We start from the raw sequence: 288,358 nt of genomic DNA on the forward strand, positions 1-288,358 counted from the left end.
TTCTGGTGACTTTTGGCCTAACTGTGGCCTGAGTTATCTGCTTTGTATTCTATTTCTTCTGCTTTCCCCATGAGCAATGGCAAGCCAGAATGGAAGCCGCACTCTCAAGGGGCAGCAGAGGCTCTCTTTAAAACAAAAGGAGATATATGTTTTACATGTAGCTACAACATGACTATCAGAGTAAACACAAGTGAATTGTAAAGGTGAAACTTGAAGGTAAGGGAGATCTGATTTCAGTTCATTCCTGGCTCAGGTGCTCAGTGAGAATCAACTCTAAAATAAGGACAGCTGTTTTCTACCTGTCAAAAACAGGAGCTTATCCTCTGCATGGACATAGTCATACAAGAACCCCTCTTAATTAGTTTCAAAGTGTGAACTAAGGCTGCTCTTTGCAACTAGGAAAGAATGTTTGCCTTGGCCATGTTTAGGATGAGAACCTGATGATATATTAACTCCTCATCCCTGCTCCCAGAAAATAAAAAAGAGAGAGGAAGAAAATGGCTGCTTTTCTTTTGAGGCAAGCAAACAGAAAGCAGCAGGAAGTAAATTTAGTGTTGCAGAATAAAATCATGTAAGACTCTTGTTTGATGCTACTGAAAAGTAATTGGATTTGTGAATATCAGGCAAACAGCTCAATGAAAGGGAAATGATATGCTGACTGTTGACATCTGAGCTTGTCTTGTGAAGAGAAAAAATATATGTCTGAAATTTCAACTTCCAGAAACCCCTTCCCCTTTTATGACTTCTTGCAAGAAGCTCTCATTTCACAGAAATTATTCAGAAAAGGGTGGAAACATATTCTAACACACTCACTATTATATTAAATATTGAATATATTGGTTATAGAACTTCATACAGAGGCTATTCATTTCTAAGAATTACTAATACTCAATGGCCAGTTTCTAAGAAAAGTAATTATCTGAGTTGACAAGATACTGTTGTGAAAGATGCAACCTGAGTTGATTTAAGGCATTTGTAGAAATTGTATTTGTGTGTGTGTGTGTGTGTGTGTGTGTGTAACATAATAAAACCCTAGAGCAATTCAGCTGGGGCCCATCTGTGTTATCCCAGAACTATTCAGTAGTTACAAGTTATGTGTTTATGTATAATGCATGCCTTTGATTCACATATGCGTCATCAAGTGCTAGTTCATCTTCCATTCCATTGTACATCATCTTATAAAAAATGTTCAGTTCTCTGAGTACACACTGAGAGGTGGCAGATCTGGGTAAGTTTCTTTTTAAATCTCTATGTAATCTTAATCTTAATCTGTAATAATGCTGTTTATAACTGTTACACACTGTAGGCAGAATAGTAAGTAAATGCCTCAATGAAGGCATGCTCTCTGGAGGATATGGTGTACTCATCAGGTATTTACAGATAAAAGATTAAACTTCTGGCTACGGGAATGTTACTATGTCCTGTCCATGTACCGTCAAACTCATCCCACTGCACACACAGTCTATGGGGTCTTTAAATTAGATCCACTTTGAAGTGGTGTGTCGAGAGACTCAAAAGCTGAGCAGCAACTTCTTTTCCAAGCATTCTACACAGATCAGTTTATAGGATTCTCTGCAAAATGCAGGTAACTATATGAAAAGGGTAGCAAGGCAGGCTTAAAGAAGAGAAAGATTTCAACGGGAGAATCATCTGTAAACTGACAGGAATGGTGCAGTTCCTGATGCTTTTGCTTTGCTGATAAGGATAAGGTTTATGTCAGCATAAGAGACTCAGTCACACCTATTTTATTTTGTCTTCAGTATCTCAACTGCAATAGAACTAAGTGGGTAAGCCTGGAGTATAAACATTGACAGATGGATTCAAGACCCAATGCTCATGGGGTAGTCAGGGGTTGGCCAAAAACAAACAAACAAACAAACAAACAAACAAAAAACACAGGGCTTTATGTCCCATATCGGTAAATCATACTTTAGGTGATGAGTAATTTTTCCTGGTTCTGTTTGAGGAAGACCTCTCCATTGACAAGTGTATTATGAGGATGGGTGATACAGGGAGTCAGAGCAGAAAGAGCAAAAACATCTAGGTGATAAGTGTAAGAACCCCAGAGAGAGTCCATTCTATTTGCCTTGTTTCAGCTTATTGAAATCAGAAGTCGCAGTTCTTTGCTAGTGGTACTTTATTTTATTCTTGTGAGTTTCCAGACTCACAAGAATAAACTGCCAGCTCATTACTGGCATTAGTCTAGACAGAAAAAAAAATCAAACCATTTAAAATTCTTTAAGGCCATTTTAATGAACTTGGCCAAAAACTGTTTTCTGAATTCCTGCTATAACACAGACATAAACCCAGGTCCTGAGAATAGAAAAGCAACTGAGACTAGCTCGGTATCTGTAACTCACTACTCCATAAATGCATAATGGGGGAGGGGAGGGCTATGGGGAGAATGACTGAGCAGGAATGGACTTTGGGGGGAAAAAAAACATCTGAAATAAGGGAGTACAAGGCATCAGGAAAAGACAGAGGGGAAAAGCAACCTGATGGAATCCCTACTCGCCCCCCACCCCCTAATCAGAAGGAATTCATCCTGCCAGGACCAAAGCCTCCCTGGTTCAGCAGGGAGGACTCAGGGATGTGGTCCATTAAGTGTACCGAGGGAGGTAGTGTTGTCACAGGAAGAATACACGTTTGCCGAGGCTGTATATAATTGATTTTGGAATCTGTCCAGTGTTAGCCTCTTTGCAGGATGCAGCTTCAGTTAGGAGACACAGCCGAGCTGGGTTCTTCATGGACCAGCGTGACTCCTTTTGGTGTGTAGTTTGTGCTCCTGGCAAGACAGCTGGGATCCTCTGCAGTATTTCCTGGCAGGAAATTCAAGGGCTCACAGCGTTTGTGTATTTCTGTCTGTAAACTCTCTGGATCTGTACAGACACCCAGCTTCTCCCTCTGGAAACCTGGCCTCCTAGCTGCACAAGCAGCAGCTAGAACAATGAGGGCATTACCTTCCTTCAGGTAGGCTCTCTGGCACTGTGGAGTCAGTGTCTTGACTTCATGTAACTAATGTACTTTCTGCCTCAGAAAGGAAGTTTTCCCTTGAGATCCCACCCTTGTGACCCTGCCTGGGCTTTTCCATACCAGGGCTCTCCAGCCTGCTATTTATCAGGAGGTCTGAAAATGAGTTTTAATTTCCAAACTATTCAAGGAGGCTCTTGTGGGGTGTCATTCACTGCACTGCTGACTCCTGGACCAGCACAAATTGAATTCCATGCATGCGTGCTTATCTGCCTTTGACAGCCCCTTGGAGTATCCCGCAATGCAGTGTGGGTACACAGGCTGGCTTCATTCTTGGCCCCACCCTCAGCCCCTGCTATTTCCCTCTCAACACAGCTTCTTCTTGTGCTGTCTGTAGAGTCTATTCCCACCCCTGCCGACTGAAGCCTTCACTCTCAAACGCCAAAACCTCCCACAATGTTTATGGGACAGTCTCCAGATAACCACTACTGCTGTGCCTTGGATAATAACATATTTTAATTTGAAAGTAGCCAGCATCGACAGATCTGGGAACAATTGCTGCAGCTAATCAGAAAGCACAAAATGAAGTTAAAAAGGAAAAAAAAAAATAAAAAGACTCATGAACTAATTCCCCTTTTAGGTAAATAAAGCACATGTCTTATTAATCAACTACTCTATCTTTTTAAAAGATAGAGTTGAAAGGGTATTATTTATTTATACAAATTCCATGCTTTTAGAAAGAAAAAAAATTGGAGAAAAAATATATGTCACCAAACCCCAAACTGTAGTTACTTGATTTCTGTACATGAGAAGTGCATATAAGGAAGCCCAAAATGAAGGATCTTATTATCCAGTTGCATTCCTGTGGTCTGAAGGACAACACCATAGAAAACTGCCAATGCCTCTTCGGCAGCAATTACTGCTTACTGCCTTGTTGGTTGACCAGTTCCTTTTCTAATTACATTTTCCTGCTTCCCCATGAGACAGGCACCAAGACATAGAGAAGAGTGTGTATCTTGAAGGTATGTGCACAGCAAAGAATTACTTCCAACAGGAAGGTAGTCCTTTAATCAGAAGGCTGGCTGGAAGGTAAATGGCCAAGTTATAGACTTAGGTTTTGTAAATGAAAAAATGAGCAGAAACAAAATATAGGAATTGGGCAAAGTGTCAAACATCTCAGTGTGTATGTACAGGAAGTGGGCGCCCCACTAGAACATCCATCTTAAACCGAACCAGGTGACTGCTCACAGCTCTCACTCTTCAGCTAGACCTTTATAGAGAACAATACATTCTGTGTCTCAACCGAGTTTGCTATTTGGATCTTTCTCTACCCACATTCATTAAACTATGAGCCATGGTCCTTCTTATGGGAGACTTTTATATTAGGGGTCAAAGAATGAACACAGGAGAGCAGTTTGACTTCTACATGATGGTGCCTTTGACTCCTCAGATTTTCCTTTGGAGGTAAATTTTGCTCCTGCTGACAGCAAGAATAATTGCTGCGCAGGGAGCTTAACTCTAGTTTCTTGCTGCATTTTTACAGTGTAAGCAATCTTGGACAGCAAAGTTTTTTCAGACCACATCCTGTTTCTGAGCAAAGAAAATCAACTTGTATTCTGACATCCAACAGCAGTTCATTGCTTCACTATGGGGAGTCTGGTTATTTTTAAAATTGCTATTATTATTTCAGATGACAGCAAATAACCTAATAATTACTTTTTGGGTATGCAAAGCACCTGTTTTATTATAAAAGTATAACTTCATGAAATGAACTTTTCATATTTTAAAGGATTCTCAACTGTTTGTGTATTAGGATTGTGTTGTTTCCTACAATATAAAGACTATGATGCATAATTAACTGCCTTTTTCCATCCATTTGACTTTTCTGTTTAGGAATGATAGTATAGTAGACAAAGAAATTGCTTTAGCAAGATACCATTGCATTGTCCAACTTCACTGATATGTCTTAATTTACATGATTGAAATCTGTTAAAATAACAGTCCATGCTATATTTAGCTTTTTGCACCTATGCAATAAATATGAGTTGACAGTGAATCTGTTCTTCTAGGGTTCCCTTCAAAATAATCATCAGGCATACAGGAAACATAAGCATGTTGATGATCTGTTCCATGGTTGTTTTCAAGTGTTTTCTCCTAATTGAGTCTGGGAGTTCCCAAGGCTCTTCAGGTAGCAGATGACTTTGAGAGAGGCTACTGAACTCCAATCCTCCCAGAAAGACTCCTCACTATTCACTGAGTTTCATTTTTCTGTCTTCTTGTCCAGTCTTTAAGGAACAGCTTTCTTATTTTGCTTTGTCTGAGGACACTAAAGCAGAGGAACCTTCTGAAGATAACAAACTGCTGGGAACAGAGTTATTATCTGGGCCAGGGGTCTACCCTGCCTCTTCCTGTAATTATAAAAGAAATGCTGGAGCTGGAGGAAAGGGTCAGGTATTTAGATACTTGTGGTTCCTCCAGGGGACTAGAATTTATTTCCCAGCATCCAGGTCTAGCAGCTCACAATCTCCTGCATCTTTAGTTCCTAGGGAAGCAATGCCTTCTTCTGGCTGCCAATGGCATTCACACATGGGCATGCACAGACTGACAGATAGGCTGACACAGATATATACATAAAAATAATTAAATACTTATTAAGCAAAGAAATCTGTTTTACATTGCTATCTTTTGTTTTGGATAGAGATCCAGGAAAAAAGTTCTGGTGTCAGGATTGGGGGGGAATCTGAGGACTAATGAAAGTCATCACTGTTTGTAACATAGCACAGGACAAGTTGTGACCTGGAACTTTTTCTGGAATTCACAGCTTGACCTCTTCTTTTACTTCAATAAAAAAAAATCACAATAAGAGGGAACAGTTTCAAGAGCTGAGCTATTTATTAACCATGAATATTTTCTTCTCTCAAATGACCATGATGATGGGTTTTTAAGGCAAATACAGATACCTATGCATTTCATTACATTTATATTTTTAACAAATACAACTGAAACTTTCAACAACTTAAAGAGCATAAAAAATTACAAAATAAGGATCCAAGTTATTATATTAAACAATTGTACCTCACCTTCCCAATTTGTACTTTTATTTTTAACATTGTGACAAAAATTAGAATTGTAAAGCATATTAGAATTTGATTTCAGCATGTCAATGACACATTCAGTATAGTCTTTTAAATAGTTGAAGTAATAAATCAGTAAAACAGAAAACTGAATGAGAATGTAATTCAACATAGCACACTGGAAAGAGAGACAAAGAGAGCCAGCAAACCCCAGCAAGTTTATCTGTTCTCCATCTTTTCAACCCAACTTTGCTCCTCTTTCCATCAATAGTGCTTGGAGGGGATTTGTCTGTCCCTTGAATGTGCTTGGACATATAGACGTCTTTTTGCAGATAGGATGTAACAGAACAGAATTGATGGCATTTCTTTTCTGAGTCTAGACTTCATAGCTTCTTGTTTTGACATTTTGTCTTTAAATTCTGTAGCAATCATTTGGGTAATGCCTGAACGCCTAATTTTAAAAGGTATATTTACTTTTATATTATGTGTATATGTGTGTTTGTAAGTGTACCATGTACTTACCCGGTACCTATAGAATTCAGAAGAGGACATTGGATCTCGTGGAACTGATGCCACTGACAGTTGTGAGCTGTCATGTATCCATACTTTTGTCTTCTGCAACAATAACAGTGCTTTTAACTGCTGGGCAATCTGTCAGCTCTACAACATGACATTATTAATGTACCACCATCACCATCATTGACTCAGATGTCAGCTAGACACTCGTAATGTACATTTACTATGCCAACCAGTTGCTATCCATTTTTTCACGTGACCTTGGAAAGTGGTGGATTCTAACGGTGACCACCGCAGCCCGACGCAGATCAACAGACTATGCAGCCAATGTACAAACATATCAGCAACAATGCAATGATTTGGATTGGAAATCTGTTCCACAGCATTAGATATTTCATGTAAAACTTGACTCTGAGATGAAGAAAACTATAGCAAATATCTTGGACTATGGAGCTTGCAAGAGTTGAAAAAACATAGAAAAAATTTATCAATGTCTGGAAGATAATGAAGAAGTTTTTCCCAGAGGCTAAAAAACTACAATCCCTACATCACAAAATAATTGGCAAAACAATTGCATACAATAAGTGGTAGGAGCAAAAACAACATGCTATATATTCCAACTTAGCTAGAAATGTCTCCAGGAAGAAAACAAAGTTCTGGGTCTTTTATTCTATCTCTTTATGATAAGGCATGGAAAGAAATGGTGGACAATAAAAGGTACTGAGGTTCTAAAAAATTTAAAGAGGGTCAAGCAGAAAAAATGTGTAAGATTAGAAAATAAAATCATTTATCTCTGTGGTAGTTAAAAGATAGCAAAATCTCTGGACTAATACCAACTCAGTGAGGTAGTCATAAATACTTTGTGAAGATTTAAAGAATTAAGCTGGTACCAGTATGTTATCTGACCTGGGTAGACAAAGGACTTCAAGATTTTCAAAGACATCTCATCAGACTCGCCTGTTTGCAAGGTAGAGATGTGTATACAACCAAAGAAGGAGGAATATAGCTTGAAAAGCCTGGTTGAAATGTGTCTGGCATAATGTATTTCAAATCAGACATGTAATGAAATCAGACACATAAGAAGCTTGTAGAGATTTTAAAGAGACTGGATGTTCAAATACAGTAGCAGTTTGCACTAAAAGGGACAGATAATTTAAATTGGAAAATGGCTGGATTTTCAAGTTTCTACAAACAAAAAGAAGCTGCAAGGTCACCAGTTAAAATTCGAACTTGTGCTAGGCTATGGTTTAATCTTAAATGCTATGTTCGTTATATGGAGAGAAACCTAGGAGATTAGTAAACTCACATCTGGAGATGTCCATAGGGTATTTTCAGAGACAGTGAGATCAGGGTGCCCTGTTATAATCAACGGACATGGTGGAAAGTTGGAGGTCAGATCTAACTGGTTGAAGTAGTCACAAGGAACACTTCCATGGGTACTTCCATTTTTGGATGCTACCTTTGTGCTTCCTGTATTCCATAAGATATTGTCACTCCTTCACTATACATCATACCTTTATATTCTGCTACTGACATTTGTGTGAGTTATGATAATGTTGTACCTACTCATAGGGCAAGGGCAGAGCCAACCATCCACACTCTGAACCCTTGGAAACAATGAGCCAAAAGAAAATACCCTGGGTATTTTAATCAGTAATGCAAAAGTACTGAATACATGCTGTTCATCCAAGGAAAGTAATGGAATCAAAAGGGGACAGTGTACAATGACTATGTGGTACTGGAACTGAGGACTGAAGGCCATAAAGTGAGGGTCAAATAATCATGGAAGGGGAAGGATGGCAACTGTGAAGACATTTGTGCTGCCAGAGAATGGAAACCTGGCAGCATACTCCCAGTGAGATTGCAGAATTTCTCCCTCCCTCCCTCTCTCTTCCTCCCTCCCTCCCTCTTTCCCTTCCCCTCACCCCCTTTCTATATATACATATAAATGTGTGTATAATTTTCATTTATGCCTTTCAGACCTCAGTATTTACAGAGACTGTTCTGTCCTTCAATCATTAGTTCTATTAGTTACTTTTCTCATTGTTGTTACCAAATACCTGACAAAAGGCAAGTTAAAGGAGCCATGATTTACTTGGCCTCACTATCTGACAAGCTATTGTCCATCATGGTGAGATAGGTAGGCAGAGTTCATGTGCCCAGTACTCCCTAATTTTCCGCAGTGGCCCTTCACATCTTGTTGGTCCAAGCGGCAGAGAAAGAGGATACCACTAAGGTGGCTTTTCATTCAGCCCAGGACGGAAACTCATTGCATAGTGCATTCTACATTGAGGGCAAAAATTTTCCCTTCAGTTACTCCTCTATGGAAACAACCTACAGACACACTAGAAGATGAGCCCCACTAATGCCCTACGTGGCTCTTAGTTTGATTTACTTGGTAGTGAAGTCTGACAGGTAGTCTGATGTTGTTTGTTTCAGAAGGTTTGAAGGGTCCCATCAAGATATGATGTGGGCTATGAGCTTTTAGATTTAGAAACTACTGACAACTTATGAGTGGGTGAGCATATTTTAAAATATAACTATAGGCCAACACCAGTGGATACCTGAAGGAAGATTCTGATAAAAGTGTGCCAAATCTCCATGTTATTGCATTTAGCAATGTAGCCTTTCAACTACTGTGGCATAGAAGTTCAAATGCTGAGTTAGTTTGGACAAATGAGAAGATGGGAGAACAAAGAAATTCTGAGAATGGGTTTGGTGACAACATGAACCACCCTAGATTTGCCTGCCAGATATTGAGGAGTAATCTAATATTCTTCTCATCCATAATGATAAGGCTTGTCAGTCACTCCTTAATCTATCTGTAAGCTGACTGTGGACACATGCACAAAGCAAACGCTAATGTGGTCAATTTTGCTGTCCAAGTCATCCACATTTAAATTTATTATATATATATATATATATATATATATATATATATATATATATATATATAATTGACTTTTAGACACTGAACTTTGTGTTATTGTTGATAGGTAACAACAGAAACTATATATCTCAGCCTCCCAAAGGCTCTCTGCTACCCATTGCCATTCAGGTAGAAATCTATTTACTTCTGTTTTTACAGGGAGATATATGGTTGCGGTAAGAATTAATCTATCATTTTCTTCACTGATTTACAAAGAGGAACGATGGCAACTGAAGACTTGATAGTAGATTAAAGGTTTTATATATAAAAATAACTGTCTGAGCCCTCTATGCTGGAATTTAAATGAAAATAGAGACATGAACGGGTACTAGAAGTTGATGGATGTGTTCTCTGCATACGTAAAGCAGAGCTCTTAGTGGGAATAACTCATAACATACAGTTCAAGTGTAAGGAGATCAGTGGTGTCTGGTTAGCAGTACTAGCTATTGGCTAGAAAAGAACAGTTTTGGAAGTATGCATAGAATGTGTTGTAATGTATGTTTGTCCTCTGGTTTTGCTTTCTAAAGCTATTGGCTTTATGGTGAAGAAATTTTTCTCCTCACTCTTTCTGTGGATCTTATTGTGGTTGACCCCATTGTCTACCTCAGTAACTGGACTGCCAAATGATTGACACCAGCCCAGAGGTTCAGTCCTGGGACTTCTAAGACTATTGAGAAAGAGAATGGATCTTGCCGTGAGCACTTTTAAGATATTAGAATGTGAGTGTTTGCATATACCTACCCTGCCACCATCAAGGGATAGCTGATTTAAGTTGAAAATGCAACATAGGGGAAACGTAGTTAAAAGCTTGGAAGAAACTGATTCTTATGAACTTGGTAGAGTCACTGCTCAAACAAGAAATTCAATCTAGATCCTACTCTTAACTATTAAATTTGAGGGTGAATTATTTTCTTTTTAAAATTCTGTAGGAGTTAAGTGTTTCTCTCTTTTACATGAAAGTATTTGTATTAGGATGGTATATATTTGAATACCAACAGTAACCAGAAATGAAGGAACATTGTTTGAAATTATGAATTATTATTAAAAATATTTTTATTAGAATTTTGTATATAACAAAAAAGTCACATTCTAGGACTAATGACATCTCTGATAAACAAGAAACTGGAAACAATCTAGATGTCCCACAATGCAGGAATGGATACAGAAAGTATGCTACAATTACAAAATGAAATACTACTCAGCAATTTAAAACAAGGAAAGCATGAAATTGGCAGGCAAATGATGGGAACTAAAAAAAGATCATCTTGAGTGAGGTAACCCAGAAGAAGAAAGACACACATGGTATATACTCACTTATAAGTGGTTATTAGACATATAATATAGGATAAACATAGTAAAATCTATGCATCTAAAGAAGATAAGCAACAAGGAAGACCCCAGGGAAGATGCTCAATCCTCATTCAGAAGGACAAACAGGATAGACATCGGAAGCAGGAGAAGACAGTGAATAGGACAGGAGCTTTTTACAGAGGGCCTCTGAAAGACTCTACAGATAGAGGTATGGAAGCAGAGGCTGAGACCCATGGGCAAACTTTGGGCAGAGGGCATGGAATTCTATGAAAGAAGGGAGAGACACAAAGACTTGGATGGGACAGGAGCTCTAAAAGGAGACCAACAGAGCCAAAACAAAACAAAACAAACCAAACAAAAAAAACACACAGACACATAAAATACTGGGCTCTAGGGGCCCTGCACAGACTTATACTCCAACCTACAACCATGCATGGAGAAGACCAAAAAAACCCTGCTCAGATGTAGCCCATAGACTCAGTCTCTATGTAGGTTCTCTAGTAAGGTGAGCAGGGGCTGTCTCTGGCATGAACTCAGTGGCTGACTCTCTAATCACCTCCCCCTTGTGAGGCCACAGAGGAAGACAATGCAGCCAGTCCTGATGTGATCTGATAGGCTAGGATCAGAGGAGGACCTCCCCTATCAGTGGAATAGAGAAGGCTTATAGGGGGAGAAGAGGGAGGGAGGTTGGGATTAGGAGGAGACAGAAGACAAGGGAGGGGGCCACAGGCAGGATACAAAGTGAATACTTTGGAATAAATAGTAATAAAAATAAAAAGCAGTTTAAAAAGTTTAATTTGCACCCATGATTGGTTCAGTAAATTAAGATCTTTTGTTGTTATTTTTTATTTTATTTTATTTTTTTATTTTTATTTTTTACATAGTTAACATTTATTTATAGGTAATAGCAGAAGAAAACATAAGGAAAATGAGGGTATTACTGGAATTTAAAGATTACCTATTTTTTTTTTTCAATGCAGTTTATTCAGGAACATTGAACAATCCTCGGACCCCGGGGAAAGCCAGCCCACAGCTTAAATAGCCTCTGGGTAGCCAACCCAGGCGTGCCACGGGGGTAATGCAGATAGGTCCACATACATGGAAGCAAGCCAGATCCTCGGCCTTAGCCAAATTTGAACAACAGAGTGGGACAGTGGGATGGCTTGAAGAATAAAAGAGTAGAGAGAGTACCTGTTTTACTCCTTGATCAAATAGCCATTATGCCACAATAATCAGAAGTATATTGACATTAGGTCAATATCCTTAAAACAAAGCTACATGGTTTGAATTTTAAATGTCCTCCCAAGTTTTATACGTTTGAGCATCTGGTTCCACCATGGCAGTGCTCTTTGTGGAAGGTGTCAGCCTTGCTGGCAGAAGTAAGTGGTTACTTACAACTATACACTGAAAGTCTTGCTTTCACTCTGTGTCCTCATTGTGTTGATCTGCTAAAGCATAGACCACTCACACCTTATATTTCTGTCACTAGAGATGGACTGGTTCCCCCAGCCATGTCTTTTTCACCATGGTGAACTGACTTCCTGAAACCGTGAGCCAGAGAAGACTTCTTTCTTTCCTTCAGCTGCTTCTGTTGTTCTGTCATGGAGACAAAAACAGTAAGGAGTCCAGGAGCTATCATTTAAAAGTTATTGAGAACATGGGAAAATGGGGACATGTTGACTTACACATGTGTTGCAGATGCCTCAGTACAAAGGCATAAATGAGCTCTGAAGCAGTTAAAACAAGGAAAATACATTAGTATTTAGATATTAAATTTTTGGTTTTGAAACTCAAAAGTCATATTTATTTCTTTGTGAATTCTATTTCACTCTAGGAAATATTTTTATAAGCATATTAATTAAGGGGTGCAAGAGGGTGAAAGGAGAGAGTGTGTGAATGAGAGTTGGGGAGAGAGAGAGAGAGAGAGAGAGAGAGAATTAAATTTAATCAACAAATGAGCATTGACATTGGTTGGAAGAAGACAGGTTTATTCAGATTTTTTTCTTGAATAAAGAGAGACTGTATCTTAAATATTTCTCTCAGAGTATAAAGAGGCTTTTCAGATCAGCAGGAGGAGAGAGAATGAGCAAAATGTCCATGCCCTGCACATGCCTTGGTCATTCAGGACTATGATTTGTCCTCCTGTCTAATGGGAACTTCATGGAGAACTTATATTCTCATATCTGGTCTTCACAACTCTAAAAAGGCCTCCTGTAAGAAAAGAGGATTAGAGAGAGGTGGGGACCAAAAGGGGAAGTAATAGAGAAGGCGTGATTTAAAATGGATTCTGTCTCAAGATGGGAAAAGAAACTGGATGAAAATACAAGGAAGGCCCTTGCAGCATGTATGGATTGTTTATAGGTTAAGTTACTCAAATCGATCTCAGTGGATTACTATATGCTTATATGAGAACATTTCATCTACAAAAGACTCACCAACTATTACCTTACGCAGGACAGAAAAAGTTTAATCATTCTTTGCAGATGCCTCAGTACAAAGGCATAAATGAGTTCTGCAAGACAAGGTATATGGATCAACAATCTTGTTTTTCTGATACTTTATTTTGAGACTGCCTTGGAGAAAAATGTAAAGTATTTAGTGTGTAAGGGAAGACTCTTTTACATTAACTCAAATTTGCATCTCCTAAACATGAGAATACTTTTCCCATGTTTAGTACAAGATAGTTTGACTGTGAACTCTGTGTGACTGTGTGCATACCACTTCAAGGAAATCATCTGTATTGTTATCATGTGGTTGCTATTAGGATGAGCTCTGCAGCACCACTGTTGTATGAGCCGTTAATATTTACTATTGATCTATCTTTTAGTAAAGCTGTGGTTAATCCTAAACCAGCTAAAAATCACCACACAGAGACTGGAACTTATTTAATTAATGTAGATCACAATGCTGGGCAATAGTTATTCCATCCTAAACCTTCAAGCCCATGTAGTTTCCCACCATTCAGATTTTACCCATTATACTTGCTTTTAGTGATATCTTAGGTCTCCACCTTGTTCCAAGATCTCTCCTCCAGCCTCTCTCCCAGCTCTCTTCTCCTCTCTCTCCTCCTCTGCCTCTCACTCCTTCTTGTCCTCTGGCTCCTCCCCTCTCCCTCCTACGCCTTCCTCTCCATTGCTCAACATCGTGGTTGGTTGCTTTATTTTGGCATATTTCCCCAAGGTTGAGCCAGGTGATGCTTAGAATAAGTATCACAATGCAATGTCAGGATTGAAACCAAAGAGTGGGGGAGAGAAGTCATCATTTGAATTAACAAGAGTAAGGTGTATACATTCCAAAAGAACATTATCCCAACACACCACCATGACTATTGGTTTGGAAGGCGGGTGAAAGTCTGACCTAGAATGCATCTGAGTCCAGTCTCTTCAAAGGAACCATTGTCTCCCATTTGCCTTTGTAATCTTAACTAGGCTTGTTCCTGAAGAATTCTGTTAAATTTGATCAGTCTTAGGAAGGATCTGCCATGGCAACTAATTTGTAAGATAAACTAATCCAGAATAACAAGAATCTAAGTTGGCTCAGAATCTACATAGCAAATGTCAAGTTTGTCCCTAAAGAGAGTCCACCCATTCTGTTTTCTGGCTCCACTACCCCTGTGTTTGATATCACACTCAGCCAGAAGTGAGGATTTATGGAGGTATTCTCATTACTAGAAGTGTTTTCATATTAGACCTCTAGAATGCAATTTAGTCATGGGACAGATTGGATGTTTTGTTTAGAAAGACTACAGGCCTCTACCAATTTATGTAATTCATAATGACCTAACCTTCATGTAGGAACATAAAATTTATTATGTGCTCAGCTGATAAACTGAATCAAACATTTCTAGTTGAATATTCTGCTGACATGGGTATATATATATATATATATATATATATATATATATATATGGGAATGTGTTGACGTTTTAGGAGAACTGCACTGTGTAATGAGGCATTGTGTTAAGAAGTGTTTCCTACTGTAGAGAAGCAATAGGGTATATTTAATTCTGTTTAAGTTGGCTTAAATCAAACCATGTACTCACTGGTAGCAACCAAGTGCAGGTCACTGTGCATTGCCACACCTTCTGTTTTGGCTTCCTCATGCAAGTAAACAGACTTGTGGCTGAGACTTAAACACCAAGCTCCATTCGTCAGTGACTCTGCAGTACTTCTCATATCCTAGGCTTTTATGAATAATTATGGGGTAGGCTGAGTCAAACACACACACACACACACACACACACACACACACACACACACACACACGCCATCTCTTCCTCCTGACTCAGCATGATTTTTAATTTCTTTTTTTCCTGAAACAAATAAGGAAGAGGTGGTCCCATAAAAAACAGTGTGGCCCTCATTCTGTCTTCCAGAATGTTCTGCTTTTGTTTTGAGCATAGTTTCCAAGACTGAAGTTCTCATGTATTTTCATCTGTTTATGGAGTGTTTATTTTGTTATTTGTTTTCTAAATGCTTGGATAAGAGCAAGATGCTGAGCTAGAAACAACTGAGTTATTCCTTTTCCTTGCTATCTATATGGCCTGTGCTAAGTCGTTATCTGAAGTTATTCCACTTTATGAAAGGATAGCTATATGATTTTGTCTTTCAAATTTCCCTAATGACCATTTCCATCTGTAACTTAATACTGGAAAATGCAATGATTTAAGAAATGTTTAATGCAAAAATGACCTTAAGAAAACACTTGGGAAGTAGTGAAGAGTAAAGATAGCTAGTCTTCTGTCCATGAAATGAGAACATTTAAGCCAAATTAAAGTAAGTAAAGGGAAGTTTATTGAGGACAACTCAGGCTGGTTCACTGGTCCCAGAGGGCCAGGGCCAGGGAAGTCACCATGCTGAGGGAGACAGAAAAACTGAAAGGGGGCAGGATGGGTTTGTTGGGAAGAAGGCAGAGAGAGAAAGCAGAAAGCATGCATGCACAGAGAGGAAAGGGAGGAAATGCAGAGAGACAGGGAAGGAAACCAAAATATCTGACTATATAGTGAAGAGTCTCTGGGGAAAAGGAAGTGCAGGTCCTGGGCTGGAAATTCCAGGGTAGAGGGTGGGGTCTTCCAGCCATGGTCTGCAACAAGTAGGGTCTGAGGGATTCTGGGCCTGGTTGGCTTTGGCTTGTTAAATAGACACCTCAGTTGTTTGTCCTAAGTCTGAATCACAACATTGAACACACAAGAGAACATCAGAAGAAACACAGGCTAAGAAATATTAGTTTGCTTCCCTTGGGAACTGAAATAAGAAATGGAAATATAGCTTTAAGGTTTAGGACACTTGATAACGAGTGCACAGAGACCTTGAAATTTTAGAACAAGAATTTTTTTTTAATAATAAGTAAAAATGGCTGTTATTCTGGCACAAACAAGGTAAATGTGGTGCTTTGTACAATTTCGTTTTCAAGCTGGAAGTCCATGGTGAATTTCTTAGCGTACATCTAGGTATTTTATTATGTTATCTTTCTGAGATTAGTCTACTGTGATTTATCATGTCATATTCTTGTGAGCTATGCTTCCAAACACTGAGGCCAGAGATTAATAAACAGAAAGATCAAGTGGAAGAAATTGTACTCAGGTGAGTGATGATATCTCTGGTGGTATTTTCATGATAAATTGATTGTTCTCCATACTACTAAGAATTGGGTTGAATTGCTGAAATGGTCCACACTTGAATTTGATATAACAGCAAAGGAAATGGAACCAACATGTAGATATTACACTCAATAAGACATGAAAGTTATATCCAAAATGACTTCTTTGGCCTTCCTTGGTGATGGATCATTTATTACATTATTTCTTAAGTTTTTAAAATTATATTTAGATAGGTTTTCAGCTTTCTGAGTATAAATAAAACAGAGTAAAATTAGGAGTATTTCATTAGCTGGAACTGTTTTTTGGAACTGCAAGATTCTTAGTGTTGACTGGTGAGTTGTGCTAATGCAACAGTGCTGTGTAAATCATTGCAAGGGTGGTGTCCTGTGCAGTCTAAACCAACAGAAGTCACTTTTTTTCTTTAAGCCTACACATTTCTCCTGATAAAATTTACTTATACTTTCATAAAGTAATAACGTCATAGAATAGAAGAAATCTGAATTTCTGTGTCTACTGAAATTTTATTCATTTGTACTTGTGTGTGTGTGTAAGGGACCAAGGTAAGTGCTATTTACTGAATTTTTATTGTATTCTTAAAAATAATCTAGTTTTACCAATAAATATCTTTACTTAAGATGTCCGTTTAAATGGCTTTGATTATTCTCTTCTTAAGTACTTGTGGTTGAACAAACCGAATCTATAGTGCTAATGGAGTTACTCAGCTCTAAGAATGAGATACAGCCCATTCTGAAATCCTCTTATTTAACAGCCAATTTCCATTCTGAGTGAAAGGAAGCTTTTACTTTAAGTGTGTAGAGAGTAATTCTCAAGAGTTATAAGGACATTTCAGCAAAAAACTGAAATGTAAATTTACTGTCAAATTATCTCCTTTTCTTTCAAACTTCAAATTATTTCATTTTCTTTCATATGATCTGGGATATAGCCCTTAAGTGGTCATTTTGGACGGCGTCTTTGCCTATTGTAGCACAAGTGTGATCTGAGAGTGTTCACTCTGTAGAACTGAGCATTGCTTTGAAGGCGGCATGATTAAAGCTATTCTGGTACTACTGCCTGCCTTCTATTTCTTCTTGAGGTCAATGTCTCTTTGCCATTGAAAATGGTTTTTCGAAGCTTGCTTCTTGTTACAGAAATGAAGGTCAGGCAGCATAAGAGCAGATATGTGGAAAGGTGACTGGTAGCATGACTTACAGAGGTCACAAAGGAGATAAAAGATTCTTAATGCTTGAGGGAGTTCTAATTTGTCTCCAGGTCCTGGACTGCATTTAGGTTCAGCTCATTTGCTGCACTGTACATGCTGCTCTTTTGTTTTGTTTTCTCAGACAGAGGCTTGCTAGACAGAGTCTCAGCAGTCTAGGCTGTGTTCATTTCTGACTGCCAGTCTTTCTGCCTCCAGATTACATGTCCCAGATTTAAACCATGAACCATGTCAAGCAAAATCCCGCACTTCTCTGTCCTCATATCACCCAGCTTCCCAAAATGACAAAATTCCATGCAAGAAAAGAACAAAACGAAACAAAACAAACCTCGCTTTATGTGGACAGACTGATGGTAAGACCCTTGACCTTATTTCATAGTGATCTCTGGCAAGTGCCACATGAGCTTAATTTCAGGTGATTAACATATTATTTATTAGACAGAAGATACAATGTGACATTTTGGTGTCATTGAACTATCATTTACTTTCTTGACTTAGTAAACATTAAAGCAAAAATTTGAAGTCTTGTTGGTAAAGCGTGGCTGCATTACCAGTGACGAGAATTTGAGCTGTAACTGAATTTAGGACTGTTACCCTCGACTCGCTATTGCCCTGGGTCAGAGTCTCATGACTTTAACTATACATTTTTTTTTTCTGTCCCTAGGTTGCTACCTACAAGTTAAAGTGGCTCACAGTCCTCACGGATCTGAAATCACTAACCTGCCTGGGCAATTCTCCCAGCTAGGGCTGTTATCTCCACCACTTCTTGATTTACATTACTTGCTCTGTTCATCTCCTTTTATTACTTAGAAATGTCAAACCCCAAACAACATAAAATTGAAGGAGTCTGACTCATACTTGAGGGAATTTCCAATATAGTGTGGCACAGAAAACTAAAGTATGCAGAACGTCTTTCCCAAATCTAAAGGTTTGAGGCACTGCGACTCCACAAACTGCAGATGTGCCTGGGAAGATAGCTGTAAATGAGGATTGCACCCCCAAGTTCTGTTTTGACAGGTTAATGGAGGAGTTTCTTGGGAGCGAACAAAATGTAGGGTTTGATTTGATGGAAAAGAATGGCGAGGTCATCAGTACTACACAACTGTCACTGAGGGACATTTCACTGACATGACATTTACACATGACAAAGAGAAGCCCTTTCCCAGTGAATGAGAGTCACCACTGGCTATGGAGGGTCATTCAGACAGACTGAAATCTTCTGAAAATTTTTGTGCACTGCAACTTCCGCCACCATTAAAAATTTCAGGCAACCTTGCCTCACAGGAGTGTTGCAGGAAGTCAGTTCTTTCTCTGATATTTTAAAATGGGCTGCACTTCCAAAGGGGATGGTAGGAAAGATTGCTGCTTTCACTGGATAGCCAAGCGTGCCATGGGTTTCCAACTAACTATGTCAACCTCCTATGACATGAAAATAACCAAGAGGTCTCAGTTCTTTGCATTATTATTTTTCGGTGGTATATAATATTTCTGCAGATTTATTGGCTGAAGTATGAGATTCAGTACAGGTACATAATATATAAAAATCAAAGCGTGGTAATTACCCTTTATATCTCCTATTATCTTTATCATGTCTAAGTGTTTAGTGTTTTGAAATATAGTTACTGTACTGTGCTGCATCGCAACAGAACTAATTCCTCTCTCAACTTATGCTTTGGTGCATGGCTATATAGCCTTTCTCTATTCTCAGCTCCCTCCTCATCCACAGGTCCCCAGTGACCACCATCCCTTTCCTTAAACGAGAAGTTGGTGTGGGAGAATTTTTTTTCCGTGCTGGTGGTACACACACTGGAAACCTTACCTAGCTTTTCCATGGTTGCTGGGGGTCTGAACTCATGTCCTCATGCTTATAGAACCAGCACTTTACCTACTAAGTATTTTTTTTAGCCTGCCTAATATGTTGTAAATAGCACACATTGCACAAATGACTTTCTGTGGATGACTACATGGTAACCGTGTCTCTGGATAGTACTGGCTTTTTTTTTTTTTAACAGAGCTGTACTATGATAAGAACAAGGAGCAGGGCATTTAGCTTAGATTGCAGATGGACATTCCAACACATCTGAAAGAAACAGGAGATGAGCACAGCTGAATTATATTTCTGTTGGCACGAGACCTCCCTAATCAGCATCTAGATGCCCACTGGGGCCAAGATGTAACAATAAATAAGATCTTGTGGTCACTTTTCCTCTTCTTTCTGTATTGAATAGGCAACATGGCCAGTGCCGGGATGCTGCTGTGTTGTTATTTTCGGCCCATTGATGGTAATGTGAAAAGTTTGAATTGTTTTAGCCTCTGTTGTTGGCCTTCTGCACAGCCCTTTGTATTAGTTTAGGCTTGCGTGTAGATTATTTCTGTCTCTTCCATAAGATTTTTCTTTTAATGAGCTCATTGGCTGAAGGAGAGGTGCTCTCACATGAATTATTTTAACTTATTCAAAGGCATGAACAGCTTCTGGTTACATGCTCAAAGCATTATCACTTAACCTCTGCCTTTGGGAAGGACCATCTCTGCTTCTCCTTCTTGGTCTCTTCCTCCTTTCCCTGCTTCCCCTCTTCCAATTCTTCTCTGAGAGTTTCTATGCATGTACATGTATGTGCATGTGTGTTTTCAAGTAAGCATGCGTGTGCTGGTGAACCTGCCTGTGTTGGTGAGCATGCTTGTGCTGGCGATATGCCTTGACTGCAGCCACACCTGCACTATGGCGTCTCCTGTGCTGTGACCACATCTGTCCTGTGGCATGCATGTGCTGTGGGCTCGCTTGTGCTGGCGATATGCCTTTGCTGTGAACATGTTCAAAGGTAGAGTTGGTTTTCTTGCCAGTCACTCTCCCTCTTGTTCCTTTGAAAAATTCTCTTGCTAAACTGAGACCTTTCCCCCTGACTCCTTTAGCTTGGCAATTAGCAACCTCTCGACAAGGACTGTTATTCTTTCCAAAATTTTTTTTTTGTGTGTGCGTATCTTTTTGTCATCTTTTTATTTTCACACAAATGTGACACTTCCCTAGCAGGTACATGTCAGATCATAGTAGGACAACATTATAAGTAACATGCTAATATGCAAAAGGGTGATATAATAATAAAACAAATATTCAAAGTTAGATGACAAGAAAATGATTTGTCTCAAGCTTCTGTGGGGAAGTTGTGTGAGTGACTTGACAGATATTTCTTCACTATGAAATTTCTTAATATAACAGTTATAATGAAGACTATCAGAGGGATTTTAAAAGGGTTTTTGTTATTTTGTTTTTTGGTTTCTTTCCTTCTGTAGACACACTATTCAAACATAGTAACATTTAATTTTTATCTCACATATGGTTAAAAGTTGAAATTTAGAAGCAGTTTTAGGTTCAACATAAATTTAAGAGGATGATACAAGAATTTCCCACATATCTCTCACCCCACACATGTATACCCAATTGTCAATATTCTGCACCAAAGTGAAGCACTTGCTACAGCTCGTAAATGCATGTTGACACATGACCGTCACCAAAGTTAAAGTTTACATCATGGGCTTCATTCTTGATGTTACATATTTTATGAGAATCAATGGTGGCATACACACAGTCATAAATCATGTAGGCACATATAGAATTCTTTTACGGCTAAAATTTTCATATCCTCTTCCTCCTTGTTTATTGCTATTTGGCAACAGCTGATCCTTTCACTGCCTACAGAATAATGACTGTTTTTCTAGAATGTGATGTAATGTGACATTTTTGGTCAAAGATGGATGGGGCATGCTAAGATGCTTTCATAGAATGAAATCACTTAGTGATGCTGCACACTTCTCTGTGGAGGCACACTTTACTCCCAAGATGATGAAACTGCTCACCGACGCTCTCCTGGAGCACCTCCCTGGTGTTAATATGCACTATAGACACAGAACACCTTCATATTGCCTTCTTTTGCTTACAGGCATGCATTTAATTTTCTCCTGTTTTCATGATATTTTCAAGAGCTCAGCATTGTACCTCTACACGTGTGTTACAGCTTATACAGTGTCCGAAAGGTATCAGCTAACTTCTACATTTGCCCTGATGAGTCTATACTCAGATGCCTGTCTGTAAAGCAGTTTTCAAGTCCACTGGGTGGATGCCAGGGATTTCAGACTCTAGAGAGTATACTAATGGTTGTTATAGCTTTATATAAAGCAGCCAATTTGCCTTTCAACATGCTTATGCCATTCTTCATTCCCACGAGTAATACATGAGTAATCTTGTGGCTCCACATTCTTACTAACATTTGATATTGCCATTTTTATATTTTGGTCATTTTGATATTTATGAATTATATCATGGTATTAATTCCCCATATTATATATGAAGTAGAGCAATGTTTAATGTATTTCTTTCACATCTTTGTATGTACTTTGAATCAGGGTTTGTACTTGTTAGAGAAAATATTTAAGTCAGATTTTTTTAATTGCTGAAATGTAAGTGTTTTAATTATTTCTTTGAATAGCAATCTAGATATGTTTTAAAAATGTTTTCTCAGTCTGTGGTTGTTTGTCTCCCCTTGCTCATGAAAGTAACTTTGTAGAGCATAGATATATATTTAATCTTAAGTATAATTTATCAATTCATTCTTCTGCAAATAACGTACTTAAAACTTAGAATTAAATTAAAAGTTGTTTATATTTTTCTCTTATCTCCTAGGAGTTTTATGTCTTATACTTAGATATGTTACTCAATCTGAATTAATTTTTGTAAATGTTAGAAAATTTAACATCATGATATTTGTAGGTAAATGTATGGAACAGTAAAAATCATCTTGAGCAAAGTACCCAAGACTCAGAAAGACAAATATATTATGTATTCCCTTATATGCAGATATGAGTTATTAAATCAACGATAACCAAACTACAAAACACAGAGCTCCAGATGTTAGGTATAGAGTGAGGGACTAAAATGTACAGATAACTGTCATTAGGACAATGAAATAAAATGATAGTAATTGATGGAATGGGTGGATCAAGTGGGAAAGGGAAAAGGATAGGGGAACAAGGAGAAACTGCTAAAGTTAGGAGCTGTTTTGAGGGATAATAGGAAACCTAATACAGTAGTAGAAACTTCCTAAAATATATCACTTAGTGATGCTGCACACTTCTCTGTGGAGGCACACTTTACTCCCAAGATGATGAAACTGCTCACCTGAAAGACATGCTAGGGCAATATTAGCACAAAACTTTTGGGAATAACCAACCAATTTCTGATTTGATTTAAGATGGAATACATACCTGGCACTATTTGGGTAACTCAGAACCAGAGACTAGTTATCTCAGGGACTTAGGGTAAAACCAAATACTACTATTTGAAAAACAAAACAAACAATCAAATAAAAAAAATAAACCCCCAGCATTAAAATGACTCATAATGACATTCTGTGACATTAATAGATTCGTGCCCTATGCAGTCATTATTGGAAAAGCTTCCTTTTGCAGCAGATGGTAAAGAGAAACAAAGCCAAAGAATATGAAGAGTGGTAGACCTTGGAACTCTCAACCCTAAGTGGAATGTCTCTATTAATTCCTTCCCTCAGCTCAGGAAACCACAGTGAAGAGAGTTAAGAGTTAAGAGTCTTTACTATGTAGCCATGATCTCTCCAGGACTTTAAACATAAATGAGTGTTGGATTTTATCAAATGCTTTTTCAGCACCTAAGGAGATTATCATGTGTTTTTCTCTTTCTTTCAGTTTGTTTATATGGTGGATTACATTGACGGATTTTCATATATTGAACCACCATTACATACCTTGGATGAAGCCTACTTGGTCATAGTGGATGATATCTTTGATGTGCTCTTGTATTCAGTTTGCAAGTATTTTGCTGAGTATTTTTGCATAAATGTTAATAAGGATGATTAGCCTGAAATTCTCTTTCTTTTTTTGGTCTTGGTGAGGTTTAGGTATCAAGGTGACTATGGTCTCATAGAATGAAGGTGGTAATGTTCCTTCTGTTTCTATTTTGTGGAATAGTTTAAAGAATATTGATGTTAGCTCTTCTTTGAAGGGCTGGTAAAATTCTGCACTGAAACTGTCTGGCCCTGGGATTTTTTGGATGGGAGACTTTTGATGACCACTTCTATTTCCTTAGAGGTTAAAGGACTATTTAATTGATTTACCTGGTCTTGATTCAGCTTTGGTAAGTCAAATCAATCAAGAAAATTATCCATTTCATTTAGATTTTAAATTTTGTGACATATAAACCTTTGAAGTAAGACCTAAAGATTTTTTTTGGATTTCCTCAATGTCTGTTGTTATGTCCTTTTCATTTCTGATTTTGTTGACTTGGGTAGTGTCTGTCTGCCTTTTAGTTAGTTTGGCTAAGGGTGTGTCTATCTTGTTGATTTTTCTCAAAGAACCAGCTGTTTGTCTCATTGAGTCTTTGAATTGTTCTCTTCATTTCTAGCTTATTGATTTCAGCTCTGAGTTTGATTATTTTCAGCTGTCTACTCCTCTTGGGTGTGTCTGCTTCTTTTCTTCCCCCTCTAGGGCTTTCAAGTGAGGCAGTAAGTTGCTTGTATGAAATGTTTCAAATTTTTTTGAAAGGATTTAGTGCTATAAATTTTCCTCTTAGCACTTCTTTCATTGTGTTTCATACGTTTTGGTATGTTGTGCCCTCATTTTCATTGAATTTTAGGAAGTCTTTAATGTCTTTATTTCTTCCCTGACCCAGTTGTCATTTAGAAGCAAGTTGTTAAGTTTCCATGTGTGTGTAGGATTTTTGCTATTTCTGTTTTTGAGGTCCAGCTTTGATCTATGGCATCCTGCCAGGGTACAAGGGATTATTTTAATCTTCTTTTATCTGTTGAGGCTTGCTTTCTGACCAACTATATGGTCTATTTTAGAGAAGGTTCCATGAGGTGCTGAGAAGGTGATAAATTCTTTTGCGTTTGGGTGAAAGTTTCTGTAGATACCTGTTAGGTCCATTTGATTCATGACATCTGTTAGTGTCATTGTTTTTTTTTTGTTTGTTTGTTTGTTTGTTTGTTTAATTTCTGTTTTGTTGACCTGTCCTTTGTTAAGAGTGGGGTGCTGAAATCTCCCACTTTTAATGTGTGGGGATCAATGTGTGGGGATCTATATGTGGTTTAAGTTTTATTAATGTTTCTTTTACAAATGTGGGTGCCCTTGTATTTGGGGCATAGATGGTCAATTTGTGGTGTCTCCTTGGTGTAATTTTACTTTTATGAGTATGAAGTGACCCTCCCTATCTCTTTTGATCAATTTTGGTCAAAAGTCTCTTTTATTAGATATTAGAGTGGGTACTCCTGCTTGCTTCTTGGGTCCATTTGCTTAGAAAACCATCCTCAAGCCATCTATTCTCAGGTAATGTCTATCTTTGTGACTGAGGTGTGTTTCTTGTATGCAATGGAATGTTGTGTCTTATTTATGCATCCGTTCTGTTAGTCTGTGTCTTTTTATTGGAGAGTTGAGTCCATTGATGTTGAGACAGATTAAATGACCAGTGGCTTTTAGATCCATTTATTTTGATGTTGGTTGTGGCAGTGTGTTTGTGTGCTTGGCTACTTTTAGTTTTGCTGGAGTGATTGTATTGAGCTTTCTTCGGTGCATTATTCCTTCTAATACCTTCTTAAGGCTGGATACAGAAGGCATTTGTGGGTAGGCATTGCTTTAAATTTTTTTTTGTGTGTGGTTTAATATCTTTTTTTCTCTATCCAAAAGCTTTGGTAAAACAAGGGACACTGTCAACAAATTAAAACAACAGCCTACAGACTGGGAAAAGATCTTCACCAATACTATATCTGATAGAGGGCTAATATTCAGAATACATAAAGAACTCAAGAAGTTAGACACCAAAAAACCAAATAATCCAATTTAAAAATGAGGTACAGGGCTAAGCAGAGAATTCTCAACAGAGGACTATAGATTGTCAGAGAAGCACTTAAAGAAGCACTCAGCATCCTTAGTCATCACGGAAATGCAAAACAAAACAATTCTGAGTAAACATCTTACACCTATAGGAATGGCTAATATCAAAAACTCAAGTGACAGCACATGCTGGAGAGAATGTGGAGAAATTGATTCTCCATTGCTGATGGGAGTCCAAACTTGTACAACCACTTTGGAAATCAATGTGGTGGTTTCTTAGAAAATTGGCAATAGCACTACCTCAAGATCCAGCTATACCACTCCTGGGCATCTACCCAAAAGATGCCCCACTATTCAATAAGAACATTTACTGAACTGTGCTCTTAGCAGCTTTGTTTGTAATAACCAGAATATAGATACAATCTAGATGTCCCTCAATGGAGGAATGGATACAGAAGGTGTGGTACATCTACACAATGGAACACTTCTCAGCTATTAAAAACATGGAAAACATGAAACTTGCAGGCAAATAGATGGAGCTAGAAGATATCATCCTGATTGTGGTAACCCAGAAACAGAAATTCAGGCTTGGTATACACTCACTTATAAGTGGATATTAGCTATATAATATGGGTAGCCATCTACAGACCTAAAGAAACTAAACAGTAAGGAGGACTTTAGGGATGATGTTTAAATATCATTCAGAATGTCAAACAGGATAGGCATCAGAAGTGGTGAAAGAGAGGAAACAGGATGGGAGCCTACTATGGAGAGTCCTCTGAAAGAATTCACCCAAAAGGAGATTGAAGCAGATTCTAAGACTCAGTGTCAAACTTTAGGCAGAACACAGTGAATCTTAGAGCAACATGGAGGGGACAGGAGCTCCACAAGGAGACCAACAAAACTACAAGATCTTAGCCTAGGGTGTCCTGCAGAGACTGATACACCAACAGAGGACCATGAATGGAGAGAACCTAGACCCCCTGCTCAGATGTGGCCAATTGACAGCTTAGTCTCCATATGGATCTCTGAGTGAGGGGAGCAGGGTTTTATCTAGTATGAACTCAGTTGCCTGCTCTTTGATCACTCACGCCTGGTGATGTGGCCTTCCCAGGCTATGGAAGAAGAGGATCTAGGCAGTTCTGATGACACTTAACAAGCTATGGGTGGATGGTAACAGTGGAGTACTCCCCCTTTCAGTGGACTAAGGGGAAGGAATGGGGGAAGAGGAAGGGAGTGTGGTACTGGGGGGAGTTGAGGGAGGGGGCTTCTTTGGGAATATTTAATGAATAAACTGTCAGGACAAAAATAAAAATAAAAAATAAAAATTAAAAATGGGGTACAGAGCTAAACAGAGAATTCTTCACAAAGGAATATCGAATACCAGAGAAACCTTAAAGAAATACTCAAAGTCCTTATCCATTCGGGAAATGCAAATCAGAACAACCCTGAAATTTCACCTCACACCCATCAGAATGGCTAAGATCAAAACCTCAAGTGATAATGCATGCTGGAGAGGTTGTGGAGAAAGGGAAACCCTCCTCCAGTGCTGGTGGGAATGTAACCTTGTACAACCACTCTGGAAATCAACCTGGCAATTTCTCAGAAAATTAGGAACAGTACTACCTCAAGATCCAGGTATACTACTCTTAGGCATATATCTAAAAGATGCTATACCATACAGCAAGGAAATTTGCTCAACTATGTTCATACCAATTTAATACATTTAGTTGTTTTGCTGCTCCTCCTATCAGAGCTTAGCAAAACTACCAACACCAGATGCTTCCCAGGTTGAAATGTGAAGTGTTTTCCTTTATCTGCTATGTGTCATTCTATACTAACTCTCCAAAGGAAAAAAAAAAAAAGGAGACTTCAATTTTTGATGATTCTTGTAGTTGCTCACAGGAAGTTTTAAAGAGCTCCTCTGGTCACCCTAATTGCAATTTTGATATCATAACAGGTCCGCTGGACACTGCATCCATATTCACATTTTTACTTCGTCATTCGTGGAGAAAATTTGAAAAAAAATCATTATGTTTTAGTTCAAAAGCCTGTACTCCACAAAATTAGAAAATATAAAGAAAGTGGAAGATTGTCTGAATAGATTTCATTTACCAACATTAGATCAAGATCAGGTAAACAGTTTAAACAGCCCTATAACCACTAAGGAAATAGAAACAGTCATCAAAAGTCTTCCAACCAAAAAGGCAGCTCCAGAGATTTTAGTGAAGATTCCACCAGACATTCAAAGAAGATCTAAAACCAATACTTCTCAAACTACTCCACAAAATAGAAACTGAAGGAACATTTCCAAACTTACCCTAATACCTACAACACACAAAGACTCAACAAAGAAAAAGAATTTCAGATCAATTTCACTCATGAACATAGATGCAAAAATACTTAATAAAATACTTGCAAACTGAATCCAAGAACACAGCAAACACATCATACAGCATAATCAAGTAGGCTTCATCCCGGGAATGTAGGGATAGTTCAATATACAAAGATCCATCAACAGAATCTACCATATAAACAAACTCAAAGAAAAAAAAATTACATGATCATCTCATTAGATGCAGAAAAAGCCTTTGACAAAATCCAACATCCCTTCATGATGAAAGTCTTAGAGAAATTAGGGATACAGGGCTCATACCTAAACATATTAAAGGCTATATAAAGCAAGAAAATTGCCAACATCAAATCAAATGACAAAAACTCAAAGCATTTCCACTAAAATCAGGGACAAGAGAAGGTTACCTATTTTCTCCATACCTCCTCAATATAAAACTTGAAGTTCTAGCAAGAACAATAAGACAACTAAGGGAGATCAAGGGCATACAGATCAGGAAGGAAGAAGTCAAAGTATCACTTTTCACAGTTGATAAGATAGTATACATGAGTGACCCCAAAAATTCCAGCAGAGAACTCCTATAGCTGATAAACAACTTTAGCAAAGTGGCTGGATACAAGATTAATTAAAAAAAATTAGTAGCTCTCCTGAACATAAGTACAAACATGCTGAGAGAGAAATTAGGGAAACTACACCGTTCACAATAGCCACAAATAATATAAAGTTTCTTGGTATAACACTAACCAAACAAATGAAAGACCTGTATGACAAGAACTTCATGTCTCTGAAGAAAGAAACTGAAGAAGATATTAGAAGATGGAAAAATGTCATATGCTTGTGGGTCTGTAAGATTAACATAGGAAAATTGGCCATCTTACCAAAAGTAATCTACATATTCAAAGCAGGCTACATCAAAATACCAAAACAGTTCTTTACAGACCTTTAGAACAATTATCAACTTACTATGAACAAACAAAAAAATCCCAGAATAGTTAAAACAATAAAAGGACTTCTGGAGGTATTTCCATCCCTGCCTTCAAGCTGTATTTTAGAGCAATGGTAATAAAAACAGCATGGCACTGGCTTAGAAACAGACTGGTTGATCAATAGAATACAATGGCAAACCTGATAAATAACCCACATACTTAAGGTCACTTGATCTTTGATAAAGAAGTCAAAACCATAAAACAGAAAAAAAAGGCAGTATCTTCAACAAATGGTGCTGGTCTAAATGGATGTCTATACGCAGAAAAAAAAACCAAATACTTTAATATTTTTCTCCATGCACTAAACTCAAATCCAAGTAGATCAAAGATCTCAGTATAATACCCAATACCCTAAATCTATTAGAAGAGAACGTCTACCTCACTGGCATAGGAGACAACTTCCTGAACAGAATACCAACAGCTGAGGCTCTAAGATCAATAATTGATAAATGGGACCTCTTGAAACTGAAAAGATTCTGCAAGATACAGGATACTTTACCTTACAATTCAATAGAATGAAGCAACAGTCTACAGATTGTGAAAATATCTTACCAATTCTATATCTGACAAAGGGCTAATATACAAAATATATAAAAACTCAAGAAATCAAATGCCAATAGACAAAATAATCCAATAAAAAATGGGGCACAGAACTAAACAGAGAGTTCTCAACAGAGGAATCTCAAATGGCTGAGAAGTGCTGAAAAAAAAATGATCAAATTCCTTAGTTATCTGAGTGGAGGCTCTAGGTTATATCCATACATGGTCCTTGGTTGAATGTCAGTCTCAGAAAAGACCCTGTGCCCAGATATGTTTGGTCCTTGTGGAGCTCCTATCCTTTCCCCATCAGACTAACTCCCCTTCTTTCTTATGATTCCCTCCCTGTACTCTGCCAAAGGTTTGGTCATGAGTCTTTGCTTTGAAAACACTGCTAGTTACAGGGACTATTTCTAACAGGAACTCAATGATTGGCTCTTTGGTCTCCCCACCCCCGAAGGGAGGAGCAGTCCTGTTAGGCCACAGAGGAGGGCTTTGCAGCCAGTCCTGAAGATACCTGATAAAACAGGATCAGATGAATGGGGAGGAGGTCCCCCCTATCAGTGGACTTGGAAAGGGGCACGGTGGAGATGAGGGAGGGAGGGAGGGACTGGGAGGGAATGAGGGATCGGGACACGGCTGGGATACAGAGTTAATAAAATGTAACTGATAAAAAAAATAAAAAAAAGAATAAAAAAATATTTTTATAAAGAAATAGCAAGAAAATAATCCGAACATCTGATAAAAAAAAATTCCTTAGTTATCAGGGAAATGCAAATCAAAAGGACTGAGATGTCATCACAGACAAGTCCGAATGGCTAATATCAAAATCTCAAGGGGCCCTCTGTGGCAGGTTTCTAGGTTGTTTCCTGTTTTCTTCTTTTGATGTCCATTCTCTTTGCCTTTCAGGATGGGGATTGAGCATTTTAGTCAAGGACCTCTCTCTTGATTAGTTTCTTTAGATGTACAGATTTTACTAGGTTTATCTTATATTATATGTCGATATCAGTGAGTATATACCCTATGTGTCTTTTTGTTTTTGGGACAGCTCAGTCAGGTTGATCCTTTCCAGGTCCCACCATTTACCTGCAAATTTCATGATTTCTTTATTTGTTTTCCCTATGATTATTTTTAAAATTTTTATTTCATTTTATTAATTACACTTTATTCACTTTGTATCCCCCATAAGCCCCTCCCTCCTTCACTCCCAGTCCCACCCTCCTTCCCCTTTCTTAACACATGCCCCTCCAAAAGTCCACTGATAAGGGAGGTCCTCTTCTCCTTCCTTCTGATCTTGGTCTATCAAATCTCATCAGGAGTGGCTGCATTGTCATCTTCTGTGGCCTGTTAAGGCTGCTCCCCCCTCAGGGGGAGGTTATTAAAGAGCAGGCTAATCAGATTATGTCAGAGTCAGTCCCTCTTCCCATTACTATGTAACCCACTTGGACACTGAACTGCCATGGGCTATATTTGTGCAGGGGTTCTAGGTTATCTCTATGCATAGTACTTGGTTGGAATATGAATCTCTGGGAAGACCCCATGTTCAAATTTTCTGGTTCTGTTGCTCTCCTTGTGGGGTTCATGTCCTCTCCAGAACTTACTATTTTCCACTTCTTATATAAGATTCTGTGCACTCTGCCCAACAGTTGGCCATAAGTCTCAGCATCTGCTTTGATAGTCTGCAGGGCAGAGCCTTTCAGAGGCCCTCTGTGGCAGGTTTCTACATTGTTTCCTGTTTTCTTCTTCTTCTGATGACCATCCTTTTTGCATTTTGAGATGGGGATTGAGCATTTTAGTCCAGGTGTTCTCTCTTAATTAGTTTCTTTAGATGGACAGCTTTTAGTAGGTTTATTTTATGTAATGTGTCTATATGAGTGAGTATATACTATGTGTGTCTTTCTGCTTCTGAGACAGCTCACTCAGGATGATGCGTTCAAGGTCGCACCATTTACCTGCAAATTTCTTGATTTCCTTATCTCTCATTGCAGAATAATACTCCACTGTGTAGATGTACCAATTTTTTTTTTCAATGCAGTTTATTCAGGAACTTTGAACAATTCTCGGACCCTGGGGAAAGCCAGCCCACAGCTTAAATAGCCTCTGGGTAGCCAACCCAGGCGTGCCACGTGGGCAATGCAGATAGGTCCACATACATGGAAGCAAGCCAGATCCTCGGCCTTAGCCAAATGTGGAGTTGTTCGTGACAGAGAGCACTCACCATCGGGAAGGTGGAAGGCGGAAACCAGCTCCATCTTTAAGGCATAGCATTCCGCAGCTCTCTACAGTTCCCCCTTTTTGTTTTAGACGCATCAGGCAAGAGTAGAGGTCTGATCTCTGATATTAGAAATAAATTGGGACTTTGTACCGATGTTCATTTAGGTGTCATCCACCCGAAGAGCATCAGACCCGTCCAATACCTTTTTCTCAGAGGCGGGACCTGGGGCATCAACCCGCATGCAACCAGACCAAAATTTTATGCATCCATTCTTCAGTTGAGGGGCATCTGGGCTGTTTCCTCCTTCTGGCTATTACAAATAAACCTGCTACAAACATGGTTGAGCATATGTCTTTACTGTGTACTTGAGCCTCTTTTGGATATATGCCTAGGTGTGGTATGGCTGGATCTTGAGGAAGTGCTATTCCTAGTTGTTTGAGAAACGGTGAGATTGATTTCCAATGTGGTTGTAGAACTGTACATTCCCACCAGCAGTGGAGGAGGGTTCCCCTTTCTCCACAACCTCTCCAGCATGTGTTGTCACTTGAGTTTTTCATCTTGGCCATTCTGATGGGTGTAAGGTGAAATCTCAGGGTCATTTTGATTTGCATTTCCCTGATGGCTAATGAGGTTGAGCATTTCTATAAGTGTTTTCCTGCCATTCAATATTCCTCTACAGAGAGTTCTCTGTTTAGCTCTGTTCCCCATTTTTTAATTGGGTTACTTAGTTTTCTGCTTTTCAGCTTCTTTAGTTCTTCATATATACTGGATATTAGCCCTCTGTCTGAGAAAAGGTTGGTGAAGATTCTTTCCCAATCTGTAGGTAGTTGTTTTGTTTTGATGATGGTGTCCTTTGCTTTATAGAAGCTTTTCAGTTTCATGAGGTCCCATTTATTGATTATTGCTCTCAAAGCCTGGGCTTTATTTATGGATGGGAGACTTTGATGACTGCTTCTATTACTTGGGGGGGGGGGTATAGGACTATTTAATTGATTTACCTTGTCCTGATTCAGGTTTGGTAATTCGAATCAATCAGAAAATTGTCCATTTCACTTAGATTTTCAAATTTTGTGGCATATAGACTTTTGAAGTAAGTCCTAATGATTGTTTGGATTTCCTCAGTGTCTATCATTATGTCCCCCTTTTCATTTCTGATTTTGTTGATTTGGATGGTGTCTCGCTGCCTTTTAGTTAGCTTGGCTAAGGGTTTGTCTATCTTGTTGATTTTTCTCAAAGAATCAGATCTTGGTTTCATTGATTCTTTGAATTGTTTTTTTTTTTTTTTGTTTCTAATTGATTGATTTCAGCCCTGAGTTTGATTATTTCCAGCCATCTCTTCCTTTTTGGTGTGCCTGCTTCTTCTTTTTCTAGGGTTTTTAAGTGAGCCATTAAGTTGTTTGAATGAGCTGTCTTGAATTTTTTCTTGAAGGCACTTAGTGCTATGAACTTTCCTCTTAGCACTGCTTTCATTGTGTCCCACAAGTTTGGGTATGTTGTGTTTTCGTTCTCATTGAGTTCTAGGAAGATTTTAATTTCTTTCTTTATTTCTTCCCTGACCCAGCTGTCATTTAGTAGCATGTTGTTCAGTTTCCATGTATGTGTAGGATTTTGGCTATTTCTGTTATTACTGAGGTCCAGCTTTATTCCATGGTGATCAGACAGGATACAGGGGATTATTTCAATCTTCTTGTATCTGGTGAGGCTTGCTTTGTGACCAACTATGTGGTCTATTTTGGAGAAGGTTCCATGAGGTGCTGCTGAGAAGAAGGTAAATTCTTTTGTGTTTGGGTGTAAAGTTCTGTAAATGTCTGTTAGGTCCATTTGATTCATGATCTCTGTTAGAGACCTTCTCAGCTTTTTGGGTATAGTCACTGGATGGCAGGTGTTTTTCAGGAGTTCCTATTGCTCACCTCAGGCACAGAGACCTGAGTGGTAATTGTGGTTCTTGTTATTTGAGAGGGCTCTCTTCTCACCGGGAGAAGTCCTGGAGACAGCTGCCCTGTTTCTGGGTTTCTTGCTGTCAATTTAGTGATCTGCTGCTGTAACCTTTGTGTCCTGAGGTTTGGTCAGTTTTGTTAGGGATAACTGGTTGCCCCTTGGAGTAGTATCTGGGGGTTGATCTCAGGGATTCTGGGATTCTGTAGGTCTGAGGTTGGGGCTCTGTTCCCCAGTACCCAAGCGGTAATCTGTGGTGAGTGGGTACTGCTCTCCTGGTAACAGAAGGTTATTGGGTGCACAGGACCAGCAGGTCCCTGGGTTGGGCATGTCCGGGGGTCCTTTTCCAGGGATATACTGGGTGGCCTAAGTCAGTCCCCTTTGCTTTGTTCCCTTGAGGATTTCTCCCCACAGGGACTCCAGTCTCTGGTGGCCTGGGGCACACAGCTCTGACTCTGCAGGAAAGCTGGCATGCAATAACTGCCTGTGCCTTTCTCTGGAGCCCAGTTCAATGAGGGGGGCTTGTACCCACCGGTCTGCTAGACTTTTTCCAGGGAAAGACTGGGTGACTCAAGTCAGTACTGTTTTCTTCCTTCCCTGTGGGGTTTTCTTGCAACTGGGACTCCCAGTTTCTGGTGTTTTCTGTGTCCACCAATCAGCCTGGGAAGGTGATCAGTACACACAGGAATGTGGCTCTGGTTTGGTGACCTAGTGCCTGCGGGACCTGTGATCTCTTCTGGGTTCTTCTGAGTGTCCTGAGAGTGGATCAGACAAATTTCCACACCATAGAGGTTTCCTCTCACCTGGGAAACATGATCGCTGTTGTTTTAAGGCCCAGAGTTCAGTCTCTTGGTAGCTGTATGGAAAATGTTATCCTGCTCCTCAGATGCAGTGTTCTCCTGATGCTGATTTCCTTATGTTTCATTGCAGAGTAATACTCCATTGTGTAGATGTACCACAATTTCTGCATCTATTCTTCAGTTGAGGGGCATCTGGGATGTTTCCACCTTCTGGCTATTACAAATAAACCTGCTACAAACATGGTTGAGCAAGTGTTCTTATTGTGTACTTGAGCCTCTTTTGGATATATGCCTAGGTGTGGTATGGCTGGATCTTGAGGAAGTGCTATTCCTTGTTGTCTGGGGAAGGGTGAGATTTATTTCCAGAGTGGTTGTATAAGTTTACATTCCCACCAGCAGTGGAGGAGGGTTCCCCTTTCTCCACAACCTCTCCAGCATGTGTTGTCACTTGAGTTTTTCATCTTGGCCATTCTGATGGGTGTAAGGTGAAATCTCAGGGTCGTTTTCATTTGCATTTCCCTGATGGCTAATGAGGTTGAGCATTTCTTTCAGTGTTTCTCTGCCATTTGATATTTCTCTGTCAAGAATTCTCTGTTTAGCTCTGTTCCCTATTTTTTAAGTAGATTACTTATTTTGCTGCTTTTCAGCTTCTTTAGTTCTTTATATGTACTGGATATTAGCCCTCTGTCTGATAAAGGGTTGGTGAAGATTCTTTCCCAATCTGTAGGTAGTTGTTTTGTTTTGATGATGGTGTCCTTTGCTTTACAGAAGGTTTTCAGTTTCATGAGGTCCCATTTATTGATTGTTGCTCTTAGAGACTATGATGTTGGTGTTCTGTTCAGGAAGTTGTTTCATGTACCAATGAGTTCTAGGGTTTTCCCCACTTTTTTTTTTCTAACTGATTTAATGTGTCTGGTTTTATGTTGAGGTCTTTGATCCACTTGGACTTTAGTTTTGTGCAGGGTGATAAGTATGGAACTATTTGCATTTTTCTACGTGTAGACATCCAGTTAGACCAGCACTATTTGTTGAAGATGCTGTCTTTTTTCCATTGTATGATTTTGGCATCTTTGTCAAAGATCAGGTGTCCATACATGTGTGGGTGTCTTTCTGGGTCCTCTGTTCGGTTCCATTGATCCACCATTTTGTTTCTATGCAGTATCATGCAGTTTTTATAACTGTTGCTCTACAGTACAGCTTAAGATCAGGGATATAGTTATCTCTAGCTCTGCCCTGCAGACTATCAAACAGATGCTGAGACTTCTGGCCAACTGTTGGGTAGATGCATGGAATCTTTTGTAAGAAGTGGGAAATAGTAAGATCTGGAGAGGACAGGAACCCCACAAGGAGAGCAACAGAACCAGAAAATTTGAACATGGTGTCTTCCCAGAGATTCATACTCCAACCAAGTACCAGGCATGGAGATAACCTAGAACCCCTGCACAGATGTAGCACATGACAGTTTAGTGTCCAAGTGAGTACATAGTAATGGGAAGAGGGACTGCCTCTGACAGAATCTGATTTGCCTGCTCTTTGATCACCTCCCCCTGAGGGGGAGCAGCCTTACCAGTCCACAGAAGATGACAATGCAGCCATTCCTGATGAAATCTGATGGACTAAGATCAGAAGGAAGGAGAGCAGGACCTCCCCATCAGTGGACTTAGGGAACGGCATGCTTGAAGAAGGGAGAGGGAGGGTGGGACCAATTGGAGAGGAGGGAGAGCCTTATGGGTGTATACAAAGTGAATAAATTGTAATTAATAAGATAAAATAAAATAAAATAAAAATCTCAATGGACAGCACATGCTGGTATGGGTATAGAGAAAGGGGAATACTTATCTATTGCTGTTGGGAGTGCAAACGTGTACAACCACTTTGGAAGTCAAGCTGGTACTTTTTCAGAAAATTGGGAATAACTTTACCTCAAGACCCAGCTATACCACTGCTTGGTATATACCCAAAAGATGCCCCACCATACAAGGATGTGTGCTCAGCTATGTTCATAACAATTTAATTCACAATAGCCATAATCTCGAAACAACCTAGATGTCCTTCAGCCAAAGAATGGATAAACAATTTGTGGCAGAGCATGCCTACACAATGGGATACTACTCAACTGTAAAAGACAAAGAAATGATGCTTGCAGGCAAATGGGTCACACTAGGAAATATCATCCTGAGTGACATAACCCAGTCCCAGAACAATACATATGGTATGTACTCACTTATATGTTGTTTTTAGCCTTGTAGTCCTGAATAAGCATACTATGAGGCACAGACAGACTCAAGGAAGATATGTACCAAAGAGGATCCTTATTGGTCAGCTTTTCACCGTTCATTGATCATATCCACAGCGTTTTACCACTACTTAATAAAATAGAAAGTGTTTCTCTACTATTGATGGTTATCTTGAATGTTCTTTAGATGATATCAAATGCCTTTTCAGCATTTACTGATATGATCATGTGCTCATTCTTATTTGATAGGGTTGATAACATCATGGCAGCCATTTTAACATCATTCTACCTCTGCAAGTCTCTCAGAATCACAGGGAACCAGGGCTTCATCGATCAGAAGCCCAAGTCAAATGTTATATTGAAATCTTTTTTTAAGATAGTTTTTACATAGCTTAAATTGCCCCCTTTACATTCATTCAATACAGGTAATAATCAGTTTTATTACTATTTTAAGACAAAGAAGAGTCTGACATTCTTGCCAGCAATCACAGCTACAAACAGTTGCATGTGCTTGCTTACTAAGGATAAATTCCCGTTGATCATTGAGTTCTCTTCATTTCATACACTGATACATGTAGATTTAGTTTGATATAACTAGTGAGGAATTTTGAATTATGCTCATGAAAGATATTGTTATTTATCTTTATCATAATACCTTTTTTCTGAGTAGATATTAGGAAAAAGCTAACCTTACAAAACCAGTGAGGAAATCTCTGACCTTTTTCTTCTGAAAAAGAGATTAGAAATGAATTATAAAATTTATTCCTTAAAGGTTTGTTATAATTCATCGTTGAATCCTTGTAATTCTGGTGTACTCTTATCTAGAAAGTTATTAATTATTGATTCAATTTTCTTTTTGTTTAAATGCATATTCATTTCATTTATTTATAATTTATTCAATTTATAATTGAGTAGTTATTTCTTTCCCATACTTTACTTAATTTATTTACCACGTTTTTCATGTTAAAAAGTCTCAAATCTCAGTCTCTGAAACTTTGTCTTCATTACATATGATCTTTCACTCTTACTGCTTTAAATGCCAAGGATTTATGTTTGTGAATGTGTGTCTTTAGAGCAGGTCATGTCTTTCTAGCTCTGCCCTTTGGTGTTTTCAATTACCTATTAACATTTCAACTTGAATCCCTCAGTCATTGCTCCAGCATAGAGAGAATTTTTATATTTGACTTTGATTTGTATTTCCCTTAATCTCTCTTTTGTCATATAACAATATCATCATTATTAAAATTTATCAAACTATAACTTGTCAGCCATAAATGAGAAAAACTTCTCTTATTATTTTTGTCATCAAATTCACATTATTTTCAGATTATATTTTGTGTCATTTAGCTTTGTATTCTTCCCTTCTCCAAATCACCATTATCTTTTATTTGAGACTTGTAATAAGCTTTCTAACTATGCTCATCCTTCTTCCTCTTCCCCTTCTCTTCCTCTCTTCCTTCAGTTCTTCTTTCCTTACACTCTTCCTTCTTTCCTTCCTATCTCCCTGCCTCCCACCTTTCTTCCTTATTTCCTTCCTTTCTTCTCTCCCTTCCTTCCTTCTTTCCTTTCTTTTTTCCTTTTTCTTTTTCCTTTGAGGCATGGTCTTACATAGCCTCAGCTGGCTTTTAACTTACCATGTTGCCGGAGTTGGCTGGCAGAGTCAAAGAGTTCTTGAGTGGCGAGTGAGAATTGAAAGGGGAAAATATATATATATATATATATATATTTATATATAAACAGGGGTCTTTTCTGAGACTGATACTCCAAACAAGGACCATGCATGGAGTTAACTTAGAATCTGGGCACAGAAGTAGCATATGGCAGCTCAGTGTCCAAGAGGGTTCCCCAATAACAGGAATAGGGACCATCTCTGACATGAACTCATGGGCTGGCTCTTTGATCACCTCCACCTGAGATAGGCACAGCCTTACCAGTCTACAGAGGAAGACAAAGAAGCCAGTCCTGATGAGGCCTGATAGACTAGGGTCAGATGGAAGAGGAGGAGGATCTCTGCTATCATTGGACTGGGGGAGGGGCTAGGAGAAGAAGAGGGAGGAAGGGTGGTATTGGGAGGAGGTGGAGGAGGGACTATAGCTGGGATACAAAGTGAATAAACTGTAATTAATAAAAATAAAATAAAAATTTAAAACAAGAAAAAAAAAGAAAAAAGAGACTTCACATGGATCAGTTCGAGAGGGCTTCCAGTAGAAATGAGTCACCAGTTTATTCCACAGTTCCTTTTAATAGTCAGAGCAAAGCACCTTGATAAATGAAGTTCATAGAGAAATCAAACTTTTTTACATTGACCACTTGTCTGTGTATCCTCACACACAAAAAAAGGAAGTGAACTTGGCAAAACATCTTATCTATCCTTGATTCCAGGTGAAGGCCAGTGTGAAAACAAGTTTTTTTTTTTTTTTTTTTTTTCTGAGAGCTCAATAAGGAAGCATCCTGACAAAAAAGTGGCTCTCCACACTATGTATCTTGTACTTTTGATTTTGTTTCCACATCCTGTGTAATGGGAAGAGGAAAATATGGCTTCATATTCACTTTTTCCCATTATCAACCATTTTCTGGTCTAGAGCTAGAAATAAACTGGATTAAAGATAAAGATGTTTTCTTCACTTTGTTCAAATTACGTCCAATGAAAGTTCACCATGATAATTTTTCCAGATGTGCCACACTTTTTCATAGTGACATTCTACTTAGCCATAAAAAGTAAAATTATATTCTCAGGAAAAGGGGAGGTACTGTAAAAATATTACACTGAATGAGATAAGCCAGGCCCAGAGAGTCAGATACCATATATTCTGACACATTTTTAAAACCAAAAAGTCCTAAAAAGCACTTGGTCAAACTTCATGTCTTTATAATGTGATTTGATTTCAATGTCATTTTCTTCTTGGTAATTTACATATTGCCTGACTTTGATAGCTGATATGTGTTATTTTATGATTGGGGAAAACAAGTCTATAGAAACTACTGTTCTAAAAGTTCACAAAAATGAAAACTGAGCAGCACTGTCCCCATGGCTTTACTTCCAAAGCGTGTTTATTTTCCTCAGGCCACATAATTTAAAAAATGCAATTAAAATTTACTACTAATAAAAAATACATACTTAGGGGAAAGAGTAGTGATATAACTGAAGTATTAATGAGTTAGTTTTGTTGGTGTTAACAGTTCATGGCTGATGTATATCTTCAGTCCAATTTGTTTAATAAAGACAGCCTCATACAGAATGGCTCTGTGGATGCGTACCACTTTTCTTTTCTCCAGGTATGTCCTTTTAAATTTTTAATTCATTTGTTTGTTTGTGTGGAACTTGACATTGACCCCTGGGCCTCAAGAACACTAGTCAAGTATGCAGTCTTCATGTTTTAAATGTTACACATTTCCACAGAACACATTATTTCCTAGCCACTAGGAAAGCATTCTACTATCTCTCCCATGTCTATTTGATTATACTCAAATAAATCTGAAAGGGGATTATTGCTTCCTGGTTATGCTGAAATGGTGGTTTTATCATGTTGCCATGGACTAGTCATCTGTGTAAGTCTTCACTCTGCCTACTTCTCTGAAGTATATTCTTGCATTTGTGGTGTGTTTGTGTGTGACTCTGTGTGTTGTGATGTATGACTATATGTATGTGACATGTGCGTGTATGTGTGACGTATTGTGTATTATGATGTGTGTATTTGCATGACATGTGTGCCTGTGTGTGAGAGAAGTGTGTGTATGTGTGATGGGGAGAAATTACTGGTGTAATACAGGAAATGACCAAAGGAAACCCAGGAAAGTAAAGGTTATGCATTCTGTTCTTTTGAAATAGCCCAAATGGTAATATCAGTATTTGGTCTTAGCTAGAAAATCCAGCATGACTTTTACAAACCAATTTCCTGAGCTGCATTGGCAATCAGATACTTAGCTATCGCATGCCATGAATCCAAATGGGCACATCAAGATTAAAATGGCATGCATTTTAACATCATTCCACTTCTGCAAGTCTCTTCAGAATTACAGAGAACCAGGGCTTCACTGAACAGAAAGCCAGAGTCAAGTGTTATGTTGGAAACTTCTTTTAAAAAGATAGTTTTTACATTGCTTAAATTGCCCTCTGTTGTGTGATGGAAGTAATATAATGTCACACCCATTCAATGTAGGCAATATTCAGGTTTATTACTATTTTAAGACAAAAGAGAGTCTGACATTTTATGCTGGCATTCACATCTGCAAACAATCACAAGGCAAATCTATTTCACTGTACATCATTTTTGAATGTATGAGAATTGCTAGATTTTACTGATTTCTGGATAGTCTTGTTGTAGCTATAGCTTATCCCAACAGCCCTACCACTGACCACTGACAGATAGATTGGTGTCATGCAAACCAAAAAGGCACCATTAGGTATCATTGATTAGGGCTTCAGAACCATGTATGCATTGTGAGAATAACTGCTGCTATTTTGTCATGAATAGCAAATTCTATGCAGTACATAATGACAAACGGATACATTATGAGGCTATAAGAAAAACATCAAGCTAATCCCAGCTTAATCCATTTGTTCCACAGACATATATGTTCTTTGTTTAGTGATGCAATTAAGGATGTTCCAAAAACACCAATAGACTTTTAAATAGGGCTATTAAAGCAAATTAAAGTTCACATAAAGAAAGCTGATGGTATTAATATATACGTGATTATGCCCTTAAAAGTCTTCTGGAATCAGGAGAATCAGATAAGAAAGGGACACACATAACAGAGCAATAACATCTGTAAGTAGGTATTATTAGGTGCCTAAGCAGTTGTGTCTTATTATGTCCTCCACAAATGATGTTGTACATTTTCTTTTCTTCGTGAATGAAAACTCTCAGTGAATTCATATTTCTACTAACTGCTATGATTTTTTTCTTTCCTTGATTTAAAAAAAAACATTTATTTTGTGTGTCTGGGACTAATTTATCTCTGCCTTTGTATAGATATAGGCATTGTATGTCAAATTTTAAAATGCAAACCCAGCCTCTATGTGGCTTTTAGAATTGTTCAGGGAGTTCAAGGTCATTGTAAAAATTGTCATTGAAGTTAAACACAGCAGTGAAAGCCATATGCAATCTAGCACTGAACACTGAATTAATTCTCTTTAAAATCCTCTACCTACTTTAACACCCACAAATCTCACTCTCAAACACAAACACAAAACAAGAAAAAAGAAGCACAATAAACATGTAATCATTAAAATAATATGCAACACGCATTTTCCATTTGTTATTTGACCAGTGTATGTGTGTATACATGCTCACAGAAGCATAGTAGAATGCTGGGTGCCCTCCTTTGCCACTCCCCACCTTTTGCCTTGGCACATGCTAGATCTAGAGCTTGCAGTCAGGCTGAGAAGCCAGAAACTCCTTCAATCTGCCCATGTTTTCATGACAATGGTCTTCGGCAAATTGTGTTAAATCTGTATCAGTCAATTCAATATTTTCCCACATAACTTAGTTTTTTTTTTCTATTAATACACACCTACAAAGTCAAAGCAAATACCTAGAGCAAAAGTAAGTTCAAATGTTATATTTTAAATTCATAGTTGATTATGACTTATTGAGTTAGATAGTAACTCGTTGTTATGCAGTGAGAATTATACTTATGCTAAAAAAATGACACCCTTAACAGAGTAAGTATTTACCACAAACTTTCTAGTTCCAAGAAGGCAGTGCTCAGAAAAATGAGAAATGTAAAATGGTATATCTCATCATAACAGAACATTTTCACAAAAGTGAAAGAAAATAGAATGAGGCTAGAGCTGTAATAAATTTCCAATTGTCATTTGTTTGCCAGGCCAGGAAAGCTATTTACCAGTGGAGAATTATTTAAATCACATTAGACGGCAGCAGCAGCACCAGAGATGTGTGGAGAGAAAACAAACTTGTTTAATATGATTATCTTTTCAGCCAGAGCAGCCACACGAAGAATCGAGGGCATCAGAGGCAGCATCAATAATCAATTTGCCTCATTTTTTACAAGCAAATGACATCAAGTGGTTTTTTGTTTGTTCTTGATGAGTTCTCGGATGTTGCTGCTTCTCATCAGCTGTTCTTTATTTGGCGGGTCAGTGCTGTGTTTTAAACAGCAGAGAACTAATTTCTAAGCATGTTGTCCACAGAACGTGAGGAGGTAAGATTTTTTTTTTTTAAGTTGAACATGTAAGGCGATGAAAGAGAAACACAGGGAGAGGACTTGAGCTTTGGGCATCACCTGCCTGAGATGGACATTAAAGTGTCAAAAATATGTAAATAGAGCATGAAAGGCTTATTTGGACAATTTTATTCTCTTTAAATGTGAGGGAAAAATGAAACTGCGAGGGGCTGAAATCCGATTATTGCCTGCCTTACAATTTACCAGCAGGTATTAAAATATAATGGCATATTTTGTGTGTTTTTTTTTAAGCAATACTGTAAACTTGGTTCTTTTTCATCAACCCCATCATTCTGAGTTTCATGAACTTTTATCTTAAACTGAAGTTGAATGTACTAATTTAACCTGTCACATAGAGATGTACTGTCCTCACAGTGAGACAGGGGCATGGCAATACTGAAGTCAGGGTTGATGCTGAAATTTCTGTAGAATTTAACGGTCTTCAACCAACCTCAATGATCAGTTACTAGACAGCACTTTTGTGTTGGCTACATTTCTTTCAGTAAATTTCACCTAAAATTATAAGGAGTATGTACTTACTTGGGACATTTACAGTATGGTGAAGCCATTTTAGCAACTAACATTGAGTCTCAAGTAAGGTTGAGGTACTTTGTATACTGTCAAAATTAAAATAAAAAAGCAAGGTCCCCATTCCCACACAAATTTATATCAGATTTTTCAAACTCTAATATCCAGCAGGCTATTGCACAGTCCAATGATAATAAGAACATTTTCCTGCCTTCTCAAAGTCCATTTAATCATGTAATTGAGGAATGAATGTTCATATAGCTTTCAGGTCAAAGTGATAATCTGAAATATATCAATAAGCACAAAGTCTAGCGGAACAGTGTGAATCTGAATGCTTCCCAAGAGATATACACTCAATTAAAAGAGGTCCATGTGGATTGATCTCAGAATTTGTCTGGATCCTTATGGAGGAACTTTTCAAAGATGACCTATGTACAATATCATTACAGATAACTATTCATAATTATTTGAAATGGATTTGTTGGAAAAGAATTCTGATTTTGAACACCAAACAGATGACTTTCTAACCTTGACAAAATTCCATTTGTTTTAAGTAGCCCTGTGTAAAACACAACTGTACCTACTTACGGCTACATTTTTGACCATTGTCAAAAAAGTACCCATATGACCCATATAACATTTGATTATGGGTCTACAGAAACTAAATTACTTACTGTATAATCATTTACAGAGCAAGTTTGTTGACTCTTATCTTCCAAGAACAATTTCAGATGCAATAACAGATATAGGCTCTCTTGAAAGGTGTAACTTTTTTACATATATTAGTTGATTATCATTAATCTATAACACTCCCAATATTTAAAAAGCCACAAATAAATAAATAAATGTAATAAAAATTTTACAAGCTTGATCACTCAATATTCTTTAGGAGAGGCTCATTTTCTTACCTTTTTGTTCTTTTGGCTTATTAATGAAAAACGTTAAGAGCAATGGGATACATATGATCCAAATACATTAAATAAATATATGAAAATGTCTTATAAAAACCTATTTATACCACAAATATGCAACAAAATAATTTTTGTTTCCAATCATTATCTGCACACAGAGTTAACACTATATATGTTTATACAAAACACATTAAAAAGAAGAAAAAAGGGAAATCCTTAGCTTTCTTTATTATACATTCCATTATTTGAGGGGGATCTACACATATTCTATACATATTAAGATTATTATTGTTATAGTTTTGATATAAAATACTACTGAGAATCTATATCTGTAATATGTTGGTCCTCCATCCAAGTATCCAGCCTGTGGGTGAGGAGCAGGGGGTCCAGGCCCAGTAGGTGAGAGGTGCTGAGTCACCACACAGACACCAGGAGTCGGGTAAAGGCAATCTGAGGGCAAGTGGCTGCAGAGTCATTTGTTCCAGAAGAGAGAGCAGGTTATATAGCTTTGGTCAACCGATCAGGTTCCTCCATATCATCTCCAGGCCTGCCTTTGGTTGTTGGTCTCTGAGCAGACTCTCCAACGTCAGCTCAGGTACTTTCCACCTGACTACTTTGTTAGTCTCATAAACGGAAGCTGCCCCAGGCCTTGAACCCTAACGACCATTTGCTGGGAATGCCTCCAGTAATAGATAATATATACCAATTTATATATATATATATATATATATATATGTAATTATATATATATAATTATCCTTAGTGAAACCATCATAATTCCAAATTCATTTTTCTCATAACTTTCTTGAAACAAGGCAATACTAAGTCTAATTCCAGTATGTGTATTCACTTACTATTTACTAAGAAATATTCAGATTTTAAAAAAATTGTTTTATTGTTTTGTTAAATCAGTAGTCTTTAGAAACCTTTAGTCTTTAAGATCTTGGCAAGTATTTCAGAATAAATGGCTATTATATTATGTTCTAATTCTTATCTTAGCCTTTTCTATTACTCTTTGAATAGACTAGTCTATTGGAAGGAGAGACATGGTGGACTGAAATCTTGTAAGAGCCTTAGGAATCTATGTTTTTTCTGTCTCATCTTTACCAATATGCTCCATCCAGTATGACATCTAAGTCCCAGCCTTTGTGCTTTAATAATCGCTTTTCTTATCAGCTGTGACACTTGGGTTCATTTTCTCTTCGCTCACATATGGAATTCCTATAAGTACATATATCTTTAACTCATGGTCCTTTCTTTAAAACACCTTTAAAAGGTGACATATAATCCAGTGTTCAGACTTTAGACATTAGCAATAATTCGGTATAGTAGAAGAACTAAAAGTAAAATTCAAAGGCCCTTTTTTAAAAAATATATTTATTATTTATTAGAATTTATTCACTTTTTATGCCTGCTGTAGGCCCCCTCCCTCATCTCCATCAGTCCAACCCTCCCTCCCTCTTCTTCCCCTATGCTCCTCCCCTAGTCCACTGATTGGGAAGGTCCTCCTCCCCTTCCATTTGTCCCAAGCCTATCAGGTCTCATCAGGACTGGCTGCATCCTCTTCTTCCATGACTTGGCAAGACTGCCCCACCCCAGGGGGAGGTGATCAAAGAGCCAGCCACTAAGTCCATGTCAGAGACAGCCCCTGATCCCTTTACTAGGAAACCCACATGGAGACTGAGATGACTATGGTCTACATCTGAGCAGGGGGTCTAGGTCCTTTCCATGCATGGTCATTGGTTGGGGTATTGGTCTCTGTAGGCTGCCCTGGGCCCAGAATTTTTGGCTTTTTCAAGGGAAGGAAAGTAGTAGCCACCAACTACTTGGTTTGTATTATGTAGCACTATTGTTAAATTCTTAGAAGAAAAACTAACATCTTGCCTGTAGGGACTACAAATATTTTATGTTTGTAACATAAGTATTGGTCTACTAAGTTTATAGTGTACCTCCATATTGTAAACACTCCCAGCCTTTACTTGGAAAATGCATTAGTAAATACTGTAGTTCCCTGAAACATACCATCTCTATTGCCATTATGTACAAATAGAACAGAAAAACAACTATAGTGAGCAGAACAGATATGGACATGGCTTAATAGAATTATTTATAATAACACATGACAACCTGTATTGGTCCTGGGGGAATATTAGTGAGATATGATTGTCTAGAGAAAAGGCTAGATTTCTCATGGAGAGGATATGAAAACACAGAGCCCACATGACAGAAGAGGGCACCTGATACCAGGCGCTGGAAGTACAGCAAGTGAGCCTTCTCTAGTGGGTGCTGAAAATGCTCATGAGTCTCTGGAAGTGCTGTAAGCCTCTTTATCCCCAAGAAGTCTTCACTAAAGGAACTTTTAGAGACTATTTTCAAGGCCAAGGCTTGTGTGTGTGTGTGTGTGTGTGTGTGTGTGTGTGTGTGCATTTTGAGCCAGAGGTCATATTGTGATTTACCTTTGTTTTACATTACCTGCTCTCAGATATAAGAAGATGGTAGGGGGAAAACATGCTTTATGACTAATTGACCTAGAGACTAGGTAAACCTTTCTTCTTAACTATCTTGTGCATACAAATCTAATGGGGGTTTGAGAGAATGGAGTCGTAAACTTCAGAATTTCTATGTCGCTTATAGCTGTGAAAAAAAGAATTACTGATGTGTTAGTTGGTTACTACTAAATATGCTTTTTTTTTTTTTGACACAGTCTTGGCTGTCCTGGATTCACTTTGTGGACCAGGCTGGTCTTGAATTCATAGTGATCTGCCTGCCCCTACCTCCCTGAATGCTGGGATTAAAGGTGTGTGGTACCATAGCAGGCTGCCTAATTTTTTCTTTTTTAAGAAATTTACTTATTTTTTAAATTAATTACAGTTTATTCACATTGTATCCCAGCTATAACTCCCTTCCTCGCCCCTCCCAACCCCACCCTCCTTCTCTCCTCTCCTCCCATGCTTCTCTCTGGCTGCATTGTCTTCTTCTTTGGCCTGGTATGGCTGTTCCCCCTCAGGGGGAGGTGATCAAAGAGCCAGCCACTGAGTTCACACAAAAGGGACTGACATCAGAAGAGGGAGAAAACAGGAAACAGGACAGGAGCCTACCACAGAGGGCCTCTGAAAGACTACCCAGCAAGGTTTCAAAGCAGATGCTGAGACTCATAACCAAACTTCAGGCAGAGTACAGGGAATCTTATGAAAGAAAGGGGAGATAGAAAGACCTGGAGGGGACAGAAACTTCACAAGGAGAGCAACAGAACCAAAAAATCTGGGCACAGGGGTCTTTCCTGAAACTGACACTCCAACCAAGGACCATGCTTGGAGATAACCTAGAACCCCTGCTCAGATGTAGCCCAAGGCAGCTCAGTCTCACCATAGTAATGGGAACAGGACTGCCTGATTATTTTTAATACTTTCAAACTTTTATGATGTTTTATATCATTTAAACCTAATTTTTCATTATAAAAATATTCAAACAAATACATGTGTAGAATTAATAATATATGGCACCTACTACATTAGTGGTTCCTCTCTAAAAAGTGTGAGGACCCATAAATCTGAGAGTGACATCTCCAAAAAATGACAATGAATGACGTGTTCTGTTTCACCTAAATAAAGCAAGACATGCAGTTCTCACAGAAGAAACTTTTAAAGAGAAGTCTTCTTTATAAAATTTGAATGAATAAATATATGACAGTATATGCAATATTTCCAGCTTACTCGTAGTTAAGACAAATTGACTGATACCTACCAACTGCCTTGTCTTTCAACCTTCAGCTCTTTTGTGAGCTTTCCACTCTTTGCATCTCATGTGAATTTATAGGTGTATTCATATGTATTATGTGACTTTGATCAATATTAATCAAGTAATAAACTTTGTGAGAACATGTTTTTATTTCCACTTCCTTTCTTATTTTCCCCAGAACTTTTCAAAGACATGATAACAAATGCTTGCTTAATTAATGGTGAATTAAGTCACCACCGCCCTCTCCTGACCAACACAAGACATAGAATGTGATCAGGTATCTCTAGGGGTCCTAGTCGACCCGAACTGTGGACATTACTTTCCTCTATGACTCAGAATAAGATAAAATGGATCAGAATATTAAAGTGATTTTGTATTCATTTCATTGTTCCCAAAGCTAATTTTAAATTATTTAGTTAATTTAATTATTAAATTAATTTTAATTATGCTGCCATGAATTGATTTCTCTTTTAGGTTTTTTATAATGTAAAAGAATGAATTGAGAAAAATAAACATAATAGGTTGAAACCTTATCATTGATTATAATTATAGTCATTTGAAATGCAGCTTTATAGTGTGGAGACTTAAACACACAGTTTCTCAATAAATGTAGGGGCCTAGAGGCTTGTTTTTTTTTTTTTTCCTTTGTTTTTTTTTATTGTGTTTGTTTAAACAATTACTGTCTTTTTGAGATTGTTATATGAAGAAATAATTCTACAGCCATTTTTTAACTAATAGTCCCTTTCCTTCCTCCATTCTTTGCAACTTTGTTATATGGAAATAGTCTGAGACTAACACATCCAGAGGAGTGAAAACTGAAGTTTTACTCATCCTGTATAGAGAAACTATCATTCCTATAAACATGACAAGTGTAAATTTTTTTTTCTACAATATCTTCAAAACATTTGCATTGCAAGTTTATCCTGAATTTGAGGTTTCTGGAGGCAAGTTAGAGAAGTTTAATCTGCATTTAATGTGAACATCTTCCATGCTTTAATGAAATGCCTGAATTCTCTCTCTTCTATGATACAAACCATGTATATAATGAGAACAGCACAGTGCCACTGACATTCATGGGTAGTGATTATTTCAGACGATTTTATGTGCCAAATGCAGAGCAGAACATGAAGCAGAACAAGAAGACTTAAAGATCATTGCCTCCTCAAAGGTCATCCAGTAGGAGAGCAGTAGAGACCGAAAGCTGCCAAGTTAGGGAGGCCAGTGTCCATGCTGGAATGCTGTAGCCTTTAACTTTTGAATAATTCGCTGGTGATCTTCTATTTGCTTTTATTAAATAACTTCGTGCCTGCAATGTGAGTAGCTCAGGTTGAATAGCTTAAAAAAAACCTCAGATGTGCCAACTGAGCCATCTTGGTTAAAAATCAGAAAGAGCAATGATGTTAACGATGGTAACAGTGCCACATAAGTCCCAGCTAATATTGTTTGAATTGTTCTAACTGCCAACCAGCCTAACTATATATTATCTTTGAGTTACAGGTGTATGAAATTCAACCAGAAATATATCTCTAGTCTTCTTTCACTAATACTCTAAATATAACCAGAATAATTTGCCAGAGCCCACCGGCAGAGTCTAACAGTTCTAGAATGGGAGTGAGGATTGAAAGAAAACAAAAAAAAAAAAAACAAAAAAACCAAAACAAAACAAAAAAACAACTCAACACACTACACATGGGATTAATTTGAGAGGACTGCCAGTAGAAACTATCACAATGGTGTATTCCCCAATTCCTTTTCATAGTCAGAGGAAAGCACCTTGATAAAATGAAGGGGTTCATCAAGAGGTCAAACTTGTTTACCTCGACTTGTCTGTGTGATCCTCATACAAACAAAAGGAAATGAACTTGGCAAAACATCCTGCCTATACCTGTCTCCAGGTGAAGGCCAGAGTGAAAACAAGCAGCTCTCCACAGTACTGGTATCCAAAGTCCAAATGCCATCACTTACTAAATATCAATGACAAGTAAAACCCCTTTACCTTACAGGTTTTCATAAAAAAAAAACTCCTTTATGTTAAAATTACAGTCATACAGAATATAAGGGGAAAACATTTTTTTGTTCTGTTTTCTTTTTGATTATTTTTTCTTTTCATTAATTATAGTTTATTTACTTTGTATCCCCTCTGTAACTCCCTCCCATCTCCCCTCCCAATCCCACCTTCCTTCACCCTTCTCCACCTACGTCCCTCCCTAAGTCCACTAAGAGGGGAGGTCCTCCTTTCCTTCCTTCTAATCCTCCTCTATCAGGTCTCATCAGGATTGGCTGCATTGTCTTTCTCTGTGGCCTGGTAAGGCTGCTCCCCCTCAGGGAGAGCTTATCAAAGAGCAGGCCAATCAGTTCATGTCAGAGGCAGTCCCTCTTCCCATTACTATGGAACCCACTTTGACACTGAAATGCCATGGGCTACACCTGTGCAGGGGTTCTAGGTTATCTCCATGCATGGTACTTGGTTGGAGTATCAGTCTCAGAAATTTTAACAGTTGGTTAGAGTATTAAATATTGGAGTACTTTAATGTGTTTCACTTTTGCATGTACAGTTCTAGTCTATTATGTGATCATATGCTTAGCCTGAACATTAAGTATGTTTCTTAACAGATCTTGGGATCTGAAGATATTTGATGTCAGGGGTAAAATAGGATGATCAAAAAAATATAAACTTGTGTGAAGAAATAATATAAAGATGAAATAAGAAACACACTTAAGAAGCAAAATTAAGTGGTAGTGTGTCACGATCTTTTAAAGCAACACATAGAACATTAGAAAAGTCTGATGCCAGCTTTATTTGTAATAGTCAGAATCCGGAAACAACCTAGATGTCCCTCAACGGAGGAATGGATACAGAAAGTAGGGTACTTTCACATTTTGGAATACTACTCAGCAACTAAAAACAAGGAAATCCTAAAATTTGCAGACAAATGGTGGAAACTGGAAAAGATCTTCCTGAGTGCAGTAACCCAGAAGTAGAAAGACATGTACAGTATATACTCACTTATAAGTGGATATTAGCCATATAATATACAATAAACATACTAAAATCTATATTCCTACAGAAGCTAAACAACAAGGAGGAAGCTGCTTAATACCCCTAGGGAAGATGCTTAATCCTCATTCAGAAGGGCAAACAGGATAGACATCAGAAGTATGAGAAGAAAAGGAACTGGACAGGAACCTTCCACAGAGGACCTCTGAAAGACTCTACACACCAGGGTATCGAAGGAGATACTGAGACTCATAGTCAATCTTTGCACAGAGTGCCAGAAACCTATGGAAGAAGAGAGAGATAGAAAGACCTGTGGGGACAGGAGCCCAACAAGGAGAACAGAGCTAAAACACCTGGTTCTGCAAGACCTGGGGTCCCACAGCTCAGGAGTTCAATTGCACCCTTCCCAGAAACTCCCCCAGACCAAGACTTGTTGCAAAAGCAAGAGGTTTATTAACCATTGTACAAAGGGGTCACCCCTGCCGGTCAGCAAAGAGTGGCACCAGGAGACAAAGGACTTTAGGCTTTTAAAAGAAAAATTGTGGGAAATTTGAAGTTGCAGTTTTGGCAATTTAGGATTGGATGAGGAAGTTATAAAGTAAGATAATTGGTTAGTCTTAGGTGCTCAAGCTTGGCCAGTCCTGCCAAGTGTGGATGCAGCTGCAATTTAAGGTGGGGGTGGTTAGCTCATCCTTGAAGATTAGGGGCTACAGACTTTTGGCTGGAGGTCAAAAGCTACTCAGAAGAAGCCTAGGTTCGTTGCTAAGAAACACTATCTCAAGGACAAGGGTCTGGTCCTTCTTTTGCTGAGTGAAGGTCATTGCTTGCTTGCCCTTTTTTTTATATCTGTCCTCACAGATAGGGTCACATTCCTTCACTCTCTGGAAAGGTACTAAGAGGCTTTAGCTTAACCTGGACCTAAAACTCAAAACTATAGGCTTTAGAAGACATACAGGTTACAAAGTTAGTCTAACCCTTTCATTTCCCCCTTCTCCTTGTAACTGCTTCAATCATGAAGCAACTGCAGAGTCAAAATTTTATCTTAAGAAAAAAAAATTTCCTTTCTTTTGACTCAACATTTCAGCCTGTAGAATGGGACAATGGGCCGATGATCCGTCTTCTGGAATTTCTTCATGCTGATGATTGGATCGTTGATATCTCAGTTTGAAAGAGGCTGAAATGCTGGTCAAAAGTTGGGGAGAGTACATGGGTAAAGATTACTAGGATCCAGTCAAAGGCTGGTCAATGAGGCAGTCCTTAACAGTCTCTGGTTAGTTGATGCAATTGAAGAGACAGGGAGCAGTCATGTTAGCTTCCAACAAGTCCAGATTTTAGCTTGCAGCCCAGAGTCAACCAGGTGAAAATCTGCTGAGACAAATTCAGACTAGAGACAGAAGTTAAGATTTGTCTGTTAAATGGAAAAAGTGAGGAATCCCAACACCAGGGAAAAACTCTTCTGGGATCCATTTGAGCTATGCCAGATCTAGGTCTCATGACCTTTTGATTTTTATAAATTCATATAAATTTTTGGTACACAAAAGGAAAAATATATATATATATATTAAAAAACTCAGTAAAGTAACATATCAGCAAATCTAATACAGCGACATTTTGAGAGTAACAGGTAAAAACTATATCCAACAGAACTGGTACCAGTCAGCTGTTTGTTTTATATCTTTTATAAACAACTTAAGTGTGTCCATGTGGCAGCCTTTTTGGAGTTAACTGCATCTGAGCAGCGGAACTCAGCCTCTTGGCTATTTTCCAAAGTCCAGTCTCTCACAGACTGACCTTGGTGGTCTTACAGTGGACTGCTCTGACCCTGAGAAACTCCGTGCAACCATAGTAACCAGACAGCAGGCTCTGTGTAACCTTGAGTAAACCCTCCTATATTTTGGTTAAGTAAACTTGTCTGAGTGAGAAACTGCTTGTACTTTTTTTTTCTTTTTTTACTTACGTGTTAACCTGACGTCCATTAAATTGACACTTTGATCAGTATGTAGACCAATATTTTTTTAGATTTTTATAACCTGAACTCCTATATTCTCAGACCCTATATAAACTTTATATATTTTTTATTTAACTATTATTATAAGACATTGGCAACTGATGTAAAGCCTGTGAGCAGGGCAAACCTGTTTTTTTTTCTTTTATACAAAAGATATAGTACCTAGTAGTTATAACTAACTAATGAACTGTCCAATGAGCTGATAGTGAACCTAACTGTCTGCTCTTTAGCTGCCAAGTTACTGTTAACTAAGCCTAGCCTTTCAGCCTAGCCGTCAATGTGATCAGAGACCTGAGAAGGATAAATTATGAGCTAAGTAAATGTACCAATCAAAATGACAGAAATGACTAGTTAGTCCATCACCTAGGCAGTGTCCCTGGTTCCTGTGGTCTCCTGGCTTTCTGAGCAGAGGCAGTCCAGCCATCAAGCATAGAGGATGAGAAACTGCTGCTGTGGAAAGAGGAACAGGAGAGATTGACCTCACCTTGCCTCTCACAATGTGAGACAATGGCTCTTCAGGTGTCCCCGACTTTGTCCGTAGTTTAGGCTGGGCCCTAGCAGTGGGCCAGTTGGGGCAGTATTGCGCAGTGGTTAGCATACCACAATCCAGAGTTGTAGTCATCTGTCATTGTTTAAATCTTTTCGGAGACCTTGGGGAGCTACTGCCAGGATTTTGGGACTTTCTGCCACAATAAACCTACATATGTTAAAATGCCATATTCATTATATCTCTGATAAGCCTGAGGGCCAGCATATCTGAGTTACTCTTTGTTTTTGTCATGTGTTTTAAACTGTGTCCTATAAAACAGAATGCTATTTAATCTAGTTTCAGCATATTTTTGACATGTATGTTTTAGAACTATATATTTTAAGACAAATAGGCAAACTTTATAGTTATCTATCTTAGGCTTAACCTTCAAAAAAACCTATACAAAGACACTAGGTAAAGCTCAACACCTTAACCAACTGCAGTCGTTAGCATAGCTTTAAGTCTGTTTTTTTCTGAACTAAAATTAAAGCAAACAGTTTAATCAGATACAGTTTATAGAGGGGCTAGCAAATCTTGCTGATCCTACCACTTTGTATTAAAATTGAACAGTAAAAAGCTTTGCACTTAACACTAATCAGAGGACTGAACATAACTGAGAGACCTAAACAAAATGGTGGTAAACTTATGTCTCCACCCTCTTTATCTCCAGACCAGCATGGTGGCTGGCCACGTATAACTGAGCTCAGCTGAAAGCCCTAAACAAATATGGCAGCAAAACTACAGCTTCACTTACTTTCTATCCCTGAACCATCATGGCAGCTAGCCATGTGTTAGCACAGGCTGTGACTGACAATACCAAACATAGCCATTAGGTGCTGTTGATGACACAGCAAACACTGTGGAGCATCCATAATCCCCCACAACCAAAAGATTTAACATAGTGATCAAATAAGTTTTAGAACCAACTGCATAACAGAACAGTACAGAACACTTTTAAACTGTATGAATTATTTTAGACATACCAAACCTATCAGCCAGAATTTTTTTCCCCTTAAAAGAGCATAAAAAAAAAAAAAACATTTTGCAATGAAGAATCACCAGCCTTTTAAATGAATTATAACATATTTAAATACAGTTTTTTTCTCAAATCATATTAACTCTCTGGCTTTTTATAATACATCCACTAACCTTCTGCAACATCCTATATACCTTCAGGTTTTTAGCTTTTTTTTTTCTGGCTTAACCGACATTTTTGCTTTAGACAAGCTATATTTTTGTTTAATATCTCTTGCTCACTCTTTCTTTTCAGACAACAGGAAAACTCTCATTAATTTTTTTTTAATTTTCCCAAGGGTTGGGAAACTGTTTTAAGTTCGTTGTTAGACTGCCCAACAGTTATTGCTTAAAAAATCTGATTAACTGTAAATGTTTTATCCTCTTAAACATCTAAACAATTTTTAAAACTCGTCCCTGCAATATCAAAGCAAAGTATCTTCTTTAGGAGTGAATTTACAAAGCAAAACCATAATTTTAAAAGTAGAAACCAGATTTTAAGACCAAAATTTATCAGTGAAAACAACCCAATCTTTAGAACCAATATCAACTTAAAATAAGACTTTCTTCTTATCCTAAAAGGAAACAAAATCATTTTGACTCAGAGATTTTGTAACCTTTGTTCTTTTTTTGAGCCACACTATGTGGCAATTTACATTGTTGTTATTTAAACATATGCATTTATAGACCCTATAAACACATAGTCATATATACGTGTTTTAAACAAGAATTTGAATTTAACCTTAAAACATACCCAATTATTTTTTTATCATATCAACCATTTAAGACCAGTTGAAAACAATTGTATAACGGCCATATATTTAAACAGACAGACAAAACTTTTTTTTTTTAATTTATACTCAGCTATAATTTTAAACATTACAGCAAGTGCAGTTTTTTTTTTTTTCTAAATTATTGTTTGATCTGTAAGTTGCAAGCCCCCTAGGTGGGAGGAGGGAAGAGAGGAGCAAGAGGGCGTGGTGAGCTCTTGCGGCTCACTTCCCTGCTGAGCTGGCATGAAGGCAAGGGGGAGGAGTTTTTCCTCACTCTAGGCAGCCAGAGCAGCTCCTGTCGTGGAGCAGCTACGGTGCCAATCCCGGCCTAGCCATGTCTAAGGACTTCCACCCAGCAAGCCCATGGGCCTTGCCTCCTCCCTTGGCTCCCTTTTGAGCTTTACTCTAGCTTACCTCCCCTGCAGGTCCTGAACCTGCTTCCTGGCTGGGCCTCTCCCCTCCCCTGTGCTCTTTGGCTGTCCATCACAACAAGGGGGCGCATCAAGCCCATGCCCTGCTGGGTGTGCATTGTTATTCCACAGACGCTCAAGTGCCTGAGCACCGCCTGCCCAAGCTCCAGCCCAGCTCCACATGTCTCCGCAGCCATCTGAAAGCATTCCCTCCTTGGCTCCCTCGGGAGGGAGAGCACACTGCTTGGTGTCCTGCCATGCAGCCATGTGCACTCCCGGGCCGAGAACTAGTTCTAATTTTAACTATCCTCTGTCCGAATTTTTATCAGTCCAAGTCTACAAAGAAACAGACACAGAAAAATACATACATACATGAGAAACACAGGATTTAAATTGCTGGGGGAGCAGAATCTCTCTGCTCCTCCCTGTTCACAGAAAGGGGCAAGCTGAGTGTCCTACAGGATGTCCCATGGACTTGGCATTAATGACATGTTTGTCTGCCTTAATGAAACCGTTCCAGGCGAGTGGCCTTAAACCACTCAGGGGACTCAAACCCCTTCTACAGATGCTCTCGAGCTAGACCATCTCTCTGTCAAAAGAGTCAGAGAGGCAACAACAACAGAAACACAAAGAATCAGGCAAGTTATCAAACAAGGACTCCCTTGTGAGTGGTACCACAGTGCTCTGATAGAACGGCTGCCTGGTGGCGGTCGTTTTCTACGAAAATCAGACCAGAGGAGGACCGTCTCAGATCCAACCTCCCAAACGGAAAGTGGGGTGTCCCCCAGTTCCCAGTCAAGCAATATTCTGACATGTCTGTCAATCGCAATGACTGATCAGATGACCAAAAAGGTCCAGATAGGCGCCTAAACTGAAACAGATTGGTACCACAGAAATCTAATTGAGAGGCTGCCTCATGGCAGCCATCTCTGACAAGAAACAGATTGGTAAGACAGAAACAGACTAACCTGTTCAGAGCTCTACCTCTGAGTTCAGTCTGATGAGGGTTGGGGAAGGGGCACGCCCTTTCCCGGCCAACGCATAAAAAATGTGGGGTCTCACATCTCAGGAGTTTAATCGCGCCCTTCCCAGAAATTCCCCCAGACCAAGACTCGTTGCAAAAGCAAGAGGTTTATTAACCATTGTACAAAGGGGTCACCCCTGCCAGTCAGCAAAGAGTGGCACTGGGAGACAAAGGCCTTTAGGTTTTTAAAAGAAAAATTGTGGGAAATTTGAAGTTGCAGTTTTGGCAATTTAGGATTGGATGAGGAAGTTATAAAGTAAGATAATTGGTTAATCTTAGGTGCTCAAGCTTGGCCAGTCCTGCCAAGTGTGGATGCAGCTGCAATTTAAGGTGGGGGTGGTTAGCTCATCTTTGAAGATTAGGGGCTACAGACTTTAGGCTGGAGGTCAAAAGCTACTCAGAAGAAGTCTAGGTTCGTTGCTAAGAAACGCTATCTCAAGGACAAGGGTCTGGTCCTTCTTTTGCTGAGTGAAGGTCATTGCTTGCTTGCCCTTTTTTTATATCTGTCCTCACAGATAGGGTCACATTCCTTCACTCTCTGGAAAGGTACTAAGAGGCTTTAGCTTAACCTGGACCTAAAACTCAAAACTATAGGCTTTAGAAGACATATAGGTTACAAAGTTAATCTAACCCTTTCAGTTCCATGAGTGCTTGCAGAGACTGATACTCCAACCAAAGGCCTTGCATGGAGAGGACCTACCCCCCAACCCCTGTTCCTAGGAAGCCCATAAACTGCTCAGTTACCAAATGGGTACCCTCGTAAGGGGTACAGGAGCCTTGAACTGAGATATGAACTCAGAGGCCAGCAATTTGATCACCTCCCCCTGGGCAGGGGTGCATCCTTGCCAAGCCACAGAGGAAGATGATGCAGCCAGCCTTGATGAGACCTGATAAACTAGAATTAGATAGAATGGGAGGAGGTCCTCCCCTATCAGGGGACTAGGAAAAGGGCATAGAGGGAGAAGAGAGCAGCTGGGTGTGACTGTGAGGAAACAAGGGAGTGGGCTGCAGTGGGGATACACAGTGAATAAATTGAAACAAACAAATAAATAAATAAATAAATAAATAAATAAAAGACTGGAAAAAAAAACACCTCCTTTACTTTACAGGTTTGATGAAGTGCACAGAATTCTACACCATGCCTTTGGCACATAAATGGACTGACTGGATCAGCCAGGTTTTTGTGGGGTAGTATGAAGTAAGTGAAGTTAAAGAACATGTTTCATTTCTGACTGTCAATACCGTTTTACATGTTAATCTGACTAGGAAAAGGAATAATGTATACTTAATTTAACATTTTATTTTTGCTTTATTACAGTTGATGTATGTCATTGATGGCTACATCATTGTAAGTTTTAAAAAAATATTTTCAGGTGTGGAGAAAAGGGCATTAAAGTGCTGTTTAGGTAATATGTTTTCCTTTCTAACTTTTGAAGATACTACATTACATAATGGCAGTACAGTTATCAAAATAAGGAACAACATTATTAAATATTCTATTACTCACATGCAGTTTTTGACAAGTGTCCCAAGATCATCAGTTCATTTGTCCAGAAGCCTGCATTTAATTTATTTGTTATATCTTCTTATTTTCCTTTAACTTAGAACAACTCTACAAGCCCTCAATCATTTATGACATCATAATCTAGAAGAGCTATTTCACATCTTCTGACACTGCTTCTGAAAATCATTTAGTTTAGATAAGATTACAAATGTGGCTATTACAAATAAGGCTGCTACAAACATGGTTGAGGAAATGTCCTTATTGTGTACTTGAGCAACTTTTGGATATATGCCTAAGAGTGGTATGGCTGGATCTTGAGGAAGCACTATTCCTAGTTGTCTGAGAAAGCGCCAGATTGATTTCCAGAGTGGTTGTACAAGTTTACATTCCCACCAGCAGTGGAGAAGGGTTCCCCTTTCTCCACAACCTCTCCAGCATGTGTTGTCACTTGAGTTTTTGATCTTGGCCATTCTGATGGGTGTAAAGTGAAATCTCAGGCTCGTTTTGATTTGCATTTCCCTAATGGCTAATGACATTGAACATTTCTTTAAGTATTTCTCTGCCATTCGATATTCCTCTATTGAGAATTCTCTGTTTTGCTCTGTTCCCCATTTTTTAATTGAATTACTTGGTTTGCTGCTTTTCAGCTTCTTTAGTTCTTTATATATACTGGATATTAGCCTTCTTTCAGATAAAGGGTTGGTGAAGATTCTTTCCCAATCTGTAGGCAGTCGTTTTGTTTTGATGATGGTGTCCTTTGCTTTACAGAAACTTTTCAGTTTCATGAGGTCCCATTTATTGACTGTTGCTTTTAGAGACTGTGCTGTTGGTGTTTTGTTCAGGAAGTTTTCTCCTATACCAATGAGTTCTAGGGTTTTCCCCAGATGCCCCTCAACTGAAGAATGGATGCAGAAATTGTGGTACATCTACACAATAGAGTATTACTCTGCAATGAAAAATAAGAAAATCATGAAATTTGCAGGTAAATGGTAGGACCTGGAAATGATCATTCTGAGTGAGCTCTCCCAGAAGCAGAAAGACACACGCTCATATAGACATATAACATAAGATAAACCTACTAAAATATGTATATCTAAAGAAACTAATTAAGAGAGAAGACCCTGACTAAAATGCTCAATCCCCATCTCGAAAGGCAAAGCGGATGGACATCAGAAGAAGACAAAAACAGGAAACAACCTAGAAACCTGCCACAGAGGGCCTCTGAAAGGCTCTGCCCTGCAGACTATCAAAAGCAGACGCTGAGACTTATGGCCAACTGTTGGGCAGAGTGCATGGAATCTTATGTAAGAAGTAGGAAATAGTAGGATCTGGAGAGGACAGGAACCCTACAAGGAGAGCAACAGAACCAGAACACAGGGGTCTTCCCAGAGACTCATACTCCAACCAAGTACCAGGCATGGAGATAACCTAGAACCCCTGCACAGATGTAGCCCAGGGCAGTTTAGTGTCCAAGTGGGTTCCATAGTAATGGGAAGAGGGACTGCCTCTGACATAATCTGATTGGTCTGCTCTTTGATCACCTCCCCCTGAGGGGGGAGCAGCCTTACCAGGCCACAGAATATGACAATGCAGCCACTCCTGATGTGATCTGATAGACTAAGATCAGAAGGAAGGAGAGGAGGACCTCCCTTATCAGTGGACTTGGGGAGGGGCATGCATGAAGAAGAGAGAGGGAGGGTGAGCCTGGGAGGGGCAGAGGGAGGGGCTTATGAGGGTACAAAGTGAATAAAGTGTAATTAATAAAATAAAATAAAAAGATTTCAAATGTGTTGTGTCCTTCCCTTTGTCAGTTTTTAAAGCTAATTAATCATTATTTTAACTTTGATGATCTCTCCTTGTCTCTGCTTTCTGTCTTTTTCTCTGTTTGTGTGTGTGTGTGTGTGTGTGTGTGTGTGTGTGTGTGCAAGGTAGAAGACAATTTCACATTATTCTTTTAATGCCATCCCCTTTGAGACAGTGTTTCTCCATGACTTGGAACTTGTCTGTTAATCTATGTTGGCTGGCCAGTATGTCCTCCTCTTTCTTCCTTCCCAGTGGTGGGATTACAAAAAGATGAAACAACATTTGAGATTTGTATGTGTTCTCCAGGGATTTACTCATATTTTCTTGCTTGCAAGGCAAATGGATCAACTGTGCCATCCCCAGGCTTGAACTTTGATAACATTTCAGAGATGATGCCTCATAGATATTTCAAATGAAAACATTTTCAAAATGAAAACATTTTGCCCGTAAAATAAAACTTCTGTTGTGTGTGTGTGTGTGTGTGTGTGTGTGTGTGTGTTTTCACCCAAGTTAACAACGGAATTATGATTTAGCACTCATTATTGATTCTTGTTTGTGGTAATTATGACTCTAGGGCCAGTTATATGACTTTCTCTGTTCATCACACAGGCTATAGTTTTATCTAGAAACACAGGGTAAGGAGGAATCACACATTTGTTTTCTTTCCTTGTCTGTATGTTTTATCAAGATTTCTCATTGAATGGCTATGGAGATAGCTTATCAGTTAAGACTATACACTTCTTTTTGAGGACCTAAATTTGGTTTCTATAATTCATATCAGGTGGCTCGCAACTGCCTATAACACCAGTGCCAGAGGGTCCAATGGTCTCCTCTGACCTCTGTGTGTACCTGCATTCACATGATGTACTCACCTATGATCAAACACACATTAATAAAATAAGTAAATCTTGAAAAAAGATTGTTCATTGATATACATTTTATTTTATCGTTACTGTCAATATTATCATTATGAAGTTGTTCAAATTGCCCCAGATACTATCATTAAAATTAATTTCATTATCTCTGATAAACCCTCCTTTTTACTTTTTTTTTTATCATTTTTTGATTTTCTTTCATCACTGGATGGTGCATTAACTTTGTGATTTTTTTCCTGTGTTCCAACTTTGAAACTGATGATTTTTTTACATTGTATCCTTTTTTATTTAAAAAATAATTTAATGTTTTTAAACACACACAATATGTTGGGTTCATTTTCATTCTTCATTACCCTCCACATTCTTCCCCCATTATTTCTGATCCCCCTTTCCTTTCACATTACTTACCTTTACCACTAACATCTCTTTTTTTAAATTTTCATGAACATGTTAATTGTAATTGTACATATATCCACAGAGGCTGTGAGTTCATGACAGCAACAGCCATGATGTGTCTAGACGACAGTGCTTCATAGCATGTCTGCCTATCTTCTGACTCTTGCAAACTTCCAGTTCCCTCTTTCGTGACGTCTCCTGGGTCTTAGAGGGATTATATGAATATCTCATTTAGGCCTAAGTATTTACCAGTGTGTTATTAGCAATACTTTGTCCTTTGCTGTTGACCACTGCAAGCAGAAGCATCCCTGAACAAGACTGAGACCAGCACTAATCTACTATCTGTAAACATAAATGGTTTTGATGAACTGTCCATTCAGAAAAACACCTATAATAGTTTGCTGCATAGGTCATATGAGCTTCCTATCCATAAGCTCTGATCAGCTTTATTATACAAAGTATATATTTACTCTTTGGAAATTTGAACAGATCTAAAATTCAGCCATAAAGTAGAGGGAAATTTTCAAAAAAAAAAAAAAAATCATGTGCCTATGCACCAGCTGGTATATTTTGATTGGCAGGTTGGTATCATAACATTCAGGGTCTACTACTGGATAAGATTGTTGGCTTTCCTTCACTCAGCTAACTGTGTAGTACCTCCTGACAGTATGAGCACTAGCCAGAAGAAAAGAACTTTCCTACTTTCAAGTTTCAGCTTGATGTCTCTGTGTCCTCTATCCAAAGTGTGAGGTGTATTTAGTAATTCCTTCTATTGAGCAAACAAACCCAGAATATATACTTTTTGTAATTAGAACACAAGAGTCCTAATCACCTTTTATTATTGTTTTTAGGTCATTTTTATGGGAAGAGCTAGGGAAAACACATGTCTACGTATAAATACCCACATGTAAATGTTTAAACTGTCTGACACTCTCTGACATTCCAGCATTGCAGATTGGAATGGTTACTAGCTTGTTCACCTTCTATTTCAGCCTTTTTGGCCATGAAAAACTTGGACTTTAGAATTTATAAATACTTCTTTGCTCACTCTACCTACAATATATATAAAGCTTTTGCTAAGTTCTAAGTCAGAAACCTAAAGGTAAATTTCCAAGTTAGGATGGATTATTTAGCAATGTTTGTATATGCATTTATGCTTCTTTCTTTAGCTTTATAGTAAGCAGTTAAAATGTTCCTTTCCATTTACTTGGATTTAATTTTTCTCCAGTACTAACATTTGCTGCTTTTATCCACTTATAATTAAATTCACTTATTGGATTCCCTTTTTGTTATCTTCTGTATTTCATTAATCTTAATAACTTATTTTTATGTATATGATATACTACCATGTTTGTTTTAAACTACAATATAAAAACTTATGGTTTGTAAAGCATTATTTCTCCCAGCCACCATATTCTAATTCTCCCACTTTCTTCATTCAGTTTATTCTACTACAAGCAGGTAGCCACACATTTTTTGTCTATAATTTATGAACTTCTTGTTGTATAAATTATCAGATATGTGTGCATTTGGTTATGTCTATTTCTTATAGGTATCATGGGGAATTGTAAATATTCCCTTATAGTTACCTCTTTTCATATAATATAGATATGGAATTGACTTCATATAATTTTATATCTGTAAAGTATCCCTTTGGTCATATTTACTATATATCATGCACTCGGTTATATATGAACATTGGGGCCATATTCAGTTTATAAATAATGTCCTGGACAAATTTGCTAATGTTATAATCATATTATAAGAAACAGCTCATTAAGGCCAAGTCCTAGAAATAAAATGACTAGGTGGAAGGATGAATTATCATCAGCAATATAAAAAAACTTTCATTAAAGATTCTTTAGATTTCCTGCTACTATGAAACAGAATAATTATCTATGCCTTATTTTTTTACATCTATCTATCTATTTATCTATCTATCTATCTATCTATCTATCTATCTATTTGTCATCTATTAATCTATTGTCTGTGTGTTTGTGCATGGGTGTATGCATACATTTCTGGGCAAGGATATGGAGGTCAACATTGAAAACTTATTTGATTCAGTTCTTTTCTTCCACTATTTGCGTACGAAGCATCAAACTCATTTCATCAGACATAGAAGCAAATATTTTTACTTTCTGAGTCATGTTCTCAGCTCTATCTTTTAAATTTCACTAAGCGCAAAGCTAAAATTTCTGTTAATAAAACCACTAAATGTATACCTCATTAGTATAAGTTAAATTGAGACTGTCAAAATGTTGAGACATTAATATACTTTTTTTTTTTAGAATTGTCTAACTGTGTTGTTATTTAAATTTCAACACCTTTAATGGATATTTATGATTTTTTGGTTGTTTATTAATTTATTTATTATTTATCTATGTCATTGTGCTTGACATAACCCAAGGGCCTCAAATATGATTTATTTTAAGTTATTTTAATTCCTTTTTTTTTTTTTTTCCAAGACAGGGGTTCTTTGTGTAGCATTGGTTGTCCTGGAGCTCCCTCTATAGACCAGGTTGGCCTTGAAATCACAGAGATCCACCTGCATCTTCCTCCTGAGTGCTGGGATTAAAAGTATGTGCCACTACTGCCCAGCTGCTCTAATTTTATTTTTAAATAAATATTTAATTACACAATGAGATAATTTTTTTGTCCCCAGATGTGTAACAACATGCTCCAGCACCCTCAGTTGGAAATCCTATCACCTCCAGAGTAAGCTGAGTAAAGTTCTGTGATCTCCAAAGTCATTTCTCATCTTCCTTCTTCTGTTGGGCAAGTGATATTAACAAAGATTACACTGATCTGCCAGCCATAGTCTTGTGAGGGTTTGCCTGAGAGTATTCACCTACCCATTATGAATCTGCCTGTTTCCTGTAATCTTTTCTAACCCTGCATGGTTGTTTGTCTGTTATAAACACTGGTAACTAAAGAAGTTAAAGAGCAATAAATCAAGTAATCCAATTAAAAAATGGGGTACAGAGCTAAACAGAGAATTCTCTGTAGAGGAATATTGAATGGCAGAGAAACACAGAAAGAGATATTCAATGTCCTTAGTCATCAGGGAAATGCAAATCAAAACAACTCTGAGATTTCACCTTACACCCATCAAAATGGCTAAAATAAAAAACTCAAGTGACAACACATGCTGGAGAGGTTTGGAGAAAGGAGAAGCCTCCTCTATTGCTGGTGGAAATGTAAGCTTGCACTACCATTTTGGAAATCAATCTGGCGTTTTCTCAGCCGATTAAGAATAGTTTCCTCAAGATCCAGCTATACCACTCCTAGGCATATACCCAAAATATGCTCAAGTACACAACAAGGACATATCTCAACCATGTTTGTCGCAGCTTTATTCATAATAGACAGAAGCTGGAAACAACCCAGCTGTCCCTCAACTGAGGAATGGGTACAGAAATTGTGGCACACTTACACAAAGAAATACTACTCAGCAATTAAAAGCAAGGAAATTATGAAATTGGCAGGTAAATGATGGGAACTGGAAAAGATCATGCTGAGTGAGGTATCCCAGAAGTTGAAAGACACACACAGTATATACTCTCTTCTAAGCGGATACTAGACATATAATATAGGATAAACATACTAAAACCTGTACACTTAAAGAAGCTAAGCAAGAAGGAGGACCCTGGGTAAGTTGATCAATCCTCACTTAGAAAGACAAATGTAATGGACATTGGAAGAAGAAAACAGGAAACAGGACAGGAGCCTACCACAGAGAACCTCTGAAAGACACTACCCAAAAGCGTATCAGAGCAGATGCCAAGATTCCTAAACAAACTTTGGGTAGAGTGGAGGGAATCCTATGAAAGAAGGGGGATATAGTGGAACCTGCAGAGGACAAGAGCTCCACAAAGAGAGCAACACATCCAAAATATCTGGGCACAGGTTGTTTTTTTTTTTTTTTTTTTTTTTTTTTTTCTGAGACTGATACTCCAACCAAGGACCATGCATGGAGATAACCTAGAACCCCTGCACAGATGTAGTCCATGGCAACTCAGTGTCCAAGTGTGTTCACTAGTAACAAGAACAGGGACTGTCTCTGACATGAGCTCAGTGGCTGGCCCTTTGACCATCCTGCCCTGAGGGGGGAGAAGCCTTGCCAGGCCAGAGAGGAGGACAATGCAGCCAGTCCTGATGAGACCTGATAAGCTAGGGTCAGATGGAAGGGGAAGAGGACCTCCCCTATCAGAGGACTTGGAAAGGGGAATGGGAGGAGATGAGGGAGGAAGAGTAGGATTGGCAGGGAATGAGAGAAGGGGCTACAGATGGGATACAAAGTGAATAAACTGTAATTAATAAAAAAATAAACATTTAATAAAAAAGAAAAATGCAACTAGATCCATACTCTTCACTCTGCAAAAAACTCAAACCCAAGTGGATCAAAGACTTTAACATAGGGGGGGAGCCAAGATGGCGGCACCGGGAGAGCACCGCATCTGAGAAACAGGACAGCACTCTCCATGCAGAGACACGGAAAATGAACTCTGGGCCCTGAAACTACATCGATTGTGTTTTCCAGGTGAGGAGAGGCTCCCACGGTGTGGGAATCAGTCGGGTCCACTCACGGCTACCCAGACAGAACCCGGAAGAAATCCAGGGTAACGCAGGCTTTGTGTCTCCAGGAGACACAAAGTGAGTGACCCCAAAAACTCTACAGGGAACTCCTACAGCTGATAAACACCTTCAGCAAAGTGGCCAGATACAAAATTAACTCAAAAAAAATCAGTAGCCCTCCTGTATACAAAAAACAAAAGGGCTGAGAAAGAAATTAGGGAAACAACACCCTTCACAATAGCCACAAATGACATAAGATACATCTGAGTAACCCTAACCAAGGAAGTCAAAGACTTGTATGAAAAAAATTTCAAGTCTCTGAAGAAAGAATTAGAAGAAGATATCAGAAGATGGAAAGATCTCCCATGGTCACGGCTTGGCAGCATTAACATAGTAAAAATGGCCATTTTACCAAAAGCAATCTACAGATTCAATGCAATTCCCATCAAATAACCAACACAATTCTTTATAGACCTGGAAAGAAAAATTCTCAACTTCATATGGAATAACAAGAAATCCAGAATTGCTAAAACAATCATCTACAATAAAAGATCTTCCGGAGGTATCTCCATCCCTGATCTTAAGTTGTACTATAGAGCAACAGTTTTAAAAACTGCATGGTACTTGCATAGAAACAGAATAGTGGATCAATGGAACTGAACAGAGGACCCAGAAATAAATCCACACACTTATGGACACCTGATCTTTGACAAAGACGCCAAAACCATTCAATGGAAAAAAGATAGCATCTTCAACAAATGGTGCTGGTCTAACTGGATGTCTACATGTAGAAAAATGAAAATAGACTTATCACCTTGCACAAAACTAAAGTCCAAGTGGATCAAAGACCTCAACCTAAAACCTGACACATTAAATTGGCTAGAAAAAAAGGTGGGGAGTACCCTAGAACTCATTGGTATAGGAGAAAACTTCCTGAACAGAACACCAAGAGCACAGGCTCTAAGAGCAACAATCAATAAATGGGTCCTCATGAAACTGAAAAGCTTCTGCAAAGCAAAGGAGACCATAACCAAAACAAAGTGACTGCCTACAGATTGGGAAAGAATCTTCACCAACCCTTTATCTGACAGAGGACTCATATCCAGTATATATAAAGAACTAAAGATGCTGAAAAGCAGCAAGCTAAGTAATCCACTTAAAAAATGGGGAACAGAGCTAAACAGAGAATTCTCTGTAGAGGAATACCGAATGGCAGAGAAGCACTTAAAGAAATGCTCAATCTCACTAGCCATTAGGGAAATGCAAATCAAAACAACCCTGAGATTTCACCTTACACCCATCAGAAAGGCCAAGATGAAAAACTCAAGTGACAACACCTGCTGGAGAGGTTGTGGAGAAAGGGGAACCCTTCTCCGCTGTTGGTGGGAATGTAAACTTGTACAACCACTCTGGAAATCAATCTGGCGCTTTCTCAGACAACTAGGAATAGTGTTTCCCCAAGATCCAGCCATACCACTCCTAGGCATATATCCAAAAGAGGCTCAAGTACACAAAAAGGACATTTGCTCAACCATGTTTGTAGCAGCTTTATATGTAATAGCCAGAAGCTGGAAACAACCCAGATGCCCCTCAACTGAAGAATGGATGCAGAAAATGTGGTACATCTACACAATGGAATATTACTCAATAATGAAAAATAAGAAATCATGAAATTTACAGGTAAATGGTGGGACCTGGAAAGGATCATCCTGAGTGAGTTGTCCCAGAAGCAAAAAAACACACATAATATATACTCACTCATATAGACATACAACATAGGACAAACCCACTAAAACCTGTGCATCTAAAGAAACTAAGCAAGAGAGAGGACCCTAACTAAAATGTCCAATCCCCATCCGGAAAGGCAAAGAGGATGGACATTAGAAGAAGAAAACAGGAAACAACCTAGGAACCTACCACAGAGGGCCTCTGAAACCCTCTGCCCTACAGACTATCAAAGCAGATGCTGAGCCTGATGGGCAACTGTTGGGCAGATTGAATGGAATTTTATGCAAGAACTGGGAAATAGTAAGAGCTGGAGAGGACAGGGTCTCCACAAGGAGAGCAACAGAACAAGAAAATTTGAACACATGGAACTTGCCAGAGACTCATACTCCAACCAAGGACTATTCATGTAGATATCCCAGAACCCCTGCACAGATGTAGCCCAGGTCAGTTCAGAGTCCAATTGGGTTACATAGTAATGTGAAGAGGGACTGCCTCTGACATAATCTGATTGGCCTGCTCTTTGATCACCTCCCCCTGTGGGGGAGCAGCCTTACCAGGCCATAGTAGAGGACAATGCAGCCACTTTTGATGTGAACTGACAGACTGAGATCAGAAAGGAGAGGAGAACCTCCCCTATTAGTGGACTTGGGGAGTGGCATGCATGCAGAGGGAGGAGGGAGGGTGGGATTGGGAGGGGAGGAGGGAGGGGCTTATGGGGGGATGCAGAATGAATAAAGTGTAATTGATGAAAAATTTAAGAAAAAAACGGAAAAAAATAATTTAAGAACCTTAAATGACTTTCAAAAGTGGAGGAAAATATGGAGTTAGTCAATTTACACGGAGCACGTCTCGCCCCTGGGGGCAATGGTCTCCTGAACCTACTCAGACCTCGGACACCACCACTGCTAGTTCTAGAACTGACGCAGGATGTTCCAACGAGGGGGTTAAGGCTTCTCATAATATTTCCTATAAGCCCACACCTGTTTGTCTATATCCCCCATTTTTATTCATTATTAGCCAGATACAGCCAAGTAATTGTGGTAATGATACTTGCTTTTTTGCCCAATGCTGGAATGCTAGTGAATTTAGGTATGTCCTGGATACTCGCATGCCTCGCTGGGTGCCTGTGCCCGTTGATGCCCCTCACGCTATGACTCTCTTCAGACAGAAAAGGGATCTTGGAACTACAGCCACCATTGTTACTGCCATCTCATTGGCACCTGTTGGAGCTACCACCGAGGCATTAGCCATGAGTCATATTGTGCAGACTACTCAGACCCTGAAAAATCTTTTAGCCAATGTAGCTCATGCCTTAGATGTACAAAAAGGAATTAATGCTCAACTAAAAGAGGCTTGATGGTGTTCAATCAGAGGATTGACCACGTTCAGGAGCAAAATGATACCCTATGGCAAATCGCTCAACCTGGCTGTCAATGAAAGTATGCTGGACTTTGTGTCACTAGCATACAACATGAGAATTTTTCCTGTGCTGCAAATCTGTCTGAACAATTGTCTAGCTATATTTTAGGTAATTGGACTGGAGAATTCGATACTACGATGGAGCAGCTGAGAGTGGCCATTATCACAGTAAATTCTACCAGAGTGGATGCAGGACTAGCCACAGGATTATCAACATGGATTGCTGCAGCCATGAATCATCTGAAGGAATGGGCGGGCATGGGAGCGTTAGCAGGCCTTCTGGTGTTGGTCTCCTTGGTTTGCCTGTGGTATATATGCAAGATTAGAGTCTCACAACAGCGTAATGCAGCCATGATCGTTCTGGGCTTACAGCCATGGAAGAAGGACAGTCTCCCTAAGCATGGTTGGCTACCATAAAAAGCTAAAATGTTATGCTCAGGATGCGAGGCTAAGCACTGCACTCAGGGTCAGCCACTTTCGACCCAGAGAAAAGCAAGTCTGATTGCATGGGGGTTGATGCCCCAGGTCCCGCCTCTGAGAAAAAGGTATCGGACGGGTCTGATGCTCTTTGGGTGGATAACACCTAAATGAACATCGGTTCAGTCCCATTTTATTTCTAATATCAGAGATCAGACCTCTACTCTTGCCTGTTGTGTCTAAAACAAAAAGGGGGAACTGTAGAGAGCTGCATAATGCCGCGCCTTAAGGATGGAGGTGGTTTCCCACCTTCCACCTTCCAGATGGTGAGTGCTCTCTGTCACAAACAACTCCATATTTGGCTAAGGCTGAGGATCTGGCTTGCTTCCATGTATGTGGACCTATCTGCATTGCCCCCATGGCACGCTGCTGTTGGCTACCCAGAGGCTACTTAAGCTGTGTGTTGGCTTTTCCCAGGGTCAGATGATTTTTCAAGGTTCCTGAATAAACTGCATTGAAAAAAAAAAAAGACTTTAACGTAAAAACAGAAACACTAAATCTGTTACAAGAGAAAGTGGAAAACAACCTTGAACTTATTGGCACAGGACTCAAATTCCCAAACAGAACAGCAACAGCTCAGGCTTTAAAATCAACAATTAATAAACTGGACGTCATGAAACTGAAAGGCTTCCGTAAGGCAAAGAACACTACCCACAGAACAAGATGGCAACCTACAGACTGGGAAAATATCTTCAACAGTCATAAATCTAACAAAGAGCTATTATCCATTATATATAGACCTCCTGAAATTAAATACCAACAAACCAAATAATCCAATTAAAATGGAGTACAGATCTAAGCAGAGAATTCTCAGTGGAAGTCAGTGTCCAAGAACCACTGAAAAAAGTATTCAACATCATTAGTTGTCAGGAAATGCAAATAAAAATTACTCTGAAATCCTGCCTTACACCTGTCACAATGGCTAAGATAAAAACCTCAAGCACATGCTGGTGAGGATGTGCAGAAAGGGAAACACTCATCCATTGCTTGATTTGTATAACCTTTTTTGGAAATCAGTCTGGTGATTTCTCAGAAAATTAGGAATATGTCTACCTCAAGATCCAGCTATACCGTTCCTGGGCATATCCCCAAAAGATGCTCAACCATACAACAAGGACACTTCCTCAGATATGTTCATAGCAACTTTAGTTGTAATAGCCAGAACCCAGAAACAACCCAGATGTCACACAACTGAAGAATGGATAAAGAAAATGTTTTTATATTTTATATCACAGTTTTTATATAAGTTTTAATATTTCTTTTTATTAAAAATAGATTTCTCTAACATAATATATTCTAATTACAGTTTTTCCTCCCTATAGAGTTCCCAGTTCCTAGCCACCTTCCTACCCATTTGGATCTACTTCTTTTCAATTTTTCACTAGAGAACAAATAGACTTCCATGGGATAACAATAAAATAAAATAGAACATCATACAATAAGATAAAACAAAAACTTATATATTAAAATTGGGCAAAGTAAACAAACAAAAGGAAAAGAGCCCAAAAGAAAGTTTAGGAATCAGATACCTACTTGTTTGTACACTCTTGAACAGCAGTAATAACATTAGACTCGAAACCTTAAAATATACAGAAAGAACCTGGAATAGATTTTTGTAGACCCTGTGAATTATGCTTCAGTCTCTGTGTGTTCATAAGTGTTTTGGTCATATTGATTTAAAGGGCCTTATTTTTTTGTTGTCCTCTCTTTCACTGGGTTCATATAACTCTGCTAGGAGGAATTTGATGGAGACATTCATTAGGGTTGAGTGTTCCAAGTCTTTCATTCTCTGCATAATGTCTGGATGTGGGTCTCTATTTGTTCTCATCTACTGCACAAAGAAGTTCTTTGATAATGGTTGAGAAAGGCATGGATCTATTAATTTAACAGAATATCATTAGGAATAATTTTATTGCTAGTATTTATTATTTATTTATTTGTTTATTTAATAATAGTGGTATTTTAACATAGTTTTAACATAGTTCCGAGTGATCTAGACTTGGGTTCTAGGTCATCCAAGCTACGTCAGGTATGTGTTCCATCTCGTGGCATGAACTTTAAGTCAAATCAATCATTGGTTAGTTACTTCCACAAGCTTTATACTACCATTTCTCTCCAGGCAGGACATAATTGTAGGTCATTTTTTTTCCCGGGTTTATGTTTACACTTTTTTGGCAGCATGCATAGAACCTTCCTATAGTAAAATCACTGGAACATAGTGGAGAAGGCTCTGTGCAGGCACCAGCTTGACTTCTTTGTGTCCAATGAGTTGTGTATGTGCTGTCCTGAGCAGTGAGACCATGCTATCAGCTTGTCAAGAGTAACCTGTAGTTTTATCATCACTCTCAGTTATTTAGGACTCCCATTGGCCAACAACTCAATGAGATAACCCATTACAGGTACAGAATGCTTTTGTGGAAAGAGATAACCAGTTGGGGCTCTGTTTTCCCCATTATTTGGATATTTTATTTAGATTCCTTTCATATAAATATGTGTTTTATAAAGCTTCTACTATATTAGATTTTAAAACTAACCCTATAATGACCCTTAATTTTAGCTCTCTCTCTCCATATTCTCTCTCCTCCATTTCCATTCCTCCTCCTCTTCACCCGGTCCTCCTGTTGCAGCCCCCTCATCTAACTATAACCATATATACCATTTCCACTTTTTAGGAAGATCTATCTGTCTTGCCTCCTAGTACCTTACTGTATACTTAACCTCTCTGTTTCTACAGGTTGTAGCTTGGATTATCATTGACTTAACAGATAATATACTCATATATTTGAATACATATCACATTTGTTTTTCTGGGTCTGAGGTAAATCTCTCAGGATGTTTTCTTTCTAGTTTCATCCAATTACCAGTTGATTTAGTAATTTCATTATTTTTAACAGTTGAGTAATATTCCATTATGTAAATGTGCTTTTTTCTTTATTTGTTTCTTTACTAAGAAACATCTAAATTGTTTTCATTTTCTGGCTATAGTAGAGAAGAGCAGCACTGAATGTGGTTGAGCAAGTGTCTCTATAGTACTATGAAGCATCCTTTGGCTATGTGCTCAAAAGCAGTGTAGCTGGCTCCTGGGTTAGACTGATTCTCACCTTCCTAAGGAAGGAACACATGACCTCCATGGTGGCCATATAAGTTTGTGCTCCCACTAGCAACAATGGGTGTCCCCTTATTATTCATTCTCCATAGCATGAGCTGTCATTATTTGCTTCATTGATCTCAGCCTTTTGATGGGTACGAAACAAAATCTCAAAGTCGTTTTTATTTGCATTTCCCAGAATCTAAGAAAGCTGAAAATTTCTTTCTGTGTTTATCAACCATTTGAATTTTCTCTTTTGAGAATTCTCTGGTAGATCTGGTCACCATTTTTAATTGGGTTATTTGTTTTTTAATATTTATTTTTCAATTATTTCTATATTTTGGAAATTATCCCTTTAGCATATGTGCAGTTGATAAAATATTTTCCTTTTCTGGGGGCCACTGCTTTGTCTGGATGGCAGCATCTTTTTCTATGCAGAAGTTTTTCAGTTTCATGAGTTCCCATTTATTAATTGTTGACCTATTGCCAGTGTTAAATATACCTAAGAGATATTGACAGCATAGCCCATCAAAACTCAAAAGAATATACCTTTGTCTTAGCAACTCATGGAATGTTGTCCAAAATTGACCTCATACGGGGACACAGAGCATGCCTCAACAGATAAAAGTAAACTGAAATAATATGCAGTATCTTATCTAAGAAACCCAGGAATAAGCCTGGATAATAACAACAGAAAGCTTACAAACTCATGGAAACTGGACAGCTCACTTATTATGAAAAATGGGTAAAGAGAGGATTTAAAGACTTACAAGAATTGAATGGAAATAAATACAAAGTATATTCAAACTTCTGAGAAATAATGATGACAGTTCTACGAGCCCAGTTCATAGCTCTAAGCACTTACATAAAAACAAATAAACAAACAAACAAAACCTGGACAAATCTCATCTTATACCAGCAACTTAATATAAAAGCTCTAGAACAAAAAGAAGAAATCACACCCAAGCGGAATAGATGGCAGGAACTGATCAAAATCAGGTCTGAAATAAAATAGAAATGAAGCGAACAACACAAAGTCATTAAAACAAAAGAGTTGGTGTTTGAGAAAAATAATAATATTAAAAAAATGTTATCCAAACTAACTGAAAGGCAGAAAAAGAACACCCAAATTACCAAAATCAAAACTGAAAAAGGGACATAACAGCAGACACCTACAAAATACAAAAAACCATAAGGAAATACTGTAAAAACCTGTACTTCACCAAATTGGAAAACCTGGAAGAAATGCAGCTTGTGAGACACATATCATTACTGCATCCCCACCAGTATAACATCTATTCTTCCAAACTACGTCTAACTACAGTGTCTGGATTTTACATTCTAAGTAGCTTTCCTCTACCTACTCCCATCTTATCTTCCCAATTTTATCTTTCCAGCCATGTCAACTAAAGATGTTTAACCATCAGTTTTAATCATGGTTCAGTACTAGCTGAGACATTTCAGTGGCAAAGCCAAGACATTGAGTTTATCTATACATGTTTAAGTATCAGCTCCTATTATAGTGTTATAATTAGGTGTTCTATTATTTTTACTTGCATATACCCAAATTATTATTTAGACATCTTAAAATCTTTCAGTTTTAACTGTAATCATATTTCTCCTGATCCATTTTTTTTTCCTGAAGACCATTATGTTTTAGGTCAAACTTTGTTTTTTCAGACAGAAGAATTCACTAATTGAATTAATGGATAACTATCTTCTGAAAGAGGGGGAAGATTGAAAGACATGGTGGGTATAAGCGCTTCAAAAAGACCAATAGAAACAGACAATCTGGGCCCATGGGTTTTCTCTGAGATTGATACTCCAGCCAAGGACCATGCATGGAGATAACCTAGAACCACTGCACAGATGTAGTTCATGGCAGATCAGTGTCCAAGTGGTTTCCCTAGTAACTAGAACATGGACTGTCTCTGACATGAACTCACTGGCTGGCTCTTTGATCACCTCCCCTGATGGGAGAACAGCCTTACCAGGCCACAGAGGAAGACAATGTAGCCAGTCCTAATGAGACCTGATAGGCTAGGGTCACATGGAAGGGTAGAGGTCTTCCCCTATTAGTGGACTGGGAGAGGGTCTTGGGAGGAGAAGAGGGAAGGTGGGATTGGGAGGGGACAATTGAGGTGCTACATCTGGGATACAAAGTGAATAAATTGTAATACATTAAAAAATTAAAAAGACAGTACTATAATCTGCAAAGTACACCATTGAATCAGAGTTTCTTCAGAGTTTCCTCAAGAGAAATGTTCATCTCCATGACAGAATTTACCTTGCAGTCTGAGCCTCAGGAAATATAAATTGTGGTTAATAGAACAGATTAAGATACAGGGTCCTTATCAAAGAAGGCTATAATATAAGAAGCAGAAATAGAGAAAGAAATGGTGGAACATTGTCCATCTCAGGATAATACTGAAAAATTAGAGCAGAGATGAGGTTACTCTCTTTACAATTTTGACCCAGAGTGGTTCAGTTTAGAAGGCTCTGACACAAATGTTTAATTTATTTAAAATTAATTTTTTGTGATTTATATTTAGATCTGTGAACTGGAAAACCTGATGTGACATACAGTCATGCACACTTTTTTTTTTCTCTACAGTTTATGCAAAACCAGATGTCTCACATCAAAGGAGATAAGAGAGTTTATTCTGGAACCAAATATGAGTGACCGCAGAACAGTGATTTAGGTTAGCCAAAATGCCATATTCCAATTGAAATATTTCTATGAAATTTTTATAGTAACATAATAAAGAAAATATCAAATAAGAAATCTTTCAAATAGATTGTGGGTATATAACATAGGTGTCTTTCAAAAAAGCTGAGAAATCTCACTTACAGACCTTCAATGAATGGTAGTTGTAGCCTTTGGTTGGTAGAAGCTAGTACAGTTCATACATTTTAGAGAATTTGCCAAATAGTAACAAAGTTGTTAGGGCACATAAAGTGAAGGGCAACACATAGCTATTAAGAGGGCTAAGGATGGACCAAAATAACTTGGGTCAGGGCTTGCAGCATTCTAAACATTTTGCACTCACTGAAGTTCTCCTCAGGTGCCCAGCTTTGTAAGACTTGACATACAGTGTAACCTCTTCAGAAACTTTCATTCATAATACCTAATCTCCAGTTTACTTCTATATATTCAAATTCCAAAATTTTTCCCTAGTTTCAGTTTTTCCCAGTTTTCTTTGCTTTTATGTCTGATCATAGTCCATTATGGGTTCTAGTCCAGGTCTTGCTATATCTAGTGACTTCACACATTTCCCTCATTTGGTCAGAATAAAATTTAATACATGAGGCAACCTGGCACAGAGATAGACTCAACTATTAGAAAGAGTTAAGAGGAGAGAGAGAGAGAGAGAGAGAGAGAGAGAGAGGAGATAGTTGGTAAAGTACATGCTGCATTAGTATGAGGACCTGGGTTAGAAACCCGGTGCCCATGTAAAAATATGTTTTCAATTGTACTCACTGTAACGATAAGCTCATAGCCAATTGGGAGGAAACCATCTTAAAAAATAAGGGAAGAGACTCTTATCACCTCTGGTCTGTAAACTAGATAATATGCATGTATGCCTACAGGCACAAAAATACATACATAATATATTTTTTGAAACTTGTTTTTGAAGAATTCTTGATACTATAGAAAATGGAGTAGTTTTTACATAGCAGTATGTACTATTTACTCTGAGCCATCACTTCAGCTCTCATATAGTTGGTTTGTAAATGGAAATTTCCAAATCATTTTACTGTTACAGAAAAGAAATATTTTCAATACCATGGTACTGGATAAAAAATTATGGTGTATCCATAAAATGCAATAAAAATAAATGAAGAATAAAATAATGAATTTGACTTATGTGAACTGACATTACTAGGTCAGTTAAGAGCAGTGGATTAGAAAAAAATACACATTTATATATGTCTATAAACAGAGTCATACTTGAACTTTATCTATTTTAACATTTGACAAATTTTTATCTAAGTAATCTCTTGTACTTATATCTTTTTACTGAAGTAAATTGATATTTACTAAAATATGGAATAAATAAAATGATGAGAAAAGTAGAATGTGACAAGTCATGACATTTATTCTGCAAAGGAACTGGGTTAAAAACATGAGTCACTGAAGGTATTCCTGTAGGCTGGTTGACACAGAGATTAAATGTAAAGTAAAATTAATCAATGCAAGAATCACTCTATTTGTAGACCATGCTAAAATAAAGGATCTTTATTCACACTGTTGCTAAACTTAAAAAAAAGTTCTGAATAAAATTTTCCATAAAATAGGTGAGAATATGTAGCTTACAGTTTTCTGGGGGTAACATCTTTGAGTCTCAGTTTAAGGATGAACAGACACTCATCCAGTGACCAATATGGAACCTTTGCTAACTGAATAGTGTATTCCATATGGGGGAATGCACCTTTACAAGTAGCACCTTGTAGTATAAAAAAACCCTAGAATTTTTTTGTTATAAAAAACCAAGAACTGAGCTATCATAAAGCTGAGCTGAAGTCTATGAGCAAATTATCTCCTGATGCTCTTAAGTTAATTTCAGTCTTGCCAATCTCCACTGCAAAATACAAAATAGGAGTCAAGAAATTTCAAAAGGACAGTTGGTATGGAAATATGGGATTCAAATGTATCATAATAAATAGCAATAAGAAAATGCACATAAAGGTGCCTCAGAACTTATGAATGGAGAGAACTGAAAGAAACACTGCATTCTGTTGAATAGCTGTTTTATATCATGTTAATTTATGGGTTTCAGACGATATACACAGGTAACACCCATCCTACCTTACTTCACACCGTATCTGACTGTTGTTAAGAGAGTCATGTTGAATATAAAATATTGTAGGAAACATAGTGCTTTCCCCACAGTTTGTAAGTGAAGATATTACATTGAATAATATCATTTTGGTTTAACAGTAAATAGAATTCTTTAAAGCACTGGTATTGTTGAAGAACAGTTTGGCCTTGAGCACAAAGAAAGAAAATAAAACAGGAGGATGAACTCTTTGATGTTTGTCCAGTAATTTTTCAGAGGAACAAAACACAGCATAGGCAACAATTAAAGAAAATATATAACTTTATAAATAGAATAAAAGGGGGGGGACAAGATGGCGGCACCAGGAGAACACTGCATCTGAGGAGCAGGATAACATTTTCCATACAGCGACCAAGAGACTGAACTCTGGGCCCTAAAACAACAGTGATCGTGTTTTCCCTGTGAGAGGAAACCCCCACAGTGTGGGAATCAGTCGGGTCCACTCTCAGGCCACCCAGCCAGAACCCAGAAGAGATCTCAGGTCCCACATGCACTAGATCTCCACACCAGAGCCATATGCCTAAGTGTCCTGATCAACTTCCCAGGCTGATTGGTGGACACAAAAAACACCAGAGTGGGAGTCCCAGTCGCGAGAAAAACACAGGAAAGGAAGGAAACGGTACTGAGTTGGGTCACCCAGTCTTTCCCTGGAAAAAGTCTCACAGACCAGAGGGTACAAGCTGAAATCACTGAACTGGGCTCCAGCCACAGGCACAGACAATTGCTGTGCACCCAGCTCTTCAACACAGACAGAGCTGTAAGCCCCAGGGCAACAGAGACTGGAAGTCACTGTCTGGAGACTCCTCACAGGGAATGAAGCAAAGAGGATTGAATTAAGCGATGCCGTATATCCCCAGAAAAGGGCCCGTAGACCTGCCCAACCCAGGGACCTGCTGTGCGCCAGATAACCTGCTGTTACCAGGAGAGCAGTACCCACCCACCACAGACTACAGCTTGGGTGCTGGGGCACAGAGCCCCAACCTCAGAATTACAGAAGCCCAGAATCCCTGAGATTAACCCCCAGATACTGCTCCAAGGGGCAACCAGTTATCCCTAACAAAACTGACCAAACCAGGGGACACACAGGTTACAGCAGCAGATCACTAAATTTACAGCAAGAAACCCAGAAGCAGGGCATCTGTCTTCAGGACTTTTCTGGGTGAGGGGAGAGCCCTCTCAACTAACAAGGACCACAGTTACCACTCAGTTCTCTATGCCTGAGGTGAGCAGCAGGAACTCCTGAAAAACACCTGCCATCCAGTGACTATACCCAAAAAACTGAGAAGCCTTCCTTCAGGAAAAACCTTCTTCCTTCCAAGGGGATTCTCTCCACCACAGGATCCCAGGAACCACCAGAAACTAACTCCAAACACCTAAGATAGCCCAGTGGGTAGAGGCCAGCTTAAAAGCTCAACCAACAAAATATAGAGCAATATGGCATCCCCAGAACTCAGTTATCCAGGGGCAAGTAGCCCTGGACACCCCAGCTTCAATGAAATTCAAGAAGATGACCTAACATCTATGCTCTTGAAGAGGGTAACAGAAGAAACAAATGAAATGCATAAAGACCTAGAGGAAGATAAACTCAAACAGATTATGGCCATCTGTAATGAAATAGAGGAAGATAAAAACATACAGATTATGGCCATCTGTAAAGAAATACAGGAAGTTTCAGCCAAACAGTTTGTTGCCTTTAGAGAGGAAATGCTTAAATCACCGAAAGAAATAAAAGAAACAGAGGATTGTTCAAACAAACAGCTGAATGAATTGAAGGAAAAACAGGAAAATACAGTCGGACAGGTGAAGGAAATCAACAAAACGGCTCAAGATATGAAGATAGAACGGGAAAAATTAAAGAAAAAACAAATGGAGGAAATTGTGGAGAGAAAGAACTTAGGGAAGAAAACAGGAACTACAGCGCTTAGCATAACCAATAGACTACAAGAGATGGAAGAAAGAATCTCAGGTGTGGAAGATACAATGGAAGAAATAGATGTATCTGTCAAAGAAAATGTTAAATCTAAAATATTCCTGACACAGACCATCCAAGAAATTCAAGATAACATAAAAAGACAAAACCTAAGAATAATAGGAATAGAGGAAAAGGAAGATTCCCTGCTCCAAGGCCCAGAAAATATTTTCAACAAAATCATTGAAGAAAACTTGCCCAACTTAAAGGAGAGGACAATAAGAATTCAAGAGGCCTCCAGAACACGCAATAAATTAGACCAGAAAAGAAAATCCTCCAGCCACATAATAATCAAAACAGTAAGTATACAGAATAAAGAAAAAAATACTAAAAGCTGCAAGGGAAAATGGCCAAGTAACATATAATGGCAAACCCATTAGAATCACACCTGACTTTTCAACAGAGACTATGAAAGCCAGAAGGGTCAGGGTCGGGATGGATATTATGCAAACCCTAAGAGAATACAGATGTCAGCCCAGGCTACTATAGCCTAGCAAAACTCTCAGTCCTCATAGAAGGAGAAAACAAGATGTTCAATGACAAAAAAAAAAAAAAAATTCAACAATACCTACACACAAATCCAGCATTACAGAACACATTAGAAGGGAAAATACAACCCAGGAAAACTAGCTACTTTCAAGACAACACAGGAAAAAATTAAGCTCACTACAGTAAAACAAAAAGCAACCAAGCACACAACCTTATGACCACTGCCAACATCAAAATCAAAGGATCTAACAGCCACTGGTCATTAATCTCTCTCAATATCAATGGACTCAATTCTCCAGTAAAAAGACACAGACTAACAGAATGGATGTGTAAACAAAACCCAGCAATCTGTTGCATACAAGAAACACACCTAAGTCACAAAGATAGATTTTATCTGAAGTTAAAGGGTTGGAAGACTGCTTTCCAAACAAATAGACCGAAGAAGCAAGCAGGAGTAGAAATTTTAATAGCTGATAAAGTAGACTTTCAACCAAAATTAATAAAAAGATATGGGGAAGGACACTTCATACTCATCAAGGGAAAATTCCACCAGGAAGACATCACAATCCTGAACATCTATGCCCAAATACAAGGGCACCACATTTGTAAAAGAAACATTGATAAAACTTAAACCACACATAGATCCCCACACATTAATAGTGGGAGACTTCAACACCCCACCCCAAAGGACAGGTCAACAAAACAGAAATTAAAGAAAGAAACAAGGTCTCTAACAGAGGTCATGAATCAAATGGACCTAACAGACATTTACAGAACCTTACACCCAAACACAAAAGAATTTACCTTCTTCTCAGCACCTCATGGAACCTTCTCCAAAATAGACCACATAGTTGGTCACAAAGCAAGCCTCAACAGATACAAGAAGATTGAAATAATCCCTTGTATCCTGTCTGATCACCATGGAATAAAGCTGGACCTCAGTAACAACAAAAATAGCAAAAAGCCTACACATACATGGAAACTGAACAACTTGCTACTAAAAGACAGCTGGGTCAGGGAAGAAATAAAGAAATTAAAATCTTCCTAGAACTCAATGAAAATGAAGACACAACATACCCAAACTTGTCGGACACAATGAAAGCAGTGCTAAGAGGAAAGTTCACAGCATTAAGTGCTTTCCAGAAGAAATTCAAGACAGCTCAATCAAACAACATAATGGCTCACTTAAAAACCCTAGAAAAAGAAGAAGCAGACACACCAAAAAGGAGTAGATGGCTGGAAATAACAAACTCAGTGCTGAAATCAATCAATTAGAAAAAAAAATAAAACAATTTAAACAATCAATGAAACCAAGAGCTGGTTCTTTGAGAAAATCAACAAGATAGACAAACACTTAGCCAAGCTAAATTAAAGGCAGAGAGACACCATCCAAATCATCAAAATAAGAAATGAAAATGGGGACATGACGACAGACACTGAGGAAATCCAAACAATCATTAGGACTTACTTCAAAAGAGTATATGCCATAAAATTTGAAAATCTAAATGAAATGGATAATTTTCTTGATCGATTCCACTTACCAAAGCTGAATCAGGACCAGGTAAATCAATTAAATAGTCCTATATCCCCCAAGGAAATAGAAGCGGTCATCGAAAGTCTCCCATCCAAAAAAAGCCCAGGCCCAGATGGTTTCAACACAGAATTCTACCAGACCTTCAAAGAAGAACTACCTCTAATTCTCTTCAAACTATTCTACAAAATAGAAACAGAAGGAACATTACCAAACTCATTCTATGAAGCCACAGTCACCTTGGTACCTAAACAACACAAACACCGAAAAAAGAAAGAGAATTTCAGGCCAATCTCCATTATGAACATTGATGCAAAAATACTCAATAAAATACTTGCAAACCGAATAAAAGAATACATCAAAGATATCTTCCAATATGACCAAGTAAGCTTCATTCCAGGCATGCAGGGGTGGTTCAATATATGGAAATCCATCAATGTGATCCAACATATTAACAAATTGAAAGAAAAAAATACATGATAATCCCCCTAGATGCTGAAAAAGCATTTGACAAAATCCAATATCCATTCATGTTTAAAGTATTGGAGAGATCAGGGATACAAGGCACACATCTAAACATAGTAAAGATGATGTACACCAAGCCTATAGCCAACATCAAACTGAATAGAGAGAAACTTAAAGCAATCACACTGAAATCAGGCAGAAGACAAGGCTGCCCACTGTCTTCAACATAGTTCTGAACGTCCTTGCTAGAGCAATAAGACAGTTGAAGGAGATCAAGGGGATACAAATTGGAAAGGAAGAAGTCAAATTATCACTATTTGCAGATGATATGATAGTATACGTGAGTGACCCCAAAAACTCCACCAGGATCTCCTACAGCTGATAAACACCTTCAGCAATGTGCCCAGGTACAAAATTAACTCAAAATAATCAGTAGCCTTCCTGTATATAAAAGACAAAAGGTCTGAGAAAGAAATTAGGGTAACAACACCTTTCACAATAGCCACAAATGACATAAAGTCCCTTGATGTAACCCTAACCAAGCAAGTCAAAAACATGTATGAAAAAAAATTTCAAGTCTCTGAAGAAAGAATTAGAAGAAGATATCAGAACATGGAAAGATCTCCCATGCTCATGGCTTGGCAGAATTAACATAGTAAAAATGGCCATCTTACCAAAAACAATCTACAGATTCAATGCAATTCCCATCAAATTACCAACACAATTCTTTATAGACCTGGAAAGAAAAATTCTCAACTTCATATGGAATAACAAGAAACCCAGAATTGCTAAAACAATCCTCTACAATAAAAGATCCTCTGGAGGTATCTCCATCCCGGATCTTAAGCTGTACTTAAGCAACAGTTATAAAAATTGTATGGTACTGGCATAGAAACAGAATGGTGGATCAATGGAACCAAACAGAAGACTCAGAAATAAACCCACATACTTATAGACACCTGATCTTTGACAAAGATGCCAAAACCATACAATGGAAAAAACATAACATCTTCATCAAATGGTGCTGGTCTAAATGGATGTCTACATGTAGAAAAATGCAAATAGACTTAACACCTTGCACAAAACTAAAGTCCAAGTGGATCAAAGACCTCAAACTAAAACCAGACACATTAAGTCGGTCAGAAGAAAAAGTGGGAATACACTAGAACTCATTGGTACAGGAGAAAACTTCCTGAACAGAACACCAACAGCACAGGCTCTGAGAGCAAGAATCAATAAATGGGACCTCATGAAACTGAAAAGCTTCTGTAAAGCAAAGGACACAGTCATCAAAACAAAATGAATGCCTACAGATTGGGAAAGAATTTTCACCAACCCTTTATCTGACAGAGGGCTAATATCCAGTATATATAAAGAACTAATGAAGCTGAAAAGCAGAAAACTGAGTAATCCAATTAAAAAATGGGGAACAGATCTAAACAGAGAACTCTCTGTAGAGGAGTGTAGAATGGCAGAGAAACACTTAAAGAAATGCTCAGTGTCATTAGCCATTAGGAAAATGCAAATCAAAACGACCCTGAGATTTCACCTTACACCCATCAGAATGGCCAAGATGAAAAACTCAGTGACAACACATGCTGTAGAGTTTGTGGAGATAGGAGAGCCCTCCTCCACTGCTGGTGGGAATGCAAACATGTACAACCACTCTGGAAATCAATTTGGTGCTTTTTCAGACAACTAGGAATAGCGCTTCTTCAAGATCCAGCCATACCACTCTTAGGCATATGTCTAAAAGAGGCTCAAGTACACAATAAGGACATTTGCTCAACCATGTTTGTAGCAGCTTTATTTGTAATAGCCAGAAGCTGGAAACAGCTCAGATGCCCCTCAACTGAACAATGGATGCAGAAATTATGGCACATTTACACAATGGAGTATTACTCTGCAATGAAAAATAAGGAAATCTTGAAATTTGTAAAAAGGTAAATGGTGGGACCTAGAAAGGATCATCCTGAGTGAGCTGTCCCAAAAGCAGAAAAAAGAGTATATACACATGGTATATACTCACTCATATAGACAAATAATATAGGGTAAAGCTACTAAAATCTGTACATCTAAAGAAACTAATCAAGAGAGTGAACCTTGACTAAAATGCTCAATTCCCATCCCGAAAACAAAGAGGGTAGACATCAGAAGAAGAAGAAAGCAGGAAACAACCTAGAAACCTGCCACACAGGGCCTCTGAAAGGCTCTGCCCTGCAGACTATCAATGCAGATGCTGAGACTTATGGCCAACTGTTGGGCAGAGTGCATGGAATCTTGTATAAGAAGTGGGAAATAGTAAGATCTGGAGTGGACAAGAACCCCACAAGGAGAGCAACAGAACCAGAAAATTTGAACACAGGGGTCTTCCCAGAGACTCATACTCCAACCAAGTACCAGGCATGGAGATAACCTAGAACCCCTTCACAGATGTAGCCCATGGCAGTTTAGTGTCCAAGTGGGTTCCATAGTAATGGGAAGAGGGACTGCCTCTGACATAATCTGATTGGTCTGCTCTTTAATCTCCTCCCCCTGAGGGGGGAGCCACCTTACCAGGCCACAGAAGATGACAATGCAGCCACTCCTTATATGATCTAATAGACTAAGATCAGATGGAAGGAGAGGTGGACCTCCCTTATCAGTGGACTTGGGGAGGGGAATGCGTGAAGAAGGTGGTGGAAGGGTAGAACTGTGAGGGAAAGAAGGAGGGGTTATTGGGGGATACAAAGTAAATAAAGTGTAAGTAATAAAAGAAAATTAAAAAAAAAACAAAAAATGAGAATGGGAACATTTTGTTGTAAACCTTATAAAGAAAACAGCATCAACATCCATAACAGCAGCAAGAACAAACAAGTAATTAGGGTATATGTAATTTTAAAACCTTTAGGTAATAGTGAAATTAAAACAAATGGTATGACAGGCATAAAGCCAACAATTTATATAGGTATACAATGCTTATGAGAAATATTAATCTCTCTAAGAACAAAGACTTAAGATTATCCAAAAGGTAACTTTTATTTTTACTGTTAGAGAAGAAAAAGAAATAGCGGTTTGATAAGAAATTAGCACCTGGAACTATGGTTTTACTAAATCTGTATCTAGCTCCCTAGCTGACCATTTTAATGATATAATGCAAGAGTTTTTATGTTGATGAAAGACATTTTCTTTTCACTGCTAGTATTTTTTAAATAATCGTAATTTCATATATATTTCAAGTCTTGAATCAAGAGATAAAATTAGTAATATCTCATGCTTTGAACTATTTTTACATGTCACCAAGTGGTTGTTCTATTTAAGATCTGGAAAAGTCTGCCATATTCCAATGGATTCTAATTGTTCAACTGCTAATTATTTCCTTCAGATCATGAAACAGTGGTGAAATCTCTATTTCTTCTCTGAAATCAAAGAAGGAAAAAAGGTCATCCAAGTATTCAATACACAGGAGGACATTCTACAGAAAAGAATTTATAGCTTTCCTCCAGAAAATGAAGTTGTCCATAGTGACATATAGGAGTATTTGTGACAGTAATTTTGCCCCTGGTTTTGGGGAGCCAGCCTGGGAGCAAGCCAAGCAACAGAAGTTTTCATGCTGAAGGAATGCTTGGAGTTTTAGTTTACAGTCAATTTGCTGTTCAGTGTTGTAGTTTATGGATCAGTATATTTTACCATCGTGCACTATGTAGATTTATTGGCCAATTTCATAACATGATGCACACCAGATGGTTACTTTTTAATGTGAATGTAATTTTGTGATATGTGGGTCATAAAAGAGTATCATAAAACCAGACTAATGATCTAACTTTAGTTTGTTAGTGTGTTCATTGCTGAGTACCTGTCCTATCAGTATATTGATGAAAGTTCATTGAGATATTTGTTTGCTTAGATTTCCTCTTAAGTTAAAAAAAAACACAAGGACCATTTGGGGGCTGGCTTGAATGGTGTCAAATACATGATACAAGATTTATCGGCACTTAAATATGCATTCTTCTTTACCTTTGGACAACAATAGTTCATATCCCCCATTCAGAAAAAGAAGACCAAACCATCAATCTAGCAAGGCTGTCATTTGCTACTTTGTGGCTTTCTTTTTTTCTTCCACACTTCTCCACCCCTCTATTTCTTTCCTTTCAATTCTCTAATACTAGATAGGAGAAAAAAAACGATGGTGAGGCTATGGAGCAATGTTATCGTTAGACTACTTCCTGCTGATTAGGGGCATCTAGATTCTTGGGGCATGTTTGAGTTTCACCATCAGGGTATCTAGTTTTCTTTTTTTTGTCTTTGTGCACAACTACCTAACATACTGCAAATAGCATTCGGTTACCAACCAGCCACCTGCCAGGGCTCTGGCATTTATATATCCTCTGCAGTCTTCAGAATTTCTACACTTGCAGAAACTATGTGGCTGGTAAGTCCATGCCCCTGCTAGAGCAAGAGGAGAAACGTATCACCTGCTGTGAAACAGTTTCATACCTCCACACCTGGGTTAAAATAAAAACCTATCCCCATAGTATTTCTGTGTTTTTTTAAAAAAGAAACCAAAATTCCCACTACCACCAAGAATAACATAGAACAGAATCATAAGCCAGTCAACATGTACTTTATAAATGGATTTTTCTACTTCTGATGGAGTAGAGAATTAAATAAAAAGTATTGCTTGTGTAAGATTCATAAAACATAGGAAACCACAGAAAAAACTTGCTTTACCATTTTATTGACATATGGAGGGCATAGAGATTTCAAATGAGAATGGTTTCTTTCATTTTTTCACCAAAGTTTTAAATATAATATGGTTTAATATCTTACATATTTCAGTGTGGTGGTTTGCTGATCTTTGTTCATTAATTATTGTGAGATGCAAATCATTTAATGAAGCTATTGAGATTGTGGGAAGAACTTACAGGAGAAATATTTTTAAAACATGTAGTTATTATCAACACTGCAGATGATCTATCTTTACATCAACAAACAGTAATGATTATTAATTAGTTTTTCTATGCAACAACAATTGAGGAAAGGGTGGCTAATAAAGATGCATTATTAATTTTTACTCCTAAGTGATATCCCACTATAATAAATCTGGTACTCCTTAAGCAAGCAATATTATATTTAATAGGCTTAATTGCTATCATTAATACCACATATTTAGAAATGTTCAGATGCCTAGGTGGGTAAAAGCAGTTGCTGCCATATTGAGGACCAAACTTCTATCCATGAAGCCCACATGGTAGCAGATGTGAACTCACTCTTACACATTGTCTTCTGACTTCCATATACATTCCTCAGTGCATGCACTCACATGTGTATACATACATATAAACATACATACACACATGGGCACACAGACACGAAATTACAAATAATTAAATGCAAAAAAACCCCATATAACTGGAAAGCCTGTTCCCTTCTGAAGGGAAATGGAGAAGGTGTGGGTCTGGGGAAAAGAAGAAGTAGGGGGGAGGGACTGGCAAGAGGAGAGGGAGGGACAACTGTAGCTTAGATGTAGTGTATGAGGGAAGAACAATCAAACAAGTAAATACATATTTTCTGGCATACCATACTTTGTATTATTTTTATCATGTCTGAAATCATGTTTATTTTGTGCACAATTTTGTGTGAGTTGCTTATTGATTTTTTTTAAAGTAAATTAAGCTTCAAAAATCTAAGGACAATGTTTTGCAGTAATAACACATATGTATTTGAAAGTCATTTACAGAAGCTCAGAAACACTTCCAAAATTATAGAAGAATAAAAACAGTTTTTATGGATACTATTAGTAGAAGGGTAGAAGAATCTTGATTTTATATAAAATTTGAGACACTCCAACAATGGTTTCTATCAGTGAACAAATTGAAAACAATACTAATTTATCAGAAATATATGCATACACACATATGGATAATAAAAGAATATATTATATCATTTTATAGTAAAATGCTAACAGAAAGTAATAAGAGTGAAATACTTATACATCAGTGTAAGAAGTAATGTATCTTCTGAGTGACTGAGTGTAACTGGACTTCAGTCTACATTGTCTCACTGATTCACTAAAAAAACTGTCTGGTTTTGTTTGATCCATGCACTTCAGCTTATCATTCTTGGGAACCAAACTTAAAAACTGCTCCTTTATAACTGTAAGTAGGGTTGGCTTAGGCTGGACTGGGAGCTATGCAACAAGTGCTTGCACATGGCATAATTCATGCTTGAAGATGTACGAGGCAAGAAAAAGAAAGCCTAAGTTGGAAGAAACCCATAAGTGTTATATTGGTTGTAAATGAAAATGCATGTGCCCATGAGCAAGATGCCATTAAAATGTCAGTCCGAGTTTCATCACGGTGCTGAAATACGCTGCTCATAAAGGTGAGTAACACACAGCAAGGAAGACATTGGGCAGCTTATGCCAAGAAACAATTTCATCTGGCAAATTGTAAAAACTAAGGAACAAATAGAGATAAATACTTTTTTAAAAAGCATTTATACTTTGGAAAAATGTGCATGCAATATCCAGAGTGCTTCATTTTAAAACTCTAAGTGTTATACAGTAAAAGAAAACATAGAATCTCAATTTCTTTGGATGAAAGCAAGCCAATTTCAACAGTGAATGTTCATTTTATTTTATGTAAAGTAGAATTTTAATGTATCTGAGAAGAGATACATTTACCAGCATACTGTGTTATCTTTGCCTGAATACTTTTTTCATCTCTGCTTTTGGTGAAAATGATAGTAAAAATTTATCTGACTTATGTAAACCAAGCAGTAATACAAAATAACAGAAGACAATATAAAAGACAAACACGAGACGTTCCAGAAAGGATGCTCACTGGCCAGAATGAATGTGGCATATTATTCAGAGAAAGCTTGGGAGTCACTCAAATGGTAACTTTTTTTTTATTGTGAGGGGATTCCCCATGGAATGAAGTCACAAGCATGCCTGAAAACTCAGTGTCCACACATTAAAACAAAGTGAAGAAAGAACACAGTAAATTTTCAAACTTCTTTAAGTTTTTTGAATGGTGGATGGAGTGTAAAATAAAGTCAATACTATTGAAAGAAAGAATGTGTTCATTTCTTAAGTCAAAATGGATTTGCAGCTAATCAGGTTAAAATCAGATTACTTTTACTAAATCTTTGGCTACAATTAAAAAAAAAATACGGGAGGAGCCAAGATGGCGGTGCCGGGAGAGCACCGCGTTTGAGAAGCAGGACAGCACTCGCCATGCAGAGACCAGGAGACTGAACTCGGGGCCCTGAAACTACATCAATCGTGTTTCCCACGTGAGGGGAGGCTCCCACGGTGTGGGAATCGGTCGGGTCCACTCACGGCTACCCAGCCTGAACCCGGAAGAAATACAAGCGTGCGTGTACCAATCACTTTCCCAGGCTGATCCATGGGCACAAGGGTGCCTGAGGCTAGGAGTCCTAGTCGTGGGGGGACCCCACTGGGAAGCAAAGTTGCCAGACTGATCACAAGGTCACCCAGTCTTTCCCTGGAAGGTCTCTAGGACGGCAGGTACCCGCCACCATCACAGCCCAGCTCCTGCCACACAGAGAGCTGCACACTCAGGTCAGTGGTACAGAAAAGCTGCACACCCCTGTACAACAGGGACTGGGAACCCCTGTCCAGAGAGGACCCCACAGGGAAGGAAGAAACCATGCTGCTGGGGTCACCTAGGGAAAGTCTACCAGACTGCATATCGCAGACAGGTGAGTACGCCCAGCCATCACAGATCTGGGCCCAAACAGGGAGCACAGAGTGATTGGAAACTCAGCTCCCGCAGAATAGCAGGCGGGCGCATGCTCCGCCAGCCCAGAGGCCTGCATTGTACCAAATACACCTTACAGGCAGAACTGTGTGCCCCAAGACACCAGAGCAGTACTCACCCGCCACAGATTACCTCTTGGGTTCTGGGGCACAGAGCCCGAACCTCAGACCTACAAAAGACTGGGAACCCTGAGATCAACCCCCAGGTACTGCTCCAAGGGGCAACCAGTTATCCCTAACAAAACCGACCAAACCACGGGACACACAGGTTACAGCAGCTGATCACTAAATTTACAGCAAGAAATCCAGAAGGAGGGCAGCTGTCTCCAGGACTTCTCCCAGTGAGAGGAGAACCCTCTCGACTAATCGGGACCACAGTTACTACTCAGGTCTCTATGCCTGAGGTGAGCTGTAGCAACTCCTGAAAAACACTGGACATCCAGTGACTATACCCAAAAAGCTGGAAAGGCTTCCTTCAGGAAAAACCATCTTCCTGCCAAAGGATTCTCTCCACTACAAGAGTCCAGGAACAACCAGAAACTAAATTCAAACAACTAAGATAGTCCAATGGGTAGAGGACAGCATAAAAGTTCAACCAACCAAAGCCAGAGCAATATGGCATCTCCAGAACCCAATTATCCAGGGGCAAATAGCCCTAGACACCCCAGCATAAATGAAATTCAAGGAGATGACCTAACATCTATGCTCATGAAGAAGATAACAGAGGAAACAAATAAAATACGAAAAGAATTAGAGGAAGATAAAAACAGATCATGGCTATCCGTAAAGAAATGGAGGAAATTAAAGATAAGGAGATTATGGCCATCCCTGAAAAAATACGGGAAGCTGCAGCCAAAGAGTCTGTGGCCTTTAGAGAGGAAATGCTTAAATCACTGAATGAAATAAAAGAAACAGTGGATTGTTCAAACAAACAGCTGAAGGAATTGACGGAAAAACATGAAAATACAGTCAGACAGGGGAAGGAAACCAACAAAATAGCTCAAGACCTGAAGATAGAATTGGAAAAATTAAAAAAAAAACACAAATGGAAGAAATTGTGGAGAGAAAGAACTTAGGGAAGAAAGCAGGAACTGCAGAGGTTAGCATAACCAATACGATACAAGAAATGGAAGAAAGAATCTCAGGTGTGGAAGATACAATGGAAGAAATAGATGTATCTGTCAAAGAAAATGTTAAATCTAAAAAATTCCTGACACAGTCCATCAAAGAAATTCAAGACAACATAAAAAGACAAAACCTAAGAATAATAGGAATAGAGGAAAAAGAAGATTCCCTGCACCAAGGCCCAGAAAATATTTTCAACAAAATTATTGAAGAAAATTTCCCCAACTTAAAGTAGAGACCAATAAGAATACAAGAGGCCTAGAGAACACCCAATAAATTAGACCAGAAAAGAAAATCCTCCAGCCACATAATAATCAAAACTGTAAGTATACAGAACAAAGAAAAAATACTAAAAGCTGCAAGAGAAAAAGGCCAAGTAACATATAATGGCAAACCCATTAGAATCACACCTGACTTTTCAACAGAGACTATGAAAGCCAGAAGGGCCTGGACTGATATCATGCATACCCTCAGAGAACACAGATGTCAGCCCAGGCTACTATACCCTGCAAAACTCTCAGTCCTCATAGACAGAGAAAACAAGATATTCAATGACAAAAACAAATTTCAACAATACCTACAAACAAATCCAGCATTACAGAAGACACTGGAAGGGAAAATACAACCCAAGAAAGCTAGCTACATTCAAGAAAACACAGAAAATAAATAAGCCCACTACAGTAAAACAAAAAGCAACCAAGCACACAACCGTATGACCACAGCCAACATCAAATTCAAAGGATCTAACAGCCACTGGTCATTAATCTCTCTCAATATCAATGGACTTAATTCTCCAATAAAAAGACACAGACTAACAGAATGGATGCGTAAACAAAACCCAGCAATCTGTTGTATACAAGAAACACACCTAAGTCACAAAGATAGACATTACCTGAGGGTAAAGGGATAAAAGACGGCTTTTCAAGCAAATGGACGCAAGAAGCAAGCAGGAGTAGCCATTCTAATATCTGATAAAATAGTCTTTCAACCAAAATTAATCAAAAGAGATGGGGAAGGACACTTCATACTCATCAAGGAAAAATTCCACCAAGAAGACATCACAATCCTGAACATCTATGCCCAAATACAAGGGCACCACATTTGTAAAAGAAACATTGATAAAACTTAAACCACACATAGATCCCCACACACTAATAGTGGGAGACTTCAACACTCCACTCTCAACAAAGGACAGGTCAACTAAACAGAAATTAAACAAAGAAACAATATCTCTAACAGAGGTCATGAATCAAATGGACCTAACAGACATTTACAGAACTTTACACTCAAACACAAAAGAATTTACCTTCTTCTCTGCACCTCATGGAACCTTCTCCAAAATAGACCACATAGTTGGTCACAAAGCAAGCCTCAACAAATACAGGAAGATTGAAATAATCCCATGTATCCTGTCTGATCACCATGGAATAAAGCTGGAACTCAGTAATAACAGAAATAGCCAAAATCCTACACATACATGGAAACTGAACAACTTGCTACTAAAAGACAGCTGGGTCAGGGAAGAAATAAAGAAATTAAAATCTTCCTAGAACTCAATGAAAATGAAGACACAACATACCCAAACTTGTCGGACACAATGAAAGCTGTGCTAATAGGAAAGTTCATAGCACTAAGTGCCTTCAAGAAGAAATTTGAGACAGCACATTCACGCAACTTAATGTCTCACTAAAAAACCCTAGAAAAAGAAGAAGCAGACACACCAAGAAGGAGTAGATGGCTGGAAATAATCAAACTCAGGGCTGAAATCAATCAATTAGAAACAAATAAAACAATTCAAAGAATCAATGAAACCAAGAGCTGGTTCTTTGAGAAAATCAACAAGATAGACAAACCCTTAGCCAAGCTAACTAAAAGGCAGCGAGACACCATCCAAATCAACAAAATCAGAAATGAAAAGGGGGACATAACTACAGACACTGAGGAAATCCAAGCAATCATTAGGACTTACTTCAAAAGTCTATATGCAACAAAATTTGAAAATTTAAATGAAATGGAAAATTTTCTTGATCGATTCCACTTACCAAAGCTAAATCAGGACCAGGTAAATCAATTAAATAGTCCTATACCTCCCGAGGAAATAAAAGCAGTCATCGAAAGTCTCCCATCCAAAAAAAGCCCAGGACCTGATGGTTTCAGCGCAGAATTCTACCAAACATTCACAAAAGAGCTAACTCCCATTCTCTTCAAACTATTCCACAAAATAGAAACAGAAGGAACATTACCAAACTCATTCTATGAAGCCACAGTCACCTTGTTACCTAAAACTCACAAAGACCCCAAAAAAAAGAGAACTTCAGGCCAATCTCCCTTATGAACATTGATGCAAAAATACTCAACAAAATACTCGCAAACCGAATACAAGAACACATCAAAGATATCATCCACCATGACCAAGTAGGCTTCATCCCAGGTATGCAGGGGTGGTTCAATATATGGAAATCCATCAATGTGATCCACCATATTAACAAACTGAAAGAAAAAAACCACATGATAATCTCCCTAGATGCTGAAAAAGCATTTGACAAAATCCAACATCCATTCATGTTTAAAGTATTGGAGAGATCAGGGATACAAGGCACATATCTAAACATAGTAAAGGCAATATACAGTAAACCTATAGCCAACATCAAACTGAACGCAGAGAAACTTAATGCAATCCCATTGAAATCAGGAACAAGACAAGGCTGCCCACTCTCTCCATATCTCTTCAACATAGTTCTGGAAGTCCTTGCTAGAGCAATAAGACAGTTGAAGGAGATCAAGGGGATACAAATTGGAAAGGAAGAAGTCAAGTTATCACTATTTGCAGATGATATGATAGTATACGTGAGTGACCCCAAAAACTCTACCAGGGAACTCCTACAGCTGATAAACACCTTCAGCAAAGTGGCCGGATACAAAATTAACTAAAAAAAATCAGTAGCCCTCCTGTATACAAAAGACAAAAGGGCTGAGAAAGAAATTAGGGAAACTACACCCTTCACAATAGCCACAAATGACATAAAGTACCCAGGAGTAACCATAACCAAGGAAGTCAAAGACTTGTATGAAAAAAAATTTCAAGTCTCTGAAGAAAGAATTAAAAAAAGATATCAGAAGATGGAAAGATCTCCCACGTTCATGGCTTGGCAGGATTAACATAGTAAAAATGGCCATTTTACCAAAAGCAATCTACAGATTCAATGCAATTCCCATCAAATTACCAACACAATACTTTATAGACCTGGAAAGAAAAATTCTCAACTTCATATGGAATAACAAGAAACCCAGAATTGCTAAAACAATCCTCTACAATAAAAGATCTTTTGGAGGTATCTCCATCCCTGATCTTAAGCTGTACTATAGAGCAACAGTTTTAAAAACTGCATGGTACTGGCATAGAAACAGAATAGTGGACCAATGGAACTGAACAGAGGACCCAGAAATAAACCCACACACTTATGGACAATGATCTTTGACAAAGGCGCCAAAACCATACAATGGAAAAAAGATAGCATCTTCAACAAATGGTGCTGGTCTAAATGGATGTCTACATGTAGAAAAATGAAAATAGATCCATTCTTATCACCCTGCACAAAACTGAAGTCCAAGTGGATCAAAGACCTCAACATAAAACCTGACACATTAAATCGGCTAGAAAAAAAAGGTGGGGAATACCCTAGAACTCATTGGTACAGGAGAAAACTTCCTGAACAGAACACCAACAGCACAGGCTCTAAGAGCAAGAATCAATAAATGGGACCACATGAAACTGAAAAGCTTCTGCAAAGGAAAGGAGACCATCACCAAAACAAAGCAACTGCCTACAGATTGGGAAAGAATCTTCACCAACCCTTTATCTGACAGAGGACTCATATCCAGTATATATAAAGAACTAAAGAACCTGAAAAGCAGCAAACCAAGTAATCCACTTAAAAAATGGGGAAGAGAGCTAAACAGAGAATTCTCTGTAGAGGAATACTGAATGGCAGAGAAGCACTTAAAAAAATGCTCAACCTCACTAGCCATTAGGGAAATGCAAATCAAAACAACCCTGAGATTTCACCTGAGATTACACCCATGAGAATGGCCAAGATGAAAAACTCAAGTGACAACACATGCTGGAGAGGTTGTGGAGAAAGGGGAACCCTTCTCTACTGCTGTTGGGAATGTAAACTTGTACAACCACTCTGGAAATCAATCTGGCGCTTTCTCAGACAACTAGGAATAGTGCTTCCCCATGATCCAGCCATACCACTCCTAGGCATATATCCAAAAGAGGCTCAAGTACACAAAAAGGACATTTGCTCAACCATGTTTGTAGCAGCTTTATTTGTAATAGCCAGAAGCTGGAAACAACCCAGATGCCCCTCAACTGAAGAATGGATGCAGAAATTGTGGTACATCTACACAATGGAATATTACTCAGCAATGAAAAATAAGGAAACCATGAAATTTGCAGGTAAATGGTGGGATCATTTAGAAAAGATCATCCTGAGTGAGTTGTCCCAGAAGCAAAAAGACACACATGGTATATACTCACTCATAGAGACATACAACATAGGACAAACCCACTATAACCTGTGCATCTAAAGAAACTAAGCAAGAGAGAGGACCCTAAATAAAATGTCCAATCCCCATCCGGAAAGGCAAAAAGGATGGACATCAGAATTAGAATAAAACAGGAAACAACCTAGGAACCTACCACAGAGGGCCTCTGAAACCCTCTGCCCTACAGACTATCAAAGCAGATGCTGAGCCTGATGGGCAACTGTTGGGGAGAGTGAATGGAATTTTATGTAAGAACTGGGAAATAGTAAGAGCTGGAGAGGACAGGGTCTCCATAGGAGAGCAACAGAACAAGAAAATTTGAACACAGGGAACTTCCCAGAGACTCATACTCCAACCAAGGTCTATTCTTGGAGATAACCCAGAACCCCTGCACAGATGTAGCCCAGGTCAGTTCAGAGTCCAATTGGGTTACATAGTAATGGGAAGAGGGACTGCCTCTGACATAATCTGATTGGCCTGCTCTTTGATCACCTCCCCCTGGGGGGAGTAGCCTTACCAGGCCATAGTAGAGGACAATGCAGACACTTTTGATGTGAACTGATGGACTAAGATCAGAAAGGAGAGGAGAACCTCCCCTATCAGTGGACTTGGGGAGTGTCATGCATGCAGAGGGAGGAGTGAGGGTGGGATTGTGAAGGGAGAAGGGAGGGGCTTATAGGGGGATGCAGAAGGAATAAAGTGTAATTGAGGAAAATTTTTAAAAAAAGGGAAAAAATAATTTAAGAACCTTAAATGACTTTCAAAAGTGGAGGAAAACATGGAGTTAGTCCATTTATATGGAGCACGTCTCGCCTCTGGGGGCAATGGTCTCCTAAACCTACTCAGACCTCGGACACCACCACTGCTAGTTCTAGAACTGATGCAGGATGTTCCAACGAGGGGGTTAAGTCTTCTCATAATATTTCCTATAAGCCCACACCTGTTTGTCTATATCCCCCATTTTTATTCATTATTAGCCAGATAGAGCCAAGTAATTGTGGTGATGATACTTGCTTTTTTGCCTAATACTGGAATGCTAGTGAATTTAGGTATGCCCTGGTTATTCGCATGCCTCACTGGGTGCCTGTGCCCGTTGATGCCCCTCACGCTATGACTCTCTTCAGACAGAAAAGGGATCTTGGAACTACAGCCACCATTGTTACTACCATCTCATTGGCAGCTGTTGAAGTTACCATCAGGGCATTAGCCATGAGTCACACTGTGCCGACTGCTCAGACCCTGAAAAATCTTTTAGCCAATGTAGCTCATGCCTTAGATGTACAAAAAGGAATTAATGCTCAACTAAAAGGAAGCTTGATGGTGTTTAATCAGAGGACTGACCTCGTGCAGGAGCAAAATGATACCCTATGGCAAATCGCTCAACCTGGCTATCAATGAAAGTATGCTGGACTTTGTGTCACTAGCATACAACATGAGAATTTTTCCTGTGCTGCAAATCTGTCTAAACAATTGTCTAGCTATATTTTAGGTAATTGGACTGGAGAATTCGATACTACGATGGAGCAGCTGAGAGTGGCCATTATCACAGTAAATTCTACCAGAGTGGATGCAGGACTAGCCACAGGATTATCAACATGGATTGCTGCAGCCATGAATCATCTGAAGGAATGGGCGGGAATGGGAGCGTTAGCAGGCCTTCTGGTGTTGGTCTCCTTGGTTTGCCTGTGGTATATATGCAAGATTAGAGTCTCACAACAGCGTAATGCAGCCATGATCATTCCGGACTTACAGCCATGGAAGAAGGACAGTCTCCCTAAGCATGGTTGGCTACCATAAAAAGCTAAAATGTTACGCTCAGGATGCGAGGCTAAGCACTGCACTCAGGGTCAGCCACTTTCCACCCAGAGAAAAGCAAGTCTGATTGCATGGGGGTTGATGCCCCAGGTCCTGCCTCTGAGAAAAAGGTATCAGACGGGTCTGATGCTCTTTGGGTGGATGACACCTAAATGAACATCAGTACAGTCCCAATTTATTTCTAATATCAGAGATCAGACCTCTATTCTTGCCTGATGCGTCTAAAACAAAAAGGGGGAACTGTAGAGAGATGCGTAATGCGGAGCCTTAAAGATGGAGCTGGTTTCTGCCTTCCACCTTCCCTATGGTGAGTGCTCTCTGTCACAAACAACTCCATATTTGGCTAAGGCTGAGGATCTGGCTTGCTTCCATGTATGTAGACCTATCTGCATTTCCCACGTGGCACGCTGGGGTTGGCTACCCAGAGGCTATTTAAGCTATGGGCTGGCTTTCCCCAGGGTCAGATGATTGTTCAAGGTTCTTGAATAAACTGCATTGAAAAAAAAAAGAAATGAAAAAAAAAAGACTCATAGCCAAATTTTGGGCTATGGAGGGAATATTATGAAAGAAGGGGGAGATAGAAAGAGATGGAGGGGACTGGAGCTGTACAAGGAGAGCAACAGAACCAAAAATCTGGGCAAAGAAGTCTTTTCTGATACTGATACTCCAACCATTCATCGAGATAAGCTAGAACCCCTGTACAGATGTAGACCATGGCAGGTCAGTCTCCATGTGGGTTCTCTAGTAATGAGAACAGGGGCTGTTTCTGACATGAGCTCACTGGCTGGCTCTTTGATCACCTCCCCTGATGGAAGAACAGCCTTACCAGGCCACAGAGGAAGACAATGCAGCCAGTCCTTATGAGACCTGGTAGGCTAAGGTCAGATGGACAGGGAGGAGGACATCCCCTATCAGAGTACTGGGGAAGGAGAATAGGAGGAGAAGAAAGAGGGAGGACAAGATTGGGAGGGGATGAGGGAGAGGGCTACAGCTGGGATAAAAATTGCATAAATTGTAATAAATACAAATTTTAAAAAGGATTAAAAAATACATGCATTATGGAAACCTATTTTTAGGCTATAAGGTGGAAAGACACAATACAAGTAGGAGAAATTGCGTATCGTAATATCTAAATATTAACACAAAGTAAAACTACTGCTTCATGGATGGAAAATTTGACTTTTATTATAGAAATAATTTGGATGGAAATAATAGTAGAAATAAGGAATCTGAAACTTCTGATGCCAACTCCTTAGGTTATAGAGGATGTGTTCAATGTGCGTGCTTATTATCACAAACAACACATTGTTATGTCTTTGGCCATTAGAATTGAGAATACACACAAAAAACAAGTATTGGGCAATATTTTCTAGTTTGAAGAAATTGTCGTAAATATCAATTAAATGCCTTTTTTCTAGGAAAGGTGATAAAGAAGTTAAAACACAAACCTCAAATATTTCTCAGGGTGAGATACATTGTTGTTTATAGATAATGGCAAATAGTACAGTAGAGATCTTATTTTCTCAATATTCCTCTCTCTGTATGTCTGTCCATCTGTCCATCCATCCATCCATCCATCTACCTGCTTACTCTGCTAAAACCGAATTTTAGCCACAACATATTTCATTTATATTTTATTTAGCATGAATGAAAATGGCACAGAGAGTGTATTCTTTTACCTTTTATAGCAAAGCAAATGAGCAGTAATTTTATTTTGTTTAATTGAAACTAAAAGTTACTGAATAAACTAAGTGTATATATTTTAAAATACCATAGTATACTAAAAATATCACAAAAGATCCCAGACTATTATCCAGTTATATTTACTTATCAGAACTTGGGGAAAGTACGTTCGTTAAGTACTTGAATGTTAATTATACAACATCATCATCTTTTTTTTAAACTTATCAAAAAGAAGTGTACTGTGAAAGTAAAAACTGAATAAAATAGTATACTATTTTATTCACCCCCTCCCAATCTTGTCCTCCCTCTTTCTTCTCCTCCTATTCTCCTTCCCCAGTACTCTGATAGGGGATGTCCTCCTCCCTGTCCATCTGACCTTAGCCTACCAGGTCTCATAAGGACTGGCTGCATTGTCTTCCTCTGTGGCCTGGTAAGGCTGTTCTTCCATCAGGGGAGGTGATCAATAAAATAGTATACTGCCTGAGGTTACCCAGACTCAAGAAAAAAATTACAACATGTTCTCCTTTATTTGTAGATCCTAGCCCAAAAGTTTTAGAAGTGAGTATAAATCCTAGAGTAATTGAAGTAACTGAAATCCTGGAGAAACTTATAAAGGTATTAAGATGGGGGGACAGAGGGAAAGATGAAGTTTAGAGAGGGGAACAGTGGGACAGTATGAATCTTTGAAGGAGAAATGAAAAAACTGAGGAGAGATAAATTGGCAAAGGATAGGATAATATAGAGAGACAGAAGTGGGAGGGATACTTAACACAAATCATGTTTGAGAATATGAGGTAACAATATTTTCAAATTAATAAAATTTTATGGTGTGTGTGTAAGTTGGTATGATAATGCTCCTCCCAAGAGCATAGAATATCTACTGAAAACCTAAGTACCTGTCTAGAGGGCTCTTTTTTTAAGTTTTCAGTCAAAGTCAAGAAAAATTCAATATCCAATATCCAATATCCAATATCCAATATGTAATCAAGGCTTGCCATTGCCTTTGGTTTTTCCACAGAATCTGAAGCTATTTCCCTGTTGTTAAAAATAGAATACACTTTAGCCAAAGGACTTGAAGAAATCAAGCTGAACTGACCAGGAATCCCACTCCCTGAGGACTAGCTTTTATAACATCCAGAGGTGTTATGCACTCTATGAAGGGAAAAGGGCAATCAACCCTTCTATCCACCTGTGGCACCTATATACTACAACAGTGTTCAGTTTTGCAAGGTATTTCCAAAGGTGCAAAAGTGACACTTACATTGGGGTGGCAACCAGCAGCTGTCTTGTCTGATTGAACTTGAGACTTGCTTAAGTACCATAAACCCAGCCATGGAGCACAGAAGAGAACCTACTACTGCCACCGTATTAAACCAGCATAACTTCTCAATGCATTCTAAATATTTATTCTTATGTAAACAGATAAGAATAGCTTGGCCACACCATAGGAGATGGCCAACCTCTAACACTATTACTGACACTCTTCTATGTTTATCAAAGCTGTCCTTTGAGAGACTTCACCCAGCAGTGGATTGAAAAAGATGCTAAAATCTGTGGTCCTAAAGAAGGCCAACAACAAGGAGGACCCCAGGGAAGATGCTTAATCCTCATTCAGAAGAGGAAACAGGATAGACATCAGAAGAGGGAGAAAACAGGGAACAAGACAGGAGTCTACCACAGAGGACCTCTGAAAGACTCTCCAGCAGGATATCAAAGTAGATGCTGAAACTCAAAGTCAAACTCTGGGCAGAGTGCAGGGAACCTTACTGAAGAATAGGGAGACAGAAAGACCTGAAGGGAGGGGGCAGGAGCTCTATAAGGAGACTGAAAGAGCCAAAATCTGGGCCAGGAGGGCCTACAGAGACTGATGCACCAACCAAGGACCATGCATGGAGAGGACATAGACCCAGTGTTCAGATGTACCCCACCCCACAGGTAGCTCAGTCTTCATGTGGGTTCAATAGTAATGAGAACATAGACTCTGTGGCTGGCTCTTTGATCACCTCCTTCTGGAGGTTCAGTCTTGCCAGGCCACAGTGGAAGAGGATGCAGCCAGCCCTGATGAAAGCTAATAGGTCAGGGTCGGATGGAAGGGGAGGAGGACCTCGCTGATTAGTGGACTAGGGTAGGGGTAAAGGGGGAGAAAAGGTAGAAACTTGAGACCAGGAGGAGGGGAGGAAAGGGGCTATAGCTGGCATACAAAGTGAATAAATTGTAATTAATGAAGAAGATGATAATGATGATAAAACCAACACAAAAAAGATTCAAAGTCAAAAATTTGGCAGATAACAGGGAGAGGGCCTTGTGGAAGAGTGGGAGGAAGGATAGAAGGACCCAGAGAGAAAAGGAACTCCACAAGAAGACCAACAGAGCCAAATAACCTGGGCTCAGGTTTCAGACTTGTGGAGCCTGAAACACCAACCAAGGACCATGTATGGACTGGACCTAGGCCCCCTACACATATGTATATTATAGACAGCTTGGTCTTCATGTGGGTTCTCCAGCAAGGGGAGTTGGGTGGGGGCAGCCTCTGACAAGGACTTTCTTGTACACTTTTTGATCACTTCTCCCTGGTGGGGCTGCCTTGCCAGGCCACCATGTTAAAGGATGCACTCAGTGCTGATATGACTTGATGTGATGGGATGGGTAGGTGGTGGTGGGGCTCTCCTTTTCTGAGAAAGAGGAGAGAGGTTATATGGGAAGAGGAAAGGAGGGTAGGACTTGAAGGAGACGAGGGAGAAGGCTAAGACTGGAATGTAAAGTGAATAAATAAGTAAATAAGTAAGTAAAAAAACAAACAAAACAAACAAACAAACAAACAAATAAATAATAGAAATAGTTTCATGCCTCATCATTGAAACGTCCTTGTGGAGCAGACAGAGACTATTACAGCAAGTTGCAACTGGTCAAAATGTAGCCAACAAGTGACTGTTGTGGCACAACAGCTTTTGCTACGTCTCTAGGAAAACACAGAAATGAGAGGGTAGGACAACTGTAAGTGCCAAAGGATCAGGAAACCTACCGGAGAATGTGTCTTCTATATATGACATAGAAGCTGCACCCATAAAGTCTCACAAAAAATGTCACCCAAACAAGGCCTAAACAGTGATATTTCCAGTTGATATGTTAACATAGATAGAGGAAATATAGCTGAGACCCATAACCACCTACAGGCGGGGATCATTGGAGGAGAAGCCAAGGAAAAATGATATGAATAGAGCACACGTACATGAAATAAAGAAAAAAATACCAGTACGATGATACAGAATTTACATATGAATTTGTTTCTGTATCTATCCTTATTTACAGCTATATTCTTCTACAAGGTTTGATACTATATAGTGTGACCTGCAATAAGCTCTTATTTATTCATAAACAAAAGTAAGAAAAACAACATTAAAAACCAAAGAAACTGTTATACTGAAGAGAGGAAAAAAGAAAAGAAAAAAGAAAAAAGAAAAAGGATTCCTGACAACTAAATGTATGGTAGCAACCTTGATTGAATCCTCAGGTATAAAATTAGAATTTGGCAGGAACAATGGAAATGAGCAAAATGTGAACTTTAGTTAATATAAAAGTAAGATTACTGCTGCTACTACTAATACCACCACCACTACTACTCACAACAAGAGCCACATCAGCACTAGCATGTAGAGAATTAGCTGCAAATAATCTTCACCAGAGTGCAGGGTCGGGTAGAAATAACAATAGGAAATCAAACATTTACTTAATAATATGAGACAATCTGAAAAAAAGTAAATGGAGGGTGGAAGGCAAAGACATGGGCTGAAAGGACAGACTTAAACTGATTGCATGATAGAAGAAATATAACTGAGTCCTATCTCTAGATAAAGAGCTACGAGAGGGGATAGTTGGAGGCGAAGGAAAGAAGGAATGATGTAATGCTTCCAGTGGGATTATAGTCATTCAGTTGTAAGGAAAGTGTTATAACAAATCTCTAAAAAAAAAAAAAAAAAAAAAGGTTTGCATCAGTTTCATAGAAATTTTAAGCTGGAGGAAACTTGTCTGGAAAGCTTATAATTTTTAAAAAGGCTAAAACAGACTCAGGGGCAGAATCTGGCAAGCCTCAAAGGTCTTTACTATCTTTAAGTGCTTTCCTCCTACTTAATCTTATTTGTAAGATTCAGGGGTATGCTGTTTCATTCCTGCTCTTTCCTGTTCTGTTAGTGCTTCAGGGAGTGGAAGTCACACAGAAGGCTCATCAAGACATTAAAGCAAGACTGCTGCTACTTAAAACCCATTATCCCGGGACACGCAGCCGTCCCTGCTTGTGAGAAAGCACTTAAATACTTGACATAGAGCACAGTCACAGGCATGCTCCCAATCCCAGGCTCCTAAGCCCTGGAACCAGCACTGCCGTTCCACGTGTGTCACAGCATGATGTCTTTGTGCAGAGAACAGAATGAAGGTTTCCAGAGTGGGCTGTTTTTAATTACTGTGTTTATGCAGCACATTTTATCTCAAAGGAGTTTTAAGAGGCTGGAAAATTGGCTCACCACTTGAGAAAGCATCTTATCAATTTAAAGGACCTCTGAGGTCACATCTCAGCACCTAGGTCAGGTGGCTAATAACCATCTGTAGCTCCATTTTCAAGGTATCCAGCATCTTCCTCTAGCCTCTGATGGCATCCACACACACATGGCATACACTTATTTAGGTACACAAAAATGTATAAAAATAATTTTGTCAAGTCTGTAGGCCCAAAGGAAAGTTTACCTTTAAAAAGTGAATATACCTTCCTGATGGTGAGTGCTCTCTGTCACGAACAACTCCACATTTGGCTAAGGCCAAGGATCTGGTTTGCTTCCATGTATGTGGACCTATCTGCATTGCCCACATGGCACGCTGGGGTTGGCTACCCAGAGGCTATTTAAGCTGTGGGCTGGCTTTCCCCAGGGTCAGATGATTGTTCAAGGTTCCTGAATAAACTGCATTGAAAAAAAAAAGTGAATATACATTTATCCATGTGGACAAAGTCTTGCAACAAAATCTGACAAATTGGTGGTCACCTAGATTGTTTGCCTTGCCGGCCTAGTTTGGGGAAATATGGTCTGAACTACTGAGCAACTGAACAACACAAGAAAGACATTTCCTGGTATAAGGTATAATTTGAATGTCCCCACAGAAACTGATAATGAAATTCAAACTTATTTTACAATTAAGAGGTATGACAAAGTTAGGGTTACAAGAATGATATCATAAGGGCTTCTGTTCTCATGAGAAAATCAGTTCCTTCATGGGTTGAGGCACGACGGAACAAATGGCTCAATGGGTTAGCTGCAATAGTGCTGTTGCTAGAAAAGCCAGGTTTGTTACCGGTTGTGTGTGGCCTCTTATTCTGTAACATATTGTAGCACCACAAAGGGATGCCCCCGACAAGAAAACCTTCCCCTTTATGCAGTCCTATCATCTTGGACTCTCAGCTTCTTGGAGTGAGTTTATTCCCTCTATCGACATTATATGGTATTTAGTCAAAGCCACAGAAAATATACCAGGAAACCAATGTAATTACGTCAATGAACCTTGTTTTATCTTTCTTAACTTTCTTCCTGTTTATAGATTTCTAAATGACAAACAGGAGTTACTTACATTTATACTGTAAAGCAATATTTTTTTTTTTCATTTTTTAAATGAAGAAAACAGGAAACAACCTAGGAACCTACCACAGAGGGCCTCTGAAAGCCTCTGCCCTTCAGACTATAAAAGCAGATGCTGAGCCTGATGGGCAACTGTTGGGCAGGTGAACGGAATTTTAGGTAAGAACTGGGAAATAGTAAGAGCTGGAGAGGACAGGGTCTCCACAAGGAGAACAACAGAACAAGAAAATTTGAACACAGGGAACTTCCCAGAGACTCATACTCCAACCAAGGACTATTCATGGAGATAACCCAGAACCCCTGCACAGATGTAGCCCAGGGCAGTTCAGAGTCCAATTGGGTTACATAGTAATGGGAAGAGGGACTGCCTCTGACATAATCTGATTGGCCTGCTCTTTGATCACCTCCCTCTGGGGGGGAGTAGCCTTACCAGGCCATAGTTGAGGACAATGCAGCCACTTTTGATGTGAACTGATGGACTAAGATCAGAAAGGAGAGGAGAACCTCCCCTATTAGTGGACTTGGGGAGTGGCATGCATGCAGAGGGAGGAGGGAGGGTGGGATCGGGAGGGGAGGAGGGAGGGGCTTATGGGGGGATGCAGAATGAATAAAGTGTAATTGAGGAAAAATTTAAAAAAAAAGGGAAAAAAATAATTTAAGAACCTTAAATGACTTTCAAAATTGGAGGAAAACATGGAGTTAGTCAGTTGGCATGGAGCACGTCTCGCCCCTGGGGGCAATGGTCTCCTGAACCTACTCAGACCTTGGACACCACCACTGCTAGTTCTAGAACTGACGCAGGATGTTCCAAGGAGGGGTTAAGGCTTCTCATAATATTTCCTATAAGTCCACACCTGTTTGTCTATATCCCCCATTTTTATTCATTATTAGCCAGATAGAGCCAAGTAATTATGGTAATGATACTTGCTTTTTTGCCCAATGCTGGAATGCTAGTAAATTTAGGTATGCCCTGGTTACTCACATGCCTCACTGGGTGCCTGTGCCCGTTGATGCCCCTCACGCTATGACTCTCTTCAGACAGAAAAGGGATCTTGGAACTATAGCCACCATTGTTACTACAATCTCATTGGCGGCTGTTGGAGCTACCACCAGGGCATTAGCCATGAGTCATACTGGGCAGACTGCTCAGACCCTGAATAATCATTTAGTCAATGTAGCTCATGCCTTAGTTGTACATAAAGGAATTAATGCTCAACTAAAAGGAAGCTTGATGGTGTTCAATCAGAGGATTGACCTCTTGCAGGAGCAAATTGATACACTATGGCAAATCGCTCAACCTGGCTGTCAATGAAAGTATGCTGGACTTTGTGTCACTAGCATACAACATGAGAATTTTTCCTGTGCTGCAAATCTGTCTAAACAATTGTGGAGCTATATTTTAGGTAATTGGACTGGAGAATTCGATACTACGATGGAGCAGCTGAGAGTGGCCATTGTCACAGTAAATTCTACCAGATTGGACGCAGGACTAGCCACAGGATTATCAACATGGATTGCTGCAGCCATGAATCATCTGAAGGAATGGGTGGGCATGGGAGTGTTAGCAGGCCTTCTGGTGTTGGTCTCCTTGGTTTGCCTGTGGTATATATGCAAGGTTAGAGTCTCACAACAGTGTGATGCAGCCATGATCATTCAGCCTTTTACAGCCATTGAAGCAGGACATTCTCCCCAAGCATGGTTGGATACCATAAAAAGCTAAAATGATACGCTCAGGATGCGAGGCTAAGCACTGCACTCAGGGTCAGCCACTTTGGACCCAGAGAAGAGCATGTCTGATTGCATGCGGGTTGATGCCCCAGGTCTGCCTCTGAGAAAAAGGTATCGGACGGGTCTGATGCTCTTTGGGTGGATGACACCTAAATGAACATTGGTACAAAGTCCCAATTTATTTCTAATATCAGAGATCAGACCTCTACTCTTGCCTGATGCGTCTAAAACAAAAAGGAGAAACGGTAGAGAGCTGCGGAATGCTATGCCTTAAAGATGGAGCTGGTTTCTGCCTTCCACCTTCCTGATGGTGAGTGCTCTCTGTCACGAACAATTCCACATTTGGCTAAGGCTGAGGATCTAGCTTGCTTCCATGTATGTGGACCTATCTGCATTGCCCACGTGGCACGCCTGGGTTGTCTACCCACAGGCTATTTAAGCTGTGGGCTGGCTTTCCCCAGGGTCCGAGGATTGTTCAAGGTTCCTGAATAAACTGCATTAAAAAAAAATTTGGGGTTTTGACACATGTATGCAATATTAAGTTATATCTACTCCAATTCCCCTCCCCACCCTTATCTTCCCAATATCTCCCTAACAAACTTTTTAACTTCATGCCTTTTAGTTTGTCAGTGTGTTTTGATAACCCATTAAAGCCAGATAATTCTTCACAGGCATGATATTTTAAAATATCTCTACCTCATGGAACAGCTTATGTTAAACAATTTTCACAACAGTTGACATTATTTGTAGTGAAAAAAAAGAAAACAACCCAATTAGCAGTTTCCAATTATGTAGTAAATTGTGCAAATACACCACATTTTCTTTACCCATTCTTTGGTTGAGGGATATCTGGCTTGTTTCCAGCTTCTCGCAATTCTTTTATATATATATATATATATATATATATATATATATATAATATATAATTTTTATTTTTTATATTAATTACAGGTTATTTACTTTGTATCCCAGCTGTGGCCCCCTCCCCCATTCCCTGCCAATCCTACTCTCCCTTCCTCATCTCCTCCCTGCCCCTTTCCAAGTCCACTGATAGGGGAGGTCCTCTTCCCCTTCCATCTGACCCTAGCTTATCAGGTATCTTCAGGATTAGCTGCAATGTCCTTATCTGTGGCCTAGCAAGGCTGCTCCTCCCTCGGGGAGCGGGAGAGTCAAACAGCCAGCCATTCTTAATAAAACCACAACAAACAGTGTTGAGCAAGGGTCCTAGGATAGAGCATCCTTTGGGTATATGCCCAAGAATGGTATAGCTGGGTCTTGAGGAATTTTCTGAGGAACAGCCACATTGATTTCCACAATGGCTGTACAAGATTGCACTCCCAGCAGCAATGGAGGAGTGTTATTCTTGCTCCACATCCCTGCCAGCATGAGCTGTCACTTGTGGTATTGATCTCAACTATTCTGAGATGGACTCTCAAAATAGTTTTGATTTACCTTTCTCTGATGGCTAAAGGTATTGAATATTTAAATGTTTCTCTTAGACATTTGAGATTCCTCTAAGAAAAATTCTGCTAAAGATTTGTGTCCCATTGTTAAAATTGGTTTATTTGTTTTTTTGATATCTAGTTTCTTGAGATCTTTATACATTTTGTAAATTTGTAAAATATACAAAATTTATAAATCCCTCTGTCAGATGTGGAACTGGCAAAAATCTTTTCCCATTCTGTAGACTGTCTTTCTCTTCTATTGACAGTGTCCTCTGCTTTACAGAAGCTTTTCAGTTTTTTGAGGTTGCAATTATTAACTGTTGATCTTAGAGACTCTGTATCATTATTCTTTTCAGAGAGTAGTCTCCTGTGCCAATGTGTTCAATGGCTTTTCAAACTGCTTCCTTCCCCTTCTTACTATTGATTATTAATCTACACGTATTGAAAGCTTGCAGCTGAGTTCTGGCTAGAAGGATAGGGTGAAAGTGATAAACACTTTTAGAGTTGACTTAGAGGCACCACCACAACTGAACATCCTCATCCTTGTTGCCTGGTGCTGAACTGGCAAGGAGCTTCATTACCAAGATTTTCTAAATATCTCACACACTGAGTCCTTTCCCTTAAAGCCACAGAATCTGGAAATAAATAGTGTTACTAGGAGACTGACATATACAAATTTATGTTATAATACACATGTTCAGAGTTAATAAGGAAAAAGATATAGAGCAGTCACAGAATTTTAAAATAAATTAAAGTACCCCACAAATCACAAAATATTTCCAGCTGTAATATCATGCAGAAAACTGGGGATTAATTAAAATGAGGAAGACTGTTTTATGCAAGGATTTGTTAGAACGTGGGAGTTTGTATTATTCATCCTAAGGTAGCTATGCACAATATTAACTTGAGATATCTTGGGTTTTACAAAAAGATTTGGGCATAGAAGTATAATCACATTTGTTGAAATATAAACAAAATACAAAAAAGATTTAGGGATAGAAGTATAATTACATTTGTTGAAATATAAACAAAATCCTTAGTTTAAAACTTTTTCTTAATATCAATTTAAATTTGAATTGGATCAAAACAACTTTCGACCATAGAGCACTTAAAACACAGGATTCATAATAAATTCATAATAATTATTTTTCTAAAAATTATTAACTAAAACCCTCAAATTCCTGGCATTTTCAAGCACACTGTACTATTTCTTTATTATTTTCCAGGCTTCCACGACTTTGCTTTTACTCTCAAGAAGCCATTTTTCATATTGTTTGTCTTGTTCTTTTGTATATACTGTTCCTTGCAAGATGTAATGAATGTATTTCAAATTATGATATTCAGGAGAAATACATATATATATATATACACAATGATTTTTGCTTTTACACAGAGACAAAATCATTGCTACATCAGACTAAGAGATAAAATACAATTAAGAATAAAAGCTGCTTTAGAGATAGCAAATAAGTGAATGAAGATTTCTCTCATCACTATGAAATAGAAAGAGAATTCAAGGAACTCAGAAAAAGTTATGAAAAAGACCTCTGGCAATTTCTAGTTGTGATGGCATATTCTATTGAGAACAAAGCCTAATATATGTAGTAATGCATTTCTCTGGAATACATACCAGGTTGATATTTTGAGAAATTCACAATGTTAATAGAATATGTTAAATACAACTATATTTTTATATTAAGATAAAAGTCTTACCTTCCCTAGCATCTGTTTTTACATTTAGAGGTTGAATTGATCAAATCTTTTATTGATTATTTCATGAGTTTTTATAGGAAATTTGGAAATCAGCACGTCACTAATGTGATGCAACTTAGCGTCTCACGGTTTATGGATGAATAGTATTTATCATCTTGTGTACATTATCGACAGGAAGTCTACCATTTAGTTCTAGGAACAGTGATTTTTTTTTTCATTTTTATTTCTTAATATTAGTTACAGTTTGTTAACTTTGTATCACTGTTGTATCCCACTCCCTCTTTTTTAAAAATTTTTTTTCTTCACAATTTATTTGTTATATGTCCTGATGGAAGCCCCTTCCCTCAGCTCTTCCAGACACACCCTCCTTCTTTCTTTCCCTCATCCCCTTCCCCTAGTCCACTGAAAGGGGGAGTTCTCCGCTATTGCCATCTGCCCACAGCTTGTTAAGTCTCATTAGGACTGCTTGGATCTTCTGCGTCTATGGCCTGGCAAGGCTGCATTACCAGGGGCAAGTGATCAGAAAGCAGTTAACTGAGTTCATTATAGAGGCAGCCCCTGCTCCCCTCACTCAGAGATCCACATGGAGACCTAGCTGCCAGTCAGCCACATTTGAGCAGGGTTCTAGTCCTCTCCATGCATGGTCCTCTGTTGGTGCATCGGCAACCTTTTTAAATAAATGAAATATAAATAATTATGTGGTTAAAGTTTTTGATATAAGAACTACTCATTTTGATACAAAATAAAAAAAGGGAACTTGAACAAGTTGCCTAACTAAAAAAGCAAGGACGGAAGTAAAGAAGGAAGGAAGAAAGTAAGGAAGAAAAGAAGAAGTGGAGAGAGCATATGAAATGTGTTTTATGAAATTTCTAACATTTCTGGACCTTATCCCCAAGAGATAGGAAACAAGTAGGAATCTATAACATTGAAGGCTTTCCAGGCAAGGATTTATAAAGTGTGGAACTCAGTTGCTCCGTGGTTTGAAATGTTTAAGGTGTTGAAGGAACAATCAATTTGCTAGGGTAGGAACTAGAGAATATGAGAGTACTACAGAACACTGGTATGGCTGCATCATATCTTCAGCATTACACCTGTCAACACACACATATACATACATACACACATACATATATAACAGAATATATATCCTATAGATCTCACATAAAAGAGATCTATATGAGAGCAGAAAAAAGGCCAGTGGAAAGATATTAAGAAGAGCAATATCAAATATTCACATGGGGTCAGGAGTAATAATAAATGCCACCAGTTAAACTGGAGTGCATGATATGTTCACCCTCATGCACCCATGTATTTGTGCGTGTGGGTACTTGTGTGCATGGGAGCCAGAGGAGGCTATCAAATACCTTGCTGTATTGCTTTATGAACAGTGTTTCTCACAGATTTTGGCACTAGTCTGACAGCCAGAAACTCCAGGGAACCCTATCCTCTCAGGCCTGCACAATGCTAGGGCTTTAGTCGAACATGTGACCACGACCACGCCTGGCTTTTTGTTACTGCTGCGGATTTGCAACTTGTCTGTGGAATCATCTCCCCCTCACCTTCATTATATTTCTGATTACTCAAAATAATAACACAACATTTATCACATATAAAAATAAAAATAATGGTAACTGTAACAGAAACCTGGCAATAATAAATTTGATGTATGTTTTGAAGTATTTAATACCATGAAGCGGCACATTACCACATTAAGGCCGACTGCTAGGCTAAACACATACTATAAAGCACAAAGCAAAAAGAAAAAATTATTGAGCAAATAATGTTTAATTGACCCATATGGTGATTGGATGAGTTAAAGAAAATAACATGAAATTATGAAAATATTTCAGTTCTAATAAACTCAGGGAAGGGATAAACAATGAATGCTAAAAGACCAAAGACTCATTTTCTAAAACATTCCTATTAAAAGGCAGTGAATTTCAATTTAGATATAAAAACCAGACTGTACAGTAAATGAAAGTATGAAGAGATGATAAAAGTCACTAGTCATTATGAGCATATAAATTCCAAAGAAATTGAAGACTCGTTATTTACTTTTCTAAAATAAGCTTTTTTTCCCTATTCTCTCTCTCTCTCTCTCTGTATATATATATATATGTACATCTCTCTCTCTCTCTCTCTCTCTCTCTCTCTCTCTCTATATATATATATATATATATATATATATATATATACAGAACAAAGGCATATTGCTATCCACTGCTTTAAGAGATAACCCAGGTGGATCTCCCAATTACCTGGATAGAAATATCTCCCTCATGAAAACTGTCTAATCTTGGAACATATTAAAAACAGTCTAAACCCCACATACCAAGTAGATTGACATAATGGTCCCTTTTTTCCATTGCTGAATCTCATCTTTTGAGAATATAGGTCACACAATTTTCCCTTTATCTACTGCCCATTCTAAAAATCCCTCCTGTGCATGCTACAAAATGATCTCTCATGCCACTGTCCACTCTTAATCCTGACAGTACTTTCTTCTTAATGTTCTCTTTTACAGTTATTCATGCTCACTCCTGAAAGTGCTCAGGGGTTACCTTATAAAAATCCCACCTAACTTCTCTTTGTGTGTCATCTTAATTATTTTGATAAAGGTAACCAGGACCAGAGAGCAAAGGGTATAGAAGAAGAGCCCACCAACCCTGGGATTACAGGTATTTGTCATTAAGCACGATTATCACACATTTTCAAATGGCAAAAATCTTGCAAAACTAATACACATTTTTTGAAAATTAAAGTGCAACTATTCTCATAGTTGTTCAGTCCATTCCACTCCTTGTAAATTGCCTATGAATAAAAGAGAAAACTATTACCATAAAAAATACAGGTCCATGAGTAAATATACTGTCCCTATGTTGTAAGAGCCATCCAAATGACTGAATAGAAAATACTAGTGGCAACAAATAATGAAACTTCAGGTAATGTGAACTGCTCAATCCATCTTAGAAGAAAAGAAACTGGCAACTGGCAAAAAGAGGAGATGGCCTATTCCAGGTTGTAAAAAATAGCTTTTTTTAAAGGCCTTCAATTGTAATGGAGATATTTGAGAAGTGGGAAATGCAAGAATTATCAACATTGGGAAAAAAAAAAAAAACATTGACCGAGATAGTGCTATAGTACTATAATGATAAGAGATACATCTGGAGTCATGCACACCCGAACAAAATACAGCATTTTGGAATTTTAAGAATTCTAGTTCCATTCACTTGCCTGAAAATTTCATGATTTCCTTGTTTTTAACGGCTGAATAGTGTTCTATTGTAAATGTACCACAGGTTCTTTATTCATTCTTCAATTGAGGTTGTTTCCAGTTGCTGGCTGTTATGACTAAAGCTGCTACAAACGTGGTTGAGAACATATCCTTGTTGTATGGTATATATACACCATATGGTATGGTATGGTATATATATACCACCCCTGGGCATATACCTGAAAGACGCTATGCTATATGCCCAGGAGTGGTATATATAGCTGGGTCTTGAGGTAGTGCTATTCCAAATTTGCTGAGAAAGCACCAGATTGATTTCCAAAGGGGTTGTACAAGTTTGCACTCCTACCAGCAATGGAGGATGGTTCCCCTTTCTCCATATCCTCTCTGGCATGTGTAGTCATTTGAGTTTTTGGTCTTGACCATTCTGACTGCTATAAGATGGAATCTTGGAGTCATTTTAATTTGCATTTCCCTGATCACTAAGGAAGTTGAGCATTTCTTTTTTTTTTAATAATTTTTATTTTTTTATATTAATCACAGGTTATTTACTTTGTTTCCCAGCCATAGCCCCCTCCCTCGTTCCCTACCAAACCCTCTTTCCCTCCCTCATCTCCTCCCTGTCCCTTTCCAAGTCCACTGATAGGGGAGGTTTTCCTCCCATTTCATCTGACCCTAACTTAACAGGGTTGCTGACAATGCAGGGTTGCTGCATTGTCCTCCTCTGTGTCTTAGCAAGAATGTTACTCCTTCGCAGGGCGGGGAGGGGGAATGAGGGCAAAGAGTCAGCCATTGAGTTCATGTCAGAAATAGTCCCTGTTCCTCTTGTTAGGGTACCCACTTGGACACTGAACTACCATGGGCTACATCTGAGCAGGGGTTATATTCATGCATGGTCCTTGGTTAGAGAAACAGTCTCAGAAAAGACCCCTGTGCCCAGATATATCTGGTCCTTGTAGAGCTCCTGTCCTCTCCAGGTCATACTAACTCCCCCTTCTTTCAGATGATTTCCTGCACTCTGACAAAGGTTTGGTTATGAGTCTCAGCCTATGTTTTGATACACTGCAAAGTAGAGTCTTTCAGAGGACCTCTGTGGTAGGCTCCTCCACTGTTACTTGTTTTCTCCTACTTCCAATGTCCATCCCATTTGTCTTTCTAAGTGAGAATTGATCATCTTACCCAGGTCCTCTTTCTTGTTTATTTTCCTTTTTATTATTATTATTAATATTATTAGTTACATTGTATTAATTCTGTATCTCAGCTCTATCCTGCTCCCTTATTTCCTCCCAACCCCACCCTCCCTCCCTCATCTCCTCCGTGCCCCTTTCCAAGTCCACAAATTGGGGAGGACCTCCTCCCCTTTCATCTGACCTTATTTTATCAGGTATCTTCAGGACTGGCTGCAAAGTCCTCCTCTGTGGCCTAGCAACACTGTTCCTCCCTTGCGGGGTGGGGAGGTCAAAGAGCCTGCCCTTGATTTTCTGTCAGAAATAGTCCCTGTTCCCCTTACTATGGGAAACCCATTGGTTACTGTGCTACCATAAGCTTCATCTGAGCAAAGGTTCTAGGTTATATCCATACCTGGTCCTTGGTTGGAGAAACAGTTTCAGAAAAAACCCCTGTGCCCAGATATATTTGGTCCTTGTGGAGCTCCTATCCTTTCCATGTCATACTAACTCCCCTTCTGCTGAAGGTTTGGTTATGGGTCTTAGTATCTGTTTTGAAACGCTGCTAGATAACCTAGAGTCTTTCAGATGCCTTCTGTGGTAGACTCCTGTCATGCTTCCATTGCACATCTCATTTGTCTTTCTAAGTGAGGATTGATCATCTTACTCTGTGTCTGCTTCTTTCTTGTTTATCTTCTTTAGGTGTATAGACTTACTTATGTTTATCATATCTTGTAGGTCTATATAAGCGAGTATATACCATTGTGTAAAAATATCACAATTTCTGTATCCATTCCTCCGTTGATAGACATCTGGGTTGTTTCCAGGATCTGGCTATTACAGATAAAGCTGCTACAAACATGGTTGAGCAAATGTTGTTTATCTCCTTTAGGTGTACAGATTTTAGTATGTTTATCCTATCTTATAGGTCTAGTACCCACTTATAATTGAGTAAATACTGTGTTTGTCTTTCTGCTCCTGGTATACCTCACTCAGGATGATCTTTTTTAGATCTCACCATGTGCTTGCATTTCTTTAAGTGTTTCTCCACCATTTGCGATTCCTTTGTTGAGAATTCTCTATTTAGCTGTGTATCCCACTTTTTAAACTGGATTATTTGATTTGTTGGTATTTAATGAAAGGCCCAAGATTTAAGGAGGCCTCACAAACTCCATGACAGGACTCAGATTCTCTTCAGAACTGGTAGGCCTAAGTTTCTGTTTCTCTGACACTCTAGCAATTACTGGAAAAGCCATAAACTCCCTTGGGCAGAAATTGCCCCTGGACAGAGCCAGTCAGAGGGTAACAAGAAAGTACTCAACATTCCTGAGGTCTATAGATATAGCTTATATATATGCTTATATATAGCTTGCTTTTAGATAGCTTATTAGCCAATCACTTTGTGACAAGCCTACTTTTGATAAATGTCAGCCAATCCTCATGTAACTGCTCGGCTGGAAATTCCTGTTCCTTGCTTATATATCAGTAAAACCCCTGCCTCACTGCTGTTGCAGGCTCTCAGTACAGATTCACTGCATTGGTGAAGTCTGGGACTTAAGAGCTTAAACCTGAATGAAGGCTCTTTGCTTTCTCAGACATGAATCAAACTCTGGGTGGTTTTTGGGAACGTGCAATCTGGGCATAACATTTAATTCTTGAGTTCTTTGTATATTCTGTGTATTAACCCTTTGTCAAATATAACAGATACCCAGAAAGACACACATAGAAGTGGATTTTCATCCTATAGTACAGGAAAGACATACTACAATGCACAGACCCCAAGAAGAAAAGGCCATTGGACATCTTACACTTCATGCTGGCCAATTAGGGGAGTGGGAATATCTATGACACAAACTATGTTGTCTGCTTTCTGATCACTTCACCCTGATGGAACTTTCCTATAAGGCCACAGGGGAGGAAGAAGAACTCAGTCCTCATGTGAATAGATGAACTGGGTTTTCTGGGTAGGGGAGAGTTCCTATTCTGAAAAAAAGGGAGAAGGGATCTGGGAGGGAGGATAAGACTGGAAGGGAAGGAGGGAGGGACCTTTGACTGAGATATAAATTGAATTACTTAAAAAAAATCAATGTAAAAAAAGTTCCCCAAATTCAAACAAGGTAAATATTAAATGTGTATAATATAAATTTTAAAAAATTCTAGAGTGCTGGAAAGATGGCTCAGAAGTTAAGAGCATTGGCAACTCTTCCAGAGGACCCAGATTCAATTCTCATTACCCACATGGCAGCTCACAACTATCTGTAACTCCAGTTTCATAAGATCTGACACCCTCTCACAAATAGATATAAAATTAAATAAATTATTAAAAATAATTCTGGAAAACATGATAGGTTTTATACATCTAAATTATAACCACCTGTCTGCAGATTATGCAGTAACATTTGTATTATCTGTTGTTATATATCTGCTCTGTATTACATTTGTGACATGTTTAACTCTATAGAATATAAATTATTAAATACATGTATTTTGGTAATTACCTTAAAAAGAAACCACAAGAAATCAAAAGAGTAAATCTTCAGACCTGATTTAAGATCATTTGGGACAAAAAAATAAAATATATATTCACTAGGTCCTGGGAAATGTTAATTTTGGAAAATTAATTGATTAAGAGGTGATAAGTTGGCTGAGTTGTGGAGAAAGTTGAAAGTTAAGAAGGTTTCCTGTGAATTCAAAGATCTAAGTGGAACAGGAAAGATGGAGTCTGTCCTAAGGAGTAGATAGTACTCAGTTCTGGAAACTCAGCCTGAGATGGGACTTGTAATTTAACTGAAGATGTTTAATTGTTACTTGAACATAGAAACTGAGCATTGATACTTAACTCAGTAGCCTGACCTGAACAATTGAGCACAATATAAGACATGTCCACAATAGAAGTAAATGAAAGAGCTGGGGATGAGCCACACCTGAAAGGAAGGAGAGAGAAGAGAAAACTGGGGAAATGCACCAGAGAAGGTTGAGATTCATAGATGATTAGAGGCAGCACTCATGTATCCATGTCCTGTTCATAGACATTGCTGTTGTTTTCATCTTAAGCTATTGTGATCACATGTACATGAATTTTTAGATACATTATTTTGCAGGTGTTCAGTTATCTGCTGGCTAGACTCACAGAAGTGACACTGGTGAGCAAATGCATAAATGCTACTTGGTTTTGTTAGATATTGTAAGACTGTTTGCTATGTATTACATTTTCAACTTCTACTGATAATATCTGTGACTGCCTGTTTTACTCTAGGCTTACCAAGGTTGTATTTTCCTGAGATCTAAGGCAACACAAAACTTTATTGCAGATGTATTTTTTAATATCTTTCAAATTAATCAGTAGGAGCAAAGAAGTTGTCTAACATAGCGTTCATATTTTTTAAATAGAAAATGGTTGTTTATGACTTTTGTCCATTTTCCTATTTTTTTGGTTATGTTTCTCTGCATTTCTAGCAAGCCTCTTGTCTCACTATCTATAGTTTTCATTACATAAATTTATATGCTTAGCCTTTAACTAATCTACCTTGAACTGCAGGATCACCAGCCATGATAAACTCTCCTATAACGATGAAATAAAAAGAAAAAGAAAAAGAAAACACTCTCAGTTTCTGTTCTGATTATGAGTAGCCAATTAAATACTAGGTAAGAAGTTGCTTGAGTTGTTTTGGGGATTATTTTGTTTGTTTGTTTGTTCCTGGGAATTGAAGTAAGATTTTGCACAAACTAGACAGATACCAGTTGCCTAACATTTATTTATCCTTTGTGATTTTGCAAGTGACTTTATTTCTCTTGTTTGGCTGGATATGTAACCACCATTTGAAATATTGCTGGTGCTATAAAATTAAAAAACACAGAAAGACACTCTGACTATGCAAACTTCTTCTTGAAAAGTATACATTATCATTTCTACTTACATTTCTCTGGTAAATGCGTATTGCATGCCCAATACAACTTAACTGCTTGCAAAAGATAAACTTGCACCATTTCAGCTAATTTCGAATTGAGATGTCACAAAACTCAAATTTAAGTTCCTACTTGAGTAATCTTTTAAACAAAATTTTTTTTTCTTATTCTCAAGGCATACCCACAACCTTGAAGCTTGGGACATTTTGTGATGTTTCTTTTAATTAGCCCTGACCCATAATATCTGTCAGTCTCATGTCATGAGCTTTGTCAATCATGCGGTAAGTGTCTCAGAGTCTTTGATAATTGAGGCCTTTGGGTAAACATGACCCTCTAAACCAATCACCTCCTCTTTTTTATTCCCATATATCACTATCCTTATGATTCTTAGTTATTCATTTTTTTCAAGCAATGCTTTTAATAGTACACTCATTCTTGCTGCCAGCTATACAGTTTTTTGAAGAGTTTGGCCCATTTTTGAAAGAACTGCACAGTAGCACATTTTTGATCACACATTTAAAAAGATTTTTATTATCATTTATTACAATTTATTCTATTTGTATCCCATCTCTGGTCCCTTCCCTCATCTCCTCCTAGTCCTACCCTACTCTATCTATGCTCCTCCCTTAGTCCACTGATAGAAAAGGTCCTCCTCCCTTTCTATAGGACATGATCCTATCAGGTCTCATCAGGACTGGTTGCATTGTCTTCCTTTCTGTCCTGGCAAGGCTTCACCCCAGGGGGTGGTGATCAAAGAGCCAGCCACTGCGTGCATGCCAGAGAAAGTCCAGGTTCCCATTATTAGGGACCTCATTTGGAGACTGAGTTTGAGTCTATGGGCTACATCTGAGCCAGGGTTTTAGGTCCTCTCCATGCATTGTCCTTGGTTGAGGTATCAGTCTCTACAGGGCCCCCAGGACTCAGATTTTATTTGATCTCACTTTTAAATTCTGTAATACAGATGCAGGTGTGGAATTAAGAGCTTATGGTGAGCTTGAAAGTAAAACCTTTCCAGGTCTTACTATCTATCCCTTCTTTCATAAGATTCCCTGCACTCTGCCCAAAGTTTGGTATGAGTCTCACCATCTGCTTTGATACACTGCTGGGTAGAGTCTTTCAGAGGTCCTCTGTGGTAGGCTCCTGTTCTGTTTCCTGTTTTCTTCTTCTTCCAATGTCCATCCAGTTTGTTTCTCTGAGTGAGGATTGATCATCTTTATCCAGAGTCCTCCTTGCTTAGCTTCTTTAGGTGTACAGATTCTAGTATGTTTATCCTATATTATATGTATAATATCCATTTATAAGTGAGTATATTCCATGTGTGTTGTTCTGCTTCTGGGATACCTCACTCAAGATGATCTTTTCTAGATCCCACCATTTGCCTGCAAATTTCATGATTTCCTTGTTTTTAACTCCACAAGGAGAGCAATAGATCCAAAATATCTGGACACAGGGATCTTTTCTGAGACTGATACTCCAACCAAGGACCATTCATGGATATAACCTAGAATACCTGCTCAGATGTAGCCCATGGCAACTCAGTATCCAAGTGGGTTCCCCTAGTAAGGAGAACAGGGACTGTCTCTGAGATGAACTCAGTGGCTGGCTCTTTGACCACCCCCACCCCAAAGGGTGAAACAGCCTTGCCAGGACACAGAGGAGGACATTGCAGCCAATCCTGAAGATACCTGATAAGTTAGGGCCAGATGGAAGGGGAGGAGGACCTCCCCTATCAGTGGTCTTGGAGAGGGGCATGGGAGGAGATGAGGGAGAGAGAGTGGAATTAGGAGGAAAAGAAGGAGGGAGCCACAGCTGGGATACAAAGTAAATAAATTATAATTAATATAAAAAATAAAAATTTAATAAAAATTGAAAGTGAAACTTACAGACGTATTTATCAAACACACTGAAGATATCTAAAAGAAATAGTGTTTCTGTTGTCAGGGGTTGGGGGCATTGAAAGACCCAGAGTGGACAGGAGCTACACAAGGAGACCAACAAAGCCAACAAATCTAGGCCCAGGGGGGCCTGCATAGACTCATGCATCAACCAAGGATCATGCATGGAGAGGACCAAGACTCTCTTCTCAGCTATAACACATGGGCAGCTCAGTCTCCAATGTGGGTTTCCTAGTAAGGGGATCAAGGGCTGTTTCTGACATGGACTATGTTGCCTGCTTTTTGATCACTTCCCCTAGGTGAACTGGTCTTGCCAGGCCACAGAGGAAGAGGGCTCAGCCAGTCCTGATGAGACTTGATAGGCTAGGGTCAGATAGCAGGGGAAGACAACTCCCCTTTTCAGTGGACTAGTAAATAGACATAGGGGAAGAGGGAGGGGACTACAATTAGGACATAAAGTGATTACACTGTAAAAAAAATAAATTCATAAAAAAATGTAATGAAGCACACAGTACTGTTCATTTCCTATTGCAAAGAAACAAAGTTCAGAATGTGTTCTTCCCTGAGAATTGTACTGACCTATTTAATACCAACAAATAACAGGCAATGTTCAAGTAAAAATATAGCACTATGATCAAATGAGCAATTTAATATCGAGAAATCTAAGCCCATACATAAACTTGATCTTCTGGCCCAGAATAAATTCAAGGCATTTGTTGTAGAGCTAAATTGAAAATCTTTCATTTCACTTTTTTTTTCTCGTAATTGCCTGGGCGCTAAATGTGCCTTTACGGTAAAAGTCAGGAACTAACTTTGGATGCCCAGTCAGTGATTCCATAAAGGATTAGCCTTTCTTATTTTGTGTGCATTGATGCTCTGATTTCCAGGGTCGACTTACTAATATAAGCCGAGCTGTTAGTGCCTATGCTCTCTTGGTGCATTGCTCTATTTTTTTATGAAAGAATTAATAAGGCCTATAAAATATGAGGAACACAAGGCTGTCACTAGATATTGATCCACAGCCAGCTTTCTACTGGTGACATTAAATTAAATTTCATCTCTTCTCATTGTGAGTCTGGAAGACAGAGTAATAAATAATACTCACCCCCTCCTAGGCATAGTTTTAGCTTTACATCAAAATAAATTCAATGATAACTTATGCGCTTTTTATTCCACACCATGAATGTTTTTATAGAAATTCAAATATAGCTCTTAGCCACTATCCTTTTTGCACTATCTCACCAAGCATAGCATCAAATCATGAAGGATGTAACATTTCATGCCTTCCTCTTCTTCAGCTAAATATAAATAATGATATAGCTAAGGTCTGAGACAACAACACAATATTGCATATGTTAACCCTTCCATTTCAGGTAACACACATAGAAGATTAACAAAAATAATCATCTAAATCTGAATAATATGTTAATTTTCATGTATGTAAGAATAGGAAAGAAAGAGACTGTGGAAGAAAACCCTGCCATTTCTGCCTTGTACTCTGTTTAGTTTTACATCTTCTACCACTATCAAACAAATACATGCAGCACTGTCTCTATGTAAGAATGTGTAGGTTACCACAAAATGAATACAAGAAACATCACTTGCTCAAATCACTTTGTTCTGATATTATAGCAAAATATCTGAGACCAGAATACTTATAACCCCAAACAAAATATGACATTTTTTATACATTTATGGAGGCTAGAAAGTCCAAGATCAAGGCAATAGCAGGTCCAGTGTTAATATGACCTCATGGAAACTTCTGCACATTGCGGAAGGGATGGAAGAGCCTGTGTGTCCACTTAGACTCCTTCAGCTCTTGGAGAAGGTCCCTAATAGCATACATGCAGTTCTTCCTTTGAGTCTGAATCTTTAGGTTATAAGTTTCAGTATAGATTTTAGAGGAATATATATGATTCAAATTGCAGCATGGACTTTCCCTAAATCATTGATCAAATTTCTGTCGATGGGTAAAGATGAAACTTCTTAAGTATGACAACTAAAGTGAAAAATTGGAAGAAGTTTTGCCTAGGCTTCAACCCATTTTCTTTGATTTTTGAGTCACAGTGTTCTTTTCTGTACCATATTTCTCAAATTTGTCTTTCCATGTTGGATTTTCAAACTTCTTTTTGGCTTTTACCTTTCTCAGTATTATTTATCTTATGTGAATTTCTTTTTATTTATGATGTAGAATACCACTTTTAATCAAACAGTGCCCAGATTCTCTTCTCTCTTTTCTCAGCATCCCTTAGACCTGCTCTCTTATTATTGCCTCTTAGATATCTCCTGGGCAACTGACATTAAAAGGATCTGAGTCACAAAATAATACTGGCTTTGCCACTGTTCTTGGTTGCCTACCAGAACTTGATGGTAAGACCCTATTTCTGAAGACCCCATACACTTTGACCACAGGACATGCAGAAACTGGACTGGAGAGTTGACTCAGCTGTTAAAGGATAGGCTCACAATAAAAAATATAAGAACATGGAGAAATCAAGTTCATACAGACCAGAAAACTCCCTACTTTCTGGGTCTAGCTTTCATAATACTGAAAGATATTCTCCAAGGTACTGGAAAAAAAACCAAACAAATAGGCCAACAGACAAATCAAAAATAAAAGCATCAGTACTCTTGCCCAAGTGTGAGGTACAATAATTGCTGCATGACAAGATACGTTCTTGGGTGCCATAGTAGCACAACTTTTAAAATTATTATTATCATTATTATTTATTACAATTCATTTGCTTTGTATCTCAGCTGTAGCCCCCTCCCTCATCTCCTCCCTCCCACCCTCCCTCCCTCTTCTTTTCCTGTGTTCCTCTTCTAGTCCACTGATAGGGGAGGTCCTCCTCTCCTAATATCTGATCCTAGCCTATCTGGTTTCAACAGTACCGTCTGGATCCTCTTTCTTTGTGGCTTACTAAGGCTACCTGACCAGGGGGAGGTGATCAAAGAGCAGGCAACTGTGTTCATACCAGTGACTGTTGCTTGAGCCCTTACTAGGGAACCCAAATGGAGACTGAGCTATCAAGGACCATGCATGGAGAAGACCTAGAACCCATACTCAGATGTAGCACAGTCATTATAGATTTAACCAATTACTTTCTAATTGGTTGGAAGATCGTTCCACAGGAAAGAACACATGAGTGGTTCTATAAATCTGGTGAAGAACCTTTGATTGGAGAGTCAAAGGTAGGAACATATCTACTACTACTACTACTATTATTATTATTAATTTTAATTTTTAAATAATTTTATACATTCACTTGTATCCCAGCTGTAGCCCCCTCCTTCTTTCCCACCCAATCCTCCCCTCTTTCCCTTATTTCCTCCCTGCCCCCTTCCGAGTCCACTAATAGGGGATGTCTTCCTCTCCTTCTATCTGACCCTAGCTTATCAGGTGTCTTCAGGACTTGATGCAATGTCCTTATCTGTGGCCTAGTTGCGCCTCCCTCATGGGGGAGAGGAAGCTCAATGAGTCAGTCATTGAGTTCATGTAAGAAATAATTCTTGACCCCATTACTTGGGAACCCACTTGGATATTGAGCTACCATGGGCTATGTCTGAGCTGGGGTTAAAGGTTATATCCATGCATAGTCCTTGGTTGGAAAAACAGTCTCATAGAAGACCCCTGTGCCCTGATATATTTGTACCTTGTGGGGCTCCTGTCCCCTCTAGGTCATACTAACTCCTCCTTCTTTCATATGATTCCCTGCACTCTGCTGAAGGATTGGTTATGGGTCTCAACATCTGCTTTGATACACTGCTAGGTAGAGTACTTCCAGAGGCCCTCTGTGGTAGGCTCCTGTCCTGTTACTTGTTTTCCCCTGCTTCCAATGTCGATTGATCCCCTTTGTCTTTCTAGGTGAGTATTGATCATCTTACCCCTGATCCTCTTTCTTGTTTATCTTCTTTAGGTGTACAGATTTTAGTATGTTTATCCTATCTTATAGGTCTACTACCCACTTATAAGTGAGTATATACCATGTGTGTCTTTCTGCTCCTGGGATACCTCATTCAGAATGATCTTTTCTAGATCCCACCATTTGCCTACAAATTTCATGATTTCCTTGTTTTTAATTGCTGAGTTGTATTCCATTGTGTAAAAGTACCACAATTTCTGTATCCATTCCTCTGTTGATGGATATCTGGGTTGTTTCCAGGTTCTGGCTATTATGAATAAAGCTGCTACAAACATGGTTGAGCAAATGTACTTGTGTATTTGAACATCTTTTGGATATATGCCTAGGAGTAGTATATCTGGATCTTGAGGTAGCACTATACCTGATTTTCTGAGAAAGCACCAGATTGATTTCCAGAGTGGTTGAACAAGTTTACATTCTCACCAGCAGTGGAGGAGGGTTCCCCTTTCTCCACAACCTCTCCAGCATGTGTTGTCACTTGAGTTTTTGAACTTAGCCATTCTGATGGGTGTAAGGTGAAATCTCTGGGTTGTTTTGATTTGCATCTCCCTGATGGCTAAGGATGTTAAGCATCTCTTTATGTTTCTCTGCTATTCTATATTCTTCTACAGAGAATTCTCTGTTTAGCTCCATACCCCATTTTTTAATTGGGTTGCTTGAATTATTGCCTTTTAACTTCTTTAGTTCTTTATATATTCTGGATATCAGCCCTCTGTCAGATGTAGGGTTGGTAAAGATCCTTTCCCAATCTGTAGGCTGTCATTTTGTTCTGACAATAGTGTCCTTTGCTTTACAGAAGCTTTTAAGTTTCATGAAGTCCCATTTACTGATTGTTGCTCTTGGGGCCTATGCTGATAGTGTTCTGTTCAGGAAGTTGTCTCCTGTGCGAATGAGTTCTAGGCTCTTCCCTACTTTTTCTTCTAACTGATTTAGTGTATCTGGTTTTATATTGAGGTCTTTGATCCATATGGACTTTAGTTTTGTGCAGGGTGATAAATAATGGATCTATTCTTTTTTTGCATGTAGACATCCAGTTGGACCACCTACTGTTACTATTACACCAAATGAAAATGGTATTAAACTGCCCTCTGAATCCATATTTTTATTCTCATGAATTAGAGCAGCTCTGAGAATTTCTCAGAGAGGTTTTCTTGGGTTTGTTTGTTTTATGTTGTGGATAGTGGTAAACACAGAAAGGTAAAACCGGTTAAAGTGCAGAGTGTCAGAATATTCAGCCACAAATGGGACATCTTCATTTCCGTTCCATCAAGGCTGAGAAATCAGCTACAAAAAAGGAGGTGGGATGATTCTAAGAATCAGAGGGTACATAGGACTGGTGTGCAATAGTATATTCTCAACATAACAGACCCAGGCACTAACAAGCTCATTGCAAAAGACTCATCCAGGATCAAGGTGTCAACATACTGTCCTGGAAGGAGAGGCACTCACGGGACTCACCCATAAGTGAGAAGCAGTAATTACGTAGTTATACCAACAGTGGGTTGCTTCTGAACAGGGAGAGTCAGTGTTCTTCAAAGATGTGGCCTCTGGTAGGCCACATATATCAGGGGACAGGGGTCTTCTATGAGCACATCAAGGGATAGCTTCACACCCATGAGTCTATGGTAATATATTTTAGAAAGGAAAGTGGAGACAGAATGTTAGCATGGAGTGGAGAGACGGTGGCCGACGGTAGGAAATAGGTGGACCATTCAGGCATGAATATGGTCAAACTCTGTCAAGGCCCACTCCCGTAAAGGGGACCAGGTCAGCTTCCCAGGGGTCCTTGATTCATTTTGCCCTGCTCTTTCAGGGAAGCTGTAGTCGAACCAGGAATGTCTGGTTTCAAGTCCATTTTTACCTTCAGTGAAATAAAAACTCTGAGGACCTCCCCAGGTGCCACACTGGTCCTTGGCAGTATTGTAAATTCAATGGGTGTTATGCAAACCCTGACTGTGTGAAATTCTGAAAGAATTAATAAAATTGCTGTAGTAAAAAAAAAAAAAGCCTGATTCTTAATTCTTGATTAATTTATAAGAGTTTCATCTACATTCATATTGTCTACTCAATTAATAGCTGTGGAGACCTGGTGGCTGGGGTGTCTCTCACATTCTCAGCTCACAATGAATCATGAAACTGCTTGCCCTTCAGGGAAAGGAATCGATGTTGCGCTTCTCAATTTTCCTGTTATCAGTAGCATCCTTCTAAATTTTATTTTCTATAGGCTTCTGACTAGTCTCTTTGATTCAATTTCTGCTCTCTTCTAATCTGTTCACACAGCTAAACCAAATGCATCTTCTAAAAACAGGTAGCATTACTTTGCTAAAAGAGTATGTACAAAGTAAAGTCTGCTTCTCCACTCAAAGTTCACCTTAATCACAGTTTGCTTTCTTCCTTCTACATCCATTTTTATATATGTATTTTCTGTTATCAACTATTTCAACTTCTCAGAAGCCAGTTTAGGGCTGTGCTCTTCCTTGTGCTGATGTACTCAGGGCACCCGCATGCCTTCCTAAGGTCCGTGAAATGTTATCCCTTTAAACTACAACATGAAGTTTATTATTCTCTTGTCACTATGGAAGGTGTAGAATACATGAGAATATGAGTGAAGAGAAACAGAGCAGTGGCCTGATGTGAAGAATAAACTTTACTCACATAGGGAAGTGGCAGGATGTCCAGAGCATGTTGTAACATGAGGAAGGCAAACTGAAGATTTTTAAGGTCCTCTGAGAAAGAAGAAAACCAAGACACAAATTTAGATATGGCCACCTTATTCTAGTTACTCTGTAGTATTCTAGGCTTGGAGTCGGGTAAGGAGCAGTTCCTAAAGTATACTAGCTTATTATTATTATTGTCATTATAATTATTATATTTTTATTTATATATTTTCTATTATATAGCATATAATATATAAAATATAATATATTATATAATATAATTTTATTTAATCACATAATATATATTATAATATATAACAATTATATAATTTTGTTCATATAATTATGTATTTTATAATATATAGTACATTGTAATATAATAAATTATATACTTATATTATTATTGCTATTATTATCACTATTATTGTTGCTAATTGCTGAGGTTCTACAACTGAAAAAAATAGATGTTAATTGTCACTGAAAACCCAGGCAATTTCCTCATTGCTAGGAGAAGCACTTCAGATTCGGAGGTACATAGATCTTTCAGACATGGTACCACATATGCACCCTAGGGCTTAGTTTTCTCCTTTTGTTATTTTCTTTGTTTATCCCCTATCCTATTAGAGAGTTCATACACAAACATATCAGACCACTTCGCTTAAGTCTGGTGAAACAGGTCCCAGGAGTAAGATGGGGTTAAAATTTTTGCTTTATTTTTTTGGACAAGTTTTCCCAGTATTAGCTTGAATTCAGGTCAGACGGTGTTAGAATGAAACAGCATGGGTTGCTTTTTAATTGCCCTCTCAACATCTACCTTAGTGTATCCTTTGAGGCTGCAGTGTAGCCTGTAATCCAACAGAGACTAAGTGGGGATGGAGGACTAAGCCTCTGGAGTGGAAGGAAGCATCCTTCTTGCTCACTCTAGATTCCCAAAGAACTGCATGGCTGGAGTACCCTTTTTCACTGTAGCCAGTTTTTTCTGAGTGTAGCCCTGGAAGAATTAGAGACCCTGGCCTGAATCCCAGCTCTTAGTTTTAATTGACCACTTACGCATGTATTGTCTTCCTCCCAGGACTAAATCCTTGCTGCAAGCAACTCCAAGGTTATTTCTGCTATTTAAATGTAGCAAGGTTATCATGGAAAAAAAAAACTTCTAAAAAATGAATAAATAAATAAAAATAAACCTTGAGATATTAGGCTGCTAAGATCAAAAGATGCATTCTTGCATGGATTGATCTGGGCTTTTGGCTTTAATTGATCATGCAGGTTAAAAGTACAAATGGAATGTGTTTATCTCCCTTTGGCTCTAAAAGGCAAAGCAACATCTTTTGTGAGGGATTATCTATACAGTGTCTAGTCTAGTACTATCTAAAGGAAAGGAACAGTGGATGCTGGGAAGGGAAGTAAAAGTGGAAAGATCACAAAGATGGAAGTCATTTCGTTGCCCTCTTGTCACACTCATAATGCATTGCACTTAAATGCTAAATTATTTCTGTGTGTAATGTCATGCCTGAACATGAGGAAGCCGTCAGATTCTCAGCTACATTCTAGGTCCACCCTGGTATTGCTCATCCACACACATCAATTAGTGCTTATTTCATGTCTGGTGGGTGGGTCTCCTGGAGCCACCACCACACAGACTACAGGCTGTCTGCCAGGGTTTGTGCCAACTTGTCACAAGCTACAGTCAGCAGAGAGGTAAGAGCCTCAGTTGAGGAAATGCCTCCATGAGATGCAGATTTTCTCCATTAGTGATTGATCAATCACTGGGGGAGGGCACAGCCCATTGTGGGTGGAGCATCCTGGGCTGGCGGTCCTGAGTTCTGTATGAAAGCATGTTGAGCAAGCCAAGGGAAGCAAGCCAGGTAAGTCCTCTGCATCAGCTCCTGCGTCCAGGATTCTGCCCTGTTTGAGTTCCTGTCCTGACTTCCTTTGGTAATGAACAGAAATGTGGAAGCATAAGCTGAACAAACCCTTGCCTTCCTAACTTGCTTTTTGGTCATGGTGTTTCATTGTAGCAATAGAAACCCTAAGTAAGACACAGACCTATCCACACAGAGGACAGTGGTTAGCACAATCACTTTAAATCACAGCTCTATAGTCAAGTTCTTAGACGAAAACACTGGTGAAAGTGACAACTTGAGGTTGTCGCTGTTACTACATGTTATCAGTCTATAACAGAACAATGGTTTGGGAATTGAAAAAAAATATTATGCAGAATAAAAATGCTAGAGTAGTATGTAATGAAAATAGAGGATGCTGGGGTGATGGCTCAGGGTTAAGAGCACTTGTATTTGTTCAGAGGAGCCAGGTTTAGCTCCCAGTACCTACATGGTGGCTCACAGTCATCCATAACTCCAGTTCAAGGAGATTCAGCACCCGTTCCTGTTTTCCCTGGGTAGCAGGCATGCTTGCGGTGCACCTACATAAATCTTAAACTTTTATAAAATGGATGAATATACATTAAAGTAACATGTTTATTTTTAAAAATTGAAAGTAAGAGATTGAGATGTTTCCTTCCCTCTTTTTCTCAGAGCATTTACTATACAAAATTTGTAATTGTAAGAAATTTTTCATTCTTAAAAGATGCATATATCCCTTGTTTTCACCTTCTTCTGATGTCTATCCCATTTGTCTTTCTGAATGAGGAGTGATTTTCTTACTCAGGGTATTCCTTCTTGCTTAACTTCTATAAGTGCACCGATTTTAGTACAACTATCCTATATTATATGTCTAATATCCACTTATAAGTGAGTATATACCATGTGTGTCTTTCTGCTTCTGGGTTACCTCACTCAGCATGATCTTTTCTAGCTACCACCATATGCCTGCAAATTTCATGATTTCCTTGTTTTTACATGCTGAGTTGTATTCCATTCTGTAAATGTACCATACTTTCTGTATCCATTCCTCCATTGAGGGACATCTGGGTTATTTCCAAATTTTGGCTTTTACAAATAAAGCTGCTATGAACATGGTTGAGCAAATATCCTTGTAGGTGATTACCACAGAGGGCCTCTGAAAGACTCTATCCAGCAGGGTATTGTTGAGATCCATAGCCAAACTTTGGGAACAGTGCAAGGATTCTTATGAAAGAAGAGGGAGGTAGAAAAAACTGGAAGGTATAGGAGCTCTAAAAGGAGAGCAACAGAACTGAAAAAATCTGGTCCCTGGGGTCTTTTCTGAGACTGATAATCCAACCAATTCATAGAGATAACCTAGAACCCCTGTACAGATGTCTAGCCCATGGCAACTCATTCTCCAAATGGGCTCCCTAGTAGGGGGAACAGGGACTGTCTCTGACATGAACTCAGTGCTTGGCTTTTTGATCACCTCCCCCTTAGGGGGAGCAGTCTTAACAGGCCAAAGAGTAAGACAATGCAGCCAGTCCTGGTGAGACATGATAGGATAGGGTCAGATGGAAGGGGAGGATGACCTCCTCTATCAGTGGACTGGGGAAGGAGCAAGGGAGTTGAAGAGGGAGGGATGGAGAGACTGGGAGAGGACAAGAGATGAGGCTACAACTGGGATACAAAGTGAATAAATTGTGATAAATAAAAATATTAAAAAAATGCATATATTAATATAAGCACTTTTGAAGAGTAGCCAGGAACTTTGCCAGCTGTGAACCAGGCCTGTGTTTCTTTTTACAATTCAAATTCAGCAAAGATTCCCTCCACACTTCCCAAAGTTTGGCTATGAGGCTCAGTATCTCTTTTGTTACCCTAATAGGTAGAGTCTTTCAGAGACCACCTGTAGAAGTCCTGTTCCCTGTCTTCTCCTACTTCCAATGTCTGTCCTAGTATCCCTTTTGATTGAGGATTCAGCCTCTTCCCTAGGGTCCTCCTTGTTGTTCAAATTCTTTAGGACTATAAATTTTAGTATGTTTATATTATATGGCTACTATCTACTTAAAAGTGAGTATATATCATATGTGTCTTTCTGCTTCTGGTTACCTCACTCAGAATGATCTTTTCTAGTTCCGAAAATTTGCTGCAAATTTCATGATTTCCTTGTTTTTAATTGCTGAGTAATACTCCATTACATAAATGTACCACTATTTCTGTATCCATTCTTCATTTGAGACCTGGAGGGGACAGGAGCTTCACAAAGAGACCCAAAGAACCAAGAAACCTGGGCCCAGGGAAGGTCTTATAGAGACCAATATGCCAACCAAGGACCATGCATGGAGAGGACCTAGATCCCCTGCTCAGATGAAGCCCATATGCTGCTAAGTTTCCAAGTTAGGGGTACAGGGGCTGTCTCTGACATGAACTCAGTGGCCATATCTTTGATCACCTTCTCCTGGGGGGTACAGTTTTGGCAGGCCACAGAGGAAGATGATGAAGCCAGCTTTGAGGAGATCTTATAGGCTAGGGTCAGATAGAAGGGAAGGAGGTCCTATAGTATCAGGGGACTAAGATGGAGCTTTGGGGGAGAAGAATGAGGATGAGTGGGACTGGGAAGAGAAAAGGGAGGGAGCTACAGCTGAGATACAAAGTGAATAAATTGTAGTTTAAAAAAATTCAGCAAAGACAATTCCTTTGCCTGCCAGTTTCTATGGGAGAGTAGGAACCCTTGTTCAGTGGGGCCCATACCTCAATTTTTAAAACCATCTCCTGTCATCAGAGGTGAAGCCTTTGTGCTCTTACTGCTCTTGCTGAAGCCAGTTAGCTAACATAGATAGTTTTCTTAGATTCATGATGAAGTTCGGGTGGACAGTGTAATAGTGCTGCTAAGATATCTTATCTGAGGACTACTTGGCCATAGTTCATCTTGGTAAAATATGCGTGATGTGTCCTGTTTCCTTAGGTACATTAAAGGGTAGGATTTCTGTCTTTTAAGTCCCTCACCTAGTAGATCACTCACGATATATGTTAATATTGACTCATTAATAAAACTTTTCTTTCTGTTATAACCTTGAAAATAGTTCTTCTGGATTCGGAGATGATTTCTATAAAAAATGCCTAATACTAGTAGTTTCAAGATTTAAGGTAAAGAAATCTATGGTATGTCATAAATATGGAGAAAAGACTGTAACAGACTACCAGAAATTGATATTTGGACTCGTTAAGCTTTGTATGGGTATTATCTACTAAATATTGTAATTTTTTGAATTCAACCTCCTGAAATAATTTTCTATTGCAATTCTAATCTCAAGTTATTGGCAACTTCACCATGCCACATGATCTACTAGAGGTTTTGCAACAAAATGGTGTTGCTCTGCTGTAGTAATGAGTGGTTAATAACAGGGAATCTGGTGCTCACATACCAACATCTTCATCCCCATGATAGTTTGGCAGACAAAGGTACATAGGCAATATTCAAACACTCTTCAGTTCAAGATATACGGGGACTAAAATTCAGAACTTTTTCCTCTTGTCCCTTTGAATTATTATGCAAAGATATTAGGATTTACCATTTATCCCTTTCAAATTCTTATTTTTGGCTAAGATCAATTAAGAGAGCTCTAAGTGCCCCCAGAACACTTGGGCTGCTTTCTGTGCCTTCCTTTAGTGTGCGTACCCTTTGGTGAAACCCTCAGTCAGCCAGCATCCAGCTTCTTAGGTGGCCCTCAAAGAAACTGAGGACATTATACCAGGAATAATATGAACCTCACTGCACACTACTACATTTAATTGCATTTTGTTTGGGAGTCCTTAGTCAAATCCAGAAGAACAAATATCAATTTGCTTTCATAGGTAAGGCCTAGATTTTACACACACACTCAGAGAGAGAGAGAGAGAATGAAAGGGATTATTTGAAAAAAGAACAGAACATACTAGGAAGCAGTAAGGGCGCTGCTCATGACAGGGTAATGACACGTGAATACAGTGGAAGTCGATGATATGCATCAATTATGGTTAATTGTTAAACTCATTGTATTGCGCGATAAATATCTACAAAAATGATAATAATAGCAACAGTAAAATAATAACAATAATAACTTTTCAAGGAAATCACATGCTAAGTTTGAGGATATGATAGCCACAGGAACGCTGACATGAGAGGAGAAATTGGTCTTCCAGTAGATAGGACATAGCTGCTAGTTCAGATAACACAGCCTACAACTTAATCTACGCATGTGTATTCCTCATTTCAGTTATTTTTCCTGTAAATTCTTATATAGTACAGTCAAGGTGGAGAGAGGCTGAAAACACTTCTGCAGTTCTGGCCGAAACAAAATAAATCCATTTTCTTCCATCATTTTTTGCCTTCTGGTACTTTGGTAGATTTTTGCACAATAAATATTGAATTCCAAAAATGTGTAGACCACAAAATGTGTAGAATACACAAAGAGTGATGGGAAGAGGGAATGAGGTGGTTTGAAGGAGGTGATTTGCACTGATACTATTTAAAGGTTTCTCATTCACCTATGTAAAAGACAGTACAAAACCGCATTCCCATAACACTGGCTATAGAACCTTCCTGAAGCAATCTAGTAAATACTGGTGTAGAAGACATAAGAAGAATGACATTTCATACCTCTTTGTACCACCTTTTTCTGAGTAAACAAATTGCCTTTCCCACTTGACCACAGTTGTATTTGTATCCAAGTGTGTGGTCTCAATGTATTCTTGCCTTCAGATTGTGAGCTTTGAGCTTTAAAGAATAACTCTATTAGTCTGGTAATTTTTCATGTAAATTAATGTCTAAGCCCCTGAGCACCACTTCTAAAATGGTTCTTACGAATGGGTCACTGCAATCTCATATTGTTGCACAGGGTTTTACTTCTTGGACTGGATTTTGAATAAAGTAAAGCTTATGGTTTATAACCTTCCTGTGTGCACAGTTTCCCTGTAGATTCTATCTGCTGCAGCACTGCCAGCCTCATAAGGCTATGTAGCCTGAACTATGAGGAAACTCTTTTAAAAATAAATTATAAAGCTAGGTGCCAACTGCTACTAGCACTGGTGTAGCAAGCCGATTTGAGACATGAAAGGTAGATATTATGTTCCATGTGTCTTTTTTTGGTGAAATGTATTAATTTAAAAAATGAAACTCTCGATCTGCGCTTTAAGAATTAACATAGGACCTTCCATTGAGAAACTTTCAGCTATGATGTGAATGTCTACATTAATGGAACAGTATTCCTAGAATTTTAAATCAATGCATTAAAAAATGAACTGATAGTTTGAAGTGGTCCACAAATATGAACATTATTTTGCCAAATACAGTTCTATGAGACTGACATAAGTGGCACACATCTGACCCCCAGCAGAGGTTGACATTTAAGCAACTCAGAGTTCTGTCAATTTAACATTTGATTTATTCGCTTATCATGTGCGGTTTCTTTCAATTATTTCTGTCTTTGCAACAAATTAGCATTTGCACCCATGGAAAAAAAAGACACCAAGCTTGCTGGATCAGCATCAGCATTAGCTTCAGCACCTACAGCTCTACAAAAGTGTTAACTCCTTGATAACATCCTTTTAAAACACTTCTTTTCCCAGGTCAGCTTAGGTTGGTGCAGAAGAGGCACGGATGAGGGAGAGCCTGATGTGAAAGTTACTTCAGCGAAGTAGTGTCCTCACAGCCTCTACACTTTTTAATTTTTTAAAAAATTCATTGCAATTTATTCACTTTGTATCCCAGCTGTAGCCCCTTTCCTCGTCCCCTCCCAATCCTACCGTTCCTCCCTCTACTCCACCCATGCCCCTTCCCCAGTCCCTACACTTTTAAGAAAACCCAAAACTTTTAGTACCCAGACTTAAGCATTCTAAGTAACCACATGGCCAATACCACAAAGACTCGTGTATTGTAGCTGGTTCGATAGTTATGAGTGTTTTACTGCTCGTACAGAGTGAGAGCAAGGACTGGTGTTAGGTTCCACGCGGTGGCTCCAGAGAATTCAACATCCTCCTCTGGCCTCTGAGATGTTTAGGCTTCTGAATGTATTTTATGGAATTTTCGTCACTGGAAAGTACGTTCTGTTAAATGCTGGGAGCTTACTCATCCCACAGGAGGCAGAGTGTGCTTTATACGTTTCCTCGACTAGTAATACAAAGCCAAAGCCCAACCTCAACCCTGCTTCTCAGCCTCAGGACGCTGAGCATGGGTAAGAGGACTGGATGAATCAGCTGGAAGGATTAGATGTCAATCACCAAGGTAACTAGCCAGCCATTGCAGCACGCCCGGAACAAGTAGAAACAGAAGTGTGAAATTCAGATCGGTAGAGAATGTCTCGGAGGCTTAGCGTGGAGTGCTGCCTCTCGTGTTGTTGATCAGGTTATCAGACAGCCAGAGGAAAACCTCTACAAAGGAGATACCCACTGTCTCCCTGTAGGAGCCCTGCCCTGGCTCAGCAGTTGGCTGTAGTCATGAGGTCCCCGGGCTCTCCACTCATTGATTCTCTTCACAAGAAATTTGGAAGATAAACCCCGTTTCTATTTTCTGGAAATTCTTACAAAGGGCACATGTTTCCTTCCTTGCCTTCCCCAAACCTGTCTTGAATTCTTCCTGGGTGTGAGGTTTGGCACACAAAGCTTGCAGCCCTAGGAACAGAGAGCTCTGTAGCCTCACAAAAATGAACACAAACCAAAGAGGCAGAAGAATCAACAAACCTCACTGTTTTTCTCTTCTTCCTCTCAGCATTTGCCATTAAAAAAATATTTTATTATTTTTTATTTCATGTGTATGAGTGTTTGTCTGCATGTCTGTGTATCACATGGGTGCAAAGGGACAGGAAGAGGGCCATGGATTCTGTAGAACTGGAGTTACAGACAGTTGTGAACTACCATGAATGTTTAACCACAGAACTCTCTCTTTAGCTCCCAGTAGTCTTTTTTTCCTTATAAACCCCCTTTTAATAAACCTTTTAAAATTATCATTTATTACATTTATTCAATTTGTACCTCAGCTCTGGCTCCCGCCCTAGTCTCCACCCAGTCCCATCCTCCCTCCCTTTTCTGACCCTATGTGGCTTCCCTAGTCCACTGATACAGGAGGGCCTCTTCCCAGTTCATCTCACCCTAGCCTATCAGGTCTCATCAGGACTGGCTGCACTGTCTTTCTCTGTGGCCTGGCAAGGCTACACCCCTATAGGGGAAGGTGATCAAAGAGCCTGTCACTGAGTTCATGCCAGAAAAAATCCCTAATCCCCTTACTAGGGAATCCACTTGGAGACTAAGTCTACAGACTACATCTGAGCAGGGCTTTTAGGTCTTCTCCCATGCATTGTCCTTTGTTGGGGTATCAGTATCTGCAGGGCCCCTAGGGCTCAGTTGTTTTTTGTTTGTTGTTTTGTTTTTGGTTTTTGGTTCTGTTGGTCTCCTTTTAGAGTTCCTGTTCCCTCCAGGTCTTTCTATCTCCCCCTTCTTTCTCAAGATTCCCTGCACTATGCCCAAAGTTTGGCTATGAGTCTCAGCCACTGCTTGGATACCTCAGAGGAGGAGAATTGATACAGAAATTGTGGTACATTTATACAACAGAACTATTAAAAACAAGGAAACCATGAAATTTGCAGACAAATGGATCGAACTAGAAAAGATCATTTTGAGTGAGGTAACCCAGAAGCAGAAAGACAGATACAGTATATATTCACTTATAAGTGGATACTAGACATATAATATAGGATAGACATACAAAAATACATAGTCCTAAAGAAGCTAAACAAAGAATACCTTAAGGAAGATGCTTATTCTTCATTCAGAAGGACAAATGCAATAGACATCAGAAGCAGGAGAAGAAACAGGGAGAAGAGAAGGGAACAGGACAAGAGCCAACCACAGATGGCCTTTGAAAGACTCTACTGATTGAGGTATTGAAGCAGAGGCTGACACTCATAGCCACACTTGGAGCACAGTGCAGGTAATCTTATGAAAGAAGGGGGAGATAAAAAGACCTGGGGGTGGGGACAGGAGCTCCAAAGGCCAACAGAGTCAAAATGACTGGGCTGTGGGGGCCCTGCAGAGACTGATACCCCAACCATGCCTGTGAAGGACATACAACCCCTGCTCAGATGTAGCTCACGGCAGCTCAGTGTCCAAGTGGGCTTCCTAGTAAGGGGAACAGGTACTGTCTCTGACATGACCTCAGTGGCTGGCTCTTTGATCAACTCCTAGTAGTCTTTTTAATCAAAGCAAACTTGTGTTCTAACACTTAGCATGGTAGATTTCTATCTTTAAAAAATTTCCTTTACAAAATTAACATAGGATGACAGTAAAAAAATAATTTAAAAAAAGGTGCTAACTCAGCGCACTTTCCTTGACTTCATGATGTGAGTTTGTGGCACAATTAAAATGTGATATGTAAAACACTTAAAATGTCTCCTCCTCATTAATATACACCAACTATGCTACAGAAATCTCTCTAGAATGGACATTGACAACTGTGGAAAATTGTTAATTAACAAACCTGAATTAGTCAGCTTACACAGAAATAGAAATAAATTGTAAAGAATTTGACTTTAGAGAATCTGTAGATTTCCTGGGGAGTGAAAATGTCTGAGAATAATATTCAAGAAAATGAGACCCAGAGAAGTGAGTGTAGCATCAGGATGTAGGTTTTTTCCTTATCCTTGAGAGCCAAAGACAGAGGACATGGCTGGAAAGATTGATCAGTTTTAAAGCTGAATAAAGATAATCTATAAATTATCCCCCTTACATGAATTACTTTTGTTGTGATACAATTCCTACAAAGACAGCTCAAGATAAAGGCTTATTTGGGTTCATAGGTTAAGGAAATAGAATCCATCGTGATAGTGGAGTCATGGAGATGTAAGAAGCAGGCATCTGTGGGGGACAGATATTGGTTACATCTGGGAAGATTAGCATATAGACTAGGAAGTAGGGATGGCTTATAAGAATAACCCATTTCATTCTTCTAACTCCAAACCCTTATGTTTTCACAAGCTTTTAAAATAGTGCCACCCATTCTGATGGGTGTAAGGTGATATCTCAGGGTTGTTTTGATTTGCATTTCCCTGATGGCTAATGAGGATGAGCATTTCTTTAAGTGTTTCTCTGCCATTTGATATTCCTCTGTCGAGAATTCTCTGTTTAGCTCTGTTCCCCATTTTTATTCAATTCCTTGGTTTGCTGCTTTTCAGCTTCTATAGTTCTTTGTATATACTGGATATTAGTCCTCTCTCATATAGAGGGTTGGTGAAGATTCTTTCCCAATCTGTAGGCAGTCGTTTTGTTTTGGTGACAGTGTCCTTTGCTTTACAGAAGCTTTTCAGTTTCATGAGGTCCCATTTATTGATTGTTGCTCTTAGAGCCTGTGCTGTTGGTGTTCTGTTCAGGAAGTTGTCTCCTGTGCCAATGAGTTCTAGGGTTTTTGCCACTTTTTTTTTCCAATTGATTTAGAGTATCTGGTTTTATGTTGAGGTCCTTGATCCACTTTGGCTTTAGTTTTGTGCAGGGTGATAAATATGGATCTATTTTCATTTTTCTACATGTAGACATCCAGTTGGACCAGCACCATTTGTTGAAGATGCTGTCTTTTGTCCATTGAATACATTTGGCTTCTTTGTCAAATATTGAGTATTCATAGGTGTGTGGGTTTATTTCTGGGTCTTCTATGCGCTTCCATTGATCCTCCTTTCTGTTTCTATGCCAATACCATGCAGTTTTTATTACTGTTGCCCTGTAGTACAGCTTGAGATCAGGGATGGAGATACTTCCAGATGATCTGTTGTTGTACAGGATCATTTTGGAGATTCTGGTTTTGGTTTTTTTTTTTTTTTTTTCTCCATATGAAGCTGAGAATCTTTTTTTCAAGGTCTTTAAAGAATTGAGTAGGTATTTTTTTTTTCAATGCAGTTTATTCAGGAACCTTGAACAATCATCAGACTCTGGGGAAAGCCAGCCCACAGCTTAAATAGCCTCTGGGTAGCCAACCCCAGTGTGCCACGTGGGCAATGCAGATAGGTCCACATATATGTAAGCAAGCCAGATCCTCAGCCTTAGCCAAATGTGGAGTTTTCTTTTGAGTTGGTATTTTGATGGAAATTGCATTGAATCTGTAAATTGCTTTTGGCAGTATGGCCATTTTCACAATGTTAATCCTACCAATCCATGAGCACAGGAGATCTTTCCATCTTCTGATATCTTCTTCGATTTCTTTCTTCAGAGACTTGAAGTTTTTCTCAAACAGGTCTTTCACTTGCTTGGATAGAGTCACACCAAGGTATTTTATGTTATTAGTGGCTATTGTGAAGGGTATGTTTCCCTAATTTCTTTCTCAGCCTTTTTGTCTTTGGTATATAGGAAGACTTCTGATTTTTTTTTTTTTTTAGTTGATTTTGTATCCTGCCACTTTGCTGAAGGTGTTTATCAGCTGAAGGAGTTCTCTGGTTGAATTTTTGGGGTCGCTCATGTATATTATCATATCATCTGCAAATAGTGACACTTTGACCTCTTCCTTTCTGATTTGTATCCCCTTGATCTCCTTTAGTTGTCTTATTGCTCTGGCTAGGACTTCAAGTACTATGTTGAAGAGATATGGAGACAATGGACAGCCTTGTCTTGTCCCTGATTTCAGTGGGATTGATTTAAGTTTCTCTCCATTGAGTTTGATGTTAGCTATAGGCTTGCTGTATATTGCCTTTACTATCTTTAGGTATGTGCCTTGTATCCCTGATCTCTCCAAGACTTTAAACATGAATGGGTGTTGGACTTCGTCAAATAATTTTTCGACATCTAAGGAGATGATCATGTGGTTTTTCTCCTTCAGTTTGTTTATGTAGTGGATTACATTGATGGATTTCTGTATGTTGAATCACCCTTGCATGCCTGGGATGAAGCCTACTTGGTCATGGTAGATGATATCTTTGATATGTTCTTGGATTCGGTTTGCAAGTATTTTATTGAGTATTTTTGCGTCAATGTTCATAAGAGAGATAGGCCTGAAGTTCTCATCAGAATGGCCAAGATGAAAAACTCAAGCAACAACACATGCTGGAGAGGTTGTGGAGAAAGGGGAACCCTTCTCCACTGCTGGTGGGAATGTAAACTGGTACAACCACTCTGGAAAGCTATCTGGCACTTTCTAAGACAATTAGGAATAGTGCTTCCACAAGACCCAGCTATACCACTGCCAGGTATATACCCAAAGTTCGCTCAAGTACACAAAAGGGATACTTGCTCAACCATGTTTATAGCAGGTTTATTTGTAATAGCCAGAACCTGAAAACAACCCAGATGTCCATCAATGGAGGAATGGGTACAGAAATTGTGGTATTTTTACACAATGGAATACTACTCAGCAATCAAAAAGGAGGAAATCATGAAATTTGCAGGCAAATGGTGGGATCTAGAAAAGATCATTCTGAGTGAAATATCCCAGAAGGAGAAAGACAAACATGGTATATACTCACTTATATAGACCTATAAGATATGATAAACATAATGAAATCTATACACCTAAAAAAGATAATCAAGAGAGCAGACCTGGGGTAAGATGATCAATCCTCGTTTAGAAAGACAGATGGGATGTGCATTGAATGTATGACAGGAGTCTACTGAGCCCACCAGAAAGACTCTAACTAGCAGTGTTTTCAAAGCAAAGACTCATGACCAAACCTTTGGCAGAGTACAGGGAATCATAAGAAAGAAGGGGAGTTAGTCTGATGGGGAAAGGATAGGAGCTCCACAAGGACCAAATATATCTGGGCACAGGGTCTTTTCTGAGACTGACATTCAACCAAGGACCATGTATGGATAGAACCTAGAACCTCCACTCAGATGTAGCCTGTGGTAGCTCAGTAACCAATTGGTTTCCCAAAGTGAGGGGAACAAGGACTATTTCTAACAAGAACTCAATGACTGGCTCTTTGGCCTCCCCACCTCCCAAGGGAGGAGCAGACCTGTTAGGCCACAGAGGAGGGCTTTTGCAGCCAGTCTTGAAGATACCTGATAAAACAGGATCAGATGAATGGGGAGGAGGTCCACCCCTATCAGTGGACTTGGAAATGGGCATGGGGGAGATGAGGGAGGGAGGGAGGGACTGGGAGGGAATGAGGGATTGGGACGCGGCTGGGATACAGAGTTAAAAAAATGTAACTGATAAGAAAAAAATAAAATTAAAATAAAATAGTGCCACCAACTGGCAGTATTTTAACATTGTAGCTATTGTAACTAATGTTAATTACTGTAAAATTCATGGAGTAGAAATTAAAAGGAGGGTAATTGGCAACATGCTTGTCTGTGTGCTTGTGTGTGTTTGTGTGTGTGACTGTATCACTCTGTGTTGTGCTGTGTTTGAGTGATAGAAATTTATAGAAATAGAGAGGATAAATCAGTTTTGTTCTGAGAGTATACCACAATGAGAGTTTATTTTATTTTTATTTTTTTTTTCAATGCAGTTTATTCAGGAACCTTGAACAATCCTCGGACCCTGGGGAAAGCCAGCCCACAGCTTAAATAGCCTCTAGGTAGCCAACCCCAGCGTGCCACGTGGGCAATGCAGATAGGTCCACATACATGGAAGCAAGCCAGATCCTCAGCCTTAGCCAAATGTGGAATTGTTTGTGACAGAGAGCACTCACCATCTGGAAGGTGGAAGGAAGAAACCAGCTCCATCTTTAAGGCGTGGCATTATGCAGCTCTCTACAGTTCCCCCTTTTTGTTTTAGACGCATCAGGCAAGAGTAGAGGTCTGATCTCTGATATTAGAAATAAATTGGGACTTTGTACAGATGTTCATTTAGGTGTCATCCACCCAAAGAGCATCAGACCCGTCTGATACCTTTTTCTCAGAGGCGGGACCTGGGTCATCAACCCCCATGCAATCAGACATGCTCTTCTCTGGGTCCAAAGCGGCTGACCCTGAGTGCAATGCTTAACCTCGCATCCTGAGCATAACATTTTAGCTTTTTATGGTAGCCAACCATGCTTAGGGAGACTGTCCTGCTTCAATGGCTGTAAAGGCCTGAATGGTGTGGCTGCATTATGCTGTTGTGAGACTCTAATCTTGCATATATACCACAGGCAAACCAAGGAGACCAACACCAGAAGGCCTGCTAACGCTCCCATGCCCACCTATTCCTTCAGATGATCCATGGCTGCTACAATCCATGATGATAATCCTGTGGCTAGTCCTGCGTCCACTCTGGTAGAATTTACTGTGACAATGGCCACTCTCAGCTGCTCCATTGTAGTATCAAATTCTCCAGTCCAATTACCTAAAATATAGCTCGACAATTGTTTAGACAGATTTGCAGCACAGGTACAGTGAATGGAATTTTATGTAAGAAGTGGGAAATAGTAAGAGCTGGATAGAACAGGGTCTCCACAAGGAGAGCAACAGAACAAGAAAATTTGAACACAGGGAACTTCCCAGAGACTCATACTCCAACCAAGGACTATTCATGGAGATAACCCAGAACCCCTGCACAGATGTAGCCCAGGGCAGTTCAGAGTCCAATTGGGTTACACAATGAGAGTTTATAATGCACAGTTATGCATTCGTCCAAGGATGCAAACTTTCCAACCATTTTAATCTTTGATAAAGCCAACCAGAATAAACCCACCCAGTTAGCAATGCTGTATGAACCAGAAACAGAACAAAGAAATAAAACAATCACTCATTATATAATTTCAAAGTATTTGCATACAATTCCAATATTTCAGTAAGGGAATAACAAAGAGAAAGGAAGAGAGACTTGAAATATTTACTTTCAGAATAGAAAAGAGTATTTTCCAGGTTCTCAGCACAAAGACATCAAGAGATGTAACTTAATTATTTCATGAATTTGTAGAAGTAGACTTAGCTTTGAGTACTGTCAGACATACATACACATAATGACGGAAGTCAAATACTGTCCTACATTGTCTTTAAAAATATTCAAGCTTCCTGATACGTTTTATGATCCCAATTTGTCAGCCCTAAGCACACATACACTGGCAACACTGAACGGCCTCGGGAAGCTCTATTTATTGTTTATTTATTTATAGGAAGGAAAAAGATAGATATATATTTCTATACCAATAAGTATAGTACACGTGTAGGCAATAATGACACTGAAAGAAGCTGACGTGAGGTTGAAAGGGAGTCGAGCAGCTAACAGGAGGTAGGAGGAGAAAAGGGAGTGGAAAGGGTAAATATTGATTACTATATTTATATGTATCATCATCATGTATGATGATGCTCAAATGACAAGACTGGAGAGTGACATTGTTATCATCCTTAAAATTAATGTGTGATCAGCACTATTTTGAATTGTGAGTCCACTAATGAGCACATTTATTTAATATTTCTTTTTGATATTGAAATATTTACAAGAACTTATAAACCATGTAGTTTAGAATTATTAAAAACATTCAGAAGAAGTAATGTATGTCATGGAAGCATAATATACATAGATATATAGATATATATACAGATAGATAACAGTATATTTTATATGCTATCGTCATAAATGTATGAAAATCTAGTATTTAAGTTAAATTTTATCATCATTTATGCTTACAAAGACTTACAGAACATAAGGGGCTTCATCCACAGTAGAGGAAATATGAACAAATATCAAGACACAATCTTAAAACTTAAGTGCATAATTATCAGTAGTAACAATCGCAAGGCCTCCTCCTGTGCTAAGGTAAACAATGCAGGCATGAGAGCCTAGCCTAGGATTTAGAGCATGACTCTATCTAAAAGACAAAACAAATAAACATCAGGAAGGAAAATCTAGCTGTGTGACAGTGCACTTCTCCATTTTGATCTTTAGTAAAAAAAAAAACAAAACAAAAACAAAAAGCACCTGTGAAACACAGGCACATTGTACAAATCATCTTTACATGAGCAGTTAATCTTTCCTTTTTGTTTATTGTTATCATTATTTACAATTTATTCACTCTGTGTCCTCTCCCTGGTCTCCTCCAGGTCCTCCCCTCTCCCTCTTCCTTAGCCCACTGATAGGGAAAGTCTTCATGACCCCTCAGGGTCCTTTCATATCCCCCTTCATCCATAACATTCCCTGTGTTAGTCTCTGCATCGGCTGTGATCCCCTGCTTGTTAGAGTCTTTTAGAGGACATCTGTGGTAGGCTCCAGTCCCATTTCTTCTCTTTTACCACTTCCAGGGTTTATTCTGTTTTTCCTTCTGAATGAGAATCAAGAATCTTTTCTAGGATCCTCCTTGTCCTTTAGCCTTTTTAGGTCTGTAGATTTTAGTATGTTTATCCTATATCATATGGCTAATAGCCACTTATTGGTGAGTGTGTATCATAAATGTCTCTCTGTTTCTAGGATACCTCAGGATGATCTTTTCTGGTTTTATCCATTTGCCTGTAAATTTCGTGATTTCCTTGTTTTTAATTGCTGAATAGTATTCCATTGTGTAAATGTATCACAATTTCTGTATCCATTCTTCTGTTGAGGGACATCTAGTTGTTTTTTTTTTTTCCAGATTCTGGCTGTTATGAATAAAGTTGCTATGAAAATATTTGAGCAAATATCTTTGTTGTATGATTGAGTGTCTTTCATATATATGCCCAGTAGTGGTATAGCTGTGTCTTGAAGAAGTACTATTCTAATACACACAAAAAACAAAATATTTCCGACAAAGGTTGTACTTGTGACATGTTAATGTCTATGCTACATCAAGGTTTTTGCAAATCGTCCTATTTTTTTTTTCTTTGCTTCGTCACCTATGCAGCAGATGTCAAGTGCTCACCTGGAGATTCTGATAAAAACAGTAAGTTTCCATTTAAAAACAAAATACGTTAGCAATAATTCAACTAATATTTTTGCCTCCTGAGTTTATTTATTTATTTTAGGTGTTAGAAAACATGAACAAAAAGAATGCTTATTTCTCAAACAACAGTAACAAATGCACTTTAGTCATGAGTATATATAAACATTAAAAAGTGTTTCAAAACCACAGCATCTCTCATTTTCCAGGTTCTCCCCTATAGTGAAAATGTGAGATTTATCCTCAATTCATCTTCCCCGAAAGTTGACATTAGGACACTGCACATAAATTCTTGATAGCAGTCTGACATATGGGGAAGGATGCACTCCCTTCTGAAGGCAGAAAGCAGGCACACTGTTCTAGAGGGTACTCTGTGGAATGCAGTCTACCACACTCCCTGATTGTGCTGGAAGAAGGCTGACTCCATCCCTGCAGGGGATGATCTCAGAAGGAGTTGCTCATCCAGCTCCAGCTAAGAGGAGCAGAGGTAACAAAGTAGCTTCTGAAGTCAGCTCAGGCTCGTTCCTTTCTGTGCAGTAGACTTTCACCCTCATGCGTGAAGGTCTTCGAATATGTCTTTATTAAAGTTTCTCTTATTTTATGTTACTGTCCTTTCAACCTCTTAAAATATCTATGAAGTTTTTACTTGGCATTTGGACACGTGTGTGTATTTATTATTTATAAACAGCATTCCCTTCTTTTTGTAAGTTTCATCCTGACTCCTACCTATATAAGAAATCTCTGAGATATAACATAGCACACTTAGTACCCCTAGCAGAAAAGGATATTGCAAAATTACAATGATCCTTGATTATCAGTACATTATGCTGATATTTGAGCTTAATTTTAAAATTAAATTTAAAATTTTAAACTTGTTTACAAAGGTCTCAGTGAACAGCTGGGCAAACCACTAGCATTGGTAGAAATGGAAAGAAGAGGGCAAAATTTAAGAATGCTTTTCTACTCAAATTTCATTTGCTTTTATTTCTTTTTTTTGGGGGGGGGCTGGGTAAAATGGTGCAAGTTTTTATTTTTTTATTTTATTTTTTTATTCTTTTTTATTTTTTCTTTATTAATTACACTTTATTCACTTTGTATCCCCCCCTCTTGGTTCCCTCCCTCCTCCCGTCCCAATACCTCCCTTCCTCCACCCTCTTCATGCCAGCCCTTCCCCAAGTCCACTGATAGGGGAGGACTTCTTTTCCTTCCTTCTGATCCTAGTCAATTAGGTCTCATCAGGAGTGGCTGCATTGTCTTCTTCTATGGCCTGGTAATGCTGCTCCCCCTCAAGGGGAGGTAATTAATGAGCAGTCCAATCAGTTCATGTCAGAGACTGTCCCTGTTCCTATTACAATGGAACCCACTTGGATACTGAACTGCCATGGACTACATCTGTGCAGGGGTCTTAGGTTATCTCCATGCATAGTCCTTGGTTGGAATAGCAGTCTCAGGAAAGACCCCTGTGCTCAGATTTTTTGGTTCTGTTGCTCTCCTTGTGGAGTTCCTGTCCTCTCCAGATCTTACTGTTTCCCACTTTTTCCTAAGATTCCTTGTACTCTGCCCAAAGGTTGCCCATAAGTCTCAGCATCTACATTGATAGTCTGCAGGGCAGAGCTTTTCAGAGGTCCTCTGTGTCAGGCTCCTGACTTGTTCCCTCTTTTCTCCTTCTTCTGATGTCCAGCCTCTTTGCCTTTCTGGATAGGAATTGAGCATTTTAGCAAGAGTCCTCCCTCTTAATTAGTTTCTTTAGGTGTACAGATTTTAATAGGTTTATCCTATATTATATGACTATATGAGTGAGTATATAGCGTGTGCATCTTTCGGCTTCTGGTATAGCTCACTCAGGATGATCTTTTCCAGATCCCATTTGCCTGAAAATTTCATGATTTCCTTGTTTTTATTGCTGAGTAATAGTCCATAGTGTAGATATACCACAATTTGTGCATCCATGCCTCCACTGAGGGGCATCTGGGTTGTTTCTAGCTTCTGGCTATTACAAATAAGGCTGCTACAAATATGGTTGAGCAAATATCCTTATTGTGTAGTTGAGAATCTTTTGGATATATGCCTAGGAGTGGTATAGCTGGATATTGAGGAAGCGCTATTCCTAGTTGTCTGAGAAAACACCAGATTGCTTTCCAGGGTGGTTGTACAAGTTTACATTCCCACCAGTAGTGAAGGAGGGTTCCCCTTTCTCCACAACCTCTCCAGCATGTGTTGTCTCTTGAGTTTTTGATCTTAGCCATTCTGATGGTATAAGCTGAAATCTTAGGGTTGTTTTGATTTCCATTTCCCTGATGGCTAATGAGGTTGAGCATTTCTTTAAGTGTTTCTCTGCCATTCAATATTTCTCTGCAGAGAATTCTCTATTTCGTTCTGTTCCCCATTTTTTAATTGGATTACTTCTTTTTTTGCAGTTTAACTTCTTAAGTTCTTTATATATACTGGATATTAGCCCTCTGTCAGATATAAGGTTGGTGAAGATCTTTTCCCAATCTGTAGGCTGTCGTTTTGTTCTGAGGACAGTGTCCTTTGCTTTACAGAAGCTTTTCAGTTTCATGAAGTCCCATTTATTGATTGTTGTTCTTAGAGCCTTTGCTGTTGGTGTTCTTTTTAGGAAGTTGTCTCCTTTGCCGATGAGTTCAAGGGTATTCCCCACTTTTTCTTCTAACAGATTTAGAGTATCTGGTTTTATGTTGAGGTCTTTGATCCACTTGGACTTTAGTTTTGTCCAAGGTGATAAATATGGATCTATTTTCATTTTTCTGCATGTAGACATCCAATTGGACCAGCACCATTTGTTGAAGATACTGTCTTTTTTCCATTGAATAGAAAGTCCTGGAATGGACAGGAATTCCACAGGGAGACCAAGAGAACCAAAAACCCTGGGCTTAGGGCAGCTTGCAGAGACAGATACTCCAACCAAATATGATGCATGGAGAGCACCTAGATCCTCTACTCAGAAGAAACTCATAGGCTGCTCAGTTTCCAAGTGGATTCCCTAGTAAGAGGAACAGGGGCTGTCTCTCACATGAACTCAGTGGCCAGCTCTTTGATCATCTACCCCTGGGGGTGCAGCTTTGCCAGGCCACAGAGGAAGATGATGCATCCAGCTTGATGAGACCTGATAAGCTATAGTCAGATAGATAGGAGGAGGTCCTCTGCTATCAGTGGAGTAGGGAAAGGGCATAGGGGAGAAGAGGGAGGGTGGGTGAGGCTGGGAGGAGATGAGGGAGGGAGCTATAACCAGGATACAAAGTGAATGAATCATAATAAATAAATAAATAAATAAATAAATAAATAAATGGGAAAAAGGAGAAAATTTACTCTCCAATTCCCAGTGCCAATCCGTTCGAGTAATGCCTCAGATAAAGCTCGGTCTTTGCTTTTACCTTTCCAATCAATGCTGGGTTTCTGTGTTGCTTGATCTTGTGTGTGCTTTCTCCCCTGCTATGAGTTCATATGTGCAACTTCCCTATTATATTTAAAAAAAGGATATTTCTATGAAGTCATATAACTCCTCTTCCTCTCCAGTCTTTTTGACTCCTCTCCTGACATGATTCCTGAGCACTGGAAAAAGGGTGTGTGATAGAGCTATCCCACTTAGGGCTAAGCTTTCTGATGTCTCTAATCCTCTGCATGTTGACCTCTAAGTTTTATTTAATTACTTGTTTTATTTCAATTGATTTCTTAGAAAACTTCCCTATGTCTTAACATGTTTCCTGAGACCTACATAAGACAGACACTGTATGTTTCTTTTAAACACTTCAACACTATGGTCCTTTATTTAATTTCTTATCAAGAAGTAGAAATCCTCTGAGTCTGGCTGTATAGCTGGACTGACATTTAAACCAGTAAAACGAGCAGGAGGTTATAAAATTCCTGCCATGTCAACACCTGTTCCAAAGAAACATGTTTGGCTCTTTATCCACCAAACTACATTAAGACAGACATCTCAGTAGTTTGATAATGTTAGACAGCTCATTTTATGGGAGTTTAAAAAAGAATGTTTATTATTTATTGCAATTTATTCCCTTTGTATCCTGGCTGTGACCTCCTTCCTTGTCTCCTCTCAATCACACCCTCCCTCCCTCATTTCCTCCCACGCCCCTCCCCCAGTCCACTGTTGAGGGAGGTCCTCCTGTCCTTCCATCTGACCTTAGCTTATCAGGTCTCATCAGGACTGGCTGCATTGTCTTCCTCTGTGTCCTGGTAAAGCTGCACGCCTCAGGGGGAGGTGATCAGAGAGCCTGCCACTGATGTCCAAGACAGCACTTGCTCCCTTTACTAGGGAGCCCACTTGGAGACTGAGTTTATAGGCTTCACTTGAGTAGGGGTTTTAGGTCCTCTCCATGTCTCCAAGTATGGTCTTTGGTTGGGGTATCAGGTCCCAGGACCCAGTTGTTTTTTTTTTTTTGGTTTGTTTGTTTGTTTGTTTTTTGGCTCTGTTGTCCTTCTGGAGTTCCTGTCCTCTCCAGGTCTTTCTATCACCCCTTTCTTTCATAAAATTCCATGAACTCTGCCCAAATTTGGGCTATGAGCCTCAGCCTCTGCTTGAAGGCCCTCTATGGTAGGCTCCTGTCTTCTGCTACCCTGTCTTCTGCTTCCGATGTCTATTGCATTTTCCCTTCTGAATGAGGGTCTCCAGGGTCCTCTTTCTTATTTAGCTTCTTTAGGAATATAGATTTTTATCCTATTCTGTATGTCTAATAAGCACTAATGATGAGTATAAACCATATGTATCTGTCTGCTTCTGGGTTACCTCACTGATGATCTTTTCTAGTTCCCACCATTTGCCTGCACATTTCATGATGTCCTTGTTTTTAATAGTTGAGTAGTATTCCATTGTGTAAATGTACCACAATTTCTGTATCCATTCCTTCATTGAGGGATATCTACTTTGTTTCCAGATTCCGGCTATTACAGGTAGAACTGCTATGAACATGGTTGAGCAAATGTCCTTGTTGTATACTTGAGCATATTTTAGATATATGCCTAGGAGTGGTACAGCTGGGTATTGAAGTAGCACTATTCCTAGTTTTCTGAGAAAGCATCAGATTGATTTCCAAAGATGTACAAGGTTATGTTCCCACCAGCATTGGAGGAGAGTTCCCCTTTTGTCACATCCTCTCTAGCATATGTTGTCACTTGAGTTTTTGATCTTTTTTTTTTCAGCTTCAACTGCTATTATTGTCATTTATTAGTAGTATTAACAATATTGGAAATAAATAGACAAGATAATTTAAAGAAAATTAATTATTGCTAGCTCGTTGTTTCATGCCAATAATCTTAATTATTAGGTAGACTAGATAAAAAGTAACCAAGGCAAGGTTTGGCAATGTACAAAGACACATTGTAAAAAATAAAAAGAAGAAGAAAAAAAAAAACTAGCTCTTGGGATACATATGACTCAGCAGCAGAAGACTTGCCTAGAATGTAGGAGGTTCTAGGTTTAATATTGTATTGAGCAAAAGTGTTCCATTTGTGCATGCCACTTTATATAAAAAAGGAAAAGAAAGACTTGAATTTAAAATGACCCACAGTGCCTTAATCAAAATAAAACATCCTAGTTTTGATTTTGTTGCCATTCTGCTGTGTTTCTATCCAGAGTGTACAGAAACACTCTAGACATATTCCTACACCAAAACTTCCATACCTAATAGTTCTTTACCTGCAATGTGCTTACACGCACACACACACACACACACACACACACACACACACACACACACACACACTTGGCTTGCAGCTTTTAGAACACTAAACAAATCTTTATTTTTCAGTGAAGTGCCCTTCAGTGACTTCATTTCAGAGAGTAGCTTTCCAGTATATTGCTGACCTTGTATCCCACTCAAGAGTTTATTCATTTTCTCTTAGCAATATTTTAAACAAGCATTTTGCTTCCTCATCTGCCAACTGATGCTCTTTCTCAAATCTGATATAAATTCAGTTACAATGGAGATTCTTAATGTTTTATTTCCCATTGGATCCCTAGTGTGCTTAAGGAATTTTTCAAATGTTTCTTGATGAAATAAATGAATCCAATTATCATTAAATACCACATTTGCAGGCCCGTTTGCTTTTTCACCCTGCCCTCTTATTTTATTGATCTTTAGCTTAGAGTTTTGACATATTGTCAAGAAAAAAACCCTCTCATTACTTTTTTATCCTTTCCTTTTCATTTACTAGGACATCAGCTTGTAGAGGATACTCACAATTTTTATTAATTGTTATTTTTTATATTAATCACAGGTTATTTACTTTGTATCCCAACTGTAGTCCCCTCCTCATTCCCTTCCACTCCCACCCTCCCTCCCTCATCTCCTCCCTGCCCTTTTCCAAATCCACTGCTAGGGGAGGTCCTCCTCCTCTTCCTTCTGACCCTAGCTTATCAGGTATCTTCAGGACTGGCTGCCAACTCCTCCTCTGTGGTCTAGCAAGAATGTTCCTCCCTCAGGGTGGGGGAGCGGGGGAGGTAAAGGAGCCAGTTGTTCAGTTCATGTCAGAAATAGTTCCTGTTCTGCTTACTAGGGAAACCGACTTGGTTACTGAGCTACCATGGGCTATATCCAAGCAGGGGTTCTAGGTTATATCCATACATGGTCCTTGGTTGGAGAAACAGTCTCATAGAGGACCCCCGTGCCCTGATATATTTTGTCCTTGTGGAGCGCCTGTCCTCTCCCAGTCATATTAATTCCCTCTTTTATCATATGATTCTCTGCTCCCTGCCGAAGTTTTGGTTATGAGTCTCAGCATCTGCTTTGCTACACTGCTAGGTAGAGTCTTTCAGAGGCCCTCTGTGGTAGGCTCCTGCCCTGTTACTTGTTTTCTCCTACTTCCCATGTACATCCCATTTGTCTTTCTAAGTGAGGATTGATCATCTTACCCCGGTCCTCTTTCTTGTTTATCTTCTTTAGGTGCACATATTTTAGTATGTTTATCCTATTTTATAGGTCTACATAAGTGAGTATATACTGTGTATGTCTTTCTGGTCCTGGGATACCTCACTCAGGGTGATCTTTTTTAGATTTCACCATTTGCCTGCAAATTTCATGATTTCCTTGTTTTTAATTGCTGAGCAGTATTCCATTGTGTAAAAGTACCACAATTTCTGTACCCTTTCCTCCATTGAGGGACATCTGGGTTGTTTCCAGGTTCTGGCTATTATGAATAAAGATGCTACGAACATGGTTGAGCAGATGTCCTTGTGTACTCGAGTTTCTTTTGGATATATACCCACATTTTATCAGCAAAACAAATTGTTGTTCTCTGATTACACACTGCACACTTAAACCTACTTTTTCTTTTATTTTTATTTAAAATATAATAACAGTGTTTTTCTTCCTTTTTTCCTTCTTCTACACATTTTCTCTGCACACCACCACCCTTGATCTTTCTCAAATGCCTATCTTCTGTTTCTTTAATTGCTGTTAACCATTTTTATGTGCTTTTCTAAAGTTTTTCTTAATTAAATGACAAAAAATTTGTTAATTCCCCTTGCAAGCTCTCATTTATCAGGGTAGACATTTTGTGACATCAGAAATAAGTGATTTTTTTTTTTCATTTTGGAGCTAACTATCCACATCCTCTACCAAATTACATTGTTAGATTTTCAAAATTTAACTTACGTGTGTGGCTTTTTTGCCTTCATTTTCACCTAATCATTTCATGTGTGCAGTGACCACTGAAGCCAGAATAAGGTTTCATATTCCCTGAACATGAAGTTACAGATGATTGTGGGCCAATCTCTGGCTGCAGGTATCAGCTTTGGTTCCTTTGGAAGAACAGCAAGTGTTCCTAACCACTGAACCACCTTCCCAGCTTTCATAATACTAAAACAAACAAACAAACAAACAAAAAAAAAACAAAAAAACCTATTATGTCACTATGTTTCTGTCTGTCTGTATATATACATAGATTTATATGTACATAATATTTTTTCATACAATACACTCTGATTATTGATATCCTCTCCAGACTCTTCCAAGTATGTTCCCCACCAACTCCAAGACTTTTTTCTTTCTCTTTTTAAAAAAACAAATAGACAAACAAAAACAAACAAACCAGAATAAAAAAATTAAAAAGTAAAAACAAAAAAATAAAAAAGTGAAAAAGTTCAAGAACACCCCCCCAAAACCCAAAATTGAAAACTGTAATATACAAGCAGAAGTCCAGTATGACAAGAAATGCCCAGCCAAAGCAATATGAGATTTGAAAAGTCCTCAAAAATACCCTTGAGTTCATTCTACCTTGTCTATCTATTGGTGGAAACTGCTCCTGTCCTTAAGTGTTGTTGATATACTCAGTGAGACTCCCAAACACCATTATTACTGCAATTCTACATGAGAAGTAATTGAAGGAACAAAAGGTGAAGTAACTGGACAAGTTCACATTCTAATGATGTTTTGTATCTAGATGGCACTATTCTATAAAATTTCCACTGAAGAGTAATCAAAATACATTCTGTAATACCATTATAGTTTCAATCTACTTGCAGTGCCATGGGATGGTCCACATATTGGAAAACCTTTGGTAAGTGAACTTTTTAGGCACATTAATAAATCATCAATATTAGCACCAAAAAAGAATTAAAGAATAAAAGAGGAAAAAAAAGAGCATACCACAGGGTTGATTCTGACTTGCTGGAGAGAGTCTACATGCTTAGCACTCATAACTACATATGATCGTTGTTTATAAAATTTATCAACCCCACTACTGAGTAGGTGCACACCTTAATAATTGATATTTCTAGTAATTAATGTTATGGAGAGTAATATCATTTTACAAGCTATTCTTTGGAGGGTAAATGAGAAAAACCTTAGCCTATAATTTTTTCTCATGATAATTCTAGAGTAAATGTGCACATTATATGTTAATAGACTCATTTATCTCAACTTTCCACAACTATATAAAAAATTTCCCATTCTGATGACTTGTCATGTTCCTAAAAGCACATACAGAACTCAGGGTACTCACAATTTTATGAAATTATACTGAAGATTTTACCACTAAGTATTGTCTTTTCTGGTAATGGCTACACATGACAGGAACATAATTAGAGTCATTATCTCTCTTAAAAATAAAGCAACTGAGTTCCTTTCACTTGAAAGATCAGATGGAATTTAAAATGTTAAAATTATCCAGATAATCACCTGTTTTTATCTTGTAGATATGAACTAAAATGAATTTCATCTGAGTAATGGAAAGTGGTCTCTGGATCTCAGAGCAACGCTATAATCTGTTTGATAATTCATTGTGAGCTGTTTGCACTATTTTGTGAATACAAATAAAACTCTTAAAATTCATATTCACATTGGTCTCACAAGTAGGAGCCTTTGGATCCAATGAGAACTTAGTATCCCAGAACAAAAATAGGCCTGAAAAGAGATCTAACTGAGAGACCAAATGTAAATATAAATTTCTAAACAAAGTCACATCCTTTGTTTTCATTGCTTGCCTTCTGTGAGTTTAAAGGTAGCATGTTTTTTTCAGGAAGGTTAAAACTCTAGTCTTTTTTATGAGGAAGATGCTAAGTATTATACTTCATGGTTGAAGCACTAACTCGTTTGATTTTGATAACCCACTCTTGGCAATGATATGTCTATGCTTCAAAGATAGGCCCAATATCAGTGGAAAAGAAAGTATCTTCAGAAGGCAGATGACTTAGCAACATTATTGGCAAACAGAAAGGGGATTCTTGGTTCTACAGTTTACCATTAATTGTTTTGTGGGAATGGGTGTAGTTAGAATAATGACCTGAAAGACCTGTTCAGAATGCAACAGCAGAGTAAGGAAAAAATATGTTCCTAGAGATTAATGTCTCCTAGGAGCATTTCAAGATTACTTTACTCACTATAAGTTTTAGCAAACTATCATACAGACTGGAAAAATAACATTGCTACTAAATCAATATCTTTCATATTTTATGTTACATACTGTAATGCTAAGCTATATGATTACCATTGGTAGTGCTAAGGTTCACTAATGTCATTTGCAGTTATGCACGTTTTTGTGAAGAAATGCTTTGGGCTCTCAATGTATGATGGTAGACACATAAATGGTAATTGCTATTGCCCTACTGTCAGTTGTATTTGAGTGCACTGATGAACTGGATATGAATTGTCTCCAACAGTATTCCATGTGGTTAGTCCACACCATCATTTCTTTACCACTGCTCCCACACAAAGCACATATGAAGTGCCTTTCCTACATTATACCTTTTGCACCATGCCTGTTACCTTAAATTTGGTGACCCAAAACCATTGCAATTATTTTCATTTTCCTTCTTGGATACCATCTATTCTTAAATTTTGTTTCTATGCCAAAGAATCTTGAACAGGGTTTTATGAACGACTCAATTTTTATACCAAAACAGGAACTAGCTTAAATTAGATATCATCTGGCAGTATTACCATTCTTCAACAATCTTCTTTGACTTAAAGTCCAAAAAAGATCTAGGAGTTCATTATAATTTCACACATATGTCAAACACATAGATTGTATCTTTGTGTGAATGTGAGGGGTGGAGGTCCTAAAGACTTAGTTCTTTTCATGACTCTTTAATGCTAAAATGTCCTTAATGATTTCTCTGTGTTGCTAGTTAGTATCTTGAGCCAGAAAGCATGTGGCAGGACTTACCAAGTTAATACTATCTGCATTAAAAACTTTCCAATAATACTTTTCATTTTCTTTTTAACAAGGAATTTTGTCAGCTTGGCAGAAGGCAACAATTTTTGTTGATTTTTTTTTCTGAGTATGTATTTTATAAAGACCGTAGCTTGGAAAGTTTTTGTATTTCCTAGAATGCTGAGAGTATATTCTAAATTTTAAAAATGGAAAAGTTATTTTATTCTGTTCAGTTACTAATGCATTTCTTTAACTGAACCGAAGAACTCACAACTCACTGAAAAATAGGACAAGACAGAAATTAAGAGAAAGATTAAATATTTCCTAGAATTGAATGAAAATGAATATACAACATATCCAAATTTATAGGCTACATTGAAAGCAGTTCTAAAAGGCAAATCTTTAGCACTAAGTGCCTACATAAAAATATTGGTGAGATATCATACTAATAATTCAAAGGCACACTTGTAAGCTCTAAAAGGAAAAGAATAAATCACAATCAAAAGAGTATATGGCAAGATATAATCAAACCCAGGGCAGAAAAAAAAAAAACTTGGAACAAACAAAAACAATATAGAAAATCAATAAAACCGAGTTGGTTCTTTGAGAAAATCAATAAAACTGACAAACTCTTATCCAAATTTACTAGAGGCAGAAAGAGATTATTTAAATGAAAAAAAAAAAAAAACAAGATGAAGGGGAGAGGGGCATAACAACAGACAACAAGGAAAACCTTAACATAATAAGTACATTCTTTACCTGTACTTCCTTTTTCATTTATTTGTATTTTGATGTTTTTTTAATCTTATTTATATTTATATTAATTACAGTTATTAATTTGTATCCCAGCTGTAGACCCTTCCCTTATTCCCTCCCAGTCACACCCTCCCTCCTTCATCCCCTCTCATTCTCCTCTTCAAGTCCACTGATAGGTGAGGTCCTCCTCCCCTTGCATCTGATCCTAGTCTATCACGTCTCATCAGGACTGGCTGCATTGTCTTCCTCTGCAGCCTGGTAAGGCTGCTGCTCGCCCTTCAGGAAGAGGTGATCAAAGAGCCAGACACTGAGTTCATGTCAGAGACAGCCCCTGTTCCCCTTACTAGGTGACCCACTTGGAGACTGAGCTGCCATGGGCTACATCTGTGCAGGGGTTCTAAGTTATCTCCATGCATGGTTCTTGGTTGGAGTTATCAATTTCAGAAAAGACCCCTGAGGCCAGATTTCGTGGTTCTGTTGCTCTCCTTGTGGAGATCCTGTCCCCTCCAGATCTTTCTAACTCCCCATTCTTTCCTAAGATTTCCTGCACTCCGCCCAAAGTTTAGCTATGAGTATCAGCATCTGCTTTGATATCCTGTTGGGTAGAGTCTTTCAGAGGCCCTCTGTGGTAGGCTCCTATCCTGTTTTCTCCCTTTTCAATGTCTGTCCCATTTACCTTTCTGAGTGAGGATAGTGCGTCTTACCCACTATCCTTCTTTAGGTGTACTGATTGTAGTATATTTAGCCTATAATATATGTCTAATATCCACTTATAAGTGAGTATATACCCTGTGTGTCTTCCTGCTTCTGGGATACCTCACTCAGGATGATCTTTTCTAATTCCTACCATTTACCTGTAAATTTAATGATTTCCTTGCTTTTAATTGCTGAGTAGTATTCCATTGTATAAGTGTGACACAATTTCTGTATCCATTCCTCAGTTGAAGGACATCTGGGTTGTTTCCAGGTTCTGGCGATTACAAATAAAGCTGCTAGGAACATGGTTGAGCAAATGTCGTTGTTGTGTACTTGAGCATCTTTTGGATATATGTCCAGGAGTGGTATAGCTGGATCTTGAGGAAGCACTATTTCTAATTGTCTGAGAAAGCACCAAATTAACTTCCAAAGTAGATGTACAAGTTTACATTCCCACCAGCAATGGAGGACGGTTCCCCTTCCTCCACATCGTCTCCAGCATGTGTTGTCACTTGAGTTTTTTATCTTAGTCATGCTGATTAATGTAAGGTGAAATCTCAGGGTCGTTTTCATTTGCATATCCCTGATGACTAAGAATGTTGAACATTTCTTTAAGTGTTTCTCTGCCATTCAATATTCCTTAATTGAGAATTCTCTGTTTAGCTCCGTACCTCATTTTTTAATGGAATTACTTGATTTGTTGCTTTTTAACTTCTTGAGTTCTTTATGTATTCTAGATGTTAGCCCCTTGTCATATATAGGGTTGGTGAAGATATTTTCCCAGTGGGTAGGCTGTCGTTTCGTTCTGTTGACAGTGTTCTTTGCTTTACAGAAGCTTTTCAATTCCATGAGGTCCCATTTATTGATTGTAGCTCTTAGAGCCTGTGCTGTTGGTGTTCTTGGAAGCCTGATCTTTTTCTATAAGAAAACGGAAGAGTGAATCTGGAGTACATAGGAGGTGTGTATGTGGGAACATGAAAGAGCAGAGGGAGATGAAACTGTGGTTGGAATATGTTGTATGAGATACAAATAAAGAGAAAGAAAATGTTCATTTTACTTATACATCTCAGTTACAAGAGTTAAATCAAGATCAGATTATAAATTTAAAGTGACTTAAAACACCTAGTGAAATAGAATGAGTATTTTAAAAGTTTCTAAATCAAAGAACTCCAGGACCACATGTTTTCATGAAGAATTCTACAACACTTTCAAAGGTAATCTAATAATCCTCAAATTATTCCACAAAATAAAATCAAAAGGAATGCTGCCCAATTTCATGATAGCACAGTTACCCCCTACCCAAACTATATAAGGACCCAACAAGTAAAATTTATGGACCAAAATCCCTTAAGAATTTAGATGCAAAACTCCCTAATGCTTGCAAACTGAATTTCAGAACTGTCAGAAAGATAATCCACCACAATCAAGTTGATTTCATCCAAGACATGCAGGGATAGTTCAGCATAAGTAAATGGATAAATGTAATCTACTATATAAAGAAACTGAAAGAAAACAAACAAACAAACAAACATGATCCTATCATTAGACACAGAAAATGTCTTTGACGTAATCCGGTACCATTTCATGATAAAATTCCTGGAATGATTAAGGCTACAAGAGCTACATCTCAGTAAAGTAAGTACACAGCACGTACATAGTCAGCGTCAACTTACATGGAGAGAAACTCAAACCAATTCCACTACCACCAGGAGCAAGAAGACACGGTTGTTCACTCTCTCTGTAGCTAATTCTGAGTAGCAGTTTAAGACTTAGAGCAGGTGAAGGGTTTGGTGCCTTTCTCCATGTCTTCCCCTACCCTGGTATTGAATTGTTATATAATCTATTTTATAATCTGTTTACTATGTCCTTTATTTCTTTTTTAATTAATTTATTATAATTTATTATAATTTATTCACTTTGTAACCTGGCATAGACCTCTATCTTCTCCCATTCCCACCCACCTTCCCCCTTCTCTCCCTATGCCCTTCCCCTAGTCCACTGATAGGAGAGGACCTCTTCCCCTTCTATCTGACCCTGGCCTATCAGATCTCCCCAGGGATGGCTGCATCATCTTTCTTTGTGGCCTGGCAAGGCTGTGCCCCTGAAGGGATGTGATCAAAGAATTGGCAACTTAGTTCATGTCAGAGACAGTCACTGATCCCCTTACTAGGGTACTCACTGAGCAGACTATGGTCTTCACCTGAGCAGGGGATCTAGGTTCTTTCCATGAATGGTGTTTGGTTGGCATATCAGTCTCTGCAGGCTGTAGGGCAAATATTCACTTTCTTTATTTATACTTTTGTTAAGTCAGTGGCTTGTGTGTGCCTAGGCTGGGTTGAGATTTGTGATCTTCTTGCCTCAGCTTCTGGCATATTGGTATTACAGCTGTAGTTCATTCTTGCTGGCTCTTTATACTTTTTATTACATTTCCTATAATGAACACAAATTTTATTCACAACAAAGTTATGTTTTGAAAGAATTACACATTAACTCATTAGCTGTTTGTTCTGAGGAATCAAACCTGGAAGTTATGCACAGTGATGTTCCTTGTAATGTTACACACAGCAGCAAAAGTGTGTATAACAGATTGTATGTACAGAGAGCTGTTATAAGCTACTAATGCTCTGAAGTACAGCTCATAGTTTTTAAAAATGACAAAAACCACTGAGACCCATATGACAACTGAAAGAGGTCAAGGAGATAATAATTAGAAAGGAAAATTCAAAATACCTTCATTTGTAGACTGTATGAATTTTTTTTTCATTTTAGTTGTATTTATTTATTTATGTATTTTTTTTTTCAATGCAGTTTATTCAGGAACATTGAACAATCCTCGGACCCCGGGGAAAGCCAGCCCACAGCTTAAATAGCCTCTGGGTAGCCAACCCAGGCGTGCCACGGGGGCAATGCAGATAGGTCCACATACATGGAAGCAAGCCAGGTCCTCGGCCTTAGCCAAATGTGGAGTTGTTCGTGACAGAGAGCACTCACCATCGGGAAGGTGGAAGGCGGAAACCAGCTCCATCTTTAAGGCATAGCATTCCGCAGCTCTCTACAGTTCCCCCTTTTTGTTTTAGACGCATCAGGCAAGAGTAGAGGTCTGATCTCTGATATTAGAAATAAATTGGGACTTTGTACAGATGTTCATTTAGGTGTCATCCACCCAAAGAGCATCAGACCCGTCCGATACCTTTTTCTCAGAGGTGGGACCTGGGGCATCAACCCGCATGCAATCAGACATGCTCTTCTCTGGGTCCAAAGCGGCTGACCCTGAGTGCAGTGCTTAGCCTCGCATCCTGAGCGTATCATTTTAGCTTTTTATGGTATCCAACCATGCTTGGGGAGAATGTCCTGCTTCAATGGCTGTAAAGGCCTGAATGATCATGGCTGCATCACACTGTTGTGAGACTCTAATCTTGCATATATACCACAGGCAAACCAAGGAGACCAACACCAGAAAGCCTGCTAACGCTCCCATGCCCGCCCATTCCTTCAGATGATTCATGGCTGCAGCAATCCATGATGATAATCCTGTGGCTAGTCCTGCGTCCACTCTGGTAGAATTTACTGTGACAATGGCCACTCTCAGCTGCTCCATCGTAGTATCGAATTCTCCAGTCCAATTACCTAAAATATAGCTCAACAATTGTTTAGACAGATTTGCAGCACAGGAAAAATTCTCATGTTGTATGCTAGTGACACAAAGTCCAGCATACTTTCATTGACAGCCAGGTTGAGCGATTTGCCATAGGGTATCAATTTGCTCCTGCAAGAGGTCAATCCTCTGATTGAACACCATCAAGCTTCCTTTTAGTTGAAAGTGACTTTAAAAATTCTACTTGAAAATACGTAGAGTTGATAAAAAAAACGTTCAGCAACATAGCTAGATACAAAATTAACTAACAAAACTTAATAGTCTTGCTAATACAAATGGATGCAGGAAAAAAGGAGAAACAATATATGAGAAACAATATATTTCACAATATCCTCAAATAATATAAAATATCTTGGAGTAACCAAGCAAGTGAAGAGTATGATAAAAATTCTTAAGACACTGAACAAAAAAGGATGAAGCCTATATCAGAAGATGGAAGAATTTCTTATGTTCATGTATTGGGAGGATTAATATAGTAAAAGTGGCCATCTTACCAAAAGCAATTTTCATATTCAATGCAAACCCTATCAAAATTCCAAAGACTTCTTCACGGGTCTTGGCAGGGTAGACTTCATCTTCATTTAGAAACACAAAAACACAGGATAGCTAAAAACAAATCTGGACAGTAAAAGAACTGTAGGAGATATCACTGTCTCCAATGTGAAATTGTTCTACACAATGAAACTAATAAAAATGGCATGATCTTGGCACACAGAAAAAAAAGAGAAAAATCAATTTATAGAATCAAAATGAAGACCCAGCCTAAAATCCATACAACTATTGATAAGTAATTTTTTTGAAAACAAACAAAAAAGACAGTATCTTCAACAATGGTGTCAGTCAAAATAGATGGCTGCACATAGAAAAATCCAAATATTTTCATATTACACTGCACAAAATTCAAATCGAAATGCAGTGAAGACCTCAACATGAAATTTGTTATATTGTACCTGAAAAAAGAGAGAACGAGGCAAAGCCTTGAACTCATTGACACAGGAGAAGACTTTCTGAGCAGAATATCATTAGCACAGGCATTATGATCAACACTCAGCAAATGTTCATTTTCATGAACCTGAAAAGCGTCTCTCAGGCAAGGAATACTGTCATGTGGACAAAGCAGTAAAGTACAGAATCAGAAAATATTTTTTGCTAACTATGCATCCAATAGAGAGTTAAGGGGGGGAGGTGAAGAGACTGATGTATCAACCAAAGACCATACATAGAAAGGACCCAGAATCCCTGCTCAGGTGTAGCCCATAGACAGCTAAGTCTCCATGTGGGTTCCCTAGTAAGGGAAGAAGAGACAGTTTCTGACATGAACTTGGTTCTTTTCTCCTTGATCCCTTTTCCCTAGTGGGGCGATCTAGCCAGCTCACAGAGGAAGAGGATCCAAGCAGTCCTGATGGGACCTGATAGGGTAGGGTTAAACAGGAGGGAAAGAGGACTTCCCCTTTCAGTGGGCGATGGAAGAGCGATAGGGGAAGAAGAGGGAAGGAAGGTGGGACTGGGAGGAAATGAGGGAGGGTGCTACAACTGGATACAAAGCAAATAAATTGTTAATACTACTACTACTAATAATAATAATAACAAAAATAAAAATAATATAAATATGAAACAGTCAAAATAGGATTGCCTGATTTATTGCTTTTTAATTTCTTTAGTTCTTTATATATTCTAGATATCAGCCCTCTGTTAAAGCAGACTTATCTCAAAATTTTTCCTTTAAAATGTTTATGGATTGAACATTTTAGTTAGGGTCCTCTCTTTTGCTTAGTTTGTTTAGATGTACAGATTTTAGTGGGTTTATCCTCTGTTGTATGTTTATATGAGTGCGTATATACAATGTGTGTCTTTTTGCTTCTGGGAAAACTCACTCAGGATGATCCTTTCCAGGTCCCACCATTTACCTGCAAATTTCATGATTTCCTTATTTTTCATTGCTGAGTAATACTCCATTGTATAGATGTACCACAGTTTCTGCATCCATTCTTCAGTTGAGGGGAATCTGGGCTGTTTCCAGCTCTGGCTATTACAAATAAAGCTGCTACAAACATGGTTGAGCAAATGTCCTTTTTGTGTACTTGAGGACCCTAACTAAAATGTTCAATCCCCACCATGAATGGAAAAGAGGATAGACATCAGAAGAAAAAAAAAAAACAGGAAACAACCTAGGAACCTGCCACAGAGGGCCTCTGAAAGCCTCTGCCGTGCAGATTGTCAAAGCAGATGCTGAGCCTGATGGCCAACTATCAGGCAGAGTGAATGGAATTTTATGTAAGAAGTGGGAAATAGTAAGAGCTGGAGAGGACAGGAACTCCACAAGGAGAGCAACAGAACAAGAAAATTTGAACACAGGGAACTTCCCAGAGAATCATACTCCAACCAAGGGCTATTCATGGAGATAACCTAGAACCCTGACAATGCAGCCACTTCTGATGAGAACTGATAGAGTAAGATCAGAAAGAAGGAGAGGAGGACCTCCCCTATCAGTGGACTTGGGGAGGGGCATGCATGCAGAAAGGGGGGAAGGGTGGAACCAGGAGGGGAGGAGGGAGGGACTTATAGGGATACAAAATGAATAAAGTATAATTAATAAAAGTTAAATAAAAAAATAAAAAAATGTTTATGGATGTTTACATGAGCCTTAAACTAGTTCTCTTCCTAGATAACGTGTCACCAAATGTAAATTTCCATTAGCTAATGTCTATGGTATCAGGAAAAGGTGGGACATTTGTGTTACTGTTTTCTTTTCTGACATTGGTAGGACTGTGTGAGTGTGAAGAACGCCCTCCCCACAGCCATTGAGTCCTCCCCCATGCATGCATCAGCTCACACAAGCAATCTTTTCTAAAATTCCAGCTCTTTGGGAAGCAGTGAAAGTTCACTATAAGCCAGATTCATGACATTCCTCAGTTGTTATCTCCATGCAAACTACATTAATATTTAGCAATCATCGCACTTAGGTGATTTTTATCATGCTATGAATGCTAATTAGAATAAGGACAGGTAACTTTCAAAAAGTAATTTTTCAAATAGATAATTAAGCAAAAAATTGTTTTGTTGTGGAAGCTTGAAACACTTTAAACCCAAGCAAATTTTAGAACACTGCACAAATTCCAGTTTCTAAAGAAAAGCATTTTCTGGCTACCTATTCATATGGCTCATTGCAGGTTTAATCTGGTGATATTACAGAAGGAACACTATTAGATACGGGGATTTCCACAAATCATTACAGTTTCAAACCTATATGAATTACGAGGGCAATAATCACAACCAAAACATTCAGTCACCAAGACTATGCATTTAAAACAGGGAGCTGGAGTGTTAAAATTGTTAATTTAACAATGCAATTATACATTTTTAATAAGACTGTCCTCTGTAAGTATAAATAAATTATCCTTAAGGTGGAATAGAATCAAGAAGTTCAAAGAGAACTTTGAAACCCTTCGCTTGCCAAACTGACATTCCTAGAGCAGTCACACTGTTCTACAGGTAAATGTTCAGAAGGTCATTACCCACATGTCATGCATTCTAATTAGTCAAATATCCCACTTTCATTCTTTTATAAATATATATCATGCTTCCTAGTTCAGCTTTCAGAGCATGTTCTTCGTTCCTTTCGTAAAATAATGAACAATCTGCCCAATGTTTGTTCACTCAACACAAAAGTATGTGGAATTAGAAAAAAGTCCATAATCTATGTATGTATATGTGACTTATACATGTATTTATGTATGCATGTATGTATTAGTGTGTGTGTTTGTGAGTTTCTCTGTGTGGTGTGGGTATACATGCTCTAGTGTGCATGTGGAGGTCTGAGGACAATTTTCAGGAGTCAAATTTCAACTTTTACTATGTGGATTCTATCCACGAACTCATGGCATTGGCAAGTCACAGGGACTCTCTAAAAATATTTTTTTTTTATGTCTTAAGACTCCAAACAAAGGCAATGCAGTTAACACAGGGTGAAAAAGAGAGAATGAAAATTAATACACTAAAGCATGTAGTCACACGTATTAGATGAATAGACAAAGCTGCAGTTTAGAATTTCACAATTTGTCTTAGATAAAATTTCTAGAAAAGAGGTAATGAAATGATTCACCAGCATAAACGTTTCTTGTCCAAAGTTTGTATGCCATCATCAGCTGTCCTCTTAGTCTCATACAGTCTTTCACACTATTTGGAAGCAATTCATCTCTTAGGTTTTCTTTTCCATTTTTTAAAAATAGATAAATTCCTGCTTTTACAGAGACCTCAATGTACATCTTATGTAACATGGAAAATTGTTCTTTAGGACTTTGGGAAAACTGAGATCTCGAAAATCAAAGACTTTTAAACAATTTGAATGAATTTTAGTTTATGGATACTTTTATATGTGTACCTATGCACTGTTATGTCAAAATAAATTGTGTAAACAACATTTTTCTCCTGAATTAGATGAGAACACATTGTAATTTTAATTTTACAGTAATGAATGAGTGATATTCATGGTAGCACATAAGCAGAACATGAACTTATGGCTTTAGAGTCTGCATAAAGTTTCCTGGGAGGAAGGAGTTAGCACTGGTGACTTGAGAGGTATAGATAGGAATCTGTTGGACCAAGAGCAATTATGGCAATGATTATTAACTGAAGTCTATTCCTTCAGGTTAGGTCCAGCTAAAATCATCCACATCTCTTGTGCTGAGGGCTTGTTGTGTTCAGCAATCTGGGGCCCACCTTAAACCTCTGAGAGGCAAGTAAGGATTACTTTGGTAAATGACATTGTTTTGCAGGTTATTTGGACTACTCTGACAGACCATTCAAAAAGAGATGTTTTGTACCTCATACTGAGGTTTTTGTTCAGCTATGGTTCTTATAGGCTTATGAAAGCTTCTTTACAGTGGTCTGGTCCCATAGTCCTAGAAAATACTATGCAAGATGCCAAGGGAGGGAAACAGTTGGTCTCACCCAACAGCAACACTTATTAACCACAATAATAAGCAACATGGCAAAATACGTATAAAGGTGCAATAAAGGTATTCACATGTTGGTGTCAACCAATTACTTAAGCCTTAATTCCAATTAAGTAATTGGAATTACTACCTGGTATTTGAAACCTAACTACCTTTCAGGGGCTGTTGAGGTCATGGCCTTAGAAAATATTGTACTACCATCAATTTGAAAGAACAGAATAATTTCTTATTGCATTCTAAATCTTAGGCTTATACAGTCGGGTAAGTATTACCATCTCTCATCAGAGACATCTCTTTACAGAAAATGGATAAAGTCACTGAAATCCATAACTGGACACAATGCAGATATCAACAGATCATGGGAAGCCCAGTCCCAGTGATACATTTACCTCATAACTCTTGTGTCTATAACTCAGGGAATGTCATGGAAAGGAGGTCAGGAAGAATATAAGAGTCAGAATAAGTCTACTCTGATGCAGTTTTTCCTAAAATGGCTTGCCAAACAAGACTGGGAAAATGTCTATATGAATGGGTGCATTAACATGGAAGGCAAAAGTTTCATGAGTGTCTTACCTCTAGAAAAATAACTATATGAGTCTTTTCTAAGACTGATACTCCAGCCAAGGACAATGCATGAAAATAACCTAGAATCACTGCATAGATGTAGTCCATGTCAGCTCAGTGTCCAAGTGGGTTCCCTAGTAATGGGGAAAGGACTGTCTCTGACATGAACTCAGTGTCTGGCTCTTTGATCACCTCCCCCTGAAGTGTGTGTGAGGCAGCACAGCCTTGTCAGGCCACAAAGGAAGACAATGCAGCTAGTCCTGATGAGACCTGATAGATGAGGGTTAGAGGGAAGGGGAGGAGGACCTCCTCTATCAGTGGACTTGGGGAGGGGCATGGGAGGAGATGAGGGAGGGTGGAATTGGGAGACAGTGAGGGTGGGGACTACCACTGGGATACAAAGTGAATAAACTGTAAGTAATAAAAAATAAATAAGTTTAAAAGATGAAAAGAACTACAGGTGGCTGATGACTGCTGAGAGAAGAATTAGCCTCTCCAGAGATGAAACACAAAACTGGATATTCAGTGCAAAGTGGTCATCCCTGACACCTACACATAAAAACAACCAAACAGATTCAGCAAGCTTCATGTGTATGCACACACATGTATGTAATAATAATAATCAAAATGGTGGTAATTAACTTGAGAGTGAGGAAGCATGCAAGAATTTTAGGGGAGGGCATCTGGGGGAACTGGAGGCAGGAAAGTGAGGCGATTCTATTTTAATTAGAAGCATATTTTTAAGAAGAAACATATCATCTGTTTTATGATTATATATAAATTCCAAATCACATTATATATTTTGAACTACCCAATATAATACTGTGAAGTGAAACTTTTTTCACAGTTTCAAAAAGTTAATTTGAATATTACAGAGAGATCAATGTCTGCGTGAGGTAAGTTCGGACATGTTCTTGGTTCTGATGTTTTGTGGAAGCATAGATACTAATGTTGAACCGCGTTCAGGTCTTATCAAAACCAACTGTTTGCTGTGGGACTCTAGGCAACGTTAGGGGCCCAAGCAACCCAGTGGGTCATTGAGGCTTAAAATCATGACACATGTGAAACAGAATATCTACCCAGACCTACATGCCACTTGTCACTTTCCATTTCCCACATACTCCACATATGGAGAATGCTATAAAGAGTGTTCTCTGTTGTTTCATGGGGCCTTAAGCATTGATCAATGTGCTAAGAACACAGAGCTGCAGTTCCGGCCTGTTCAAAAATGCATTTGCTCGACATCCACCACCATGCAGAGGTGGGAGGGGCTGAAGACACCCAAAGGCACACTGGGGTAGAGGGGCACTACTGTGGATGAGTAAGGGGTGGGCAGGAAAAGAAGTAGAACTGTTTGGGCACTCGAGGATGGTGAGGGACAGCCTGATGTGAGTAGTCTTTACTGCCTTTGAGGCCATGGTGATACTACTACTTGTGCTGTCACCCACGGCCATGTCTGGGTCTCTGGCCTTTTAGCAGCAGGGGACTGTGTTAATGTCCATGGGCCATGTTCACAACAATGGCCATGCAGAAGTCCCTGTCTAGTCTGCTGCCTGTGGCCATGTTGATGTTGAAGGGCTGTGGTCCTGCCCCTCATTGGCTATAGCATTCTGGAGAGCTTTCCTTGCCCTTTGGGTGGATGTCTTGAGAAAGATGGCCCTGAGGGCATGAGAGCATGAGAGCAGTCTCTGATCCTCATTGGCTGCAGCACTCTGAGGAGAGCAGGCCCCACACTCACCTGGTCAGCACAGTAGAGCTGTTCCTGGTTGTGTGGACATGAATCAGCCAGCCCTGCATGGGCACAGGAGAGCCTGTTTGGCCCTTGCTAGCTGGAGAGGAGAGCAGGCCCCCTCCCCTCACCTGGGCAAAACGAGAGAACTGGCCCAGGTAGCAAGGGTGCAGGAGAACTGGAAGGTCGAAATACCCGGCTACCACCCAGACCCAGATCCAGGACTTTTTACTCTCTCTTTGAATCTATGGAGTGCATGAAGGGGCCTGTTCTGCAGAACTAAAGCTTCAGAATCTCCAGGAAACAGGGCAACAACAGGATATCTGAGAGGAGTCCCAGTGAGGATCCAGTGCTGATAGAGTAGCAGAGGCCAGAGACCTTGAGCCAGACCAGATAAGGATGGACAGGTTGATGAGCGGAATTGGGATGCATGATTTGAAATTCACAAAGAATCAATAAAAAGTATAAAAAAACATTTGCTCATTCATCAATAAACATTTTTTTCTTGACTATGACTTTGTGAAGATAGAACTGCAACTGTTCTGCCACTTAGAAACATTCCTTGTCTTTCGTTAGTATTCCTGCAACATTGTGTTTCCTGCTGTTTCTTCACTTGTGTATCATATTTCACAGAGGATTAGTGTAGTCTCAAAATTTGGACATACCCTTCCTGAAGTTACTGATTTTTAGATGAGGGATTATCAAACTGAGTTAGGGTCTTGATTATATGCCAAATGCTACCAGTATTATTTCAGTCTCTTTCTGGTTATATTAGATGTAGAAATGTCTAGTTTATACTTTGGTTAGGCAATTATGTCATGTGCTCAGTAGAGAAGATTTCTTTAAACTCTTCAAAGTCAGTGATTTCTGTTATTTTTTCATTATTACTTTAACCCCCCCCCCCCCACATGCACACACAGAGAAATCTCTCTTAGGTCTTTGCACTAGTGTTCCATTGATGTTAAAATATCTCCTCTTTTCATGTGTCATGGTTGGGTATCATCTTGCAAGAAGACATGTCTCTGTTTAAAAATTCCCTAACTACATATTAACAGTGATAATATTCCTTAACTTGATTTCCTGATTATTGTCTGACCAATGAAATAAAATTTAAGTATTGGCAGAATGAATCTGTCTTTTTGGTTACCACAATGTACTTGTGATGAGACTGGTGAGTCATATGTTAGTGCAATGATATACATTTAGATGATTACAAAATCCATATCAATAACTCTCTTTTTAGAAGATGAATACCCTCTCATTCTATTTAAAATATATTCATAGCTATAAATATATAAAATGGATGTAAAATAATACCAGACCAGATATTCTAGTAATCTATCCATGTCTCAGAAATATCCCCTGCTTCTGACAACTAGTTTTCATGCTATCATAAAGCTTCATGCATTATTCAAGCTTCAAAAGGAGGGAAGCAACCAATAATTTACAAACTATGATGCCAACAGACCATATCAAAAACCACTATGACAGCATAACTCTACAGGTGTATTAGCGTCACACATAACATTGGCGGTAAGAAACAGCTTCCACAAGATAGTCACCAGAAGTGGTGGAAGGGAGGAAACAGGATGGGAGCCTACTAGAGAGGGTCCTCTGAAAGGATCCACCCAACAGGGGATTGAAGCAGATGCTGAGACTTACAGCCAAACTTTAGGCAGAGTGTATGGAGTCTTAGGGGAAAAGGAGGGTGGGGATAGAGGGACATGGAGGAGACAGGAGCCCCACAAGGAGACCAACAAAGCTAAAGGATCTGAGCCCAGGGGTCCTGCAGAGTCTGATGCACCAACTGAGGACGATGCATGGAGAGGACCTAGACCCCTGCTCAGATGTGGCCTGTAGGCAGCTCAGTCTCCATGTGGATCTCTGAGTGAGGGGAGCAGGGGATGCCTCTAGAATGAACTCAGTTGACTGCTCATTAATTACTCACCCAGATAATGTCACCTTGCCCATCCATGGAGGAAGAGGATCCATGCAGTCCTGGTGAGACTTCAAAAGCTATGGGCAGATGGCAATGGTGGAGAATTCCTCCTTTCAGTGGACTAGGGGAAGGGGATTAAGGGGATAGGGAGGGAGGGTGGGACTAGGGGAGTTGAGTGAAGGGTCTTCAATCATAAGGAATAAATTGTGAAAAAAAAATTTAAAAAGAAAATGAAAGAGTGGAAAAAAAGAAACAGCTCTCTAACTGGAGTTAAAACCCACTAAACAAGAGAGAAACCACATCTGGTAGTGCAAACCTAGCTATTAACTCAGTGCTACTCATGTCATGGCTATTGGAGGATGATCTACCACTAATACAATGTAATCCATAACAACAATCTATAAATGTTTGTCCTTTGTAGGGGAATTTTAATCCAGCTACATGGCTACTCTGACAAGGGACTATATCCAAAGACCTGGGTCTATGTATGGCTATAATACAGACAAGTCCTTAATACCACCTTTAATTCCTCTGGCTGAAATAGAGACATGCCTTTACTCTACAACTTTAATACCAAACAATGACATCTAACTGAGGGGCAGGCAAAGTGACAAATCAGAGAAAGATTAGACAGGATGAATTGGAAGTAGGATATGCCCAACTCTCATGAAAACAGACTGGAAAAAGAGGCTACTTAGCAGTGCAGAGACAGAAATGAGGTGAGTTCAATTTTGTGCAGATCCATTTAGAGTAGGTGAGTTCAGTTGAGTTTGTATAGTTCCGTGAAGTTCCATTCAGTTCATGCAGTCAGTGCAGTTTTGATTCTGGAGTTCAGAGACAGTTTTTCCAAGCAGATTAATTCAGTGAGAAGCCAAGAGAAACCTGTTAGAATCAGTCAGTTGAAGAGGAGTTTTGAGCCAGAACAGCTGAGTTGAACCAGTCAGATAGAGTTCAGAAAGGGCAAAGTTTTGGAGGCTGAAAAATTTTAGGCCTAGGTTAGCATATGGAGACTGGAAGCAGGAGCCTTTAAGGTCTGGGCTTAAAGGAGTTTATATTGTACAGAGGCTAGAAGCTTTCAAGCTTAGGGCTCGGCATATGCTCCGGGCTCAGCACAAGCTGTGTGTTTGCATGGCTTGAGTACTGCTCCCCTCTCCTGCATACATCAGAAAAAAATGTATTTACATTCCTTATAACCACACATACACACACACACACACACACACACACACGTCATCCCTCATAAAGGAGGCTTCTCTCTGTAACAGGTGGAGACCACTACACAAAACCATAACCATTCATCAAAATGCAGAGTGTGGAGCCTAGAGTCTGGATACACCTCCTTCACCTGAGTAAGGTTTAGAGAACACTGTGGAAGAGGGGTGTAGAAAGATATTAAGAGCCAAAGGATCAAGGAGATTTCTGTGTGATTAAGTGTCCTAGTAACCTCAGAAGTCATAGCTTTAAAGAGTCCCCAACATGACCGCCTACATGTTAACTGAACAAGGAGGATAGATGAGTATGCCAGCTGTACATGGAGAAGCCCCTGTGGCCTCAACCGTATACAAAGAACTAGAAGTAACTAAGAGAAATGGAGAGTAGGAGAGGTGGCCCTCCCTAGCAAAGAGCACATCAATTGGTTGCCAAATCCTGAAGGATCAACCTGGGAAACAAAGATGTAAATAATATTACATGGACTCAAGGGGTTATATTTCAAAATGTATGTATGTGTGTGTGTGTATGTGTGTGTGTGTGTGTAAATACACAAATGTATTCAATAACAATTGATGACCAAAGAGTTCATAGATTTGAAAGAGAGCAGGGAGGGGTGTTTGGAAGGGCCTGAAGGGAGTGAAGAAAAGGAAAAACAAAATATTTCAATTAAATTACAATATTAAAAATAAACAAATGAAAGGAATAAAAACAATAGTCTGTCATATCTCATAAAGATAAAGCCCATAAGGCTTCTAGTTATTTCTTCACAAGCTTGAGGCAGTATCTGGAAAAGTCAAAAGCTTTCAGCACAGAGCCAGTTACTAGTCTTCATAAAATGCATTGGAATCACAAGAGAAGTTGTGAGGGATAACCACATGTCAGCATTGAAGAACATCATAAAATGCTGTAACAATATAGGACACATTACATTTCTATAAATCAATGAATACAGAATACATTACATTTCTATATCTCAGTGAATGCTTAAGGCATTGCCTGTACTCATTATGTCTTAAAAGAGCCTGAACAACCAAACAAGCTCTTCTCATCTGAAGGTATCAGCTTAGGAGAAGACATAGAAGAGTTTTAAGATAAAGAAAACTGATGAGAATTTCTATGTCAAGAAAACATTTTCTGTATTTTCTCTGGAAGCTCTAAGAAATTAATGTAACTTTATACCAACGGTTTATCTCCCATGTCCCAATTGCCACAATAACAACTTTATAATTACTGCTACTATTATAATTATTATTAATGAATAAATGCCTAGGCCATAAACTTTACCTCGTTCCCTACTAGTTTATAACTTAATTTACCTGTTTATTCTATTCTATGTGTGCCACATGGCTGGTTACTTCTCCTCAGTTTCATGGGTCTGTGGTCCTCAGGATCCAGGGCAAATCTCTCCTCTCTGGCACTATCCCAGTGTTTCTTTCTCCTGAAACTTCCACCTTCTATTTCCTACTGCAGCATACAGACCACCAACTTTGTATTGACAGATGATGTAAAAAAAAAAAAAAAAAAAAACCAAAAAAACCCTCTCTCTATAAATTAATATATACGTTTATTAAAAAGTTGGAATTTGAATGCTAACAACACAAATTACATCAGGAATTTTCCAGACTCTACTATGCATAAGATTGTGTTTCACATCAGAGACAGCCCCTGTACCCCTTTACTAGGTGACCCAATTGAAAACTGAGCAACCAATAGGCTTCCTTTGAACAGGGGATCTAGGTCCTCTCCATGCATAGTCCTTAGTTGGAGTATCATTCTCTGCAAACCCCTCTGGGCCCAGATTTTTTGGCTCTGTTGATCTTCTTGTGGAGTTCCTGTCTCCTCCAGGTCTTTCTATCTCCCTCTTCTTCCATAAGATTCCCTGAACTCTGCCCAAAGATTGACTATGAGTCTCAGTATCTCCTTCAAAACCCTGATGTGTAGAGTCTTTCAGAGGTCCTCTGTGGAAGGCTCCTGTCCTGTTCTCTGTCTTCTCCTACCTCCCATGTCTATCCTGTTTGCTGTTCTGAATGAGGATTAAGCATCTTCCCTGGAGTCCTTCTTGCTGTTTAGCTTCTTTAGGGCTATAGACTTTAGTATGCTTATCCTATATTATATGGTTAATATCCACTTATAAGTGAGTATATATCACATGTGTTTTTATGCTTCTGGAATACCTCACTAAGGATGATCTTTTCTAGTTCCCACTAATTTGCCTGCACATTTCATGATTTCCTTATTTTTTTTTCAATGCAGTTTATTCAGGAACCTTAAACAATCCTCGGACCCTGGGGAAAGCCAGCCCACAGCTTAAATAGCCTCTGGGTAGCCAACCCAGGCGTGCCACGTGGGCAATGCAGATAGGTCCACATACATGGAAGCAAGCCAGATCCTCGGCCTTAGCCAAATGTGGAATTGTTCGTGACAGAGAGCACTCACCATCGGGAAGGTGGAAGGCGGAAACCAGCTCCATCTTTAAGGCATAGCATTCCGCAGCTCTCTACAGTTCCCCCTTTTTGTTTTAGATGCATCAGGCAAGAGTAGAGGTCTGATCTCTGATATTAGAAATAAATTGGGACTTTGTACAGATGTTCATTTAGGTGTCATCCACCCAAAGAGCATCAGACCCGTCAGATACCTTTTTCTCAGAGGCGGGACCTGGGGCATCAACCCGCATGCAACCAGACATGCTCTTCTCTGGGTCCAAAGCGGCTGACCCTGAGTGCAGTGCTTAGCCTCACATCCTGAGCATAACATTTTAGCTTTTTATGGTATCCAACCATGCTTGGGGAGAATGTCCTGCTTCAATGGCTGTAAAGGCCTGAATGATCATGGCTGCATCACACTGTTGTGAGACTCTAATCTTGCATATATACCACAGGCAAACCAAGGAGACCAACACCAGAAGGCCTGCTAACGCTCCCATGCCCGCCCATTCCTTCAGATGATTCATGGCTGCAGCAATCCATGATGATAATCCTTTGGCTAGTCCTGCGTCCACTCTGAGTTTACTGTGACAATGGTTAATTGCTGAGCCAGCCCACAGAGGAAGCTGATGCAGCCAGCCTTGATGATATGTGATAAGTTAGGGTTTGATAGAAGGGAAGGAGGTCCTCCCCTATCAGGGGACTAGAGACAGGGCATAGGGAGAGAAGAGGGAAGATGGGTGGGACTGGGAGAAGACAAGGGAAGGGGCTGTAGCAGGGATACAAAGTAAATAAATTGTAATAAATAAGTATATATATTAAATTAAATTAAAAATATTGTGTTTCACGTTCTTTGCATACAACTAATGAGAATGAGAATGAGAAAAGTCTTTTGATTGGCAATTCATGTTACTTCATTCTGGGTTTAGTAGACTTTTATGGTGAGTTTTCCTTTATGGTCTTCTCGAAGGATAACGTAATGCCACAAGGATTCTTCACCTTGTACTTTAGTGCCTGTTTTTCATCTCTTCTAGCTTGCTTGTTGAGTTTTCCTTTTAGCTCTTAGATATTGTACATATGCCTTAGCTTCTCTCTGTGGACATTCCTTTCTCTCCCATGAAGTATTCTTCATAGGCCCAGAACAGCTTCAAGACAAAATTCTCATGTATATATTTATATACTGTCTAAGGAAAATATTCATATAAATGCCTCCCACGGGGAGCACTTCTTTTATCAGCCTTAGTGTACAAACCTGTCAGTTTGCAACGCCTAAAGAGAAAAGTAGCTCAAAGAACACTTCAAGCCTCTAGAGACAGCCATCTTCAATATAATCTCTGTAGAACCCATTTCCTTGAAGAGTGACATGATGCTGATACATTCAGGTCTAGTCGTACTCAGACATGAGTACAAGAATTCTAGGATATAAACCCACACAGTCTCATTCCAAGCATTACATACTCTTTTCCCATTCATTTGGGGAAATAGAATTTTTTTCAGGTTTTCATGTAAAAATTTGTCATAAGTGGTTGTAGTTGGAAGCATAGAGTAAATGGGCTGTTGTTAAGGTCTTATAGCATGTCAGTTTTACTATAATTTGTGCTTCTAACCTCACACACAAATTCTTAAAGAATATGAAAGAAGCAGATGTTTTCTTGGGTAGGGTGTGTAGGAATAATCAGAGGCAGTCTTTTAACCTTCATTTTAACCTTAACATGTATGATGCTTTAGTATTTTCTCTACTTTGCATGATTTTATAAGCATAGATGTGTATGTAGGCATATATAAACATAATGCGCAGGAAATGAACAAAGTTTATTTTTATGAGAAAGCCCTTTCATTGCATAAATACTTTGCAATTGGTCTTTGCTAATAGTTAAAACATATTCCAGCCTGAGAAGGCTGAAATCAGACATAATAGTAACTTCTTCAAGAACTATATGGTTCCTAGTGGTCTACAAAAATTCAGTTACATCATTTTCTCCAGCTACTTAGAGTTTTACAATCTTATACAATAGCTTGTATTTTTTTGTTTTGTTTTTACCAGCTACTGTCTTTTCTAATTCACATAACTCAATGTGTATTTTGTCACAGAGCAAATGGTTTTCAATGAAGAGACAGCTAAAGATGGTAGAGTGAGAAGACAATTATCGAGATGTGAGAACACTGATTAGTAGTGAAGTGTCTGTTATGCAAGTTGATATAGACCAAATTCTAGCAAACTCTATTATGGGGAACCAGTCACTGAATAAGAATCTTGAAAACAAAGGATAAAATTGGATTCAACATTTATATATAGAAGTACAAATTAAAAAGAATTGATTTGGAGACAGTGTGCCTGTTACATTAGAATTAAAAGCTAATTAATAGACACAAATAGAAGAAATGTGGGAGTCAAAATCCTTTGCTGTCTGTAGCCCTTTAAATTTGCTTCAATTACATATAAAACTGAATTTGTAGAATTCGACTTATTACAGTTGGAATTTTTTTTTCTTTATGCATCACAAAATGGAGTGGACTATAACAATACTATAATCTTTAGCAGCTTTTTGCATGTATTATTTCTCTGTTAAATGCTTGTCAAGTCTCAAACAGCCCTGAGAAATTTGCAATAACATGGGGGGTCACTCATAAGTGAAAGTAAACAGAGCATCATAAATTAAAGATAAAAGTGCTGTGCTTGCCACAGTGTACTCTTGAGTTTGACGAATTGAAAATATCCTTTTTAAAAGCCAAGAAGCTCAATGAAGCCAAACTATGGCGTTTTCCCCACATTCTTCATTCAGATGGAAAGAGCAGCTCAATCCCATTTCTTTCTTTTTGTGTTGACAGCAGTAATGAGGGCCTGGGGAATTCTTAGTCTTTCCGGAAAGGTTTCCTCTTATTTCAGACAGTGCATGTGATTCATAATGAATACACTTTTGCTATTTTTGTCATGAATCCTCTAGAGAGTGCCTGCTGTTTCATTATTCAATTGAAGAGGCAGCATTCATTTGTGGTCAGTAGGAGCACTACTTGCTGGGGCAGATTTTATATTTGCTATCATCGCTTAGCTTATTTACTCAATTCATTGCAAAGCTCCTAAAAGAAATATGTGTTTTTCTTTCTCCGTTTTTTTTTTTTTCATTTTTCATCTCAATTTTGTTTGTCACTCTAACACCTTAATGGTTAACTCGCAGAAACACTTGTCAGAGATATTATATATTTCTTCTTTTTACTCAGCACATTTCCATTTGAGGATCACCTTTCCTCATTCTACATATATTTCTGTTATATTTTCAGTGCCATGAGCATCTTATATTTTATAGAATGGGTATATTTCTGAAAAAATTGCTGAAAATTATATGTCTTGATTTAAATGTTATTTTTGAAATGGGTAGGAAATTCTTTGGAATATGCTGAGACAATTCTTGGAGTGTAGAGGTGAAAGTTTTGTGGAAAAGGGACAAATACTTGTCCTTCATAAGGGACCTGGTATAGTTTTTCATGTCAGCTTTACATAGCAGCAGCTGCTCTTAGGAAAAAAAGAAAGCCTTCTGAATCACAGCTTGAAAACAATCTTTCTAGTCTCTTACAAACCTTTGGAGTTACCTGGCAAACCAAAAGTCAAAATGTGGCAGATAAGAGCAGCGGTTGCAATGACCACCTGCTAGTTTGACTGCCTCTGGTGACAAAAGATCTGAGTATACCTCCATGCACAGATGAAGGTTTACAGCTGAAAAACATTAATCAATACCTTATCAAAAGTATTTTGCCTGTCAGAGTTCTGTTGATACTTCAGTACGTTTTAAAACAGAGCCTCACATTTATAGTCTGTCTCCTGCTACCCAATTTCCATTTCCTTCCCAGTGAGTTTCCACAAAAATGCATCAAATAATTAGAGTTGCAATTGAGCTGTACTGAGAAGGTGCTGAAAATAGATTGAAAATACTTAAAACAAGCCTACCCACAGTAGCAATATGGAATCCAATCCAGTTAACTCTGTGCTAGTAATACGAACATTTAGATAATATGCAATTCCTGTCTTCACTGATATCAGACCAACTGATGTTAAAAATGTATCATACTCAATCATATAAATACCATACAGGAGTATCCAAAATTATTTGTGAGTGGTTGATAAGAATTCATATATAATTACTATTTGTAATGCAGGTTAGGAATTACCAATCTGAAAACTAGAAATTTAAAATGCTCCTGATTTTCCTATCCAAAATTTTAGAGCATTCTGCTTGTAGATTTTTGGATACACTAGAAATGTTTCTGTGAATATTTTCCAAACACAAAGATCTCAGAAATTGAAAACATATTTGGTCTCAAGTATATTGAGCGATGAGTGATCAATATTCAACCTATGTAGCTGTATGCAGTATAATAATGAAAACAGAAAAAATAAAGTATAATTCATTACCATAATTAATAGAGCCTTTAATGAGAAAATACAAGAGAGAGAGTTAAGATATGGAATGTTGTCCTCCAGAGAGAACAGTGATAACTACCATTGTTCTCCAGTTAGTTTAAAGTTGGAATACTTCCTATATCCTTACTGCCAGAGTGACTTAGAGAAGAGGGAGATTTGGTATTTATTTGCCTTCGCTATACCTAGATTCCCCCTTGAGTGTGAAGAGGAATAAAGAGAATCATTCTGGAGATTCCTCAGACTATTTTTTTTTCAATGCAGTTTATTCAGGAACCTTGAACAATCCTCGGACCCTGGGGAAAGCCAGCCCACAGCTTAAATAGCCTCTGGGTAGCCAACCCCAGCGTGCCACGTGGGCAATGCAGATAGGTCCACATACATGGAAGCAAGCCAGATCCTCAGCCTTAGCCAAATGTGGAATTGTTCGTGACAGAGAGCACTCACCATCGGGAAGGTAGAAGGAAGAAACCAGCTCCAACTTTAAGGCATAGCATTCCGCAGCTCTCTACAGTTCCCCTTTTTTGTTTTAGATGCATCAGGCAAGAGTAGAGGTCTGATCTCTGATATTAGAAATAAATTGGGACTTTGTACTGATGTTCATTTAGGTGTCATCCACCCAAAGAGCATCAGACCCGTCAGATACCTTTTTCTCAGAGGTGGGACCTGGGGCATCAACCCGCATGCAATCAGACATGCTCTTCTCTGGGTCCAAAGCAGCTGACCCTGAGTGCAGTGCTTAGCCTCACATCCTGAGCGTATCATTTTAGCTTTTTATGGTATCCAACCATGCTTGGGGAGAATGTCCTGCTTCAATGGCTGTAAAGGCCTGAATGATCATGGCTGCATCACACTGTTGTGAGACTCTAATCTTGCATATATACCACAGGCAAACCAAGGAGACCAACACCAGAAGGCCTGCTAACGCTCCCATGCCCGCCCATTCCTTCAGATGATTCATGGCTGCAGCAATCCATGTTGATAATCCTGTGGCTAGTCCTGCGTCCACTCTGGTAGAATTTACTGTGACAATGGCCACTCTCAGCTGCTCCATCGTAGTATCGAATTCTCCAGTCCAATTACCTAAAATATAGCTAGACAATTGTTTAGACAGATTTGCAGCACAGGAAAAATTCTCATGTTATATGCTAGTGACTCAAAGTCCAGCATATTTTCATTGACAGCCAAGTTGAGCGATTTGCCATAGGGTATCAATTTGCTCCTGCACGAGGTCGATCCTCTGATTGAACACCATCAAGCTTCCTTTTAGTTGAGCATTAATTCCTTTATGTACAACTAAGGCATGAGCTACATTGGTTAAATGATTATTCAGGGTCTGAGCAGTCTGCCCAGTATGACTCATGGCTAATGCCCCAGTGGTAGCTCCAACAGCCGCCAATGAGATGGTAGTAACAATGGTGGCTGTAGTTACAAGATCCCTTTTCTGTCTGAAGAGAGTCATAGCGTGAGGGGCATCAACGGGCACAGGCACCCAGTGAGGCATGCGAGTAACCAGGGCATACCTAAATTTACTAGCATTCCAGCATTGGGCAAAAAAGCAAGTATCATTACCACAATTACTTGGCTCTATCTGGTTAATAATGAATAAAAATGGGGGATATAGACAAACAGGTGTGGGCTTATAGGAAATATTATGAGAAGCCTTAACCCCCTCGTTGGAACATCCTGCATCAGTTCTAGAACTAGCAGTGGTGGTGTCCGAGGTCTGAGTAGGTTCAGGAGACCATTGCCCCCAGGGGCGAGACGTGCTCCATGCCACTTGACTAACTGCATGTTTTCCTCCACTTTTGAAAGTCATTTAAGGTTCTTAAATTATTTTTTCCCTTTTTTTTAAATTTTTCATCAATTAAACTTTATTCAATCTGCATCCCCCCATAAGCCCCGCCCTCCTCCCCTCCCAATCCTCCCTCTGCATGCATGCCACTCCCCAAGTCCACTAATAGGGGAGGTTCTCCTCTCCTTTCTGATCTTAGTCTGTCAGTTCACATCAAAAGTGGCTGCATTGTCCTCTACTATGGCCTGGTAAGGCTACTCCCCCAAAGAGGGAGGTGATCAAAGAGCAGGGCAATCAGATTATGTCAGAGGCAGTCCCTCTTCACATTACTATGTAACTCAATTGGACTCTGAACTGCCCTGGACTACATCTGTGCAGGGGTTCTGGGTTATCTCCATGAATAGTCCTTGGTTGGAGTATGAGTCTCTGGGAAGTTCCCTGTGTTAAAATTTTCTTGTTCTGTTGCTCTCCTTGTGGAGACCCTGTCCTCTACAGCTCTTACTATTTCCCAGTTCTTACCTAAAATTCCATTCACTCTGCCCAACAGTTGCCCATCAGGCTCAGCATCTGCATTGATAGTCTGTAGAGCTGAGGCTTTCAGAGGCCCTCTGTGGTAGGTTCCTAGGTTGTTTCCTGTTTTCTTCTTCTTCTGATGTCCCTCCTCTTTGCCTTTCCAGATGGGGATTGGACATTTTAGTTAGGGTCCTCTCTCTTGCTTAGTTTCTTTAGATGCACAGGTTTTAGTGGGTTTGTCCTATGTTGTATGTCTATATGAGTGAGTATATACCATGTGTCTCTTTTTGCTTCTGGGACAACTCACTCAGGATGATCCTTTCCAGATCCCACCATTTACCTGCGAATTTCGTGATTTCCTTATTTTTCATTGCTGAGTAATATTCCATTGTGTAGATGTACCACAATTTCTGCATCCATTCTTCAGTTGAGGGGCATCTGGGTTGTTTCCAGCTTCTGGCTATTACAAATAAAGCTGCCAAAAACATGGTTGAGCAAATGTCCTTTTTGTGTACTTGAGCCTCTTTTGGATATATACCCAGTAGTGGTATGGCTGGATCTTGAGGAAGCACTATTCCTCGTTGTCTGAGAAAGCGCCAGATTGATTTCCAGAGTGGTTGTACAAGTTTACATTCCCACCTGCAGTGGAGAAGGGTTCCCCTTTCTCCACAACCTCTCCAGCATGTGTTGTCACTTGAGTTTTTGATCTTGGCCGTTCTCATGGGTGTAAGGTGAAATCTCAGGGTTGTTTTGATTTGCATTTTTCTAATGGCTAGTGAGGTTGAGCATTTCTTTAAGTGATTCTCTGCCATTCGGTATTCCTCTACAGAGAATTCTCTGTTTAGCTCTGTTCCCCATTTTTTAAGTGGATTACTTGGTTTGCTGCTTTTCAGCTTCTTTAGTTCTTTATATATACTGGATATGAGTCCTCTGTGAGATAAAGGGTTGGTGAAGATTCTTTTCCAATCTGTAGGTGGTCGCTTTGTTTTGATGATGGTGTCCTTTGCTTTACAGAAGCTTTTCAGTTTCATGAGGTCCCATTTATTGACTGTTGCTCTTAGAGCCTGTGCTGTTGGTCTTCTGTTCAGGAAGTTTTCCCCTGTACCAATGAGTTCTAGGGCATTTCCCACATTTTTTTTGAGCCGATTTAATGTGTCTGGTTTTATGTTGAGGTCTTTGATCCACTTGGACTTCAGTTTTGTGCAGGTTGACAAGTATGGATCTATTTTCACTTTTCTACATGTAGACATCCAGTTAGACCAGCACCATTTGTTGAAGATGCTATCTTTTTTCCATTGTATGGTTTTGGCGTCTTTGTCAAAGATCAGGTGTCCATAAGTGTGTGGGTTTATTTCTGGGTCCTCTGTTCGGTTCCATTGATCCACCATTCTGTTTCTATGCCACTACCATGCAGTTTTTAAAACTGTTGCTCTATAGTACAATTTAAGATCAGGGATGGAGATACCTCCGGAAGGTATTTTTATTGTAGAGGATTGTTTTAGCAATTCTGGGTTTCTTGTTATTCTAGATGAAGTTGAGAATTTTTCTTTCCAGGTCTGTAAAGAATTGTGTTGGTAATTTGATGGGCATTGCATTGAATCTGTAGATTGCTTTTGGTAAAATGGCCATTTTTACTATGTTAATCTTGCCAAGCCATGAGCATGGGAGATCTTTCCATTTTCTCATATCTTCTTCTAATTCTTTCTTCAGAGATTTGAAATTTTTTTCATACAAGTCTTTGACTTCCTTGGTTAGGGTTACTCCAAGGTACCTTATGTCATTTGTGGCTATTTTGAAGGGTGTTGTTTCCCTAATTTCTTTCTCAGACCTTTTGTCTTTTGTATACAGGAGGGCTACTGATTTTTTTGAGTTAATTTTGTATCCGGCCACTTTGCTGAAGGTGTTTATCAGCTGTAGGAGTTCCCTGGTAGAGTTTTTGGGGTCACTCACGTATACTAGCATATCATCTGCAAATAGTGATAATTTGACTTCTTCCTTTCCAAAATGTATCCCCTTGATCTCCTTCAACTGTCTTATTGCTCTAGCAAGGACTTCCAGCACTATGTTGAAGAGATATGGAGAGAGTGGGCAGCCTTGTCTTGTCCCTGATTTCAGTGGGATTGCTTTAAGTTTCTCTCCGTTCAGTTTGATGTTGGCTATAGGTTTGCTGTATATCGCGTTTACTATGTTTAGATATGTGCCTTGTATCCCTGATCTCTCCAATACTTTGAATATGAATGGATGTTGGATTTTGTCAAAGGTTTTTTCAGCATCTAGGGAGATTATCATGTGTTTTTTTTCTTTCAGTTTGTTAATATGGTGGATCACATTGATGGATTTCCGTATATTGAACCACACCTGCATACCTGGGATGAAGCCTACTTGGTCATAGTGGATAATATCTTTGATGTGTTCTTGGATTCGGTTTGCAAGAATTTTATTAAGTATTTTTGCATCAATGTTTATAAGGGAGATTGGCCGGAAATTCTCTTTCTTTGTTGAGTCTTTGTGAGGTTTAGGTACCAAGGTGACTGTGGCTTCATAGAATTAATTTGGTAATATTCCTTCTGTTTCTATTTTGTGGAATAGTTTGAAGAGAATTGGTGTTAGCTCTTCTTTGAAGGTCTGGTAGAATTCTGCGCTGAAGCCATCTGGTCCTGGGCTTTTTTTTGGATGGGAGACTTTTGATGACTGCTTCTATTTCTTTGGGGGATATAGGACTATTTAGTTGATTTACCTGGTCCTGAATCAGCTTTGGTAAGTCAAATCGATCAAGAAAATTGTCCATTTCATTTAGATTTTCAAATTTTGTTCCGTATAGACTTTTGAAGTAAGTCCTAATGATTGTTTGGATTTCCTCAGTGTCTGTAGTTATATCCCCCTTTTCATTTCTGATTTTGTTGATTTGGGTGGTGTCTCTCTGCCTTTTAGTTAGCCTGGCTAAGGGTTTGTCGATCTTGTTGATTTTCTCAAAGAACCAGCTCTTGGTTTCATTGATTCTTTGAATTGTTTTATTTGTTTCCAATTGATTGATTTCAGCCCTGAGTTTGATTATTTCCAGCCGTCTACTCCTTCTTGGTGTGTCTGCTTCTTCTTTTTCTAGGGTTTTTAAGTGAGCCATTAGGGTGCTTGAATGAGCTGTCTCAAATTTCTTCTTGAAGGCACTTAGTGCTATGAACTTTCCTCTTAGCACTGCTTTCATTGTGTCCCACAGGTTTGGGTATGTTGTGTCTTCATTTTCATTGATTTCTAGAAAGACTTTAATTTCTTTCTTTATTTCTTCCCTGACCCAGCTGTCATTTAGTAGCAAGTTGTTCAGTTTCCATGGGTATGTAGGCTTTTTGCTATTTCTGTTATTGTTGAGGTCCAGCTTTATTCCATGGTGATCAGACAAGATACAAGGGATTATTTCAATCTTCTTGTATCTGTTGATGCTTGCTTTGTGACCCACTATATGGTCTATTTTGGAGAAGGTTCCATGAGGTGCTGAGAAGAAGGTAAATTCTTTTGTTTTTGGGTGTAAAGTTCTGTAAATGTCTGTTAGGTCCATTTGATTCATGACCTCTGTCAGAGACATTGTTTCTTTGTTTAATTTCTGTTTTGTTGACCTGTCCTTTGTTGAGAGTGGGGTGTTGAAGTCTCCCACTATTAATGTGTGGGGATCTATATATATGTGCTTTAAATTTTATCAATGTTTCTTTCACAAATGTGGGTGCCCTTGTATTTGGGGCATAGATGTTCAGGATTGTGATGTCTTCCTGGTGGAATTTTCCCTTGATGAGTATGAAGTGTCCTTCCCCATCTCTTTTGATTAATTTTGGTTGAAAGTCTATTTTATCAGATATTAGAATGGCTACTCCTGCTTGCTTCTTGGGTCCGTTTGCTTGGAAAGTTGTCTTCCAACCCTTTACCCTCAGGTAATGTCTATCTTTGTGTCTTAGGTGTGTTTCTTGTATGCAACAGATTGCTGGGGTTTGTTTACATATCCATTCTGTTAATCTGTGTCTTTTTATTGGAGAGTTGAGTTCATTGATGTTGAGAGAGATTAATGACCCATGGCTGTTAGATCTCTTGATTTTGATGTTGGCTGTGGTCATACTGTTGTGTGCTTGGTTGCTTTTTGTTTTACTGAAGTGAGGTTATTTATTTCCTGTGTTTTCTTGAATGTAGCTAGCTTTCTTGGGTTGTCTTTTCCCTTCCAGTGTCTTCTGTAATGCTGGATTTGTTTGTAGGTATTGTTGAAATTTGTTTTTGTCATTGAATATCTTGTTTTCTCCATCTATGAGGACTGAGAGTTTTGCGGGGTATAGTAGCCTTGGCTGACATCTGTGTTCTCTTAGTCAAAATAGTCTGCACCTCAGACTATTTTGATCAGCTGGATAAAGAGCTAAACACAAGGTTGGAAAAAAATAATTTATTTGAACAAAAACTGTGAACATATGAAGTGTGTTAAAAGACATCTGCTCTTTGATAGCAAATGGTCAAATGACAGAACTGTAGAGACTATTTAAAAAGAAACTGGAAAATTTCCAACTGAGATATATTTTCAATGAAATCTGAACTGAAATCTCTGAAATCTGGCTCAAACAAAACAAATAAAATATAGTTACAATTGTCGAGCTATATTTTAGGTAATTGGAGTGGAGAATTCGATACTACGATGGAGCAGCTGAGAGTGGCCATTGTCACAGTAAATTCTACCAGAGTGGATGCAGGACTAGCCACAGGATTATCAACATGGATTGCTGTAGCCATGAATCATCTGAAGGAATGGGCGGGCATGGGAGCGTTAGCAGGCCTTCTGGTGTTGGTCTCCTTGGTTTGCCTGTGGTGTATATGCAAGATTAGAGTCTCACAACAGTGTGATGCAGCCATGATCATTCAGGCCTTTACAGCCATTGAAGCAGGACATTCTCCCCAAGCATGGTTGGATACCATAAAAAGCTAAAATGATACGCTCAGGATGCGAGGCTAAGCACTGCACTCAGGGTCAGCTGCTTTGGACCCAGAGAAGAGCATGTCTGATTGCATGCGGGTTGATGCCCCAGGTCCCGCCTCTGAGAAAAAGGTATCGGACGGGTCTGATGCTCTTTGGGTGGATGACACCTAAATGAACATCTGTACAAAGTCCCAATTTATTTCTAATATCAGAGATCTGACCTCTACTCTTGATTGATGCGTCTAAAACAAAAAGGGGGAACTGTAGAGAGCTGCGGAATGCTATGCCTTAAAGATGGAGCTGGTTTCTTCCTTCCACCTTCCCGATGGTGAGTGCTCTCTGTCACGAACAACTCCACATTTGGCTAAGGCCGAGGATCTGGCTTGCTTCCATATAGGTGGACCTATCTGCATTGCCCCCGTGGCACGCCTGGGTTGGCTACCCAGAGGCTATTTAAGCTGTGGGCTGGCCTTCCCCGGGGTCCGAGGATTGTTCAATGTTCCTGAATAAACTGCATTGAAAAAAAAAAAGGAAAAAAAAATAAATACATAATAATGCAATTAATTGAAAAACTAAGTAAAATTTGGAAAATAATGCTTATCATCTGATGAATTAAATAAAATCTAAATATATTTCAAAAAAAATATAGTTACAATTGAGCATACTTTTATATATACACACATATACATGCATGCATACATACATATATAACTGAATACATTAGTTTAAATGAATAATTAAAAAGTATTGAATTTTGAAAAGAGAATTGGAGAATAATATATCAGAATAACTGTTGAATTGGGAAATTCCATCCACGATTTTTCTATCCAAGCATATACATTTTAAATTTTTCTTTTTTATTTATTGAAAATAGCTTCCCCCACACACATTAGATGGCTTTATTGAAGTTATCTTTTCCTCTACTCCTCTAAGTTCCTTGCCACATCACATTCCATCCAGCCCCAGCCCCTTTCTGCTTCTCATTAGAAGACAACAATAAGGCTTTAAAGGATAATAGTAAAATAAAATAAATCTAATGGGATAAATCAGAGACTAGAATAGAACAAAGCAGCAGAAGAAGAGCCCAAGAAAAGTCACATGAAATATATAGACACAGCAGCACTTGTTTCCAAACTCAGGAATCTCATAAAGAAACACAAAACAGGAAACTATAGTAGATATGCAAAGGATCTGTAGGGTAAAAGGAGGAAAGAAAAATCTAAAATAAAATAAAAAGATAATATTAAAAATTCCAGTGATGCAGTATGATGCAGTTGAGTTATTTTTTTGTTTTTATTTTCTTTTTTCCTGTTGGTCTTCTACTGCTGGGCTTGAAGCTTAACACTTTCCTAGCCACAAAACCTTTGTCCAATTTGTTTTGTCTACAGAGCGTTCTGGGATCAGAACTTAGCAGAATTTTCAAAGAGTCCAAAGGAGACTTCATCCAACACCTGATGGAAGCAGAGGCAGAGTCATACAGCCAAACATTAGGCAGAGCTCAAGGAGTCCTGCTGAGGAGAGGAAGACAGATTGGAAGAACCAGAGGGGTCAGTGACATCATGAGAACATGGTCTACAGAATCAACTGATGAGGAATCATGGAGACTTGCAGAAATTAGGGATCCTGTAGGGGTCTGAGCTAGGTCCTCTGCATATATGTAATAGCTGAGTGGCGTTGGGTTCTTATGAGTATACTAAATATGAGAACAGGGACTGTTCCTGACTCATCTGCCTAACTACAGGATCATGTTCTTCCTACTGGATTACCTTGTCTAGCCTTGATGTGATGTGATGTGCCTGGTCTTACTATAGCTTGGTATCTCTGGGAGGCCTGATCTTTTCTGAGGAGAGGTGGGTGGGGATGGACCTGGGTGAGAGGGGCTTTGAGGGTAGAGACTGGGTCCTGGGGATGGAGAGAAAACTTAGGTCAGGCTGTAATATACGAAAGATGAAAAAAATCTTTAAAAAAGAAAGAGGAATTTGATTTTTTAATGAGAGTCTCTGAGAGAAAACTAAGTCTACATTTGCAAGTGGTCATCAGTTAACTTGTATCCCTCTGGATTTTACAGAATTCCTTGAGCCCTGGGGTGAGGGACTTTAGGCTTGAGGTGGGTTTATTTTCGTTTGTTTGTTTTTTTTTGTTTGTTTGTTTTTTCCTAATCTGCAGCAGGAATCTTCCCTGATGATGCCTGATCAAGTCACTGATCTATGAGAATAACAGAATGTCATTAGGAGTCATATAAGACCAATATTATATGGTTTCATCTTGGATCTATGGGCTATCATATCTCAAGTTTTCAATCACCCAAGCAGGGTTAGGTATGGGTTTCATCTACTGAAGGGATCTTTTAGTCAAATTTGATATTGGTTCATTATTTTCACAATCTTTGTGCTACCACTGAACTAGCGTATCTTGCAGGTAGGACAGCATTGTGTAGCAAAAGGTTTGTTTGTCATATTTCCTTTCCTCCTTTGGTGGCATGCAGAGTAGCTTCCTGTACCAAACACACTGCTATATTTGGGGGCTGGGATAAATGATGAGTTGGGAGAAGAAATTTGCGGTAGAAGAAATTTGGGGAGGAAGAAATTCTGGAAGTGGGTAAAAACAGGAAAGAGAGTCTGTACCAGGTTGTTGGCAATAGAGTTGGTGATGAGACCAGAGAACTGGATTTGGAGAAGACAGTGGACCTGCTTCCCCAGCCAGAGTGGCCTGTGGGATCCCAGGGAATGCCTGCTCCAGTTGGGAGATGGGAAAAAGCAATGAGTGTGGGAGTGTGGGAGTGGGAAAAGAAGATCTGTGTGATCTACTGAAGGTGAGACAGGGAGTACTGGGAGTCTCCAGCAGGCGATCAGCACAGAGCTGGGGATAAGACTGGAGGGCTGGATTTGGAGGAGAGAAAGAAGAGGTGCTGATCAATCAGTTGATTATTCTAGCTGCTTCTCATGCTGGAGTTGCACAGTCATATATATATATATATATATATACTAAACCAAGGAAAAATTAACTATCATTTCAGGATTGTGATTTTTATCTAAGTGAGACACAATAACGTCAAACTATGTAGAGATCTTTAATGGATGTAATAATTCTCTTGGTAATTTTGATTACTAGATATGTGAAATTTTATTTAATGTACTTACTGTGTGTGCGTGTAGTGCATATATGTGGGCTCTTGTGAGGGTGTATGATTACGTATGCCCATGCACAAACTCATGGCCATCGGAGGTTATCTGGCAGGATCTCTAACTGAACCTGGGACTCAGCAGTTGGCTAAAGTGCATGAGCCCTCCTTTGTCTCCCTAGGATGGTAGGTTTACTGAGGCAAGCAGGTTGGCCTTGGTTACTTATGTGGATTCTGGCATACAAACGCAGGTCCTCATGCTTTTCTCAGCAGGTAATTTACCCTCTGAGACATCCCCTCTACCCCACCGTTTTATTTTTACTCTTCCTAGAAGTAAATGAGATTTTTTGTACATATATACATATTTACATTATATCAACATGTAAATACATGTACAAAGGCAAACATTTTTACATGATAAGTTTATAAGCAAAAATGCAAAGAGAGAAACTGAAAATTTGTGTAAAAAAATAAAAATTGGAACGGCAGTCCATATATGCCACTTTGGCTATCATAGACTAGGCTAATTTTAAACAATAATATTTAGGAACATATGTCCTCTTTTTTTTCATTTTTTCCTTTTATTGAAAATAGATACTTTTCTCATACATTATATCTTAATTACAGATTTCCCTTCCTATACTTCTCCAAGCTCCTCCCTCTATCCCTTTTCCCCAAGATCCACTCCATTTCTCTTTCATTAGGAAAGAACAGAGTTCTAAGAGACAATAGCTAAAGATGACAAAATAAAACACAGTAAGATAAAGTAAAAACCATCATATCAAAGTTGGACACAGCAACCCAAGAGGAGGAAAATAGACACAAGGGCAGAAACAAGTCAGAGAGTCACTCGTTCTCACAGTTCCACTAAAATAGCAAGCTGGAAGCTACAATATATAAGCAGAGGACCTGCTGGCCCTGTGCTTGCTGCTTCATTCTTGGTGAGCTCATATGCACCTTGGCTGGTTGATTCAGTGGGCCTTGGCTTCCCCCATCCTCTCTGGCTCTTATATTGTTGTTGTTGTTGTTTTGCTTGTTTTTTGTTTTCTTGCAGGGTTACCTAATCAGTGGCAAGGCCACACAGTACAATTGAGTTGTTCACCTCAAGGCCAGGAAATGAGACACTTTCAAGAGCTTCCTCCAGGGACCCAAGGACCTCCCGTTATGCCTAACTTTCACGTTCTGCCACCTCTTAAACAGGGCCCTTTGGGAGAATCATGTATCTTAAAGGTAAGAAGTCTTAGTCTGGTAGGCTACGCTTAGCAAGGTCCTTCATGCTACTTCCTAAGATGGTTATGGGCAGCATTCTATCCTTTGATAGAATGAGAGAGGAGGGAAAGAGTCTTTTCTTTTATAAATAACTCATTCCCAGGTTAACACCTTTAATCTATTTACCAAGGCAACACACCCATTAATTAATTATTTCTGCAGATATGCCACCGCTGGGTTTCAGCCTCTTCTAATCAAAACTCGACTTTCCTCTGTCATCCCTACAGGTTCTCAGATGAATTCTCTGTATTTTACTATTTGTGATTACCTTCCAGTTACCAACTTCACTGTCTAAACTAATTGTGTTCTTCAGTCCTACATCCTCTCTTCTTTCCACATGCTGGCACCTTAAGTTTTTATTACATTTTTCCTTTAGTCACTTTGAATGTTGCTATGTCTTTACAATATGTTTATTTTTCTAAGTGTTTATGTATATAGACATACTGTTGACAAAACAAAACAAAATAAAATAAAGTTTTTTGTTGACCAGTGATCTTAAAGTGAAAGGTAGAATTCTATCTACTGGCAAAAGTAACGGTATTTCCAGACTCTTTGAACTTTAAAAAATGCAAATATGTCTTTCACATATATTGTCTTTATTAATTTCATTCTTCATATTGAGGAAATCATTAACTGGAAAGGCATGTGGTGGGTAGGGAGTGTGCTTTTTAGGATTTAGGATCCCCTTGGTGTGTTCCTCAGCACAGCATAATCCTGCTATGATGTTGTACTGCTGTAATACCAGCTCTCAGGTTTCAGACAGAGGGGATCAGAAATACAGAGCAATACTTGAATGTATAAAAATGACAGTGAATCTTATTACTGGAGTGATATGTTATTATTACTTCATAATAATTAAATTATTAATTTATTGTTATAAACAAGTGGGAATGAAATATGTTACAACCTTAAAATGGAAAGAGTTATTAAAAAGTATATCACAAGATAGTTATTTATTAGATACTATGACTACCTACTATGCAATTATAAACAAGATCTCTTATGCCCAGCCTCATCAGAAAAATTTCAGGATTCATTATAAAATATGTGATTATGAATGCTGTTGTAAATTAATGTCTATAACGTGATTTATAACACATAAAGGTTGTATCCAAGGTCACTAAGAGAATTTCAAGCCAGCACTAAATTTACATACTACTGCAGAACTTTGATGGCTGTATTACTCATAATTTTTTGCATTGGCTTCATGTATCTGATCTTAGCATAGTTAACTAATGAATAAAAAGAAAATAGAAAATTCAACTGCCATATGAAAATGAAAACATTCTAAAGCATAAAAATAAAAACAATGTATTAATACATTTTACTACTTAAATTATAAAACTTACCTTTAGAATCTCCTTAACCCAGAGCCAAGATGTGTTTACATACTTCATTATGTAAATAAAAATCAGGTCAACTCTAATAGGCATAGAGTTATGTGTGGACCATGGCAATGATCCACACTACTAAGCTGTCTCTGATAGGGTGTTGTCAACTTTCATATCTTCAATATGATGCTCTCCTTTAGCATTCAGTTTCTCCAGTCCAAGGACATCCCATTCTGTTCCATGCAGAAATTACCAAGAGAATTTAGCCACATTTTACAGACACATAGAATTAACACGTTAAGTTTTCTCTCCTAAAAACGAAGCCACAAAGATGAAGTCCAGGAAGGATATGGCTGTGTTGCTGCTCTTCACATTTTTTTTGAAGTGATGCTTAGTAATATAGCTCAAGGCTGCCTTAAAATTCATTATGACTAGCCTCAAATTTATGATTCTTCTGATTTTACCTTATAAGTGCTTATTCATGCTCAAAAGAAGAAGAGTGGGCACCATGTAATAACTCTAATAAATTTCTTTTTCTTCCTACTTGTACAACTTTACATAAGTGCTTTTCTTCTCTTGCTAGGGAAGTTGCTTAATCCTCATTCAGAAGGGCAAACAGGATAAACATCAGAAGTGGGAGAAGAGAGGGAATAGGACAGGAGCCTTCCACAGAGGGCTTCTGAAAGACTCTACCCAGCAGGGTATCAAAGCAGATACTGAGGCTCATAATCAAACTTTGGGCAGAGTGCAATAAATCTTATGAAAGAAGGGGGAGACAGAAAGATATGGGAAGGAAAGGATCTCCACAAGGAGATAAACAGAGCCCAAAAATATGGGCTTCTGGAGGCCTTCAGGTCCTCAACCAAGGACCATGCAGGGAGAGAACCTAGACCCCCTCCTCAGATGTAGCTCATAGGCAGCTCAGTCTCCATGTGGGAACCTTAGTAAAGGGAGCAGGGGCTGTTTCTGACATGGGCTTAGTGGCTGGCTCATTCATCTCCTCTCCCTGGTGAGGTGGCCTCAGTAGGCCACAGAGAAAGAGGATCCAGATAGTCCTGATGAGACCTGATAGGCTAGGGTCAGATAGTAGGAGAGGAGGACCTCCCATGTAAGTGGACTAGGGGAAAGGGAAAGGAAGAACAGAGGAGAGTGGAACCAGAAGATATGAGGGAGAGGGCTACAGCTGGGATACAAAGTGAATAAATTGTGATTAATAATAGTAATTTTAAAAAAGATAAAAACCATCAGAACAAAATAACATTTTAGTACTTTAAAGCAGGCAACAGCGTCCATGTCAGTTCCATCCCGCTTCACTTTCTAGAGTACCCATGTGAAAACCACACTTCCCATCATTTATATATGTGTCAGGGGTGAAGGTGTTTATCAGCTGTAGGAGTTCCCTGGTAGAGTTTTTGAGGTCACTCACGTATAATATCATATCATCTGCAAATAGTGATAATTTGACTTCTTCCTTTCCAATTTGTATCCCCTTGATCTCCTTCAACTGTCTTATTGCTCTAGCAAGGACTTCCAGAACTATGTTGTAGAGATATGGAGAGAGTGGGCAGCCTTGTCTTGGCCCTGATTTCAGTGGGATTGTTTTAAGTTTCTCTCCGTTCAGTTTGATGTTGGCTACAGGTTTGCTGTATATTGCCTTTACTATGTTTAGATATGTGCCTTGTTTCCCTGATCTCTCCAATACTTTAAACATAAATGGATGTTGGATTTTGTCAAAGGCTTTTTCAGCATCTAGGGAGATTATCATGTGGTTTTTTTTCTTTCAATTTGTTAATATGGTGGAACACATTGATGGATTTCCATATATTGAACCACCCCTGCATACCTGGGATGAAGCCTACTTGGTCATGGTGGATGATATCTTTGATGTGTTCTTGTATACGGTTTGCGAGTATTTTGTTGAGTATTTTTGCATCAATTTTCAAAAGGGAGATTGGCCTGAAGTTCTCTTTTTTGGTTGGGTCTTTGTGTGGTTTAGTTACCAAGGTGACTGTGGCTTCATAGAATGAGTTTGGTAATGTTGCTTCTGTTTCGATTTTTTGGAATAGTTTGAAGAGAACTGGAGTTAGCTCTTTTTTGAATGTCTGGTAGAATTCTGCGCTGAAACCATCAGGTCCTGGGCTTTTTTTGGATGGGAGACTTTCGATGACTGCTTCTATTTCCTTGGGGGATATAGGACTATTTAATTGATTTACCTGGTCCTGATTTAGCTTTGGTAAGTGGAATCGATCAAGAAAATTGTCCATTTCATTTACATTTTCAAATTTTGTTGCATATAGACTTTTGAAGTAAGTCCTAATGATTGCTTGGATTTCCTCAGTGTCTGTAGTTATGTCCCCTTTTCATTTCTGATTTTGTTGATTTGGATGGTATCTCGCTGCCTGTTAGTTAGCTTGGCTAAGGGTTTGTCTAGCTTGTTGATTTTCTCAAAGAACCAGCTCTTGGTTTCATTGATTCTTTTAATTGTTTTATTTGTTTCTAATTGATTGATTTCAGCCCTGAGTTTGATTATTTCCAGCCGTCTGCTCCTTCTTGGTGTGTCTGCTTCTTCTTTTTCTAGGGTTTTTAAGTGAGCCATTAAGTTGCTTGAATGCGCTGTCTCAAATTTCTTCTTGAAGGCACTTAGTGCTATGAACTTTCCTCTTAGCACTGCTTTCATTGTGTCCCACAAGTTTGGGTATGTTGTGTCTTCATTTTCATTGAGTTCTAGGAAGATTTTAATTTCTTTCTTTATTTCTTCCCTGACCCAGCTGTCATTTAGTAGCAAGTTGTTCAGTTTCCATGTATGTGTAGGCTTTTGGCTATTTCTGTTGTTACTGAGGTCCGGCTTTATTCCATGGTGATCAGACAGGGTACAAGGGATTATTTCAATCTTCTTGCATCTGTTGAGGCTTGCCTTGTGACCAACTATGTGGTCTATTTTGGAGAAGGTTCCATGACGTGCTGAGAAGAAGGTAAATTCTTTTGTGTTTGGGTGTAAGGTTCTGTAAATGTTTGTTAGGTCCATTTGATTCATGACCTCTGTTAGAGATATTGTTTCTTTGTTTAATTTTTGTTTTGTTGACCTGTCCTTTGTTGAGAGTGGGGTGTTGAAATCTCCCACTATTAGTGTGTGGGGATCTATATGTGGTTTAAGTTTTATCAATGTTTCTTTCACAAATGTGGGTGCCCTTGTATTTGGGGCATAGATGTTCAGGATTGTGATGTCTTCTTGGTGGAATTTTCCCATGATGAGTATGAAGTGTCCTTCCCCATCTCTTTTGATTAATTTTGGTTGAAAGACTATTTTATCAGATATTAGAATGGCTACTCCTGCTTGTTTCTTGCGTCCATTTGCTTGAAAAGCCGTCTTTCATCCCTTTACCCTCAGGTAATGTCTATCTTTGTGACTTAGGTGTGTTTCTTGTATACAACAGATTGCTGGGTTTTGTTTACTCATCCATTCTGTTAGTCTGTGTCTTTTTATTGGAGAATTAAGTCCATTGATATTGAGAGAGAGTAATGACCAGTGGCTGTTAGATCCTTTGAATTTGATGTTGGCTGTGGTCATACGGTTGTATGCTTGGTTGCTTTTTGTTTTACTGTAGTGAGGTTATTTATTTCCTGTGTTTTCTTGAATGTATCTAGCTTTCTTGGGTTGTATTTTGCCTTCCAGTGTCTTCTGCAATCTGGATTTGTTTGTAGGTATTGTTGAAATTTGTTTTTGTCATTGAATATCTTGTTTTCTCCGTCTATGAGGACTGAGAGTTTTGCGGGGTATAGTAGCCTGTGTTGACATCTGTGTTCTCTTAGGGTCTGCATGATATCCTTCTGGCCCTTCTGGCTTTCATAGTCTCTGTTGAAAAGTCAGGTGTGATTCTAATGGGTTTGCCATTATATGTTACTTGGCCTTTTTCTCTTTCAGCTTTTAGTATTTTTTCTTTGTTCTGTATACTTAAAGTTTTGATTATTATGTGGTGGGAGGATTTTCTTTTCTGGTCTAATTTATTGGGTGTTCTATAGGCCTCTTTTATTCTTATTGGCCTCTCCTTTAAGTTGGGGAAATTTTCTTCAATGATTTTGTTGAAAATATTTTCTGGGCCTTGGTGCAGGGAATCTTCTTTTTCCTCTATTCCTATTATTCTTAGGTTTTGTCTTTTTATGTTGTCTTGAATTTCTTGGATGGTCTGTGTCAGGAATTTTTTAGATTTAACATTTTCTTTGACAGATACATCTATTTCTTCCATTGTATCTTCCACACCTGAGAATCTTTATTCCATTTTTTGTAACCTATTTGTTATGCTAACCTCTGTAGTTCCTGCTTTCTTCCCTAAGTTCTTTCTCTCCACAATTTCTTCCATTTGTGTTCTTTTTAATTTTTCCAATTCTATCTTCAGGTCTTGATCTATTTTGTTGGTTTCCTTCCCCTGTCTGACTGTATTTTCATGTTTTTCTGTCAGTTCCTTCAGCTGTTTGTTTGAACAATCCACTGTTTCTTTTATTTCATTCAGTGATTTAAGCATTTCCTCTTTAAAGGCCACATACCGTTTGGCTTCAGCTTCTTCTATTTCTTTTCCTATTTTATTTGTTTCCTCTGTTATCATCTTCTTGAGCATAGATGTTAGGTCGTCTCCTTGAATTTCATTTATGCTGGGGTGTCTAGGGCTATTTGCCCCTGGATAACTGGGTTCTAGAGATGCCATAATGCTCTGGCTTTTGTTGGTTGAACTTTTACCCTGTCTTCTACACATTGGGCAATCTTAGTTGTTTGAATTTAGTTTCTGGTTGTTCCTGGACTCTTGTAGTGGAGAGAATCCCTTTGGCAGGAAGATGGTTTTTCCTCAAGGAAGCCTTCCCAGCTTTTTGGGTATAGTCCCTGGATGTCTGGTGTTTTTCAGGAGTTGCGACAGCTCATCTCAGCATAGAGACGTGGGTGGTAACTGTGGTCCTGATTAGTCAAGAGGGCTCTCCTCTCACTGGGAGAAGTCCTGGAGACAGCTGCCCTCCTTCTGGGTTTCTTGCTGTAAATTTAGTAATCAACTGCTGTAACCTGTGTGTCCTGTGGTTTGGTCGGTTTTGTTAGGGGTAACTGGTTGCCCCTTGGAGCAGTATCTGGGGATTGATCTCAGGGTTCCCGGTCTTTTGTAGGTCTGAGTTTGGGGCTCTGTGCCCCAGAACCCAAGAGGTAATCTGTGGTGGGTGAGTACTGCTCTGGTGTCTTGGGGCACTCAGTTCTGTCTGTAAGGAGTAGTTGGTACAAAGCAGGCCTCTGGGCTGGCGGAGCATGCGCCCAACCTGCTAGTCTGCGGGAGCTGAGTTTCCAATCACTCTGTGCTCCCTGTTTGGTCCCAGATCTGTGATGGCTGGCAGTACTCACCTGTTTGCGATCTGCAGTCTGCTAGACTTTCCCTAGGTGACCCCAGCAGCACGGTTTCTTCTTTCTCTGTGGGGTCCTCTCCGGATAGGGGTTCCCAGTCCCTATTGTACTGGGGCACACAGCTTGTCTGTACCGCTGAGCTGAGTGCGCAGCTCTCTGCGCATGGCAGGAGCTCGGCTGTGATGGCGGCAGAGACCTTCTGGGGAGAGACTGGGTGACCTGTGATCAGACCAGAAACCCTGCTTCCCGTGGGGTCCCCCCGCGACTGGGACTCCCAGTCTCAGGTACCCTGTGCCCACGGATCAGCCTGGGAAAGTGATTGAGACACCCCCGCTTGCGGCTCCAGCCTGGAGACCCAAAGCCCGTGTTACCCTGGATTTCTTCAGGGTTCTGGCTGGGTAGCCGTGAGTGGACCCGACCGATTTCCACGCTGTTGGAGCCTCCCCTCACCTGGGAAACACAATTGATGTAGTTTCAGGGCCCCTAGTTCAGTCTCCTGGTCTCTGCACTGCACGGAGAGTGCTGTCCTGCTTCTCAGACGTGGTGTTCTCCCAGCACCGCCATATTGGCTCCCCACAGCCATTGTTTTTTTATTCAACTTTGTATTGCTTCTTTGTGAGTTTCACATCATACACCCCAATACCACTAATCTCCCAATCCTTTTGTAGCTGCCCTGAGCCCTTGCTGTAGTATATCACAATGTGCCCACTGTATGCCATTTTACCCACACATCTTTACTTGTAAATGTTCATTACAATGAGTCATTGGTCTGATTACAGGCCTCTGGATTCTGATACACTATCAGCACTGGATCCTCAAGAGGACTGCTGTACTTAGGAGAGTGGGCCCTGTACCTCATGTCAGCACAATAGAGCTGTCCCCGCTAATGTGAGTCCCTGGTGCTGCTGAATAGACCCTTAGGGCATGAGGGCTACAGAGGTAGCCCTGCCCCTTGCCAGCTGAGGCACTGAGTGAGCTAGCTGGGGCAGTGCCCTTGAGAGCTTGCCTTGGAGGTACAGGTGTAGGAGAGGTGGCAGTCTGGCCAGCTCAGCTTCAGGGCTTTGGGCTGGCCCACTCCAATATCTAGCCCATCAATGAACTATTGGAATGAGTGATGAGGTCAGTCCTGTTGACCCAAAGCTGCAGGATATCCATGAAACAAGACAATAGGATACCCAAGAGGAATGACATTTAACCATTCTTAAGTGTCTAGTTCAGTAATGTTAATTATATTCACTTTGTTACTCTCTAGATATTTCCTCTTGTAAATTGAAATCCATTCACCAACAACTCTGCTTCTTCTCTTGCATATCCCTAGAAACCCTGCTTGGGCCTCCTGTAACTTTGACTGCTTTATTTATCAATACATGAAACTATGGAATTTTTGTTTTGGTTTGGTTTGGTTTTGTGGCTAACTTATTTTAAACAGCAATACCTGGCAAGTTTATTTGTGTTGTCACAAAACCAGACATGTCCCTGTTTTTGAATACTGAATGTTTTTCAGTCCGATTTTATGTAGTGTGGGTTTTCTATTATTGGGAAATTTTGTGGATTTGATACTACAGCTATTGCTAATGATGCTGCAAGGCAACAGAGGCAGAGATAGCAATTTTGCAAATTGACATCCCTTTTTTGTAGAAATGTTTACTACTATAATTGCTGATCATATACTAGTTGTATATTCATCTCTGAGCAACTTCTATACTCTTTTCTCTAGTAGCCACACTAACCATATACCTAATATATAACTTTCCTTTCTTCTTCATCCTCCACAATATGTTGAATGTCTATGATGCTAAAATGTAGTCATTTTCATTTCTATCTCACTGGTATTTACTGATATTGAGCTGCTTTTTATACACTCATCAGTCGTATTCTGTCACAATTGGAGATAAAATGTATAAGTGTAATATCCCCAAAACACAAGTTACAAAAAGTAAATCATAAATAAATGAAACTTCTGAATGTAATAACAATGAGCCATATTAAGTCAGTAATTAAAAATTCCTAATCCCAAAAATCCAGTGCATGAAGGCTCCACAACTAAATTCCATCAAACACTTAAAGAACCAATAGAGGACCTTCTCGGATCCTTCCAAATACTTAAATAATCCTTCCAAACTAAATTACAATAACCCAAATTATCCTAACACCTATGACAGGCATAAGTACTAGAATAAAAGTAAATTATAGGTCAATGTCTCTCATATATGTGGGTACAAAACCTTAGGGGAAATGAGTAAACTGAATTAAAAATGAAATAATGAAATGGTTATTAACTGAAATTTCATTTCAATCAATGATGTTTCAATCATTCAATAAAATAAAAATTTCCAAAAATTTGTCCACTGGAAAGAAGTATTTCAACTTAGCGTGACCAACAAATGTGCCACACTGCTGTATTGAAGGAGAAAACTCACAACAATCATGTTGTGAAGATACAGAAGATACAGAAATTTTTTGACAAAAAATTTTGTTTTCTTGTGAAAAACTTAACAAATTAGGCATAGACTAATTGTTAATATACTGAGCTATTGTCAATATACTGAGCAAACTCACACCAAAATTAAGCTAAGGTTCTTTCAATATTTGACACAAAACCTACAAATATATAATGATAAAACCAAAATATAATGGGCACAGATATATATATATATATATACAGATATATATATATATATACAAATAAATATATAGACCTTTATAATTGGAATGTAGCTCAAAAATAAACAAATATTTATGAATACACAAGACAACAAAAACACAAAATAGAGAAAAGACAATTCTTTAATAATAATAATAAAAAAGTTATATTGCATAGTATATCAGCATATAATAAATTTTATTTTTATTTCAGACCAAATGGAAAAACTAACTTAAAGCATTTTTAGGCTTAGATTTTTCACCAAACCTACTTTATTTAAAGTTCTTAAGCACCTTTACCTCCCTTCTGACCCCCTCCCCCACAACATTAGGTAGGAGATTATTAGGGAAAAGGGCTATAGTCCCCTTTTATCTACTTCATGCTGATCAGGGTTGAAGGGATTACTACACTCAATTGTCAGGATAGCAGCAGTCCAGTCCAAAGGCCAAAACATAGCAGCTAAAGCTGAGAGACTCAGCTGGATTGTCTGGAGAAGCTCTCTGGAACATTTCTCTTCGTGAAGCCAAGTGTCAAAGCACGAAGATCAGTGCAGTAATGTTGATCCAAAAAGCAATGTCTTTTTTCCATGGGCTTTTTTATATGTCCTTTCCTCAATGTGGCAAGCCGTGGCTATTAGGCTATTAAGTTGCTGAGCCTAAAAGATGGCGCCTGCCGGATGTACTGATTGCTGATAAACAAGTCCATATTTGGTCAAGGCAAGCGTGGCATTGGCCCATTGGCTGCCTGCTGCAGGTCTGATGAGTGAGCATGGTTGGCTGTGATTGGCTGATGTGGTTGCCTATATAATTGGGAAGGGCCCGGGGTACTGGGGGAGAAGAAGCTTACAAAGGCCTGAATAAACTGCTTGAGGAAGAGCTGGTGGTTGCGTCTTCCTTGCTGGTCAAGGCGGTCGCGACAATCAAAGTCCACCCACAGATGTTCACAGCTGGCCAAAGTGACACCCTTCACACGAGAAAGCAAAACATCACGTGCCCTCTCATAAGCCAACCTGGGCAAAACATCAAGTGTGTAGCTTACAGCAAAACATCACATAACCAAACTGTAACTTCTACTTCAGCATTTTAAAGACTTAAATATAAGAGACATGAAACTTCATAGTTTTAAAAGAAAATATAGGGGAAAAAACCCTCCAGGTCTGTGGTTTTAATCTAGGCAAAAGAAAAAAAAATCTTTGAATGTGGTCTCAAAAGAAGAGCAACAACCCCCAACAATTGTTCTATACTGTTTGTTTCCACATTAGCACAGTATCACTTGTAGAGGTTTTTAGAAATTCTGATCAGGCACACACAGCTTTTCTTCTTGAACAGACTTCTAACCAGATGGAGTATGGTATGCTCATTTAAACTTATGAAATGGGGAGAATTATAAATTTAAATTTATATTATAAATACAAATATAAATTCTTGGCTTTAAGTCTATTCTGATTTTATTGATATTAATATGAAGTCAGCAATGTCACAAGTATATCAGCAATGAGCTTTTTATATGTAGACAGAACAAGGCAACCTCCAGCAACAATCAAAGCATAGCATCAGAGGAAAAATAAACTATGGATCTAAAGCTTGATGCATTCAAAATACATGTACTACAGCAAAACTAAGTTCTTTCTAAAAGCACAATTTCTAAGAATTTTCTTGAATATTAGACTGACAACATTCAAGATACACATACTTATAGGTCTATATAAGTGAGTATATCCCATGTTTGTCTTTCTCCTCCTGGGATATTTCACTCAGAATGATCTTTTCTAGATCCCACCATTTGCCTGCAAATTTCGTGATTTCCTCCTTTTTGATTGCTGAGTAGTATTCCATTGTATAAAAATACCACAATTTCTAGACCTATAAGATATGATAAACATAATGAAATCTATACACCTAAAAAAGATAATCAATTGAGCGGACATGGGGTAAGATGATCAATCCTCATTTAGAAAGACAGATGGGATGTGCATTGAACGTATGACAGGAGTCTATTGAGCGCATCTGAAAGACTCTAACTAGCATTGTTTTCAAAGCAAAGACTCATGACCAAACCTTTGGCAGAGTACAGGGAATCATAAGAAAGAAGGGGAGTTAGTCTGATGGGGAAAGGATAGGAGCTCCACAAGGACCAAATATATCTGGGCACAGGGTCTTTTCTGAGACTGACATTCAACCAAGGACCATGTATGGATATAACCTAGAACCTCCACTCAGATGTAGCCTGTGGTAGCTCAGTAACCAATTGGTTTCCCAAAGTGAGGGGAACAGGGACTATTTCTAACAGGAACTCAATGACTGGCTCTTTGGTCTCCCCACCCCCGAAGGGAGGAGCAGTACTGTTAGGCCACAGAGGAGGGCTTTGCAGCCAGTCCTGAAGATACCTGATAAAACAGGATCAGATGAATGGGGAGGAGGTCCCCCCTATCAGTGGACTTGGAAAGGGGCACGGTGGAGATGAGGGAGGGAGGGAGGGACTGGGAGGGAATGAGGGATTGGGACACGGCTGGGATACAGAGTTAATAAAATGTAACTGATAAAAAAAAATGAAAAAAAAAGATACACATACTTTTAAAACAAAAAATAAGGATGTATGTAATTAAGCATAACATTTTCAGTGAAGTTAGTTACAGAATAGACTGGAAAATGTGATAATTATACAAAGAAAAAATAGAGATTGTGTTACTGAGTCTGACAATCAGCTGGTACCTGTTGAGCACTCTGACCACATTTACTAAATACCTTGAGCTAATAGCTTGGAAGAAGAAGCATCATTAACTTTTATGCAAATAAGGAATTTAGAATTCAATCAAATCTTCTGGAGATACTTTGGAGAAGCAACAATAACAGCTACAAAGCAACACTGAAGCAAAACAGATTATTCCATCTGCCAATAAATAAGGCAATTAATGAAATCATCCCTAGTGACAAACACAACGTTATTTCAGACTTGATTAGGCTAAAGAATTTAAAGGAAAAGGTGGACAAGAAGAAATTTCAATTATGAAAGTGAAGTAGAAATGTTAGAAAGTATAATGGAAAACATAAGTTGTTTGGGGTTTTATATTTTTTACAGCCTTATGTATGGAATCTTTGTAGCTAAAAATCAGGGAACTTGGACAAGGTAAAAAGATTTTGAGCTAAGAAAAAATATAGCAAATAGACAAGCAAACTATATTAACAAATATAAAATAATAAACAGCCAAAAATGTGATTTGATAATTTGTGAGTAACTGTGATGTCGAACAGTCCAAATTTCATATAATCGGAGTCTTCCAAAATAAGAAAGATTGCAAGGAATCAATGAAAAATATTTACTGAAACACTGAAGACAAAACAATTGTAAAGCAAAACAGATAAAACACTTTCTCAAAGAAATCACCATGATATAAATAACAAATGTCTTTGAATGTATTCTTATCAAACCACTAAGGCCCAAAGATGAACAACCCCTAAAGCAGCCAGAGAAAAGGAATATAAAAACTCAGAGAAAAACAGTTATAGATCATAGAATGGTTCTTTTGGAAAATCAACATAGTCAAAAACAGTTATATTTTTTATTTTATAAAATTCAAAAGGAATCAGAGAATATAATGTAAAATGCCATATGACCAAAATAAGAAAAATTGATTATAAAATTTCAATACTAGTTATGATGAATAGCTTAAGTAAATTTGCAGTGACAAGACAATCCTAATTTTGACAAAGCAATTTGTGAAAACTTAATATGGAAATGATGTTGAGACAGGCTTTCTCCCTCAGGCTGAAGCAGTGTAAAGCCTTCTCACATCAGTTTTAGTATATAGGATTCAATATTAAATACATGTCTTCATCAGTAAAGTGAGAAAAGGAAAAAGAAATTCTCAATATTGGAAAGAATAGTTAAGCCTGCCTCATAAAAAAAAAGAGTATATAGATACTCTTTATACATTGAAATAATTCATCAAGAATGAATAATTCAATTATTCAGTGTTTTGTAACATCAAAGTCAACAATGAATTAAGATAAAATTCCTTAATTGAAAATGTACAAATAATGTTGTAGATTGATCAATGGGCACAATACATTCAGCTACTTAACCATGAAATAGGTAATAAAATAAAAATAAATTTCTACTAGTCATTACCAATACAAACTAACAGGCACAAGATTATGCAATTGTAGTAAAAATTTAATCAGATAAAACTCTCTTTTTTAATGATAGAAATGTCAAATAGCAGCGTTTGGCAATAAATTGCTAATTTATTCTATAACTCACTGTATGATTTAGAGTTCAATTTAGGCATTTAGTCAGGGAAATTAAAATACACATCCAGGAATAAAAAAGAAAAAAGAAAAAGGTATTAGACATTCAGGTTACTAGCAAGAAATGTATTAAATATATATATATATATATATATCAGTCAAAAGTACAAGTGGAGAAAAATTTATTTACTCATATTTAGTAGTGTAATACAAAGCAATAACAAGGCATACACAATAACAAGGCATACACTATATAAAGTCTATTTATTGTTATAAAGAAAAAAAGCTAAAAAGGAGTCAAGGAAGAAAAACATTTGAAGACAGGGTGGGTCATTGGTTGGGCATTCCCTCAGTCTCTCCCCTATCTGCTCTAACTTTATCCCTGAATGTCCTGTAGGCAGGGTCGATTTTGAGTCAAAGTTTTTGTGAGTGGGTTGGTGTTCCCTTCCTTCTGCTAGGAGACTAGTCTAGTTAGTGCATGTCCCATGTCTGCTTCAGTCTCTATGGCCACTGCTACTAAGAGTGTCTACTTGAGTACCTCTTATATCTTCCCAGGAGCCTATCCTAACTTAGGTCTCCAGCTTGTCACAGAGATACCCTACTCTCAGTTTCTCTTTTTCTCTACAGGCCTTCTGTCCTCTCGACCCTGCTCTGCCCGGGTCTGATCTCCATCCTATTAACTTTCTGTGCCTGCACTCCTACCTCTGTCTGTTTTATCTTCTCTTCCCATGCCCCTCTCCAAGTCCACCAATAGGGAGGTTCTCTTCCCCTTCCATCTGACCCTAGCTTATCAAGTCTCATCAAAACCAGATGCATTGTCCTCTTCTGTGGCCTGGCAAGGCTTTTCCCTGCTCAGGGGGAGGTGATCAAAGAGCAGGCCAATCAGTTTATGTCAGAGACAGTCCCTGTTCCCCTTACTAGGTGACCCACTTGGAGACTGAGCTACCATGGGGCTATATCTGTGCATGGGTTCTAGGTTATATCCATCCATGGTACTTGATTGGTACTTAATTGTGCAGGGTGATAAATATGGATCTATTTGCATTTTTTCTACATGTAAACATCCAGTTAGACCAGCACCATTTGTTGAAGATGCTGTCTTTTTTCCATTGTACGGTTTTGGCTTCTTTCTAAAAATCAAGTGTCTGTAGGTGTGTGGGTTTATTTCTGGGTCTTTTATACATTTCCATTGACCTACCATTCTGTTTCTGTGCCAGTACCATGCAGTTGTTATTACTATTACACTGTATTACAGTTTGAGATCAGGGATGGAGATACCTCTAGATGATCTGTTGTTGTATAGTATAGTTTTGGCAATTCTGGGTTTTTTGTTTTTCCATATGAAGTTGAGAATTTTTCCTTAAAGTTATGTAAAGAATTGAGTTGGTATTTTGATGGGAATTGCATTGAATCTGTAGAGTGATTTTGGCAGGATGGCCATTTTCACTATGTAACCCTACTGATCCATGAGTATGGGAGATCTTTCCATCTTCTGATATCATTTTCAATTTCTTTCTTCAGAGACCTTTTTTTTTGTTGTTGTTGTTGTTTTGAACAGGTCTTTCACTTGCTTGGTTAGAGTCACACCAAGGTACTTTATGTTATTAGTAGAAATTGTGAAGGGTGTTGTTTTCCTAATTTGTTCTCGGCCCTTTTGTCTTTGGTATACAGGAGGGCTTATGATTTTTTTTTTTTTTAGTTAATATTGTATCCAGCCACTTTGCTGAAGGTGTTTACCAGCTGAAGGTGTTCTCGAGTTGAGTTTTTGGGATAGCTCATGTACTCATTTGCAAATAATGATACTTTCTTCCTTTCCAGTTTTTATCCCCTTGAACATTTTTTGTTGTCTTATTGTTCTAGTTAGGACTTCAAGTTCTATGTTTAGGAGATATGGAGAAATTAGGCAGTCTTGCCTTGTCCCTGTTTTCAGTGGGATTGATTTAATTTTCTCTCTGTTTAATTTGATGTTGGCTATAGGCTTGCTGTGTATTGTCTTTACTATATTTAGGTATGTGCTTTTTATCTGTGATCTCTCCAAGACTTTAAACATGAATGGGTGTTGGATTTTGTCAAATGGTTTTTTGGCATTTAAGTAAATGATCACGTGGCTTTTCTCCTTCAGTTTGTTTATATGGTGGTTTACACTGATGGATTTCCCTATATTGAACCACCCCCGCAAGTCTGCGATGAAGCCTACTTGGCCATGGTGGGTGATATCTTTGATGTATTCTTGGAATCGGTTTGCAAGTATTTTATTGAGTATTTTTGCATCAATGTTCATAAGAGATATAGGTCTGAAGTTCCCTTTTTTTTGTTGGGTCTTTGCGTGATTTAGGTATCAAGGTGACTGTGGTTTCATACAATGAGTTTGGTAATATTTCTTCTGTTTCTATTTTGTGGAATAGTTTGAAGATAATTGGAGTTAGCTCCTCTTTGAAGGACTGGTAGAATTCTGTGCTGAAATCATCTGGCCCTGGGCTTTCTTAGGAATGGCTTTTTTATTGTGATGACTGCTTCTATTTCCTTGGGAGATATAGGACTATTCAATCTATTTGTCTGATACTGATTTAATTTTGGTAACCGGAATCTATCAAGAAAATTGTCCATTTCATTTTGATTTTCAAATTTTGTGGCATATAGGCTTTTGTAGTAAGACCAAATGATTGTTTAGAGTTCCTCAGTATCTGTTGTTATGTTCCCCTTTTCATTTTCTGATTTCGTTAATTTGGATTGTGTCTCTCTGCCTTTTAGTTAGTTTGGCTAAGTGTTTGTCTATCTATCTTGTTGATTTTCTCAAAGGACCAGCTCTTGGTTTCATTGATTCTTTGAATTGTTTTGTTTATAATTTATTTTCAGCCCTGAGTTTGATTATTTCCAGCCATCTACTCCTCTTGGTTGTGTCTGCTTTCTTTTTTTAGGGTTTTCAGGTGAGCTTTTAAGTTGCTTGTAGGAGATGTTTCAAATTTCTTCTTGAAGGCCCTTAGTGTTATGAATTTTTCTTTTAGCACTGATTTCATTGTGTTCCATAAATTTGACTATGTTGTGCCTTCATTTTCTTTAAATTGTAGGAAGTCTTTAATTTCTTTATTTCTTCCCTAACCCCACTGTCATTAAGTAGCAAGTTGTTCAGTTTTCATGTGCGTGTAGGCTTTTGCTATTTCTATTATTGTTGAGGTCCATGTTGTTTAGTCCATGGTGATCAAATAGAATATAAGGGATTATTTTAAACTTCTTATATCTGCTGAGTTTTGCTTTGTGACAACCTATATGGTCTATTTAGGAGAAGATTCCTTAAAGTGCTGAAAAGAAGTTATACTCTTTTGAATTTGGGTGGAAAGTTCTGTAGACATCTATTAGGACCATTTGATTTAGGACCCCTGTAAGTGCCTTTACTTCCCCATTTAACTTCTGTCTACATAATCTGTCCCTTGGTGAGGTTGGAGTGTGTAATTCTCCCACTATTAAGTTGTTGGACTCTACTTGTAGTTTCAGCTTTAATAATGGTTCATTTACAAATGTATGTGCTCTTGTATTTGGAGCATAGATGTCCAGAATTGTGATGTCCTTTTGTGGATTTTTCCTTTGATGAGAATGAAGAGCCCATCTTCATCTTTTCTGATTAATTTTGGTTTAAAGTCTTTTTTATTAACTATTAGGATAGCTTACCCCACCTTGTTTTCTGGGTCCATTTGCTTGAAAAACAGGTTCACAGCACTTTACTCTTAGGTAGTGTTTATTTTTGTTGCAAATGTGTGTTTCTTGGGTGCAGCAGAATGTTGGATCCTGTTTCTGCAATCATTCTGTTAGTCTGTGTGTTTTTATTGGAGAGTTGAGTCCATTGACGTTGATATATAATTGTGACCAAAGAACGTTAGTTTCTTTCATTGTGGAATTGGTGATGTTATTATGTTCCATTGCTTGTTTTCTTTTAATTTTTTGTTGTGAAGTTATCTATATCCTATGTTTTTCAGTGTAGTTGTTTTCATTGTATAGGAGTTTTCCTTCTAAAATCTTCTGTTGGGCTGAGTTGTTGTGTAGATATTGTTTAAGTTTAGTTTTGTCATGGAATATTTTTTTTCTCCATCTATGTTGATTGAAAACTTTGCTGGGTAGAGTAGTCTGAGTTGGCATCTGTTGTGATGACATCTGCCAAAGGCTCTTCTGGCTTTCACAGTTTCTGTTCAGAAGTCTGTGTGATACTGATAGGTCTACCTTTATATGTTACTTTGCATTTTTCCTTTGCTGCTTCCAATATCCTTTCTTTGTTCTGTAGATTTAGTATTTTGACTATGATGTGACATGGGGAATTTCTTTTCTGGTCTAGTCTATTTGGTGTTCTGTAGGTCTCTTGTATGGACATCCCTTTCTTTAAGTTGGGAAAATTTTCTTCTACGATTTTCTTGAAATTATGTTCTGGACCTTAGAGCCTGGAATCTTCTTTTTCTTTTTTATATTAATATTTTTTTTATTTTTAAATAATTTTATCCATTCACTTGTATCCCAGCTGTAGCCCACTCCCTCTTCCCCTCCCAATCCTCCCCTCCCTCCCTCATCTCCTCCCTGCCCCCTTTCAAGTCCACTGAGAGGGGGTGTCCTCCTCTCCTTGCATCTGGCTCTACCTTATCAGGTATCTTCAGGATGGTTGCAATGTCCTTATCTGTGGCCTAGCAAGGCTGCTCCTCCCTCAGGGGGGAGGGGAAGCTCATGAGTTCATGTCAGAAACAACTCCTGTCCCCCTTACTAGGGCACCCACTTGGATACTGAGCTATCATCTGCTATGTCTGAGCAGGGGGTTTGTAGGTTATATCCATGCATGGTCCTTGGTTGGATAAACAGTCTCATAGAAGACCTCTGTGCTCAGATATATTTGGAACTTGTGGGGCTCCCTGTCCCCTCTAGGATATACTAATTCCTCTTTCCTTCATATGCTTCCTTACACTCTGTGGAAGGTTTGGTTTTGGGGGGGGTCTCTGGTGGAGCCATGATGTTTGTTGGGCGTGTTTTTATGCCAACCTCTGGCCATCTGCTAATCTATAACATTCACTGTTTGTTCCTGGCAACTGTACTTCAGACTGGGTTTGTCTTTCTGTGGTGTCTGGAGTATTCTTTTGGAAGATGAGAGAGGTTCACTGGTTTGTGAGTGTGTGTTGGTGTTTCAGGCTATACCTAGGGGAGGAAGGTTGGCAGGTATGTGTGCACAAGTGTGGGCAAACAAACATGTGAGAGTGTGTGGAAGTGTACCTCCAAGGACAGGGTGCTAGAGAGTGTAGATGCCTGGAATGTGGGGCAGTTGGGGTGCAGGCACAGGAGGGGGTACAAGCGCTGGTGCTGTCTGTGGGTGCAATATGCATGCTCAGATTCCCTGAATATCTCATTGAACTACAGGCTTGTCATACTGTCCTTCTGTTACTCAAATCTGTCTGGGCTCCAGGAGTTATTTACCTGGACTCCAATGGTAGACCAGCAGAATAGGGGCTTCAATGTTGAGAATGCTGTCCCAAGAATCTCTACATTGCCCACAGTGAGGCTGTGGGTGTGAGAGACCTGATGTCTGGCTGCTAGAGTAGAGGGAGCCTGGACCTGGCGCTCTGCAGGCACTTGAAGGAGCGCTCACTCTCTAGCAGGCCTAATCAGACAGCACAGGGGTTCCCTTGTTCTCTACTCTCAGATTCGGGCCTGTTGGGGCAAATGTGAATGTAGTTGATGTGTCAGCTCAGTGTCACTGAAGCCACAGAACTTTCCACTAGAGTCCAGCCACAGCAGTAGAACTGGGAGACCACTGGTACAGATAACTGTTGGTAGTTCCTGGGGAGCCGTTACAGCTATTTGCTGACTTGGGTGGGCAGGTGAACCTGAGTGGCTCTACGGACCCCAGTGACCTGTACAGCCAGCAGCCACCCACCAAGCGACTGGGAGGCTTGCCTTCTTTGTCTCAGATACTGAGCATAGAGTTCTGTGCTAGGATCTGCAGACACTGCACTCTGTGCTAGGAGCCATGGGCACTGTGGGCCTTCTTCGTAAAAGATGAGGGAGGCTCAACAAGGGGAAGTGCAGGGGGATCATATGTTTGCCACTCTCAGTCCCCAGTGATGTCCTCAGGTGACTTGGATCTAAATGGTCTCAGCTTACGATTGTCCCCTCTCGCCCAGGAAGCCTCAATGTCAATATTTTGGCTTAAACTGCTCCTCCACTCACCTATTTCAGAGTTTCATATCCTCTGTCCCTCAAATATGGTGCATGCTGGTTGGTGTCATCTTGAATAGTCCTAGAAAATTAATATTTTAAATCCATAATTTAAACAAAATAATCATGAGACAAAAGCAACAGTTATGATTCTTCTTACACGAAGTTCTGGGCTGTGGATGAGTATCAGGGACAAATTTGTAAGGAAAGTTTAACATCAGACTGAATACAGTAATTCTAATTAGAGTGGCTATAATTTGTGATATGAATACATTTTATAACTCAGAATTGTGCAAATATAAAGTATATAAATTATATAAATTAAATTATAAAAAAGTATATATAAATTGTATAAAGTATATAAATTAACTTCCTTAAGCTTGATTTAACATATCAACACAAAATTGTCCTTAAACTATTTCTTCTTATTATTGTTGTTGGTGGTGGTGGTAGTGGTGGTATGTTATGTATTTATGTATAATGTATGGACATGTTAGTGTGGGCATGTACATTTACAGTGTTCCTGTGCAGGTCAGTGGAGAACTTTTATGAGTAGGTTCTATCCTTTTATCATTTAAAGCATTTTTTTTCGAAGCAGTATATGTCTTCTTGTTTCTGTTTTGCTTGATATTTCAGGCTGTCTGATTTGTGAGCTTGTTATTAATTCTCCTATCTGTAGCCCTCATCTCACAGTAGGAGTGCAAGCATTAATAATGTATGAATTGTATTTAGCCTTTATAATGTGAATTTTGGGGTTTAAATTCAGACAGGTTTGTGCAGCAAGTGCCTGTAGCCACTGAGTTCCCTTGCTTGGGACTATCAACACAAGTGTTGTTTTGTTTCTAAGTGGTTTTCATAGTAAGGGGAACAGGGACTGTCTCTGAAATGAACTCAGTGGCCGCCTCTTTGATCACCTCCCCCTAAGGAAGGATCAGCCTTACCAGGCCACAGAGGAAAACAATGCAGCCAATTCTGATGAGACCTGATAGACTAGGATCAGAAGGAAGGGGAGGAGGATCTCCCCTATCAGTGGACTGGGGGAGGGGCATGGGTGAGGAAAGAAAATACATTCCGACAGGTGAAGGAAATCAACAAAACAACTCAAGATCTGAAAAGAGAATTAGAAAAATTAAAGAAACCACAAAGGGAGGAAACTGTGGAGAGAAAGAACTTAGGGAAGAAAACAGGAACTTCAGAGATAAGCATAACCAATAGACTACATGAGATGGAAGAAAGAATCTCAGGTGTGGAAGATACAATGGAAGAAATCGATGTATCCGTCAAAGAAAATATTAAATCTAAAAAAATTCCTGACACAGACCATCCAAGAAATCCAAGATAACACGAAAAGATAAAACCTAAGAATAATAAGAACAGGGGAAAAAGAAGATTACCTCATCCAAGGCCCAGAAAATATACAAAATCATTAAAGAAAATTTCCCCAACTTAAAGGAGAGGCCAATAAGAATACAAGAGGCCTATAAAATACCCAATAAATTAGACCAGAAAAGAAAATCCTCCTGTCACATAATAATCAAAACAGTAAGTATACAGAACAAAGAAAAAATACTAAAAGCTGCAAGGGAAAAAGGCCAAGTAACATATAATAGCAAACCCATCAGAATCACACCTGACTTCTCAACAGAGACTATGAAAGCCAGAAGGGCCTGCACTGATATCATGCAGACCCTAAGAGAAGAGATGTCAGCCCAGGCTACTATAGCCAGCAAAACTCTCAGTCCTCATAGACGGAGAAAACAAGATATTCAATGACAAAAACAAATTTCAACAATACATACACACAAATCCAGTGTTACCGAAGACACTAGAAGGAAAAAATACAACCCAAGAAAATTAGCTTCTGTCAAGAACACACAGGAAATAAATAACCTCACTACAGCAAAATAAAAACAAGCACACAAACACACTACCACAGCCAACATCAAAATTAAAAACACACAGACAAACAGAATGGATGTGTAAACAAGACCCAACAATGTGTTGCATACAAGAAACACAACTGAGTCACAAAGAGAGACATTACCTGTGAGTAAAGGGCTGGAAGACAGTTTTCCAAGCAAATGGACCCAAGAAGCAAGCAGGAGTAGTCATTCTAATATCTGATAAAATATACTTTCACTCAAAATTAATCAAAAGAGAGAGAGAAGGACATTTCATACTCATCAAGGAAAAATTCTACCAGGAAGACATCACAATCCTGAACATCTATGCCCCAAATACAAGGGCACCCACATTTGTAAAAGAAACATTAATAAAATTTAAACCACACATAGATCCCCATACATTAATAGTGGGAGACTTCAACACTCCAATCTCAATAAAGGACAGGTCAACAAAACAAACAAAGAAACAATAACTCTAAGAGAGGTCATTAATAAAATGGACCTAATAAACATTTACAGAACCTTTCACCCAAACAGAAAAGAATTTATCTTCTTCTCAGCACCTCATGGAACCTTCTCCAAAATAGACAACATAGTTAATGACATAGGGAGCCTCAACAGATACAAGAAGATAGAAATAATCTCTTGTATCCTATCTGATCACCATGGACTAAAGCTGGATCTCAACAACAACAGAAATCGCAAAAAGCCTATACACACATGGAAAATGAACAAGTCACTACTCAATGACAGCTGGGTCAGGGAAGAAATAAAGAAAGAAATTAAAGTCTTCCTAGAATTTAATGAAAATGAAGGCAAACATACCCAACTTATGAGAACCAATGAAAGCAGTGCTAAGAGGAAAGTTCGTAGAACTATGTGCCTTCAAGAAGAAATTCGAAACATCTTATTTAAGCAACTTAATGTCTCACCTAAAAGCCCTAGAAAAAAAAGAAGCAGACACACTAAAGAGGAGTAGGCAACTGGAAATAATCAAACTCAGGGCTGAAATCAATCAATTAGAAACAAAACAAATCAAAGAATCAATGAAACCAAGAGCTGGTTCTTTGAGAATATCAACAAGATAGACAAAATCTTAGCCAAGCTAACTAAAAGGCAAAGAGATGCTATCCAAATTAACAAATCATAAATGAAAAGGGGAACATGATAACAGATAATGAGGAAATACAAACAATCACTAGGACTTACTTCAGAAGTCTATATGCCACAAAATTTGAAAACCTAAATGAAATGGACAATTTTCTGGATTGATTCCACTTACCAAAGCTGAAGCAAGACCAGGTAAATCAATTAAATAGGCCTCTATCCCCTAAGGAAATAGAAGCTATCATCAAAAGTCTCACATCAAAAAACAAAACAAAACAAAACAAAACAAAACAAAACACCCAGGACCAGATGGTTTCAGAGCAGAATTCTATCAGACATTCAAATAAGAGCTAACTCCAGTTCTCTTCAAACTATTCCACAAAATAAAAACAGATGGAACACTACCAAACTCATTCTATGAAACCACAGTCACCTTAGTACCTAAAGCTCACAAAGGCACAAAGAGAATTTCAGGCCAATCTCCCTTATGAACATTGATAAAAAATACTCAACAAAATACTTGCAAACCAAATACAAGAACACATATCATCCACTATGAAGTAGGCTTAATCCCAGATATACAGGCGTAGTTCAATATATGGAAATTCATCAATGTGCTCCATCATATTAACAAACTGAAAGAAAAAAAAAAACACATAATCATTTCCTTAGATGCTGAAAAGCATTTGACAAAATCCAACATAAATTCATGTTTAAAGTCTTAGAGAGATCAGGGATACAAGCACATACCTAAACATCGTAAAGGCAATATACAGCAAGCCTATGGCCACTGAAATCAGGAACAAGGCAAGGCTGCCCACTCTCTCCATTCCTCTTCAACATAGTTGTGGAAGTCCTTGCTAGAGCAATAAGACAAAGGAGATCAAGGGGATAAAAATTGGAAAGGAAATAGTCAAGTTATCACTATTTTCAGATGAGATGATAGTATACCCGAGGGACCCCAAAAAATTCTCCCAGGGAACTTCTACAGATGATAAACACCTTCAGCAATGTGGCTGGATATAAAATTCACTAAAAAAAAATCAATAGCCCTCTTGTATACAAAAGACAAAAGAGCTGAGAAAGAAATTAGGTAAACAACACCCTTCACAATAGCCACAAAAGACATAAAGTACCTTGGTGTGACCTTAACCAAGCAAGTCAAATACTTGTATGAAAAAAATTTCAGGTCTCTGAAGAAAGAATTAAAAGAACATATCAGAAGATGGAAAGATCTCCCATGCTCATGGCTTGGCAGGATTAACATAGTAAAAATGGCCATTTTACCAAAAGCAATCTACAAATTCAATGCAATTCCCATCAAAGTATCAACACAATTCTTTATAGACCTTGAAAGAAAAATTCTCAACTTCAAATGGAATAACAAGAAACCCAGAATTGCTAAAACAATCCTCTACAATAAAGGACCTTCTGGAGGTCCTTGACATCCATGATGTCAAGCTGTACTATAGAGCAACAGTAATAAAAACTGCATGGTACTGGCATAGAAACAGAATGGTGGATCAATGGAATCAGATAGAAGACCCAGAAATAAATCCACACACTTTTGGACACCTGATTTTTGACAAAGATGCCAAAACCATTCAATGGACAAAAGATAGCATCTTCAACAAATGGTGCTAGTCTAATTGGATGTCTACATGCAGAAAAATGCAAATAGATCCATACTTATCACCCTGCACAAATATAAAGTCCAAGTGGATCAAAGACCTCAACATAAAAGCAGACATACTAAATCAGGTAGAAGAAAAAGTGGGCAAGACCCTAGAACTCATTGGCACAGGAAACACTTTCCTGACCGGAACACCAACAGCACAAGCTCTAAGAGCAACAATCAATAAATGGGACTTCATAAAACAGAAAAGCTGATGGGGGGGGGACAAGATGGCGGCATCGGGAGAACACTATGTCTGAGAAGCGGGACAACACACTCTGTGCAGCGACCAGGAGACTGAACTCTGGGCCCTAAAACAACAGCTATCATGTTTCCTAGGTGAGGGGAGGCTCCCACAGCCTGGGAATCGGTAGGGTCTCAGCTGCCCAGCCAGAACCCAGAAGAAATCCTGGATAACCAAGGCTTTGGGTCTCCGGGCTGGTGCCACAAGCCTGCCTGTCCCGATCACTTTCCAAGGCTGATTGGTGGGCACAACAAGCCAGAGACTGGGAGTCCCAGTCGCAAAAAAAAAAAAAAAAAAAAAAAAAAACCCATGGGGAAGGAAAGTTGCAAGACTGATCACAGGTCACCCAGTCTTTCCCTCGAAGGTCTCGCTGACCTCAGGTACCCACCGCCATCACAACTGAGCTCCCTCCTCTAATGGAGAGCAGCTGCGCGCCCAGCTCAAAATCCATACTCCCTCTTGGGAGGAGGCAGGAGGTGGCCAGTAGAATCTGCCACAGACCACATTGTCTGTACCCCAACCCGAGATCGGTGCTGAGAAAACCCAATCCTTTTGGGCACTCCCCAAACGCTGCCATAACCCTGCCACGGCAAAGCAGAATGATAAAGAGGCGCACAGCGGCTTCACAGTGCTGGAACTCCAGTGCTGCCAGCGGCTCCTAGCAAACAAACTTCAGCTCGGGATCTGGGACTGTGGTCATTCAACATGTCCTGAGACTCTCCTGTGTCCAGCGCAATAAGGTCTAGCAGCAAGTTCTATCACCGGTGCCCTCTCTCTGACTCCTGGCAGAGAAACCCCGGCTCAGGAGCTGACTGAGAAGCCCCAACCCATTCTGGCACTCCCCTGAGAGCACCTCCATAAGCTTGCCTTAGCGGAGGGGAAGGTCAGAGGGGAAGGACAGAGAGGCAGCCTGCCAAGGACACAGCACCCTCTCTCCAGCTCACCCAGTGGCTCCTGGCAGAGAAACCCAAGCTCTGGATCTGAGGACACTCAACCCTACCTGGTACTCTCTCGGGATCAGCAAACATGAGTACTACCCCCCGGCTGCACCTGGCAGAGATCTGGGCCGAGGATCTGGGATTGAGAACACTCAACCTAATTCTTTCCCGCGCCACCCCGGGACCAGTCAACATAACCCCTCCTGGCAGAGGGAAAGGACAAAGAGGCAGCATACAGGAAAGGGGGACACCGAGTACTGCGGCCACAGTGTCACAGAGCTGACTGTTAGCCTACCTGCGCACTTCCCACAGCAGGACCAAATCAGAGAGTAGTGAGCAAGGGGAACCCCTGTGCATTCCAACTGGTCCTGCAAGAGAGTGAGTGAGCCTTCTAAGGAGAGTTTGCCCCAGACCCAGGGCCTCTCCACAGAAGCAACCAGACGAGATCCCTGCCACCCACACCCCTAGTGTGGGCATCATAGGGATTCTTGGGATAGTGACCCCAACATTGAAGCCTTTGCCTTGTGGGTCCACCAGTGTAATACAGGCAAAAAATCCCTGGATCTTAGACAGAACTGCGTAATAGTGGCTTGCAGGCCACTGCAATAGTCAGAGAAACTGTGCATGCACACTGTGCCCGCTAAAAGCGCACGCGAATAGCGCCAGCATCACATTCCTTAGGCAAAACTGAAACCACAGTGCACACTCCCAAACAAGTGAACCTCTCTCATCTTCCTGAAAAAACAGTCCAGAAAACAGAAAGAGAGTATCATAGCCCGAACTACAATCTCGAGGAACGAACAGTGAGGATTATAAATAACCAGATGGCTAGAGGCAGACATAAGAACACTCCCAACAAAAATCAGGACATAATGACCTCACCAGCAACCCCACAAAACAATGGACACTTCAATTCACTAGATATACAAGAAAACAACCTCAAAACTATGTTTCTCCAGCTATTAGAGACCCATAAAGATGAAATGAGCAAAGCCCTCAGAGAAATAGCCAAAGAAATCGAGACTAACCAAGAGGAAACAAATCGTGCTCTCAAAGAAATGACCACCAAAATTGAGCCAAACAAAGAAGAAATGCACAAAGCTCTCAAAGAAATGTCCACACAAATGAAGGCAAATAAAGAAAAAATAAACAAAGCTCTCATAGAAATACAGGCAATTATACCCAAAGAAGTAGAGGCACAATTAGTGATACATAGAGAGGAAACAGACAAAAAAATAAAAGACGTTATTGAAAAGCAGGACTCCACATTCAAACAGATGAAGGAAATGGTGCAAGACATAAAAACAGAATTAGAATCAATAAAGAAAACACAAATAGAGAAAAACCAGGAGCTGGAGAACATAGAGAAAAGATCAGGAACTACAAAGGTAAGCATCACCAACAGAATACAAGAGATGGAAGAAAGAATCTCAGGAGCCAAAGATACACTTGCAAAAATTGACATGTCTCTCAAAGAAAAAATAAAATCAGAAAAGTTCCAAACACAAAACATCCAAGAAATCAAGGACACCATGAAAAGACAAAACCTAAGAATAATAGGAGTAGAAGAAAAACAAGACATTAGACTCAAAGGTCCAGAAAATATTTTCAAGAAAATTATAGAAGAAAACTTTCCCAACTTAAAGAATGAGATGGCCATAAACATACAAGAGGCCTACAGGACACCAAGTAGACTAGACCAGAAAAGAAATTCTTCATGTCACATCATAGTCAAAACACTGAACCTACAGAACAAAGAAAAAATTCTAAAAGCAGCAAGGGAAAAAGGCCAAGTAAAATATGAAGGTAGACCTATCAGAATCACACCAGATTTCTCAACAGAAACTATGAAAGCCGGAAGGGCCTGGACAGAAATCATACAGTCCTTAAGGGACCACAGATTCCAACCCAGACTACTATACCCAGCAAAACTTTCAAACAACATAGACGGGGAATTCAAAATATTCCAAGACAAAAACCAAATTTAAACAATATCTACATAGTAACCCAGCTCTACAGAAGTTACTAGAAGGGAAACTCCAAATCAAAGAAAACAACTACATCTAAGGAAACAGAGGAAATAGATAACTACACAACAACAACAACAAAAAATCAAAAGAATACAAGCAAAGAAACTCAGTGACACCACCAACCCCACATCTAAAGTAAGTAACAATTGTTGGTCACTAGTTTCTATCAACATCAACGGACTCAACTCCCCAATAAAAAGACACAGAATAACAGAATGGTTGTGGAAAGAGGATCCATCATTCTGTTGCATCCAAGAAACACACCTATGCAACAAAGATAAACACTACCTCAGAGTAAAGGGCTGGAAAAATGTCTTTTAAGCAAATGGTTCCAGAAAACAAGCTGGAGTAGACATCCTAATATCTAATAAAATAGACTTTCAACCCAAGTTAATAAAAAAAGATAAGGAGGGCCACTATATTCTCATCAAAGGAAAAATTCACCAAGAGGACATCACAATCTTGAATATCTATGCCCCGAATACAAGAGCACCTACATTCGTAAATGAAACAATATTAAAGCTTAAATCACACATTGATCCTAATACCATAATAGTGGGAGACTTCAACACTCCACTCTCACCAAGGGACAGATCAACTAGACAGAAAACAAATGGGAAATAAAAACACTTACAGACACCCTAAATCAAATGGACCTAATAGACATCTACAGATTTATTCATCCAAACTCAAAAGAGTATACCTTCTTTTCAGCACCGCATGGAACCTTCTCCAAAATAGACCATATAGTTGGTCATAAAGCAAGCCTCAACAGATACAAAAAGATTGAAATAATCTCTTGTATTCTATCTGACCACCATGGACTAAAGCTGGACGTCAACAACAACAGAAATAACAAAAAGCTGACACGCACATGGAAACTGAACAACTTGTTACTCAATGACAGCTTGGTTAAGAAGAAATAAAGAGAGAAATTAAAGACTTCCTAGAATTCTATGAAAATGAAGGCACAACATCCCCAAATTTATGGGACACATTAAAAGGAGTGCTCAGAGGAAAATTTATAGCACTAAGTGCCTTCAAGAAGAAATTTTTAACATCACATACAAGCACCTTAATGGCCCAACTGAAAAACCTAGAAAAGAAAGAAGCAGATACACCCAAGAGGAGCAGAAGGCTGGAAATAATCAAACTCAGGGCTGAAATCAATCAATTAGAAACAAATAAACTATTCAAAGAATCAATGAAACAAAAAGCTGGTTCTTTGAGAAAATCAACAAGATAGACAAACCCTTAGCCAAACTAACTAAAAAGCAGAAAGAATATATCCAAATCAACAAAATCAGAGATGAAAAGGGTGACATAACTACAGACACTGAGGAAATTCAAACAATCATTAGGTCATACTACAAAAGCCTATATGCCACAAAATTTGAAAACCTAATTGAAATGGACAGTTTTCTTGATAGATTCCATCTTCCAACATTAAGTAAAGATCAGGTAGAAAGACTGAATAACCCTATATCCCCCAAGGAAATTGAAGCAGTCATTCACAGTCTCCCCTTAAAAAAAAGCCCTGGGCCAGATGGTTTCAGCACAGAATTAAACCAGACCTTCAAAGAAGTGCTAACACCAATTCTCCTCAAACTATTCCACAAAATAGAAACAGAAGGTACATTACCAAACTCATTCTATGAAGCGACAGTCATCCTGATACCTAAACCACACAAAGACCAAACAAAAAAAGAGAACTTCAGACCTATTGATGCAAAAATACTCAATAACATACTTGCAAACCGAGTCCAAGAACACATCAAAGATATAATCCACCACAACCAAGTAGGCTTCATCCCAGGGATGCAAGGGTGGTTCAGCATAGGGAAATCCATCAATGTAATCCACCACATAAACAAACTGAAGGAGAAAACCACATGATTATCTCCTTAAATGCTGAAAAAGCATATGACAAAGTCCAATACCCATTCATGTTTAAAGTCTTAGAGAGATCAGAGATACAAGGCACATACCTAAACAGAGTAAAGGCAATATACAGCAAGCCTATAGCCAACATCAAACTCAATGGAGAGAAACTTAAATCAATCCCACTGACAACAGGGACAAGACAAGTCTGCCCACTCTCTCCATATCTCTTCAACATAGTACTTGAAGTCCTAGCCAGAGCAATAAGACAACTAAAGGAGATCAATGGGATACAAATCAGAAAGGAAGCGGTCAAAGTGTCACTATTTGCAGATGATATTATAGTATATGTGAGCCACCTCAAAAATTCAACCAGAGAACTCCTCAAGCTGATAAACACCTTCAGCAAAGTGGCAGGATACAAAATCAACTCAAAAAAATCAGAAGCCCTCCTGTATACCAAAGACAAAACGGCTGAGAAAGAAATTAGGGAATCAACACCCTTCACAATAGTCACTAATAACATAAAGTACCTTGGTGTGACACTAACCAAGCAAGTGAAAGACCTGTTTGAGAAAAACTTCAAGTCTCTGAAGAAAGAAATTGAAGAAGATATCAGAAGTTGGAAAGATCTCCCCTGCTCATAGATTGGTAGGATTAACATTGTGAAAATGGCCATCCTGCCAAAAGCAATCTAGAGATTCAATGCAATTCTCATCAAAATACCAATACCAACTCAATTCTTTACAGACCTTGAAAAAAAGATTCTCAGCTTCATATGGAGAAACAAAAAAACCAAGAATCTCCAAACAATACTGTACAACAACAGATCATCTGGAGGTATCTCCATCCCTGATCTCAGATTGTACTACAGAGAAATAGTAATAACACCTGCATGGTATTGGCATAAAAACAGAAAGGAGGATCAATGGCACCGAATAGAAGACCCAGAAATAAACCCACACACCTATGAATACTCGATTTTTGACAAAGAAGCCAAAACCATTCAATGGAAAAAAGACAACATCTTCAACAAATGATGCTGGTCCAACTGGATGTCCACATGCAGAAAAATGAAAATAGATCTATATTGATCACCCTGCACAAAACTAAAGTCCAAGTGGATCAAAGACCTCAGCATAAAACCAGATACTCTAAATCTGTTAGAAGAAAACGTGGGGAACAGCCTAGAACTCATTGGCACAGGAGAAAACTTCCTGAACAGAACACCAACAGCACAGGCTCTAAGAGCAACAATCAATACATGGGAACTCATGAAACTGAAAAGCTTCTGTAAAGCAAAGGACATCGTCATCAAAACAAAACGACTACCTACAGATTGAGAAAGAATCTTCACTAACCCTTTTTCTGACAGAGGACTAATATCCAGTATATACAAAGAACTAAAGAAGCTGAAAAGCAGCAAACTAAGTAATCTACTTAAAAAATGGGGAACAGAGCTAAACAGAGAATTCTTGACAGAGAAACATCGAATGGCAGAGAAACACTTAAAGAAATATCATCCTCATTAGCCATCAGGGAAATACAAATCAAAACAACCCTGAGATATCACCTTACACCCATCAGCATGGTCAAGGTGAAAAACTCAAGTGACAACACATGCTGGAGAGGTTGTGGAGAAAGGGGAACCCTCCTCCACTGTTGGTGGGAATGTAAACTGGTACAACCACTCTGGAAATCTATCTGGCGCTTTCTAAGACAATTAGGAATAGTGCTTTCTCAAGACCCAGCTATACCACTGCTAGGTATATACCCAAAGTTTGCTCAAGTACACAAAAGGGATACTTGCTCAACCATGTTTATTGCAGCTTTATTTGTAATAGCCAGAACCTCGAAATTGTGGTATTTTTACACAATGGAATACTTGTCAGAAATCAAAAATCAGGAAATAGTGAAATTTGCAGGCAAATTGTGGGATCTAGAAAAGATCATTCTGAGTGAAATATCCCAGAAGGAGAAAGACAAACACGGTATATACTCACTTATATAGACCTATAAGATATGATAAACATGGAGTTAGTCATTTGGCATGGAGCACGTCTCGCCTCTGGGGGCAATGGTCTCCTGAACCTACTCAGACCTCGGACACCACCATTGCTAGTTCTAGAACTGACGCAGGATGTTCCAACAAGGGGGTTAAGGCTTCTCATAATATTTCCTATAAGCCCACACCTGTTTGTCTATATCCCCCATTTTTATTCATTATTAGCCAGATAGAGCCAAGTAATTGTGGTGATGATACTTGCTTTTTTGCCCAATGCTGGAATGCTAGTAAATTTAGGTATGCCCTGGTTACTCGCATGCCTCACTGCGTGCCTGTGCCCGTTGATGCCCCTCATGCTATGACTCTCTTCAGACAGAAAAGGGATCTTGGAACTACAGCCACCATTGTTACTACCATCTCATTGGCGGCTGTTGGAGCTACCACTGGGGCATTCGCCATGAGTCATACTGGGCAGACTGCTCAGACCCTGAACAATCATTTAGCCAATGTAGCTCATGCCTTAGTTGTACATAAAGGAATTAATGCTCAACTAAAAGGAAGCTTGATGGTGTTCAATCAGAGGATTGACCTCGTACAGGAGCAAATTGATACCCTATGGCAAATCGCTCAACTTGGCTGTCAATGAAAATATGCTGGACTTTGAGTCACTAGCATATAACATGAGAATTTTTCCTGTGCTGCAAATCTGTTTAAACAATTGTCGAGCTATATTTTAGGTAACTGGACTGGAGAATTCGATACTACGATGGAGCAGCTGAGAGTGGCCATTGTCACAGTAAATTCTACCAGAGTGGACGCAGGACTAGCCTCAGGATTATCATCATGGATTGCTGCAGCCATGAATCATCTGAAGGAATGGGCGGGCATGGGAGCGTTAGCAGGCCTTCTGGTGTTGGTCTCCTTGGTTTGCCTGTGGTATATATGCAAGATTAGAGTCTCACAACAGTGTGATGCAGCCTTGATCATTCAGGCCTTTACAGCCATTGAAGCAGGACATTCTCCCCAAGCATGGTTGGATACCATAAAAAGCTAAAATGTTATGCTCAGGATGCGAGGCTAAGCACTGCACTCAGGGTCAGCCGCTTTGGACCCAGAGAAGAGCATGTCTGGTTGTATGCGGCTTGATGCCCCAGGTCTCGCCTCTGAGAAAAAGGTATCTGACAGGTCTGATGCTCTTTGGGTGGATGACACCTAAACGAACATCGGTACAAAGTCCCAATTTATTTCTAATATCAGAGATCAGACCTCTACTCTTGCCTGATGCGTCTAAAACAAAAAGGGGGAACTGTAGAGAGCTGCGGAATGCTATGCCTTAAAGATGGAGCTGGTTTCTTCCTTCCACCTTCCCGATGGTGAGTGTTCTCTGTCACGAACAATTCCACTTTGGCTAAGGCTGAGGATCTGGCTTGCTTCCATGTATGTGGACCTATCTGCATTGCCCACGTGGCACGCCTGGGTTGGCTACCCAGAGGCTATTTAAGCTGTGGGCTGGCTTTCCCCAGGGTCCGAGGATTGTTCAAGGTTTCTGAATAAACTGCATTGAAAAAAAAAAAAGATATGATAAACATAATGAAATCTATACACCTAAAAGAGATAATCAAGAGAGCGGACATGGGGTGAGATGATCAATCCTCATTTAGAAAGACAGATGGGATGTGCATTGAACGTATGACAGGAGTCTACTGAGTGCATCTGAAAGACTCTAACTAGCAGTGTTGTCAAAGCAAAGACTCATGACCAAACCTTTGGCAGAGTACAGGGAATCATAAGAAAGAAGGGGGGTTAGTCTGATGGGGAAAGGATAGGAGCTCCACAAGGACCAAATATATCTGGACACAGGGTCTTTTCTGAGACTGACATTCAACCAAGGACCATGTATGGTTATAACCTAGAACCTCCACTCAGATGTAGCCTGTGGTAGCTCAGTAACCAATTGGTTTCCCAAAGTGAGGGGAACAAGGACTATTTCTAACAGGAACTCAATGACTGGCTCTTTGGCCTCCCCACCCCTCAAGGGAGGAGCAGTCCTGTTAGGCCACAGAGGAGGGCTTTGCAGCCAGTCCTGAAGATACCTGATAAAACAGGATCAGATGAATGGGGAGGAGGTCCCCCCCATCAGTGGACTTGGAAAGGGGCACGAAGGAGATGAGGGAGGGAGGGAGGTACTGGGAGGGAATGAGGGATCGGGACACGGCTGGGATACAGAGTTAATAAAATGTAACTGATAGGAAAAAAATAAAATTAAAAAAAATCTGAAAAGCTTTTGTAAAACAAAGGACAATGTCATCAAAACAAAACGGCTGCCTATAGATTGGGAAAGAATCTTCACTAACCCTATATCTAACAGAGGGCTAATATCCAATATATATAAAGAACTCAAGAAGTGAAACAGCAACAAATCAAGTAATTCAATTAAAAATAGGGTACAGCTAAACAGAGAACTCTCTGTAGAGGAATATCAAATGGCAGAGAAACACTTAAAGAAATATTCAGCGTCCTTGTCATCAGGGAAATGCAAATCAAAACGACCCTGAGATTTTACTTTATACCCACCAGAATGGCTAAGATGAATAACTCAAGTGACAACACATTCTGGAGAGAATATGGAGAAAAGGGAACCCTCCTCCACTGCTGGTAGAAATGTAAACTTATACAACTACTTTGGAAATCAGTCTGGCTCTTTCTCAGACAATTAGGAATAGAGCTTCCTCAAGATCCAGCTATACGACTCCTGGCATATACCCCAAAGACGCTCGAGTATACAAGGACATCTGCTCAGCCATTCCTGTAGCACCTTTATTTGTAATAGCCAGAAGCTGGAAACAGCCCAGATGGCCCTCAGTTGAGGAATGGATACAGAAATTGTGGTATGTCTACACAATGGAATATTACTCAGCAATAAAAAACAAGGAAACATGCAAATTGCAGGTAAATGGTGGGAACTGGAAAAGATCACCCTGAATGAACTATCCCAGAAGCAGAAAGACACATAGGGTATATACTCTTAAGTGGATACTAGATATATAATATAGGATAAACATCTGTATACCTAAGTAAGGTAATCAGGAAGGAGGACTCTGGCCAAGATGCTCAATCCTCATTCAGAAAGGCAAAGAGGGTGGACATTGGAGGAAGGAATAAACAGGGATCAGGACGACAGCCTACCACAGAGGGCCTCTGAAAGGCTCTACCCTGCACGGCATTGAGGCAGATGTTGAGACTCATAGTGAAACTTTGGGCAGAGTGCAAGGAATTTTATGAAAGAAGTGGCTAATAGTAAGACCTGGAAAGGAAGGAGCTCCACAAGGACAGGACAGATCCTAAAAGTCTGGGCATAGGCGTCTTTTCTGAAACTAGTACTCCAGTCAAAGACCACTCATGGAGATGGCATCAAACCCCTGCACAGAGGTAGCCTATGGCAGTTCAGTACCCAAGTGGCATCCATAGTAATGGGGACAGGGACTGTCTCTGACATGAACTTATTGGCCTGCTCTTTGATCACCTTCCCGTGATGGGGGAGCAGGCTTACCAGAACACAGGAGAAGACAATGCAGCCACTCCTGAGGAGACCTGATAGACTAAGGTCAGAGGGAAGGGGAGGATGACTTCTCTTTTTAGTGGAATGGGAGATGGACAGGGGTGGGGAAGAGGAGTGTGGGACTGGGAGGGGAGAAGAGAGGGAGGTACAGGGGAGATTCAAAGTGAATAAACTGTAATTAATAAAAATAAAATGTAACCATTCAGATGTTTGAATGAGATTGGAGTACACAACACTTCTCAGAAGCTGATGAAAGAAATGTGAAATCTGTAGAAGAATAAAGACCTAACTTTTCAGAGGTATTGCACAATGCTGTTCACAAAGACAACCTATTTACTGTCCTCTTTTCAAAAGAAGGTATTTCCCAGGCTGTTTCTGACTTGCCCTTATTATGACCTGCCTTACACAGGTACTTTCTAGAGTCTGTGAATCTGTGCTGAAAGACTTATCTCTTACTATAGAGATGGCCTTTGTCAAGGCAAACAAACAAGAATTGATGCCCTGAAGGCAGTTGTCCAGTCAGGAGGCATCAGGATTTGACATCTCAGTTCCTCCCTTGTCCTTCAGAGCAACAGTGCTAAAGAATGTGGACCATTTCCTTCTTTCATTATCAGCTGGTTATTGGATCTTTCCTTTTTGTCTCATTGTCAAATTTTCTCTATTAAAATTTATGACTAAATGAACAATTAAAAATAAATTTTGTTTTTGGTACTTGCTTTGAAGGGGAATACAATCTAAGAAGAAACCAAGGAATACTCAAAGCTAGAAAAGATGAACAGATGTTGAATTTTCTCAAATGCTTTTTCATGTGGTTTTCTCTTTCAGTTTGCCTGCGATAAAGCCTACTTGGTAACAAGGAATGATATTTTTGATGTGTTCTTGGATTCAGTTTGTGAATATTTTATTGAGTAATTTTGTGTCTATGTTCATAAGCAAGATTGGTCTGAAGTTCTCTTTGTTGGGTCTTTGACATTTAGGTCTCAAGGTAACTGTGGCCTCATAGAATGAGGTTGGTAATATTCTTTTTTTTTTCTATTTTGTGAAATACTTTCAAGAGTACTAGAATTAGTTTTTCTTTGAACTACTGGTAGAATTCTGGCTGAAACAGTCTGGTCTGGGGCTTTTTTTGAGTGGGAGACTTTTAATGACTGCTTCTATTTCCTTAGAAGATACAGGACTATTTAACTTATTTACCTGATCTTGATTCAACTTTGGTACATGGAATCTATCAAGAAAATTGTCCATTTCACTTATATGTTCAAATTTTGTGGCATATAAGCTTTTGAAGTGGGACCTAATGATTCTTGAGATTTCCTCAGTGTCTGTGCTTATGTCTCTCTTTTTGTATCTGATTTGGATAGTGTCCCTCTGCCTTTTAGTTAGTTTGGCAAAAAGTTTGTCTCTCTTGTTGATTTTTTCAAAGAAATAACTCTTGGTTTCATTGATTCATTGAATTGTTTTCTTTGTTTCTAATAGCAATATACAGCAAGCCTATAGCCAACATCAAACTAAATGGAGAGAAATGGAAATCATTTTACAGAAATCAGGGACAAGGCAAGGCTGTCCACTCTGTATCTCTTCAACGTAGTACTGGATGTCCTAGCTAGAGCATTAAGACTATAAAAGGAGATTAAGGGGATACAAACCAGAAAGAAAGAAGTAAAAATATCATGATACATAGATGATATGATAGTATACATTAGTGATCCCAAAAATTCTATCAGAGAGCTCCTTCAGTTGCTAAAGACCTTCATCAAAGTGTCTGGATACAAAAAATGAGTAGCCTTCCTGTACACATAAAGAAATCGGCTGAGAAAGAAATTAGAGAAACAACACCAGTCAAAATAGCCACAAATCGCACACAGTACCTTGGTTTAACTCTAACAAAGCAAGTGAAAGACTTGTATATACAAAAAAATAAACCTTCAAGTCTCTGAAGAAATTGAAGAAAATATCAGATCATGGAAAGATCTGTGTTCACAGATCAGTAGGATTGATCTAGTAAAATGGCCATCCTTCCAAAAGCAATCTATAGATTCAATCCAATTCCATCAAAATACCATTTCTCTTTACAGACCTTGAAAGAACATTTCTCAGCTTCTAATTAAAAAACAAAAAGAAAAACAAAACCCAGAATAGGTAAAACAATCCTGTACATTAAAAAAACTTTTAGAGGGATCTCCATCTCTGATCTCAAGTTGTACTATAAAGCAACAGTAATAAATTTGGCATGTACTGGCATAAAAAATGACTGGCAGATCAATGAGATTGAATCAGTGACCCAGAAATAAAGCCCCACACCCGAGGAGACCTGATTTTTGACAAAGAAGCAAAAACCATACAGTGGAAAAAAAGATAGCAGCTTCAACAAATGGTGCCGGTCTAACTGGATGTCTACATGCAGAAAACTGCAAGTGGATCCATATTTATCACTCTGCAAAAAGTAAAGTACATGTGGATCAAAAACCACAACATAAATTCAGATACACTAAATCTGTCAGAAGAAAAAGTAGGAAAGAGCCTGGAAGTCACTGGCTCAGGAGACAACTTCCTGAACAGAACATCAAGAACTCAGGCTCTGAGATCCACAATCAATAACTGGTACATCATGAAACTGAAAAGCTTCTGTAAAGCAAAGAACATTGTCAACAGAACAAAACAACAGCTGGGAAAGGATCTTCACCAACCCTATGACTGATAAAGGGCTAATAACCAGAAGTTATAAAGAACTCAAGAAATGAAACAACAAACAAAAAAAAATAATCCAAATAAAAATGGGGTTCAGGGCTAAACAGAATTCTCAGAAAAGGAATATTGAATGGTGGAGGAATACTTAAGAAATGCTCTTTGCCTTTCTGGATAGGAATTGAGCATTTTAGCAAGAGTCCACCCTCTTTATTAGTTTCTTTAGGTGTACAGATTTTAATAGTTTTATCCTATATTATATATCTATATGAGTGAGTATATACCGTGAGCATCTTTCTGCTTCTGGGATAGCTCACTCAGGATGATCTTTTCCAGATCCCACCATTTACCTGCAAATTTCATGATTTCCTTGTTTTTTATTGCTGAGTAATATTCCATTGTGTAGATATACCACAATTTGTGCATCCATTCCTCCACTGAGGGGCATCTGTGTTGTTTCTAGCTTCTGGCTATTACAAATAAGGCTGCTACAAATATGGTTGAGCAAATGTCCTTACTGTGTACTTGAGAAATCTTTTGGATATATGCCTAGGAGTGGTATAGCTGGATCTTGAGGAAGCGCTATTCCTAGTTGTCTGAGAAAGCATCAGATGCTTTCCAGAGTGGATGTAAAAGTTTACATTCCTACCAGCAGTAGAGGAGGGTTCCCCTTTCTCTACATCCTCTCCAGCATGTGTTGTCTCTTGAGTTTTTTGATCTTAGCCATTCTGATGTGTGTAAGCTGAAATCTTAGGGTCGTTTTGATTTGCATTTCCCTAATGGCTAGTGTGTTGAGCATTTCTTTAAGTGCTTCTCTGCCATTCGGTATTCCTCTGCAGAGAATTCTCTGTTTAGCTCTGTACCCCATTTTTTAGTTGAATTAGTTGATGTTTTGCTGTTTAACTTCTTGAGTTCTTTATATATACTGGATATTACCCCTCTGTCAGATATAGGGTTGGTGAAGATCCTTTCCCAATCTGTAGGCTGTCATTTTATGCTGATGACAGTGTCCTTTGCTTTACAGAAGCTTTTCAGTTTCGTGAGGTCCCATTTACTGATTGTTGCTCTTAGAGCCTGTGCTGTTGGTGTTCTGTTCAGGAAGCTGTCTCTTGTACCAATGAGTTCAAGGCTCTTCCCCACTTTTTCTTCTAAGCAGTTTAGTGTGTCTGGTTTTATGATAAGGTCTTTGATCCACTTGGACTTTAGTTTTGTCCAGTGTGATAAGTATGAGTCTATTTTCATTTTTCTACATGTAGACATCTAGATAGACCAGCACCATTTGTTGAAGATGCTGTCTAAGAGGCTGGACATCAGAAGAAGGAGAAAAGCGAGAACAAGTCAGGAGCCTGACACAGAGGACCTCTGAAAAGCTCTGCCCTGCAGATGCTGAGACTTATGGGCAATTTTTGTGCAGAGTGCAGGGAATATTATGAAAGAAGTGGGAAACAGTAAGATCTGGAGAGGACAGGAAGTCCACAAGGAGAGCAGCAGAAACAAAAAATTTGAGCACAGGGGTCTTTCCTGAGACTGATACTCCAACCAAGGACTATGCATGGAAATAACCTAAGACCCCTGCACAGATGTAGCCCATGGCAGTTCAGTATCCAAGCGGATTCCATTGTAATAGGAACAGGGACTGTCTTTGACATGGACTGATTGGCCTGCTCTTTAATTACCTTCCCCTGAGGGGGAAACAGCATTACAGGCCACAGAAGAAGACAATGCAGCCACTCCTGATGAGACCTAATTGGCTAGGATCAGAAAGAAGGAAAAGAAGACCTCCCCTATCAGTGGACTGGGGAGGAACATGCATGCAGAGGGTTGAGGAAGGGAGGGATTGGGACAAGAGGAGGGAGGTAACCACAGGGGGAATACAAAGTGAATAAAGTATAATTAATAAAGAAAAAAGGTGGGATTTTTTGGTAAGTGCAATTCTGTGAAAAATGAGTGTATAGTCTGTACATAGAAAAATAAAAGGATAGCTTTAATAAATTATCACAAATGGTGAGAGGGATAAAAAAAGAAATGCTCAAAGTTCTTAGTCAGCAGGGAAATGAAAATTAAAACTACTCTGAGATTCCATCTCACACCTATCATAATGGCTAAGATTAAAAAGCCAGGCAATAGCACATGGAGAGAATGTGGAGTAATGGAATCCCTTCTCCATTGCTGGTGGGAATGTAAGCTTGTACAGCCATGTTGGAAATAAGTATATAGCTTTCTCAGAAAACTGGGAATAGTGATACCTCAAGACACAGCTATACCATTTCTGAGCATATACCCTAAAGAAGCTCAACCATACAAGGACATTTGTTCAGCTATGCTCATAACAGCTTTATTCATATTAACTAGAATCTGGCAACAACCTAGATATCCCTCAGCGAAAGGATGGATAGAGAAATTGTGGTACATTTACACAATGGAATACTACTCTGAAATTAAACACAAGAAAATTATGAAATTTGCAGGCAAATGGTGGGAACTAAAAAAGATAATTTTGAGTGTGGTATTCCAGAAGCAGAAAGACATGTATGGTATAGACTCACTTATAAGTGGTTATTAGCCAAATAATACAGGATAAATATACAGAAATGTACAGACCTAATGAAGCTAAACAACTAGGGGGACCCTAGGGAATATGCTTAATTCTCATTCAGAAGGGAAAACAGAATAGACATCTGAAGTGGTAGAGACAGGAAACAGGACTGGAACCTAAGACAGATGTCTTCTAACGGACTCTGAGCAGCAGGGGATTGAAGCAGATGCAGACTCACAGCCACACCTTGTAAAGAGTGCAGGGACTTTTATGGAAGAAGTGGTAAATAGAAGGATCCAGAGGAGTCACGAACCACACAAGGTAACCAACAAAGGCAAAGAAAACAGGAAAAAAAAAAAAGAAGAAAAAAAGCGGGGACAAGAGGGGACTTTAGAGATTGATGCATCTACCAAAGACCATAATTAGAGAGACGAAGACCCCCTGCTCATATGTAGTCCACAGACGTTTCAGTTTCCATGTGGGTCCTCCAGTAAGGGAAGAAGAGACAGGCTGTGACAAGAACTCAGTTTTCTGCTCCTTGATCACTTCTCCTTGGTGGGGTGACCTAGCCAGCCCTCAGAAGAAGAGCTTCCAGGCAGTCCTGATGAGAGCTGATAGGCTAGGGTCAGACAGTAGGGGAGAAGGACTTCCCTATCAGTGGACTAGAGGACAGGGATAAGGTAGGAAGACAGCCAGAGGGTGGCACCTGGAGGATATGAGGGAGCAGTCTAGAATGGGGATTCCATGTGAATAAACTGTAAAATACTAATACTAATAAATGATGTGAAAAGGCTGGAAAAAAGCTGAATGCTGAATGTATGTATCTTCCATAAGATTTTTTAACAAATATTTCAAGTAATTTCTGCTAGATAATTGCAGGTTCTTGAGTTCTAAAACAAATGATGAAAAAGGGAAGACAGGCATAAAACATTTATATAAATAAGTATTGCTGAGGAAAACTAAATCCGTCTTTGCATTCTACATTGTTCTCAGAATTACAGAAATTATTTCATGCCATATATGTGTTCAGGCCCAGGAGATACAAAACTTATTGTAAAATTCTATCTAAAGAATTGCTAGATATTGTAATCTAAGACTAATAGACCATAACTATTTCATTGAATTTTCCATGGATAGGCTAAAAAGAGCAATTTGTATGGTCCAGCACTAATAGAGATGAGGCTGGGTCAAAATGCAGTTGGATAGGTCAGGGATGATTAAACTAAGTTAATAAGTCTTGAGTCTAAGTGTACACTCACAGAAGCTAATCAGGAAGGACTCTGGCTAAGATGTTCAATCCCAATTCAGAAAGGCAAAGAGGATGGACATTGGAGGAGGGAGAAAATAGGGAACAGGACAGGAGCCTGTCACAGAGGGACTCTGAAAGGCTCTACCCTGCAGGGTATCAAGGCAGATGCTGAGACTCATAGCCACACTTTGGTCAGAGTGCAGGAAATCTTGGGAAAGAAGTGGGATATAGTAAGAGCTGGAGAGGACAGGAGCTCCACAAGGACAGTACAGATCCTAAAAGTCTGGGCACTGGAGTCTTTCCTGAAACTGATAATCCAGCCAAGGACCACTCATGGAGATGGCCTGGAACCTCTGCACAAAGGTAGTTTAAAGCATTTCTGTATCCAAGTGGCCCATGGTAATGGGGACAGGGATTGTCTCTGACATGAATTGATTGTCCTGCTCTTTGATCACCTCCCCCCAATGGGGGAGCAGCCTTACCAGGCCACAGAAGAAGACAATGCAGCCATTCCTGATGAGAACTGATAGACTAGGGTCAGAGGGAAGGTGAGGACTTCTCTTTTCAGTGGACTGGGAGAGGGACACGGATGGGGAAGAGGGAAGTTGGGATTGTGAGGGGAGGAGGAAGAGAGGTACGGGGGAGAGGATACAAAGGGAATAAACTGTAGTAGGGGAGAGCAGCCTTACCAGGCCACAGAAGATAACAATGCAGCCACTCCTGATGTGATCTGATAGACTAAGATCAGAAGGAAGGAGAGAAGGACCTCCCCTATTAGTGGACTTGGAGAGGGGCATGCGTGAAGAAGGGGAAAGGAGGGTGGGACGCAGAGGGGAGGAAGGAGGGTCTATGGGGGGATACAAAGTGAATAAAGTGTAATTAAAAAAATAAAAATAAAAATAATAAAAAAATAAAAAAAGAAGATAACAATATTTATTGTGTAATAAAATAGCATCCATGATGAATATTATTTTACTCTCTTGCTGCATTACTCATTGCTTTAGAATCATGTATTTCAAGGACAGAAAATTGTTCTGATGTCATTTCTCTTGACATCTTAGGAGACTGAAAATCATGTTAGAGACGTGATTCCTACCATGTCTGTGACCTCATGTCCCCAGTTTCTTGACCATTCCTTTTGTTTATGTCAAATGCTTACTACTCTGCCACTGGGACAGATAGAATCATCCTATTTTATCTCCCAAACAATTCTTTCCATTGAATTATGCAATGGTCCAGATTACAGTTTGAGTGCTATCAAATTTAGGATCTATAAACTTAATTTCTCATTGGAGACCAACTAAGATTTTAGCCACTTGGAAAGGGAATCTTAGGCAGTTTCTTTGCCAGTTTTTTATTTTTCTATCCCCATTAGGTTTTAGAAGACATTACTCAAGTAAAAAGTACATTGAGCCTTAAGGTTTTTGCTGGGTTTGTTGGTGCATGCCTATACTCCCAGCACTCATGATGACAGGACATGTGGATCTGGATTCTGACAATAACTAGGGCTATAAACAACAATGACAACAAAATATTAAATTATTGGTAATCACTGTTTTATCCACTTCTAAGCTTTTGTTTTTATCTTTTTTACAAGAAATCTACCAGATAAAAAGGATTGTTTTGTTTTTTTTCCACTTTTTCCAACTCATTTGTGCACTGACTAAAAAAAAAAAAAAATAAAAAAATAAAAAAAAGGAAACTACTGTACCTAGATTTATCTCCAAAGTTCAGTAGTGCACAAGGTACTAGATGACTAGATATCCTTAACTTCAATAAAAGAGACTCCACTATGAGAAATGGATGGGTTAGATGGAGTATGGAGAATTTCTGTCTATGATTAGACATCTTTTGTTTGGACCTACAGAAGAAACTAACTTCTGTGCTTTCCCGAAATTTTCCTTTCAATGGTGTCAAAACACAGCAAAGCAAAATGTGTTACACCGAAGTTAACAGCTTGAAATATCCACAATTACATGGAAACATCAATTTCTTAAGTTTAAGTACAATTTTTTTTTCTGTGAAATTATTTAATACACTAATTTTACTGACCTGGGTTATTTTGCTTTTTTATCATAATCTTAGAGATAGTTTTGATGGTTAAATGTCATTGAAAAAGCTTTCAAGAATCATTATGCAAAGTGTGTCAAGAATGTCTTTTGCACTGATTCTCAATTATTTATGAAAATAATGGAGTGACTCTGGTTGTCTAAATAAACTATATTCCAGGAAAAAGTAGGTTTAGAAACAGAAGGAATTTCTTTTTTTTTTTTTATAGCAGGATTTACTAGCTTACTTAAGTATGAGAAATTCAAAATGTACCTTACAATACATTTTCATGGTAGGCTAAAGTCCTTATAGCCTCTTTCTGTATTCAATCAATTCCTTAGGACCCAATCACCTTAATAAATTGAAAAAAAAAAGACCAGCTTAAGAACTTATTTCATCTAGCAAAGATTCTAGAATTGGTGAGCTTACCAGAATTAAAAAAAATTCAAAATATCCTCATTCCAACACATATTCATATTTATAACTAGAAAATGTAAGTGACACAGACATAGAGGAACAATCTGATTGGCTGTTGTAGGCATTTGTCTCATAGGCACATGCTCTACACTTGCTATAATTACCTTGTTGTCTAGTTACAAAAATGTGTTCTTCAGTCAAATTATGATTTGGTCCCACACGAATCTAGATATGGTTCACTATGCAAAAAAGCAGCTTTGACCGAAACTTGTCAGTCAATTACAGAGGCTGGCTTATACCAAGTTTATTTTAGTTCAAACATCTTAAAAAGTCCTTGATGCTAATTCTAAATTCCTTGGGGAGGAAGAGTCACATAATCTCTGCCCCCTAATACTTCTGCTCCCCCAACACCAACAGTAATAATAACTATTTTTTATTCCTTCTAGTGAGTGGCACCTTTCTCGACTGATGGTCCCTCAAGACACACCACCATGTTCTATCTGGGTCAAGATGGCTTAGGCCTCTTCCAGCAGCAATGCCGTTTCCCAGTGCCACAGCATCCAGAAGGAATTTCTTTATATGAGCAATCTAGATAATTGTTATGTGTGTGTGAGTTGGGAAACAGTGCTTTAGAGTAAACAAATGTTCCTGTCCTATCTTATGTCCCTCAGGCCCTGTGGTGATGCCTGCATTCATACCTGGTCATCAAAAGGGAATGTGTAGTAAGGTCTCAGAAACACTAGAAAATACTGATTACTATATTACTTCTCAAAGTGTCACTCTTCTACTCACTCGTGTTTTTATTAGAAGAAAGCAGAATCATAAGCTCAAACATATTGCTCCTGTGGTTATGCATGACATTTTGTTTACATTGGTTGAATGAAATATGAGCTTCTTATATCTGTGATCATTTTTATTAATTTTACTTTTTCCTAGTGGCAATATAGACATTAGATAATACAAAAGCAGTATTCAACTACTGAAGAAGAATTACACACTAAAACAATAGTTCACTGGTATATTTTATAGTGTTCTACATTCTCTCTGGCAATATTTCTATACAAACCCTACCTTGTAGTATATTTGTGTTTACCATTTTTATATTCCACAAAGGTCACCATTCGCCTCACACATCTAAACCTACTATTTACATTGTATTACAAACCAATAATTTTCTGTAAAAAGTTATACAAACAAATTCAGTGTTTGCTGAATGTTCATATATCTTTGCTGCTGAAACAGTTTAAAAAGCAGAAAGTGATTACGCAGTGCAATACTGAGTTGGTACAAATAAAGGGATGGTTAAGGCTGATGATGAATTACCAAGGTCAAGGTTAATAGAAGCTATGTTTTTCTTAAATACAACATTTCAAAATCTGGAGACAATGGACTTTTCAGACTAGCACACTCAGTTTCTTCTAGAGAGAGTACAGGTGCATTGTACATTCTAAACAAATACTGTGAAAGGGACAAGGCAAAAAGAAGAGGCAGGATAGAAGAAAAGATGACATCCTATACATTTGCAGCCCAGTCCATTGTCTCCTCACCCAGCTTTCGACAACATACGTCTTCTCTGTTTCTTTGCAGATTTGACTATAGTAACATTTCCTATAAAGAATATTTTAAAATGTGTGACCTTTAGTGTCCCTTTTGTTCTCTTGCCTTTTCAGTTTTACTTTTTTTTTTTTGCCAGAATGATTATTTTTATGGCTAATAATATTCCACAAAAATCTTGCATTGGGGAACCCGTGAGATGAAGGAGCACCGTTCAGTTTGGAGATCTTTCTACCTTCTCCCCATCTTTCTAGACAACCTGTTACATAGACAGTGAACCAGCAGAGGCAGTGAATCCAGTGGAGGTAAGCTAGGACTGGAACCCAAGCCCTATTGTCCCCAACCCCGAGGATTTCTGCAGGGCACTGGAATAGCTTTGGGCTTGGAGAACCTTTCCATCTGTTCCCAATCTTCCTGGCCTACCTGGGACACAGATAGTGAACCCAACAGAGGGACTACTAGACTGGCTAACACCAGAGTCAACCAGATGGCTAGAGGCCAGCACAAGAATACAAGCAACAAAGCTCACGGTCATATGAAGCCAGAAGTACCATCACAGCAAGCCCTGGATATACTATCACACCCAAAGCACAACAAAAAGATGTTAAATCTGAGGATATGAAAATGATTAAGGCCTTAAAGTAGGAAAATAAAGGTTTCAAAGAAAAACAGAAAAATACAAGCAAACAAGTAAAAGAGTAGAAGAAATCCCTTAGTGAAATAGAGCAAACTACAATCAAATATGAAAAGAAAAAAAAATCTGTTAAACACCAATAAACAGAACTAGTAGCAATAAAGACAATCTGAGGCAATCCTAGATATGAAAAATGCAGGAAAGAAAACAGGAACTACAGACACAAGCATCACCAACAGAATACAAGAGGTGTAAGAATCTCAGGTATAGAAGATACAGTTGAAGAAATCTATACATCAGTCAAAGAAAATGTCTTTTCCTTTGTTCTGTGTTTTTGTTTTCCACAAATTTAATTAGTAGTTCTAGCATGCCTATTGGTGGGAGATTATTTACTTGAGCAATGGTAATTCACTGGTGGCATCTACAGAGATATGTGACTTTCTCTCTCCCACTAATTGCTCCTCAGGGTGAGATGAGATTAAAGTCTTACAAGCAGAGGTCCACTCTGATGGAATGCTGAAGGCACCAGCCTTGTGCAGATCTTGTGCAGGTATCAATTGGTTCCATGTGTTTGTACTTTCGTTTGTCATGCCACAGCTTTTGCAGTGCTCTCTCCTTCTCCTGCCTCCCATCTATGATATTTCCTTAGTTTTTGAGAAGATGATTGTAGATGTCCTATTTGGGGCTAAGTTCTCAGCAGTTTCTTTTTCAGAGCACTTTACTAGGTAGGAGTCTCATTAACGATCCTCCTGCCTAAGTATTCCCGGTGCCTAAATTACAGGTGTGTGCCACTGCATCAAGTCTCAACAACATTCACTTGTCTGTGAATGTCAGGCTATACTAACTACCGCCCCCTTTCTGGAAGCCTAATTTTACTTATTGAAGTGTCTTGACATTTTGTGCAATCACTAATGACCAGGCTAGTTATGAATGTCTGTTATCCTAGCACTTGGGAGGCTGGAGCAGGAGGATAACAAGGTCAAGACCAGCCTGGACTACATACCAAAGATCTCTCTAAAAAATGATAGGAGAAAGAAATGAAATGACAACAGATATTAAGAGTTTCCTGTCTCTAGAATAAAAACTATAATTTCTTTGTTTTACAAAACTCATGTCCCACCGCCTCATAAGAGGTTCTTTTAGTCCTCATTATAAAGTTACTCTTACCAAGGTATCCTTAATATTAGATTTTCTCTCTATTCATGTGCAGTGTATTTCTAATAAATTAAGGTTGATTCTACCATTATGATTTCATTTTTATATTTTAATTTGTTTTACTTTTCTAGCTCCCATTCTTTCTTTTGTATAACAGGGATTTTCTAGGAAACCACCTCAGTTTTCCTATTTCTTTGACTACATAGCTTGATTTGTTTTCTCAATGAATATGGATTTTAAAAGTAACATCCTACTGTGTATCAATCTGCTTGAGATCAACACTTGTTTAATACAATGCTATTTAAAATGTGTCCTCTTTTACAACTCCAGTCTTCAATTGTAATGATATTAGTGTTATACAATTTGCAATTATAAAGCAATAAGCAAATTTTATAATTGTTTCTTTATAGAATATCCAATATTATAGAGAAATTTACACAGCCTAAAGCATGTATACTGTCTTTATAATTTACTATGTAGATGATTTTATTGGCCCTTTTTTTTTATTCCTCTGGACTCACATTATTGCATACTATACTGGCATTTCATCTTACATAACAAAATATTTTATTAAATAACTAAAATAAATTGCTAAGATTATCCAAGGTCAAGAAATGAAGTAAAACATAATATTAATTCATGACAAAAGATTTCAAAACTCAGACTAAATAAAAATACCATTTTCTCATGACAGTAAAGTGAACAGACGTAACAACAACACTAAATAAATGTTAGTGATGCAAACGAGGAGTTTATTTTCATAAATTTAGTACATAAATATCAGTAATATATGAAATTAAATGGGATATATTTGAGAATGGAAAGTTTATTGTATTCATTGTATTGAAGAATGGGTAATAGAGAAACCCATAAGATGAACTAAATGCATCAAATCTCTAACACAATTCAGCAACAATGTAGAATTAAAGATCATAAACATCAACAACACAAATCTAAACCATGACAATACTATGGGTACTTTATCAAACCAATGAATGCATCTGTGCAATTATATATTTAATATTACCAAAGAAAAATTAAGTCCTGTCCCCTAAAAACGGGATCAAGACACCCAGGTCTGTTTTCAGGGCTCATTATCATGCTGGTGATCTGAACAAGCATCTCAGCGCTTCTCACTTGGAACAGAAAACATAGCGAAACATGTACAAGTTACAAGAGAGTTTATCCACCAGCAATTATAGGTTAAAACTTCTGGATGAAAGCAAAATAAATGAAAGTGGATCAAATAATATGAAAAAGGAACGGTCTCAGGATTTGAGACATGTACTCAGAGAAGTAGAGCAATGCTCCTGGGTCATTCCTATTGCCAAAGGGGCCATGAAACAAATTAGCAAAGATAAAATAACCATATGCCCAGTTTAAGTGTCAAAACTAGGAAACATATCATGGTCCTTTGCATGTATCCTGCGCATTTGCAATTAAGGCAGGTAGTTGGAGATTGCCAGGTACCCCTTTATTTGATCTTCATCCACTTTCGGTAAGTTGTCACTTTCTGCACTCTTTCTTCTCTCTATCTGTCATTTTTCAAAATGACTGTTTATTAGTAGTGGATTTTTACCCCCGGAACTGGTTTAGAGCAGACTTGGATGTATTGGTTCATGTCAGTCACTCTGTGTTTTCATCTGTGAAAGTGCAGGAAAGGAGGACTTCCCATTTCATATTCTTTCATTCTTTAATTTCTGAATGATGGAAAAAGTCTAAGAATTGAACAAAGGTATGTGCCACAGTATATGATCTGACACTAGTACTTTTTTTTACTTTTTCCCTTATAGGCATCAAAGAAGACAACGGATGGGTTAAAATAGATATGACTAGAAATATTTGGATAACAGCTTGATGTTTCTTTGTTGGTCCATCTTGAAAGGTTAAAACACACCTACAAACAAACACAAAAGAACAAACAAAACCAACACTGTCTCTTGTGTCTCTGTCTACCTGTCTCTTTTCTTTGTCTTTCTCATATGTGTGCTTTGAGAGACATATTGGTTATGTAGAACAAGCTGGCTTTTGAACTGACAAAAACATTCCTGCTTCTGCCTCTCAAGTTCTAAGCATCAAGGCTTAGAGTACCGTATCCTCCAGTGGACATTCATTATTATTATTATTATTATTATTATCATCATCATCATCATCATCATCATTATCTTTCTTCCCTATCCCTCTTTTCTAATCTACTGTTAAGAAAGTCCTCCCATTCAGGTCCCATCAGGACTGCCTGCAAACCCTTCCTCTGTGGGCTGGCTATGTTGCCCCACAAGGGAGAAGTGATCAAGGAGCAGGAAACAGAGTTCATGTCACGTACTGTCTTCTCCTCTTACTAGGGAACCCACATGGAGACTGAGTTGTCTATGGGCTACATCTAAGCAGGAGGTCTAGGTCCTCTCCATATATGGTCTTTGACTAATGTATCAGTCTCTGCAGTTACCCTTGGTCCCTCCTTTTTTTAAATTTAATTTAATTTAATTTATTTTATTTTATTATTTTATTGTCTTTGTTGGTCTCCTAGTGTGACTCCTGTCCCCTCCAGTTCTTTTCTATATCCCCCTTCTTCCATTAGATTCCCTGCATTCTGTATTAAGTTTGGCTGTGAGTCTCTGCATCTGCTTTGATCCCCCGCTAGTTGGAGTGTTTTACAGGATATCTGCAGGAGGCTTCAGTCCTGTTTCCTCTCTTCTTCTGCTTCCACTGTCTTTTCTAGTTCCCACCATTTGCCTGCAAATTTCAGGATTTGTTTTTAATAGTTGAGTAGTATTCCATTCTGTAAATGTATCACAACTTCTGTATCCATTCCTCCGTTGAGGGAACTAGAAAAGATCATCTTGAGTGAGGTAACCCAGAAGTAGAAAGACGCTCATAGTATATACTCACTCATAAGTGAATATTAGCCAGATAATATAAGATAAACATATTAAAATTTATACTCCTAAAAAAGCTAAAAAACAAGGAAGACCCTAGGGAAGATGCTCAATCCTCATTCAAAAGGATAAATGCACTAGACATTGGAAGCGGTAGAAAACAGGGAACAGGACAGGCACCTACCACAGTCATCCTCTGAAAGAATCTACTGATCAAGGTATGGAAGCAGAGGCTGAGACTCATAGCCAAACTTTGGGCAGAGTGCAGGCAATCTTATGAAAGAAGGGGAAGATAGAAAGACCTGGAGGGGACAGGAGCTCCAAAAGGAGACCATCAGATCCAAAACTGAGCCCTGGGGGATCTGCAAATCTGATACCCAATCAAGGACAATGCATGGAGAGGATATAAAACTCAGCCTTAGATGTAGCCCCTAGTCTCAGTCTCCAAGTGGGTTCCATAATAAGGGGAGCAGGGACTTTCTCTGGAATGAACTCAGTGACAGGCTCTCTGATCATGGCCCCTTGGGGGAAGCAGCTTTGCCAGGCCACAGAGGAAGACAATGCAGCCAGTCCTAATGAGACCTTGATAGACTGAGTTGATATAGAAGAGGGGGGAGACCTCACTTATCAGTGGACTAGGAGAAGATCATAAGGTGAGAAGAGGGAGGGAGGGTGGAGAAGATGAGAGAGAGGGCCACAGCCAGGATACAAATAGAATAAATTGTAATAAATGATAATAATTAATTTTTTTAAATATTAGAGGATCCCACAATCTTGTTTCTGAATTGTCAAAATAAAAAAAGTTAACATCATTCTCAACTCTACTTAAAGACCCCCCATTCTCTCTCTCATACACACACAGACACACACACACAGTAAAATGCATATATACACAGACATACACAGAGATGCACACATACACAAAGACATACAAAATGAGACACACAAATGTATATATTTATACATAAACACAGTAATAAAAACACCAAATCACAAACATAAATATATTTATGTACTTATTTTAAATGAAACATGACACATAAGCTAAGCTCAGTTCATCAGGGCTGGAGGAAATCACTCTTATTCTCAAGCCATTTCTCTGGCCCAAGTCCAGTATTATTGTAAGAATACTACTTTCCATTATTTATTACATTAAAAAACAGTCATATTACCTTTTGCTATTCTCCCAAATTTCCAACTTGTCCCTGAAAGTTAATTTCCAATAAAATAAACAAGTTTATTAGTTTTTCTAAAAAAAAAAATCAAATGTGCTTTAGGAAATGTAATACTGCATTTGGAAGAGAAAGTAGTAGATTACTCTTCATTTGAGAGGTGGATTATAAGAAAGCCTTGATGAGAGGTCAGGGGTGCAAGTCACAGCAACACTGAAATGATCTTTATCTCCGTGGTGACAAAGGTAGCTCAGAGGTAATGTGCCAGAATGAAAAAAAATATACTTTATTGCCACAGGATTCTATAATTCTGCCTCTAATTCGCTGTATAATTCTAGGGAAATCACATTAATTCATCACATTACTTTGTCCAATTCAGTAAAATGTTAGAGTGATTTTGTAACTTATTTGTAATTTAAGGTATAGAGTTATCTTCAATAAAGAGAAGACATTACAGTGATGCAGGGAGAAACGAAAGAGTTCTATCTAAATTTTTTATTATTATTATTATTCATACTGCTGGTTATTGTGTGTAAGCCATCTTCCATGGTAGCTCTGTTCATAGGATGCTCCTGAGGAAGTAAGCATTGTTCGCACTTGGGTCCTCTCCATTAAAGAATGGTCATATTTTTCCATGTGTAGTATATTTCTATATGCTTTTAGTTGGGCTACCACCATGAAATAATATGGAATGAAAACACCAATGCCAATAAAATGTCTTAAATAATCTTTCATCTTACACAGAGTATGAACAGTAAAAAAATTACCAATACAATTTCATCCATTTCAACAGATAAGGCCAACTGGGTAAATTCACAAATAGTTTCCCTAGATTTAAGATACTCATATGTTTAGATGACAGTAAATCATTATACAGGTAAAGCAAATTTTATGTTTCATGTCCTTTGCATATTTCATCCTCATTCTACCACAGGGGTTCATTAAATTTGAGGGTGTTTCTAAAATGCAATTTTTATACATACATGTGCATATGTGAGTGACTGTGTGTGTGTGTGTTAGAATATGTGCACACGTGTGTAAAGAACACAAAGAAGAATGTTAACAGTTCTGCTCTATCACTCTATGTCTGATTCCCTTGAGACAGGGACTCTCATTAGACCTGGAACCAGTCTGGCCACAAAAAGCAATAGAGATTGTTCTGCCTACACCTCCTGACCCCAGCACTGAATCTGCCAGGACATAGGACACACACAGGTTTTTATGTGGTTGCTGAAGTTTCAAACTCAAGACTTTATCCCTGCATAGTAAGCATTTATTTTATCCACTAAACCACTTCCTTGGGCACTAGAATGTGTTTATTTGTGAATACTACACTGTAGTAAAATTGTTTGAGTTAGTCTATTAAACTTCATGTTAAAGTTCATTTCCTCAATAATTATTTTCTTCCTAGGAATGAGTGGAGAGATAGTTAACCATTATACTATATAATATATACTGCATAATATATTATAATTTTTTAATAAGAAGGAGGTTGTGCTTCTTAAAACTTTAGAGATAATCATTTATGATAGTTTCCTGAGTCCTTGTGAACTGAATTACCAAGTGGGAAAAAAAACCTAACCAATAAATGCAAGGGGAATGGTAAAACAAAGAGAAACCCGAATATGGAGTGGTGCTTGAGAAATCAAGTCTGCCTGGAAAGACTCAACGCTATGTTCCACTCCTCATCCAGAATTAGTCCTGCCAGGTGACACTGAGATCATCCTAGGGATAAGAGTTTGTGTGGGTGTTAATGTCATGTGTGTGTGTTCAGGTTGCCTTCATTTGCAGATAGTGCACTGAACTGGAAAGACAAGCCACCTGACACTGAGTCGTCACTGAAGCCGAGTAGTGAGTCAAAGGCTGGTGGTAATATTGATTCTGAAATAGTGGAGATTATTTCTCATTACCAAAAGGTTTTCATTAATGAAAGAAATCATTATAATGTGCTGCATTTGTCTACATACAATTTTGACTTAATTGTTTTTCTTCTACTAAGAATTTTCATTTCATGCTGCTTCACCTGTCAGGCTTTGGTAGTTTAGAGTCCCTGTAAGCCATCCTATCCTGTTAAACTGAGCAGATAAAGTGCAAATACTGGGAGACATACGTGACAGTGCGTACGTTGGGATATCAGATGCTTTCTAAGTCATGAAAGAATCTAAGAAATGCACTAATTCAGTAACAGTCCCCTAGAATGGTAATCAGAAATTTTATAATACACTTCCATTATACAGCCATTTTGGGATTTTGTCTGGTTTCATCTTGTGCAGGTTTTGGGTGTGCTGTCACAGTCTCTGTTAGTTCATATGTGCATCAAGCCAATTTTTAATGTAAAATTTTCAAGTCTGTTCACTGAATATTATTTTAAAAGTTATTTATCAAGGCATCTTCTCTTGAGATCAAAGAAAGCAATTAAGTGTGTGCTGGGTTTGGATGGAATGGAAATGGTCAAGTATCACAATAGACAGAGGATTCCAGAGTGAGATGTGAAACACACCCTGGCTAGTGAGTACAAAGACGAACTATCAGTGGTTTGAGTGGCTGAATTTAAATTAGAATAAATAGCTTTATGAATACCATTTTAAGTGTGCTAAGAAAAGAAATCCAGAGAAAACTTTTAGGAAGAAAAATCAAGCATGCAAGACTTGTTTAGTCTGTGTTTACTTGTAGTATACATTGCCATGTCTTGAATAGCTGGATCTTGAAAAATTCACTGGGGTAATGAAGGAACCACAGACAGACGGACAGACAGACACAGACATACATACAGAAAAATTGTGGTCAGTTGAAAGGTGCTTCCTCTAATGGAAGGTGCTCAGTGCATTTATCGTGTACAGCACAAGAAGGAAGAGTTGGCTGCTCTTGGTAGGGTTTCTGTGTGGATAAAGCATCAGGTTTCCATCATCGGAAGAAGTAAGCTGTGGCTGCTAGTTTTGAACACGCTGGCCGTTCCTCCATTCATAAGCACTTATCCTTGGACCACGAGAAAGCTTTGACAGTTCCCGAAGCCTTACCCACAGACAAATTTGTCTTTCACATGAGTGTGAGGCATTGGGGACCTTGACATGTTCATGCCCATGTCAACAATGTATATTCGCTTAGGAATTCCTCCCCAACTGAGAGTACATGGTTAATTTAATGTCTTTAGGAACAATGGGAAGTAGGTGAGAAAATTGCTATTTACGAGGAATGGTGTAATCATAGGCTGTTCTTCAGTTCACATTTCAGCTCTTCTGATGTCACTAAAGGTCCACTTCCCAGGAAACATTACAGTACTGAGAGAAGCTTTGAAAAAAATTACCAAGTATTAAAAACTATGAAGACTTTCATTCTGAAGATATGCAAAAGACAGTATTTGAAAATATGTCGTAAACTATTTGTTAATATTCCACTTACCACACCATTTTGGTTTTACCACAGATACTATGAATGTGCTGAATGATAAGAGCCGTATATTGTTTATAGCAGATGTACACAAAAGACCAGTTTGGATCTGCATATGAAGGTCTACGTGCTGTTTCTCCTCCTAGTGTTAGATAAAACAAATGTTCTCACAAGTTTTTTTACATATTAACATTTTATTTAATCATGCAAATAGCTCTTAAACTAACTTGTATTAGATAAACAGCGATTACATTATTTACATGTAAAATACTGAATATAATTAAATATAATTATATAATGCTTATGGTTACTGTTATGTCTGGAGCCAGTTTGTTAATCTAAAATTATACTAAAATTATACGATGCACAGTCTGTTGAGATGAAGGAGCAGAAGGCCCCCCCCCTTTTTTTTTTCAATGCAGTTTATTCAGAAACCTTGAACAATCATCTGACCCTGGGGAAAGCCAGCCCACAGCTTTAATAGCCTCTGAGTAGCCAACCCCAGCGTGCCACGTGGGCAATGCAGATAGGTCCACATACATGGAAGCAAGCCAGATCCTCAGCCTTAGCCAAATGTGGAATTGTTCGTGACAGAGAGCACTCACCATCGGGAAGGTGGAAGGCGGAAACCAGCTCCATCTTTAAGGCACAGCATTCCGCAGCTCTCTACAGTTCCCCCTTTTTGTTTTAGATGCATCAGGCAAGAGTAGAGGTCTGATCTCTGATATTAGAAATAAATTGGAACTTTGTACTGATGTTCATTTAGGTGTCGTCCACCCAAAGAGCATCAGACCCGTGTGATACCCTTTTCTCAGAGGCGGGACCTGGGGCATCTCCCCAAGCATGGTTGCCTACCATAAAAAGCTAAAATGTTACTTACGCTCAGGATGTGAGGCTAAGCACTGCACTCAGGGTTAGCCGCTTTCGACCCAGAGAAGAGCATGTCAGAAGGCCCCCTTTTTTTTTTCAATGCAGTTTATTCAGGAACATTGAACAATCCTCGGACCCCGGGGAAAGCCAGCCCACAGCTTAAATAGCCTCTGGGTAGCCAACCCAGGCGTGCCACGGGGGCAATGCAGATAGGTCCACATACATGGAAGCAAGCCAGATCCTCGGCCTTAGCCAAATGTGGAATTGTTCGTGACAGAGAGCACTCACCATCGGGAAGGTGGAAGGCGGAAACCAGCTCCATCTTTAAGGTATAGCATTCCGCAGCTCTCTACAGTTCCCCCTTTTTGTTTTAGACGCATCAGGCAAGAGTAGAGGTCTGATCTCTGATATTAGAAATAAATTGGGACTTTGTACCGATGTTCATTTAGGTGTCATCCACCCAAAGAGCATCAGACCCGTCCGATACCTTTTTCTCAGAGGCGGGACCTGGGGCATCAACCTGCATGCAATCAGACATGCTCTTCTCTGGGTCCAAAGCGGCTGACCCTGAGTGCAGTGCTTAACCTCGCATCCTGAGCGTATCATTTTAGCTTTTTATGGTATCCAACCATGCTTGGGGAGAGCTCAACTAAAAGAAAGCTTGATGGTGTTCAATCAGAGGATTGACCTCTTGCAGGAGCAAATTGATACCCTATGGCAAATCGCTCAACCTGGCTGTCAGTGAAAGTATGCTGGACTTTGTGTCACTAGCATACAACATGAGAATTTTTCCTGTGCTGCAAATCTGTCTAAACAATTGTCGAGCTATATTTTAGGTAATTGGACTGGAGAATTCGATACTACGATGGAGCAGCTGAGAGTAGCCATTGTCACAGTAAATTCTACCGGAATGGACGCAGGACTAGCCACAGGATTATCAACATGGATTGCTGCAGCCATGAATCATCTGAAGGAATGGGCGGGCATGGGAGTGTTAGCAGGCCTTCTGGTGTTGGTCTCCTTGGTTTGCCTGTGGTATATATGCAAGATTAGAGTCTCACAACAGTGTGATGCAGCCATGATCATTCAGGCCTTTACAGCCATTGAAGCAGAAGGCCCTTTTTAAATAAGCCTGGCTACCTGTATTTGAGCCCTGGAACCCAGTTAATGTAGGAGAGGACTGACTGACTCTACAGAGTTGCCCTCTGACTTTTATGTTGATGTCATGCACACATGTTGCTTCCTACACGTCGTGCACACAAACAAAAACAGGAATAATTAAACACAATAATGAAAACATAGTTTTCCAATTTTAATTCAAGATATACAAGGAAAACTTCAATAAACTCAATGTATCAAATACTCCATATGTTTCTAGAAAAATAATCTTTGTAGAAACTTAATAATCTTTGAATCACTTGCTAAAAATACTATAACCTACAAAGTTTTATTTAAACTGATACATTTTCCATTAAAATGAATTATAAAGCTTGAGCAATGTTGGTTAACTCTCTGTCCTGGATATGTGGTCAGTTACTCTGCTTTGTTCATAGTAATGACTTTTTCTTAATACTCATGTAGATAGGCCCACAGACGCTTTTCTTTCTCTTGGCTGGCACTCTTCGGAATTTTGGCAGTAGTGTTTAACTGGTATGAGTGCACAGATAAATTTTATTTTTATGAAGATTTATAGCAAATTTATCCAGATAGTATTTAATATGCTTTAACTATATCTTTGTCTAAAAGGAATGAATTTCTGAAAATTTAAACTAACAATAGGGATTATCAAATTTTGAATTTAAATTATTTCTAGTAAAAACAATTTAATTCATAATCCTTTATATTTTAGAGTGTAAAATACAATTATAATTTTCTCAAGAGAATATATTATTACATCTAATAATTTATTCTCAATTTCATTCAGTTAAGCTAAACAGTTTGGTGAAACAGCTCTCAAAATGAGTTTGGAGCAAAGCTGAGAATAAATAAGTGAAATATTTCTAATTGTCATGCAAAAGTCACTTTCCGATAGATTCGGGGGGACAAATAACAGTAAGTGTTGTTAGCTCTGTGAAGACTCTCAAAAGCTCATGGCAAAATACGAAATAAATTCCAGCCTTCTTAACACTACCACAATTGATTAAAAATAAGTGGGTTATGCTTAGAAGCATATAGGTAGGAAGTTGTTAGCGAAATGAGACACAAGTTTCATTTAATAGTTCAGAAAAACTATGATGAAGAAAGAACTTTTGACCTGTTTTAGAGTTGGATTAATTTTCCTTCACAGAGATGAAAATTTGTGGAGCATACACTCTAAACTTGGAGGTAAAAGAAATGGTTAATAATGTAAATACAGAACATGAAATGAAAAATAAACAGATTTGAAATCAATAAATCATAGTCAAATAAATGTAAGCAGATACAATATTCAAGAAGAACATGATTTAAAAATGTGAATCCATACCACTTTTGTTCATAAATGTGAATATATATTATACTATATATTATTAAGATTATAACATACTATGGTAGATGTTGGTATAGTTCAAAATTTTTTATATATTTGATTAATGTAATCCTATATATACCATTACTGCAATGCGATGTGCATAAATTTGGATCTCACAATAAATATTAGCAATAATAATTTCAGTTAATTTTTAATTTTATAGTTAATTTATTCCCCCAATAAATGCCAGCTGACATTTATCAGTGATTTTTCATGTCCCAAACTTACAGATAACAGGACAATTTTTTGCTCACAAGAGACTGCAAATGAAAACTTAAATTCTCATTTGTATATTGGCTATATTGTATGTTAAAATGAAGTTGTTACAATAATACTTGCTATTATTTTAGGATATGTCCTAGTTACTTTTCTGCTGCTGTAGCAATCCACCATGATCAAGGCAACTTAAAAGAAAGAGTGTGTTTGGGGCTTAGGGGTTCCAGAGGGTCCAAATGATGATGATGTCATGACAAGAGGTCGCAGAAATAGCAGCAGCTTAGAGCTCACATCTCAAACTGCAAACAGGGAGCAAAGAGAGCAATTGTGAATGACACACAAATTTTAAAACCTCAAGGCCATCGCCAGTGACACACTCTTTCCAGAAGGGCAACATCTCATAGGCTTCTCCAAACAGGATCCCCAACTAGGAAAGAAGCATTGAATACCTGAGAGACACATATCATCCAAATTCCACAGGATATCTTTCTTGAACTTGGAAAAATGAGCATCAAGGTTTCTTAGACATGGGTAATGATTTGTTTGTTTTTGTAAATTTGTGTTTCAATTGCTCTGTCCCGAAAAAACGTTCTGAGAAAGAGCTACTTTGTTAATGCTTCATATGTGCTAATGTTTATTTACATATTTTTCTGATCATGTTTTTGTGACTATATTTTTCTGAACTCAAACAGCCTTACTTGGACCATTGCTTTCCTCGTTACCTTAGTGTAAAAAGTACACTGAAACTAGAACAAGATTGTCTATAACACTAGGCTGTTGTCTGCCACATCCTTTCTTGTCCTCAGATCCCATGTCCAGCAGACAATATCTGCATAGGTCAGCTGAAAAGTGGACATACCATACATATTTTCTAACATATGTCTAAAATTTAAAAGGGTATCCTCACACAGATATCATGCAATATTTATTTTTTGGCATCCAAAGTACCTCAGTATGGATGACGGTTTTTACATCCATCTATTATTTACCTGTGATTTCCATAATTTCATTTTTCTTGACAGTTGATTAGTCTTCCATTATATAAATGTGCCACATTTTCCTGATCATTCATCAGTTTCTGGACATCTAGGCTGCTTCCAATTTCTGGCTATTACAAATAGAGCTTCAATTTATATGGATGAGTAAATGCTTCTGTAGATACATCAAGAGAAGCATATTTGGATCTTGTTTTGTGTGTTTCTGTTTTGTTTTGCAACCTTTTGTGTTAGTTTTATTATTGCTGTTACTTTGTAGTTCATTTTGTTTTGAGAGAGAGAGAGAGAAGTTATTTGAGTTAGAGCTAGGTAGATCCTGGGGAACTTGGAGGAGGGGAAAGAAAATGGTCAAATGTATTGTGTGTGAACAAATAATGAAAAATAATTAATTAAAAAGAATGATCTTTCTTCTTAAAACACACATTGTTGGACTCAGTCTTTCAGAGTTCATTGAGTCAGTTTTTTTTTCTTTTTTAATGAGTTCTATCTTAGTTGCTTTTTTTCTTGTTATAGACACCATGACTAAGGCAACATATAGAATAGAAAAGTTTGCTACTCACAGGTAGAGAGGGTTAGAGTACATGAAAATCACAGTGAAAGCATGGCAGTAGATAGGCATGATCCAGAGCAGTAGCTGAGAGCTCACATTTTTTCACATTTTTATTATCATTTATTACAATTTATTCAATTTGTTTTCCCGCTCTGGCCCCCTCCCTCTTCTCCACCCAATCTCACTCTCCCTCCCTCTTTTTCTCCTATGCCCTTCCCCTAGTCCACTGATAGGGGAGGTCCTCTTTCCCTTCCATCTGACCCTAGCTTATCATGTCTCACAAGGACTGGCTGCAATGTATTCCTCTGTGGCCTGGCAAGGCTGTTCCCCCCAGAGGGAGGTTATCATAGAGCCAGCTACTGAGTTCATGCCAGTGACTGCCCCCTCCCTTTACTAGGGACCCTACTTGGAGACTGAGTCTATGGGCTACAACTGAGCCAGAGTTTTAGGTCTTCTCCACCCATTGTCCTTTGTTATCATTCTACCACAGATGGCCTCTGAAAGACTCTACTGATCAAGGTATGGAGGCAGAGGCTGAGACTCATAGCCAAACTTTGGGCAGAATGCATGGAATTTTATGAAAGAAGGGGGAGCTAGAAAGACCTAGAGGGGACAGGAGTTCCAAAAGAAGACCAAGAGAGCTGACAGTTTTGAGACATAGAAGACTAACTGAGAATGGCATGGGCTTTTCAGACACACGTCCTCCAACAAGGCCATATCTCCTAAACCTTCTCCTTGAGTTCCACCAACTAGTGACTACTTACTCTAATGTATTAGCCTATTGGAGCTATTCTCATGCAAACCACCCAGGCTTGAATTCATGTTCAAATATAAGAATTTGCATTTTTTTGTTGAGGGTGATCGTGCAAGAACTACTTTTAGCCAGAAATGAATCTTTGGGTACAACATAGTTGTGTATGGGCAATGTTTTATGTTTTATGGAAATTCATTTACTTTTTTGTTGTTTTTCTTTTCCATTTGAATTTTTGCTCTACGAGACTGTTTTCCTAATTTAAACTTTCCATAAATTATATGGTAGCACATAGGTGTAATTTAATTTAAATGTTACCAGGGAAGATTTCATTTAATTTTTTTTCTTCTGTAAACTGGTGACTCTGATTAGAGAAATTTATCAGTCTGATAGTTGCAAATACTTGAGTGCAGTATAGGCAAAATTTTGTTAAGTAGAAAAAGTGTGGCTACAATGTCCATGGCCTGGGTTTAAAGACATTTGGTTGTAAAGAAAAAAGAGATGAGCTGGTGAAATCTTGATAGGAATAAAGCAAGGTCATGTTTACTTTAGAAAGAAATGGCATCTCTGAACTCAAAAGTGCTTGGTGTGAGCAGATGAGAAATAAACATTATTGGACTTGAAGCAATCACAGAATCTAGTGATCAAAAGACTGAAAACATTGTACTTATAAGTATTTAAAAGTTAGAGTAATTTAAGGTAGAATAACAGTGATCATCTTTGATAGACAAAAGTTTCTAAATGTGCTTATGGCCATTTGGATTTGCTCTGTGACAAATGTGTTTGTCTTAAGACAACAGATTTATTTAGGAGTATTTTAAATTCAGTTTGTTTCTCCAAATGTTGCATAATCTGAGGACACTTGTGAATTAGGAATATGAAAAGCTTATGATTTCCTCCTGGACTGAAATGCCTGAGAAATCTTAGCATTAAAATGGGTTGAATTATAAGTTGTGGCTTGAGAAAATAAATGAATTTCAAATAAAATGTGGAGAGAGAATTTTTATAAATTCTAATCCCTCTACTTTCCCAGTGATATTTGAATTGAGGTTCTAAAATATTTAGAGACAACTCAATTGACACAGTGATTGGAAAGCATGTCCACATCGCCTCATTAAGGAATAGAACACTTATAATGGAACTCTAGTTTCCAAAGTTCATTTCCCAGACCCATTAAATGCCATGAAGAAAGGCAATAATGCATACTTTGTTAAGATGGCTGATGGCTGGAAATTCTAGCCTCCAATACAATAATTATTCCATTGCTGAAGGACTACATGTTTTATCTTTAAAATATTCATGAAATTTTTGTGTGATAAAGACTACAAAGCTCTTTACTGGGATCACTCTCCTCTCCCACCTCCTACACATGAGTCTCCTAACAGCATCTTACAGTGCTCATTAGAGATTAGTATAGCTTTATTGGTCCAAATAATCAAATCTTTTTATACCCCATTCCAAATATCTGAACTGTAGCAATACTTGTGGGTATTAACATTTACACCGACACTTTACTTTTCAAATCCATGCTGTGTATATTTACTCTTCTAAAGGATCATATACTCCTAAAAATTATTTTTGTCATGGTATTTGCTTTATAAATACTTGCAGGAAGAAAGTAAATATGTGTCCTGTAACTCATTTCAAATACTTGAACTCTAGCAATACTCAGGAGCATCTACAATGACACCTTAATTTTCAAATGATGTTGTCTACATTCGCTTTCCTAAAGTGCCATATAGACCTGAAAATCTTTGTAGTGGTCTTTGCTTTATAAATGCTTTCAGGGAGAAAGTAAATATATGCCCATTTTGAGTAGTGATTCTTTTCTCTATTCATTGCTTTAAAAATTCCTAAAATTTTATTTTAGAGTAACAGCTAGCAAATATATGTTAGAAGCAGATAAGCTCATAGGTCTGACATTTTTTATGGGATTTTTTTCATTTTTAAGAACATGTCAAACTTCAGGTTACTTATCTATACGATACACACCACCCCTTCAATTATTAAATGTCATGCCTATGAAGGCACTTAGAAACACATATGAAAGGTTTGAAAGAAAACATAGCAAAACAAAGAACACCCAATATGAGTTCTTATAACCTTTCTTTCTTTAACAGAAATTACAGGGGAATTAATATAATTTCAACTAAAGAGGTGCTTTCATTTGCTTAAATATCATTTGGTCTTTAACATATTCTCTCTAACCATTCAATGAAGATAGTCATTACATAATTTACTTTCTAATAATTACAAGTAGACACAATTGGTGCAGAGATTTCTAAGAATCTTTGTAAAAAAAAAATATTCAAGATTGGTGGTAAAATTAACCAGCTCAGGTTTTACTGAAGAGCTGCAACTGTGTTACATAGCAGACTGTAATAGAAAACTTTTATGTAATATTAAATATTTCACTAGATAACATGATTTAATATTTTAACCATGATGATGTGTCTGAAATACATACATATGTACATATGATTTGGAAGCAATTTGTAAGTGACAGCTGCAAGCAGTAGAATGTATCTTAAATTTAGGTACAGGTATAGGTTTGGTAAGTGTGCTTTGAAGTAAAGTTGACCATTTTCATTTCAAGTTTAGATGGCAGTGAAATTTTTTTTACTCCAAGTTTGGTCCAATATTAAAATGTTAAAACTCTCATCTACAGGAATACTTTTAAACCAGTGCCATTCTAAGATAAAATAAAATCTTATACCAGGCTAGACATACTCAGGGGCAACATTGTTTATGCGTGTAATCAATGGCTCTCTTGGTTAGACTCCAGGCCTTCATCTCAGTAGGATTTCATACCTTGTTCTGTATACATGGTCAAAACCAATGGCTAGGGAAGTCATCTTTTGATCTGTTGCTAAGTTTTTTATGTTGTAAAAGTACCTTCTAAATATCTAGCATTATATTTATCCAGAGATTTGTGATGCTTTCAACTTTGATTAACGGAACTTCATATTGAAATTGGTAGTGTCTAAAATGAAGTGATTCATCAAAACTACCAAAGTACTGAAAATAAGCAAGTGTGAATGCTCTCTTATATGGCACATCTGTAGTAACCATCTTCCCCAAAGCTCAGTTTTCTCATAACAATAGTGTACAAGCTCTTTTTTGGAATGAGCTTCTGTCTTATGTTTTGTATTCATCTCAACAAATTACATTATGTTTCCATCCCTACCTAGTCATTACTTGGTTATGTCAGTCATTTAATTCCACCACTCTAGTCTTCCCTGTTGTTTTATTTTAAATTGATGCTGGGCTAAATATGTTTATTATTAGTCCTTTAATTTTTATGGTGGTATTATATAAACCACTATAAACACTATAAATAAAAACCAGACATCTGTTGTATTTTATAATTGCCTTAAAACATTTTGGGATGGGCAAATAATTTCACCTACGCTATCTCAACAATTTCATCATCCATGTCTCAGCCCTCATCCACTGCCATCTACCTTAACCATTCTTATCTGTGCTACCTCTATCTATAATCTTATAAATACTTGCTTATATTTTTTTATCTTGGTGTTTTTTTATGCTATTCCCATAGTCTTTTCTCTCGGCCCATGTGGTTTCTTCTCTGTATTAACCCATTGTGGCATCCTCCTCTCTCCTCTCTTCCTTTCTGTCTGCTTCCTGTGATCCTTCTGTTTCCAAAGCCTGGGAAACTTAGCCACACCTACCTCCTTCCTCCTGCCCAGGTGCAGGCCTTTTTTTATTAACTTATCAGGAATAATGTCTTAGGCGGGTTTACACAAGAAGGATAGGGCAGTAACCAGATCCTGAAGGTCAGTATTAACATCAAAATAAAAGCATCAAACTAATCCCCAACACTTTAGCAAACACAGCAACTACTGCCAATTAACACTGCACTGTAAGCATTAAAGTACGATTAATTTGATTATGGAGCTCTGGCTAGGTATGAGAATAAACATAGAGGTATTATTTTCCTTCAAGATCTTTAGAATATATAGAGCCTTGATTAATATTTTGTGCTTTCCCTATCTATAAAAAATAATTAACTATGCATTGTGTAGTTCACAAGTGAAGGAAATGTGCTATAACATAATGATGGATGTTTAGAATATGTCCAGAGCAACTTGCAAATGTATTTATTCTCAGTCCAATACAGATCTTTTGTTCAAAGAAAAGAATTAAATCTTTTTTTAAAGTTCATGCAGCATCTTTTCATATTCTTTACTTGCAATATGTCATTCATAGTTAATTTCATAACCTCTACTATGCGAATAATGCAACTATACAGTTATTACTCATAGTGTCACGACTCTATATGGCAGTAAAACAAAATAGATTTTCTTGCTCTTCTGTTCCCTAATACCACGCATTTAATGCTGGGTCTGTAATTACAAACAAGGCTGCATCATCAATCAAGCCCGGAGTGAACGCTGGCTATGAATGACTTTCTCAAAGGTTATTTGTTTGTGGATGATGCTCCAATGGAAGTTTCAGTGTTTGAAGAAAACTTTGAAAAACGATTCTTTTAGAAAAATTCCATGAAACAGTATAAAGACAGAATAACATTTTCCCAGGTAAAGTAGTTTTGATGCTTTCAAACCACAATCAATGCATTAGTGTAATATGATTTTCATTAAGGCTGACTTTACAATTGTCTTCTGTATGCCATCGTTAACAGAGGATAAGTGATAGGTGTTCTTGTGGAGAGAAGAAAGCAGTCTCATTCCACATAGGCTATCATCAGTCTTTTCATTGTCACAGATTTACACAAAACTGAGAGAATTTGACATTACTGTATTGATTGAATACAAAAGAAGATATTGATGGGGTAACTCATTAGCATTATAGAAAAATGTTCTCAAAATTCCTTGGAGAAGAAGATAAATGTGGCCATCATTAAATTTTGCTTGACATGGGGGTTGGAGCTAGTGGAGTGGGGAGTGACCAGGAGTGCAAGCAATGGAAACAAATTGAGGATCCCTGATATGCTGATACCACCTTCAGGTACTAATGAGCGAGAGCACCATGGTTCAAACATTCGTGGAATTAATATTTTTTAAAAAAAGTGGTGAAGCATTTGTTGTGTCATCTCGTGTTTTATCTGAAAGAGCTTGTTAGCATTTTTTTTTTTTTTTTTTGGTGGGCCAATCTCAGATGCCTTGTAAGAACACTGCTTTTCCAAGATGACCTAAATGTAGGATCCACAGTTCTATGGAGAAATCGGTCGAACAGAATAGAAGTCCAGAGCATATCAGTCAGAAATGGGAGCAATGGGTGAACTCTGACCTCTGAGCCAGGAAGGTGCTGACTCAGCGCAAGTGCTGGTATAGCCCTTGCCTGGAGGCAGACACTGTACTGAAAGATGAAAGATTCTGCAGTCAAAGCTGTAGTTTTCATAACCACATATGACTTTTATTTATTTTTATTTAGTTAAATGGAAAAAAAATTATTTCAAATGATCAAATTTCTCTCTCTAGAAATACATATAATATAATGAGAATCTTCATCAATGACAAAATATTAAAAAGTGCATAAGTTAAATTGTCAGAAAAAATAGAAATGTAGTGAGGCTAAAAAGTCCAAGTTATGTCTAAGTGCTTCCAAAAACAGGTCTAAGCAGAAAGTTTAAATATGAAAAGGAATTAGGCAGTAGAAAAAATTTAAAAAATCAAGATTCCACAGAAACATATTTTTATTTCCAGAAGGAAATTATTCTAAGGAGGAGAAAACAAAACAAAATATGGTCTGTGGGCAGGATATATCTGTAAATAGACTCTGGGCAAATATTTTTGTTACTGAGATTAAATATTTTTGTTACTGAGATAGTGTGCAAAAGTCAAAGTTCAATTGCTCATCTATTCAGCCTATTGCTGTGACTTTATACCATAGTTCTAAGAACAGTATCTAGGAATATGGAAATAAGTCAAATGAAAGGAAACAAAGTGATGGAGTTCACTGGAAGCAGATATGTTAGCCAACAAATTTGTTTCAATGACTTGGTAAATTTAATGAATTCATACGGGGTTTTACAGCTCCTACTCTGACAAAGTTATGACAGAGAAGAAACAAATCACATAGTTCAGTTCTCTGAAAAAGGGTCAAAATTTAGAAGACAATGAAGCAGGGGATGCAGGTGAAAGGTGACTTCAGTGGATGGTAAACAGTGAGGATTAGTGGTGAAATCTTTGTGTAAATAACCTCATGAATGTGAAGTACAGATGCAGGCAGAACATGCTGGGGGGATGATCTTAGACACTCTAACCTTGCAAAGGCAAACAGTGGCAATTATTATTTAACATGGCATATGATAAATTAGAAAATCACAATATGCACTAGTACCAAATATATGTTTGAATAAAGATACAGTCACAATAGGATTAATATTATTTTGGTTTTAGTGGAGATTTTTAGTATCTAAAATATAACATAATGTCTTAGAATTGCTAATGCTATTATGACATGCCCTGACCAAAAGCAAGGAGGAGGAAAGGGTTTATGGTGCTTATACATCCACATCACTGTCCATCATTAAAGACATTCAGCATTCAGGGCAGGAAACTAAACATGACAGGATCCTGGATGCAGGAGCTGATTCAGAGGTCATGAAGGTGTGCTGCTTACTGGCTTGCTTCTTGTAGCTTGCTCTGAAAGCTTTCTCACAAAACCCAGGGCTAGCACCACTTTTTTTTTAATTAAATTTTTATTTTTTTATATTAGTTACAGTTTATTCACTTTGTATCCCAGCTGTAGCCTCCTCCCTCATTCCCTCCCAATCTCACCCTCCCTCCCTCATCTCCTCCCATTCCCCTCTCCAAGGCCACTGATAGGGAAGGTCCTCCCCCCTTCCATCTGACCCAGGCTTATCAGGTCTCATCAGGACTGCCAACCAAGTTTCATTCATGGATATAAACTAGATGGGCTCTTTGACCACCCCTACCCCTGAGGGGCAAGCAGCCTTGCCATGCAGCACCACTTTCAATAGCCATGTTCCTCCCATATCAATCACTGATAACAAAACAAAACAAAACAAAACAAAAAAAACCAACCTCCATGGGTCTCAGCATCTGCTTTGATACCCTGCTGGGTAGAGTCTTTCAGAGTCACTCTGTGATAGGCTTCTAATTAAGAAAATAAATAAATTTAAAAGAAAAAAATGATCCATGGGCTTGCCTACAGCCTGATCTTTTTTAATTAAATTTTTGTTTATATTAATTACAATTTATTCACTTTGCAACCATGTTGTAGGTCACTCCATCACTCCCTCCCATTCACATTCTTCCTCAAATCTCCTCCCATGTCCCTCTCCATTTCCACTGATATGGGAGGTCCTACTCCCATTCCATCTGACCCTAGCTTATCAGGTTTCATTAGGACTGGCTGCATTGTCCTCCTTTGTGGCCTGGCAAGGCTGTTTCCTCCTCTGGGGTGGGAGTGGTCAAAGAGCCAGCCACTGAGTTCATGTCAGAGACAGTCCCTGTTCTCCTTACTAGGGGACCCACTTGGATACTGACCTGCCATGGGCTACATCTGAGCAGGTATTCTAGGTTATATCCATGAATGGTCCTTGGTTGGAGTATTGGTCTCAGAAAAGACCCCTGTGCCCAGATATTTTGGTTCTGTTGCTCTACTTATGGAGCTCCTGTCTCCTCCAGGTCTTAATATCTCCCCCTTCTTTCTTTCCCTGAACTCTATCCAAAGTTTGGTTATGAGTCTCAGCATCTGCTTTGATACACTGCTGGGTAGAGTCTTTCAGTGACCCTCTGTGGTAGGATCCCAATCTTATGGAGGCATTTTCTTTCCTTTTCCTTAGGTGGTTCTATCTTGTATCAAGTTGACAAGAAGGTAGCTTGCACCAACAGTATGGGTGGAAGAAGCCTTATTTTCAGTTCTAGGAAATTCAGTTATTCATGAACTATTAATAGAAATGTGGTATCACTCAGTGTTCATATAGCAGGGATTTGTGCTGATTCTCAATACTGTAACTTTTATTGGAGTATCTACGGGCACTCACTAGAATATTGGCAGGGTTTGTAATGTGAATTCTTTCACTAGACCGAGACTATTTACAGTTGTCTTTCCACATAAAGCGTTTTTATATCTACTAGAATAACTATATTTTATAAGACATAAGTAGATACAAAACATGGTTATAGATCAATGGTTCTCAACCTTACTTATACCGCAAATACAGTTCCTCATGCAGGGTGACCTCCAACCAAAAAAATATTTCCATAGCTACTTCATAACTTCAATTCTGTTACTGTTATGAATTATAATTAAATATCTGTGTTTTCTAAGGGTCTTAGGCCACTCCCGTGAAAACATCATGTGTTCCCCAAAGGGTTAAGACCCATAGATTGAAAACCACTGGTATAGATGACAACAATAGAAATAACATACAAAAATATTTTCAAGATGCCATTACAAGTGTTCAGTGAGACATAAATTAGTCCTGTGTTCTTTGCTTGGTCATATAGATTCTCCCTTTTCCCAAAAAAGAAAAGTTATCAGGCTACATATTAGCTAATCTAATTTGAATAAAGGTGGCTGGAGTTGAATTACTTTTTGTACCATACATTGTCTTCTTACTTAGAAAAACAAAACAAAACAAACAAACAAACAAAACCAAACAGAATCTTTTCTAAGGCACGTCATCTCTTATATGGTGTTTAGAATCATGGGATATTTTATGAGGAATGCAAGGAATATGATGCAGAGCAGCTTAGAGGGTTTCTAAGACTGATTTCCTTTCACATATTCCTTGTTACTGGTTAAGGCTGAGAAAAGGAATCCCATTAAGATGTTGACATTCTCCAAATCTTCCAAGTTGTTGCTTCTAAGTTAGGTCACTGGACCTGATGATAAAGAAACACCTCAATCTTTTCAAAGATAACTATTATCTATTGCCTAAATTTTCTGTGAGCTTGTCTTTAAAAATCCTGATTTTCTAAATAAGAGTGTATAACACCTCTATGTCGAAGCACGTTCATCCTCTCCAATGAGTTTATCAAGATAGTTTGCTGAAACTGCTTTAATATATTAAATATATTCTTTGATGATTTACTTCATATATGAATGACACTTATTTTCCACCCTTCAAATCACCCCAGAAACCCTTACCCCTGCTGAAATGTTGATTGATCAGCTTGATCCTGTGCAGGTGTTGCACAGGCAACAACAGCTGTCATGAGTTCATGAGTGCCAGGGTCCTGTTACGTTTTACAGTAGTCTTACCAGACTTCTGGCCCTCAGGATCTTCTGTCCCCTCTTCTGCCACAATCCCTGAGTCTCTGTGGGAAGATGTGTAACAAATATGTTCTTTTGTAACTGAACACTTCGCTGACATTTGTTCTCTGAACTTTTGTCAGTTATGAATATCTGTATTAACTATCACACTATCACACTGTGCAAGACTTCTCTGATAAGGACTGAGAGTTTCATTAATGCAGGATAATGCTTCTCTCAGAAGACATAGGTTGCCAAATAGAAAATCTAATACAATGTGTTGGATGCCTTCAAGTTATGGGTAAAAATAATGTGAAAGAGCTCCATGAGAATGCAAGTTATTGCTCTTGGCTGCCCAAAAGCTTTTGAGAGTAAGATCTTATTACTTTGGGCTGTAAAGATGGCTCAGTGACCAAGAGCACTTACTGCTTTTGCAGAAGACCCAGGTTCCCAGAACCTACCAGTAACTCCACCTTCAGGGTATCTTACACTCTCTTCTTTACTTCATGGGTAGATGTACTCACACGCATATAGTCAAACACATATGTGCATAATTAAAAATAATAATTAAATATAAAAATGAGACCAAGGTTTTAGAAATCATTCTTAAACTCTATGCACTTAAGCACTCAATGAAGATTTCCAATATGGAATATAATTGGCAGCAGGTAGGAGATGAAACAAGACTATATATAAATTTTGTTAATTTCAAGACTAATGTGGAGGAATGAGGGGGGAGAGTAAAGAAGGATGGCAGAAATAAGCTAGAATAAAATAAACTGTGTATATTTGTAGGGAAAGTTCTATGAGGTTCATTTTTACTGAGTTTCTCTACATACACATGTGACCATGTTACCTCTCCTTATCAGTATGGAGAACATGTAAGAGGGGCCACAGATAGAATTCAGAGGGGGCGATTTGGAGATAATGACTTGTGGCTTCAATAACGAGAGATAATGTGCAATATGCCCGTGTGAAGTCTGGTGACAGGAATTAAATTAACTCATGTCACCATTGTGAGGCAAGGTTAACTTGAGCTGAACTGTATCACATCCCTGAATCTACTTAATAATGGCCCTGCCACAAAATGGTTAAGAGATAAATTAACAGAATCGTGATATAAGGAAAGCTGCCAACATCTGGGAAAAATCCATAGGATGTTAATATTCCAAGAAATGTAAGTCTCTAAGAAGAAAGAAAATTTCAGTGTAGCACAGTAAACATGTCATAGTAGAATTGTTTTGGAATAAAAGCAGTCTTTGATCCTATTCTTCAATGGAAGATCCATTATTCAGGTTTATGATTCTTAATACAAGCACACGGGGTATCACTAACAATGTTTTTATTTTTAGGGAGAAAACTTTCAGGAATGGGTAACTTATGCTGTATGGATTTTGTTTGCACTGTCTGAAGCTTCTCCCACAGAAATAATTACTATTACTCTGTTAAATATATCGATGACACTTTAAAGATATAAGCTTTCCTTTTTAGGCATGGTTACATTAGAAGAAACCATTTTGTTGGAGCCTCCTTGCAAAACAAAATTTGTAATGCATCTAGATTGGAGGAAGAGGGGTACTGGGTAGATACTTGTACATAGGATTGACAGTAAGGAAGAGAGGGTTAACATCATAATAAAAAGTCAGGATAATGCCATAAGCCAATAGCAAACACTTACTTAATCATTTATTCATTGCACAAATATTAACTCAAAGATGTAGTAGTTACCAGACACTGTGTTAGTTATTAGAAATGAAAATGTGGATGGGCTAAGAGTCCTGTAGGAAGGGAAACCTGTCCTTTCAAAAAGGAAGTATGGGAGAAGAATCGGGGTATGGGGGGAAGGAGTATGGGACCTGAAGGATACTTGTGAAGGGTTACCATCAGAATGTAAAGTGAATAAATTTTAAAGAATAAATAATTAAAAATTAAAAGTAAAATAAAAAGAAAGTATGGCATTGCCATGAATACCAAATTGGAATAAAATGTGTTTCACAAAGAAAAAAAAGAAGTCAGTCAAGACTTCCTCAAGGAGGGGGTTCTGAGGTAGATTTAATATCAGAGATCGAATTTTCACAAATATTTTTATCAAACAGCCAAACAATGGCAAAATAAAGCTAAAATTTATCAACTCACCCACACTCTGCTTAGTTAGACATCACAAATGTCTTTTGCCTCCCTGTATCTGAGATAGCAATGTAAACTTGCCTGACATGAACACTGTGATTCTCCTTTCTCATCTTCTCAAGTGTTGAGCTGAGAGGCAAACAGCCATCTGTCTTCTTCTCTTTCTTTGAAACATGTTTATTTTATTTTATTATTTTATTTATTTTAATATATACCCTGAGCTGCAGTCTACTACTGAATAATTCAGGCTATTCCTTGTCACTAAGAGCTTCGGTTTACAATTAGCCACAATGTGCAGATAAAGGTCATAGACGAGTTAGAAGAACACAAGCCTGCTGAAGCCAGATGACCTGATTTCAAATCCCAGAACCTTGCTTGGAAGGAGGGAACCAACTTCCATTCTCACTGTAGTACTGCCCAGGCCTATACACACATCCACACATCATACACATAAACACACACACACACACACACACACACACACTACTACCAATAAATAAAATTTGAACTGTTAAAAAGAACAAAGACAAAAGCTGTCAATGCTTTATTTTATAGTATTTATTTAATATTACTCAATTATTGTTATCAAAACACACAAAAATACCCAATTATAAGAGTTTAGCAACATCTAGCAGAAAGATGTGATATAGTGATTTTATGGACATTTCAGGAAACCAACTTCCCTAGTTCTGCCTATTGTTTGGCTGTGGGTCTCAGAATGTGTTCACATTTGCTGCTGGGTGGAGTCTTTCAAAGGACAGTTTTACTAGGGTCCTGTCTGCAAGCACAGCAGAGTAGCTATCATTAATAGTGTCAAGGGTTGGTGCCTTCCATGGGGTGAGTCTCAGGTTGGGCCTGTCTTTGGATGGCCATTATGTTATAAGTTGTAATACAGAAAGATGGCTCGGTCTTGTGGAGGAGTTCGGTGAAGGAGAGAAGGACCTGGAGAGGAGAAGAACTCCACAAGAAGACCTACAGAGTCAACTAACCTAGATGCATGGGGACTTACAGAGACTGAAGCATCAACCAAAGAGCATACTTGGACTGGACCTGACACTTTATGAGTTTGATGGGCACGTTGGTTTTCATGTGGGTCTCCTAGCAAATGGAACAGGGGTTGTCTCTGACATGGGCCCTGTTGCCTGTTTTTAGATCATTTGCTCTGGGGTGGGAGTGGAGGTGGTGCTGAGGGCAGGAGTAGGGGTTCAGGGATAACTCCCATGGTTTTTTTTTGAGGAGAAAGGGAGGGGAAAAAGGAAAAAAGGGAGGCTGGCTTGGACTGGGAGAAAAAGAGGAAGGAGGCAAAAATAAAATTAAAAAAAAAAGAGGGAGGAGGCTGTGATCCTAATGTAAAGTAAAAACTAAAAACATAAATAAAAAAAAGAAAACTTAATTGTATACATTTTAGATTATGTTATGGCTGTTAGAGAAATTCTTCACCAGGAGAAATTAGGGGCTGTGACTACAAGTTTAGGAAAATGTAGTGGTCTGTACTTTCAGCCAAGTAAAACTACATCATCTTCAGAAGAAACTTGTGGTGAATATTGAATACATTTAGCAAATCCATAAGAATATTCAAACCTGTGAGTCTTGGAATGATCAATGTATTTTTCATCTTATCTGTCACAAGGAAAATTGTTAAACCTTTGCTTCTTACTCTATTATAGTGACACCCACTCTGATAGGGAATTTTAATGAAGTCTCAGAAATGACTGTTTTGTGGCTTGTCTTGTTTATGGGTTTTCACATGTGACACCTTCTCATGTGTTCCCCAGAAGTATCTGAAGGTCTGTTTTCATGGAATGATGTACAAGCTGCCAGGAAATTTAAGTAAGTTATTGAGACTGGTTGTTCTCTCAAATACACAGGGAACATTCACACCATGATGACTTTTCCTTTCCCTGTCACACATGGTAGAGATTTTCTCAGAAAAATATTAATAAATATTTTCTGAATGAACATGTTGAAAAAAACATACCAATGTTCAAAAATACTTAGTAAATTACCATACATTAACAAACAGATAATCTAAAATCTTACTAATTTTCTGATTAAAAATGTAATTGTTGGGATGTTCATTTTAGGTTGAAATTTTGGGTCTTTTGGGCATTGAATTATTAAATAAAAATAATCCATCTATTATTTCAAACATATGAATTCTGCATTTTTGAAATAGAGTATAATGTTTTATCATGACTGGAGGAGACTTGTGAATAACCAATTTCCGTAAAAGAAGCAGTAGCTACAGTTTAAAGACTAAACAGAAATTGACCTCTCTAAACATCTTGCTATTAAATGATACCACCTACAATATTATTTATAGAACTCGTTTCCAATTATAACCAACTTTTGAAGGTTTGAGCAAGCCATAAATAAATATTGATGCTGAAGCAAATAATATGTTTTCTTTGAGTGCTGATTTTTAAAACTTAAGAATGGGGGCTGGAGAGATGGCTCAGCAGGTCAGAACCCTGCTTTTCCAAAGGTCCTGAGTTCAATTTTCAGCAACCACATGGTGGCTCATAACCATCTGTAATGAGATGCATACATGCAGGCAGAGCACTGTATAAATAATAAATAAATAAATCTTAAAAATAGTTAAGAATATTTGAAAAAACAATGACGTACACATATGTGATCAAATCATAACAATTTGATTGTTACACCTTCACTGAAAAATAGCAGACCACCTATGAAAACCTGTAAGAAGTTTTTTTATTATTTGTTTGTTTTTATTTAGATATTCTCTTTACATCCCAATCATAGCCCCTTCCTTTCTCTCCTAAGGTCCCCCTCCCACTGTCTTCCCCTGTTCCCCCTCCTCTGCCCCTCAAAACTGGGGAGTCCCCCCACTCACCCACCCCAGCACATCAATCCTATTCAAGACTGAGCTCATCCTCATCCACTGAGGTCAGATAAGGCATCCATGCCAAGGGAAAGTGAGTGAAAGCACGCAACAGAGTCTGTCTGGACCATAAACAGCATCAGCTCAACTCACTGTCGAACCCACAGGAAGATTACACTGCCCATCGGCTACACAGGTGTAGGGGGCCCAATGCTCCTTGGTTGGTGCTTCTGTATCCACAGGTCCCCACCGGTCTAGGTTAGTTGACCCTTAAGGTCCTCGTGTGCTGTATCTGTCCTCTCTGGGTCCTTCTCTTCTTCCCCTATTCTTCCACAAGACTGCCAGCGCTCCAGCCAATGTTTCACTGTGTGTCTTAGTATCTGCTTCACTCTGCTGTTGGGTGGAGCCTCTCAGAGGACAGCTATGCTACTCTCTTTTCTGCAAGCTTGACAGAGTATGGTTAATGGTGTCAGGGTTGGCTCTGTCCCATGGGGTGGGTCCCAGGCTCGGTCAGGCATTGGTTGTATATTCCCACAGTCTCTCTCTTTATCTCTGCACATCTTGTAAGCAGAGTCAATTTTGGGTCAAAGCTTTTGTGGATGGTTTGGTTCCTCCATTAGAAATCCTGTTTGGTTAAAGGATGGACTCCTCAGTCTCCATGTCCCTCCCCTCATATCATCCCTGTAACTTACCCTGCCACAGGTCTCCAGCCTGTCTCAGAGATGCCTGTAAGAAGTTTTAATAAAATGATTTACAGATTAGAGAAACACTCATAGATCCAGCAAACTCTGAGTGAATTACATATCACAACAGTTTGCTACATATTTGTGGATGTTGTTCATATAGATGACTGTATATGTATATAAATCAATGCATTTACATCACTTGTTTGTGTGCATATGGTTTCATGTCTGATCACATGAAGCAGGATTTGTCTAGCCTGATTAAGGACATCTTTTCATGACTACAAGTGCTACAACAATGGTGAAAGATAGTTACAGATTTTATCCCTGTTTTAGTGCCCTGAAAAATCAAATGGCTCATAAGTCATGGCCAATTTAAACTTTAAATAGACTGGAGGTGAACAGTGATGCCCTTAGTTCAGAACTATGCAGGTTCAATTCATGCAATGTGTTCATCCACAAATATAATATTGTTACACTCATCTTGCCATTCAAAGTCATTTTCCATCTTCTGTTGGGTAATTCAAGGTGACAAATTAAGGGGATCAGAGGATAGACAGTGCTCACCTCAGACAATTTTATCCTTCAATGTAATGTGGGCCCAGGAAGACACACTGACTCTCTAACTTTTAGAGAAAACAAATCTATAACATTCTCGGCTTCATGATATCCAATGGAATCAAGGAAAGTAATTCTGCTATAAAAAGATGTTGAAACAGACAAAAAAAAATCTTTTTTAAAATGAGATAAATGAAATAACTTAAACATGAAAATAAAGAATGCATCATGAAATTCCCTGATCACAAGTGAAAGGAGCACTTGTTCATTAATGCCTGGGTTACTCTATTATTCATCCATGAACACCATCTCAAGCACTGGCTGCTCCAGAAAGGGGGCCACAAGGGACAGACTGTCTTGGCTTAGGATTTGAATTGTGCTCTGAAATTTTTATGAGTCTGTATCATAGCATGGATTTGGTGATTGTAGGAAAGTATTGTAGAGAAGAGAAATAGAAGAACTGAGAGAAGGATGGGAAGCCTGAGAAGCAAGAGATATTATTTGTATTCAAAGCATTAAGATAATTTAAATTTTCTTTTTAAAGAATATTAAAAATACATATGAATATATTTTCTGATTTTTGTGAAGTTATTAAGTTGTAAAATATTAATTAGTTTACTCATTTTAATGTTTCTACCACTTTTTATTTCTTTCCCATCTTCCATTGTTTTCCCTTCTCTCCTCCTTCCTTTCTGTCTTCCTTTCATTCTTTTATTACCACTAATTCTTATAGTCTCCCAGTCTTTCTCACTCTCTCTTTTCCTCTAGTTTTCTTAAATCTGAAGAAATGAATGTTTAGCAAAATGTTTGACCTCATTCACACACACAGAGAGAAACACACAACTTAAGTGAAAAATACTTTTCAACTCGAGTCTTATGCCATATGCACAAATAATTTAAATCTTTCTGTGTGTCTTTGTCAGAAAGGATGTAAATAGTTCTCAGTGTGGTAAGATGAGAGCCAATGTGGCTTTCCTTGTCTGAGTTGTAGAATGGAACAGTGAAGAAATATTCAACTGTTATCACAGCTCTCAGGGATATAACTGCCATTCAGCCTGGCTTTACAGTGTTCATAGTTCAAGTTAGAATTAGGTGACTAACATTAGTTGCCTGATGGTTTAGGTTTAAATATGTGATGTGAGTGACTGTGCTAACACTTTCTTACCCTTAGCTTTTGAAACTCTTCTTTTATTTATTTATTTTTTATTTATTTTATTTTATTTTATTTTTATCAGTTACATTTTATTAACTCTGTATCCCAGCCGTGTCCCGATCCCTCATTCCCTCCCAGTCCCTCCCTCCCTCCCTCATCTCCACCTCGCCCCTTTCCAAGTCCACTGATAGGGGGGACCTCCTCCCCATTCATCTGATCCTGTTTTATCAGGTATCTTCAGGACTGGCTGCAAAGCCCTCCTCTGTGGCCTAACAGGACTGCTCCTCCCTTCGGGGGTGGGGAGACCAAAGAGCCAGTCATTGAGTTCCTGTTAGAAATAGTCCTTGTTCCCCTCACTTTGGGAAACCAATTGGTTACTGAGCTACCACAGGCTACATCTGAGTGGAGGTTCTAGGTTATATCCATACATGGTCCTTGGTTGAATGTCAGTCTCAGAAAAGACCCTGTGCCCAGATATATTTGGTCCTTGTGGAGCTCCTATCCTTTCCCCATCAGACTAACTCCCCTTCTTTCTTATGATTCCCTGTACTCTGCCAAAGGTTTGGTCATGAGTCTTTGCTTTGAAAACACTGCTAGTTAGAGTCTTTCAGATGCACTCAGTAGACTCCTGTCATACGTTCAATGCACATCCCCTCTGTCTTTCTATATGAAAGGGGAACCCTCCTCCACTGCTGGTGGGAATGTAAACTGGTACAACCACTCTGGAAAGCTATCTGGCGCTTTCTAAGACAAATAGGAATAGTGCTTCCTCCAGACCCAGCTATACCACTGCTAGGTATATACCCAAAGTTTGTTCAAGTACACAAAAAGGACACTTGCTCAACCATGTTTATAGCAGCTCTATTTGTAATAGCCAGAACCTGGAAACAACCCAGATGTCCATCAACGGTGGAATGGGTACAGAAATTGTGGTATTTTTATACAATGGAATACTACTCAGCAATCAAAAAGGAGGAAATCATGAAATTTGCAGGCAAATGGTGGGATCTAGAAAAGATCATTCTGAGTGAAATATCCCAGAAGGAGAAAGACAAACATGGGATATACTCACTTATATAGACCTATAAGATATGATAAACATAATGAAATCTATACACCTAAAAAAGATAATCAATTGAGCGGACATGGGGTAAGATGATAAATCCTCATTTAGAAACTCTTCTTTTATGAACGTGATACACAACTAAATATCCTACCAGATATGTGGGACACACACTTAACTTATGATGAAGGATAATTTACTATGTGAATATTTATATAGATAAAAACTATTTTAGCATTGGAGGCAATTTGATGTTGCTTTAAAAAAGTAAGAAAAAGTAAGAAGAGTGATAAAACTGACTCTTGCGGTAGCACTTTTCTTAATTGAGAAAGCACCAGATTGATTACCAAAATATAAATAGAGGTTTATATTTCCACCAGCAATGGAGGAGGGTTCCCCTTTTTCCACATCCTCTCCAGCATGTGTTGTCACTTGAGTTTTTGATCTTAGTGATTCTAATGGGTGTAAGGTGAAATCTCAGGGTGGTTTTGATTTGCCTTTCCCTGATGACTAAGGATATTAAGCATTTCTTTAAGTGTTTCTCTGCCTTTTCAATATTCCTCTACAGAGAATTCACTGTTTAGCTTTGTACCCCATTTTTTAAATTGGATTACTTCATTTGTTGCTATTTAACTTCTTTATATATTCTGGATATTAGCCCTCTGTCAGATATAAGATTGTTGAAGATCCATTCCCAATCTGTAAGCAGTTGTTTTGTTCTGAAGACAGTGTTCTTTGCTTTACAGAAGCTTTTCAGGTTCATGAGGTCCCATTTATTGATTGTTGCTCTTAGAGCCTGTACTGTTGGTGTTCCAAAGGATACTCAAGTATACCACAAGGACATTTGCTTACCCTTGCTCATGGCAGCTTTATTTGTAATAGCCAGAAGCTTGAAACAACCCACATGCCCCTCAGTTGAGGAATGGATACAGAAACTGTGGTACATTTACACAACAGAATACTACTCAACAATTAAAAACAAAGAAATCATGAAATTTTCAGGCAAATGGTGGGATCTAGAAAAGATCATCCCGAGTGAGTTATCCCAGAAGCAGAAAGACACACATGGAATATACTCTTACATAAGTGGATATTAGACATATAATATAGGATAAACCTACTAAAATATGTACATCTAAGGGAGCTAATCAAGAAGGAGGACTCTGTGTAAGATGTTCAGTCTTCATGCAGAAAGGCAAATGGGACAGACATTGGATGAGGGAGAAAACAGGGAACAAGACAGGAGCCTACCATAGAGGGCCTCTAAAAGACTCTACCCAGCAGGGTATCAAAATACATGCTGAGACTCATTGCCAAACTTCAGGCAGGGAAAGGGTAATATTATTAAAGAAAGGGGGATACTGAAAGACCTTGTGGAGGAGACAGGAGCTCCACAAGGAGGGCAACAAAACCAAAAAATCTGGACACAGGGGTCTTTTGTGAGACTGATACTCCAAATAAGGATCATGCATGGAGATAACCTAGAACCCCTGCACAGATGTAGCCCATGACAGTTAAGTGTCCAAGAGAGTTTCCCAATAATAGGAACAGAGATTTTTCTCTGAGATGAACTCAGAGGCTGGCTCTTTGCTCACTTCCACCTGAGGGTGGGGCAGCCTTACAGGTCACAGAGGAAGACAATGATGCCAGTCCTGATGAGACCTCATAGACTAGGGTCACATGGAAGGGAAGAAGGACCTCCCCTATTATTGGAATGGGGGAAGGGCATAGGAGAAGAAGAGGGAGTGTAGGATTGGGAGGGGATGGGGAAGGAGCTATAGCTGGGATACAAAGTGAACAAATTGTAATTAATAAAAATAAAATAAAAAATAAAAAATTAAGAAAAAGGGTGACATGGTGGCTCAGCCAGTGGTTCTCAACCTTCATAATGCTGTGATCCTTTAATACAGTTTCTCATGGAGTGGTGTCCCCAACCATAAAATTATTTTTTTTTGCTATTTCATAACTGCAGTTTTCCTACTGTTATGAATCATAATGCAAATATCTGGTATGCAGGATATATGTGAAAGGTCACTTGACTCCTAAAGCAGTCATGATCCACAGGTTGAGAACCCCTGGTTCAGCCAATATATATAAGTGCTTGCTGTGCAAGCATAATGGTCTGTGTTCGTTTCTGGAACCCACAAAGGAAGATAACCCACTTCTAAAATCTTTTTTCTGACCTCCATAGATACCCTGTGGCATGTGCATGCCCCTACTCATGCACCTCTCTCTCTCTCTCTCTCTCTCTCTCTCTCTCTTTCTCTCTCTCTCTCTTTATATAATATATTATATATATGTATGTTTTATGACTCAGTGTTTGATTGCAAAGTGTCACATGAATGAAGCATACACTTCAAGTTACCAAATATTACAGCAATTGTTAGGATAACTTTCAAGGGTATAGCATGCATGTTGTGGAAGTATTTTATTCTGAATGGAAACCTATGACTCAAGATATCATAGATCTTTTCATGATTTAAATTTTGCCCCCAAATATGTGTTGTGACCTTAGATTGTAAACCTCACAATGCAACTTTACTTGAAAACTGGTTGTTTGTAGGAATGACTGGTTAAGATGTCATTGTATTACAAATAAAGCTGCCTAAAGCACATAAAAAAAAAAAAGATGCCATTATACTGTACAAGTTTTCAATCCAGTCTGACTGGTGTAGTAAGGAGAGAAAGAAGGACACACAGACAGATGTGTATAACAGAGAATGTTAAGGAGAAACAGGCCGAAATGTAAATGCAGCAGTTACAATTAGAAGAACATCCCGTATTTCTGCAATCCAGTGCCAGATAAGAGGAGTGGACAGACTGATGGGATCTTTTGCCTTTCAAGGAAAAAGTGACCCTGCACACCTGCCATTTAAACTTGTTGCCTCCACAGCAGTGAGACTATTAATTTCTATTGTTCTTAAGACATCCAATTTGTGGTATTTCGTTATGGAAGGCCTAGGAAATAAATCTAATTCCTAAGACTTTTCAGGTGTAAATTTTTATTTCACAATTCTTCAATATTTGCTTATTACTGATTTGGTGCTTGGGAGAATATTTCAAAGCCATGTCAATACAGCATAGGATAGTGTGTGTGTGTGTGTGTGTGTGTGTGTGTGTTCTCACATGTACATATGTGTGCATGTAGGCTGGAGGATACTTCCTTGGATGTCCGTCTACAGAGACAGCCCACCAGTGTGTGGTGAGAAGTCATCAAGTAGGCTAGGATGGCAGGCCAATGAGTCCAGGGTATCCTCCTGTTTGTACCTTCCATACAGGGGGTAGGGATTTACAATGGTATGCTACCATGCCAAGATTTATACTTGTGTTTTAGTCATTAAACTCAGTACCTCAAGCTTATAAGGAAAGTGCTTTAGAAATTGAGTCATCTTGGTATTGTTCTCTTTCTTTCCTGTTTTGATTCTACGTAAAATTGGAACTGTTATTTGCATACAAATAGGACAGAAAGGTCTTGCATTATAATGTATGAGTCAAAACTGACATAAAATTGACAAATTCTGAGTAGGATAGAACCAAACATAACTGTTCAAAAGAAAAACAATCAATGAAATGATTGCTAATGATATTCTTCAACACTCATAGGTTGGGGCCTTGTCCAGTTGTTCAGAGAGGGTTTCTCTGGAGGAGTTGGGAGTGGGTACAGAGACCTACAGCCAGACTTTATGTGGAGAGAGAGTTTAAATTGGAGGGTTCCATTGGGTTGTCTCCTCAGAGCTCCAGAAACCATGCAGAAGAATGAAAAGAAAGATTGTAGGAGTCAGAGAGGATAAGGAACACCAGGAGAGCAGGGACCAGAGAATCAACTAACCAGGGTTCACATAGGCTTGTGGACACTGAAGCAGCAAATATTGGGTCTACATGAGTCTGTACCTTTATGTGTATATATTATGACTGTTAGCTTTGTGTTTTTATGTGACTCCTAACAGTGAGCAAAGGTGTGTCTTTGAAACTTTCCACTGTTCTTTGGACTCTTATCCTCTGATTGGGTTGCCTTGTCTAGACTCAGTATGAGGTCATTTGTCTATCTTGTTGTATTTATTTATTTATTTATTTATTTATTTATTTATATTTTTTTTCTGTTTGTTGTCTTTTCTGAAGGTAAATGAAAGGCGTGTATATTTGGAGGAAAGGAGAGGTGGGGGTGTTGGAGAAATAGAGGGATAGAAAACTGTTGCTGGGATGTATTATATGAGAGAAGAATGTACTTTCAAAAAACATCAAACGTGTGTGTGTGGGGGGGTGTATACACATATGATTCCCAAATCAAATTAAATGTAAAAACATGAGCACAAAATCACTTGTATTCTTTGCCATTTTACTTTGGAGTTTTAGAAAATTACATTATGTACCTCTCTCATCATTTCTGTTTTCATTAGCTGAAAATCTTTAAATAAGGTACATTTTAAATTTTTGGAAATGACTTCAGTTCTTTCAACAAACAGAGACTCAAAGAACCACAGAAGCTTCAAGCGGTATCAGGATGAGTTGGCTGACTTTGGAAGAGAGGGAATAAATTGGGTCATCTGTCTAGGTTGAGCACACCATGGAATGGGCCACAGAACTTATAGACTGTTCTTTGCTTTTTCTCTTTCCTGCCTTGTGCACTAAAGATCAAAGTGTTTATCACGAGTAAAAACCACTCTCCCGCTACAAACATGTCATCGATTTATCCCTTCCTACAAAGTTTTAAGGATAAATCCTTATTGCGATGAAGGTGCCTTTGCTGGTCTGAGTACTATCCCTGTGACAATTATATGTGTGAAAGAGTATTGACAGAGAGCTCTGGGGGCTGTTGCTGAAATACAGCAGTCGAGGTGAACAAAACATTTTTCATTTAATAAACACTTCTGAAAGGCCTGTCACCACACACCATATTTATAGGCACAGCACCAATGGTCCAATTTTCTTCTTGTTCTGCTTTTGTAAAGCTTCCTTAATCAGATGAGATTTGGTATGTGACTCTGGTGCCACGAACTTCATAAAGAGGTCAGTTCAAATGAGCCTCACTTCCAGGGAATCCACAATATGTGTTATAGATATTGTAAAGAAGGACACTGCAGGGCTTTATATGCTTTCTAAACTAGGGCTTCCAAAACATTAATGAGCTGAGACAAAAGGATTCTCTGTAGGCTTAGATTTTTTTTTTTTTTTTTTTTTTTTTTTTTACCAAACCTACTATATTTAGGTTTCTTATGCACACTTACCTCCCTTTCAAGCCCCCACAACCTTAGTTAGGAGATTAATAGGAAACAAGGCTATAGTTTTCTTTTATCTACTTCCTGTTGATCAGGGTCAATGGGTCCTTAGGAGATTACCAGACTTAGTGGGATACCAGCAGTCCAGTCCAGAGGGCAACATGGAGTAGCAACATGAAATCAGTGAAAGCCGCAAGACCAAGATGGATTGTGCTGAGAAGCTCTCTGAAACATTTCTCTCTTTCTTCAAAGTCAAATGTTGAAGCAAGAAGATCAGTTCAGAGATGTCAATCCAAAAAAGAGTGTCTCACTCTGCCTGGGCCTCTATATATGTCTTCTCCTCAAAGTCCATCCAAGGATGTCCTCATCTGGCCAAAGTCACGTTTCTTGCACTTGAGGGTCACAGCAAAACATCATGTGTCTTTTGACAAGCCAACCTTGGCAAAACATCATGTGCCCAGCTTGCAGCAAAACATCATATGACAAAATTCAGCCTTCAAAGAAACCAGAAATTTCCACTCAATTCGGTGTTTAAATTTTGTTAATATTTAAACCATTAAACCTGAGAAGGTTTAATTTTCTTGAACTGCTTCATTTGCAATTACATACTATATATTAATTTTAATCATTTGGTACTTTTAAGTTATTTAATTTTTAAAAATTATATATATACATGTGTGCTTACCTGAGTCTATATATACTGCACACATATAAATGTCCTCTGAAGCCAAAAATGATCACATACTTTGGAAGTTATAAGTGGTTGAAATTCACCATGTGAATGCTGGAACTTGAATCAGGGTGCTTTCCAAAACCAGTACATGTTATTGGACACTGAATCATCTCTATAGACCCTCAAGTGTTTGCTCATACCTTATTCATGGACCTTATTCATGGACCTTATCCCAACTGTCCATACCAATGAAAGTCTTCAGGGAACACTGAAAGACATTTTTTTTGAAGAAATAGACATAGATGACAATGACTTAAAAGTCCCCTGAAATTAGCATTGTAAGCTTCCTGGTGTCCATAGACCATGCCACTTGTCTCTTTACACATGCCCCAACCTCAGCACACACAAAAGAACACATGTTGTTAAGGATACCTTTATTTTCTCTCTGAAGACACACATAATTTTGTCAAATATTACCTCACTACTTGGATATTTTACTTTTATTTTTTTAATAGAAATAATTTTAGAAGTGATAGAACACTTCAGAAATGTCGTTCCCTGTCCCAGTTTTATGAGGTCAGCTTCTAATATGTTGGGGCAGTAAGAATGACAGTATGCAGGCTGGGCTGTCAAAGAGATTGGAGTCAAAGAGCAAAGAGTGGGTGAACATCATTTAGCCTCTTAAATCCTCTTGATGTCAGAGAGAGAGAGAAAGAGAGAGGCTCACTCACACAGACATAATGTGTGTGTGTGTGTGTTTGTGTGTGTTTTAACATCAACATTGTACATGCTTGTCCAGCCAAATATGTAGGGTAATTGCAAATCTTCACTTCTCTGCTCCCATAAATCCAGTATTTCTGTCTTACCCACAGCTCTCCAGCAGAACACCAGCTGCATCCTCTCTTCCTCCTCAGTTTTCCCCATCACCAGTAGATCATACAGCGCTTCCCTTTCTAAAGTCTTTACCCCAATTAATTGCTCCCACAATTTCAGCAAACACTCCCTGAAACACACAGGACACTCTGACCAGGAAGTCGAGTAGGCTAACTGTATATCTTTATCTATATCGCTCCCTCTTCTCTTCCAAATCTACTCTGGTCCAGTCTCATCCCCAGCTCTGTAGAAGACCCTCTTCTGTGGCCTCATCTCAATCTTTCCTCCAATGTCCAGGGGACTAAGCAGATTCTGGGGTAACACTCTTTTCTCCTGTGGACCTCCGTAATCTATATCTAGTCCTAAGTTTTTGCTTCCAACACCTCTAAACATATTTTACTGGAACTCCCAATGGCCATATCTATCATAGACCCAGAAGAATTCATACAAGGTAAAAAATAGCAACAACAATCTCATAAGAACCCAGACATTGAAACAGAAATCAAAGAACAAATCACAGACCCAACAAAGACAAGATACAATGTCAGTACCTAGAATAGCAATAGTCACAAAACCAGTAAAAAAACACAATCAATAATAGCTAGAACAGCATATCTCCAATAGAACCAAGCAAGCCTACCAAAGCAGTCCCTGAATATTGCAACATAGCTAAAGCATAATACAAAGATCTTGAAATAGCCTTTTTGAACATGGTAGAGATCGTTAAAGAGGAAACAAATAAATCCCTTAAATTAAATTATGAAAAAATAAAAACATCAGTGAAGGTAAAATGAATAAAACAGTTCAAGATTTGAAGGTGGAAGTTAGAATCAATAAACAAAACCCAAACATGGGGATCTCAAAAACAAACAAGCAAAAAACAAACAAAAAGAACCCTCCAAAACAAAACAAACAAACAAACAAACAAAAAACAAATTTAGGAACCTGAAGAGGAATTGCAAAGGCACTCTTCATTCATCAACAGAATACAAGAGATGGAAGAGAGACTCTCTGACATTGAAGAAACAATACAAGAAATGATACCTCAGTCAAAGAAAAAGTTAAATCTAAAGAAGAAGGAGGAGGAGAAAAAGAGACCTAGGTTAAGGAAAAACAAAACGTTTTCAGTAAAATTTTTGAAAGAAATTTCCATAATCGAAAGAAGAAATTGTCATTAAGATATAAGAAGCATACAGAACATGAATCAGACTGGACCAGAAAAATGTTCCTTTATCAAAATCGAGACACTAAAAATTAATAACAAAGAAAGACTATTAAAAGCTGCAATGGTACAAGACCAAGTACCATATGAAGGCAGACCTATTAGAATGACATCTGGCTTCTCAATGGAGACTAAATAGCACAAGATATTTTCATGACTCTAAGAGAACAAAGGCTCCAGCTAACACTACCATACCCAGAAAATCTTTCCATCAGAATAGATAGAGAAAATAAGATTTTTCATGATAAAAAATGAGTTTAAACATTATATATCTACAAATCTACCATCCAGAGGATGGTATAAGGACAATTCTAACATGAATAAGTTAAATATATCAAGAAAGCAATAGAAGAAATCAGAAGTCGTACACATACACACATACACAAACACACAAAACCACCACTACCTCCAACAGCAACAACAAGAAAAAAGCAAAAATAATCAACAAATACTAGCCTTTAATATCTTTTCAAGTCAATGGTCTAAACTCCCCACTAAAAAGACATACATAAAAGAGTGGATGCAAAATTAAGACCCATCCTTCTGCATCGTCCTTAAGGAACACACCTTAACATCAAGATAAACATGACCTTGGGGAGAAGGGGTAGTCAAATACATTCCAAGCAAATGTACCTAAAAAGAAAGCTGAAATAGGCATTCAATATCAGCAAAAACAGACTTCATAACTAGTCAGAAGAGACAGGGAGGAACCCTATATAATCACCAAATAAAACTTTACCAAGAAGACATTGCAATATTTTTGTATTTTTTATTAATTACAGTTTATTCATGTTGTATCCCCCTGAATCTCCTTTCCTCCTCCCCTCCCAACCCACCTTCCATCCCCCTTCTCCATCCATGCCCCTCCCCAAGTCCACTGATAAGGAAGGTCCTCCTCTCCTTCCTTCTGATCCTAGTCTATCAGGTTTCATCAGGAGTGGTTTGCATTGTCTTCCTCTGTGGCCTGGTAAGGCTGCTACCCCCTCAGGGAGAGGTGATCAAAGAGCAGGACAATCAGTTCATGTCAGAGACAGTCCCTGTTACCATTACTATGGAACCCACTTGCACACTGAACTACCATGGGCTACATCTGCGCAGGGGTTCTAGGCTATCTCACTGAATGGTCCTTGGTTTGAGTATCAGTCTGAGAAAAGACCCCCAGGCCCAGATATTTTGGTTCTGTTGTTCTCATTGTGGATCTCCTGTCCTCTCCAGGTCTTACTATTTCCCCCTTCTTTTATAAGATTCCCTGCACTCCGCCCAAACTTTGGCTATAAGTCTCAGCAACTGCTTTGATATCCTGCAGATTAGAGCCTTTCAGAAACCCTCCATGATAGGCTCTTGTCCTGTTCCCTGTTTTCTCCCTCTTCTGATGTCCACTCTCTTTGCTTTCTGAATGGCGATTGAGAATCTTAGCCAGAGTCCTCCTTCTTGATTAGTGTCTATAAGTGTACAGATTTTAGAATGTTTCTCCTATATTATCGATCTAATATTCACTTATGAGTGAGTATACATGCTATAGATCTTTCTGCTTCTGAGATACCACAGTCAGGATGATCTTGAGGTATCACTATTCCTAGTTGTCTGAGAAAGAGCCAGATTGATTTCGAAAGTGTTTGTACAAGTTTATATTCCCACCAGTAGTGGAGGAGGGATCCCCTTTCTCCACATCCTCTCCAGCATGTGTTCTCACTTGAGTTTTTGATCTTAGCCATTCTGATGGCTATAAGGTGAAATCTCATGGTAGTTTTGATTTGCATTTCCCTGATGACTAAGGATGTTGAGCATTGCTTTAAGCGTTTCTCTGTCATTCTATATTCCTCTATTGAGAATTCTCTGCTTTGCTCTGTACTCCATTTTTTTAATTGGATTACTTGATTTGTTGCTGATTAACTTATTAAGTTCTTTATATATTCTGGATATTAGTCCTCTGTCAGATAGAGGGTTGGTGAAGATCCTTTCCCAGTCTGTAGGCAATGGTTTTTCTCTTCAGTGTCCTTTGCTTTAGAAGCTTTTCAGCTCCATCATGTCTCATTTATTGATTGTTGTTCTAAGAGCCTATTGGTGTTCTGTTCAGGAAAGTGTCTCCTGTGCCAATGAGTTCAAGGCTCTTCCCCACTGTTTCTTCTAACAGGTTTAGTGTGTCTGGTTTTATATTGAAGTCTTTGATCCACTTGAACTTTATTTTTGTACAGGGTGATAAGTATGGATCTATTTGTATTTTTCTACATGTAGACGTCCAGTTAGACCAGCACCATTTGATGAAGATGCTATCTTTTTTCCATTGAATGGTTTTGGCATCTTTGTCAAAAAATTAGGTGTCCGTAAGGGTATGGATTTATTTCAGGGTCTTCTATTCAATTACATTGATCCACCAGTGAGTTTCTATGCCAGTACCATTCAGTTTTTAGTAGTTTTTCACTTTAGTACAGCTTGAGATCAGGGATGGAGATACCTCCTGAAGATCCTTTATTATAGAGGATTATTTTAGCAATTATGAGATTCTTGTCATTCCATATGAAGATAAGAATTTTTCTTTTAAGTTTTGTAAAGAATTATGTTGGTAATTTGATGGGAATTGCTGAGCAATATTCCTTGGGTGGATGTACTACAATTTCTAAATTCCATTCCTCAACTGAGGGGTATCTGGGTTGTTTCTAGCTTCAGGCTATTACAAATAAAGCTGCTATGAACATGGATGAGCAAATGTCCTTGCTGTGTACTTGCGTATCATTTGGGTATATGCCTAGAAGGGGTATAGCTGGATCTTTCTTCAGAGAATTGAAAAATTTTTTAACTTTATTTTTTTTCTTATCAATTACATTTTACTAACTCTGTATCCTAGCTGTATCCCGCTCCCTCATTCCCTCCCAATCTCACCCTCCTTCCCTCATCTCCACCCTGCCACTTTCGAAGTCCACTGATGGGGGGGGGAACCTCCTCCCCATTCATCTGATCCTGTTTTATCAGGTATCTTCAGGACTGGCTGCAAAGTCCTCCTCTGTGGCCTAACAGGACTGCTCCTCCTTTGGGGAGTGGGGAGGTCAAAGAGCCAGCCATTGAGTTCCTGTTAGAAATAGTCCTTGTTCCCCTTACTATGGGAAACGAATTGGTTACTGAGCTACCACGGGCTACATCTAAGCAGAGGTTCTAGGTTACATACATACATGATCCTTGGTTGAATAGCAGTCTCAGAAAAGACCCTGTGCTTAGATATATTTGGTCCTTGTGGAGCTCCTATCCTTTCCACATCATACTAACTCCCCTTCTTTCATATGATTGCCTGTACTCTGCCAAAGGTTTGGTTATGAGTCTTTGTATCTGCTTTGAAAACACTGCTAGTTAGCGTCTTTCAGAAGCCTTCAGTAGACTCCTGTCATATGTTCAATGCACATCCCATCTGCCTTTCTAAACGAGGATTGATCATCTTACCCTATATCTGCTCTCTTAATTATCTTTTTTAGGTGTATAGATTTCATTATGTTTATCATATCTTATAGGTCTATATAAGTGAGTATATACCGTGTTTGTCTTTCTCCTTCTGGGATATTTCACTCAGAAGGTTCTTTTCTAGATCCTAACATTTGCCTGCAAATTGCATGATTTCCTCCTTTTTGACTGCTGAGTAGTATTCCATTGTGTAAAAATACCACAATTTCTGTACCCATTCCTTCGTTGATGGACATCTGGGTTGTTTCCAGGTTCTGGCTATTACAAATAGAGCTGCTATAAACATGGTTGAGCAAGTATACCTTCTGTGTACTTGAGCAAAGTTTGGGTATATACCTAGCAGTGGCATAGCTGGGTCTTGGGGAAGCACTATTCCTAATTGTCTGAGAAAGGGCCAGATTGATTTCCAAATTTGTTGGGCCAGTTTACATTCCCACCAGCAGTAGAGGAGGGTTCCCCTTTCTCCACAACCTCTCCAGCATGTGTTGTCACTTGAGTTTTTCACCTTGGCCATGCTGATGGGTGTGAGGTGAAATCTCAGGGTCGTTTTGATTTGCATTTCCCTGATGGCTAATGAGGTTGAGCATTTCTTTAAGTGTTTCTCTGCCATTTGATATTCCTCTGTCAAGAATTCTCTGTTTAGCTCTGTTCCCCACTTTTTAATTGGATTACTTGGTTTGCTGCTTTTCAGCTTCTATAGTTCTTTGTATATACTGGATATAAGTCTTCTATCAGATAGAGGGTTGGTGAAGATTCTTTCCCAATCTGTAGGCAGTCGTTTTGTTTTGATGACAGTGTCCTTTGCTTTACAGAAGCTTTTCTGTTTCATGAGGTCCCATTTATTAATTGTTACTCTTAAACCCTGTGTTGTTGGTGTTCTGTTCAGGAAGTTGTCCCCTGTGCCAATGTGTTCTAGGCTGTCTCCCAATGTTTCTTCTAACCAATTTAGAGTATCTGGTTTTATGTTGAGGTCTTTGATCCACTTGGACTTTAGTTTTGTGCAGGGTGATAAATATGGTTCTATTTTCATTTTTCTGCATGTAGACATCCAGTTGGACCAGTACTATTTGTTGAAGATGCTGTCTTTTTTCCATTGAATGGTTTTGGCTTCTTTGTCAAAAATCAAGTATTCATAAGTTTGTGGGTTTATTTCTGGGTCTTCTATTCAGTTCAGTTGATCCTCCTTTCTGTTTTTATGCCAATAACATGCAGTTTTTATTGCTATTGCTCTGTTGTACAGCTTGAGATCAGGTATGGGGATACCTCCAGATGATGTGTTGTTGTACAAGATTGTTTTGGAGATTCTGGGTTTTTTGTTTTCCATATGAAGCTGACAATCTTTTTTTCAAGGTCTGTAAAAAATTGAGTTGGTATTTTGATGGGAATTGCATTGAATCTGTAGATTGCTTTTGGCAGTATGGCCATTTTCACAATGTTTATCCTACCAATCCATGAGCACTGGAGATCTTTCCATCTTCTGATATCTTCTTCGATTTCTTTCTTCAGAGACTTGAAGTTTTTCTCAAACAGGTCTTTCACTTGCTTGGTTAGTATCACCCCAAGGTACTTTATGTTATTAGTGGCTATTGTGAAGGGTGTTGTTTCCCTAAGTTCTTTCTCGGCCCTTTTGTCTTTGGTATACAGGAGGGCTTCTGATTTGAGTTGATTTTGTATCCTGCCACTTTGCTGAAGGTGTTTATCAGGTGAAGGAGTTCTCTGGTTGAATTTTTGGGGTCGCTCATGTATACTATCATATCATCTGTGAATAGTGACATTTTGACCTCTTCCTTTCTGATTTGTATCCCTTTGATCTCCTTTAGTTGTCTTCTTGCACTGGCTAGGACTTCAAGTATTATGTTGAAGAGGTATGGAGAGAGTGGGCAGCCTTGTCTTGTCCCTGATTTCAGTGGGATTGATTTAAGTTTCCCTCCATTGAGTTTGATATTGGCTATAGGCTTGCTGTATAATTGCCTTTACTATGTTTAGATATGTGCCTTGTATCCCTGTTCTCTCCAAGACTTTAAACATGAATGGGTGTTGTACTTTGTCAAATGTACATCTAAGGAGAGGATCATGTGGTTTTTCTCCTTCAGTTTTTTTATGTGGTGGATTACATTGATGGATTTCCGTATGTCGAACCACCCTTGCATGCCTGGGATGAAGCCTACTTGGTCATGGTGGATGATATCTTTGATGTGTTCTTGGATTCGGTTTGCAATTATTTTATTGAGTATTTTTGCATCAATGTTCATAAGAGAGATAGGTTTGAAGTTCTGTTTTTTTGGGTCTTTGTGTGGTTTAGGTATCAGGGTGACTGTCACTTTACAGAATGAGTTTGGTAATGTACCTTCTGTTTCTCTTTTGTGGAATAATTTGAGGAGAATTGGTGTTAGCACTTCTTTGAAGGTCTGGTAGAATTCCGCGCTGAAACTATCTGGCCCAGGGCTTTTTTTGGAGGGGAGACTGTTAATGACTGCTTCAATTTCCTTCGGGGATATAGGGCTCTTCAGTCTTTCTACCTGATCTTGACTTAATGTTGGAAGATGGAATCTATCAAGAAAATTGTCCATTTCATTTAGGTTTTCAAATTTTGTGGCATATAGGCTTTTGTAGTATGACCTAATGATTGTTAGAATTTCCTCAGTGTCTGTAGTTATGTCACCCTTTTCATTTCTGATTTTTCTGATTTGGGTAGATTCTCTCTGCTTTTTAGGTAGTTTGGCTAAGGGTTTGTCTATCTTGTTGATTTTCTCAAAGAACCAGCATTTTGTTTCATTGATTCTTTGAATAGTTTTATTTGTTTCTAATTGATTGATTTCAGCCCTGAGTTTGATTACTTCCAGCCATCTGGTCCTCTTGGGTGTATCTGCTTATTTTTTTTCTCGGGTGTTCATTTGGGCCATTAAGGTGCTTGTATATGATGTTACAAATTTCTTCTTGAAGGCACTTTGTGCTATAAATTTTCCTTCGAGCACTGCTTTCAATGTGTCCCACAAATTTGGGTATGTTGTGCCTTCATTTTCATTGAATTCTAGGAAGTCTTTAATTTCTTTCTTTATTTCTTCCTTAACCCAGCTGTCATTGAGTAACAAGTTGTTCAGTTTCCATGTGCGTGTCGGCTTTTTGTTATTTCTGTTGTTGTTGATATCCAGGTTTAGTCCATGGTGGTCAGATAGAATACAAGGGATTATTCCATTCTTTTTGTATCTGTTGAGGCTTGCTTTATGACCAACTATATGGTCTATTTTGGAGAAGGTTCCATGTGGTGCTGAAAAGAAGGTATACTCTTTTGAGTTTGGATGAAAAGACTTGTAGAAGTTTATTAGGTCCATTTGATTTAGCGACTCTGTAAGTGTTTTTATTTCCCTATTTGTTTTCTGTCTAGTTGATCTGTTCCTTGGTGAGAATGGGTGTTGAAGTCTCCCACTATTAAGGTATTAGGATCAATGTGTGATTTAAGCTTTAATATTGTTTCATTTACGAATGTAGGTGCTCTTGTATTCGGGGCATAGATATTCAAAATTGTGATGTCCTCTTGGTGGATTTTTCCTTTGATGAGAATATAGTGGCCCTCCTTATCTTTTTTGATTAACTTGGGTTGAAAGTCTACTTTATTAGATATTAGGATGGCTACTCCAGCTTGTTTTCTGGAACCATTTTCTTGAAAAACATTTTTCCAGCCCTTTACTCTGAGGTAGTGTTTATCTTTGTTGCATAGGTGTGTTTCTTGGATGCAACAGAATGTTGGATCCTGTTTCTGCAACCATTCTGTTAGTCTGTGCCTTTTTATTGGGGAGTTGAGTCCGTTGATGTTTATAGATACTAGTGACCAACAATTGTTACTTACTTTTGATGTGGGGTTGCTGGTGTCACTGAGTTTCATTGCTTGTATTCTTTTGGTATTTGTTGTTGTTGTTGTGTAGTTATCTATTTCCTCTGTTTCCTTAGATGTAGTTGTTTTCTTTGGTTTGGAGTTTCCCTTCTAGTAACTTCTGTAGAGCTGGGTTACTATGTAGATATTGTTTAAATTTGGTTTTTGTCATGGCATATTTTGAATTCCCCGTCTATGTTGTTTGAAAGTTTTGCTGGGTATAGTAGTCTGGGTTGGAATCTGTGGTCCCTTAAGGACTGTGTGATTTCTGTCCAGGCCCTTCTGGCTTTCATAGTATCTGTTGAGAAATCTGGTGTGATTCTGATAGGTCTACCTTCATATGTTACTTGGCCTTTTTCCCTTGCTGCTTTTAGAATTTTTTCTTTGTTCTGTAGGTTCAGTGTTTTGACTATTATGGAACATGAAGAATTTCTTTTCTGGTCTAGTCTACTTGGTGTTCTGTAGGCCTCTTGTATGTTTATGGAGATCTCTTTTTTTAAGTTGGGAAAATTTTCTTCTATAATTTTCTTGAAAATATTTTCTGGACCTTTAAGCCTGATGTCTTCTTTTTCTTCTACCCCTATTATTCTTAGATTTTGTCTTTTCATGGTGTCCTTAATTTCTTGGGTGTTTTGTGTTTGGAACTTTTCTGATTTTATTTTTTCTTTGAGAGATATGTCAATTTTTGCAAGTGTATCTTCGGCTCCTGAGATTCTTTCTTCCATCTCTTGTATTTTGTTGGTGATGCTTACCTTAGTTGTTCCTGATCTTTTCTCTACATTCTCCAGCTCCAGGTTTTTCTCTATTTGTGTTTTCTTTATTGATTCTAATTCTGTTTTTATGTCTTGCACCATTTCCTTCATCTATTTGAATGTGGAGTCCTGCTTTTCAATGATGGCTTCTATTTTTTTGTCCGTTTCCTCTCTGTGTATCACTAATTGTGCCTCTACTTCTTTGACTATAATTGCCTGTATTTCTATGAGAGCTTTGTTTATTTCTTCTTTATATGCCTTCATTTGTGTGGACATTTCTTTGAGAGCTTTGTTCATTTCTTCTTTGTTTGTCTCAATTTTCGTGGTCATTTCTCTGAGAGCTCTATTTGTTTCCTCTTTGTTCATCTCAATTTTTTGGCTATTTCTCTGAGGGCTTTATTAATTTCATCTTTATGGGCCACTAATAACCAGAGAAACATAGTTTTGAGGTCGTTTTCTTATATATCTCGTGAATTGAACTGTCCATTGTTTTGTGGGGTTGCTGGTGAGGTAATTATGTCATGATTTTTGTTGGGTGTGTTCTTACGTCTGCCTCTAGCCTTCTCGTTATTTATAAGTCGTTGACTTGTTTGCTTAGGGTACTTCATGTCTTTTGTGGCTATTGTTAAGGGTGTGGAGTCCCAGAAAAGGTGAATTTCCATGTAGCATCATTTGGCTGAAGATGTTTATCAGCTGTAGGTTTTCCCTAGTAGAATTTTTCGGGTCACTCAAGTATACAAACATATCATCTGCAAACAGTGATACTTTGACGTCTTCCTTCCCGATTTCTATCCTCTTGATCTACTTTAATTGTCTTATTGCTCTAGCAAGGACTTCAAGAACTATGTTGAAGATAATTGGAGAGAGTGGGCAGCCTTGCCTTGTCCCTGATTTCGGTGGGATTGGTTTAAGTTTTTCTCCATTGAGTTTGATGTTGGCTATAGGCTTGCTGTGTATAGCCTTTACTATGTACAAGTATGTGCTTTTATCCCTGATCTGTCCAATAACTGTAAACACCAATGAATGTTGGATTGTGTCAAATGTTTTTTCAGCATCTAAGGAGATGGTCATGTGGTTTTCCTCTTTCAGTATATTTATATGGTGGATCACATTGATGGATTTTTGTATATTGAACCACCCTTGCATACCTGGGTTGAAGCCTACTTGTTTGTAGTAGATGATATCTTTGATGTGTTCTTGGATTCGGGTTGCAAGTATTTTGTGAGTATTTTTGCATCAATGTTCATAAGGGAGATTGGCTAGCAATTCTCTTTCTTTGATGGGTCTTTGTGAAGTTTAGGTACCAAGGTGACTATGGTTTCATAGAATGAGTTTGGTAGTGTAGTGTCCCTTCTGTTTCTATTTTGTGGAATAGTTTGAAGATTACTGTGTTACTCTTCTTTGAAGGTCTGGTAGAATTCTGAGCTATAACCATCTGGTCCTAGGCATTTTTTGCATGGGAGAATTGATGACTGCTTCTATTTCCTTAGGGGATATAGGATTATTTTATTGATTTACCTGGTCTTGATTCAGGTTTGACAATTGGAATTGATCGAGAAAATTGTCCATTTCATTTAGATTTTCAAATTTTGTGGGGTATAGGCTTTTGAATTAAGAACTAGTGATTGTTTGCATGTCCTTGGTGTCTGTCATTATGTCCTCGTTTTCATTTCTGATTTTGTTGATTTGGATGGTGTCTCTCTGTCTTTTAGTTAGTTTGGCTAAGGATTTGTCTATCTTGTTGATGTTCTCAAAGAAATAGCTCTTGGTTTCCTTGGTTTTTTTTTTTTTTTGAATTGTTTTATTTGTTTCTAATTTATTGATTTCAGTCCTGAGTGATTATTTCCAGCCTTCTACTCCTCTTTGGTGTGTCTGCTTCTTTTTTTCCTAATGCTTTTGTGTGAGCCATTAAGTTGCTTGAATGAGATGTCTCAAATTTCTTCTTGAAGGCACTTAGTGCTATGAACTTTCCTCTTAGCCCTCTTTTCCTTGTGTCCCATAAGTTTGGGTATTGTTGTGCCTTCATTTTCATTGAATTCTAGGAAGATATTAATTTTTTTCTTTCTTTCTTCCCTGACCCAGCTGTCATTTAGTAGCAAGTTGTTCAGTTTCCATGTGTGTGTAGGCTTTTTGCTATTTCTGTTGTTGATGAGGTCCAGATTTAGTCCATGGTGATCAGATAGGATACAAGGGATTATTTAAATGATTTAAATTATTGTATCTGTTGATGATTGCTTTTTGACCAATTATATGGTCTATTTTGGAGAAGGTTCCATGAGGTGCTAAGAAATGGGTAAATTCTTTTTGTAAAGAAGACCCAACAATATGTTGCATATAAGAAGCACAACTAAGTCACAAAGATAGACATTACCTGAGAGTAAAGGGCTGGGAAGACAGTTTTCCAAGCTAATGGACCTGAGAAGCAAGGATGAGTAGCCATTTTATTATCTAATAAAATAGACTTTCAACCAAAATTAATAGAAAGAGATGGGGAAGGATACTGCATACTCATTAAGGGAAAATTCCACCAGGAAGACATCACAATCCTGAACATATATGCCCCAAATACAAGGGTATCCACATTTATAAAAGAAACATTAATAAAACTTAAACCACACATAGATCCCCACACATTAATAGTGGGAGATTTCAACACCCCACTCTCAAGAAAGGACAGGTCAACAAAACAGAAATTAAACAAAGAAACAATAACTCTAATAGAGGTCTTGAATCAAATGGACCTAATAGACATCTACAGAACCTTTAACTCGAAGACATTGCAATTCTTGACATCTATAAATTAAACACAAGTGCACCCAAGTACAAAAAAGAAATACTACTACATTTTAAATCACATATATAAATAAAACATCCTCACATACTGATAGTATGAAAATTAAATTCCCAGTTCTTGCCAATAGACAGATCAGTCAAGCAAAATTTAAGCAGAGAGATGAAAGAGCTGTTGGTGTCACAAACAAAATAAGCCTAACAGATATTAACAGAACATTTCACTCAAAACTAAGGAATACAGCTTTCTTCTCTTAACCTCATGGAACTTTCTCCAAAAGCCTCAACAGATATGATTAGTTGAAATAACATCTAGCATCTTATCAACCATGAGTGAAGCTGCATATCAACAACAACAGAAAAAACACACAGCTTACAAACTCAGAGAAAGTGAACAACTCAATACTCAATAAAAAAATGGGTCAAGTCAGAATTTAAAAATGAAGTTAAAGACTTTCCAGAATTGAACAAACTTTAATTCAATTCAGCATGTAAAAGTTTATGCCAGTACCATGCAGTTTTTATTACTATTGCTCTGTAGTACAACTTGAGATCGGGGATGGAGATACCTCCAGATGATCTGTTATTGTACAGGATTGTTTTGGAGATTCTGGGATTTTTTGTTTCTCCATATGAAGCTGAGAATCTTTTTTTCAAGGTCTGTAAAGAATTGAGTTGTTATTTTGATGGGAATTGCATTGAATCTGTAGATTGCTTTTGATAGGATGGCCATTTTCACAATGTTAATCCTACCAATCCATGAGCACGGGAGATCTTTCCATCTTCTGATATCTTCTTCAATTTCTTTCTTCAGAGACTTGAAGTTTTTCTCAAACAGGTCTTTCACTTGCTTGGTTAGTGTCACCCCCAAAAACAGAAAGGAGGATCAATGGAACTGAATAGAAGACCCAGAAATAAACCCACACACCTATGAATACTTGATTTTTGACAAAGAAGCCAAAACCATTCAATGGAAAAAAGACAGCATCTTCAACAAGTGGTGCTGGTCCAACTGCATGTCCACATGCAGAAAAATGAAAATAGATCTATATTGATCACCCTGCACAAAACTAAAGTCCAAGTGGATCAAAGACCTCAGCATAAAACCAGATACTCTAAAGCTGTTAGAAGAAAAAGTGGGGAACAGCCTAGAACTCATTGGCACAGGGGACAACTTCCTGAACAGAACACCAACAGCACAGGCTCTAAGAGCAACAATCAATAAAGGGGACCTCATGAAACTGAAAAGCTTCTGTAAAGCAAAGGACACTGTCATCAAAACAAAATGATTGCCTACAGATTGAGAAAGAATCTTCACTAACCCTTTATCTGACAGAGGACTAATATCCAATATACACAAAGAACAAAAGAAGCTGAAAAGCAGCAAACCAAGTAATCCAATTAAAAAATGGGGAACAGAGCTAAACAGAAAATTCTTGACAGAGGAATATAGAATGGCAGAGAAACACTTAAAGAAATGCTCATCCTCATTAGCCATCAGGGAAATGCAAATCAAAACGACCCTGAGATATCACCTTACACCCATCAGAATGGCCAAGATGAAAAACTCAAGTGACAACACATGCTGGAGAGGTTGTGGAGAAAGGGGAACCTTCCTCCACTGCTGGTGGGAATGTAAACTGGTACAACCACTCTGGAAAGCTATGTGGTGCTTTCTAAGACAGTTAGGAATAGTGCTTCCTCAAGACCCAGCTATACCATTGCTAGGTATATACCCAAAGTTTGCTCAAGTACACAAAAGGTATACTTGCTCAACCATGTTTATAGCAGCTCTATTTGTAATAGCCAGAACCTGGAAACAACCCAGATGTCCATCAAGGTAAGGAATGGGTACAGAAATTGTGGTATTTTTACACAATGGAATACTACTCAGCAATCAAAAAGGAGAAAATCACGACATTTGCAGGCAAATGGTGGGATCTAGAAAAGAACCTTCTGAGTGAAATATCCCAGAAGGAGAAAGACAAACACGGTATATACTCACTTATATAGACCTATAAGATATGATAAACATAATGAAATCTATACACCTAAAAAAGATAATCAAGAGAGCAGACATGGGTTAAGATGATCAATCCTCGTTTAGAAAGACAGATGGGATGTGCATTGAAAGTATGACAGGAGTCTACTGAAGGCTTCTGAAAGACTCTAACTAGTAGTGTTTTCAAAGCAAAGACTCATGACCAAACCTTTGGCAGAGTACAGGGAATCATAAGAAAGAAGGGGAGTTAGTCTGATGGGGAAAGGATAAGAGCTCCACAAGGACCAAATATATCTGGGCACAGGGTCTTTTCTGAGACTGACATTCAACCAAGGATATGTATGGATATAACCTAGAACCTCCACTCAGATGTAGCCTGTGGTAACTCATTAACCAATTGGTTTCCCAAAGTGAGGGGAACAGGGACTATTTCTAACAGGAACTCAATGACTGGCTCTTTGGCCTCCCCACCCCCCAAGGGAGGAGCAGTCCTGTTTTGCCAGTCCTGAAGATACCTGATAAAACAGGATCAGATGAATGGGGAGGAGGTCCCCCCCTATCAGTGGACTTGGAGAGGGGCACGGTGGAGATGAGGGAGTTAGGGAGGGACTGGGAGGGAATGAGGGATCGGGACAAGGCTGGGATACAGAGTTAATAAAATGTAACTGATAAGAAAAAAATAAAATTAAAAAAAGTTTATGGGACAGAATAAACAGGGTTCTAAGAAGTAATTTCGTAGCATTATGAAAAGAAAATAATTGGAGAAATTTGTTACTAATGACATTTGTAAACCTAAAAGCTCTAGGACGAAAAGAAGAATCCCACCTAAAATGAATAGACAGCAGTAAATAATCGAGCTCACAACTG

Source organism: Meriones unguiculatus, chromosome 4, assembly GCF_030254825.1.
Source record: "Meriones unguiculatus strain TT.TT164.6M chromosome 4, Bangor_MerUng_6.1, whole genome shotgun sequence".
NCBI lineage: Eukaryota > Metazoa > Chordata > Mammalia > Rodentia > Muridae > Meriones > Meriones unguiculatus.